This window comes from Haemaphysalis longicornis, unplaced genomic scaffold (assembly GCF_048455015.1).
Source record: "Haemaphysalis longicornis isolate Haplotype H1 unplaced genomic scaffold, Haemaphysalis longicornis Haplotype H1 scaffold_10, whole genome shotgun sequence".
Lineage (NCBI taxonomy): Eukaryota > Metazoa > Arthropoda > Arachnida > Ixodida > Ixodidae > Haemaphysalis > Haemaphysalis longicornis.
In genome coordinates, this window is record NW_027526204.1 from 59303711 (window position 1) to 59592068 (window position 288358).

General features: G+C 47.0%; 7 protein-coding genes and 1 non-coding gene across 10 annotated transcripts; 4 read left to right on the forward strand and 4 right to left on the reverse strand.

Moving 5' to 3' along the window:
- The first annotated feature begins 2229 nt into the window (after positions 1–2229).
- LOC144159859 (uncharacterized) lies at positions 2230–49421 on the forward strand. Its single transcript, XM_077691522.1, has 12 exons — positions 2230–2601; positions 2666–2839; positions 2904–3086; positions 3150–3323; positions 4737–4866; positions 10944–11014; positions 13188–13296; positions 14842–15196; positions 19080–19363; positions 19932–20156; positions 32234–32559; positions 49274–49421. The coding sequence occupies exons 1-12, from the start codon at positions 2465–2467 to the stop codon at positions 49419–49421; spliced, it is 2316 nt and encodes a 771-aa protein (XP_077547648.1). The 5' UTR covers positions 2230–2464.
- A 2910-nt stretch (positions 49422–52331) lies between these two features.
- Positions 52332–52434, reverse strand: LOC144160179 (U6 spliceosomal RNA). The gene has a single exon (XR_013320366.1). It is a non-coding gene; the product is annotated as a U6 spliceosomal RNA (small nuclear RNA).
- Positions 52435–55359: 2925 nt separating this feature from the next.
- LOC144159860 (uncharacterized) lies at positions 55360–67635 on the forward strand. The gene is made up of 6 exons (XM_077691523.1): positions 55360–55561; positions 58085–58124; positions 59359–59603; positions 63153–63880; positions 66736–67568; positions 67627–67635. Exons 2-6 carry the CDS (start codon positions 58107–58109, stop codon positions 67633–67635), a joined length of 1833 nt encoding a protein of 610 aa, XP_077547649.1. The 5' UTR covers positions 55360–55561; positions 58085–58106.
- A 2636-nt stretch (positions 67636–70271) lies between these two features.
- LOC144158610 (uncharacterized) lies at positions 70272–93680 on the forward strand. The gene is made up of 7 exons (XM_077689621.1): positions 70272–70392; positions 72951–73117; positions 78325–78427; positions 82013–82159; positions 86107–86283; positions 88477–88594; positions 92915–93680. Exons 1-7 carry the CDS (start codon positions 70302–70304, stop codon positions 92976–92978), a joined length of 867 nt encoding a protein of 288 aa, XP_077545747.1. The 5' UTR covers positions 70272–70301; the 3' UTR covers positions 92979–93680.
- Positions 93681–97648: 3968 nt separating this feature from the next.
- On the reverse strand, positions 97649–112031 carry LOC144159861 (methyl-CpG-binding domain protein 4-like). The gene is made up of 5 exons (XM_077691524.1): positions 112026–112031; positions 104151–104214; positions 102218–102367; positions 99416–99519; positions 97649–97714 (listed from the first exon to the last, which is right to left on the reverse strand). The coding sequence occupies exons 1-5, from the start codon at positions 112029–112031 to the stop codon at positions 97649–97651; spliced, it is 390 nt and encodes a 129-aa protein (XP_077547650.1).
- Positions 112032–113987: 1956 nt separating this feature from the next.
- On the reverse strand, positions 113988–128137 carry LOC144158611 (uncharacterized). Of its 2 annotated transcripts, none has more exons than XM_077689622.1 (4): positions 127904–128137; positions 126984–127062; positions 126784–126896; positions 113988–119576 (listed from the first exon to the last, which is right to left on the reverse strand). In XM_077689622.1, exons 2-4 carry the CDS (start codon positions 127050–127052, stop codon positions 116951–116953), a joined length of 2808 nt encoding a protein of 935 aa, XP_077545748.1. In that variant the 5' UTR covers positions 127053–127062; positions 127904–128137; the 3' UTR covers positions 113988–116950. The 2 variants fall into 2 exon arrangements, with proteins under 2 accessions (XP_077545748.1, XP_077545749.1); XM_077689623.1 differs by lacking the exon at positions 127904–128137 and adding an exon at positions 127395–127830.
- Positions 128138–128555: 418 nt separating this feature from the next.
- On the forward strand, positions 128556–189059 carry LOC144158613 (protein NEDD1-like). Of its 2 annotated transcripts, XM_077689624.1 has the most exons (14): positions 128558–128870; positions 132497–132594; positions 134921–135040; positions 136163–136300; positions 140450–140679; positions 148172–148388; positions 152534–152642; positions 155701–155786; positions 158082–158166; positions 163116–163214; positions 169941–169988; positions 177899–178095; positions 181532–181654; positions 188694–189058. In XM_077689624.1, the coding sequence occupies exons 1-14, from the start codon at positions 128753–128755 to the stop codon at positions 188778–188780; spliced, it is 1755 nt and encodes a 584-aa protein (XP_077545750.1). In that variant the 5' UTR covers positions 128558–128752; the 3' UTR covers positions 188781–189058. The 2 variants fall into 2 exon arrangements, with proteins under 2 accessions (XP_077545751.1, XP_077545750.1); XM_077689625.1 differs by lacking the exon at positions 169941–169988 and having other exon boundaries at positions 128556–128870; positions 188694–189059.
- Positions 189060–193036: 3977 nt separating this feature from the next.
- Positions 193037–221104, reverse strand: LOC144159862 (uncharacterized). Its single transcript, XM_077691525.1, has 3 exons — positions 221052–221104; positions 194547–194777; positions 193037–193348 (listed from the first exon to the last, which is right to left on the reverse strand). The coding sequence occupies exons 1-3, from the start codon at positions 221102–221104 to the stop codon at positions 193234–193236; spliced, it is 399 nt and encodes a 132-aa protein (XP_077547651.1). The 3' UTR covers positions 193037–193233.
- Positions 221105–288358: the final 67254 nt, after the last annotated feature.

Here is a 288358-nt window from a genome sequence, read left to right on the forward strand (position 1 = left end):
TACATTCGCGGCCAATTTGTTATCATTTGCGCCTACACGAATAACGACTGCGACTACGGCCACTTTTGCCATTTGACGAGACACCTAGAGCTTTCACCCTACAAATTCCTAGTCGTCATTAGCTGTCGTTAGCTGTGACTATTTTCCGCAGCCTAACGCCATCTTGACTCGACTTTTTTTTACCGCTGAAAGATCGCCGACGATCGCAAAGCCATTACCTACTACGCGGGTATTCGCCTAAACATAACGCCAACGGCTTTGTTATAAATAAATCAGGGAATCAGTGACATTGAAAAATGTCAATCCGCCGGTGGGAGCATCGTGATTTTCGGAATCCAGCATTTCGGTGGTCTACCACTAGGGAGCTGTGACCCGACCACAAAAGGGCGACATCCTGGTAATAAATGCCCTCTTGGGTTCCACTTTCAACGTGTGCGTTGTCTCTTGTCTCCTTGCCCCTTCGGGCCGTCGCTCTAACGCCCTACATATTGAAAATGGGTCGACACTTTCCGTCTTGAAGATGACATTAGTGTATTACGCCACATACGTGTGAACGCTGCTACATATAAAAGTATGAAAGGTGGGCGTTTCTGCAATTGTTTTTACCGAGAGCACGCAGCATACGACAATACTGCGCATTCATCTCATCTGTACTCCCGCTCACGCTTCCATGGAGGGCAACGAATACGCCCACAAAAAGGTCTGCGCTTCCCCCCCCCCCCCATCCCCCTCCAGGGTATGACACTGCACGAGGGCAGTGACCCGCTTGTCACGTTGAGGGACATAACCCAACATTATCGCCTTCAGATAAGGACCCTACTCGCGCCCCACCCTGGCCGTTCCAGGAAACAACCAACTACCTTACGGCTCATACAATCCGGCTCCTTCCCAAACCCGACACGTCTTCACCTAACGCACCGGAGTCGCTATGACGCTCGGTGTACATTTTGCTCACAAGCAGGTGCACTCGGCCCCATTATCTTCGTGTTTGACTTTGGCTCTTAGCCCCTTCTTCTCTTCCGTCAACTACCGAACAAACGGAATGGGAGATGCTGCTCTCCAACCCCTCTCTATCTACCTAGCTTCAGTTTGTGGCTAGAACACAGGCGGAGCGGACTGCATATGGGCTCCAATAAAGAAACGACCACTCCCCTGTATTCCATGAACGGTTTAGAACGTTCAATAAAGGTATTTGCCCCTTCCCCCGCGGCATGTATCTCGACTTCAAGACGCATGAAGCGCGCGCGCATACGCCTACTGACATCATGCCTTTGATGACGATGATGATGATGCCCGCAAAGTTTGTGGCACGTACCTACAATGGGGGATTGGCCAGGGCTAAATTGGTTGTGGAAATACGTGAGGACTTCAAAATACTAGAGAGAGAGAGAGTAAACTTTATTAAAGAAAAAAGAGCCAAGTGTTCGGTTTCCTCAGTCTAGGACCCCGTTGGAGCGTGCAGCCGACTCAGCCCGGTGAATCATTCGAAGCTGTTCTTCGGCGCTAGAGCTGGCCAGTTCTCCCTCCCACTGCTCAACCGAGGGGTTAGAAATCGCGGAGAGTCAGAGGTTGAGCTGGCACTCCCACACCATGTGGTATAGAGTGCAGGGTGCTCTTTGCAGAATCAACAATGCGGGTCGTATTGCGTTGGGCAGATAAAGTGCAGCTTGGTAGGATGTGGAAAGGTGTTCGTTTGCAGGAGACGCCAGTAGCGCTCCTCTTTCGTGCTGAGAGATGGGTGTGCAAGGGAGAAACGTAAGCCGGGCGAGCCTGTAGTACTGCGTCACCTCCTGGAATGATGTAAAGGGGATGGTCGTCTCTAGCCAACTCTCTCGCGGCGCTCGGCTGGTTAGACCTCGAGCAGTCTCGTGGGCAAAGACATTACCACGGATAGAAGTGTGAGCCGGTGTCCTATTTATTTCCGAAAGAGGCCGTAAAAGCAAACTTCGTTATGAATAAAACCCGACTTTGCTGTAGCTAACAGCAGCGTAGCTCCACTTTTTCGGTATGCCCACGCCCCTGGGCAGAAAAAGACCGTGTCGTATTTTCATTATTTTATTTCAATTTAAAACAAATTATCACAACGTAATTTTTGCATGTTGGAAGTTCAATACCCTGGCGGGACATCCGAAAGCGGAACCGAACATAAAATAAGTAATGATGCATTTTGTCCACAGCACTCACTTGGTGTCATATTTGTAGTTTCATTTCCTACTAGCTTTATTTTGAACTGCAGGCGGCGCAAAATACAGGCCCAGGAAGCACTACATCTACGCCCGCGTTCTAACTACAAGAAAGCTGAATTTAAAGAGAACGACGACAAGACCATTCAGCACACATCATTCACGCGCTCGTCGTTCCCGTTGGCCACGGTGATCATCGTCGCCCCCGCTCTGGCTACCTAAATTTCTGCTGCTGTACCCTGCCCAGCGCTTTCGAAATATCTTCCCGAGCAGCAGCGACCATGGAGCCAGCGGCCAAGGAAGGTGTCGTCTCTCCACCCGCAGCCGACATGACCGGGGCACTGTCGTCTACTGCGGGTGAAAAACACCACAAGAAGCAATCGAAGAAAAGAGTTCAGAGCCCCCTTGACGAGGGCAGGTAAGTTCTTACGGACCTAGAGAAGTGCATTTACAAATGGATAATCTCACTTTCAACCACCCAGTGCCCTTGAACAATCTGAACATGCTGGGGCGAAAGGGGAGAGTCCGGAAAAGGAAGCAGTCACTTCTCCGCAGAAGCAAGAAGTGACCGGGACACTTGCGACGACAACTGGCGGCAAAAAGCGCCACAAGAAGCAGTCCAAGAAGAGAGTTCAGAGCCCCAACGACGAGGACAGGTAAGTTTTTACGGACCAAGCAGAGTGCATTTACAAATGGCTGCTCTCACTTTAAACCACCCAGCGCCCTTGAATTCTCTGGACATGCTGGGGTGAAAGGGGAGAGTCCAGAAAAGGAAGCGGTCACGTCTCCGCAGAAGAAAGAAGTGACCGGGACACTCGTGACGACGACTGGCGGCAAAAAGCCCCACAAGACGCACTCCAAGGAGCAGAAGGACGCTGGCGAGACCGCACCTAAGGAACTGGGGTACGTTTACCTCGAGAAAGTGAAGTGCACCCACAAATTGCTACCTTACCCTATTCTGTCCAGCGCCTTAGAATTCTCGGATCCAGCTCAGGCGCCGATGAAGTCACTGGGCAAGGGAGCAGTCGTGTCGCCGTCTACGGCCGCCGTGACTTCGCCGCCCGCCGTCGCAGACGAAACGCCTCACAAAAAGCCTTCGAAGCACGGCAGCACAACCGGTGACGACGCAACGAAGGAGACGTATGTTTAACCAGATTCATAGCTGCCCTGGCTGGCCTACGAGTCGATCGCGTCATGGTACCCGGTGATCTACCGATGCTTACTACCGCGCGTTCGCAGAACAAACGAATCCGTAAGAGTGCATGCGGTGGAGCACGAATGACTACCACACGTCGTTCCGGTACCTGTCTTTCCCCCCTCTGTAAATCTCGGCATTTCAGCGAATGAAATCAGATTCGCCATGGAACAGGGGGCTTTGAAAACTGTCCAACTTCGCTCGACCTGGTCACCGCAACCGTCAAATCAGCGTGACTATGTGGAGTGGAAAGCCGGGCTCGTTCAAAATGGTTCATGACTGAAACTGCGCACCAAAAATTAGACCAGGGAAGAGAACACACACAACGCGTTGCGTGTGTTCTCTTTTCTGCTCCAGTTTTTTTTTGTGTGTGCAGTTCCACTCGTGACTATGCGTGCACAATGGCTTTCCGTTGAGGAAGAGACGATATGATGACGGCCACGATGATGCCATTATGGCAAGACAAAGCCATGAATCGATTTATTTCACGGTATCATTGCAGATAAGATGGCGGTAGCTTCGGAAGGATCGTCCGATAAGCTAGCAGCGGTGGGAAATGGTATCGGCCGTCAAGCAGTGAATGCCTATGCAGTTTCTCCCCTTTAAGACGCTTAACTCTACTGCCTCCACCTGTGTCACCATACGACACCTGTGGGAGGAATCTGAACCAGTGCAGGTGTGGGGAGCCTTTCAAACAGTTCCGGTACATTGCACAGCCCATCAATGTCAATAATTAAGTCCAGTTTCGCGAAACGTTCAGGAAATTTCACGGTTTTTCGACGAGTTTGCCAACGAACATCTTAAAAGCTAGGCAGCAGAAAGCAGTTTAAAAGGTTGGCGATAATTATTAACCTTAATATTCAACACACTACCCGGACCAGTGGCAACAAATTTTTTCACCTCCCCGACCTTTACGACCCGTCCTGAAGGCTATCCGATTTGGCCGCGCAGTTTCAGATTTCTACTCCAAAGAAGTTTATCGATATAATTGGTCGTTACAAAATAACTTCGCACTTAGTAGCAATGCTTTGAAGAAACCTGCATCGAATTCATCCAGATAGGTCCGAAAGTGGTTGGGAAGCGCTGATTGGTGAGAGCGGTGAAGAGCGGAAAAGGAGTTACCTGGCCGGGTGGAAAACGACTACCTTCTTTCGACAACATTTGCAGTGAACCAAGCGAATACCTGGCCGATGTTTTTAGCCGCGTCTCTTCCGAGTCTGTATTCCGCATTGTGGGTAGCCTGTACCATTAACATATTTTTATTGGTATGAAACCATGGTTACAACTACTGCTGTGAGATTTTTCCCGACCACAAAGGCGTGTTTCCTATATTTGCCTCTGCTTGTCCTGGGCTGCAGGCCGGCAGTGAGTAAGGTGGCGCAAATCCCTGGGAAACCAGAGGGCGCGAAGACTCCTGAAGGTGCTGGCGCCGCCATCGTGAGCCTCGACCTCCCGCCGGCTCCAGCATCGTGCCCAGTCCCCGCCCCAGTAAGCATTTAAACTGTTTGGCCACCTTTTTCAGACCTCACAAGTGCAGTCGCCCGTCCATAATTTTAAGTCCCGATTTTATTTTAAAGCGAAAGCTCTACTACGTGCGCCATGTCTCAAAAGGTAACTCACCGCGTCGCAATAACGTTGAGCCGCCGGAACGAGAGTGTGTCAGGTGTGACGTCAGGTCACGTGATCCGCGGCGGAGGAGCAGCACAGCTGCGCTCGCTCAGAGCCTCCCCGCTCAGATACCACGTGACAAGGCGAGGATGCAACGGCTGCTTCGCCGGCGTTTGGTCACTCAGTTTCGCCATGGATAGCGCGCTTCAGCTCAAGCAGCCGGCTGAACTGAATATAATCAAGCCACACAAACATTTCGATCGCAATAAATAGGGTCCCAAATAGGGTCACAAATGAATAAACTGCAATTCAATGTCAGTAAATCTAAGTATGTAATAATTGCTCAAGTTAATAAATCAACAAATACTAAATTAACGATACTGTTCCGAACTACTGTAAAGTAGACCACGTAGAAACCCAGAAATTTTTAGGTACGTATTTGATTTAGAACTGACTTATCCTGCAATACACACGTAGAAAAACTGTGTAAACTGTTGGTCGTCTGTTTAAAATCGCTTCTCTTATCCTCCTTCGTTTAAAAAAATTGCTGAATATGCCTTATTTTATTCTAGGCTATAATACCGTTCTTTCGTATGGGGTACCACCACCAGTCATAATTACAACAGAATGATTAGATTCCCAAAAAGGTACTCAGAATGTTTGAAAATTACCATGGAAGAATTCAGGATTTAAGAATCTATGATTTATTTTCCAAACATGGTTTTCTAGAAGCTAGTAGCTAGTCAGGTATATTATTACAAAGGGCTACAGTACATCAGAAATAATAACCCTTATAATCACTATACACCTCAGCCACTGAGTCGGTACTGCCTGTCCGGTGGGCTTAGAACAATACAACAGATCCGTACTAATTGCGGTAAACATCTTGATTTCCAGATACCATGGCTCTTAAATAAAATTGAGAGAAACTATGATTACAGCAGACGGTTGTCTAACAAATTAATTAAAAAAAATTTTGTAGATCTTTGTATGGAATACTCCTAATCTACCTGTTATTGCTTTTTTTTTCTCTGTAAATGTGTTATTATATTTCTTATATGTTTACTTTATGTCCTTTAACAATAAGTTGTGTGTTTGTAAGCTGCAAACAACTTGTTGTTGTATTTAAGTATTCTACAGCTGTACGGCACAGCGTATGAATATATCTATTCATACCCACTCGCCTCCCCCGACTCACGCTTCGAGTGTGTTTTTGTTCGTATGAAATTTAATGTTATTGTTTCGACTGCTAAACTGCTGGATTGCCCCGTGAAGCAAGAGCTTCTGTCAGGCCTTTAGATGTTGCTTAACTTTCCACAATTGGAAAGTGAATAAACTTGACACTTGTAAACTGACCCATCTTTTTAACAGGAGGAAATGAAGGTCCAAAGTTATTCCGTAAATTGTCAGCGATAGCCTTGAGCCTTACTCCAGCATAGACCCTCTGGGATGTGCAGTGCTGAAGGCGAGAATGGCGATGAGTGCTGTGGCACTGCAGCTAAGGACACCACCTAACTGATAATCGTTTGTAGGAGGCGCCTTTTGTTAAGGCCGCAAAGGTTCTCCTTTCGTATCTGGTACTGCCGCAGCCAGTGAGGTTGTAGTGTAAGAACTGGTGTTTCGGCTGCAGATACTGTCCTTCGATATGTTATCTCTATCAATAATGGAGACGAGCTTGCAGCAGCCACCGGGGACCCTATTTAGTGAAAAACGGGAGGAAAGATCGAGCAACACCGCCATTTCTTAGGTGAACCAAGTTGTTGTGGACAAGCAAAAGGCAGCAGTTCAAGTATTATAGAAGTATTAAAAGCTTCCAAAGGCGTAAAAAAAAATCTCGCATATCTAGGCAGATTTCCCGGTAGCGAATACAAAAATGACGCTCACAGAATGAAGGTGAGGTTATTAAACCAGAACATTTGAAAGTAAAAACGGGTATTGACGCCTCATACCTTTCTCGCGGAGCAATTTATGAAATCTTCCATGGCGGAATTGGATTGGCGGCGCTATACAGTAAAACCTCGTTATAACAAACTTGAGGGAGGGTCGTAATTACTTCGTTATAACCATTACTTCGTTATGGTCAATGTCCATTTCTACCAACATTTCACATGCAAGAGAGGATGTACTCACCACCGAAACTAACAGCAGCCCGCGAAAACAAAAAAAGCAAAGAATCGTTACTTTATTCACGGAAAACGAATCATCCATGATCATTCGACAGCACACGGGTTGGCGCTTCGCTCCGCAGAGAAAAAGTCCTTAATAGATTTTTGCCGCGTCTTCTGGCGAATGATGGCTTCTTCAGCTGCAGCCGCGATTTCGCGTTAGTCCTCGCCATGATCGTGAACACCAAAGAGGCGGCACAGCACGTCAGCAGCATCCCCGTAGAGTGGCTGGCGGGAATTCCAGACGCCCTACGGGGAGCCCGGGTGACGCGCACCTCGGCGTGTTGTCAGGCGCTCGCAGCCATTTATAGTGCTGGAGTTGGCGGCACCTAGCTATACTCGGTTACAACTCAAGAACGGCACCACCTCATGTAGTGTATCACTCCGCCAAAGCGCCGGACCCGTGACGTCAGTGCGCGCGCGTTTTGAAAGGGGTTTGCTTTGAATGCGTGATATCGTCTGCCTTGTCTCACGAAGTTTGTTTGTCGTCACTGGAGTCTTTTATAAGCATATTAAGTCCAAAAAATTACGGGAACGGCTCACGCCATGCTCAAAATATTCCCAGTAACGTCCTACTTGCGCCGCGCGGAGAAACATCCGGCTACGGTGATAAGGCACAGCGGCAACTTCTGGTGCCGTTCTTAAGTTGTCACCGAGTATAGCGCGAGTGTTTAATTACCGCACCCGATACGCGACATAACCCGTCACGCTCAATAATCTGAGGGGTGCCAAAATGGTATGTAAATGTTTGTTCCGGAAAAACAGTTTAGTTGCACTTATTGCGAGGACATTTTAGCTTCGTTAAAACAAGGTCTTAAATCCACGGGCGTCTATATGGTAATTTCAAGGAGAATGGCGATTGCTCGTTATATTCAATAGTGTAATGAAACAGGCGGGCATGGCGCCGAAGACAGGAGACAGGAGCTGCGACACATAAAAACACCGACCATACGAAGAAGAGAAAGACGAAGATGAAGCTGGAGATGAAGATGGCACATAGCGCATAGGGTAGAAAGCAAGGAAGATGGGAAAGAAGAGATCGGTCCCCGGGATTCCGCTCCACGTCCGACGCCCAGTTCGATGGGCGAAAACACTGCAGCAGTCGACCGGACTGCCAGTGCACAAGGTCGACGCCACTGCAAATCACCAGGCCTGCAAATCGCCTGCGCGAATGGGGTATCGACCCAGTACTCCGTGTCTGCACGTCAGGTGCGGCTTAAGAACCGTCGCTGTCGCCGACCGCCGCAGTTACGCTGCCTGCTCTCGGTCACCACTGCCGTCACCCATTACATCTCTCCCCTTCAGCAAGGAACGGTGACACTGTTTTGTCTACCCCTTCCTTGAGTTCGCTGCGACAAAAACCATTTGACACATTTCAAGGTCCGTCTGATTTGAAGACCTTGCAACACCCCGAAGGTCCAAAGATCCTGCCGTTAACATCGCAATTAGTTCGCTTTAACCCGCTTCGTTATAACGCGTCTTTACTATTTCGTGAGATTTTGTCAGTCTCACAGGGGCATCTCATACGTAAATGAATTCATATATACCAACTTCCATTCAGCGCAGTCTCTCACAACCGCACAAACCACAGTTCGAAAACATTAAAAACAGACCACCCCACTTCCACAAGTGATTGGCTTTGTGATTCAATAATTGATTAAACGATTGATTAACTGATTGATTGATTGATTGATTGATTGATTGATTGATTGATTGATTGATTGATTGATTGATTGATTGATTGATTGATTGATTGATTGATTGATTGATTGATTGATTGATTGATTGATTGCGAAGTTTAACGCACCCACGCTTCGCAGGCGGTGAGGCGCGCCGTAGTGGAGGACTCCGGATTAATTTTAACCACCTGGGCATCGTTAACATGCACGGAAATCTCGAACACACGGCGTTTTTGCGTTTCGCCTTTATCAGAAAAGGGGCCACCACGGCCGGAAAGCTACTCGCGTTCTAGGGCTAAGCAGCACAACGCCTTACCCACTGAGTCACCGCGGCGCGTCGAATGGCGGCGTTTCAATTTCGATTTCTCTGAAATGCCCGACATCTCGGGATACCTTCCGGAAAAGTAGGTCTCCGCCCTGCGTTAAGGGTAGACTGGGAGGCGCACGTAGCTACAGATCAAGACAACTCTGTTGATGCATGCTGGGATATCAGGCAATCAATCAATCAATCAGTCAGTCAATCAAACCACCAATCAATCAATCACTTTAGGATCATTGGCACGAAGAGTTGACCACAAAAGTTTGTACCTATCAACCCACCAATCAATCAATCACTTTAGGATCATAGGCACGGAGAGTTGACCACAAAAATTTGTACCTGTACTCTGAAACTACGCGTACTGTTAACCCTACCAAAGGGTGCCATGTCCACAGAGTACCGCATACTCTGTGGGGTATAGGACAACGCTTTATGAGCAGGAAGGCTTCCTGCCTTCGCACAGCAGCATTTCATGATTGGCGCAGCTAAGCCATTTTTTGTGTTTTTTATGGCATGAAACTACGCTTACAACGAAGGCGCAATAGAGTTCGTCACCCCAAAAGGGTGTATTTCCCATCGTTCTCGGTTTTGGTTGCGCTGCCTTGGGGTGTAAACACAGTCAACGGCTTCGTATGGGTGAACGCGATAGCCTGCCCCAAATAAGTGGTGGCGGTGCATATACAGAGCACAGTGAGCCATCGAAGTGGGATGATAAGTGCAATCCACGACGCTGCCGTTGAGCGTTAACTGTACTGATGGCGAACAGCGCTCGCGTTCTCTGCACCTTCTGCCAGGCAGCGGCACCCATTGGGAGAGGCGGAAATTAACATATGCCCGATTTTGCAGTTCCATTGTTTACTTACCCAGGGCATCACCGCCTTTCCAAAGAACTCTTTTGCTTGGCCCCCAGGGATGTGCTCAAAGCTGAAAGCCGTTAGGTCTTTCAACCATCTCGGTATCTGGGTGGTATCGCAAAATCTACGATAGCACCTCTGCTCACTCTGCGCACCCTCGTTACAATCTCTCAGCGTCCCAAAATATCGGAGGAAAAACAAACAAATGCCACCTTTACTTGTTTATTTCTAAACAAACAGCATTGAAGGCCATATGGAAAGCCACCAGGGCTATGAAAGGTGTGATTTCTTGAGTTGGATCAAAAAGCTATGTAGCATTTGGTGTCCACCCTAATGTCTCTGGCTGGCAATATTAAACAAGCACCGGCATTTCTATGGTATCCCGAATTTTCAAACTCGTGTTTTCCAGCTTCTCAGTAGCTCGGCGTTGGCTAGCGCTCTTAGGACAGGCATTTGCGTCCGTTTCACTGCATTAGCCGGCCTCTTGAGGGGTAATAAAGTGCCATTTTGTTTGTTATAATCAACAGACGGATACGAAATTGCTCGCCCATACAGCCTAAGGCGCATTCGTAACAATTTTTGGCAAGTGTAATTCAATACTGTTTCCTCCATTGCAACTGCCGTCTGTACTGCAAAAGCAGTGTTCTTCCGGATCAGTTAAGCTCAGGCTCAGGATCATGCTTTTTTTATATAGTCCACCAGTCAGAGGCAACCAAATTTCAGCTCTCTCGCCAGAATATGCAAGAATTGGCGCATAACGCGACCTAATAAACCTAATAATCACTCTCTCTCAATCAATCAATTAATAATACTGTTATTTAAATCCACGAGTGGTGGGGACCGTGGACCAATAGGAGTGCTCCGCCAAACAAATCAAGCTTTGCGCGGTGAACCTGATAACGTTCGCGGCTTACGTTGATGACGTAACACCCTTTCCCAGGCACTAGCGGGTGGCAATATTGCCCAGAAGCCCGGGGATCTGCCTGACACCGAGAAGAAGGAAATGATCACGTAAGCCGTCGCAAACATCTCACCTGTACTCAGTCTGCAGTTTCGTAGCGTAAGATGCACTGGCCGAGGTAGAGCGATTTCCCGTGGCTCCTGGAGGGCCGTGCTGCGCAAGCGCGAGGAGCATTGGATTGGATTGGATTGGATTTGGATTGGATTGGATTGGATTGAATTAGATTAAAGTCGATTTATTTGATTTGGTTGGATTGGATTGAAAATTAAGTGTTTTAGCAACAGTAAGCATGATAATCAGCTAATCCTAGACAACCGCAAAACCTAAGAGTAACTAGCTGAACCTTAGCTCACGCTACGTATATCCTGGCATAGCCGAGCTAAGCCACTGCTATTTTTTGGTATATGTGTGTGTGCATGCATGCGTATGTTGTTCGTGTGCATATTCGTGCGTGAATGTGCGTGCGTGCATGTGTATGTATGCAATTGTGTGTCCTAAGAAACCACTTGAGAGACATCCGAAATGGGAACAACAGACATTCATGAAAGTACGCATTAAGGAAGACCTGCAACACGTTTTCAATCTTTTTTCTGAATTTAAAATACTTTCAGGACGCTGTCTGTAAGAGTATAGGGGTCACAAACTATCGAAGACAAAAACTGCTGCTCTAGGTTTATCAGACAACGTTGAAACCTGATCAAAATTTTTTCTTCTTTTCCCCGGCTTGGAGTTCTTCGAGCGCACGAAGGACGTCATTAAAGCGATGTAGCGGCTATTGGCCAGCTCCATCTTAGTCGCAGCAGTAAACGGCTTCCGTGGCATTTTGAAACAAATCGCTACAAAAGCAAATCAGAAAAAAAAAGCGGATAAGGACAGCTTTTGCCGTACTTCCAGACTGGAAGGAAAGAGGGAAAGCATTTATTGGAAGAGTTGCAGAGTCTCTTGAAGAACCATCCCCGCTCACACCAAGGAACACTTAAACACTACTACAGCAATTGAGGGCTAACAATTATTACTAAAGTTGTCAGAGATATGGTCGTAAAATAACGTCTTAGAAAAGGAACTTTGTTACATACGATGAGCACGTAGGCTCAAGCGACTAGCACCCTTACAATACACACAAGGATGTTCTCATAAGCACCCCGTCCCCGTGTTCAAGTCGCACAACGAATTCTCGGAACCTGGCGCAGCATAATCCATGCGAATACAGAGACATCACGAAAGCCCAACATCATTGTAGTAAAATAGTCTGCACCTTGGCGCATTGCAGCTGCGTTAATGCAAGCTCCCCATGCTAGAGCTGATTGACACCCATACGAGTCCCAGCTAACTGTAGCCAATATAAATCAATGCTACAGAGTGTGCGAAAACTCTAGAATGTACGGCAAGCCGACGTTTGACACAAGGAGGAGACTGTCTGTGGCCTGCACTTTAGACAGTTTCTAGCTTCCCTCTGTGTATTTGTGAGGAATTAAAATCTTCTTTTTTTTCCAAATTCTGGTGCCAATGCAAAATTTTAGATACACTGCGCGTCTACAGGAGCCGAAATTCGCAGGTGGTGCCCCTTCCAATACAGTCCATTTGCCGTTCGTGTACAACGGGGCATATTTTTCGCTGGTAGGACTCTGATATTCACAGAAATTGACACCCCGCCTAACATCTCTGAGGCCACATCATGTCAGCCTTGCGACTAATCCTGCATAGCTCGAAATAAACACCTCAAAGCCGGTATGAAATTGAGCTTGAGGACATTGTAGAATCCCGGCTTGTTTTACAGAGAACGCGCTGTATAGTTGGCTTCCCGTTGCGACAAAGGGGCTGCCAAAAGAGCCAACAGAGAGCAAGGATAAAATAAACACTTAGAAGATACAGTATTAGGACTATAGAGCAATTGGAGACTGTTCTGCTCCGCTTCACACCTCAGCCACAACTCGCAGCAGTCCGAAGCCGCCGCTAGGACCCAACAAATACTGTCTGACGGCTAAAGTAGGGAAACCATTCAAGACGTCTAGCCGTCGGAACCTATCTCGAACATCAAATAGTCATCACTCTCTCTCTCATGTAGTAACGTGCGAAAGTCGCTTCAATCGTATGCATGGTTTTGGAATCACCTCTAGCAACTCCACTTTCATTTCTGCGAAAGGCAGTCCCAAACGAATGCCCTTCCTGTCATGACTGCTTCGATGGAATTCTCGATTTCCGGCCGATCTTCTGTCTATGCAGGAACACCCTCCCGATAATAGAAGCCGTGGTACTGGTCATCGGTTTAATGGTGGTCATCGTCGTGGGCCTGCTTGTCATTCCCCACCCGAGTCCCACCGACTCTGCCGCGGTGAGAGGCTTACGAGAGTCCTTGCCTTACAATGACTATTTCCAGTCATCTTCTTAGTACGGATGGAATACACGGGGACAAATAAAGGGAAGAGATGAAGTGGTTTGGTGATGGGAAAGTTCCATAGAAGAAAGTAAGATGGATGAGTACTTAAGTGTACGGAAATAAAAGCGAGCAGGATATCAAAGTGAGGCAGGAACAGCAGCGATGTTGCGCATTAGCATTTCATGGTTCAGCGAGTGTCAGCCGGAAAGCACTTGGGAAAGTCCGTCCCGCGATCGATGCAGTGGGTGTGCTCACTTTGGCTTAAGAACAACGTAAAAACGTGCTACTTGCTAACCAAGCACAAGCACGCAACGGGCATGGCCATTGCACCTCTCCGTGCAAAGTCGACGGGAGTAACCACGCACATCATACACAGGGTGGAGATCACTGTACTCTGCTTACAATTCTTTGTAAGCATGATCAAACCGTGTTTACTTCTTGTACTAGCCACGTCCCGCAAGTAGTAAATGGCTTAGCCACTGAGGGCTGTCGATTCAGATAAACGGAGCCCACTTTGGATGTGGACAAAATACCGTCTGTTTATATTCTCTTGGTGCGATTGCTGCCCGTAGCATTTCTGTGCAATCAAGCCATACAGAGGGAGATTCTAGAATGGTAGAATGGGTTTCGTTGGGAAAATAAATCTTAATGAATTGCAATTCGTACACTGGCGGTCTTTTTCGGCCTTCATGCAGTCACTTCTAACAGCGCACCCCATTAGGGGTTTGATAGCGCCACGCAGCTTCATCACACCTAAATTCTCTCGTTCTCATAAAAATATCAATCTGGATACCCTGCAATGTAAGCAGCTTTGTCAGGGATCTGTAGGGAACTCCTGTGGGTCCCACATGGCTTAGATAACTTGAGGTATGACGTCTTGGGCAGCGTTCAAGGGAAGCTTGGGCAATTAAAAGGAAGCTTGAGAAAAAGAATAATTTAAGAAAACTTCCCCGTTGAGTGAAGCCTGCAAAAGACCTGCTAGATTGAAGGAAGAAAAAGTTAAAATATTTAAGTTGGTCATCTGACACGGATTCCCCACAAAACGTTCGCCACCTGAGTGCCTATTGGCTCACCACGGACGAAGCAAGGAGTGCGGGAATACAACTCACAAGGCCTATAACATCTTCCTCCAGCCGTTCGTGTGTTTCATGTCATTTCCCGCGCATCACTGTATTTATTATTAGATTAATTTACCATGGAAACCTTCATGTCGAACTAGCAGTTCTTCATCTGGTATGTAGAGCTGCAGCGTTCTGAACCTCGTTTAGTGTGCTGCAATCCGTTACACAGAAGCGCTTACAAATCCAGTGTAAAAAACACATCTTTATCACTCCGTCCTGTTATACTCGTTTCTTGTGCATTAAATAAAGGAACCACCTTTTCCTGTCTGTGCCGATTTATTCGGCGGTAATTTCACAAATATGTCAAACAGTCGCGCATGTTGAGGACCCAGCTTTGATCTTAGCAGAAACGAAATTTAGCTGCTCTGGCGTGGCTCAGGTGTCCACCACATCCGGTGATTTCGTCGGCGAGAAGTTCTCGGTGCATGGCGTGGAGGTGTACCGCTGGCTGGGCATACCATACGCCGAAAGCACAGCGGGAAAGAATCGCTTCCAGATGCCCGTGCCCAGTACCGTCAAGCGGCGCACCATGGCCAACGAGTCTCGCCCTCCGTGCGCCCAGTGGGTGAACGGCAAAGTGGTGGGCAGCGAAGACTGCCTGCACATGAACGTGTGGGCGCCGATCCGGAGCAGGGCGGCCGGCTCCAACAGGACCCTGGTCTTAGCGTCATCCAGCTACTGGTTTCAGAGGAGCTCCGACAACGACACCTACTGGTCCGAGCTGGCTGCAAAAGGTGAATTCGACTTATCCACAAGGGCTTGATGACAATGCATGCACGGTAGACTGTTTTGTCCCGAAACAATGATGCAAATTTTATCGCGAAATTCACACACGGAGTCGAAATATTGGAAGAAAAGATGAGACAGTGGCGACACCACTGCCACTTTCCCGCAATTTGTCTACGACGTCCCGGAATTTTCTTTTTGAGAATGGCGACCGCCGGCATGAGCCAGCGCCAAGAAAATTGATTAGGCGATAGTAACATGCCCTCCAGTCCCGTATGATTGCACCACTCTAATTATATCATGCGGAGAATGCATTTGCATTCATGTTTTTTATGCTGGCCTATATTACGTTTCTCCTGCCAATATAACGTCCGTGTTGCGCAAAAGTTGAAAGTTATACAATATGTCTTGTGTTTTATTAAGACGACTTTCGAGACTGGAATAGGGCTGGGTAAGTTACCAAGGATAGCTCTTTCAAACTGAATAAAGTTTTGTTTTCTTGGCCTCTTCTGCCGACGATAAATTCCCAGCCGTCAAGCCAATATTTGCACGCCTCCAGCGTTGAAACTGAGCATGTGTTTACTTTTAACCGATATTCTAAATGATTCCAAGCAGCGTTTTTCCAGCTCTTTGTGAACATTAATCTTGACCAAAAGCTGGCAGAACACTGTTGAGAATCCTTTGGAAACAAGTCTTTGCCAAACAATTCTTCGGCAGGGACTCGTTCGATCGAGATTGACAGTTTGCGTCGTCTTTGCCAAGCATGCTGTTGGGCGGACACGAGGCAAACTGCAATGACAGCGATAAACGATGTTCTTGCTATCACGGCTGACCAGTCGGATTTCTTGGGGCAGTACAGTAATTAAACTACGTATACAAAACTTCCCTGTAGCCGGCTTAAAATTTTTGACGCTGAATAGAATTGTCCAGCTTTCGCATCGTGTGCAGATGCGCCTGCTGAATGAACTCCATGTAAAAGATGCCGGTTGCTCAAAGCTACCAACACCAAACGTCGTTCTCTCAGGCAATAAGCGCGCTTTATTTTGCGTTATTTGGGAGTCGTTCCACCATCCACCTTTGCTTGCTTTTCGTTTTGCTTTTGGTCTTACAAACAACTCATTCATTCAGAAGAATATCTTGTGAAAGATTTGTCTATACAAATTTCAGATGTAGATCATTTCGAAAGAAACAGCGCGAGGGAGACAGGACATAAGGAGCGACGACAACACATCGCTGAACTAACAACTGAAATTCAGCATTCACCCTGACCCACTACGTGGCCTCATATCTTGACGACCGAGGGTAATGACGTGTCAAATCGTTGAACAAATACACATGTTCATCGGCATATTATGCACCCATGGCGCACCGCGACCAGAGAAGAAAACAAATTCCCTATCTGTCCGCGACACCGACGCAATACTCACGCACTTGTGGCCATTTCTTCTAATCTTAAAAACTTCGATATTCTGCCGTACAATTCCTCCCTCGTGTTTGGCAACTACAGCAGTGTCTTGAAACATGCGATTGAACATGAGACTTAACATTTGACTACCCTGGGTTGCCAAGATATGAGGTGACGTGGTTGCTGAGGGAGTTATATATTGTTGCTTTCCAATAAACTTCACTTGTGAGTTCACTGCTGTGTCGTAGTTCCTCCTCCTTGCATTCTTGCTGTTTTTTCTCGAAATGGTCAGTCATACCAAGTAGCCCCACTTGGTCTAGAACTTGACGCCTTATTTCTCGCCGCTCGCGATAAACACGCGACTTCACGTGCAAGGCGGTTTTCTGTTTACAAAACAAAGAATTGTTCTTTAACAGGCGGCATTCGCCTAAAAAGATGTGTGCCGGAACCATAGGGAAGCCCTTCGAAACTTGGCTGTAATTAGCTTGCAAGGACGTCTTGAGTAGACGTTGTAACAAGGAAAGATAACCATGTAAAAGCATGAAGAATGCTATTGGTGTGTCTGTTATTTGTATGTAGGTGTATATGTTTGTTACACTTGCGTTACTAGCTTTCGTCTGGATACGTGTGAATTTTAGCATGAACGCCAGGTTGATTTTACCTTTGCATACATATGTATTTGGCATATTCGTGCGTACCTATGTATTTTTTTGTTGAAAATTGGCAACATATTCTTTTGCCTGTGGTTGACAACAAAATGCCGTTGTATGTACTGGGCTTAATGTTGCCCATGTGAAAGGAGTTGGGGACCTCGTCAAGCTGTCATCAGCTGGCTTTTTCTCACGCGTCCTCGTGCACTGAAAAACGTGAAATAAATAATTAAATAAATAAATAGGATCCAATTAGGTTTTTTCACGCTTGCGCTGCATCCTGGCGTAGGTGGGCAACATAGTCCTACCGTGCCCCGGAGACTCTGTCACGCGACTTCACGGCAGCGATACTACGTAGCACGTTTACCTGTCCGTGCCTATTTATACATTAGGCAGACATAAAACACATGGGGATGAACAGCTGGCTTTAGGTTGTTCAAGAAGGGAAAGAGTTGATCGCCGGGACGTGGGCTAACGTTGGACCAATTCTGTAAATCATGGTCTGTTTGTCTGTCTGTCTGTTTCTCGGTATGTCCGTCCGTTCGTCCGTCTGTCTATTCAGCTGCCCGTCCAAAACCTAAAGAAAATCGTAACCGAAAAATCAATTTAGATAAAATTTTCACAAGTGCCAAGTCTTGTTATACCCAATATCTTTCACCCTTTTTCAGCAAAAAGCTATTAGGAATATTTGAGCAAAGATATAAACACATAATTCATGCCAACAGTGCTCTTTCAATTAAAAAAAGACGCGCGCGTAATGTTTTGGGGTCGCAAACAAAATACCGTGTTGAAATATTTTAACCACAAGATACAAAAAGGGCTTCCATTCGAACCTCATGCTCGGGGGGCGAGCACCATGCCCACCAGTAACAGAACATCACAACAGATACGACAGCTGTATTGCGAAAGCGGGAAAATCGGATTGAATTAGGAAACCTGCATAGCATTTCCGAGACAAGAAGTAAACAGCGAGAGCGGCAGGTGGGGGAGCGGTGAAGGGCGCAGGCACGAGGCCAATATTAGGTGTGGAGTACCTTAGGACCTCCCCATCAAGCCCGCCCGCGTCCATCCGTGCGCACACCACCATCAAGCGAAAATCAAGCGAAATTCGATTTGAGCCGTGAGTTGCATTTTCATTTAGAGAATAATCAAGGTGCAGATCATGGCTCAAATCGACTGACGGTCGGTGCGCAAATCGGATGTCACTCGGGGCGCAACTTGGATGTCATTTCGAGTGCCCGTACTCCGCACCCTCGCCATCATCCACGGAGTGGAGATGCTGCCATTTTGTTTACGCTTTTAATTCCAAGTATAAAAGGGCCCATGAAGACAAAATACAAGTTTGGTTCTTTAAATTGTCTCGTCCCGATAACAGTAGACCAATTTTATCGGAAACTTCGAAGATACATAATGAAGACAATAAAGAAAACAAGTGCCGCAGAAGCAATGGCGGCCCGTAGCCATTTTGGGGCCACTTTTCTGCAACATCCCAATATCTTTCTGCGGTTTTCAGATGCCGACCTAGACCATCGCTAAGATAAATGACTGTCTAAATGGGGGTGGGGCCTCTAGTTCCGTTTGCTCGCATCACTCGAATTCTGGTGCGCAGTTACCATTCTGAACAGTAAGGTATAGTACTGGCCCACGTGACGTCACTGCCACCCATGACACGTCCCTGTAGCGCAAAATTTTCGTTTAATGGTTCACACATTCCTTCTACTAAAAAGGTACTTCGTTGCTGGAATGGAGCTTAACGATGTTCTCAAGCCTACCTCTTCCCAGTTAGACAAAGCTGTGTTTCATGTGCTTACCTCCACTACCATCGTCTCTAAACAGCCGGTGTGGTCGTGATGTCTCCGAACCTGCGACTCGGCGTGCTGGGATTTCTACACGCGGGGAGTATGCCAGTACAGGACGTCGCGAAGGAAGACGCTAAGGCCGCCCTGAACTGGTCGGTCACCAACGCGGCCGCCTTCGGTGCCCGCCCGGATGGAATCGCGCTCGTGGGAAGCGGCTCGGGGGCCTACATGCTGACCCAGGCGGTTCAGCGCCTCAACATCAGCTGCAGGCGAGCAATACTGGAGGGGCCCGTGCCTGGCTCGCTCTGGCCTCTGAACACGGTGAGCTCACGTTTTGCACCACTTTGGCCTCTCAAACATTTAGAGAACGTCCTCCTGCAAGGACATGTCGTTCACTTAAGCCCGCTTCCGCGGTTTGGCATCCTACAGCGGCGTCTAACGTCTAGCGATCCAGTTTGACATAGTTCGGCCAGATTCATGTCACTAATACCGGTAGCCTGCTTTCTCGGGATAAATCGGAGCATCGCAAGTAGCGCCATTTTTGTTCTTTTAGAAATTTACCGTAATGATTGCTTAAAAGCATAACCCATTTAATTATAGTACACTCACATTGTCTGCGAAGTTCACGATGATTTTGTTGCTATTGGGGAAATAATAGGATTTGTTTAATAGGAAACAAGCGTTGAATGGATACGTCTGCCAGTCACGAGGGGTTCACATTCCATGCACCCACAATCCAAGGAATTCTGTTCAAATCTGCTTTCGCTAACCGTCATTGTTGCTCTATCTGATAGCTGCGCTCTCCCTTGTCTATATCGTGCATGAAGACGTAAAAGTACGCTAAACCAGTCCGTAAAAATACCCACAAGCGGCACCATTGGGCATGCAGGGCGAACTGGAACCCTCGAAAGCCCTGACTGCTTCTCTCGGCTGCCCCGACGGAGCAGCAGACACCCCGCTACCTTGCCTAGTCAACGCTAGTCTGCAGGACCTAACCTCGCATGCCGCACACATGGAGTTTCGGTTTGCCCCGGCCCTGCCCGGATTCCAATCGCTGGAAAAGGACGCGCAGCCCGTAATAGCTGAGGTCATTGCTGGCGTTGATATCGGCGAGGTAAGTCAGGCAAGATGTATTTTCTAAGCTACCGTAACACCCTCCCAGTGGTAATGGGACAGACAACTCATTTTTGTGGAGTCAATGCTCTCTGTCTCAAACGAAAAAGAATCACTTGAGACACCTTGAACCAAACGGCTTTCCTGATATAGCCCTAGAACGTTTGAAAGCGGCATTTTGCAGCAGAGCTGTCTACCTCCACCCCCAACGGTTTCATCTCCGTGGGCAAAAACGCCAATGCTTAAGACACCGAGCGCATGCGTCAGGCTAATCAGGCATGCAGCATAGAGCTCAGAATTTGATTAAGCAAATCACAAAACAACCATCGATACTGCATTACGAACGATAAGGCGCCTGTATACACTGCGTTAGAACGGTGGTTTGGGCTAGTTGGTGCATACTGAAATTCAAAACAGCGCAAAATGACGGCCTCCCTTTCTTCGGTATATTTCGCAAGCCGCGCAATAAACCAACCAGTTGCTGGTCAGCGCCTCGTGTCGTCGTTTCCTTGTCCCGTCTTTTTGCGCTGTTTTGAATTTCAGCCTGTATACAACGACACCCCCCCAAGTGTTCCTGGTAAAGATTATATTTGCAGACTATCTTCTAACGCTAGACAGGACTACTGTCATTAAATAGAGCAGTTCTTGTCCATGCAAGACGTAGAGCGCATGCGCCAGGCTATAGGCAGGACCGTGCGTTTGCCGCCAGAGAATCCGAGCGCAGTGTCAGTGGATAGACCACCACTGAGGCACGCAAGCCAGCAACGGCAGCCATTTTGATTTTTGGCGTTGATCAGTGTTGCCAGATTGCCGCATCTACGGCCTCGCCGTTAATTTTGACCGGGTCGTTTGTTAACAACACTGCCGAAGATACAGCAAAGGGGCATCTTTGGACACACTTCTGCTGCTGAAATGCTGTTACACGCGTCATCTTTGATTCGTATTCCGAACGAAGAGCAGAGAGGGCAAGGTAAGCCTACAAGAGTTGAGCGACTAAAATGCATTAACAACAAATGATGGCGTCAATGAACCGTCGCAGTGTAGACAAATGTCGCGAAGTGCGAACTAGGAACTGGTCCTGACGGCGCACAGAACAATAGGAGCGAAGAGTGCCGATATCTAGTGACGCTAGCCGTGCGCAACCAACAAGCCCGGCGAGACGATGAGAAACGTTTTCGCACACTCCTGTACATCCAAAATTTGTAGTGGTTTACAGCATCTTTGCTGGACATCCACTCTCGCCGGGCTTGATGGCGACCAATTTTTAGAGCGACCTGCTTTACGTATGCTGCAAAAAGAAATTCTTCCAAAAATGTCAGTGACCGGCACGGCAACTGAAGCAGTCAGCTTCCTGGCAATGGCAAACACTGCGAACTTGATTGCCCCAGTATAAATCACCGCTACAAATCCCCCTTCTAATTTTGCGGGGCAACAAGGCTGTGTCCAAGCACAGGCAACTTACACGCGTATCAATGGGCCATGAAGATATAATACCACTTTGCCTAATGTAAACAAACCGGCCTATGGCAACTCTCAGTTGTCTGACTGCCACAAAAGACGTTTACAGAACCGAGCAAACGGGTAGAGACCAGGGTGTCGAACCGGAATTTTTTCGGGTTCGGTTCGGGTTCGGGTTTAAGCCTTTCGGGTTCGGTTCGGGTTCAGTTCCAGAGCCCCATTCCGTTCCGGTTCGAACCGGTTCGAACCCGTTCGAACCGGTTCAAAAGGGTTCAAACGGGTTCGAAGAAAAAAAAAAGCAGGCGTGTTTTTTTTCTGTTAATTTTTTGTGCTCATTTTTCGCTTCCTTATCAAATCGGCATAACAACAAATTCATAATGAAGGTTTCTTTGTCCAAATATTTTGTCTTCGCCAAACTAAAGCGACCCTGCAACACGTTTTTCAACTTTTGTCTAAATCTTGAGTGCTTGCAGAAAGTAGTCAACCAACGCATTATACTATGGGGTCGCAATGTGCCTCAGCCAAAAATTACTGTTCTCTCCTCGTCAGATAACCTAGAAACTTGCTCAAAATATTTTTCTCTCCTTCCTGGTCTTCGCGTTCTTCGACCGCTGAATGACGTCATTACAGTGGTGTAGCGGCTGTTTGCCGGCTTTCCTTAAAGGAGCCATTAAGAGAAAATGCAAGTTGGTTTTATTCGAAAGATTATGTGTTTTATAGTGCCCCCAGCGCTTCTCCGGATACAAACGGTGCTTTATTCACTGAGAAATTAAACAATTTTGGTTATAATTTTGATTTTCCCGGTCAATCGTGCGTTTTCGTGGTCCCAAATGACATCACAGGAACCGACCGCTCTGCAGCCTAGAGTTCCTTCATTCACGCATCCGCCGTACAGGGTAGAGACACGTATACGCTGGCGCCGCCATTTTCGGTTGCTCGCTCGCCGCCGAAGCAAGTCATTGTGTCAAAACCGGGCTAAAATTATCGCCGCAACGCGGTTTACTGAAGAAGTTTGAATCGTATTGTCTGTTTCGCGTTGCTAGGTCTCGTGGGAAATGAAAAGAATAACGCGTTGAGCCCGTTGGCCCAATTGCGGCGGCACGGGACCGTTCAAAGGTTGTATCCACCCTGTACAGCGGTGTTGGTTTGTTCCCGCGTTCCTTTACGTTCCGTAACCTAGATGGCGCCACCATGCCATGGCAAGCGTTTGGTTTGTTTTTGCCCGCATTTAAACCTGGCTTGTTTTTGCTCTGGGAGAAAATATTCGTTCCCTGAAACAGTGCTCGCTCGACAAATGGGGTCACGTAAGACACCGTTGCTTGCGTCAATCGGTCAGTGTCGTCTGAGACAACCCCAAGCCCCGTAGTGCTGTGCAGCTGAACCAAGCATGCTGTGCGCAGTACGAACAGCAGAACGCATCAGTACTTCTATGTTTACATGTGCGTTCGTAACTTCCACTGTTTGTCCCATCATTCTTATTGCTTTGTAAAGAATGTGCCCTAAATTTAAGCGCAAATCGCTCGTTCGTCTAGTTTATAAGCTCTACTTAATTTGCGTCTGCTTCTGTCAGCCTCCGCCAATCGCAGAGCTTAGCTCATGTGACATCATAGGTTCTGTTGCGGGAAATGAGCTGGTGGGCCGCATGACCATTCCCGTTTTTCCTAATTATGTAGCTTATTTGAGCGACGTTTACGTTAAAAGTGGTGTCAGTATGATTCTAACGAGACAATCTTTTGAATGAACCAAACTTGTGTTTTCTCTTCATGGCTCCTAATAGAACGCATTTGATAGCCATCTAAAAAAAGCCACAAAAGCGAAGCAGAAACGGAAGGTGTATCCGCAGTGACGAGCAATGCTCTGTGCTGGCAATAGCTATAGTTTTCGCAGTACTTCCAGATGCGAAGAAGATTGAAAGCGTTTTCGAAAGTGTTTATTTATTTATTTACTGGTTTTTATTTATTTATTTATTTACCTAGTTATATTTATTTATTTATTTACTGTTGGGTTTAATGCGCCGTCGCAACGCCGACGACAAGTCGCGCCATAGTGGAGGGCTCCAGATTAATTTTGACCACCTGGGGATCTTTACGTGCGACGACATTTCGGACACACGGACGTTTTCGCTTTTCGCTTGCATCAGAAAAGCGGCCGCCGCGACCGGGAATCTAAACCGCGTCTGTGTGCTCATCAGCGCTACGCCTTAGCCACTGAGCCACCGCGGCGAGTTTAAGGTGTAGAAGAGCTCCTTTAACTGTACCCGCAAAATGTTTTCTCTGGTAGTGTGACGAGTATGTGGCGCCGACTGCCAAGCGTGGCTGGTGGCATTTAGCTAAATTTCCTACTGCTCATATTTTATCTGCTAACAGAGCTGTTAGAAAGAAAGAATGGCTCTAAAGACTCATTGGACGGCGGGTATAGCACGACATTGGATAGGGAACCACTGGAGATAGGAACTTGCTGATGGCCCTTCAGCGACTGGTGACAGCGATTGGGCTCTAGGAAAGATGATAGCCAAGTGAAGTCACAAGCACCAGTAATGATCACTTGTAGAGAGAGAGAGAGAGAGAGAATGAAGTTTAATTCAATCGAGGCAATGTTTAAAAGAGAGGCGTCCTCATTCGAAAGGGCCGAATCGACAGCCGTTTCCATCAAGAACAACTGATCTTCCATGCCGCAGATGGCCATGGCTTTCTCCCAATTCTCTATGGAAACATGAAGGTTGGATGGATCTACGGCACACTAGTCGCAGCCGCCTCCTGTGTGTATGAGGTTCCCAGGCTCTCCACAGAAGCAACGCAATGGAGAGAGTTGTGTCCCGTCAAAGAGGTGAAGTCTGGCGTTGTGTGGGAAGGTGTATGCCCACAGGGTGCGGAGTAATGTTTCCTGGTTAATCGGTAGCGATTTGTGCGGGGAGGAGTACGTTCTATGGAAGAGGCCAGAGTGCTGCGTAACTTCTTGGTCTGTGACTGCAGGATGCATGCACTCGGGCCGGGCTTCATCAGCGCCGGCTAAGCGAGTCAAATCTCGAACCACGAGGTTGGTGATCTTGTTTGCCGTGGATGCCAGTATGAGCTGGCGCCCATACAATCGTGACTGGTCTCGTGGGTGGTCTCTGATTGATCATTGGAAGTGTTGTAACATGCAATCTACCGTTGGCAAAGTTGGGCCACGCCTGCTCAGGGTCTGTTATGAGAGTTTTGACGCCGCTTTGGCTAAGCGCACGTGCTATCGCCGCTTCCTCAGCTTAGAGGGGGCTGTGTTCGGCGGTTGAGATGCTACACCTGTGGGAGGCTGCAGAACGGTAACACAAAGAGAAGGTACAGAAGAATGCTATCGGGCGGCTCTTGCATCAAACTAGTTGATCGTCCCTCCCTTTTTTTCTTGCAGTTTAGTTTCTTTCCAACTGTCTCCCCTCATATATACACACGTTTTGAAAACTCTTTGATGAATATACAATATGCATTAGGCAATTAGTTATTAACTTTAGTCCGAGATGTCAATTTTAATATAGCAACAACATAACAGCGCAATACGGGCATAAAGAAAGACCTTTTATAGTATTCAGGCGGTCTTCACATAACCTTGTGGCTACTTTGTGCGTGACAAAATTTCCTGATTGGTCGAGAAGGAGAACGCTGCAAAATTTCCAAATGCCAAGGACCCCAAAGATATCATGTTTGGCCCGACCGTCGAATTCGCCTTTACTGACCCGCTAATTCTTGTAATCAAAATTAATCAACACACCAGTCCCAATGATTCAGAATAGCTCATTTACTCACCTAACTAATTTCAACTTCAACTTCAACTTTATTGAGCATTTCGTACGTAGAAATGCGAGGACAAATACAAAAAGCTGCAAAACTGCGGCTTGACGAGGTGTTTGCACCTTACGGTTGGCGTGGCAGGAGAAACAGGAGTTTAAAGCATACGCCCAGGAAATAATCCAAAGAAAATAAATGTCGAATTACATACAAACATAAAAGAAAGCATTATACGCACTATAGCTCACAGTTTGTAAAATATACTTATTAAATGATATACATACACGCATATAGGCACTCATAGGTACATACATACATATAAATGTTACAAAACAAAACAGGGTACACAGGTACATAAAAAGAGAAATATTGGATATGTACGAAACCTGTGTAGACACAAAAAAAGCAAAAGACAAAACTTGAAGAAAAAGTCATGTTATATACAGGTATACATACACTCATCAAAATCTGCACTGCAGAAGTATCCACATAAATAAATACACACAATATTGGCAAAAATTACTGTACGGTACTTTTTAGATGCTAAAGTTTGCAGGGAATGAAGACAATGCCAATAAAACGCTTGAAAAATATTACAAGTAATTTTGGCTAAACCAAGGTTGCCACGAGAGACAACGCTTATCAGAGACAAACTTGTCAGTTAAAAATGTTCTATGTTCAGCAGTAAACGTTTCCTTAAAGGAGCCATGAAGATAAAGCACAAGTTTGGTTCATTCGAAAGGTTGCCTCGTTAGAACCATAACGACACCACTTATAACGCAAACTTCGCTCAAATAACCTACATAATTAGGAAAAAAGGAAATGACCATGCGACCCACCAGCTCATTTTCCGCAACAGAACCTATGATGTCACTCGAGAATGCTCTGCGATTGGCGGAGGCCGGCAAAAGCAAACGCATGTTAGGCAGGGCTTACAGTTTGCATAGCGAGCTATATGCCCGTGAAACATACTGCACATTCTTTTTATGACAAAGAACGGTGGAGGAAACGGTTGAAGTTCCGAACGAACACGCAAGCGTGTGCGCCAATACGTACGAAACAACCGCCGGCCGAGCTCGACATCTCGCCGTCGCGCAGACAAATTTTAGGGTTCGAGGCTCTTAGGGGCCAACGAACCGTTCCAGCACGTACAGCGGCGACCTTGCTTGGTATCTTAATCCCTTGACAGGAGGTTGGCCGTCATATCGCCAACCAGCAAAGGTAAAAATATAAAAGAGGGGAGTAAGGAACAGCAAGAAGCGACGAGATAGTGCCAGTCGTCGCATAAGTTTCGAGTGGTGTTGGCTTGCTGCTGTCGTTACGAGCTCGTTTCTAGTTTACAACCACTGAAAACTCCAGTTTGTTCGAGTACTTTACAATGAAATTTCGTTGCTGCGATTTCAAATGCCCATGTAGTACGGGCAAATCGTCGAGGGAGTGCGACATCCCCGCCGGTGAAGAGATCTCCTTTCATGTGCTGCCAAACGACGAACCGCGGCGAAGCAAGTGGCTACGTTTTATGAACTTTGCAAACGGAGGAGAAAGGGAGCGAAAGGAAGTACGAGTGTGCTCGCTTCATTTCCGACGAAGTGATTACGGCAGGGACCCTTACGTTATCTCACTCCTGGGACATGCTGGCGCTCGTCGCCAACTTCGTCATATCGCCGTCAAAGCACTCTGACCTTGGGGGAAAAAATGCCGTACACACCGCGCATTGACGCTCGTATCTTTCTGGTCGGAGCAGAGAGCTCGCGACACGACACCGGCCAACTGGCATAAGCGATACTGCTACTGAAATTGAACTATTATTAACCGTAATACAAATACGGCACATACGTACCAGACTGTATTCGTCCGTCGCGACGGGGCTGACGAGGCAGCGGTGCCGACGGCAAGGCGTTCGTCTGTTGTGGCTATCGCGGAATGGTCGCTTTCCCGTCCACCGCGTATCCCACAACTCCTGCCGCTCGTGCACTTAGAAGCATTGAGCGTTCAAGTGATGTGAGGTTGTTAAATGCAAGCCCTAGCTCCTCGGCGAGAGTTTTGGTCTCCGGATCAGGCGATTCCATGGCTAGGGCTGCGGGTGCACTTGGTTTTACTAGTATTTTTAAAATGGCCGCCGTCTCGGTTTCGGCACGAGTTTCGGTTCCTGTCTGACTCCCGCGTGTGGGTGCTATATTGAGTCGACATACTAAGTATCTGTTTCATGGACCGGTTCGTATGACGCCATTGTTCACGTCACCAAATATGCAATTTTAGTGGGAGATTTAAAATTTTGGCTTAAATTGCCTTATTTCTCAGTGAATAAAGCATCATTTGCTTCCGGGAAAGCGCTTGGGGTACTATGAAACACCTAATCTTTCGAATAAAACAAACGTTTGTTTTCTCTTCATGGCTCCTTTAAGTCTCACTTAGAAATTGTATTTATAGCTATGCCACTCTCGGTTAGGTTATTTAAAAGGCGGGCAGTTCGGGATTGCAACTTATCATTGCCATAATTCGTTCTTGAAAACGGCACGAACTATGTACTCCTTCCCCTAATTTCGTACGGTACGTCCAACGGTTTTCTTAAGCTACATAGGCTTAGATATGCTGCACCGTTGTGTTGCAAGCTATTTTTATACTTTGTTAGAAGATTAAACTTGTAGATACATTGGACAGGAAGCAAATTATACTGCAGAAATAGTTCGTTGGTGTGAGAGTCATATGGTACAGTTGCTGATATGTCGAATGGCCTTTTTCTGAAATAAATGCAGCTTATTAATATTTTTTTGCGGAACTGGTTAACCATACGAGGCTGCAGTAATTTATGTGAGCTGTGAGTATAGCATGATAAAGAATAAGTTTAATATTTGATGTAACCACATGTCGTAACCTACAAAGCACCCAACACGCTCGAGATAAATTAGTGCAGACGTGATCGACATGGGCATCCCATTTTAAATGCTCATTAAAAACAATGCCTAATGTTTTTATTCAATAACCATACAAATCTTTTCAGATCCGATGTACAAACTGAGGTTTCTGTCAACAGATCTTTGAGCTGGCGAAAATAACACCGCTTTAGTTTTCTTAGTATTTAGTTTTAACGAGTTTGCTTTAGTCCATTTGTGAAGCTTTTGGAGGTTTATATTTGCTAAATGCAAAAGCTGAGTAGTGCCACACGATTGAAAGAAAATGCTGGTATCATCTGCGTAAATAATAAAATGTGCAATGTCAGTAATTTCGACATCATTCATATAAATATTGATCAGGATTGGCCCTAGAAGACTGCCTTGCGGAACTCCAGCCCTTACTTCTTGTGAAGAAGAGTTGTGTTCCTTCATTGCTATGACCTGTTGCCGGTTACTTAAATAAGATTGCAAAATAGTAAAGCTCCCGGAATCCATAATGTTGTAATTTTTAAAGCAATTTTAAATGACTAATTCTATCAAATCCTTTGAAAAAGTCTATAAATATAACTAAAGTTACCATCTTTTCTTCAAATCCCTGGATTATTAATTCTTTTTTCGTTAGTAAAGCTAATTCGTTGACATATGTTTACGAAAACCGAACTGTTTTGATGATATAATAGAGTGTTTGTCACAGAAGGACACAAGGTGGTTCGCGATTACTTTTTCTAGCCTTTTAAAATAACTGGAAGTACAGAAACCGGTCTATAATTGGAAAAATTGATTTTGTCCCCGGATTTAAACAGTAGCGTGACCTTAGCTTGCTGCATCTTTTTTGGAAAAACACCAGTAGTAAGGCATAAGTTATATATATGGCTAAGCGGCGATACAAGAAGGTCCAGTACAAACTTAAGAGGACGAAGCTGAGGCCTATCGATGTCTATGGCCTCGCTATTTTTTAGTGACAAGAAAATCGACCATATTTCCTGAGGCGTTACCGGAGAAAAAAAGGCTCCGTGGGGGTTAGAATCCTTTAGGAAGCTCATAGCGCTTTCATTGTGGGAGCATTGCATAAGATTCGTTAAATAGTGATTAAACTTGGTTGCCAGTTCTTGACCCTTGAGCGGTTTATTATCTACTGTCAATTCAAAGTCGTCGTCATTTCAAAGTCGTCGTAAGTGGGTGCAAAAGTTTATTCAATTCCCGCCACATGACATCACGCCGGGAGGAAGCCTCAGAAAACACATGTTCGAAGTACCTTTTTTTGGTATAGCGTAAGAACTTTGTCACAAAGTTTCGGTACTTTTTAAAGGCTACAGAATCGTCCCGGTTCTTTGTTTTTATAAACGTATGGTAGAATAAATCTTTTTTACGGATCATCTTCAGACATTCGTCTGTAATCAATGGTTTCCTTATATTCTTATTTTTCTTCACCATCTTAAGAGGAAAAGACTTTTTATATGCATCTTGATATGATTCTAGACAAGTATCATAGGCATCATCTGCAGTGGTGCACAGAAGTAAAGGGTTACACCAAATACAGGGAATTTTCTGGCGAAAAATAGTCAAAGTATTCTTATTAATATCGTGAAAAGCGAAAGATTCGGGGCATTGCTTACATCTTAGTATTTCTGTGTGCATTGAGAACATATATATAGGTAAATGGTCACCTATATGTACACCAATCACACCGGACATGGTACTGCTACTTCTATCACTGGTTATAAATACATCAATAAGACTTTGGGAAAGACGGCCCATATGAGTCGGTTCTTTGATCACGTTCATGCAGCCGAAATAACCGAAAAGGAGCTCTAGATCACGCGAATGTGCGCTTGCCTGTAATATATTAATGTTAAAGTCCCCACCAATAGTTATTTGTAAACCACAAGACAAAACAAAATTGAGAAGGTCTTCTAAAAATGCGAAACAATTTTTGAGTTTTCCATCAGGGGGGCGGTACACAACAACAAAAATAGCATTTTTACATTGCACCGTCAAAGCTTCATAATCTGTCGTAACTGTCGAAAATTCGTTCATTGTACTACAAGAAAGCTGTGTAGACACGAGCTGTAACACACCCCCAGCTCGCGATGGGACCTATTTAGAAAGAACGTGTTGAAGGCCGAAAGGCGCAGCACTTCTGTGTCACTCGTATACCAGGTTTCCGTTATCATGACAACGCCGAACTTGAAACTTTCAAAGCTGCGTTTGCTTTTCTTGTAGTTTCACATTCTTCTTTCATTTCCTCGTAGCTTTTGTTGAATAATTCGCAGCTTTTTTGCATTTCCACATTGTAGTTCCTAGTGGTTTCATATTATTTCTTAATTTCCTCGTAGCTTTTCTACATTTCCCTTACTTCTTTTCGAAATTCACGCTTAACATCAGCTATCTCGCGTCTTAGGTGAGCAATGTCAGTTTTCATGACCAAAGCAATGCGGGATTATATACAGGGGCACACAATAGCAATGACACTGGGTGGTTGGCACCAGAGGCCACAGAAAAAGCCACTGAGTAAGCGAACAAAGATTACTGCAGAATATTCAAACCTATGAAATAGGAAGGCGACCATCAGGCGACCGTTCTGTTCGCTGCCTCCGCTGCCAAGTGATGCTGAGGTGGACGGAGCGTTCTTTTAAAGGATCCACTTCGTGACGAAAGCCACACGTGGTCCAGGAAACAGGGGGTGTGGGGAGGCGATGTGGCGAGGGGGTGTGGCGAGTCTACCCACTAACCCGCACTAATCGACTTCAATCCATTCACCTCTTAAGTTTAAGGTTAAGCAGATTCGAGATAACATAAAAATGCTATCAAATATACTTTAAAAGTGGAAATTAGGACTCCCCATTTTTTTAAATCTCATATTCTCTTGGAGCAGTAACCAAAAGACACAACGGCACTGTATACAAGAAAAAGTTACCTTAATATTGAGAACTGCGAGTGTTTGTGTCTCAGCGCTGTTTGTATATAACTGCCCATTCACACTATAAGTGGAAGATATGGATGTATTGTTGATGGTGTCCCTGAAGGCCTTCACAAGCGGACAGGGATGCATGCCAATTAACAAGACCTTAAAACTTTACGCGATTTTAAACACCATGTATTGAAACCATGAAGAATATTCCATGATATGTTGCCTCGTAATATGCGTTATAACTTAAGTTATTCAAAACGTAAAAGATAATTGGGAGAGATGGGAAGTGCCTAACGCAAACTGATAATATATACGGACAACTTTACATTAAATTGAGGGCAATAATTAGAAGAGAACATGGTGGGCCTTGGGAACTGCAGACTACGCAAAATATTTCATGTTCTGTCTGGGGAGTGGCAAAATATCTTCAGACGCAAGGTAGGGTACCGAACTGGAAAACTAGAAATCACATTTTTGAAGCCCCGGAACCGGTTCGGAACGGTTCCTTCGATTCGTTCCGGTTCGGGTTCAGTTCCAAAATGGCGGAAAAAATACGGTTCCGGTTCAGTTTCGGTTCCGGGCAAAAATTCGGGTTCGGTTCCGGTTTTCGGTTCGGTTCCGGTTCCGGTTCGACACCCTGGTAGAGACATTACAAACGTTTTAAATTGCGCGTAAAACTATCCGGAGTGACGAAAAATACGCTAGCTAAAAACAAGCAGTGATCAGTGTGGCTCCCGCTCGTTATCATGCGAGTGATACCATAAAATGAACCAGAGGCCCCGCTACCATCACACGGTCATGTTTTCTGATGGTGGCCCATGCCGGCACTGTCCCTCCCACAAGATTCTGTGACGTCCTTAACATCATTGGAAAGTGGCTCGGTAGGCGCGACTGCTTTATATGCTTATTTTAATATTTCCAATATTTGCTTGAAGTGCGATCATTGTGATCAGGAAAAAGGCAGTTGTTTGCCGAATCGAACATGGATTTTGTCTTCATGATATTTTTCAGGCTACAATGGTGGTGACCTTTGGCGATTTCATGACACGCGCAGGTCAGGTCATTCTTCGCTGAGTACGTGACGCCCGCAGCAGTGGCGACCGGCGATGCGTCCACGCCGGCTGCGCTTTTCTCCTTCACGCTCGACTACTTCCTCAAGAACGGCAGCTCAGCGTATAAATATGCGAAAGATTTGGTACCCGTGCCACCGACGGTGAACCACATCTTCAACAGCATGGCGCTGCTCATGGTCGGCTGCGACACGCGCAGACTCGTAGAGGCGGCCGTGAAGGGCTACCACTACGTGACCGACGGCGCCGGACGTCCCCTCTTCGAGCCTGTTCTCGACATGGACGCCGTGGCCAGCTTCCTTAAAGAGGGGTAAGCGACGCTTTCTCGTAAGACGTGTTTTGGCTCCTAGGCGCGGAAAATCTGAGCTCCGCGTCAACTGGTGAGGCACTCGACTGTTGGCCCTCTCCCTTACCACAGAGGCGGTGTCATTCCAGCACCGTGAAGGTATACAAGTACATATCCTGCGCGGATGGAGACAGCAGTCGGAATAAGACGGATGCCAAAGAAAATATAAAAGATCAGATAAAAACCCGGCTGAGCTTCACCTACCGACCTGTCCGTAGTAGCCCTATTTTAGAGTTGCTTACCTCAGGGCTCCCTCAACATCCTCACAGACTCGGCCATTATGGCATAGGAAGAGACACTGCGCTTCCCCAATAGCCTCAGCCTCCTGCCAGCAGACCATCCTATCGGACTCGCAAGCCGTAGCGAAAAGCTTTCGAACCGGCGGTATTTTCAAAATGTATCTCCAAACTCTCCCCACAGACACCCTCCCCACCCCGCCCAATATGTCGGGTCCCTGCCCGTACAGGAATAAGCGTCAATGAGGCGGCCAACTTTGAGGTTCGACTGAGCTATGGCGATCCGGCCATGCCGCTGAACTAGCAAAACTACGGGAGGTCTTAATCGCGTACCGGGATATGCTACATTAGAGAGATATAGCGTAGCACGTAACGTACGCAACGCTAGCTGTACGCCACGCTACTCCTCATTCCCCCTTTCCCCACACCCATATTGGCAGCTAGCTTCCCTGCGAAATTCCACCCTGGTGGCTGAGCCAACTTCGCTTACAAGGATATGCAGGTCGCGGAGGCCTTTTTGACACCCGCCACCCCCTCCGCTGTCCCAGTCGTGAATGAAATGGATCGCTATTTTGCGAAGTTCTCGCAGTGGCTTCCTCTCAAGCTTGTTCTCCGCTCCTTTCTTAAATTTAGGAAGCAGGCATTCTTGTTCAAGCCCCGCGTCCGTTAGATCACAAGGGACCGCCGCCAAGGGAGAACGCACCTCCGTGAGCTCGTTGCTTTTTCTCGCCTCTACAGCCCCATAACTCTGCATAGCCTTAACGCACACTAACCAAGTTACCACAAGCTCTTCCTTACCACCACCCTACGGCATCAACGTCATTTTTATTTATATCGGCTAAGTATATTTTAAGAGCAAGAAATCTACAAAAACGACTTTCCACAAAAAAAAAAAAACGTTTGTTCAGCAAGTTTCCTCATTTTGAACACAGCTACAGCAACAGGTATGTAATTCCGAACACAACGATGCTTAAATAATAAAACTCCTTTCATAAAAAAAATTGACACAACTGTGTCCAAAGCTCGCCTAAGCCGCTAACCCGAAAAAACTTTACGCGACAAATTCCGGCAAAACTAACGCATAAAAAACAAAGGAGATCCCTGCAATCGTCACACCAACGCATGCCTGACTAGAGAAAGCACGTCTTCCTCAAATTTGTTTTCTATCGCAATACTCCAGCTCAAATCTCAGAAAAATACGCCTTCATAATACAGGTTCTGTTAAAACCTAACGCTTCTAAGCTAGCTCCTTAATTCATTGACAAAGACATTATTCGTCAAATAACCTAATCGTAGACACCTCATGCATCAAAATGGGCCCAAAATACCGTAGTTATTCTTTTTTGAGCGGTATTTTACATTCGGGAAACGCTCCCTTAGCACCAACCTATCTCTGAAGCTAACGCGGCACCAGTACAACTCAGCTCACAAAGCGGAGCACAGCACTAACTGCGAGACCATTCCTAAGACACAGGTCACTAAGCGCAAAAATTGCACTGTAAATAAGCAGATTAGAAGCTTTCTCCTGTACTTTCAAATGTTGAACTATATTTCAGCCCGCATTACATTTTTAAAATTTTCTTGGCCAGAAATGCTGTGGTAGGATCTCATCCAGTTCCCTGTGAGCCAACAGCAACATCACTTCCTAGCACCACAGCCGTCACGTAAGGCCCCAATCCTGTGACGTTTTTACCGGAGACCAGCAGCCCATCCACTCTTCTCCCACAGGGACCCCCGAAACGAGGACTTATTGGTAGCTCAACCATTATGCCAGCACTTTGGCAAGTAGGGTTTTTAGCAATATTGCACCAACATGGCTAAGCCAGATGCAAAAAAAAAAACAAATCCAACAAACACCTCCAAAACATCCACCCCACAACCTCTACACCAGCCCCTTGTCCCACGAACCTTCTTCTCCAACCACAACCTACAAACATGATCCAAAGTCTCGCTAGAAGCTCGCCAAACTCGCGACCTCTGAGTTGTCTACTCAACGAACGCCCAGAGCACAGTCTAGGTCCTCCATCCTAGGACAGCGCGTGGTTCAAAGCTCAAGTACGGAACCTTAGGCCCCGGCCAGGGATGTCATTCCCGACCAGATGTTTTTAACACCAACTCCTCGTCAGCACACTTAACCGAGCCTGAGCCCAAAAAGTAATTCCGAAAACTTTGTCATCCTCTTCATCAAATTCCCCCTCACGTTTTCCATGCCCGCACACGCTTTTGAACCACCCCCTTGCCCTTCCCGCATTCAACCACCAAGAAACTAAAGACCCTCGTCCCAGATCGACACACCACACCGCCCCCCTTCCATTTCCGCTAATCCAACAAAGCCAAAGCTCTCCACTTCAATTCTTGGCTAAGGTCCAAACAACCCTTTCCCCTACACCCTCCACCCCAATGCGGCAACCATCCACTAGCGCAAAACCACGTAATTCTGTCCTAGACGCCACCATCGTCTACGACACAGAATTCATGAGTGCACTGATTGCGGTTCAACGAGATGTCCTCGCGGAACAGACAAGTAAAGGGCTGTTGGATGAGTTCCAAAAGACAAAAAGCATCCTGTTGAGTCTCTCCCTATGAATTGCAGAACGTGAAGGCTTAACATCGTGTTGTAAAAACGACGTACTACTCGCTCCTCCCCTGACCCTCCTGAACCTCTCTTGTCCCAAACACACGAGTCTCAAAACTCCTCTCGCCCACCCCCTTCATCAGGTCCCTCTCAAACTGTCTCACAGCCTTCTATAGCGCGCAATCACCCTCTTCAACCCCGCCCACAAACTCTCCTCTATACCTAACTCCCAGTCCCCGCTCTGCTATTCAAACCCAAAATTCCCAGAACCACTTTTTCCACTCCAACCATTCCATTTCGCGGCTCACCTCCCTGCCTCCCGAACAACACCTTCCCATTATCTTGACCGTTGAGCCACAACCACGTGGCAAAACCTTTCCAGCTTTCCAATCCTCACAATCCCAACTCCTTGTACCAGTTTCAATCCAAAGCCCCACAACCCAACCCACTCCTCCGGAGGCCTACGCAAGCCAACTCAAATATCCACAATCACAAAAGCAACCACAGACACCTGGACCAACAACAGCATTGGTTACTGTAGGAACTTCTTCCTCTTCGTACATAGCAGAAGACGCTGATCATCATCATCTTCACCAGCACGGACCGAGCGGTGGCACGCGCTCGCGCTCCACGCGACCCTGTTCCATTAAAGCCCTCATTCTCATCAGACGTGCGCTCTCGGCTCTCTCTCGACGGCTTGGCAGCCGGAGGACCTCGAGGTCCATTACATGGTGCCGAAACCCGGGATCTCGCGACAAGGCCTACCTCATCGACGCCCGGAGCCGCGCAAGCCCTTTGAACCGACGCGGCGCCGGCGACCTTGGCCCCAGAATCCCCGGCCGCCAGCTGACTGCCATGGAACGGCTATTCCGACGTCGCCAGAGCCTCCGCTCTCAGCTGGACGGCGTAATTGCCGAAGCGGAAGCAGCGCTGCGAGGGCAGCCAGGACTTTCGGCGTCCGAGGTGAGCGTTCTGCTTGAGCGAATCGAAGCGCTCCACCAGCAGATCAGGAAGCTCGACGACCGTATTTTCGACGAAACGCCAGAAGACCTGCTGGATAATGAGACGTCGGACGCTGGGAGATACGGCGATAAGGTCGTGAACACGACAGCGACCCTGCGTTTTGAGCTGCAGAACGCCCTTGCATCCAGACTGCCCACACGACCGATGAGCTGCCCTACTCCGGCCACCAGCAAGTCTAAGCTGCCCCAGCTTGACTTAATCAAGTTTGACGGGAACCGGAAGAACTGGCAGCGTTTCTGGATGCAGTTTTCATCGGCTGTGCACAACATCAGCGAACTGAGCACTGCGGACAAATTTAACTATTTGAACACCCTCGTGACCGGAGCAGCCGCGTCAGCCATCTCTGGGCTTCAGGCCAGCGAGGAGTGCTACAAGGACGCAGTCGACATCCTGAAGAAGCGCTTCGGAGACGAAAGAATCATCGTCCAAGATCATCTCAGAAGCCTTCTGGACCTGAAACCGGTTTCGTCGTCGAACAACACGCAGCAACTTCGACGTCTCTACGATCAGATACAGGTGCATGTACGAAGTCTGAAGGCCCTTGGCACCAGTCCCGCTAATTACTGCTTGATGCTACGGGTGGTTCTCTTTAGAACGCTACCGCCCGGCATGGTCTTGAAGTACCACGAACTCTTCAAGTCACCGACGTGTACTTCAACGACATCCAGCTCGACTCAAGCCGTAGTTGACCAACAGAACGAGACGGCACAACCCGAACAAGAACTCCAGCAGCTTCTCGACTTTTTCGACCATCAAGTTCGGTGTCGAGAAGCTGTGGAGCGTCAAACAGCTGTGACAACGCCGGACGTTGCCGTGACACCACAAGAGCCACCTAGACAACAGAGGTTCCGAAACTTACACACCGTATCGGCTCTGCAAAACTCGGCGAACAACCCTCAACGGTGCTTGTTCTGCCAGTCCGTGAAGCATCGTTCCGAAGTTTGCGACAGCGACGAATGGAGCCTAAAACGGAAGAAGCAGCTGCTCATCAAGGAAGGTCGATGCTTCCGGTGCCTCAAGAAATGGCACATGGCGAAAGACTGCCGAGGCCGACTGCGGTGCGACAAGTGCCCCCGAAGGCATGCCACTACCATGTGCGCGCCAGACGCCTCGAGCAGAAACGAAGTGACCTCTACGCCCGTTAGCCTAGTTTCTCGTCAAACTGGCCCCATGGTCCTGCTTCAGACTTTGACCGCGACAGTCAAAGGCTCTGCGTCATCTGGACGCTACCGGATCCTCTTTGACGGCGGAAGCCAACGCAGTTTTATTACTGCCGATGCGTCACAGAAACTAGGCTGTGAATTCCTGGAAGAGGAGACTTTAACTGTGGGTGTATTTGGAGGCCAGAAAACGACAAAAACAATGAGAAAAGTACGTCTCCTCATCGTTTCCGAAAACACAGAAAGGCCCGTGCACATCGAGGCACTTGAAGTAGATGCTATATGCAACGAGCATATACCCGTGCCAGATGACCAAGTCATCAAGACGATGGAAGCAATGCGTTTAGACACACGGGCACTCTGCGCACGAGGTTTCGAAGAAACCAAAATAACTATCCTGATTGGCTCGGACCACTACTGGGATCTGGTAACCGGCAACGTGAAGCCAGTGACGACGAAGCTCAAGGCAGTGGAAACGTTGCTAGGCTGGACTGTTCAAGGCCCGCTGCCGTTAGGAGCTAATGTCACGCACTGTGCTAACGTTGTCGTGCTACGAGCGTCCGTGGAAGCCAACGAGGTCTCGGAAGTCCTTAACCGTTTCTGGGACTTTGAAAGCATCGGCGTCAAGTGCGAGGACGAACGAAGTTCCGAAAACGATCTGGTCATTACCAAGTTTGAGGAAACAATCAAAAAGGCGAACGAACGGTACGAGGTCGCGCTTCCGTGGAAACCAAGGGTTGACTTGGCGGATAACCTTGCTGTGGCAGCGAAGCGGCTCCACATCCTAATGAAAAAAACTAGGAAAAGACGCCAGCCTCATGGAGAGGTATGACGCTACCATTAGAACGTACCTCGAAGAAGGATCCGCTGAAAGGGTACCACCGACGGAAAACGTCCCTCGCGGGCGCTTGTATTACATGCCCCACCGAGCAGTGATCCGCGAAGACCGTTCTACGACGAAAGTGCGAATCGTGTTTGACGCATCATCCCATGAAAATGGTGCGAAGTCGCTTAACGAGAACTTGGAAGCTGGCCCGAACCTGAACCCCGACGTCGTGACCCTTCTACTGCGTTTCCGAAGGTACAAGGTAGCAATGACCGCTGACGTCGAGAAAGCATTTCTGCAGATTCTCCTACGTGAAGAAGACAGAGATGCTCTGAGATTTCTCTGGTTTAAGACATTGCCTCAAGCGGGTCGACCGTTACCAGAGCAGGAAATCTGGAGAATGACTCGCGTTCCTTTCGGGGCCACTTCAAGTCCTTTTTTGTTGACAGCTACATTGAAGCACCATTTTCGGCGATGCGAAAAGAAATATCCGTCGACAGCCCGCCTGCTTCAGGAATCCATGTACATGGATGACCTTCTCATTGGAGCTGATAACAGTGCAGAAGCCATCAAAATGCATGAGGAGATCGTTGAAATTTTTCGTGCTGCGTCCATGAATATCCGGAAGTGGGTGAGCAACGATCCGTATGTTGCTGCTTCTTTTGAAGAGAAAATAACTGCCCAGGAAAAGGTGCTTTGTCCTCCGTCAGGGACGACGAAAGTTCTAGGGATTTCATGGGACCCTGAAACGGAAACGTTCTCCTTCAAGAACAACAGCCTTCTGTACTTCATACAGCAACACGAAGTGACAAAACGATTCGTTCTTCAAGCTATTGCAAGGGTGTATGACCCACTGAGTTTTCTATCGCCCTTCCTTATCAAAGCCAAGATCCTGCTGCAAGACATCTGGCGAGAAAACCTTGACTGGGAAGACCCCCTACCATATCGACTGCGAAGCATATGGCTCAAGTGGGCCGAAGAAGTAGCCCTACTGCACGATGTAGTCATCCCAAGATTTTTAGGCGCCGGAAGGGATGGCCAGAACCGCACATCCAACCTTCACGTCTTTGCATACGCAAGCGAGTCGGCTTATGGAGCCGTGGTCTACCTAACCATTCACGATGCCAGCGGCAGTGCTCGGACAGTCCTTCTCTTTGCAAAGACGAGAGTTGCACCACTGAAAACGGCTACGCTAGCACGACTTGAATTGATGTGGGCGATAATAGCGGCACGTATCTACAGCTACATTACGAAGAACTGGGAACTCGACATCGAAGAAGTTACGTTTTGGTCAGACTAGCAGATTGCCCTCTGCTGGATTAGAAAATATCCGTCGACATGGAAAACATTCGTGCGGAACAGGGTGCAAGAGATCCGGAACCTGACGGATTACACACGTTGGCGCTTCTGTCCAGGAAGGGAAAACCCAGCCGACCTTCTGACAAGAGGCATCTCGGCTGACCTGCTAAAGCGATCGCACCTGTGGTGGCACGGTCCAGACTGGCTCACTGACCCAGATCTGTGGCCGGAAATAATTCCAGAAGGTGGACAACTAGACGCACCCGAGCAGGTGGCAACGACCGGTGCTCACGCCATGAATACGACTATTTTGGTGCCACAGGTGATCGACACTGAACGCTTCAGCTCATTATCCAAGTTACTCCGCGTCACAGCATGGGTACTTCGTTACGTGAAGAATCTGAAACAAGAGGATAAAGTGACCGGACCTCTGACCACCGAAGAAGTACAGCATGCGGAGCATTACCTCATTCGCGTGGAACAGCAGCTTCACTTTGATGTCGAGGCGAAATGCATCGCAACCAAGAAACCTCTTCCGTCGCACAGTAAAATAAAGGAGTTGCGACTCTTAGTCGATGACGACGGTTTGTTGCGAGTTCGAGGAAGGGTGCTCACCAGCGACACATACGGAGCCCAGGTTTCCATACTCCTACCGAAGGGCACGCACTTTACACATCTCATGATCCAGCACGCCCATGTGCAAGTCCTACATGGAGGAGTACGAGACACCGTGACCCAAGTTCGCGAGAGGTTCTGGATTCCACGCGCCCGACAACTAGTAAAAAAGACTATCGGACGATGTTTCGTCTGTCAACGGCTGCAGTCCAAGCCCATAGTGCAAGAGACACCTCCGCTGCCCAAAGACAGAACAACCGAAGCTTTTCCTTTCTCCGTAAGCGGGGTTGATTTTGCTGGGCCCTTGTACACCAAAAGCAGAGCTCAAGGACGGGCATACATTGTTCTGTTCAATTGTGCCGTCACAAGGGCTGTTCATCTAGAGCTCGTGGAAGACCTAACAACAGAAAACTTCATCTGCGCCTTGCGGAGGTTCGTGTCCCGACGGGGATTGAGTAAAACCCTCTACAGCGACAACGCACGAACTTTTGTGCGGGCTTCGAAAGAGCTTCAAAGGCTATGGAAAGCTATCAGACACCCCGATGTCCTTACATTTTTTACGACGTTTAGAATACAGTGGAAATTTATCTGCCCAAGTTCTCCTTGGTGGGGTGGTTTCTACGAGAGACTGATCCGATCTATCAAGATGTGCTTAAAGAAAATGTTGGGCAGGCGCCTAGTATGTTACACGGAATTGGAGACACTTTTAACCGAAGTGGAGGCTGTATTGAACTCTCGGCCCCTGACCTACATATTTAACGACGTAAACGAATGCCCACTATCTCCGTCAAGCTTTCTTGTGGGGAGGAGGTTTACGGCGTTGCCACCGTACGAAGCCGTGGAGAACCCCAACAAATCGGCTGACCAGCTGCGAATCCTTTGGCGGAAGAGAGAAGATGACCTAAAAGCGTTTTGGACCCGCTGGTCTACGGAATATTTAAGTGAGCTCAAAAACTTTTCTGTCAACCAGGTCAAGGGGGTCGATTCATTGAAGGAAGGAAACGTGGTTCTCGTCAGCGAAAAGCAGCGTCCAAGGCAGATGTGGACTCTTGGAAGAATTAAAGAACTTCATCGCGGGCGTGATGGCAAAGTCCGTTCCTGCTCCTTACACTTGCCTTGTGGAAAGACAGTCGACCGTCCCGTTCAACTCTTATACCCCTTGGAAGCCAACTAGCGTCATCTGTCGGCGGGGGAGAATGTAGGAACTTCTTCCTCTTCGTACATAGCAGAAGACGCTGATCATCATCATCTTCACCAGCACGGACCGAGCGGTGGCACGCGCTCGCGCTCCACGCGACCCTGTTCCATTAAAGCCCTCATTCTCATCAGACGTGCGCTCTCGGCTCTCTCTCGACGGCTTGGCAGCCGGAGGACCTCGAGGTCCATTACAGTTACCAATGGAACCAACCATGAAGGTGTAAACACAAGCACCATTTCAAAGCTTTCGCCCACGAATCTCAACCCACGACAACTGGGGTCAGCAGGGTGGTCGTTTCCTCCTTAGGCAGGGAGGGAATTTCCCACTTAAAACCAACTATCGACAAGACCAGCGGCACAAGGCTACAGCAAGCACATCCTGGGCCCCAAGAAACCTATGTTTCGCATCGTTGATGTTCCGGTCGGGCTCACCGCAGCCGACATCACCTACTCCATTGTCACACAAAACACTGGCATTCAAATAACACCACAAGACATTACTATCACCTAAGACTACATAAACAAGAAAGGAACACGAACCATCAGACTAACCACTTCCATCCCCCTCTACAGACAGCTGAACAGCTGACACACCTCAACATTAGCTGGGTTTCATACGCAGTTTTTCAACACCACAAAATCCGCACATGCGAGCACTGCGCTACCATTGGCCATGTTGAAAAGCACTGCCGCAACCGGTTCACGCGCTACGGGTATGCACTGAGCCACACTCAGTGAACCAGTGCTTCCACCGGGGGACGACTGATCCCTCTTTGTGCCCGTCCTGCTAGTCAGCTGCTGTGGAAGCCCCACATGATTTAACATGATTTACTCACACCAGAATGTCTTGTCCGGCAGCAATGGCTCGCACGAGAGGAGGCACGCTGGAATTCAAACACGGCAACCAGGTCCCAACACCAATATGCATAACACAAGTGAAGCTCACACGCTGAACCCTATCTCCAGTCCCGAACATGACTTGGGCTACTAACCCTCAACCCATATGGCAGTGGACCTGCTGTTGCTTTCGAACTAAAAGAGCCAATCTCCAAGCAGACATTCCAGCCATACCCAACCCCCCTTCCTCCTTGCACTACAGGAAACGTACCACTCATCCAAGCTAAAAGACCGCATCTCCCTCACCGCTTAATTTCCTGCAGATATACACCCTTGTACACCGAAATATCGCCGTTGAGCATCAAACGTTCGCCTCACCAATCCCACACATACTCACTACTCTCCACCTTTCCAAATCCGCTGTCACATGCCTGCACCTTCTCAACATCTCTAGCAACCCTAAGTCCAAACACTCGTTCTTTAAATACATCTTTCGCCAAGCACTTTCTATCTGCCAAACGTGACCTTCTCATAATTACGAGTGACTTCAACGCCCCCATCTGGTGTTGGGCTACTTTCACACGACTCCCAAAGGTCGTCTACTCTCTGAGCTTACCCGCTCCCTTCACCTCACACTCCACAACGACCCTTCCTCCTCTACACTCATTGGCGACAGTGTCCAGCACGGTATCACTCCCGAACTCAGCTTTAGCACCGGGAAACTCCCACATAACGCCTCCAGAACACGAGATGTACTTGGCAGGCATCACTATATCATAAGCACATCTCTTAGCCCTCAAGGGCATCTCCAGAACGCCCCAACTCCCACCACGAACATACGCAGATTGGGATCTCTTCCATACCAAATGCCCCTTCCCGTCCACTACCACTTGTGACTCCGACCTAAATCAATGAATGACCCACCTTCTCTCAGCTAAACAATTTGCAATGAAAACTACCGCCCCTGCTCCTGCAATATGTAGACACCCACCTTCGTAACTTTGGGAGGCTAACACCAGCATAGAGGAGCGCTGGAGGAAGCATAAGCACCGACGCAACTTTCGCCTCAAACTGCCAACCCTCCGTACTAAGTTCGAGACACGTACACTCACATTAGCCATTGATCAATGCAACAACACTTGCAACGAAATGCGAGGCCAGCATTCCCCAAAGAAAGTGCGGCCCATCCTCCGTGCACTACTCGACTCGCCATCTACTGAGACCCAGTCTCGTCACCAAACCACTAAACTTATAGCCGACACTCAACCCTCACTCACCGCCCTATGCGACACCCTCCGCTCCATTCACATCCCACCACCCTGATCACACCCTGTTGGTTCCCCACAATACGCTGCCAACCCCACCCACAGCTCGATACCCCTACCACCTTTCCAGAGCTACACGCAGCGATCGAAGCCCTGCAACCCAAAACCGCGCCAGGACATGACAACATCACAATGACCCTCTTACGACACCGAAACGAAGAGGCTTTCGAACACCTTGTGCAACTCTTCAACCAACGCGGGCTTAAACACACCCTCCCCTCCACCTGAAAACACTCCAACATCACCATCATCTCCAAACGTGAAAACCCCCCTCCATACACAACCTCTGCCCTATCTCTCTCACCTCCTGCCTTGGCAAACCTCTCGAACACATCCTGCAGAATCGTATCAAAGCACACTTCACCTTGAACCCACACAATCCTACCACCCAACATGGTCGGCTCTCGACCCAACCTATCCACTCAACATGGCTTTATTCAGTATCATCGTGACTTCCACCAACACCCTCTGCAACGACATCACACCTTTATACTCTCACTGGACCCCCAAAAAACCTTCTACTATGTCTCGCACCGTTGCATCGTTCAGGCGGCTTCATCCCAAAACTTTCGCCAACGCTTGTGAACTTTCTACCATTATATATAACTTTCTGATACAATGTACTGCTACCATACGTTGGGGCCATGTCCAGTCGGATCTTTTCCACATGCCAGACAGTGGAACGCCACAAGAAGCGGTCCTCTAATCCACACTCTAACCTCGTTCCAATCGCGCTTGCCCACTCTCTCGTCACCAACCCCACACTACGCAGCACACTGTACGCACATGACATTGCCCTGTGGCTCCAACCAACACATTGAAACAGCACTCCAACATGGCCTCAGCCAAGTCCTAGACCACATCGAACCTTTGGCGCTTCACTGCTCGCCTCACAAATCCACTCTCCTAACTTTTACCGCCTCGCATCAAACCCCCTTCAAACCTCCTCATCAAACTTTTTATATACTCTGACCCAATACCTCACAGACAGCAACGTAGAGTCTAAGGCCCCACTCTTGCATACTAGAGATCACACCTCTCACACAGCAACTAAGCGTCTAAAGCTTCACCCTCATATACAACAGATCACGCGGACCCAACCTGCAGATCGTAATCAAATACGTTACCCAAACCACGCATCTCATTAGACGGGTTACCACCAGACACCAAGGCATCACGGAACAGGACCCCTGTGTCTCGTACACAGTGTTCTACTCAACCGTATCTTGTACCACCTACCCTACCTCGATGCCCTTTTCCGGAAGACGTATGGGCATGCAGACGTATAGGCATGCATGCAATTTTATTTGCGGTAACATCTTTCCCATGGCCTTGCAAATTCTCTCAAAAATCGTACATCCTACATCGTGACCCTGTTCTGGACACCAGCCCGTACAGGCGGAGGCGTTAATGAAGTAGTGCACGTAAGTGCTCACGAACTTATTTACCGGTCCGCCATTTTCACCACGCCACGCGATGCCCCTGCATGCAAGACAACCTCCCTCCTGCAATACAGGGATAGGGCCCTGCTCTACCGACTTCTCTGCAGCCGACACCCGTTCGATGGAATGCTTGCCCAGCGACACGCGCGTGACGTCAGGTGCATGGCGCGAGGCGCGTGGCAAGAGCACTTTATTCTTTTCGCTCCACTACACGTGTGGGTGTAGCAAATCGTCCCAAATCCTTCCCTTTCAAGAAAGGTTACTGCTTGGAGTCCGATGGAGCCGCCTGTCTGGACTGGCTCGCCGCTGCAAGGTTCCAGCTCGGCCGGCTCAGGCCAGCGATGGTATGGACTTGGGGTCGTGCCGCTTCTCGTGTGTCATCCTGGTGAAAGCTGCCGCCTGCGCTCGTGTCGGCCGCTGCTTTTAAAGACGATAGTCTTCCTTGGGCTACTTAAACCCAGAAATTTTGGTCTGTCTGTATGTCTGTCCGTCTGTCTGTCTGTGACTCGATTCAGCCACCCGGCCAAAGCAAAACAATGACTGCGCAATAGTCTTATATAGTCACAGCTAAATCTACCCGTCTATGTCCGGTGTAATGTTCATACTTGTCAACATTGTTGAAGAAGAACAAGACATTACGCAAATATGAGACAACAAATCAATACAGAAGTGATATTTGCAGTGTTTCTTTATAAAAAAATCAGACATGCTTGACTTTTCCGAAATTAAATACTTCATCAACTGCAGAAAAAGAATTCGCTCTGCCGTCGCCTGCTGTCGCCCGCGCTACTATAGCTTCTGAAGCCATTTTAAGAAATCAACCGGCAACAGTTACACAAGGTTCCACTAGATAGGTTCCACGTTCTGCTTGCAACGCACGTGGAGTAGGGAAACGCGGTTCTATAAACGTTGAAGTAGGGCGTCTCGATTAACGCGTGTCTTCGCCGTACGGCAGCGTTCGCATCGAGACACCCGGTTCGGAGAAGTGGAACGCGGGAAATTTAAAATGATTTAAGCAAACCTTTGGCGTCTTTACCTTGGGAGGAGCGCGGCGCAAGCGGAACAACACGAGAGGTGAGCGGGAAAGCGAAGGGAGGCATTTACTTCGCAACAGCCGATAAAGACTATCGTCTTTTGACGGCATTTGCAACGCAAGGAGCAGATACGCGGCCAATTTTTCTGCGAGCGCCTCCTCGCTGCGGCTTCTTGGGCGTCACTGCGGGGTCCGACTGGGGAACCTCGGTTGATGCGGGCGGCGACTCGTTGAAGGGTCATCCACAGTGCTCGGGCGTTGCTTGCCGCGAGGGTAGGAAGGCGCCGCCACTTGGAATTCAAGGCGGCGTCGATATCCGGAACAGAATCGGGTCCGGGATGTACTCGGGAGGCCTGTGCGCGATGTCCTGCTTCGACGGTGGTTTGTAAGCGTAGGTGTAGCTCATTCCTTCGGGACTCAGATAGCGCTCTCGAATCAGCTCTGAGGAGGTTCCCAAGCACATTCGCTGAAGCTCTGCCCTCGTCTCCTCGTAGAGTGGAAGTGGTACCAACACATTGTTCACTGACGGGAACAAGCCAAGGTTGGTGATGGCTGGTTTTCCAAGTAGGGCTGCGCGTAAACCAGTTAGGATGTAGGCGTTTTCCACGCTTTCTCGACCGTTGAGCTTGAAATGAAACCTTGCTAGTCCCGAGATGCGCAGTCTTTTCACCCATACCCGGAAGCCTCCGGTCGGTGGCATTTAGTGCGACGTGCTTGAAGGGCTGTCGGAATTGTCGCACCAGCATAACAGCCCCGACCGCTCCCGTTTCGATTTTGAAGACTAGGGTCTATGACTCGACGAGGGGAGAGAGACCTCCCGCCTGGATGAAGCCGTCGTCGCTGTGAGGCCCAGGAGACCGCGCTCGTGCTCGATGTATTGTAGAACATTTAATGAGTGGCAAACGGTTGAGTAATGGCCTTCTTTCCTGCATTTCTGGCAGACGGTCTTTAGCAGGACATCTGGACCTCGCGTGACTTTCTTTGCCACACCAGGCACACGATGGGTCGTTTTTCTTGGAGCCTCTCGTGTGGTGTGCCGTTGGAGGTGGAGTGGCAGCGGGGTCTTTTGCGGGAGTATTCCGTCGTGCTTTTAGAGCATCGAGTTTGACGGTTTCCTTTGACGTGGCCGAAAGTTCTGCCTGCTGCTGTTGTGCTGCCTCATTCTGACAAGCGATGGTTAAAGCCTTCATGAGGTCTAAGCTGGGTTCAAGCTGCAGAGCTTGCGACAGTTTGTGGTTCTTGACGCCCACTACTAGTTTGACACCATGTTGGATGGAATGCTTGCCCAGTTACAAGCGCATGACGTCAGGTGAACGGCGCGAGGGGCGTGGCAAGAGCGCTTTATTCTTTTCCCGGCGCTACACGTGCGGTGTGGCATATTGTCCCACAGTGCCAAGCCCCGCACTCACACCTCTCCTCGGAGGCTGGCTCCATGCTGCACGTCCTAAAAACACACACCTTCCCACCCGAAACACAATTGATACACAGTCATCCACGCCTCTTTAGTGCCCCACATGCCCACCTACGGGGCACTCGACACTCACTATCATTCCTCTGCGAATGCCCTGGAGATCTATACCCCCTTTCCCTCTCCCCACCTCTGGGAGCAGATGCTGCGCGACCCCGGGGGTGTCGTGCCAAGTCCTTACCACCTCCCGGGCCCTGCCTGGCAGTCGCTGTGGGCCTTCTCCACCCCTTACACCTGACCCCGAATTAAGGACGAAATAATGTCTTTCTACCTTCACACCTTCCTGTTTGCTTCCTTCCTTCATTTTCGTTACTAGGATATGCATGCGTTTTGTTACCGAATTAGACAGTTTTGTTATAAGCCCGTGTCATAAGGGACGCCACGGTGCCTTTACCAGGATAAAACATGAAACGGAGTGAAAGGGCCAGTGACTACGTTGCCTCGCCACAGATGGACAGTATATTTATCATCTTACGCTTACAGTTTAGCATGCTGCAACCAGTATTCAGGACGTACGAAGTCAATGGGACGTAATTGTGAAGACCTCTGGTTCGAAGAATTGGAAGCCAAGTCATTCTTGAAAAAAAAAATAGACCGCCATTCGCCGCTGGAAATGTCTCGTCATAAGCTTTCAGCGACGCGAGCTTGACGCGTTCGTTTGCAAAACTTCTGCAGCTTTGCTGTGCCTCGACTTGCTATCTGTTTTCAAAATTCGATTAAGAGTGGCAGAAATGGAAGAAAGTTCTTGATGCAACCCGCTCGGTGTTGTTAGAAAGTGTTTAGTAAAAGCGTTTAGTATTTTTAGTGTTCTTTTAGAGTTATATTTAGAGTTTTTATTGCAGTGTGGTAGGTTCTTCCCGTCAGCGTCCATAGCACAACAAACCCCCGGCCTTTATTCATCGCTCTGCGCACTCTGTGCGCTCTGCACTTTGTACGGCAAAAAGTACAGCCGGCAAACAGCAACTGCTATTGTCTCTCCCACCATTTCATCTTCTGTGACAACTGGTACACTCGGTAACTCCCCGTCGGTTGAGCAGCGTTATTTGCATTACCCCTTTGAATGTATTCTCGGCCGTAGGATAAGGTAGTTCGCAGCCATGCGATTGACTTCATTGTGCGGCACTCGTACACTTGAGAGGACCCACCTTAATTGAAGTCTAAGCTCAGGAAGCAACCCTTCTTCTAATGCTACAAAAAAGACTCCCTTTAGATTCGAAACTTTTTGTCAGGTGCTTCTGTGACGTCAATTGATGTATCAATAACCATTAGCCTCCCCGCATTTTGAGCCGGTAGGTCACCCAGTGGTGGTATTGGGTGGGTGGTACGTGTTCTGTAAACTGAAAGCTACACGAAGTAGTTAAGGTGTGGCATTAAATACTAATCGCATTTGATGATAAGGTTTTGCTTCCTTTATTAGCTCTGTGTAACTGGATTTTACCTGTCCCTTTCGTAATCGACTCATAGCTCTGTAGACGCAGAAGCTCAAATAAATTAAACTTGTGCTCTATTAGAGTGATAGTTTTCCACACGTGGCGTTTTACCGCAGTTGCTTCCCCCGCAGGATCGCATACAAGATAACAAATGAATTCCTTTGCTGTAGAAACAAACCCAAGGTGAAAAAATGAAATATTTTTTTTTGCAGGACACTGCCCAAGATGAAAAATGGAGACCCATGGGAACCTTGGCAATCGAACAACACTACGCGCATAGAACTCGCGGCAGACACGGTGCGCCCAACACCTGAAGAAATTGAAAACTTGTGCTTGAAAACTGAAAACTTGAAAACCTGAACCTGAAAAATTGAAAACTGAAAACATAGTTATTTCAGTTATTCCGGCAAATAACTATGACTTAATCGCATAACCCTTAGTGATAACAGATAATTTCTGACGACTATCATGTCCGCCGCATCATGGTAAATGTCTTCAATGTTCTCTTTTTTTTAAATATTTATACATAAATGCAGGCTTGCGTCACATCCTACGTTTCGGGAAGTGCGTGGATTTCTACCTCCACCTGGCCGCCACCTGGCAGCCCTCGTGGCCATGCCCGCGCGCGAATGCGCAGTCAGGTCTTGCTACCCGCCGTCCCTAGCGTAGCGTACGTTAGCCGCTGTGCATAAATACGACCGTAGCCACCAGTTTGACCGTTATTGAACGTGGTTAAAACAGGTTTATCAAGTCATAGCTAAATCTTCTCACAACTTCCTTTATCTCTTTCTCCCCAACCCTCCCCTTGGAACAAGCCAGCGGTTCTACACTTTCACTGCGCATGCGGAAGTCGTCGGCGCCTCGATCGGTAGCCGAAGCGTGGTCGATGGCCTTCCCGTTTGCTCCGCTAAACCGTACGAGCGGCTTACTTGACCTTGGTTTAGATTGAAGGTCAGAGGCACGCTACCAGGCGTTTCCCGTGTGTATACCTGCAGTAATAAGCTTTGCTTAAAAAAAAGAAACTTTCCGAAGACACGCACGCGGTGAATGGCTTCCCGTTAACATTCATTCTTTGTCCTGCATTTTACCGTTGAGGATAACTGGGTGATTAAATTTTGCAACTTGGGTTATTGCTTTTTTTGTGTACCAATCTTCATTGTAGACTCTTCTGGCTTATATAGAAAGACATATGCGTGGAAAGAACACATGGGCGCTGTAAGGTTTGGAATAGAACTGCACCCAATTGTTAATTTGTGAAAGCACACGCTCATTTCCACACACAAAAAAAAACTCGCAGTGAGCCCGCCATCGCGACGCATAAAGCTGGATTCACTTCCCTAGCTGATCGTAATTTAATGATAAGAAGCTGTGAGTCATGGCGCATGAAGCTTTAGAAGTGAATAAAGCTTTCTGCTCACCAATGGGAATAACTTGCAATGTCTTGGCACGTCTGGGCCTTTTCGCAAAAAAAATCAAGTGTTGCTTTTTAGAATGGTGATGGAGGAAGTTTTTGCACAATCTGGCACGTTTTGGTGAAAAATGTTTGAAAGCACTATGCGAATAAATAGTTGGGACTTGACGCCTAGTTATTTTAATGCGCTTGTTTATGTTCATTTACCCAACAATTAACATTTGCTTCTAAATATTGTGCACTTTATGTATATCTCGCTGCTTATGCTTCCTCAGGTTGCATCACGTTTTTACCTCGAAGTGGACAATTACCGTGTTCTGCTCTGACAATTAACCCGATAGTTGCACCCACCGCGGTGGCTCGAGGCTAAAGCATTGCGCGGCTGAGCACGAGGTCGCGGATTCGATTCTCGGCCGTGGCGGCCGCTTTTCTGATGGAGGCGAAAAGCAAAAACGGCCGTGTGTTAGAGATTTCGGCGCACGTTAAAGATCCCCAGGTGGTCAAAATTAATCCGGAGCCCTCCACTACGGCGCGGCCTGCATTGCGTCGGCGCGTTCAACCCTTCAACCAATCAATCAACCCAATAGTTGCTTCTAACTCGCATTTTTCCAGCCCAGCTCCAAAATGTGCGCGATTCCTTCATCCCTGCAATTGCCCCTCGGCCGTTTGTGCACGCGCGCGTGTGCGTGCGTGCGTGCGTGCGTGTGTGTGTGTGTGTGTGTGTGTGTGTGTGTGTGTGTGTGTGTGTGTGTGTGTGTGTGTGTGTGTGTGTGTGTGTGTGTGTGTGTGTGTGTGTGTGTGAGAGAGAGATAGTATATATAGGTCGACCCAATTCATATAAAATATTTGACAACGTGTTCAGAAAGTTATAACATCCATATGGATGTTATAACTTTCAAGATCGATATCGATCTTGACATCAAATTCGCCAAATAAAAGGAATCTAATACAAATATAAGGCTGAATTAACACCATAATCCGATTAATTTTGTGGGTAAGTGGCTCACAAATACGAAACATAATTATATTTCACGTTTGGCGAAGGTTTATGCCTTCATAGTGACACTATATACAAAGTTGAAATATTTCATTTTCAGACATGCATGGCAGGTTCAGCCAGCTTCGCGAGCAAAGAGGATAGCCCACATTCCCAAGCCGGCGGATCGAGGCGGATCGAGTCGCCATGCATGCAAACAGTTCTTTGCATGCATGCCGACGCTGAGGTTATTGGGACGACGTATTTGTGGAAACGGGAACCTCTGCACTTGACGCGTGAATGACCGGAGTTATCTAATCCAGGGGAAAAAGGTACAAATGTCCGTTTGCCCCTCACGTTCATATTCAAAATTCATCCATTCCCGCGCCCTCATTGCTGCCAGCTTGCGGTGCGGTTTTCATTGCTGCAATTTCAGCACACTTCCATAAATTCATATTGCGGCGTGGCGGGGTTACTTCAACCCATGGGAGCTACCGTATAGCTATAGATATGCACGCCCACGCAAAGTTTGAGGCTGGCACGCCTAGTTTGCTGTGCTCACCAGACGTTTGTTGGCGATAACAGTAATGACGATTAACGACGAGGTTCCCTATCCACCTACAAGACATACATTTGGCGCAGGCTCCAAAACAGCGGCCGCCTGGAACGAGATTGAACACACGCACCAACTCTCCACCTTATGTCAATAAACATGTATTACTGCTATTGCTAACCCATCAATCTAACCCATCAAACTAACCCACTTCGCTCGCTTTGGCAACGCACATCATGGCCCAAATTGACCGTTTCTACAGCCGCTTCCAAGCTCATAGTGATGTAACTGCCCAACGTTTATTTGAATAAAATAAGATCCAAAATGCAAAAAAATGTGGAACGCTTCACGATTTTGCGTGTCATCCTTGCGCAGGGGCCATGCTAATCTTCTCTGTATCGTTCCAATTTTAGTATATGTACTTTGGAAGTACACCATCTATTTTTTCTTTCGTTTATATATAGCCACCACCAAAACAACCGCCATGTTTCCCGTGGTGCTAACTGCATAACGCTACGTTTGACGCTTAAAATTGATTTGGTAGTTTGATTGTGCCCTAATATGTAATAACTATTGCATATTACGTCAACTTTTTATTCTGGAAATTGAAAATTACGCTTTCATAAGAAGTACTCTACTATCGAAGCCTAATAATTGTACGTGGCATAATGGAGCGGCTTCTTGTCCCATTTCACATTGACGTTTCTTTGCCGTTCTTTTTCGCACGTTGGACGTAGGGATGCTGCTAGCTCTGCTCTTCTCACGGTGGTCGTAGCAACATATAAGCATGCCATAAATGTGGAGTCTTGTCATCTTCGGCTGCGAATAATGTGCCCACTTGCTAAAAGGACCTTTCCGATGACTCGCTTGCTGCCCCGGCCAATGCACTGGACATCGCCCTCTGTATGTATTGGATAAGTATGCAGTCTATCTCAATTAAAACTATAAAACACTGCATTGCTGACGTCGTAACGCGATTAACGCGAAATCCAAAAGTCGTAAGCTGTCAACCTCGTTACAGTATCTCACTACAGTAAGCTGTACCCTCACTAACAAATGGAGGCCCGAAAACGAACGTTAGGCGAATACGAATGTTCGTGTGTGTGTCTTCGAGGAGGTAATAGATTTTGGCGTCCTGCGATGCCAACTGTTTAAAATCTGCAAGCCGTGAAGCGAAACAGCACAAGGAAAGCTGAAGAGATTTAGACAGTTCGAAAGACGCGCCAAATTGTCAAAAGCGCGAATGGACGTTTGCATGCATGCATGTTAGGGGCTATTTCATGCACAAAAAGTCACAAGTGGGAGTCATAACGCTGTAAAATAATAAAAACACGAAAATATTTTATGTACTTGAATATTAGAATATTTCATCAATATCAACTATTTGTGCTGGCTACACTGTAACTGCAATCTTGTTTTTTCTTTCCCCTCTCCTATAGTGAACTAGAATGATCTAGTGGCGCGAACGGCGAGGAAGGGGCGTGCTCTTCTGTGTAGAAAACACCAGGTGGCGCTGCTGCGCCATCTTCGAAAGGCGCCGCCGCGGCAGGCTGTCGCTGTTCCGATGTTGGGTAGTAATTAACCCTTAAAAAAAAATGCTACTCGTGTCTGGCATTTCCGTACCTTGCTAGGAACGTTTTGTTGCAAATCTGCCCGTTTGAGCTGTAGGGAAACGGCTATAAATCGAGTTGTTTGGTGTCGTCTGCTACCTGCGCAGACGATCGATGCGAGCGTACGCGTTCGATGTGCTGCCGGCGGACAACTGCTATGTTTAATTCTTTACGAATGGATTTACTTTTTATATTTACTGTAATAAAGTCCCGGCATGAACCTACTTGTGAATTTCACTCTACAAAAGCAAATTATACCCAGTATTCACGCGTCCAGTAGCACCCGGCTGATTTTCTCAGCAGCAAAGTTTGCAATAAACAAATTACCTTCAGAGGAAACTTTCCCCAGGCACTTAGTGCTGAAGGCAGCGTCTCCAAATGTGTCGTTTGAGATCGCAGCTTCTGTGTTAGCACGTGTAATACATCACTAAACCTCCTAGTCGTCATGGCCCCTTTGCAGGCCGAACTGCGTCAGCTTCTTGCAGCACACTGTTCGCAACAGCTAGGGAATATATGTCACCGCTTCTGCATAACACACCACGAAAAGAATGCTTGCGACGACACTTTGTCGTCATGTGGATAGAAGAGCACAGATTTCTCGTGAAAATGTCTAGCTTTTTTTTTTTTTTCGTATCGATGTCGTATAGCGAAACGAACGTTTCGATCGTCGGCACAATTTAGCCGGCACCAGAGCTTTGAAGGAAGCTTGACTTCTTGAAGATGGCTCATTGTGAAAGCATCATTCCACAGAACTTGCGACTTCATTTGATGAGCACTGCGGAGAGAGAGCCTCGTGTTGTGGCTGGTGCACCTCATCTTTTTCGGCTCTTCAGCTTGCTTGCTGGCTGCCGAAACTGAAACTCTTGTCCGCCTTTTCCTTTGCGGCTTCCGCGTGCATGCTCCGCGCAGAATTCGAAGCACAGTCAGGCAGGATGGTAGGTACAGCACCTGGAGCCAGTGACAGCTTCCCGCGTACAAGTCGCACTTTACAGCCGTTTATTACGTGGATGTAATCACGCAATAAGCACTCGGGCTCAAAGTGGCGCTCACCAACGGCTGAAGATATGGTCAAGAGTTTGTCCAGTCTTCCCAAATTTTGTCCCCCCTTTTTGCACAGTTCATCGTCCAAAGGAGCGGCGAACAAAGACGCCTTGGGAGCACCTGCAGGGTAACCACTGTGACAACCCGGAGCAAAGCAATAGGTGTCCGTCCTTCGTTTTGACATCGCGTACCCGGCCTGGCCAACCTCTATTCGACAGCACTCGCAATAACTATATTCCTGACGATTGTATACCTCTTGCTTCTGTGGAACATCACGGAAACGTAAAACACGCAGAAAATGAAAGGCCGGCCTCAGCCATAAACAGACGGAGAGTTTGTCCGACCGCGCGCCGCCAACGTATCGCACATCCGCTCGTATCGTCTGCGCCGCTAGCAGACGATTTGTTTGTAGCCGTTGCCCGATGGCTCAAACGGGTCTGATAAGCAACAAAACGTTCTTAGAAAAGTACAGGGACAACAAAAGTGAGCATCTTTCTTCCATAAAGGTTAATTACTGTACCACAGTAAAAAACGGCAGCGGCAATAGCTGGCGAGCGCCCCAAGGAACGGCCCATGCAACCGCGGTACCGTTTTCGAAGAAGGCGCAGTGGCGCCCCTGGCGGCGGTAGACGCGCTTTGCTTCAGCCCGAACGCTGCAAAGCGCTCCCGTTCGCGCCACTGGATCAAGACATTCTAGTTCACTGTACCCTCTCCTAAAGCGCGTGATTCCGAAAACTTTTGAAATAGCGCTGCTGAAACTGCTGAAACGGCTGAGTGGCTAAGTGGGTTCAGTTACTGGTCGTACTGTAGGTCGCACGAACACTGTCATCGTGTAGTACACACCGGTAATAACGGTCTTCCAGTTTGAGACGCGCAACCGCCGCAAACCCTTCGGAAAACGGAAAATTCGTAAGTGTTCACTCCTAGTTCTCTCGCCGTTACCACCCGTTCTGGTGGGTCGTTTGTGAACCTGTTGCACGTTCGTTTTATGGCTTTTACATTTGACATGACGAAGTAGAGCAGTAGAACAGCACTTTCTGTAGCTTCTATGTGGTTGAAGTTTAATGCAGAAAATAAAGGAAAGCCAGGGGAAGCTGTGGTGTGCCTGGTGTGCCGGCGTCCGCACTTAGTGGAGGTTTGGGCGGTTTCAATCGTGCCGTAACTTTTCGTTTATTGCGGGCCTGTCGCTGGCCACACCTTGCGGTTGAATTGGTCGTGCTGCGACCTTCCAGTGCAGAGCCAACTCTTTAGCGAGACTCTCGACTCCGAAGAGTAACGCCTTTAACGGAACATTTATCTGCTCTGTCTGTAAGCTGGTACAATCGCGTCATGTTTTCGTGAACGAAGACTTTGGGTGGCTACCACCGAGCCGGAATTACGGCTTTCGCGTGCATTTCCCGCTACAGCTTCGGTTAGCTTCTTTCTCTCTTTTTTTGCTTGCTTCGTAAACGTACGCATGGTTCAGTCGGGCGCGGCGGGAGTAACGGCTTTTTACGCCATCCAGTTTTGAAGCATCTTCGGGAAGTCGTCTTGATTCAGGGTTGACTTGCATTCTGTTGGCGCTGGCTTCATTATTTTGCTGTTCTATTAAAATGGACAGCAGGTCTCGTATTTACGTGTTTTTGCTTACACGCACGCTTGTTGGACATGCTGTCGCCTTTGCATACAGACTAACTTAGGCATTTGTCTCGGCTTTATCTTTTTTGGGTTGGAAGTTTGTCAGTCGTAGTCGTTTTTGGGGAGATCTTGCCTCGCTTTAAGGGTACTTATGTGTTCAAAAATATTACAATGCCGTGTCACAGCACTGTATGAGCACTGTCTCCACAAACGGTTTTAAGCCTTGAGTTCGGAGTTTTTAATCTGTGTTTATACTTCGAGTTTTTAAGATTCGAAAACCCCCTCAGGCATCTGCTGGAGCAATAGCTCCTAGTCGCACGTCGTGCCTTTGTTAACGACTGCCCAGAAAGAAACAGGTTCTGCTGCTGTTGCCTCTCGCTGCTGTTTGTTTATTCGAGGGTATCTTTTGTACTTCCAGTGAAATGAACAGAACTGCTTGGCTTCACTTGCAATGCACCGTCTAGCTCTTGCAGAGCCGTGCTTGAATTTTTATGCGGTATATTCTACATGCTCTGGGTTTAGTTTTCCGTTTTTAACAGAGAAGCTGCTTAGCACAATCGTAATTTTTCGTGTCCGCAGTTAGAAATACCAAGGAAATTCCGACCGCACCAACTTATGGATATTGTCCAGGATGCGCGTACCCACTAGAAGAGATTGGACATGATTAACGACGACAAAAAAACTCCAGCGTTTGCCGTAAATCGTAGAAACACTTTCTTGGAACAAGACGCGTTGTAGCGTACGTCATCACCTCCAAGGTGATGCCCAATGATTACTTAAAAAAGAAAAAAAAAGAAAGAGGAAGCTCACACTTATAGCAACGCTGATGAAGTAAAGGTCGTTGCGGCAGCGAAGAAGCAGCAAATCGGCTGCCATTGTGGACTTAAATTGTCGTCATGGTCGTTAAGGTTGCGTACAGCATCACTACCTTCAAGTTTTATGCGTTAGTTTCTTCATTTCTTTGTTAGTTTTTGTTACTTTAATGAATCTGTTCACTACAGAGCTAATGTCATGTTGTTTTGATCTAGCTGCTCCGCATTTTGTGCTGATTTTCTTAATACACCGTGGCATTGCTTACCGAACACGCAGCGCCAAAAATCCGTGTTTGTGCGTGACGTTGCATACTAGCGTTTCTCAAAGCATTAACTATGGTAAGTAATTGCTGCAGCTTTCTCGATGCTCCGAGGTCTTCATGGTTGGCACCGTCAGTGTAAAGAACCAATGTGTGGCTGAATATCGAGGATTTGCACTGAATCTGGCTCAAGGGGAAAATTTCCAGGCGGCCTCTAACCTGTCTTTTGTGTTGTTTACTGCCTGCCTGAATTCCCATTTTCAAAGGAGAAATACTGACGTCGTAGTTCTAGAATGGCTGGCATGCGCGATTTCTTTTTTAGGACCTTTTCTTGTAATCCTCAGAGCAGCCTGGCTGGTACTTTCTGGTGACAAAAGCTGCTTTTTGTATGTAGGGCTCTGCAACAAAGGAAACATTACATGTGGTGTGCAGTTTGCTGCTCAACGGTTTGTGTTCCATTCACTCCAGCACTCTCTAACATCAGCTGTGGCTATTTTCTGGTTCGACGCGCTCTGCACTTGCAATGTGATTTGGCATGCCAGCGTTTTGTCCTCTCCCATAATAAAGAGCGCCTTAACTTTGCTTGGTCCTGACAAGGCACAAATGTTGAGAATACGTGTAGATGTGTAATTGTAAATCAGTGCTCAGTCTGTTAGATCGGATTGGATTGCCTTTTGTATTTTATGTTTAGTACACGTGAGCTCATTGGGTTTTAACTCTGCTTCTGTTTTTTCATGTCGCAGGAGCTCCTTAGGCCTTGTCACCATGGAGTGCCAGTCACCAGTGAGTTTGTAACCACAGATCATTGCAGTGAAGCTTCCGGGGATAAATTTTTTTTTATTATTCTAAATGTTTCATTTTTATAGTGGGCGCAGATATTGATAGCTTTGGTCAAAATGTAACAAGGGCCCCTTTTGGCAAACCGTGTTATGTGCACTGTTCTGATTTCATAGTGCATAAAACATGCAGACTGGCTTACAATGCAGTGTTGGCTGCCGAGCTGCTGCTGCTGTTCTCATAAATTTGACTTCACAGGGCAAACAGATTTAGACGTGCTTTAGACGTGCGTTTCGTGTAAAGGACTTGCATTGGGTACAAGATGGGAGATGCCCCGTTCATTGATCGAAGCTTTATTTGGCTTGGTTACTTTAAGTGGAGACAAGCTCGACCTAGCATATCCAGTCAGTCTACAGGCACATTATGAAAGCAGCCGCCCCAGCCGCGGTTACTTATTTTCAAATGGAGGCGAAAGGTGAAAACACCTGTGTGTCGGCAATTTTGTCGACGTTAAAGACCCACTCAGGTAGTCAAAATTAATCCGGGTCCCTCCACTACGGCGCGCCTCGTAGCCCACACATGGCTTCAGTGTGTAAAACACCGTACCCGTGTTTTCGGACGTATAACCCACCCCTGCATATAATCCGCACCCCTACTTTCAGCCCGCCGGAAAAAAAAAATCCTCGCATATTGCCCGCACATTTGATTCAGGAAAGGCTGCACCAAAGCTACTGCTCAAGCAACACATCGCATACTATGTAGACAGAAAAAGGGTGTATTTAGCAAGTAGAATACGCTAACTGCAAGGCGAAAGTCGCAATTCAGTCAGTGTCACTGCTCTCGCTAGAGCCATCACTTGAGCCGCAGTCCTCGCTGTTGTTACACGAGGCCATCTTTAGTTCTATCCATGTTGTTTTTTCTCCCTTGTCCTTGTATGATTTGTGCAATCGCTGCCATGGAAGGCTTAGTCAGTGTTACTGCGTAGGAGCTTCACAGCAGAACGCGCGTTGCCGTGAAGCTGCACTAAAGGAAAAACCCTGCGTATTATCTGCACCCCTACTTTGCCATTGAAATTTTCACATTTTGGTGCGAGTTATACGTGCGAAAATACGGTAATTTGAATTTTGGGGTTAACACACTTCTTTCCTAGAATCTAGTGATGAACGAGTGCTGCCCACTGGCTTCAGGTTCACTCTGTATTGTGCCCGTTTATTGCCCCCTCCCCCTCTCTTTTCCGCAGTTGTCGGAGGTGCCGGACTCTCCCCCCCTGAGCTACTCCATGGCCAAAAAAGAGGGCCAGCGGATCGTCGGTCTTCTGGAGGAGCTGATGAGCACGCCGCTCATGGACACCCAGCAACCCAGCCTCGTGGACTTATCTGCCACCAACACTCCCGTGTCCACCTCGGCAGGCGCGCTTCATCCTCCTCGCGGCAGACTCTTCCAGACTCCGACGCCGCCGTCTCGGGAGAACGGAGCTGCACCCTGGTATGCTCGCCCCCCACATTTGCGCGTCTCAGCTAGAGATCTTGGGGAGCAACTTGCATTGAAATGGGGATGGCATTTGCGGGAGCGAGACAGCTGCGTACATTGCGCAGTTTTGATAGGAATTTGTTTTCGTGAACCAGGCTGCTCCAAAAGCTTGAAAATTGTAAAAACTGTGCCCAACTGCTCCAAAACAGTCTGAGAGCCAAAGATTTTAACGCTCCCATCAGTTTCAGTGGAGAAAAATGCTTACTGATGGCATACTTTGCCAGCATCCCCAAGGAAGGTAATGCTTTTTGTAAAGGTTCAATTGCTTGATCATTCAATAAAAAAACTCGTATAAAATTGTTCCTGAGATAGTTTTTTCGAAAGTTGCAATGTCAGGTTGCACATGTTATATTACCTGAGTTTTTTTTTTGTTTTCCCATCAAAAACCATTGCAAAGTCCTGTAGGAAAAATACTTGCGTACTGAGGTGACAAACTACTTGTGCAAGTTGATGAAAAAACGAAAATTGTCGGAGCGCCGGAATGACATTACTGTGTGCCGCCATCTTGGTGTGGTGAAGGTTGGAAAACATGGCCGCCGAGCTAAGCAGTTTCTTGTAAGATATATAGGAATATATTCTTGCTCCGTGGTTCAGGCAGAGTGCTCTTCGCTGATTTCTACTGTGGTTTTGGTTATGGGGGTAGCTGGGTTTACATTTAGTCTTTTGATCTGTTGCGGGAAGTTGCGTGACTGTGCGACTCGAAAGACCATCAAAAACAACTAGGTGCCTGCAAATTCGCGATGTTTTGGCCTTGAGTGTGAGGCGCGGTGCATCCTTGGAAGTGAAATTTCGGACTCGTTGCGGTGTTATAAAATGCTGAGTTATTGCTGCCTTTGACAGCGAGCTTGTGAGCGGCGGTAATGGGACGATCGACACTGCAGAATTGGTGGTGCAGGCTACATCGCCGCAAAATGTTCGAGCAGTGTCCGATAGTGGGACGGGCTACTATTGCATGCTAGTAATAATGGTTCATCTGTCTGAAGAGAAATTTGAAGACAAAAGGGAGGTGGCTAAACATACCAATCTTACTCTAATTACGATCGTAGTGAACATGCACCTTGGGGATTGGAATGGGAGGGCTGGTGGGGACGACGTCTGTCACCTCGCGTTGCGCAACTTTTGCCCTGGCTCTACACTTGTGCGTAACGCTGAGTCTGGGATTACAAAAATAATTTCGGCATTCACATGATAATAAAAATGCCTTACGATTGCTTAGTTTTTCAATTCGATATTTTCAACGGTGCTTTGTGGGCTTTGTGATACTCTGTAGAAAAAAATTCACAGCATATCCACGGGGTGAATGATGATGAGTGGGCGAAGCTCCTGAGGGGAAATCATCGGTAAAACCGTGACTCTTCAGTGAAAGTTCGCCCACTACATCTGTGTCCGAACGTAACGTCTAGAAAGTCTCGCTTAAACCGCGCGTCGGCACCTTGGGGCTGAGCTCGCCTGATGCGTTTTGCAGACGCCTCACGAGCTCTCACTGCATCGGGGTCTGCCTGCCGATACGCGCGCTTTTTCGCCGCTTCCCGTTCTCTGACGTTTTGGAGATCCTCTTCGCGCCGCAGCCGTGCCGCTTCGCGTACGGCAGGGTCCTCGCGCCGTTGCCGTGACGCTTGGGCCTCTCGTTCTCGAACGCTGGGATCTTGGCGGTGGCGTGCAGCCAGACGGCACGCTTCGGCCTCCCGCTCTCGTACGGCAGGATCTTGGCGGCGGCGTCGCGCAGCTTCACGGAGCGCTTCTGCCTCGCGGGCTCGCACATCTGCAGCCTTATCCATCGGGCGACTCCGAGCGTGCGCCAACAGCGAACGGATTTTATTAAAACGCTCCCCGCCATCTAGTAAACAATCCAAGAACTAAACTAGAGGTAGCCACACCATCTAGTAAACAATCCAAGCGCATCTTTTCATCATATACAAGTACCGCCATCTAGTAAACAATCCAAGAACTAAACTAGAGGTGGCTACATACATACGTCGAGGATGGACATACCCACGCCCTAAGGAGCTTCGCCCCTAAAAACTGTATTGAAAGGCTGTTAGGCTGTTTCAGGGGTATGTACGTTCAAAACCGATTAAAAAGTGAACTCCCCTCCCCCCCCCCCCCAAGTTGCCAAAAATTTTTTAGGCTCCTAAGGTGCCATAATAAATGTCGTTCTTCTCCTCCAAATCAAGGTTCTTCTGCTTTAAAGTCGAGATTTCACTGCTCCAAAAGCTGCTTCTAAATCCGATTGAGCTGTCTCACCCCTGCATATGTGGAAGGTAAACCTAATCGGTTCATTGATTTGGTTCCGCTTCCCTGTGCATCCACCTAGTTTCAAATGCTGTCAGCAGTGGCTTGTGCAGTCTGCCGGGTTTCTTCTTGTAGCCATTAACAAAGCCAGTGCAGGGGTGGTTAGTTGGTCTTGCTGCGAGGCCCTCCCATCTTTAGTGTAGGGGATCTGTCTCATTTTTGGAGCTGTGTTCTGATCATGGGTTCCCTGCCATCACAGCTGGGGAGCAAATATCTTTTATATTCTCGCGGCCCAAAGGCATCGTAGGAATAACCACTCAGCATCGTATTCTTGTCCATTTATGTAGCATTTATTTATCACGTCCCCTCGAAACCTTTGCATTGAGGCAGTCTTCTTATGAGGTGCTTTTATGAGTTCTCATTGTAGCTGCCAGTCAGGTAATGTTGTCTTTCTTTCTCGAGAGCACTTTTCTTTGCGGCCTGGATATGTCTGTCCTGCTTGTTAAAGCGAGAGCTTTCTTAGTGAGACCAATGGCATTCTGTTAAAAAATCTAATGCATTTCCCTATTGGCTGGTTGGTTGACCAAAAAAGCTCTGATAAGATCTCGGGACACATGGCGCGTGTGTGAAAGCGGGCTTCACTTGTGTCAAAAAGGTCACTTGAAAATCGCTTGAACGGAACAACTCTAGATAAGACAATACGCACATCGGTCACGAAAAAGCAGTACAATAGTGTACCTTTATTTCGTAAACCACAAATCGGTGTACACTTGCGTCATTCGTAGGTGCATTTACTTAGCGCACGAAAAATCGTTGCTTGGGTTCGTTCTTTGTACAGGATTTGGGTATTTGGAGGTTTGACAAAAGATTGGACGCACTTTCGGCAAGGGTTGGACACACTTCTAGCTTTTGTGCTTCTCTCAGCTTTCTTTAGGAGGCGATTGTAAATTTTTGTCTCGCTTTCCCATAATTGGGGGATGGGATTGCAAGATGCGTCTTCATTGCACATTTTACTTGCTCACGATCAAACTTTGGCATTAAAATACCCTTGTGTAGCTAGGCCCAACGAAAAGCGGGTGATCTCTTGTCTCAGCAAGGCTCTCGTAAGGGGTACACGTCTCAGCTTTAAATATTTCTTTTTTTTTTTTTTTTGTTCCTTTGGCCTGACTCAAAGCAGGCAGTCTCTTGTGGGCAGTGTCACAAAGGCGTCGGTTCGGCATAGCTACACAGCTCTGCTTGATGCATTTCTTTTTGTTCCTTTCCATCTTTCAGTGTTGGCAACCTTCTGGACACAACGTATCCAAGGCCTCTGTCTTCGTCTCCTGGATTGACTTCCGCGTTAACGAGGGCCTTGGAAGAGCTTGACCTCTCCAGTGGGGACATTGACGAGCCTGAAGTCGTCGAAGCGGAGTGCCCAAACCTTCCTCCAGTCAGCGAGACCAGTGCCACCTCCACAGCATCCTCCGAGACAGACGTCAACCGTGGGGCCAGCTACGTCGCTGGGGATGCACAGCTAGTATGCATCGAGCCTCCCTCACCCAAGAACGAAGCAAATGGAACGACTCCATTTGCGTTTCCCTTTGCTGCCCTTCCAGCAAGCAAAGATACAGCTCCGCTGCAAGTCAAAGGGCCTTTGATATCTTTTTCCCCGGCCCCTCCCGAGACTGCTAGGAAGCTGGCTTGTGACCGTACGGTCACAATCCAATCCAGTTACGAGGGCGCGCTTGCTAGCCTGGCCGTAGAAGACTCCTCGGCTGCGTTTCCACGTGACGTTGTGTTGAACAAGTGTGCAGACTCCACGGTGGCGGTGACGACGAATTCCATCACGTCGGTTGACGAGGCCTTTTCTGCTGCTGCTGCTACAGCACTGCAACCCAACGGTGACTTCCCGACCGTGGTGGTCGACCGCTGCGAGCCGGTCACACCAGAGCTGCCACACCTGTCGGCCTTGCGCAACGTCGAGGACTCGCTTGTGACAGTAGGAGACGACAGCTTTCGCAGTGAGTGCACTCGCGTCTGTCCCTTGTCCCCTTCTGGTGAAACGCGGCAGCAGTTGCCGGCGTGTTGTCGCCAACTTTGCATTGAAGCTGGAAAATTTTAGAGGTCTTGCGTTTTTCAAAGTTTTGTGGAGATCTGGCCACTCTGGATGCAGTGGCCGCTCCTTCCTAGGGGCCGTGGGGACTCAATACAACTTTGTTCAGTGTGGGAGAACCAGCCTTTGGTAGCTTACTCAAACTCAATTACAACCCTGAAAGACTTTCTTTAATAAGGGAAGAGACATGGCTCTTGTTAAAACAATTTTGTCTAATATGTAAACTCTATGAAACTTGCCAGTCTTGCTGCTTTTTTCTCGCTGATTTCAAGTATTCCATTATTTGTTTGAAGTTTGCGATAAAATTAGTATCATTGCTATTGGGAGAAAAGGCATTTTTCTCATTACTCAAACTTGCATTTTGCCTTTGTGGCCCCTTTAGCGAATGCATTTATGCGGCATCTGTGTGTCGAAACTTGGTCCCTTTCTATCTTGTGTAGTTGGAAGTGCGCAATGCACTGTGAAATATGGTACGTCATTCTCATTACTGCTTTTCTGGAAAAACGTCTCTGCGTGGTTCAATTGTAAGCCGAACTTGGACAGGCTACATTCAAAAAGCCGATGACTGGGTGCATGGCGACCTTTTCTGTGGCAGATTTGCCAACTTTTAAGGCAGATTTGCCAACTTTTAAGGCAGATTTGCAATTTACTAAGGCAGATCTGCCAACTTTTAAAATCACCTTTCACTCTTTCTTTATGTTCTTATTGTTTGTGCCAGTGTTTCTCCAACCCCTTACCTTGAGCAGCCTCCAAAACGTTACAGTTCATGGCACGACAAACTATCATTTCCATTGCGTCACCTGCCGCGGTGGCTCAGTGGCTAAGGCATTGCGCTGCTGAGCACGAGGTCGCAGGTCTGATTTCCAGCCGCGGCAGGCGCTTTTCTGATGGAGGCAAAAAGCAAAAATGCCCGTATGTGCAAGATTTCAGCGCACGTTAAAGATCCCCAGGTGGTCAAAGTTAATCCGGATCCCTCCACTACAGCGCGCCTCATCGCCTGTGTTGTGTCGGCGCGTTAAACCCTACAACCGATGAATCAATCAATCAGTTCCATTGCATCGGAAGCAGTCTTGGGCAGTAACTAGTTACTAGTAACACGTTACCGGTCACTGGTTACTTTTTGCGGTAACTTGTAACTGTAACAAGTTACTTCTGAAATAGAGGAACTTGTAACTGTAACACTGTTACTTTTTACCCAGTAACTGTAACAGAAAATACCGTTACAGTTGCTTCCGTTTTTTCTTATAAAAATTTATTCAGACTTTCTTCTTTCCCATATCCTCATTATCTTTCAGCTGTCCACAATACGGTTGCCAAGACTATTATCGCCCCTGCAGAAAACCGAGGTCGGAGGTCGGTCTTAAAAGTGATTTTTTTTAAAACTTTCCATTCGTCTTGAGTGCAGCAGAAACAAGAAAAAGAAAGGAACTGAAAATTGGACCCCCGAAAAGAGAGAACCTCTCGGATGCTAACTTTGAGAAACAACTCAACCTAAGCTACAACAAGTTTTGCAAATAAATTCTCCAACGCGTGCATCAACGCAGCAGTTGGGGCAACAAAATGAGGCGCACACAACGATTGTTGGTGTTGGGCTTGAGTGTGCCCCCTTTTAGGATCCCTTCGTCGGGGATTCTACCTCGTGCAATTTTAAAGGAGCCATGAAGAGAAAATACAACTTCGTTTAATTTGAAAGAACTAGGATTCAGTATCTCACTCAGCTCCATTACAGCCACAAAAGATGCTTTTTTAACGAAAAAAAAAGCAAGAAGTATTTAAAAACTTTCAAATTTTGCGCCACAGTGACGTGTTATCAGCGAGAATGACGTCATATGGGCCAACAATAAAACGGTAATTTTCAGTGCGTTAACTGCACGTTAGCATTCAGGTGACACGGTCAAATGGAACTAGAGGCCCCATTACAGACGTCCAGTCATGTGTCGTCGTGACAGGTCAGTTAGGCGGCCGCCAATCGCCCGAACATGGTTCCGTGACGTCATAGAAAAGTTGCGGGAAATTGGCTAGGGGGTCGCGACTGCTTCACACGTTTTCTTTAATATCTCCGTTATTCGTTCGAAGATTGCGATGATATTGTTATCATTGTTATCGGGACTAAGCAGTCTTTCTAATAATCCCAACTTGTATTTTGTCTTCATGGCTCCTTTAACTACCCACATAGTGTTATACGTAGTAACGGAAAAGTAACGACGTTACTTTTTCACAGTAAGTGTAACTGTAACAAGTTACTTTTGGAAACTAACTGTAACAGGGTTACTTTTTTGTTCAGGTAAACGTAACTGTAACACTGTTACTTTTTACCCGTAACGTGCCCATGACTGATCAGAAGTGACTCTGAAACACTGACCGATTCTTTAAAAGTTGCCACACTGTAACTTGATTGTCCCTTTTTCTCAAATCCCAAAACAACTTCGCATCATGCCCTTTCAACTTTCACTGATAAAATGCCTCAGGCCCACTCAAGGGGACACTGGTTAACAGATTAATTTCACTTTGTGCGTTTCACCTCGGCAACAATGTCATTTTTTATAGCAGCAGAATTGAGGACTTGTGGAGCATGAGGAGCATTTAGGACTGCTAAGAACAGTGGTGCTGGCAAAAAAAAAAAAAAAAAAAAAAAAAAAAGGGAAAGCTGGAAGGGCTTCTTAGTACTGGAACAGCCCTATCAGTTTTGTAAAACTTCCACAGCTGCTTTCATTGCAAACCGCACGCTGAATGACTCGCATCTCTGCTGTGCTCTGTTTGCAGCGGCCTACGACGACTCCCCGCTGGCTCTCTGCAGAAGGTCGTTCGTCGTCTCCAGAGACGGGCCTCTCATCGCGTCCAGTGACGGTCCACTCGCTTCCAGCCAAGACGTCCTTCCAAATGCGTTGGAGGACAGTAGTCGGACCACGGCAGCGGCAGAGATGACATTTGCCGCTCCTTCCCGTCTGCCATCGGATAGTCCCACCATGGAAGTAACCGCAGGAGCAGTGGAGACGACGTTTGCCGTTCCCGATAGTCTGCCATCTCGTATTCCTGCCATGGAAACAGCACGAGCAGCAGAGACTACATTCGCCTGTCCTGACAGTTTGCCATCTGATAGTCCTGCCATGAAAACAGCAGCAGCGGGAGAGACGACGTTTGCCGTTCCCGATAGTTTCCCATCTCGTAGTCCTGACACAGAAACGGCAGCAACAGGAGAGACGACATTTGCTGTTCCGGACAGTTTGCCATCTCCTAGTCCTGCCAAGGAAACAGCAGGAGCACTGGAGACGACGTTTGCCACCTTTGAAAGCCTGCCGTCTGACAGTCCCACCAGAGAAGTGGCAGCAGCAGCAGCAGAGACTACATTTGCTGTTCCCGACAGTCTGCCATCTCGTAGTCCTGCCAAGGAAACAGCAGCAGCAGCGGAGACGACCTTTGCCCTTCCCGGTCCCCCTTCCAAGTCTGCTCCTAGGCCCCCAGTGCCTTCCACATTGCAGGCGAGTCACCTTACAGGGAAGGAAATGCTATGCTATACTTGGTACAAGTTCAGAATGGGAATAGCTTGTGTAGTACATCACTGTGCCAAAGTGACAGACTCTGATGTCAATGCGCATGCACGTTTTTCAAAGGAGACTGCGCTTGGTGCATGTCATTGTCTGCTTTTAAGTGCAGAGCACCTGAGGGGCTCTACAGCGCTACAGCCCGTTACAACGGCGCCACAGCCCATTATGGCGAATCACTGCTCTGCACTTCCGACACCTTTCACGTTGAGTGGAACGGCTTTAATTTTTGTCACGCAGTTTGCTGTTGGTGCAGTAGTTTAAAAGCTGATTAATCTTGAAGGAATTGCGGAAACGACTTCGGAGATGTTTAAAATACCCACAGTAACGCACTCTTTGAGCTGCGTGGAGGAACAGCCGGCTGCGGTGGCGAGGCTTAGGTCCAACTCCCATTAATGTCGTTAAGTTTTATCAGAGTATACGCTGAATGATCAGCAATGGGCTCTATGTGCTGTCATCTTTCTGCTGCCACGCGATTCCTGGTCCAACAAGCGTGCAGTTCGAATTGCGGTGACGTGCGGCACGACTGCTGGTTCATCTTTACACTAAAGCAGTCAGTGTCGCTGTGTCAGTGTAATTGCCTTGTAGAGAAAAAAAAACGTATTGTGGGTGGGATGGATTATCCCTGCTCTGTAGTTGTCCAGAATTGCTTTGATTCTGTTCGTGCTTCTCTTCAGTGTCTCATTAAAGGAGCCATGAAGAGAAAGTACAACTTCGTTTAATTTGAAAGAACTAGGATTCAGTATCTCACTCAGCTCCTTTACAGCCCCAAAAGATGTTTTTTTAACGAAAAAAAAAGCAAGAAGTATTTAAAAACTTCCAAATTTTGCGCCACAGTGACGTGTTATGAGTGAGAATGACGTCATACGGGCCAAGAATAAAACATAATTTTCAGTGCGTTAACTGCCCGTTAGCATTAAAGTGGTGCGGTCAAATGGAACTAGAGGCCTCATTAGATGTCCAGTCGTGTGTCGTCGCGACAGGTCAGTTGGGCGGCCGCCAATCGCACAAACAAGGTTCTGTGACGTCATAGAAAAGTTGCGGGACATTGGCTAGGGGGTCGCGACTGCTTCACACGTTTTCTTTAATTTTTTATCTCCGTTATTTGTTCGAAGATTGCGATGATATTCATATCATTGTTATCGGGACTAAGCAGTCTTTCTATTAAACCCAACTTGTATTTTGTCTTCATGGCTCCTTTAAGGACTACTTCACAGTTCCTCGGGGAGATGTTTGTATTTTTGCGCTCCAAAGCGTTTTTTTTTTTTTGCCGTAGAATGGGTCATTTTTTTGTATGGCAACTCGGCTCTCGCGTGATCATTGTTTTTAAAACGGTATCTAGAAGAAGCAGTGGTCGTTTTGAAATGGGACACAAGTGAGAGAGAAGCGAAAGTGAAACAAGTGAAAGGGAAACGCACTCAAACGTAGCGCTGTGTGTTATAGAGTGGTGTGTTGCTGCGCCGTAGTATTGACAAAGGAAGGAAAAAAGTAAAAAGAAAAGGCAGGTTAATAAGGGTTGCTTCCTACTCATGGGAAAAGGAAAAAAAAAAAAAAAAACACAGAAAATGAAGGTGAAAGGTAGGGGCAGTGTGTAAAAAGGTGTGCCCAGCATTAGCACACTGACATTAGTGTTAGTGGCTGTCCCTAGAGTCTACAGTCTTCCATGCTACAGTCGCTGCACCGAAGCAAAGTTCCCTGACATGCTGCTTGTGTCAGTTAAATTCCCGGCTGCTGTGGCTGCTTTTCATGTGGAGGCGAAAAGCCAAACTGCCCGTGTGTTGAGATGTTGGCACGTGTTAAAGATCTCCAGGAGGTCAAAATTAATCCAGACCGTTCGACTACTGTATGTCTCATAGCCTGGCTGTAGATTTGACGTGTTAAGTTAAACCCCCCTAAAATTAAAAATAAAAATAAAATGAAATTTTGAGTTCAGCACCCAGCTTTCTGCTTGCTCACTTGACTGGCAAGGGCTGCAAAGACAACATTTTCTCTCTCTCCACTGCATCTTGTATCTGAGGTCGCTTTACTTAGTGCCTACCAGAGGCTGCGAGTCTTCCATACCTTAGAGTTTCATACAACAAACAGTATGTACGGGGGAAGTCAGTTGCTACAATTGTGTGCCATTGAAGGCGCCATCACATCGGATAGCATCGTTCCTTTCCTACTTGGCTTGGCTAGCCATGGCTTCTTTTCACTCTTGAAGCCAAATTTCTTAACAATAAATTTTTTTGAGCCACAGGTAGCCTTTGAGCTTGTTGGTAAGCTACATGCCAGGGACAAGTGGAATGTTCCTACCCCGAACATGACGGCACGTCGCTGAATTGCAGCCTGCCTGGACACTGGTGCCAGATTTCTCCCTAGTATACATTAATATACGACTGTCTTCTACATGGCCTTGCCAATATTCAGTACATTTTTATCAACCAACAACTCTTATTTTCTATTTCCCAGCCTCCGCGGTGGCTCAGTGTCTATGGCGTTGTGCTGCTGAGACGAAGGACGCAGGTTTGATCGTAGATGCGGCAACTACTTTTCTGATGGTCGCGAAAGCACCCGCATGTTGATATTTCAGTGCAGAAAGATGCCCAGGTGGTCAAAATTAATCCGGAGGCCTCCTCCATTACTGCTTACCTCATAGTTCACGCGTTGCTTTGGTGCGTTAAGCCCCCCAGTCAGTAGATAAATCACTCAATCAATCTTCAGTGCATTCGCACCAGTCTCCACTGCTGTTATTTTATTCTTTCAAACACCCAGGCTTCCTTTGGTGCCTCTGTGGCTGATGCTACCATGGCTGTGGCGTCGTGTGCTTCCGTTCCTGGCAAGTTCGTGCCGAGGCCAGCCAAGGGAGTTAGCCTGCAAACTCGCAAGAGCCTGCTACGTGAGAGCTTGGCCCTATTCTTTTTGGTGGTGTCGTAATTTTAAGGAGGGCTGTGGCAAGTAAAACAAGTTGACTTATGGGCCATATTTAGTCGCATTAGGAGCATTTATGTGACTAACCATACTGACAACAAAAGTGAAATGTGTTCGTTAAAGATATCTTCAGTCCTTCTTGAGTTACAAGACTAATTACCTCAAATTTGCCTTAAGCATAACTGATTAGGCAAGAGCTCAACGATATTTATATGCCAGTGTGACCAGGAAGGTTTGCATGGAAGCTATTAGATTATTGCTCTATTTGCTGTAGCAGGGGTGGAGCAGCTGTGCCATTTGCGTCGATGGGCTCCAAAATTGTTCACCTGTGCCGAACAGCCCCTATTGCGCCAAACTCGTTCATCAGCGCTGTCCTATGAATCTGTTGTGGCCCTCATTGCAGTTATTGTTGTTATAGAAAAGTGAGGAAGGTTGTACCCAAACTGTGGCAGGTGGAATTGATTTTTGTCGGATCAATGGCATCATAGTTGATGTGGCTTTAAAGGCCGACTGCACGCAAAATTTCAACCTCCTGAAAACGTTATTGCTGCGTAGTCTGCCTAAAAAGACTGCAAGATACAAAATATGGCAGTTGAAATACATGTATCTCTGGCGCAGACAACTATCAAAAATCGCAGATTTTGAAAGCGAAATTTTGAAGGCCGGCGAGCGAGCAGCGGCACGTGGCCGGCTGGCCGGGGTAAATTTGCACGCAACGCTGCGCTCTCGCCGCAGTCCTAGGAGAAGTTCACCCAGCCGAGCTCGACTGGTTCTGCTGGCTGGCCGTAGAAAAAACGCACAGGGCCAACTGCAATGTCACTTCCGCTTCATCACTGTTTGCGCAATCTGCCGGCAGCAGCACTGTTGCCTGTGATGGCGCTGTTTTGAACGCTTATAACTAACTAACAACACATTCCACGGGGATACCAGTCATGTCCCAGTTGGTTTGGTGGTGCGTACTGTACGTTCAAAAGTAAATTTCGCCGAGGTTAAATTTGAGTGCAGTTTGCCTTTAAAACTGAATAGCACTATTTGGACTATTTTTCAAGTATATTTTGAAGTTTGAAGACTCAAATGGGCGGTTGTTTTGATGAACTTGGATGCGTAAAATTATGCCTTATTAGAAGTGAGAAATGCCCCATCAAAAACACCACGAAACAATTCAGTTTTTATAATGACTGTGAGCTGGTTGAGCACCTGATGTATTGCACTTTAAGTGCGTACAATCAACTGCCACAAACATGCATCATCTTTGTCTACTGGGGGTGACGGGCTTTCCAGCATTGCGCTGGTGATGTGTGGCTAAAGAACAATAGGAGAGTGCTTTTGGGGAGCACCTTTTATCTCCACGGCTTTAGTCCAACTCCATTGTCATGCTTCTTTCGCATCCTGATGATGCGGTTTGTTATCTTGATTACCGTATTTACTTGCGCAACGAACCCACTTTTTTTTTCTTTTTTTTTCGGGAAATTCTGCATGAACATGGGGGGAGGGTTCATTATGTGGGGAAAAGTCGCAGCAGATTTTTAAAGGTGGAAATTTCATGCAGTCAAGATGCTAAAAGAAGTGCCGTCATAATAAACTTTCCACTAAATACACGTATATGATTAGATAATCAAAATTTCTTTTTTATTCACAACAGGCTAGTGGTCCCTACTTCTCCTCAGCCCTTCTCCTTACTGAAGTTGCTTGTGGCATTCAATTCTTTGTCGGCCCACAGCGCATAGTCTTCTGTGCCGTCAAGGCACTCCAAAACTTCTTTTCCCACTCCGGGAAACTTCCCTTCTCTGGGCCCATAAAACACGTGGCGATTCCTGTTCACTGCCCAAAAACCTCTCGTTTTCACCCTGTGGTGTACACGCACTGGGTCAGCACTGAAGTTCCGCCCAGCCGCGCGGTTTCTATGCACATCAACGCATGCTCCACCACCTTCAGTTTAAAACCAGCTGTGTAGCTCATGCACTGGCCTGTCGTATGCTGCGCACCAGGAGAACAAAAAAAGGTTGGAACACGGCTGGACAACAAAACCGTGGAGTGTAATGATGAATTCGCGGAACAGCACACAGAGCAGGGAAAGAGTGCGGAGTACGTTTGGTGCTTTGTTTGCACGCCTCGGTGCTCTTTCAAGGTGCTATACGCAAGAAGGTTTGTTGTGTTCAGCAGGTGGCGCTCCGCAAGCGCGCAATTTTTAAATTGTGAGCCACTGCATATGCACTTGCATGTCCAGCTACTGTTGAGATCTCTTTTTGTCAGAATAAGTTCTTAGCACTTCTGCGTGTACTGTGGCGTGATATCAAGTCACTGCAATTGTCTACGCCATCAGCAGCTATGCTGAGGTAAAGCATATTCCTGCTGCATCTTTTATGCAAGGTGACAAAGCAAATTCTCAAGAAAAGGGTAGGGGGGGGGGGGGGGGTTCATTATGCGAGCGAAAAGGGTGCATTATCCTCATATTAATGTTGTCTGCATCCTGATAATGTTCGCTCGACTCCACGCTTGACTGAAGCAGCTTTTATCTCTCCCCAGCGCCGCCCACTACGTCACAGCGCCCCGGACGGGTGTCTACACTGGTGAAACCCAGGGCGCCACTGGGTCGACCCAGTGCTGCTCCCAAGGCACCAGAGGAGACTTCTGCCACAGGCAAAACGGCGCAGCTGGCATCGGGACAGAAAGAAGCTCAACAGCTGAAGCAGGTTGGACAAAACACTCATGCATGTTTGTTCTTGTCAGGCAAAGACATATCCATGCCGTCCCGCACCAGAACAGTCGAGTTGTCCTGTGAAATGTGACTGCTGTTGTACGCCAAGCCTCAGAGTGCAGTTAAAGGGGCCAAGACAAAACGCAAGTTTGGTTCATTCGAAAGACGGCCTCATTAGAATCATACTGACACCAGTTTTAACGAAAACTTCGCTCAATTAAGCCATATAATTAGGAAAAAGGGAATGGCCATGTGACCCACTAGCTCATTTTCCTGCAACAAAACCCTATGATGTCATACCAGACAGCTCTGCGATTGGCGGAGGGCGGCAAAAGCAAACGCAAATTAGGCAAAGCTTATAAGCTTGCCGGACGAGCTGTTTGCGTTTAAATTTAGGGCACATTCTTTTTATAGCAGTAAGAATGGAGGGATAAACAGTGGAAGTTACAAAAGCACACGTAAACATAGAAGTACCGATGCGTACTGTTGTTGCTACTGCGCGCACTGTGCTTGTTTTAGCTGAACAGCAGTCCGCCACTTTCGACTTGTCTTGCACGGAATGGCCGATTGGCTTAAGCGACGTTGGCTACCCCATGTTTCACGAAGCGATTACTTTCTACAGTAACAAAATTACTCCAGGTGCAAATACGGTCAAAAAACAAAAGCAAGAGCAGACAACAGTCCATGCACGAGTATGGTAGCGCCATCTGGGAAGATTGACGGCAAGCAGTGCTGCAGCCAAATCACGCAGTGCACGTTCGTTTGTATACACGCGCTTATGACTTCATTGCTGACGTCCCGAAAACGCACGATTTGGCGGGAGAATCAAAATTTTATTCACTGAGAAATTAATCAATTCAGGTTAAAGTGTCGTTTGCTTCCGGACAAGCGCTGGGGGACTACAAGTCTTTCGAATAAAACAAACTAGTATTTTGTCCTCATTTCCCCTTTATTAAACAAGAGTTCCTCAATGTACCCCAGTTGCAGGGTGAACAGGGGCAAGGATGGGGCAAGTTCGCTGGCCTGCCATCTATTGACAGAAAGTTGAAGTACTACTCAAGTCTGCTGTCCAATGCCCTAAAAGAAAAAAAAAAAAGTGGAAACACAGGCAGACATTGGCTAAATTAATGTTTCCTAATTTGGCATGCAAGCTGTATTTTCTGAAGTCGTGATTTAAGTAAATGGTTGCCACAGTTCAGTTTCTGTCCCTCTAGGTCCCACGCCAATACACTTGCTGTACAGCTTCAACAAAGCAGGGGTGCTGGCATGGCCCGGATTCCGAAGCAGAGTTTTGCAACTGGTGTATATTGTCTTGAACAACTCATTTCCAGTTTTGCCAGGTTCGCAGCTGGCAACAACTCATTTCCAGTTTTGCCAGGTTCGCAGCTGGCAACAGTGGAAGGCAGGCTTGGCTTTGGCTTAGTTGCGCTATGGTCCCTAGAATACTTGCTAGTCTGCCGTCCGGCGGCCGCGAAGGGGGCTCCTCCGTGATGCATGCAGCGGCGGCGCTGCACGCAGTCGGAGCGTGGCCGGCCAGTGTCGGCGTGGGGAGCAGTGCTACAGTGTAGCAGTGCAGCGGACGGCGCTTCGCTGTGCTGCATTCGTAGGTATGGGCGCTTTCAGCCGATTTTCGTCCCGCATTTTCGTCCTCTACAAAACAGATTAGCCAAATAAATTGGTTCCTACGAATACGAAGAGTTTGTTACCGAAGCATGAATTAATGCCAATACGTTTTTTGCGAATTAAGAACGATCGAGCCGCTAAACCATGGAATCGTGTCACTGCGCTCTATCCTCGATATCCTCTTCAAGGGAAAAGGTTTCGACACATTCTGGGGGGCATCGGAAACACTGTCGGCACGGAATCTTTTGCTAGCTGGGGCACATCACGCGGTATTTCGACTAAGTTACTTAACAAAGAAGCGTTTTTGTGTATGCCCCCACCGTACACTGCCGTGGATATATAATTGATTGATTGTAGGTTTTAATGCGCCGACGCAACGCAGGCGATGAGGCGCGCGCCGCAGTGGAGGGCTCCGGATTAATTTTTACCACCTGGGGATCTTTAATATGCGCCGAAATCACGTACACACGGGCGTTTTTGCTTTTCGCCTCCATCAGAAAAGCGGCCGCCACGGCCCGGAATCGAACCCGCGACCTCGTGGATATATAGCGCGTGAAAATATTTGTGTTGTGTGTGGGCGCTTCATAATTTTTTTTTTTTTTGAGGCGCTTTGGAACCATCCTCACTTCTCTTTGCTTGGGAGTCAAATACAGTATTCCCTCGTTATAACGAGATCGCTTTATTCGAAATATCGCTTTATTCGAAATTTCTTATGGTCCCAACCCAAACGCATGCTTTTTAGGCCGCATTACTCGAAGCGCTCGAAGAGCCTGACCGGCTTGTCGAGCGGAGGCGTCGTCCATTGCGCGCCAGCGGCGACCCATCGGCAAGTCAGGAGGTCAACATGGCCGGTCAACGCAAGCTGGTCTTTCCCCGGGCGATTTTCTAGAGCCAGTTCATGCTCGATTTGCGTCAACCGACTTTAGACAAACGGTCCAACTGCGTGGTACGATCCTTAAATTTTGTTCCTATTGGTGTGGGCGCGACGGTGTGCGAACACCGACACTCGAACCGTAGAATTAGCAGTGTCGTTGACGAGGGAACGCCGAAAAGCGCTTGTTTTGCAAACTCCACGGCTGCACACCGCGAGGAAAATTTGCCCAGTGATCATGCTAAGCCTCTAGAGCGAAAACCGTCAGTTTTCATGATTACGCTGTGTGCCCAGAGTGAGCGGGTAATCGTTTTTTGAGTGCAAGAAGCACAACCCTAGACTCTATAGCCACGGCATTTGCGGCGGTTTCCAGCGCGAAATTCGCGTATCATTCCGTGACGCCCGCACGCCTCCCTATAAATTGGCCACAGCCACTGACACTTTTATGGGCGACGACCACGGCCTCATGTATTGCTGGTCAAATCGGAGATGGGGTTGCTCGTGCCCGACAAAAACTTCAAACAGCCAAAACTCACTTCGCTTTTTGCACCCGAATAAATAGTTGTTCTTCTCTGAATACATTGTGTTTTGGTTCCTTGCAGTTGTGGTGCAATTAAAGCTCAATTGCTTAAGCTCTTCTCGAGCAGTTGCTTATATCGAAATACCGCTTATAACAAATTTTTCCGCCGTCCTGCTGACTTCGTTATAACGAGGGATTACTTATATGCTTTGAAGCTTGAACGGAATCTGACCAATTTGCATCGTTCATTAACTAGGCCCCATTGCACGTCGAACGCTGCCTCCTCAGTTGGGAATATCTGTTAAATGTAAATGCCGAATAAAAGTAATAGGAATGTACGCCCGCATATGATGTTTTTGGCACTTTCAATCAACAGACAGAAACTGTGGTACTAGCTTCTATTTTGCGCGCCTGTAATTTTTGTGAATTCCACGATTTGGAAAATTCGCTAACTTGAAGAGTGCGGGAAACTTTTTCACTAGAATCAGGCTGCCAAACAGTAACTGCGCTTGCATTCTTCATTACACAGGGCTTTCTTTTTCTTTTATCGCCCGCATACTCGGGAGTGAATCACGAGACGCACGCAGGGAAAGCAACAAGGGAGAACATCTGTGTTATGGCCAATCATTTTACTTGCGGCTGTTTGAAATTAAAAACATAAGCTCTTAAGGCTTATTTATTTCAATGACCATATGCCTTGGGGAAGTAGGAGGGCTCGGCCAGAAGTATTTAGGAATGGGTTTTTTGGTAAAGCATTTCCCTGCAGCTTTTTTTTTTTTTCTTTTTTCTCGAGTCAGCCAGGACGGGTACATGCAGACCTCCTTCAATACATGACGTTCGGGGATAACCACGTAGTTTTCACAATTAGCACAAACACTGCGTGTGGCGCCGCCGGGCTCTCCTGGAACGGATCTCACTGTCTCAACAATGCGCAAAATAATGGTTCCAGCGGTTGTAGCGAAACGGCTAATCTCGTTGCTGCGGTTTCATCCTTCTGTCTCACTCGCGAAGGTAAGCGTCCGCAAATAGCCTAGGCTCCGTAGCCCGATTCGCGAAAAATTTGGGCCGGCGAAATTAAAAGGTCCTATAGTAGTTATATCGCAGCTTCAATTGTGAGCTGATGTACCCCTAGCCGCTGGATTTCACCGCTCTAACTGGCCGTCAAACCCCCATGCGCGCCCGCTCTCCGCGACAGTAGCGCGCGGCACTGGACGGCCGGCGGACGCTCTCGCTCCCGCCGCTCGGGCGCTCCGATTGCTGGCAGCGCCCTCTGCGCAGCGCTGTGCGTGCATCAACGGCACGGACACGCCTCCCCATAGAGAAGGCGCGCGGACGGCAGACTAGCAAGATTTCTAGGGACCCTAGTTGCGCTGTGGGAGGTGCGACTCGCTCTTCTGTCGAGTTCCTTGTTGGCGCCAGCTTTGCCTTGTTTATCCACCGTGGATGAAAATTGAGCCAAAGTCGAGTGTTGTTGGGTCTGCGTCATTCCAAGCAGACACATTCACCCGAGAGCAGTCAATCTTCAATGGGGGGCCATGAAGACAAATATACAGGTTAGGTTGAATGAAGGCTCTCTGCTGTCCCAATAACAGTGAGGCCAATTTCATTGCAAACTTCAAACAAATAATGAAAATGTTAATAGCTGTAAAACAATTTTTCATTTTTAAATAAACTCGGTGAAACTTGTCCGTCTTTCTGCTTTTTGCCACTACGTTCAAATATGCCATTTTTTGAGTCAGTCAATTAGTTACCAAGATAATTAGAGATAATTACCCATTTTTGGAGGAACAGTAGATGAAACAGTGTTAGTCGTAAAGCTGTAGTCTTCATATTTTCCAATGCTACGAACCCTGCCGAGTGCAGTAAAGGCAGCAGCTTTTCGATGCATTGCTTGGAACTAATTTTACAGCTGATTAAACTTGGCGGCACCAGTGGCACGAAACGATTTCCAAAACCCATTTCAAACACCAAAGAGTAAACACCAAACTTCAAACCAACTGGCAAAATAGTTGCGGATCGTAACGGCCGGAAAGTGGGTGAAAGTTCCGGACCGCAAAGCGTAAAGAGAAACAGATGAAATGGTTGGGGCTACACAGCCACTTTGCAGTGATCTCTCGTGGTTCTTCTCACTCCCTTCAAAACGTTGACCAGTGCCATCTCCCTCTCCTGTTCTCTTCTCTGTTTTCAGGAACAAGCCCCAGCTCGATCCAGGCTGTCCGTTCCTTTCAGGAGGCCCCTGGCTGCACCGTCCACAAAAGTTCCGGCTGCTGGCAGCAGGCACAGTATGGCGGGTCGGTTATCCTAACCAGAGTTACTTGATATACGAGCTGTGAAACTCCCCATCGGTTTTTTGATGCACCGCTTGGAACTAACTTTACAGCTCATTTAACTTTGGTGTTTGAAATGGGCACTCAAAATGGTTCCTTGCCACTGGTGCCACCAAGGTTTAATGAGCTGTAAAATTAGTTCCAAGCGGTGAATCAAAAAACCGATTCTCCTATCCCACTCACCAGGGTTCATAGTATTAGAAAATATAAATACAGTTAAACCTCGTTATAACGAAATTGAAGGGGCACCGCGATTTGCTCGTTATAGCCAATATTTTGTTATAGCCGTAGCCGACATTTACTGCAAATATTATGCATTGTAGTTACCTAAAACAAAAAGCGGGCGAAATAGCATCTTGCTGCACGGCGATAGTCAGTAAAATAAACACATTCCCGAGGTAAAAGGGAAAAGTCACGAACCTACTTTATTGCAGTTCAAAATTCGTATTTCAAACAGACTTGGCTACGAAGTCCGTAATTGGACATTGATGCACCTTCCTGATGCGAGCGATGGCTTCCATCTTCGCCGCACTCGTGCGCGCCGAAGTAGCGACGCAGCACGTCCGCCGCATCTAGTCCCTCCGACGCCGTCCTTAGCGCTTCTTTTCAAGCCATGTGCAACAGCGCTGACGATGTAATCTCGGTTGCTCACGATGGTGGACAGCGTACTCGTCCACACGTCAGTCTCTAGCCACCTTACCACGGAGTGCACCTTACCTTCCTTCGCGCCCGATGCAACGGCTTTTATCATAGCCGTCTTCTGTTCAAGAGTGATAGTCTTTCGCTTTCGCTTCCCGCCTGTCACACCCGCGCTGTTAGAATCACGCCGGCAGTACGATAAAAGATAAGGCTGAAGACTGCCAAAACCCACGCACACACAACTACGCAGCGACGTCGGCGATATGAACAGGGGAGGAGGGGTGGGGGAGGAAGGCGACGCAACCGCGCGCGCCGTGTGCATTGGGGTTTTTCTCGGGCTCACCGCGGATAGTCCGCGGATTCCCCAAAGCCATAGGGATACGTGGGAAAATGGAACGTCGGACTGCTTCTCGGGGAGCCCGCGGTGAGTCCGACACTGTAAATCGAAGGGCCCCATTGTCTGCATGGCGTGCGCAGAGAGAGGTGGGGGCGGGGGGGGGGGGGGGGGGGGGCTTCGCGGGCGCAGCGTTCGCATGGCGTGCCAGCCAGCTTCGCGCGCGTGGCGGGAGTTTTGAACTGCTAATACAGTTGCCGCGTCACGCACTGTCTCAAATCCGCGTTGCGCACTGTTGTAAAATTAGCTCAAAATTTGATTTCTCAACGAAATTTGTTCGTTATATCCCGCAACGGGGAAATTTTACCTCGTTAAAACGAGGTTTTAAATACATTGGTTTCTATGGGGACTTTCAAGGGGAATTACGATTTGCTCGTTATATCCATTATTTCGTTATAGCCCGTCTCGTTATAACGAGGTTTAACTGTATTGCACCTTTATAACCAACACTGTTTTGTCCATATTTCCTTCAAAAATGGCCGATTATCTCTAAGTATCTTGGGAACTAATTGGCTGACTAAATAAATAATGCCGTATTTGAAATCGGTGGGAAAAAAGCAGCATGGCTGGCAAGTTTCACAGAGTTTACTTAAAAATTAAAGGAAGCTGTTTAAAGAGCAGTGTCCTTCCTTAAACTCTTTCGTTACGGTGGAAAAACGGCTGATTTTGAGTGCTTCCACAACTGTTTTTTTTTTCTCTTGAGCTAGTGGACACATTTACCATTGTTATGCATGTAATTGTAGCTTATACATTGCCCTTACAAACACATATTAGCAGTTTTGTGAAAGGTACAATTACTTACAGTTTATTAGTCAAATATTCAGAAAAAAATGCACAAAAAAGTATACACGCAACGTATATAGCCGATTGTAATGAGCCTAAAAATTTTAGGAATTCTAAGATATACAAATTGTTCCTACATTTCTTGGCTATGATTCAATATATATATCAACGCTGTATACCAAGTTTTGTATTTTTGTGGGCCCGTCAAACTAGCGGAACTGACGGCTGTGCAACTCCTCGAAGCCACTCGAGTGTAAGTCGGTCATGCATCCAAGCACACTTATGTTCTGACACAAAATCCTTTTCACTTTAGTGGTAAAAAACTAGAAAAAAAAATCTAGCGCTCTTGAGAAGTGTCGCGCATTGCTCCGTAGCGGTAATCTGACATGAGTGCCAGGCTATAACGCGATATGATGCGGCACATTTGGCAAAATATCCATACTGTAGGTTGTCCAGACCCTACACATCAATGTAAAGCCGCAGTCGTCAGATAGGAAGCCCGTTTTGTTTATAAATACAGCGGGACGCCGTTTTCACACAACTCGCCACTACCGCGGGTTCAGATGTTACTCTTGGCGCGGTCTCTGCACGTGAAATATCAACGAAACATCATAAAATCGAAACATGAGTTGTCAATAAATACGCCAGATGGCGTTAGTTGTCTGACAGGCGCCGTTTTTAGCTTTCGCGAAACGTTTGAAATCGTTGGAACTCCGTTTCTGATGGACGCCATTTTCACACAACTCGCCACTATCGCGGGTTCAAATTTCACTCTTAGCGCGGTCTTTGCACGCGAAATATCAACAAAATATAATAATCGAAAAATGAGTTGTTAATATGGCAGATGGCGTTAGTTGTCCACCAGGCACGGTTTTTAGCTTTCGCGGGACGTTTGAAATCATCGGACATCGGCCTCCGATGGCCTATGGCGCCGTACTGAAAGAGTTAAAAAAGATCAATTTGCTCACGATCTGGCCAGGAAACTGAGGAGGGGGAGGTGGGGGGGCTATGGCAATGCAAATGTGGGGCTCTCTTATGTGGAGAGGGTTGACTGGGCCAGCTTGAGTGCCACAACGTTATCAGGATGCCAAAAGTAGAATTGGCCTGATGACGAGTTTAAAGGCACTGTCATAAAGCACCTTTCTCAAATCAAAGTTAAAAAATTCTCTTGCCATTGAGCCCTCCATCACTAGAGCAGTGCAGGAAAGCCTGTTAATTTCATCATTTCTGAACTTTGAAATAGTACTTTGAACATTTATTTGAAATTTTCTCATAGTGTTATATATTTCAAAGCCGAATTGAGTATTGTATGAGTCTCTGTCAATATTCGAAAGTCAAATATTCGCACACACACATTTAATGTGTCGCCCTCCAACAGCAAGGCTCATAGCTTGGGTGTAGGTTCCAGTTTTAATCCGAGCCGGATTTGAATCCGAATTTATTGCAAGCTGGCTCAAGTTTACGGAAAACTTGTTCCAGAGATTTTCGGCTACTAGGTAACCTTCGTCCCCACAGGCTGGGTTTCGCCATGCTGAATGCAGAATGTGTGTTTATTATTACAGTTTATTTATTTCTTGATTGGAATGGACACTGCACCCGAATATATTGGCAAACCCACTCAGGTTTTCATCCCAGTATTTCCTAAAGCCAAAAATGCCCCCCACAGAGTTGAAATGACGTGGGAACAATGTTTGGCGGTGGTATGAGTGAGTGCTTGGTGTTGCTGTGTGCAGCGCCAGGTGTGGTGGCAAATGGTGCGACCAAGCACGGTACCAGCAGGCTGTCTGCAGTGACAAAGGTGGCGACTACAGCGGTGACACCGTCCAGCTCATCAGTGCCGGCGCGCAGGCTGCCGCCCCCCAGCACCACCGCTGTGGCTGGTGAGTGAAACCGCCTGACCACTGGGTCAGGTGGGCTGTCTCCCTTGCCGCAACGCCTGTTTTAAAGACGGCAGTCTTTCTTGGGCTACTTAAACGCAGAAATTTTGGTCTGTCTGTCTGTCTGCCTGTGACTCGATTCAGCTATCTCGCCAAAGCGAAACAGAAGCTGCGCAATAGTCTTGTATAACCACAGCTAAATTTAAAAGTCCAAGTCCGGTGACAATATTCATGCTTGTCAACATTGTTGAACAAGAACAAGACAATTTGCAAACATAAGGCAGAAATTAAATCGATAAGCATACCTGCCAGGTTTACCGAATTTTCCGGGAGACTCCCGAATTTTCATGGTTTTGTACGATTGTACGACCGAAACAAAAATCTCCCGAAAACGCACCAGTATTGGCCAAATCTTTTTCCCCGTGTGGCCACAATGTGAGGGAGGTATACCTGACAATACGACGCGACACCAATTGGCATCATTATCAGTGAAGTGCTTAAAAAGCGTAGTCGGCCATGTGTAGATGGTGAACCTGTTTGACCCATTGTTAGTTTACTGTTTATAGAAACGCAGCGCCGCCACTGCCGCTTTCATTTACACACGAGCACGGCCATTCTGGACGGCGGTTCTGAAGATTTAGCAAGTCTCCAGTGCTGTAGCTTGTTGTTAGCTTAGACCAGGGGTTCTCAAGCATGTTGGTCCCAGGGAACCCTGCTAAGCTCCGAGAAGTGCCAAGGAACCCCCCCCCCCCCCTCGCTATTTTTCATTCCGCTCGCGCTACATTCACGTACAATAAATTCAAAAAGAAGCAAGCTTGCTTGCTTTCCCCAAACAGGAAAAATGCGCATGGGGGTAACATAAGTTTAACCACGCGGCACGTTTTCAGAGTGTGGCTGGCTACATATTGCTGGCTGGATTTATTACGCTGCTCGCGCCTTTCTGTTATGCACTGAGATGTGCTTACTGACACTCGTGAGTGAGTAATGCAGGTTCCTTAGAATGATCGCACCTAGGGTTCGCCATCTAAATTACTTGGCGAGTGCGGAACCAGGGAAAATTTATCAGTGGCTCGCGGAACCCGAGGAGGGGCCTGCGGAACCCCTAGGTTCCGCGGAACCCACTTTGAGAAACCATGGCTTAGACGAAACAACAAAACAGTTCAGTTCCTGCTGTTTTGTATTGCACTTGCAGTACTATTTCCAGGACTTTCTGAAAAGGGCGGTGTCAGCCACGTCGAACATTTGAGTGGTCTAGCTTCTTGGTAGTTTGTACGAAGAAACAGTTCATTTCCTCCTATGCGTTAAGCAAATAAAAAAGATGTGTGTAAAGTTACCCATTCTGTTGTAGCTACTACCTCAGCAAACCTTTAGCGCGTTTATCTTGGGAGGGACGAGATGGGAGAGGAACAGCATAGAAGGTGAGCGGGAAAGAGAAGGGAGGCCTTCACTTGGCAGAGGTGCCAGTCAACTATTGTCTTCTGTCGACGTTTGCAACGAAGTGAAGCAGATACGCGGCCAATTTTTTGTGAAGTTGGAAAGCTTTAGAAGGATGGAATGATAAAACTTGACTTGTAACTGTTTGTATTGACTCTTTCTCTGCTGCTGTCATCAAGCCAAGCACTGTACTTTGTTTGTGTCAGGTTCCTGGCTCTCTGTATATTCATGCTTAACACCACTCTTAACAAAATTGTTTTAGAGCGAGTGGTGTTTTGGTAATAGATACGTAATTAAATACAGTGGGTGCAGGAGAGATTGGAACTTGTGTGGGTACACGTTGAAGGATTTTGAAACTACTAGGTTTCGCCAAAGCTGTAAAACTGCGCAAATTTTTAAAATTCCTTTTCTTTTCTTTTCTCTCTTTTTTGAGGAACCACGTGGTGAAAAAAAGTGAGCGTGTGGTTCAGGAGTGAATGTGTTATCCGAAGCATGTATTACTGGCTTGCAGTCTCTGGTCCGCATGCTTGCTAGCTTTTATACGGCTTAAAATTTACACCTGAAATGTATTCATTTCTACTGCACAAATGGCTTTTTCTCGTAAGAAGAACCTAATGGGAATTTGAGTTTGAAGCCTTATTTCATGGCACGGTGGAAGAGTGCACTTTGTGAAGGGACGTTCAGAGCCACACCTGCTTGGAACACCCAGGTACACGTGGGTGTTCCAAACACTCTCAAAGAGCCAACTTGCTTTTTGAGAGTGAGGGAAAACCCCGCAGGTTCTTTTCGGCCATACTCTGTGGCGACTGGGGCTAACCACAGTGCCAATAACGAGACGAGGTCTCTTGGAAGCGGAGCAAAGAAACATTTATTCGTGAACAAACACAGTGCGCATAAAAATACAAAGGACTACAGAATGGATTCCACCTGGGAGCCAATTACAACTCGGAGCTCTGCCAAATGTACATGAAACTGAGAAATACCAGTTCTAGAGAACATACAAAGAGAAGTCCCCACCAAATGTTCAGGCTGATGAGGCGTTGTCCACAGGGCATTGTGAGTTTTAGCGACGATGCGAGGCGAGGCATTGCGGGGCTATGATTAAGTCGTCGCACGTACCGAAACGTTGACAAGGAAGACGCACTGTCGTCTTCGTAGACAATGGGTTACTCGCGATCAGGTGCTAGGTTACAGCAGGCAGTGGACAGGAGACAACCGGGAGCTGCCAGTGGATGACTGGAAGCCGGATTCTGGCGGTCCAAAGGCGGGGCGCACCAAAGTTGCGTGCTTTCACGAATCTGGAGCCGCTTCTCGGCCCCAGGATGCCGAGGCGCTCAGTAGACCCTTCTCAAGCTTAGGTCCCCAAAATCTGACTTGCTTCGAGTCTTCCACCTGGAGGTTGCACTCCTCAAACTTGCTCCGTCCACTTCTCCGCGCATTCTACCCTCGTTGTTGTGGGCACTTCCAATTGGTCCAAGGCATTCCCTCGTGTGGCTTGCCGCTTCTTTTTCCTTGCCACAACCAGGCAATCCCCGCAACTCACATTCACGCCACGAGCACGATGAGGGCATGGTTCCTACCATTGTGTCATCATCGTTGTCACAATGAGCGCCACACCTCACAGAGAGATAACAGCTCAGGTAGGGAAGGACTTAAACTCCCTCTCTTATAAAACACCAAAGTGCTCCAGTTTGTGGCTGTATGATGGCGGGCTGCAGTATTTCTGACGATGAGAATGTCTCGGATTGGGAGGCTTTGCTGAAAGAGATGAAATGTCATCCTGCTAGCCCAGCTAGTCTGCTGAGTTGTACAACTTGAATTTCGCAGAATGGCTTCACACAATTTCACAGTTGTGAATTTTAACTATGTGGCAAGCGTAGGTGGCAGCGAATTATACCTAGCAAGGCTTAGGCCCCGGCTTGCAACTCCCAGCGCAACTTCCAGTGTTCACTCATGCAACCTTCGATGTCCTATATTACCTTGAAGCTGCAGTGCTATGGAGGGGACAACTCTTGGTGTTGAGCGCAGTTCCTCCATCGGCTTGCAAGATCCCGAATTGGTCTCTCTCCCGGGCTCCCACAATTTCTGCACTACAAACAAAACCTACCGTCATCATTTTGCTTCTTTGCGATGGATGGTTTTGAAATTTCTTGGCACTGTTTTAAACTGCACACGCTGGGGCTCTAGGGACAAGGCGTGACAAGTTTGCAGGCTCAACAGTTTGTTTGAATTATATAAACACTAAGGAGGGCAAATGATGGCAAAATGCACTTTGTTCCCCTAGGGAATTTCCCTAAGTGAAAGAGTTTTCTAGGGAATTCCTAGGTTGTTTTTTTTTTCATATTTGGAAGCACACACAAACACACACCCGCAGTACATACAAGTGTTGATAAAGTCAGAACAGAGCAATGGGTGGGGAAGTGTGTGTCCTGCTTTCAATAGCACACATGGGGGAACAAGTCTCGCATACCTGTCTCCATAAGGTGCTGACTCTGACTGCATTCTCCTTGATGCAGGTGCCCGGACTTCCTCCGTGGGGCTTCCCAAGGTGTCTGCTGCTGCTACTAGCAGAGCAGGGTCGACAAAGGCTCTGCCCAGGCCAAGTCAGGCTAACGAGAAGCCGCCCGCGGAGCCCCAAGCACGGCAACAGACTGGTCTGCCCCGTTCGCGAATTGCGCCGCCCAAGACCCGAGGTTCCTTTCTCCCCAGATTTTGCCTTTTTTTTTTTTTTTTTTTTTGGACCAGAAAGCTTGACAGTATGTGCCTGTAGTTTGAGGGCTTCCAGCATGCCGTGTTGTCCCATGTGTGGCCTGCCTCAGTAGCCTCAGTAGCGCCAATTTATTTATTTATTTTTTATTTATATTTTTTGCCGTGAAAAAGAAAATCTGGAACGTTTTCCTTTTTGAAGCCGGAAAACATCGTTCGAGGCAATAGGAGGAATTTTCTGTTAGTGGTTAATTCTTACATTGCCGTTCAAGTTTGAGTGCTCTATTAGTGTTCGATGCTTCAGAATTTTTAAAATAGCTATAACCAAGAAATGAATATAAGTTCACTTCACTGCTAGACGCACACGATCTTTAGACTTTATCACATGGCATGTAGCATTAGATTAGCTGGTTTCTTTTTTTTTTTTTTGCACGCTACCAAAGCTGCGAAGGCGATGGAGGGAGATGACGTGCATAAACCTTTATTGAAACAAATGTACGTTTCCCCTGGCATGTGTTTGGCCGAATGCAACGGTATTTGCACGCAAAACGCGTGGCCTGAAAAGAGGATGCATATGAAGTCAGCCCAGCGCCAAGAGTTGCTGTCCAATCGCGTGTATATGCTATCAGGTGTCTGCTCCTACCATTAGCACCAACTAGTGGGCTAGAAAGCACCTTTTTGGAGCAAAGCCCCTCAAGGGCTTGTGCTGTCGGCGCCTCTATTGTCATCGTTGCGTCATGTAGTGACGGTGCCAAAACACCGGGACACTACTCGTTTTCCAATGCCTTGCTCTAGAGAGCTTTGTGCTTCAAAGACACAAGACTTTTACAGCAAAGCTGTATACCTCTACCCCCCCTCCAACGGTTTCATCTCCGTGGGCAAAAACGGCAAGGTGCCAAGAATACACTTGTGCACTCCATGCTTCTCCCCTCCCCACGTTTCACCTTAGTCGAGATGGCCGGGGATTTTTTTCAGGGCAGGGCCCCGTACAAACGTGTTTTATTTGCGGCTGTTCTTGACCTGTCGAGTGTGCTGATATCTGTGTCATTTCACTTGCGTTCTAGCGTGGTCTTGTCTGCAAACAGGTTGGGCCTCGCCCTCCGACTCTCCCAGCCCATCTTTGAGAGAGCTGATTAAAGGCTCTCTTTTATTTGCCAGCTCAAAACAGTCCTGAACACTTTGAGGGCTGTCTGCGATTCCTCTTTCTACAGGAATGTTGAGGGCAAAAAAATAAGAAAATGGAGTTACCTTGGAACACTCCTGAGGAGTTTGGAATGACAAACTGGAGAGATGGAGAGAGATCTTTAATTGCCCTTTTACAAGGGCTTCTACACAAGTGGGGTGGGGATCGTGTTACCAGTCGTCCCCAAGCATTTCCTTTAAGGGGGGCACACTTGTCTTAGAAATGTCTTTTTTCGCTTTCCAACCAATTTTCACGAAACTTCATGGGCTTGTTTAGTTTCTTAGGCTTATTTGAAACATCTAATTAGTTTTGACGTGAGGTAACTAGTTTCAGAGTTAATTCAAACTTTCCTTGATTGTTCTTAACGACAGTAGGAAAAAAACTATTCAACAAAAGATTACCAGCAAGGCGTGAATGGATACCAGAAGTTGTGGAGAATAAAATGTGGGAATCCCATCAAGTTTACATCAATTCTAACTTCAAGGTTTGAAGTACTTCTGCTAACCGATGAAAAATAACGCTAATTAAACTACTACTGAAACGCAAAATGCGAAATCTGCTTCTCTTATGGGATGGCTTAAACATTGAGCTTCACAGTGCAAATGAAATTATCTTCCTAGCTGCACTACATGCTGGAATGTACCTCTCAAGAATTTCCTATCGCTGCGATTCTACTCGTGGTGAAGTACGGAATTATGGGAAAATTATTTTTTTTTGTTGAAATAGGGCCTCTATGGCTTTTATAAGCACCTGGTACTGTTCCACGTACGGAATTTTCAGAGGAAAAACTGTGCAAATCAAGAGAAAAGTGCTACCTAAAAGGTGCTTTTTGGGCAATTTAGTCCCAAAGACTCGATGAATGTGCTGAAGGATGGCCTTCAGCAATGAGGAGGTGGTCAAGTGTGTGTAGCCTTGCGAAGCTTGCTAAAGAGTTGACGGGGCTACAGGTTGTTGTCATCCCCCCTCTCCATTTCCCCATTTCCTCTCTCGTGCCCAGTGGCTGGCTTCTCCAGGCTTCCCACGATGGCGGGTTCTTCGGCCAACAACCGGGCGGCGCTGCTGATGCCAGTTGAGGAGTCTCCCGACCCGAAACGGCTGTCGTCAACACCACTTCGGTGGGTGCTGGTACTTCTTTGTGTCCAATGCTAATCGCAGACCTCAAAGAAGGTCCCCGCTGCCTTCTGTCTTTGCACTTGAAGAGAGATTTGGCTGGCTGCCGTTTTGAGACATAGTCGGCAGTGCAGAAAAGGTGCGGTTGCTTTTGCGAATGCATACTACTTTTGCTGGTTTCAAGTTGAACGTACGGAAAAAACCAGCATGATGACAGCGACAGTGAAAAAAACAAACACAAGCGCCGAGTGTCAGCTGAATTTTACATTTATTACAGCCGAATTTTACGGCAGAATTTTGCTGAATTTTACTGCAGAGGTGTGCCGAGAGCAAGAGGGCATTTGTGGCTATGACATGAGTGCACACAGATCACACAAACTAAAGGGTGCCTTTTTTTTTCTGTGTCTAAGAGGACAGAAGGGAACACAGGTTGCATCGGATATCTGAATCCATCTTTTAGGGCGAAAGCACTTTGGCAGCCGCTACTGGGGTTTGGCGATAATGACGGTGTCATAACTGAGCAGGCAAGGCAAAGGCAGGAAGAAAACGGCGGAGTAAAATGTGGCGAAAGTGTGCCGGGAAGGGTAGTGTGCTGAGCCCGCACGAGACGCTCGTCAAAGCGTCTGGCGAAATTGTGAGGGGGAGGGCGGCCCGTACTGCTATGGCGCCATCTCTCTGACTGCCTCCCCCTCACACTTCTGGCAGACGCTACAACTCCGTGTGTAGCCCATCCGAACCGCCCGATATTTGCGCAGCATGTTCAAACACGATTTGCAACATGGACGCTGGTGGCGGCAATGCGCTGTGAGAAAATAGCGCAGTAGTGCATGCCACCGTGTTTAATCACGCGATCACTTCCCGAGACGCAGCGGCTATGCGCCGTGACCGAGAAGACCGCAGTTTGCGCTGAGCACAAATTTTGCATTGGGGAATATAGTAATCGTCAGAGCATTCTTTTTCTTTCTTTTTCTGCGACCATAAACCGATGCCCCAGCTGCACCAGTCAGTCAGCGGATCTGCGAAAAAAACTGCACTATGAACGGTATTGTGCTTTGGGCAGTTGCGTTGTAATGCATCGAGTTTTATAGTAGTGCTACCGGTGGCCAGGAAAACCCGCGTTATATCAGGTCCTGCACTATAAGCGGTTATGTTATAAATGGTCTACACTGCACCGGTATGCACTAATACAGTTGGCTTTTGTACTTTTTCTTCACGGTGGCAATTAAAATAAAGTTTCTACCTGGTTCTTTTGTGCTATATTAGTGCGCAAATTTTTCCTTTTTTCTCAAGTCCATGAACTCCCCTAGCCTTATAATCGTGACTGCCTTACAATTGAATAAATACAGTATTTCTGAGAGGGTAACTACGGTCAGCAGTTGCTGCAAAAGGTTACGATGATCCCATCGTATTTGCCAAAGTGAAGCAGTGGAGCTCAGCAGTCTTGGTTGCGTTTTGAAAGGGACTAGGACTTTGGTAATGCCACAAAACACTGCAGTATCTACGTGACTTGCCACAGGAGACGTGTTGCTCTATAATGTGCTTGGTAGCATGCCCTGTAGTCTGCAGAGCTCGTAAAAATCGTGCACCTTTCCACCTAACGGACGACAATAGTTGAATGAGAAGATTACCCGTGATGGATTCGTTGGTGGGCCAATCTCGCACTGCGAGAGTATGTGCTACTCTGGAGGTACGCACCACTTTTCTAGAAAACCCACGGCAACTCTCGCGTGTGCACTCCGTCAGCGTAACGTTTAAGTTTGGGGTGTGCAGCGCGAATCGTTACCTGCTGCTTGGCGTTCCCTTAAAAAACCATGTCGAAATGGAGCAGTCGGATAGTCACTGGGTGCATGACTCAATGGACCCAGCTTCGATTCCGGCCATGGGAAGGGTTTTTTTTTTTTTTATTCACCTACAATGATTTACAATCATCATCAGGGAAAGAAAGTTGGCTTTCCTGCAGGGCAAGTTGGCATACAACGGAATCAGTGAGGACACTAAAGCCTTCGCTTTAAAATGGACCGTGAAGATGACAAGCAAGTTTGTTTTCAGAAAACAATTTGCAGTAGTGACATTCTTATGAGGGCTGGTTTTGAAATTTCCGGCTTCTTTCATTAACAGGATGCACATACCGTATTTACTCGCGTAATCCTCGCACCCCTAATGTGAGCCGCCAAAACTTGGATTTTTTGGTTCCTTGCATAATCCTCGCACCCCCAACTCTGCAGCGGCGAAAGTTGCCTGCTCGCGAAACCAGCATGCTGCACGCGCTCTCCAACGCGCGCCCTCCCCCGCCGCCTCTGTTCGGCGGAGAGCGCTCTGTATCCAAGGCCATCCAGGCGCCCTAACAACCTGCATGGCTACTCCCTAACAGGCGCCCTAACACGCTACTCACACTGTCTTTGAGCCGGTTTCGCGCATGTTTCGCGTGCGCGCAACTGGACGGTGTTCGCGCAGCCCGCTGTCGTGTCGTCATGTCGCCGTCGTGGTGCCGTCGTTGAGCGGCAGCAGTCGGGGTATCACTCGCGTCAGTGGTGGATAGCTCGCTGCCATTTTGACTTTTTGATCTCTTTGTTTTGTGCTTGGTGCCGCTTCGCCATGGGGAGGAACGCCAGCTACACTGCCGCTTTCAAATTGAAAGCGATAGAGTACGCGATCGAACACGGCAACCGTGCCGCAGGCAGGCGCTTCGGCGGCACCGACTTCAGCGTGCGTTACTGGAGTAGGGCACGCACATACGACGACGAGATAGGGCGCGCGCCAGGAAGCAAAGGCGGCAATTTCATGATCGCTGATCGACGGGAGACTGTTAACGTTGTAAATAATAAAATAAAAAGAAATAGCTGCTGTTGGCAACACTGAGCTTACATATACAAAAAACGACCGCTACATTTAGCGGGATTGGCAGAAGGCAAATTGGCAACACTGTGCACCGGATTTTTTTTCCCCGCATAATTCTCGCACCCCTAACTTTGCATTGACTTTACCGAAAAAAAAGTGCGAGGATTATGCGAGTAAATACGGTATTTAAAGGCACAAGAGTTGGCTGCTGGTACGCTGACCGACGGGCATGATCATGCTGAAACTGTGTGTTGGGTATACTTGCAATCAAGCCTGGTAGAACCTAGTGGGCTGCTTCACCTCGCAACACGGCTGTCGTGCGTGACTGCATGGATTTCAAATGTCTTGCTCGTGGCGATGGAACTCGGTAGAATTGTACGACGTGAGCCCACCTGAACCCTCGATTCTCTCCCCTGAGAAAATGGGGGAAAGGGCTGGGTGCAAATGTGTTTGTAAACCGTCGTTATAACAATGTTTTAGGGACAAAAGGTTAGCTTCTTTACAGGCGATAGTTAAGTAAAGGTGCCATGCAGGTAAAACTTAAGTCTGGTTCGCTAAAAAGGCGCATATTACATCACTCGTGCCAACAAAATATAAATCTGGTTAAAAGACTGCTGTGAAAGTTTTTCAATATTCATTGCGTTTTTTTTTTCCCACTAAAAAGAAAAACACAACAATATAACGCAAGGAATATTGAACATTTCAATAAAAAAAAAACTTTCATGGCTGCATTGGAGCTGAGCAAGTTGCCGAAGGCCAGTACTACTTGAAAATTGAACTATGTTGTATTTTTCATTCACAGCACATTTAAAAAGCAAAGCTGGGTGCACTCGTTGGGGTCTGTGAAACACTTCAAATAATGCGAGATTTCGAATACGGCAATTTCATTATATATGCAAGAGTTTATCGTGTGTACTGCTGTTGATTCTCAACCATAATTAGCCCAACTTGTAAGCCTCTCAGTGCAGCCGTGGCAGGCCTGCCAATTTCATGAACTTGACCTTGTGAGCTCACAAGGCAGGTTTGCGAATGTGAAACCAAACATTAAGTTGATGTCCTTTCCCGTTACATCTTTGATGGGGGGGAGGGACTTTGAAAAAGAAACATTACTTCGGAGTGCATTATACTAACTGTGCTGATACTGACCGAAAGCAGCTACGATGGGACTGAATGTTCGCAGTGTGATTGATTGCTGGAAAAACGTATTACCAGGGCTGTGTCAATGAGGACCCTTCGCGGTGGCTTAGTGGCTAAGGCTTAGTTCTGGTGATTCCAGAAAGTGACTGGTGGCTCTCCACTTTTCATCTGGTCTCTTTAACATCTCGATTATTTCCTTGAATTTTGTGAAAAAGGTGGCATCATCGTTATTGGGACGGAGCAGTCTATTTAACGAGAATAACTTTTATTTTGTCTGCTAGGCCCCGTATTAAAGCACCCTGCTTCAAATAGAAGAGCGCTCTCTTGATAACGTGCCCGCCATAACGCAGGTCTGACGTTTCACCCCTGGACGCCGCTGCCTGCCCCGACCTGACCCCGATTCGCCGGCAGTGAGAGTGGAAGTCGTGCCCTGACCCAAACGACCCCCCATTTTTTTTTTAGTAATTCACAAACCCATCATTGGGTGTATAATACTGCCATGTTTTTATAGTTTGCGTAAGGTCACTACTCGCATCGTGACTTCTGTAACAGAGGTTTCTTACCTACCAATGATTAAAAAAAATGAAATTTTAATGTGGAGTGACCAAGTATGTTTTTATTGTTAATTTTTTGTGGGGGCGAATTTGTAAAACCAGGGCGCAGTTTATTTTGTAACTTGTATCATTTGTGCATGTGTTATGCAGGCAGCATGCATCTTCGAAAGTGTGATTTCGTGCATCTTGTAACCCCTTGCTTGAGTACGCTGGCGAGGAGATGATGTCGACCAATGCTGCAAAGCACTAGCCAGTGCGATATTAAGACAACTGAATGAACAAATAAATGTCAAGGTTGTATAAGTATAAATCAACTGCAAGTAACAAGTGTTGGCTGCATCACAACGACCATAATGCCAGAGTGTAGCACTTAGGCTTGGACTTTTTATCGTATGGGTCGCGTGTTTTATGACGTCTTTATGCTAGTCCGCTGTATTGCTTACCACTGCACTTTCAGCCAAGTTTCGGCTGCATTCTTGTTTATTACATGGCCAGCACTGCACAAAACTGCCCTCGGACAGATGGTCGCGTGTTTGTAAATAAAGCTCCTTGACAAACGACAGTGCTGTTTCAGTGTGCAATCTCTTTGCATCACTTTTATCTTGCTTGTTTTTTTTTATGGATGAAAGAAGGTATGTCGTTAGCATCTGCTTGTTCAAGCGTCCCATTCCAACATTTATAGAATCGGTTCTGTTCGCCTTTTAATGTTTTACGGGTGGGCTTAGAGGGAAAAACTTTTTCGTTTGGTTTTTAACCTTGCTGGATGTGCAGCTTTTATGGATATCTTGAAACCAGAACTTTCTCTGACCATTGTAGAATTTTGCTGAAAAGCAAACTTTTACCTCGTTTGACATGTGCTGTGGCATGCAGTTCTTTGATTAAACGGACATTCTGTGCTTAACCAGTTTTGAACGCTCTGCTACGCTTGGAAAGAGCATTGTGGCATGCGCGTGGTTACTTCCATCCCACAATTCATGTAGCATCCACTGGTTACAGGAGGTCTGCTGCGAATGATGTGGTGCTTATTAGTGTTTGTGCTTCTTTGAATCTAAGGCGTGGAGGGAATAATCCAGGTTAATTGCCTTCATGTAGTCGAGAAATGAGGAGGCTGTCTATTGGCAGAGTTTCGGAGATTCGGGCAGTTTAGGCCGCCGAGGCAAACCTGTGCTCGAGTTGCTAGTGCAGCTTGAGTAGGTTATTCAGGAACACGTTTTAATAATTGTTGTTTCTTTGTCTTTCTTGCCTGAATGCGTGAATTGCTGACAAGGACAGCAAAAAGACGACACAAAGCGCTACTAACTGAATTATTTCAAAACACAATTGTTTTTTTTTCCTCTATGGGGCTGGTCGTACCTGCCAGTCTCCCCAAAAGTCCAAACTTAACGTGTCCCAGCTCACTTTTCTAGTACTCTAAATGATTCCCTTTTTTCACAGATGAACCCCCCAAAGCTGTACTGAGCACGACATTAAGGCTTTTCTTAACAAAGCCAGCCTGTGAGTTTCAAGAAAACTACCTCCATCTTGTCCCATTCTTGGTCCCGAGAAAAGTTGATTGTTTCTGCACACATTTACACCACATCACACATTGATGTCACTGTCACTTGCTTACAATGATGTCCGTTGCAGCAATGGTGGAGTTCAAATTTGTAGCCCGCACTTACTCAGTCGACATTAGCGCTTCGGTTCTTGACACCTGACACTTGTAAGAAAGTGATGCAGTGGATGTCGTGCTCATATATGTCGCAAATCGTGAGTGCGTGTTGGGTTAGAGGACGAAAGAAAACTAACGTAACGTGACGTTGGAATTCACGATTGGATGACAGTTTATAAAACGTGCACCAGACTACATTCAACAACGTGACTCTCTGTTTCACGGCTTGAATGACGTTGCTTGGCGGGCACGATCGAGTACGCGCAATGTTGGGAACGAAACCTACGAGAGAGTGGCGTTCTCGCTCGGCGTGAATAAGGCAAATGCGAAGCTCTTTTTGTTTCTCCGAGGAAACGCACAACGGTTTAGAAAAAAAAAAGCTCTAAAAGAACTTGAATTTTGCTGCGATCTTGCAAGTCGACCCAAAACGCCATTTCAAACTGGCGCCCCAGAGGAAAGCAACCGGCAATGTCGAAATTACAAATATTTCGCTTGCTTGACACAACGGCTACTGGGTTTCATACAAATATGATCGTATGAAACTTAATGCCAACGTCATCTACGTTTAGTAGGTTTAGGGCCTTTACTAATCGCGACGTCGCAGCTGTAGAACTTGCTGCTTACGCATTCACGATAAAATTAACTTGTGTTGCCAGAGAGAGGTCTTAGAATATGTACATTCTTATATATATATATATATATATGACGCAGAAGGCGTGCATATATTTGATCGAACAAATGGTTACGGCATAAAAAAACGTCGTGTGGCGTTGTATCGCAATCACTACAATGGACCAACATGGCAGCCTCCAGTAGTAGCATACGTTGCGTCAGCTGCAGAGCTGTTTGGACGTGGTTTTTGTTGCAGCTTAGCGTTCAAAACTAAGCAGAGCTGAAGTCGTGGTAATAATTCTTACTATCCAGTCCTTCTGCGCAACCACGTTTTCCGCTACCATGACAAGACGTGAAAACGTTAAAGAAGTCGCGAACACCGTACCAACCCTACTGCCACTTCGACCGGTATTTTCATTGCAGTTTTCGAATCGGAGCCCATCCAACACTATACCTCGGCACTCTACCAAACTGCAGTGCACTAATCTGTCTGTCGTCGGAGTGCGTCGATCCCTGTAGTTAGCATCTGAAATGCAGCAAGCAAGGCATGAGCGTTAGTGAGACGCGTACACGTAGCACACTAGAACCAATAGAATGGTCTTTAAATACTCGCGTAGAAGCCAAACGAGTGCTTTATTGTGCGAATGATGTATTTATCATTAAACAGGTGCGCTTCGCCGGAAAAATCGGACATGTAATGGATGGAGATTGAACGTCGCCGCGCAAAGATTGGGCAACATTGCACAGCTTAGAAGTGAAGACGCAAGATACAAGAATTGTGACAATTCATGAATGGCACCGATGACGTACACGTAAACAATTAAAAATGCTTAAAAAGTACGCTGCAGAAACATTCTCAACGGCACAAAATAATATTCCAAAAGAACAACTCGAACATGCTTTACATGCTTTACAAGTGGTAACTGACAGCATTCAAACAACTTTGACTGTCGATCGTTGATCAGCTTTTTAGAATTCAAGAATTCATGTAGCTCTTAGAAACAACGTCGCAATGCATTAGGGTGCGTTGCGTTGGCGTCCTGCAAAGCTACGCAGGCGTAAAAGTGGAGGGAGGTGGGTTTCTTCTAACACACAAGTTGGCTTGAGGTACACGATCGTATTGCGGTTCCGCACAATTGTTAAACCGCGCATGGTCGCATTTTCTACCGTTCGTGCAAGCATACCGTAATAAAAGAGACTGCATACATCTGAATACAGCTCTACAATTCCATTTTCGGCAATACAGCAGGTAAATCACGTGCAATAATGAACTGAACCACTGTCTTTGCCACTAAGAATGTCACCATGCAAAAAAATTGATAACGATTTGCTAAAACGTGGTCTGAACGCTTGAAAATATTTTTTGAATGGTAAGTGTAAGACAATGAGTATACTAGGAAATACGCGGTAAAAAAATGTAAATACGTACATTTCCAGTATGCACACATAGTGGCATTACATAGGATGTGTGACAACTCAAGGCACTAAAAATAAGGTACTACACCATGCATCCTAAGGCATTGTTGGAACCATTGTAGAAACATTAAAGAGATCTAAAAATCAAAACACCAAACGTGCATTCAGCACATTAAAAGACATTGTTGAAACCTTTTTCGAAACGTCAAAAAAACCCTAAAAATTAAAACACCAAACGGGCATTTAGTACAATAAAAGACAACGTTGAAATCGTCAAAACATTAAAAAAGATCTCTAAAAATCCAAAACACCAAACGGGAATTCAGCACATTGAAAGACATCGTTGAAGTCGTCAAAACGTTAAAAAAGATCTCCAAAAATCAAAACACCAAATGGACATTAAGTGCATTCAAAATCATTGTCGAAATCATCGTCGAAATGGTAAAAGATCTCCAAAAATTGAAAAACACCAAACAGGGATTCAGTACATGCAGAGACATTGTTGAAATAACCTCCTAAAGTTGACAATTCATAAATTCTTTTAGACCGCACATTTCCTTGTACACTTTAACATCACGGTAAAGGTACTACAGCAGTTTTTGCCATTAAAAGCCCATGCACTATGCTCTCAGCAGTGAAGTAGCAAGGCTGTGACCACCATCCATGGTGTGCTATTAGAATTGTAAAGATACCACTACTCTTACTCTAAAAGGAACAAAACGCAGCAGAAATAAAAAGAAGCTTCGCGTGATCATTGTTGAGTGCAAATCAGTTGTGCGTCATTCTCAGGTACTTCAAACCCCTCCCCTCACATGTGTAGGGTTGAAACAGGACCCGCATCATTGCAGTGGTTAGTTGAGGTTCTGTGTCTTGAGCCAGTCGTGGTACTTGTTGAGCATGTGGTCGTTAGGCTTGACCTGGAAACAACAGACATTGGGCAAAGCAGCCGTTATTGCACAATGTTTTTTTTCAACGAGAACACCAACTGCAGAAAGAGCAGTCAGCAGAAATCGAAATAGAGAAAGGAAGACTCTTGTACGAAGAATCACAACTTACGTAACTTTCGTTATTAGGTCCTCAAACAGGATGTTGAGCTTAAAAAGTTACATAGCTTACAATGCGAGTATAGCACAAAGCTTTGCTTAGCCTCTGTTTTAGAACATCCGATCCTGAAGGATTCCAGTCAACATTTTTTAGAAATGGTGACCCAATTCTCCCTGCCTTTATTCAGCCCTAGCTACCCTGTTTCCTCACCTTTCAATGCTACCAGGGCTTACACATAAACATGTTAGTGAGGGGTACAGGCTTGTTTTACTTGCTATGGTCAACTCTTACCTAGCCAAACTCTAGAGCTTGGTGGTCCTTTTAGAAGAAAAAAAAAAAAAAAAAGAAGAATGCTCCCACTAACGCGCAAGATTTGAAGGGAGCGAAGCTGTACGCAACCTTCACGACCATCACGAAGGTTTAAGTCTACGATTGCAGCCGATCATTCGCTTCTTCTTTGCTGCCGCAACGACCTTTACTCCATCCTTGTTGCTGTATACATGTGAGCTTCTTTCATTTTTCTGGAAGTGACAATCATTGGACATCACCTTGGAGGTGCGTACGCTATGACGTGTATATCTTGTTCCGAGCAAATGTTGCCACGATTACGGCGAACGCTGGAGTTTTTGTTTTTTTGGCCAATCTTGGCTTATCTACTGAAGCGAATAAGCTCGGCTTGGCAGACTTGTGCTGGGCGGTTGTCGCGAGGCACCCACATACGATTTCTAGGCATTTTCGTGGTTTTGTTAACTGCCAGGCGGTCGCTATGAGTCCCACACTCACGCGCACACGCTCGGCAATTTTTTAGTATTTTTTAACTGCACACATGAAAAATTACAACTTGCTCAACAGCTTTGCTGTTAAAGATCCTTTGAGGACCCCCAGTGACAGGTAGCTGAATGCCTGAAATTTGGCGATCACATTTTTGAGCCTTCGTGTAGATGGTGTAGGGAACTACAGACGACTTTGGACTATCGGTGAGCAGAAAAACAGGTTAAGCCTCATCTGTTGCAACCACGACCATTCTTTATTAGTCTGTGAATAAGTGTGCCATTACAATAAGCACTTGATTGTGCCCTTAATGGATGCAGAGCCGTGCCTTTGCTTACAATATCCACTCGTACGAAGCTCAAATGAGGGAGCTACCTGTGTGAAGTCGTGGACAGCGTGTTTGGGTCGCATATAGAAAGGACTGAAGCTCTAATTGACAGTACAAACATGCGAGTGAGCTCAGAGAGGCTTACAAGTTTTTTCTTTTCCTTTTACAGAAACGCTTCCACCAATGTGCAGGCATACACCCAAAAATGAAATGAACGAACGCGGCTATGATTAATTTTTTGGTTGCCGAAGCATTTTTCTCAAAACAATATTTTTTTTTGTTGAGTGCACTTGCATGGTTGCTGTGCTATTTCCCCCTCCCCCTTCCCTCCACAAATGGTCAACCACGTGCCCCTTGAACCCCTCACAGCATTCTTGGTTGACCTCTTCCTTGGAAAGCAATAAAGTTGTTTCTCTCTCTCTAATAAAACAAACGAGATAGACCAGCAGCGGGAGGAGAGAAGTGGTGTCCACACCTTCTTCCACTCGTTGATGCAGAAGATGCGGTATGAGTCGTTGCCATACTTGCCAATGCCGTGCAGCTCGTTGGGGTAGCGCCACTCCTTGGTCAGGTACTCCTCTGCAACGATCGTTGGCTCGTAAAACGTCACGCACAACAGGAACAGGCATAGAAGAGGACACAGGGCAGTGTTTTGGGGATGCCGATGAAATCCACACTGCTTTTGGACCTCAGTCCAACCCATTTTTCTCCTCAAATTTCCTGTTTTCCTACCTGTACCACTCTTCAAACTCCTTACAAATGCCTGGCCTGGGGCCAGAGAGAAATGTTTGAGCCTTGATGTGATCAAATCAGCCACATAATAAGTGATGCGAGCTGAATGTAAGAAAAGGTTTTAGTGTTGAGTGCGACACCTGGAAAGTTTGAATGTCAGCATGCAGTGGGCCACTATTTATCCTTTGTGCTGCAGCCGATTTCCTGATGACGATCGTAGCTGGCATGACCTGTACAGTGATCTGAGTAAGAGTTGTGAAGCTGTACTGACCTATAAAGGGACTCTGCAACCCTTCCGATATACACTGTCACCATTTTCTTTGCACCTGGAAGCACTACAAAAGCTTTCATTATCATCAGCTTGGAGGGGCACTGTGTGATTTGCTCATCGCAGCAGATAGGCCTTTCGTTCCTGCTTTGCTCTTGTGGTGATTTTTAAAGTGCAGAGCACTTTAGTGGCTCGCCTCGTCATCGTAGCTCGCTCGCTGGACCAAAGCAGAGCCACACGGCGTTCTGTCGTCACGGCGTAACCCAGAGGCTTCGAAAGCCACGCCGTTTCATAAGCGTTAGAAACTCGTGAACCGCTGGCGCTTGTCATACCGTTGCTTACCGCAAAGAAAACTGTAGGTACATTTGGGGCAAGATATACGTAATTTACCGCCAGCACCCATGTTCATTTAGTTGGGAACGCTCACTGGGTTGGTTTTTATGAAAGTAAGCAAAAAAAAGTGGCAATGCAACACCAGCACATGCAGGAGGAAAAGCAAGCACGAAAAGAACAGAACTCCCGCTGGCGCTGTTTCAGGCAGGCGGCGCGCAAGCACTGCGGAGGCGGGAAATTTGAATTGCATTGGGTGGTAGCAGTGAGCGGATAATGGCGCTTCAGCCCATTATGGCGAATCTCTGCTCTGCACATCCGACAGCTTTCACACAGAGTGGAATGGCTTTAATTTTTTTAAAGTAGCTACTAGAAGGAAGCTGGCCTATAGCCACTGAACTGCCCTAATGTCGTCATTTGAAGAACGCCAATACCAGGCAACAGAGGAAAATCTTTTGAACCAGTTCCCCAGTTATCTGATGTGCATAGAGCAGAAATTTTTGGCTGAGGTAGTTTGCGACCCCCTAGTGTAAGTACTGGATGTTCTGGTTGACTACGTTCTGCAAGCATTTAAGATTTGAAAAAAGGTGAATAAATTGTTGAACAAAATTAAATTGTTAAATTGTTGAGATCAAACAGCAGCGTAGAAACACGGACACTAGGGGAAGAAAATGACAGGACGATGCCGATGTTCAGAGATGTTCAACCAATACCAACTCGCCCAAATGTTGACCTTCTCAAGAAAGTGTTGCAGGGTCTCTTTAAATTTACAGCCAGCAGATTGATCTTGTACAACAATTAGCTCTCATGGTTTGTTTTTCCCTTCCTCCAAAACTGTTCCCCCCTCCCCCACACTTGCACTTGCAGCGACGGCGCGCGAAGGAATATTTCTAACCGATCAGCTAAGCTGTGTACGCTCGGTTATGAACTGCAGGAAAACACCAGGTGTTGCTGTAATTCAATCGTGATTTTTTTCAAATTAACAAGAGGGAAGCTTGGGGCTGCTGAAGCCCCATGCACCATGCAACCCTCCCCTCCCAGTTAAACTTGCATGACAAAGAAGCCACAATGAACACAAACATTCTTCCAGGTAAGCTGAACAGGGGTGGAGAATCCTGAGTTGTGTGCATTTCAAAAACGTCCATTTTGCTTTCCTCCTCAATCGTAACTCAACTGCAGCTGCGAGGCCTCTGACCAATGACACACCGTTCTACTTGTGTTGCATCGCATCCGGTTTGTCCGTTTTCAGCCAATAGGGGCTCGCTCGGAATGGACACTTTGTAATGGACATGGAACAGACAAAACCGAAGATCCCAGCCCAGGTTTACATGATTACCTGACGCCGCCCATCCCAGGAGGTAAGCACAGGTGCTCAGGGCCGCTCATACTCCAGGTATATCTATATCTGAGTATCGCCAAGATTTTTCTCTTTTGAGGGGAAAGAAAAAACGCAGCAAGGGGAAAGGCCAAAGCACAGAACGAGTGTTTCAAGGAAGCAGAGGAGTAGTGTATTTTCGCACGTATAACCCGCCCCTGCATATATAACCCGCGCCCCCACATTCCGTTGGCGAAAAGAAAAAAAAAGCGTATTGCTTGCATATTTTATACGTAAAAGGATGGACCAAATCTACTACTCAAGCAACATTACACATTGGTTTATGCAAAAGAACTTGCCTCGCTGACTATGTAACTAGATGACTTGCCGCATACCGTACATTTTTCAGGTTGGTATATTGTTGAGCTGTGTGAGCAAAACAAGCACTGTCAATGGGATAACAGTGGCTTAGTCGCTATTACTGCTGTAGGGGCGTTACGGCCCAACAAGCATTGCAGTGAAGCAGCACTAAAGAAAATAGTACCTCGCATATAATCGCACCTCTACTTCACCCCTGAAATTTTCGCGTTTTTGGTGTGGGTTATACACAGGAAAATACGGTAGGCACCCACCGGAGAACTTCTGTATGATGGCTGCCCGCTTCCGGTGCAGGCCAAGTGGCTGCAGCAGCTGGGCGATCTCCTGGGGGTCGGCTTCGATGGCGGCTTGCGCTGTCGGGTACAGGGCCAGGAACTGCCACAGCACGGGAATGGCCGCCTTGCCTGGTTGGACCCATGCGGGCAAGGGGGAACACAGGGTGTCTTGACTACCTCTTTATAAGACCTTAGCTTCAGGTCTTGGCGCACACACGGCATGCAACGGAACCCAACTAAGGCGCTCAGTTAAAGGGGCCACGAAACAAAATACAACTTTGTTTAATTTGAAAGAGTTGGCCTCTGGTAACTCCAAGCTCTATTGCAGCTGCAAAGGACACTTTGTTTTACTGAAAAAACACAAGGAACAGTCAAAAACTTAAGGGGCAATGTGGCTCTTGAAACAATCTCTTTTAATATTTAAGTAACCTCCATGAAAGTGAAACTTGCCAGTCTTGCTGCTTTTTACCTACTGAGTTCAGGTATGCCACTATTTTTTCAGTTGGTCAATTATCTCACGAGACAATTAGAGATAATTAGTCATTTTTGGAGGAACAATCGACAAAACAGTGCTAGTCCTGTGACAGAACTGTAATCTTTATATTTTCCAATACTATGAACTGTGGTGAATGCAATAAGAGAATCATTTTTTGATGCACTGCTTGGAACTAATTTTACAGCTCATTAAACTTTGGTGTTTGAAATGGGCGTTCAAATTGGTTCCTTGCCGCTGGTACCAACAAGGTTTAATGAGCTGTGAAATTAGTTCCAAGCGGTGCATGAGAAAATCACTTCTCTCACTGCACTCATCAGGGTTCATAGTGTTGGAAAATACAAAGATTACAGGTATGTGACTAGCACTGTTTTGTCTATTGTTCCTACAAAAATGACTAATTATCTCTAATTGTCTCGTGAGATAATTGACCAACTGAAAAAATAGTGGCATATCTGAAATCAGTAGGAAAAAAGCAGCAAGACTGGCAAGTTTAACAGAGCTTACTTAGAAATTAAAAGGAGCTGTTTTAAGAGAAGTGTCCCCCCTTGATGTGGCCAAGGAGTAGTCACTGGTTTGTACATTTTCTTTAATACTTCGGTTATTTTATCGAAGTTTGTGGTACAACTCGTGTCACTGTTACCAGAAAAATGCAGTCCAAAAGTGTTCTTTGTCTTCATGGCTCCTTCAAGAAAGACAAAACAGCTCAACCACGTACGTAAGCCTGATTCTACCAAGCTTCAAGAGGTCACCTCAGGCAAATTAGGGCCCAGTCTTAACAAGACAAAAAATAAGACGCGTTATGGCTCTTCACCGAGAAAAAGTTTCTGCTCACAGACAAAACTTGAGAGCAGGCATTTTTATTTTGTTGTTTCACTCACTTTTTGTGCGACGTTTACTTACAACGCCACAAGTACCGAGTTAGGCAGGGCCCATTCTGGCAGCAGTTAAATGTTTGTTTATCCAAAGTTTTGTTAGTAACATAGTCATCAGCTTATTTCTATTCAAGCTTTTTCATTATTCTGCACAACTGGAATAAAAAACATCGCAGAAACTCCCAAGCGGAATCGTCGAATAAATGCTCGAGCCACTCTGCTATAAACATTTTGAAGTCGGCTTCACTGCTTAACACACGTGCACTGCTACAAAGGCTCTGATACCAATGAGGAAGGCCCTAGATATTTTTATAACAGCATTTTCGTAGGTGGCAGAAGTGTGACATCAGGCCTTACACATCGCTCAGCCCACATAGAAATGCTTACACATTTTGGACAAAATTACAAAAATTACAAGCATGCACAACAAGTATAGCAAACTTTTTCTCAAGGTTTATAATAAGTGTCACATGTACCTTAGCGCCTGAACTCTAGTGAGGAACTAGACGAAATCAGGAAGATGAAACCACCGCCTGAAGGTTACCTGTTGTCCGGTTCAGGAAGATGGTCGCAATGAGCACCTTCCACGGATCCCTGTACAGCTTCTCCTGGACCAAATTGTACGGCGATTTCGGGGGAACCCAGGGCCTGAACCCAATCTTCAATCCAAGTGACCGGCCCGGCCCCCTAAAGTACGGACTCCTTTTCAGCTTCGACCCTCTTCGTCCTACGTCGTCTGCTGCACTTTGAACATCTCTGCTTTTCTGCCATCGATCGTCTGCGCTCCTGTTGACAGCCGCTTCTCGTCTTCGACGAGTCGTGGACTTCAATGACTGCCTGCCCTCCTTAACACCATCTGGAGATTCCTCCTTTTCAACAGAAAAGGTAGGTGTATTGTCTACTTCAAGTGTTGCATCGTCCAGCGGGCATTCTGTTGATCTCGTGTCCCCTCTTAACCAACGTCCACCTTTTCCACTGGCCCGCTTCTTGACGGCACTCTTACCTCTGCGATGACCCACTGACCTTCGAACTCTAAGTGTGCGGGGCTGTGTGGTGATGTTATCTCCCGCTTCTCTCTCCCCACCAGTCATGCGGTGCTCCGCATCGTCTGCTTCGTCGTCTGCGTTCTCGCTGTAAAGTATCCCACCACTGTCATCAAGATTCCTTTCCGAAGTTGACTCCCTCTGTCGATCGCTTGAAAGGCTCAACTTCGAGCTGTCTTTGTCTGCCAGAGGGGACGCTGTCTCACTAACTACAAACGCTGCATCACCCGGCCGGCTTCTTTCTTCGTGTGCTACCTTCACCTTGCGACTAGCGACTATGCGTTTGGGTTTTGTGATGGGCTCAGTGGATTTAGGCAGTTCAGCCACTTCAGGTCTTCCGTCATCCCGGTGGAAGTCAAGGTTGTCCTGAGAGTCTTCCGTGTTTGTTGCCAGCTCACTTGGATTGCGAATTTCACATTCCACGTCGGTTGAGTACCTTGCCCTCTTTGCCGTTTCTGGCTTGACCTGTGAGTCAGCTGTGGCAGCTTCGTTATGTAGTCGTTCTTTGAGAGATGGGATGCCAGCCAAGGCCTCTTGCTGGAGCCCATACTCGAGGAGCCGAGCTAATCGTGGGCCTTGAAAATGTGGAAAAAGAAAAAAAGAACAGGAAGCAGCTATGCGTAATCAGGAACTCTTTCATTTTTGAAACATTTATCACGTCGAACGAGCTAGCCCAAGCTGGATATTTTGTTTTGAAAGTTAAATGTCTCAAGGGTGTTATCACCAATATGACTCGACCTGCTTTGCTTAGTGCAACTGTAGAGTGTAAAAAGGCGAGAAAGGTTTGCACTCTTAAAGGCATTCTGAAGTAAGAGCACAGTAAAAAAGTGCAGTAGGGATAAAAGTATTCACTTCAGTTGTGGTTTCCTGTAATTTCAAATGGCACCGAAGGCAGATTATTGAGCTTTACCTACTAATAAAAGAAATTTCATTTATTGATTTGTGCATGAAAGGAAACGCTTGGCTTGTAGTGGCAGCCATCTCACCCGACTACTCCTGAATAATTTGCTCTAGCCTTTATCCGCATTCGTACACACGAGCGAAACGTGCACAGGTTATTTTTGTATTTTGTCTTCCAAAAGTTTGCTAAAAAATTTCACCTGCCAGAAGTTTGCCAGGCATGATCGAAGCTTACAGTGGCTGTTTATTTTTCTGAATATCTGTTTTAATGTTCTGTCATTAACAACCACGAAACATTACTAATTATCACTATTACCCTAGACAGAAACTATCGGCTCAAATAATCCGTTCCTCCTTTGACTTAGACCACCTCTTACAAATCGCACAGACAGGCAACAACTACAAAATTTCCACGAGTGATATCCTCAACATGGAGAGCACAGTCATAATAAATTTGCAGCCACATTTCAGTGGGCACTTGCGTCGTCCATAACACTGCAATACCAGCACTGAAAGAGGGAAGGGCTACTATAATTATCCCCGTTGTTGAAGTACGATAGGCACAACAATTAACGATGCAAAGCGAGCATCGCGAATTAGGAAACAAAGTTGGACAGAAGCCATCATGGCTCAGAATAAGAGGATTACGGATTGGAGTTGGAGCCCTCGTGCGATGACAAACTATGGGCGAACCGTTCGAGAAACCGAGTGGATGTTGAGGGGTGGCGAAAGATGTTGAGAGAGACGACAAAACTTTGGGCCAAAGAACGGTTCCAGACAAGACAGAATAGCGGCGGTTGGGCGTCAATGGGAGATGACTTTGATGATGAAGATGATACATTCCTCGCAACAACTCGTGGCAACAAAGACTTTGATGCATTTGCTTACACAATGATGAATCTGATACACACAATAAAAGACAGCGATTGATGCCCGCAAAAAACTTGCGTTGGAAAAACCTGCGTAGATTGATTGGTAGTAGGGTTTAACGAGCTGAAGCAACACTTGGGCTATGAGGTGCGCCGTAGTGAAGGGCTCCGGATTAATTTTGACCACCTGGGAACTTTAAATGTGCGCCGAAATGTCGACACAGAGGCGTTTTTGCTTTTCTCCTCCATCAGAAAAGTGGCCGCCGCAGCCGGGAATCGAACCCGCTCCCTTGGACTCAGCAGCACAACGCCACGGCCGCTGAGCCACCACGACAGCTGAAAAGGCCGTGTCTGCAAGCCAGAGTGTCGCACTTTCCTAAACAGTTTTTTGTCACCACTGACAGAAATTACTGTGGTAAAATGTCAGACCACACCAAGCAGCAGAGTTCGTAGCTGCACGCTCTATCAAGCTTTCCACTACACGGGAAGGCTGTTTTGCATGGACACAGTATCGCGGTCAGTGCAATGGGACACACAGTATTCAAGCAAGACAAATTCACCCACAGACTCCTCTGCCCCTTGTTGTTACTAACAACGCCGCCTGTATAAACATTGCCTGACACGTGAGCGAAAAATGGCCAAACAGCCACTCTCCTGCTGCTCTCTCTTACCCTTTCCCACTCCGTAGCCTTTCTGAGTGCTTTTAGGGACATTACTATAGTGCAGTGCCCTTAGTTCGCCAATTTATCAGCGGACCGTATTAGTTTTGTGCATTTTCTGGTTGTGTGCGTTGTTTGTACTGCCTTTCTAGTTACCTGGTCACGCCTTGTGTTTTTTCTACTTTTCTTTCTCATTTTCTCCTTTAATATGTACTGCTGTCCTTTCATTCCCTTTCATTTCCCGTATCCCCTCCCCCCTGAGTAGGGTAGCCAACCGGTCAGTATTCTGGTTAACCTCCCTGCCTTTCCTGTACTATTCCTTCCTTCCTTCATGTCCGCCAGCCAGCGCTGCCTCTCGGAAACTATGCAAAATAGTTGACAGTTTGTCTAGCGTTCCCGGGCGGCGCTCCGACGCCTTCGATGGAAGCTGACAGATACACGCTGTAGAAGTGGGTGCAGTGTTCGCGACTCGCGAGCAGTGACATAAGGCGGGCCGTCCGCCGGCACGCGCCACTACCGCATGGGTGCCTGAACTAAGCGTCCCTACCACTCCCATTGGAAAGCGGGTGACGCGTTAGGCAATGTTTATACAGGCGGCGTTGTTACAAATCACAGATCCAGGAACTCTGGGACCAAGTGCAGAATTGGGACCTACTTGCATCAACTTCTTTGAAATGATTGATTGATTGTAGGATTTTAATGCGCCGACGCAGCGCAGGCGATGAGGCGCGCCGTAGTGGAGGGCTCCGGATTAATTTTGACCACCTGGGGATCTTTATCGTGCGTCGAAATCTCGTACACACGGGCGTTCTTGCTTTTCGCCTCCATCAGAAAAGCGGCCGCCACAGCCGGGAATCGAACCCGCGACCTCGTGCTCAGCAGTGAGCCACCTAGCCACTGAGCCACCACGGCGGGTCTTCTTTGAAATGCACGACTAAATACCAAAAAATGCATCACATTCAAATTCAGTTACTATAGTGTAGCGTGGGCTGCCTGAATTCACTGCAACGCCGTGCTCAACAGTTGAGTGCACTTCACTAGATGCGTATTCACATGCTGTAATCCTGCACTAAAATCTGAACACAAGAATTTTCCCGTTCACCCAATTTCAAGGTCCCGGCTTGTGAACACAAATTGACGACGCAACATGGCTTTACGTGCAAATTGTCACGACTAAACCATGTTTTTCGAAGTGAACCAAGGCAGTGCTATACTACAGTCGAGTCCACTTATAATGATACCGTCTATAACAATATATCGGATATAACGATGAACAGCTATTGCACTGTCAACTTTTGTATTCTTTCTATGGTAAAATAAACCGTTTATTACAATGCTCCAGTGCCACGATATCGGATATAACGATTGAATCCGGTTACATTGTGCACCAAAAGTGCAACAGCGACGACTCTAATGACGCGGTTGCGCAGCCTACTCAGGTAGTGCCTTCGTAGGAGGCCCAATGCGTGACACAGTCCCTCGAGGACTTTGTTTGAGCCAAGGACATTTACCTCAACTAGGTGAAGCACCTATAGATGCTCTTGGAAAAGATTTGCGCTAGCTTCACACGCGGCAAACAAAGGTGACCGACTGTGGCTTCTTTTCCGTAAATAATAGTAGTACGAGCTTGCTGGCATGCGAATAAAATATTTTGAGCTCTGTTCTGTCATTTTATTTCGCAACCCGCTTATAACAATTATCGTTTATAACGATGGGATTTCCCTGGCTCTTGGATATTGTTATAAGTGGACTAGACTGCATATGAAATTGTAGCAACTGCATGTTCTGGTTCAGCCCTTTGCGCTGCATTTAGTTATAGCCACTTGCTCGTGCGAACCAGTATGTGCACCAAAAACGAGAGATGCAAAGTGAAAAAAAAAGATGACGTAAAAAACATTGTTCCATGACATCAGGGGCTCAAAATTAAGCATGTAGCCATCGTCCATGAAAAGAAATTCCTTACGTTAATGACGGTATACAGTAGCCGACCGTTTTTTCAGACTCCGAAAATTCGGACTTGCTGGACATTCCGGACTTCCCCGAGGAACCACTAATTGTCCTGTAGGAGTAATGACTCGTGGATTTTCTGGACTGCTGTTTTATTCGGACTATTATTCGTTCCACTCCAGGTCCAAAAAATCGGCCGGCTACTGTATATTGATAAAGAAAATTAGGTGAGAAAGTATTTAGCAAGATTGATAGCAAGAACAACTAAGCCATTTCTAGCTGACGTCAGAGAAACATTTTCCAGATATGCATGCGCTATCAAAGTAGTAAGTGAACAAATGGAACCTGATCGCATTCATAGGTTGTTCGTAATACTTTGGCAAGACTCAAATCAACTCTAAAAAAATCCTCTGTTTAAATGGGCATCGTTTGAAGCCAAACAATGCATGGACAGAAACAGTTGCTCGTGATGGAATCTTGTGAAGCCGAGTACTTATTGGACACAAATTTGAAGCAAAGTGCCAGAAATTAAGCACAACACCAAAGAGAACAAAGAGAACTTTTTCAGAAGCTTTGGCTTACATGCTTGGCACTAAAGCACCACTGCGGCAGAGCAGTTGAACATTATTAAAAACTATATGGCTACTGAAACGGTGTTGTGGTTGTAGTGCTTTTTGAAGGGAAACAAAAGAAAGATTAGGTGCACGAAACAGAATGACAATATTGCGGAAATGTCTCAAAAAACGAGAAATAGTCAGGAGAGCTTGTCCTGCAAAGTTCCAACAATGTGTAATGGAATGACAGTGACCACTATTGACTGGTATCTGAAATATGCTAACAACAGAAAAGCTGCTGGTTGGATTTTTGGCTGCAACAGTTCTGATGGAGGCAAAATACAAAAACATCCATGCGTGCGACCCAAGATGATCTTGGCTAAACCCCAGTTCCTCGGTAAGGCTCACCTCAGTGTATGTGTCTATCTTTGGCACCTTTGAGCTCTTTGAGTTTGTGCTTCTGGTGATAATAAAAACGAGAGTTGGGTGTCACGTACCTGAGAAAAAGAGATAATAAATGGTGCCGAAGCCTGCAAGCCACAACTACAGCCTCAGAAGTTCTCTGTTAATTCAGCCCTCCTCATTCCCTTTCCCTGTCACTCACTGCCAACGTCGTGTGGCATGAAATCTCGAATTTTTAAATATTTCATGTGTTTTTTTCGGTTAAAAATGCTTTTCGTGGTTGGAACACAGCTGAGTGAGCGACCAAGGACTAGTTCTGTCAAATTAAACTACAGTGCATTTTGTCTTCAAGGACCCTGGAAGGAAAAGGGCCACTTAAATTCACTTCTCTAAATAGCACAACATAATGAGGTCCAAAGGACCGTAAAGGTGACGGTCGTGGGCAAGTGGTTTTGCAAGTGTCTCGAAGATCAGAGCAGGGTTGAGCACAGAAAACTCAGTTTCTCTCTCGTCTTGCGCGAGAAAATGAGCAAAAGCAAGTTGCTTAGTGTCAGACTTCTGCATGCTCAAACCTTACAGTGTGCACATGCGACACTAGTGTTTCTTGAAACTCAAGTTTCACATAATTACACGAAAAAAATTCCAGGAATGAATATAGTCATACCTCGTTATAGCGAACTAAATACGGAGTTTGTTCGGTCACGCTTCATTTCCATGACGCCTATTCTTTCTATAACGAAACGAAACTGAGGCGTCGAGAGCCGCGCGATACCGGCTATAACGAAGACATATTTGATTTCCGCGAGGCTCAAAACTCGGCAGCTAGCATATTAAAAGCTGAATTTTAAAAAAAGTGGGACGAAACAACCATTTTTTAGTGGCTTGAAAAACTGCACAAGTAAAAAAGGCTCTCTATTGCAAGGACACTCCCAAAAACTTCATTCCACCCAGACTGTGAAAAGCCACCAGGCGGAGGCCAGGTCCTCCTTCAAGTGAATAAGAAGGCTGGCCTGTTTTGCCGAACGAACTTTGTTCTGTCGTAATTTCACAATCTCACAATCCGGTCTGTTTCGTTTGAAATGCCACAAGGAGACAGTTAAGGGGGGACACTGGTCTTGAGGACCGAAAATTTGCCAAAAAATCTATTTTCTGTATAAATTTTATTTGCAATCTACAGGTCCCAAAGAATGTACCTGCAAAGTATCATAGCTGTATCATAAGTATTCACAAAGCTGTCACCCTTTGAAGTCGCCTAAATGACCATTTTTGCCTATGTTTCCAAACTTTGTGCCCTGTTTTCTCAGAGCCGATTTTTTTCCCACCAGGTCAGCTGTCGGGTACAATATCTTGGGATGTACTGGTTCGATTTGTATCATTTTTGCTGCATTCGAAAGCTTATGAACTGAACAGTGCAATAAAACCACGAAAGTACAGAATTTATTTTTGCTGGCACAAGATTTTATGAAGTTAGTTTTACAAAAACATTTTAAATTGATGACCTGACATTTACGAATTTTACAGTGTTTGCAGAAACCATGCTAAAATTACTGCAGGGGTATAGTTGCACTCCCTGGTCCTTCTAGAGCACAAAGGGATAAAAGCTATTTCAGTATTTTATAGCTACATAATGAAAAAATTGCCCGAAACGGAGTGGCATAACATGTTGCACAACTCTAAACTTACACCCCATAGACGAAAACTGACTGCATATTTGTGCTCAGCATGTTGAAATACATTCAATGTGTAAATCTCAAGCACATAGGTTAAAAAATAACAAAAATGTCCCCAAGACCAGTGTCCCCCCTTAAGGGCTACCTTGTTTATAATGGGTTCGAAGCCTAGAACAATGCGTTTTTTATCTAAGATTGTTGCGCGAGCCAGATTGCTGATTTATTAGAGCAGATATTTACCTCTACGGTTACAACAAGTACCAGATATAATGAACTAATTTACTGCCCCGGTACTACTTCCTCATAACAAGGTTAGACTATAAATGACAAACTAATTGATCTTTCCAGATTTAATTATCACAGCTCAAGGCTCACCAGCATGTTAGGAATTTTCCACTAGTTATTAAAGTAATTAATATCTGGCTTACTCTCAGATTCCATTTTTCTGGTTATGGTACATGTTGCCTTTGTTTTTTTTCCAGAAAATGCAACTTGCTTGAAACAAGCTGCTTTAGCAACGCAGCAAAAGACTCCAGTGTTTTCACGTCAGTTCATTTTACAAGTCTCGGGTTTGCGGGCTTCACCGTAGAACAGTTTTCCAAATGTCGAGCCTGTTTCATTATTCGTAAACGAGACACTCAAATTTGGCGAATTTTTGTTTTTTTAATTAAATAAACCCGGAACGAACAAGCTATTTGAAAATAAAAAGAAAAAAAAAACCTCTGCAGGTCGAGGTCAGTTTCCTAAATTAAATTGAAAATAGCAGCCACTGTAAATATCGAGGTAAAAAAGACAAGTTGCTAGATTCTATTCAAGGGGGACACTGGTCTTAAAACAACTTCTAATTTTCAAGTAATCTTTGTGAAACCTGTCAGACTTGCTACTTTTTCCCCACTGATTTTAAATATGCCGTTATCTTTTCGGTTTGTCAATTAGTTACCAAGATAGAGATAATTAGCCATTTTTTGAGGAACAGATAGAACGGTGTTTGCAAAAAAAGTATAATCTTTATATTTTTCAATACTGTGAACCCTCGTGAGTGCAGCGAGAGAATCAGTAGTTCGACGCACCGCTTAAAGGAGCCATGAAGAGAAAATGCAACTTCGTTTAATTTGAAAGAACTAGGATTCAGTATCTCAGTCGGCTCCATTACAGCCTCAAAAGACGTTTTTTTAACGAAAAGAAAAGCAAGAGGTATTTAAAAACTTTCAAACTTTGCGCCACAGCGACGTGTTATGAGCAAGAATGACATCATACGGGCCAACAATAAAACAATTTTCAGTGCGTTAACTGCCCGTTAGCATTCAAGTGATGCGTTCAAATGGAACTAGAGGCCCCATTACAGACGTCCAGTCATGTGTCGTCACGACAGGTCAGTTAGGTGGCCACCAATCGCACAAACAAGGTTCTGTGACGTCATAGAAAAGTTGCGACTAGGGGGTCGCGACTGCCTGACACGTTTTCTTTAATATCTTCGTTATTTGTTCGAAGATTGCGATGATATTGGCATCATTGTTATCGGGACTAAGCAGTCTTTCTAATAAACCCAACTTGTATTTTGTCTTCATGGCTCCTTTAAAACTAAACTTTACAGCTCATTACACTTTGGTGGCACCAGTGGTAAGGAACCATTTTGAGGTCCCAAAATTGCCAAAATTGTCCGCACTATCTCTGCATTCAACTTAAAATGACATTGCATTACATGGTAAATTAATGAGCTGACTCGACCTAAAGCATTGGCTCCCATTACGATAGCACCTTGTTAGGCAAGTATACAGTGACTTAGTTTCACTGAAACGCGGTAAACTTCATTCAGTTCCTTAGTGTTAGGCTTGACTTTGACGCCCCCCGTTGCATTAACTTGCAACCTTCCAAAAACATTGGTGGCTTTCTTTCCAGCATTAAGCAAAGTGCTACACTAAACGAACGTCTCCACAGAAGACGCCACCGCCAGCACGGCTCACAACCAGAGGTCGGCGGACTCGCTCACGAGTCCACTCACTCAGGCTCATTTGGACGCAAACTCACACGCGAGTTTGAGCTTGAGTGAGTTTGAGTACGCCTGAGACCGAGTGAGTTCTGATTCCATTTTCAGTTTGACTATATTTTGAGTACTGAGTATGAGTGAGTTCTGAGTTTTGCGCTCACTGCGAGTTTGAGTTTAAGTGAGTGCAGATGTGCTGCTCAGCAACGAGTCTGAGTTTGAGTGAGTGGTGATTCGAAAATAAATTTGAGTGAGTTTGAGTGAGCCGCGCTAACTTTGCCGAGGTAGGTATGCTATGCTTACAATGCCCCCAGTTTGGCGAAAGCCGCGAGAGTGAGACAACAAACCAGCAATCGTGTGCGGACAGCGTGATAATGGGTTCTTTATTGTACTGGACAATGATGGCTCATGAAATGCTACACTGGGGGAGGTATACCACGAGAGAAGGCAGACGGGAGAGAGGGGGGAGGGGGAAAGGGTAACGGGAGAGAGGAGTGCCAGGCGCGACCATTTACAGCACGGCGACCCACAAAGGAACCACACGCAAGCGGGCCGGTCGCCAATTGAGCAGGACGTTAACGCGAGACTGTCATTACCACCTCCTCGTTATTACATAACTCGTTTGGGGAGGAAATCTTCAGGGCAAAGGAAGGCTGGGGTGCTGCTTTTGTCCCACCAGGAATCGGGGAGGGGGGCGGAGAGAGAGAGAGATTTGGTTCAGAGGAGACAGCAACCATCTCCCAAGAACTGAACAATAAACCACAGCTCGTGCGCAAACTGCATGAGACCACGGGAATTCCCTCCCCTCCACCGAGAAAAACGTGCCCATTTGTGACCGGCAGGGAAACGCCACACCCCAGCCCTCCGCGACCTTCATCCCCGAAAGACGATTTTCCCTGCAATGTGCAAACGCAGCGTCTTGTGCCCCTGCCTCGTTTCCGGCAATGGTGCTTGCGGCGACCGCAAACTTGCGAAACAATAAAATGCCGAACGGTGCAAGCACAAACACTCGCATGGCAAAAGCCACGTATTAAAAGAACAAAAAAAAAATGTTGCGCAGTTTACTCGTAACACAGTGCCGGGAAAGCGAGAATTTGACTCGCACACCGATGCGAAGCGGGGGTGAAATCGGGAATTCCCACAATGCAACACTATACCTCCTGAAAAAAGGCGTGCTTTGCACATGCTGTCGTACTGTACAGGAAATCGGTTATATAGGCAATGGAGAAACGATACGCAGCGATTCGAGGCACAGTTAGAAGAGAGAAGAATAAAAATAAAATAAAGAAAAGGCCGGGAAAGAAAAAAAAAAGAAACAAAAATAGCACTGACACGCAATACGGCACACCGATAGGATGAGAGGGAAAAAAAAAAAGGGAAAAAGGCCACGCTATGTACAGCTTTGTACAGTGATGTTCGCGCCGTTGCCATCAGCTGCACTCCCATAAAATGTTCGCATTAAAACGTCAACACGAACCTCCCAACCCGCAAAATGGCTGTCGGATTGTTTTGAATTTCTCGTACAGTTTCAAAATTGTGCGGGGAAGAAATGCAGTAGTTTTGACTACTAAATATTGAAAAGAAGATTTGTTAAAAAATTTCGCTTCGCACAATTTCCAGGCATCCATCCAAACGTATTGAATGGATGGTCAACAATGACGGGCTTGAAATCAAATTTGTAAAATCCCAAACCAAAAGATGACCTCTGACCTTAGCGGAGGTTTTTAAAATATTGAGCCTGAAATAGTAGCAACAACGACAAAAAAAGGGGGACTTGTGAAACCACAGGAAACCAAAAAGGCCCTACCAAAGTGTGCTTGGATTTTTAAATAACCAAGATTCGTCTTCAAACACAATCCTTAATACCTTGGCTCAAAATTACCAAACGAATCCCAAGGTTTGCACCACAATGAAAATAACAGCGCGGCTATGTGTAGTCCTGAAAAACTGAATTTCAGAGGTCAACGTTGTTGCAATAATTATGCAATGTGCTCAAAATATTTAATAACCACAATTCGTTTCAACAAGTAATCTCGAATTTGTCGCATCTCTCGATTCTAACAACCCAATTTCGTCTTTAGACTGGGCCTTCACCAACAGGTCACACTACCTCCCTAGGGAGCCTGGATTTCAATAACCACAATTCGCTTCAACAAGTAGTGTCAAATTTGTCGCGTCCTATAATCTCGTTGCCTCTGTTGAGCTCTTCTCGTATGCAACTCACATTTCTCTACCAGCACAGAGCAGGATCCACAAACGTAATAAATGCAAAAATGCAAACAAGCATGCAATTAATTATCTATTCTTAAGTGCCCCTGAAGAAGCTATTCAAAATTAATTCGTAAATGCTTTCGTGAGTGCCTGAAAAGGAGAAGCTAAAGATGCAACCTCAATAAGTGAGTTAGCTTCGCGACTAGTAGGCCGCGGGTTTACGAATCTAAAGACGAAAAAAAAATCCACGCACCCCTCCTGGATGCGTGCGTCAACGCCAAGTCGCGTATTCACCCAATGGATACTGGCCTGATCCCCACAAGCTAGCCAGCTTCGGCGACTGAAACAAAGCAAACTGTTTCTTAAATGTGACGAAAATTTTCCTGCCAGAAAAACCTGGAACCCAACAGACACCCCTAACGTTAAAGCCCTACTTGGAGTTGCAGCACCTCTTTCGAAGCATATTTCATTCCTGCACTCACCAATAACACAATCTTCACAACGGACCGAAGCAGACGGGTTGTCGGCCAATCTAATTTGGAACACACCCACTCAAGAAAGAAAGAAAGAACCAAAACCCTTACTGAACACAACCCGACAGCAAAAATGAACGCGCAAGAATGCAAACGGACGTTACGGACGAACGGACAGGAGAAGACAACCCTCCCAAAAACTGAACACTGCTCACGTGCCTGTAGGGGGCAGCTTAGCAAGCTTCGTAAAACCTTCCGACCAAAAAACAAAAGAGAAACAACAACGAAAAATAGAGAGACAACAGAAAAACCGGCAACCTCCTCCTCCTCCCCGTCTAGGCGCACAGAATGCGAGTCCACAGATGCCGACAGAGCAACGAACGCGCACACCACCCTGTTCCAGCCAATCCCCCACAGGAAAGAAGGCAGTAGTGCGACGACAGCCGGGCAGCAAGAGTCTGTTTTCCTGCCCTCCTCCCCGTGACCAGTCGAGCCACCTTCGATAAATACAGGCCGACAGCAGTCCGCTCCACGGAGTCACGGGAAGGAGAAGAGGGGGGCCGCCGCGGCTAACACGGCAAACGGTGCGAGATGTCGTCGTCGGTAGCGGCGGCGTCACTGCACACCGGCGCTCAGCTCTGCCCAACGATGAGAGCGGCCGCTTTGTCGCCCTGGCCGTCGCTCTCGCTGAGCCGATTCTTCCGTCGCTGCCGGCGCCGGGGTGATGGCGACTTGGCCGTCTCCGTAGCCGCTTCCTGATGCTCCAGGGTCAGCGAGCGACCCCTCTTGCGCGTCGGTTGCGTCGGGCTGCCCGGGTGCGAGGGCGGAGACGCCGAACCCGCCAGCTGCTGCTGCTTGCGGTCGATCTCTTCGTCCTCGGGGTTCTTGGTGTAGCTGTGCTCGATGAGGTGCGGGCTCATCTCGTACAGCTTGAGCTCGCGTTGCGTCAGCTCCGACAGCAACGGTACCGTGTCGTCGTAATCGTCCTCTTCCTCGTCGTCGGGCATGGATGGGATGTCTGATGGCGGCGGTAGCGGAATCTCAAACGGGTCCGCCGGTTTCTTCTCGGTGACCGCCGGGGCGGGGGCCTTGGTCGGCGACTGTGCGCAAGAGTTGGCGGGCGGTTCGTCGCCTCTGTCGTCTCCAACTGGAGAAAGTTCTTTGACGCCTTTCCTGCTCCGCTGCTCGGCCTGCCGTCGGCTTCTTTCCCGGACCGGCTTGACTTCGGCCTTTTCTGCAACCTTCTTCTTCTCGCGCTCCTTTTTTCCTTTCGGAGGAGAGGTTGGCTTCTTCGGTCGGGCGTCTGCGTTGTCTGTTTCTAATAACGGTGCACCAGCTTCGTCGCTTTCCTTCGCCGTTGGTTCGACCTCGGCTTTGGCTTCCTCCGCAGCCTTCTTCTTCTCTCGTTCTTTCTTCCCCTTCGCTGGCGAAGTCGCCTTCCTTGGGCGAGTTTCCGTTTCAGTTGGCGCGGGTGTCGCATCTTCCGATTCTAACGACGGTGCAGCGGGCTCAACTGTGGAGTCTTTTCCTTCTGCGAGCTCGGTCACAGGCTCAGCCTTGTCCGCAATCTTCTTCTTTCCTCGCTCCTTCTTTGCCTTTGCAGTTGCCTTCTTCGGCTGAGTCGCTGCTTCCGAAGGCACGGGGGCTGCGTCGTCTGCTTCTAACGGTGTCGCGTCGAGTTCAGCCTTTGCTTCGGCATCTTCTGCAGCCTTCTTTTTCTCCTTCCTTCCCCTTGCAGGTGACATGGCTTTCTCTGGCTGAGTTTCCGCTTCAGACGGCGCGGAAACTGCGTCGTCTGCTTCCGACGGTGCAACGGCCGGTTCACCTGCGGCGCTTTTTTCCTCCGTTGTCTTGACCTCTGGCTTCTCGGCAACCTTCCTCTTCTCACGCTCCTTCCTTCCCTTCGCGGGCACGGCCGTTTTCTTTGGCTCGGCTTCAGCTTGTGCGGCGGCAGCGTTGTCTGCTTCTGGAAGTGGCACGTCGGCTTCGGCCGCGCCGTTCTCGGGTTCTTCCACCTTCTTATCCTGGTCGGGGTCTCTCCGCGAACGCTTTGATATCCGGTTCACAACGTCTTCCTCCCTCATCCGCTTCTTCTTCTCCCTGTCTTTCAACCTCGCTTCCGTCTTTGTCTCCGGCTTGGCTTCCGCCTTGGGCGGGCCTTCCGCTTCCAGTCCAGGCTCTGTTTTCGCTTTCTTGGCCTCCGGCTCCATCTTCGTCTTGGCAACTTTGGCTTCTTTCTTCTTTCCCTCCTGTTTTCCCTTCGCCTGCTCCTTCTTTGATTCGTCCAGTGGCGCAAGTATGTGGATCTCTGCTGCCTTGATGATCAGCACATCCTCTTCAAGTTCGTCCCTAATTTTTTTCTTCTCCTCAGCGGCTGCGTCACCACCAGTGGCCGGCTTTGGCTTGGATACAGGCTTCCGCTCGAGCCGGTCAAACTCCTTGAACAGCATGTCCTCCACCTCGAGGAGCTTCCGCTTGCGTGCCCGGCCTTCTGCCTTCGGGGGAGCGGGAGATTTGTCTTTCTTCACTGGCGCAACTTTGTCGGGCTTCTTTGCAGTGGCCTCTTCTTTCTTCTTCTTCTTCTTCCCTGAGAGCTTCTCGACGGCATTCTCCTTGTTCTTCTTTGGGACGGGTTCGCTCTTGGGTGTGCTGTCGCCTGCCGAAGCCGCATCTCCCTCCGCGTCACTGGGGCTCAACTTGGCTTCTGTTGGCTTCGCATCCTCTTCCACCAGCGGTGCCTCGTCGTCCGCTTTCGGCGCAACCGGGCTCGGCGGGGATTCCTCCGCGGCGGCCCCCTTCTCCCCGTCCTCCACAACTTTATTCTCGGAGTAATTTTTAAGGATCCGCTTTTTCGGGGAAGTGAAATTCAGCCGGACCATCAACTTACGGCCCGTGCGTGCTGCTGCCGGCGTCGACGACGACTTGGCGCCAGAGGACGATGCCCGCTTGTTGGGAGCCGCCTTCTTTGCCGCTGCTACCACTGGCGTCTTTTTCTCCGACTTGGTCTTCTTCTCTGGCTGCGCCTTTTTCACCGACTGCGGCTTCTTGTCGGCTGGTGTCTTCTTCTCTCGCTTGGGCGGTGCTGCTGGAGTGACCGACTTCCGGGCTGGTGTTGCTGCCAGGGGCTGTCCGGTGGACTTGGCCCTGGACTGTTCGCCCTTGACCGTGAAGTCAAAGTCCGAGACGCTCAGCGGACTGTTCACCTCCTCCAGGTAGGCAGACAGCTCGTTGCGGGACCGGAACTTCTTTCCCTGCGGGCTGCAAAGGGGAGAGAAAAAAGAAGGGAGTTGGGGAGGGCACCCAAGGAACTAATACATGCCATTTGGAAATCAAATATTTAATGAATGGGAGAGCAGTTTTTAGACGAATTTCGGAGACTCTTTGGCACGTCAACAATGTATACAGCAATGATACTTTGATTTTGCTATGCTTGTGCCACGAAATACTACATGTTTGCAAAATTAAAAGCTACTAGATGGAGGGCCACTATAAACACCACTGCTGCTGAACGCACGTCTCCATCAGAGCACCTCACAGTTTACCAGATTTTTAAGGTTCCTAAGCAGCGCCCAAGCAGTTTTAGGTCGGGCGCCACTTCCTTCATTCGACAACTTAAAAGGTTTATGAAGAGAAAATACAACTTTGTTTAACTTTAAAGAGTTAGACTTTAGTACTTCACTCAGCTTCATTCCGTCAATGAAAGACTTTTTTTAACCGATGAAAATGCAAGAAATACTTCTTTTAAATTGCGCGCCACCGTGACATGTTATCGGCGCGAGTGGCGTCACATGGGCCAGCACTAAAAGCATAATTTTCGGTGTGTTAGGTGCACGTTAGCATTCAAGTGATTCGATCAAATGGAACTAGTGGCCCCACTACAATCGTCCAGTCACGTGTCCTTGCGATTGATTAGTTCGGCCGCCGTCAATCGCCCAAACAAGACTCTGTGACTTCATAGAAAAGTTGCTGGAACAGGGCTAGCGAGTCGCCACAGCTTCACACGTTTCCTTTAATATCTCTGTTATTTTTTGGAAGTTTGTGATTAAATCGGTATCATTTTGATCAGGAAAAAGCAGCCTTTCCAATGAGACAAACTTGTATTTTGTCTTCATGGCTCCTTTAAGCTTCTAAAGCATGCCATCATTTCAACATCTCCATGTAATACCGGGCCACTTTTGCTTCAAACCAGAGCGCATCAAAACGACAAACCTGGCTTTGCCTTTGCGCCATGTCCAGGCATAGTACAGCACACTTTCGCCACGGGCAAGCTAACTTTGAGTTGAGAGTGGGCCCATTTCAATTCAAAACTGATGTGGACTTAGCCTACAAACTTGGCCTAGAGTCAACTACTGCGGCTTTTTGTCACAAGTCTAATAATGACAACAAATTGGCTTCACAAGTGCGTTTTTTGAATCAGTTTGGTTTTCACCTATGCGGCAAAAACGATTTTCGATGCAAACTTGCATCATCCATGAGTAAAAATTGGGGGCGGGGGGAAAGCACCAATCATAGTTACAGTCCATTACCATTTTTATTTTTGGAATAAGTGTGGTGACGGTGAATAAACAGACGGGCTTATGCACCAAGTCAAGACAGCTGGAAACATTGACAAGGGTTCACTAGTGAAACTAGTCCCCAATTCCAGGTGGAATCTAAACATTTCATTGCCATTACGCACGTTGCCAGCAGTTCAACCACAAATACCACTGGGACCACATGCAGACTGTTTACAACAGTTTTCGTTTCATTTCTGCACTGTGCAATTTGTATTTGGCATTACTATACAATTACCCAACTGCAAGCCGATTCGCCACGGTGCCTTCGCTGCCTCCTATTGTTCCACACAGAAATCGTGCGTTCTCCACAGCTGAACCCGATTTAACGATGAGTGTCCCAGCCGCAAGTTCAAATGGAACACCCAGTCATCAAGTATCAGTACGGAACGCCACACAAGCTTTTCTAATTTTGGCGCGTGGGTATTTCTGGAGGTCCAGCGGTGCCTCCATGTATACTGACAAAGCCAACAACAGAATTGGTATCATTATTCCGGAGATAGTTTAGGTGGCGCTGCAATGCAGGATGACTTTAATATTGGACCACATTTTTTTGCCTGACAGCTCCTTGGTAAAAGTGTGCTGGCAACTGAGGCCTCCGAATGCGCATCAAAAGATCTCAACGAACAGCCAGTGCAAGTTCTTGCAGCTAAATATTTATAAACTCGCAGTGAACGTTGGCTAACATTTGCCACCGAGTTTTGTTTCAAACTTCGAGCAGATTTCTCGGCCTCACGCACTCATCCGGAAATATTGGGGTGGCTGCAAATGAAGTGTCGGTTGTCGACAAGGCATTTACATGACGCGTGGAAGATGTTGTGTTGCCTTCAGTGTCAAAAAAATGTCCAGTTTTTCGAAGAGGATTGCGCGAAATAGTGCCACCGAAATTGAGGTTCTGCCTCACTGTGTGGCACGGGCACCACGAGTGCTAACATTTTACGTTTTTGCACGTGAAAAAATACCGCATCAAATGATCTTTCCCCCCCCCAATGTGTTCTTTAAAATCTGCAACATGCATATACTGAATCTCTTCCACTATCACAAGTTGTTTATTTGCAATTAGTTTTGTGCATTATTCGTTTAAACACCAAGTTTGCCCTTATTAAAAACAGTTTGAAAGAGTGGCATCATCAAGAGAAGTATTCAATCACTGATATTTAAGTGCACAAAATTCTACAAAATATACATATATATATATATTTCAGATCCCTAAATAGTGGTCTATTCCCTGGTGGTAATGGAAGAGTTAATCGCTGAATAAGTGAATTAACATTTTGAAGTCCGACACAGCACCAAACCCCACTGCAAAGCAGTCTCTACAAAATGCCTGTGCAGTTGCAAGTGGCAAATAATGAATCTCCTTTTTACCGCTTCACACACAAATCAGTGCTCTCGCCTTTTACCAAAAAGAAATCGAAGGGTGCGCAGATTAAAACTCCCCATGCACCCGCAAACAAAACTTTTAAGAAAGGTTTTTATAAAAAAAATAAATACAGCAAGAGGAACTTTGAAAGAAGCTGCAAGTTCTCAACCCTAGTGTGTGAGAAAAAAAAAAAAAAAAATCAAGGTGTGAAGCATCAGCAAATGGAAAACATCCTGCTTACATGATTCAAGGAAGTTAGAGCAGCAGGAGTGAATGTCAATGGGTCAGTCCTACGCGACAAAGTTGACAACATCGTGCCCTCCTTGTACATTGAAGACTTCCAAGCGTCCGGCGGCTGGCTTCACTGATTTAAGGCATGACATGGATCGTCGTACAAAAACAGTGTTTAGCGAAGCAAGAAATACTGGTAGCTCCTCCTTTTACGTTTCAGAAGAATTTACTCCCGGACGTTGAAAGAAAGAAGGTGCCGCACAAATTAGATAGCTATTTCAATGTTGCTCAATAAAAGTGGGTTGCTGAACAAGTATGCATATTTTATTCCTCCACCGCCATTGCCCTCGTGGCGGCCACCCACACACCCACCACCCACCTAACCATAATCACAGACTCTCAACAGGCCTGCCGATATTACCTCCAGGGAAGAGTACCCCCGGCAGCGCTCAAGCTCCTGAAAGCCATTCGCGACCTACCTACAATAACAATCGTGTGGACCCCGGGACACGCCTCCCTCCCTGGGAATGAAGCAGCACATGCTGCAGCCCGCGAGCTTCACTTCCGGGCGTTCCCTACAGGGCCAGGTGGCTCGGACTCTACGACGGCCACTATCCATCCTCTTCCACCCTGCTTCACCGACATCTTATCCCACTACCGCCACGCTCGCTGAAAATATCCTCCGCCCCACCCTACCCTGTCCGTCAAAGAATCACGAATCTGGCGCAGACTACAAACTGGCACATACTATAACTCCACCATCCTCTCCCACATCTCCCCCTCACGCTTCGAGTACAACTGCCCGGACTGTCAAGTTCCAGCCACCACTGCCCACCTCGTCTTCCTGTGCCCTCAGCACCCTGTTCCTCTCCCTTCCCCTACCCCGGAGCAGTGGGAATGTGCGTTGACCAGCTCGGACCTGCAGGAGCAGCTCAGCCTGATCCAGCGGGCCATGCGAGCAGCGGCGGCGCGCGGCCTCCTGAACTGAGGAGGCCACCCACCATTCTTTTTTTTTTCTCAATAAATGTTTTCCCTTCTTTTTTTTAACCTCTTTGGATAATACGATATTCGCTTGATACGTTTTATTTTATGGTTCCTGTGAAAAACGTCTCAACGAGATTTTACAACCCCTGCGCACGTGATCATTTCTACTACGGCGCTACTGTACGCTTCTGATGCTACAGGAGCCGCGTGACACAACAACTTAAAGCAAAAACCAGTTCATTTTAGTATGATCCTCACAATAAATATGTGCGTGGGTCAGTGTAAGCTCGTGACAAGAGAACGTGCCACTGCAATATCCGCTGGGCCATCAGGACCACTACTGCATTCCCTGGGAAGGAGAGTATAGCCGGAATAGTTTTGAATAAGCGAGCACGAGGACCACCGTGACTCAAACACTTCATCTTTACACCCTGAAAAAACGCAAGTGTGATTGTACGACACGATAACGCAAATGTGCTACGTACCATATTTACTACACAATTGTAAGTCGACTCGAATGTAGGTTGACCCTCCCAAAATTGCATCTCTCTCTCTCTCTCTCAAAAAAAAAAAAAGAAGAGAAAAGCGAGCGCAGAAAGCAGCCCGTTTAAGCACTGCTGTGAACGAGCGCTTAGAGATCTTCGTGGCCAGGGCACTCATGACAGAAGGGATAATTCAGCACAACACAGAAGTGACACAAGCATGCGGCCGCCTAGAAAATCGTATCACAAAGAGAAGCTCTTCCGTCAACTACCGATACCCCCCATGCGGCGGCTCTTCCATCAATGATCGATGCTCTACGCTCGTGGTGCGCGCAGTAGATGCTAAAAAAGAAAAGCTTCTGTATAAGCACGAGGAATAACCATGCGCTGCGGGTTGAGCGGGTAACTTTATTCGCAATTATAAGAACACAGTCGCTGCGAGACGACGACTATCGAAGCTACCAACAGCGGCCATTGCCGCGTGATATCAAAACAAACAACATGGTGGCTGACAGAAAGCAGCCGCTCGTGATTTCCTTTGATTCGCGAGTATGTTGCTCGCACTGAAGAAACGCTTTGTTTGTCTCGCTACGCTTCGACCGTAACCACAGAAATGGGGGTGTTGAGCTTTCCGCAGCTCGTAGCACCCCCGATTTCTCATTTCTCTCGCCGTTACAAGCGGCACAAAGTTCGATTTCGATTCTAAGTCGACCCCCCAACATTGGCTTGTCAAGCTTAAGGCCGAAAGGTTGATCCTTTGTCCCAAACAGCTTTGCCAAGCTGTTTTTCAGCAGTGCTACCTCCCCTTGCATCAAACTACAGGTAAGTTTAATTGCATTTACCCCCCCACCCTCCCCAGGGACGTAAATGCGGCCAAGTGCTGCCCAGCCTTCACCATAAGCAGCACTTAAAGGGGCCATGCAGACAAAACACAACCGGTTCATTCGAAAGACTGCCTCGTTAGAATCATACTGATGCCAGTTTTAAGGCACACTTCGCTCAAATAAGCTGCAAAATCGGGGAAAAAAAAAAAAAAAAAAAGGGAATGGCCATGTAACCCACTAGCTCATTTCCCACAGCAAAACCTATGATGCCATACTGCCCAGCTGCGCAATTGGCTGGGGCTGGCAAACACAAAGTAGCAGGGCTTATAAGCTTGCCGAACGAGCTTTTTGCACTTACATTTAGGGCACATTCTTTTTACAGTAGTAAGAATGGTGGGGGTAAACCGTGGAAGTCACGAAAGTGCACGTAAACATAGAAGTAACGATGCGTACCGCTGTTGGTGCTGCGCGCACTGTGGCCATTTCAGCTGAACAGCACTGCGGCGTTTTGGGGTTATCTAAGACGCACTGACCGATTGCCGTAGGCAACGGTGTCTTACGTGACCATATTTGTCGAGTGAACGCCGCGGCGTTACATGAAATGATTATTTTATACCTGAACAAAAACAAGCCCGGTACAAATGCGGTCAAAAACCAAAGCAGAAAACAGCCTGCCGTGGTACGGCAGCGCCATCCAAGTTGACTAACGGTAAACAAGGTTCCCCAGGACGTATGAAATCATTGCAGACGTCACGAAAACACATGATTTGGTGGGAAAATAAAAATTTTAACCTAGATTGAATAATTTGTCGGTGAATAAAGCATTTATTGCTTCCGGACAAGTGCTGGGGGCACCACAAAACACAAAGTCTTTTGAATAAAACAAACTTGTACTTTGTCTGCGTGGCCACAAAGTCTTTTGAATAAAACAAACTTGTACTTTGTCTGCGTGGCCCCTTTAAAGGCTTGTACGGGAGAAGAGGGAATGCACAGCAGCACTGTCGTGTGTTCCCGTCTTTTCCCGTCCGTGTACTCAAGCGCTGTTTGCGATGAATCAAAACCAACTACCCCAACTGTCGATTCTGCTGCCCAGCCTTCATCAATGGGCCGTTGTGTTGCTAGGACCTTTCTCCCAGCAACGGCTGAAGAGCCGTCCTTCCCCACTGAACCCCAGCAACGAGCCTAGTCAGTTATAGTGGAATGTTTGAAGCGTATGACCACCAAAAATTGTGGTCAGAGTTAAAAACGCTGTCACGTCCAACCCCAAATCAGTACTCCAATCTTTCTTGCGACCGATTAAACTGTTTTGACACTTTTCTGCTGTAGTCGTTTCAAGCCTACTGTAAGTTGACGAGAAGGGAAGTTGCCGCAACCCGCCAGGCGGGTTGAGTCGCCCGACTGCAAGCTATGCGCCTAGTCCAGGGTTTGACGGAAGTTCGTCTAGCCAGGTGGTGGATTCATAACAAAGTTGCGGTTACTGACCAAGTCAATTGAAAAAAATTGACGTTTCAGATCCCATACGCAATCCTTGATCACAATCACGGATTCCGTACGGGATCCGAAACGTCAACTTTTTTCAAATGACTCGGTCAGTGACCGCAACTTTCTTATGAAAGCTATGTGCCACCACAAATATTATGAACAACACACGGGGCTGCAATGGCTGCGGTTGAGAAAGTTGCCCCCACCAAGCATGCAACCAAGCATTCTCATAAAAAATTCAGATCACTGTGGTTTAACGTGCTGAAGATAACTCGGGCGATGAGCTGCGGTATAGTAGGGAAGGCCTCTGGATTAAGTCTCGACTGGCCGGGGATCATTAATGTGCACCGCAATCTTGACCCATGGGTGCTTTCGCTTTTCGCCTTTATCTAAAGCGGCCGCTGCGGCCGGGAACCGAACCCCCGTCCTTGGGCTCAGCAGCACGACGCCTCAGCCACTGTGGCAGTTCTCGTTCTCTTCCTTTGCTCTCCGATGATGATGGTAGGGTCAACATGCAACGCGACCCAGTCATTTCATCAGACCCACCTGTACAAGTAGACGTCGAACTTGCCAGCCGAGCGGCCGCTCTGTCGCTGGCACACCTTGCGGTACCAGCCCTCAGGAAGGTTCGGGTCGTCGAACATCACCGGGCTGTCGAGCTGGTTGATGGAGAGAGCGAGAGAGAGCAGTGAGCAAAATGTTTCCAGCAAGTGATCGGCAAGAGAGCAACACGACGACGTAGTCACCTCCGTGGTGAAGACGGGCGACTTCGCTGCCTCCGCCTCCGGTTCATTGTCAACGCCACCGCCTGCCATGAGTCAACTCCTGCGGGCAAAGAAGACACATTCGTTCGCAACATACACAGATTATCTTCTGGGTAGAAGCACTGGGCAAGACACCCCTTGCCAGGACTGAAACCATGAACAAACTGGTCACAGCAAGTTTGGCTGGAACATTTAAAGGGGACCTTAACTTACAACATCGCAAAGCCGCGGTTGCCACGGCCACGTCAAATGCCTTATGGCGGGAATCGCGCCATAACAACAACCGCATATTGAGGTGCGCTTTTAACTGCGGAGAGCTAGCGCTTGAGTCCAAGCTGGCCCGAGCCATTTAGACGCATCTACTCCGGACAAAAAAGAAAACGGTCCTCGAACCTGCGCGCCGTTTCGGGCCGACGATGAAAGTCAAGCGATGCAGCAGTTTCTCATAACGTTCGCGGCAGATCACGGGCAGCTAGTGGCCGGAAAGGTAAAAACGCGGCATGAATTGCAGAGCTGGCAGAGAACCTGGCTAGTGAAGTAACCAAGTTCGCCCAACATCGCGGAGGAGTGCGAAACGAAACACGACGCTGGCAGGCTCCATGAAGAAGCCCGCGCGCCTCTTTTGCATCGCCTGGCGGCGTCGCGCCCGCGTAGCCGACCGTTGCCGCGCCGTTTTCGCGCGAACGCGCTTCGAGTTGCTTCGTCTTTCTCGGCGCGTTAGTGCTAGCTCGCTGCCTTTTTCGCCGTCGCCCAACGCTCGAGGCGGCTCGCACCCGCACGAAGGCGACGACGACGAGGCCACCGAGCCCAGTGCGCGCGCTTCTCTCGAGATGGCCACACAAGGAACGGCCGAAGCGCCGCCACCACAACCCCGACGCGCGCTCGCCGCCGGTTGGCGTTACCTTGTCGCGCGTTGGCGCGCTGAGTCCGAACTCGACGATGGCGCACGCTTTGCCCGGGCTTGAGGGTCCGCGGCGATGACCACGAAACGGTAGAAACGTTGAGATGACGGAACTCAAAAATTTTTCGATTCTTCGACCATGTCAACAAATTTCCATTGTGGAAAACTAAGCCAATTTCGACGCCAAAACTGACGGGCGCCGCCAGTTGCGCACTTTCTTTCGCGGAAAAAAATGGAAGCGACATAGAATTGCCTTGCGACGTGACTTTCTAGTTCTTGTTCTAGATGTCGCTAACAACGCTCTAATAACGCAACAATAATTTAAGTTAATTATTTTGTTTGGTTATAATCAATTAATAATTAAGTTTATTTTTTAGTTCTTAGAAGCTTTACATGCAAAGAGTGTTATTAAACACTTGTGGATAAAAAGATTAGTTCTTACTTTGCACAAATAAGCTTCCGCTCAAGAAAATAGTTTTACATCACACTGTTTTTTTACGATTTTAACGGCATTATTAAACTATACGAGCCAACAAACCAAACAGTATTCACGGCATTCTTAAGTTGTCAACAAACTAAACGCTGGTACTAAAGTGAAAATAACAGAAACACCTCGCTGGAAAATCCGAAATGCATTGTGCACCGTTGCGCACTGATACAGTTTGTGCCACCCGCGCAGTTTGTCTTGGTGCGTCAGAGCGGTAACAGTACGTGCTAAACTAAACCTTGGAACACTTCACAAAGAGACTGAAAAAGCGTTTTTGCAGCGGCGTCGTTCAGGTCCGAGCTGTTTCTTGGCGTCGGTTGTAACAGGCCTCTGTTTTAGCGCTTCTAGTGCTTAGTCTCCGAGATGTTCGCCACGGCAGCCGAAGACGTTCGAGTGTGGTCTTCGGCGTCGCTGGGCATGTGCTACAAATTCGGCATCGGCAATTCGCCGAAGGTGGCTAGCGTTTCCTGGAGCGCGGATGGTGCGTACTGTGATTCTCTCTCAACTTCAAGTTGTACCTGCCTTATTGTCGTGTACTTGCATCGTAGCGACGTTGTCACTGCACTGGTAGCACGAACGCCGTTGAACACATGATACGTTGGTCAGTAAATAGGCAGCGAAGTGCAGAAAAGGAATGTACCAGTTGTTTTCGCACACAAGGATTCGAACGCACAGCCGTGTGTGACTTTCGGGGTTACGAACGGCGCTCAGCTAAAGCGGCTAAGCGGATGCCTTCAATGGAAAGCCCTGCTAAAGAACACCAGTGAACGCTCGCCGCATCGGTCCCATTTAGGTTTATCTTGTCTCTTGCCTTTTATGCGAGAGGTATGTGGGGGAGGGGGGGTTATCGAATAACACTACTGTTTCGGCTAATCCTCTCGAGTGGATACACGCTATTTCTGCCTGCTCAACTACATGAACTGACAGTGGCGCGTCGAAGTGTGCTGTCAGTTTAATAGCGCGAAGTTGTTCGGCCTGTTTGAAACAAATTTACAGTGAAAGTAGCCGATCACATCGGGAATTCTTCCCCCTACAATCCCACCATTATAAGTCGAGGCTATTGCGAGAAATTTTTCCCAAGGGCAGTGGTACCGATCTGTGGGCCACCATTGTGACTCGGAGTACTAAAAACGTGAAGCTTTGTGAAGATTATGAAGACTCAGTTTTTATTCGTGTGTATTGACCTACAGTTTCAGACAAGCTTTCCCCCCCTCAGCTGGCTTGTCTTGTTATCATGGTCACTGGTTTTGTGCCCGGCCATCCGAGGAAAAAAAAAAAAAGAAACTTCTGATGCACTCGGGGAGTAAATAGCATGCCTGTTGAGTGTTGATACACGCTGTCCTTATAGGAGCAAGGAAAATTGTGGTCTGTTAATGGACCTTGCCGAACAATATGACCTTTCCAGGCTTCACCAATGAGAAGTACGGACGCTGACTTTCGACCCGCTCTTTCTCCCATTTCCTCCACTCCTCCTGTTGTTGCCGCTGTCTGCAGGTACCTTATGTGCTTTAATTTAAAAGGATGAACTGGCACCGCGGGGGTGTGATTGCATCTAATCCCGGCCTTTTCTGCAATCCATGAGGTCAGCCACTATGTGTTTTGACGTCTAATAAAACTGCAATAAAATGGATAGTTGGGCGAGTTGGTGGGTGTTCATGGTGAGTTGTTATAGAGCAAACTGACGATGGACTGACGAAGAAAGTGCGAGACAGGCATCTATCCTTCGTGTGTTTGCACTGTGACGTTTCAAAAGAAAGTACAATAGCCTGGTGCCTTTGGTGAGTAGCGTGGCCATTGTTCCGTTTCAGGGAAAATGTTAGTCTGGGGGCGGCCATCCTGCGACGCAGCAATTTTGTAGAGGCCGAAATCGGCTTGCTTGTGAGTGAAAAAGAGGAAAGAATGATTCGATGGTACAGTCGAACCTCGTTAAACGAAGTACTTTCAGTGCAGTAAATTAGTTCTTTATATCTGATATTTGTTATAACTATGAAGGTAAAAATCTGCTCTAATAAATCGGCTATCTGGCTCACGCAACAATCCTAGATAAAAAACGCATTGTTCTAGGCTTCGAACTCGCTATAAACGAGGTAGTCCTTATCTGTATCCTTGCGTCATTTCAGACTAAACTGAACGGAACGTGAGAATGTGAAATTATAACAGAACAAAGTTCGTTTTGCAAAACAGGCCAGCCTTCTTATTTACTGGAAGGAGGATGTGGCAGTCTGAGCGGAATGAAGTTTCTCACCGTGTCCACGCAATGAAGGGCCTTAAGCTACTAAAGAGATGGTTGTTTTGTCCCAATTTTTTTAAATGTAGCTTTTATTATGCTAGCTGTCTAGTTTTGAGCCTCGTGGGTACCAAATATTTCTCCATTATAGCCTATATCGCGTGGCTCTCGAGGGTTTCGGTTTGGTTATAAAAAGAATGGGGGTCATTGAAATGAAGTGTGATTAAAAAAACTTCGTATTTAGTTCGCTAATCCGATAATTCACTATATCAGTGTTTGCTATAACAAGGTTTGACTGCATTTTACACTGCACTTTTTTTTCTTTGCTCCGTGAGGTGTTACTCCTAGCCTCCTCAGTTCCTCAGCTACACAGCAATGTCCTGTTTAAGGGCGACTCACCTGATCACGTTCTTATTGGACTTGCTAATTCATGACCCACGGGCTTAAAAAGCACCGTGTACCGATATGAAAGGTTTTACGAATTTATAGAAACGTTCCTAACAGCATAGTAGGAATACATAACTTCTTTCGTGAGATGCGAAATAAATAAGACACACATACCCCTGCTACACTAGCATCCGAATGTCATTTGAACCAAATGTCACTTGACTCAAATGCCAAGTTGAGCTGCTACACTAGGTTTTCAAATGCCATTTGGCTCAAATGACATTCGAGCCAAATGAGCACCGAGAGATACATTTGGGATTTCAAATGCCATTTCCAGATTGGAAATAAAAAATATAATACTTCTGTATGTAAAACAAACAAAATATTGTTGATTGTGAAACTTTTTTCACTGTTTATTTACTTAAAATACGAAAGCAACATATTTAATTTGCATACTCTCGAAACCAGTGGGTCAGTTGCAAAAAAACACAAACAAAAACAACGCAAGGCAGCCATATTTAGAGTCAGAACTGGTGTCTCTTCTAATTTGATATCATTTTACTGCCTCGGACTGCTCCTAAGTTTGATTGTTGTATTAGTGTACGAAAACGGAACGGGGCAACAACAGCGCCACTACAGCACAGCGAACAGTTGTGAAAGCTTTCAAATGCCATCGAAATTGTAGTGTAGCACGGCGGATTCTGAATGGCATTTGAAGCAACCCATTTGAGTCAAATGACATTTGGTTCAAATGACATTTGGACCCCAGTGTAGCAGAGTCTCATAGGAATGTTGACAGGTGAGTCCCCCTTAAAGGAGCCATGAAGAGAAAATACAACTTTGTGTAATTTGAAAGAACTAGGATTCAGTATCTCACTGAGCTCCATTACAGCCCCAAAAGATGTTGAAAAAAAGCAAGAAGTACTTTAAAAACTTTCAAATATTGCGACACCGTGACATGTTATGAGCAAGAATGACGTCATACGGGCCAACAAACACAATTTTCAGTGCCTTAAAACTGCACGTTAGCATTCAAGTGATGCGGCCAAATGGAACTAGAGGCCCCATTACAGACGTCCAGTCATGTGTCGTCGCGACAGGTCAGTTAGGCATCCGCCAATTGCACAAACAAGGTTCCGTGACGTCATAGAAAAGTTGCGGGAAATTGGCTAGGGCGTCGCGACTGCTTTGCAAGTTTTCTTTAATATCTCCATTATTTGTTCGAAGATTGCGATGATATTGGTATCATTGTTATCGAGACTAAGCCGTCTTTCTAATAAACCCAACTTGTATTTTGTCTTCACGGCTCCTTTAAGAGTGCAAACAGGTAAGCAGGGGGCCTAGGTAAGCAGCAGCATCCTTCCAGAGCTTGTCTGGTCTGCCCGACCAGTGCGGATGAGCTAGCAAGCATGGGCTGGTTCACCCAAACTCGAGTGTTGCCGTCATCCCGTCTAAGACCTGAGTGCGGATCGATGGGTTCCCGTCCCTCGCAGGGAAGCAGCTGGCGTCGGTGCCGCGCAGCCATGACCACATCCACCTCACGGCGTTCCTTGGCAGCCAGCCTTGCCACACCAAGTCATGCATCACTGGGGTGAGTGCTCGAGTCGCTAAGGGACTCTTTAGGCTTGGCTCGGGACATACATGCATAGGGCTTTTATAGAGTCCTTGGGGGCATTGTTCGTCGTACTACATCTTTGCTACACTAAAACCTTATAACAAGAGACACTGTTACAAGAGACACTTGGTTACAAGCGACATTTGGATGAAAGCGGTTTGGTTGGTTTTCCCATGTTCGCCATGTTAGCAACATTGCGTACAAGAGACCTTGGTTAGAAGAGACACGTTTCTTGGGTCCCTTGAGTGTCTCTTGTAACGAGCTTTTACTGTACTAACCAGTTCTTAATGACGCCGCACGACTACCTCCACTGTCTAATTCAAAAGAAACTGAGTCGTGATTGTCGCTGCTGGCGCTTGGAATTCCACACAGCCGCCACAGGCCCGGAAATATCAAGCTCTTGGTTTAAATTGGTGGGTGCGAAAAAATGGAACTGGGCTCCCATTACTGAATGGTTTGATCGGGTAAATTTGTCCGACCGATATTTCCTGGCACGCTGTGCAATCCAGCTCAAGCATCCCTGTTTTGCAGAAATACTATACCACTTTCCATGTTCAGCTACCGGTTCTGTGTTTAGCAGCGTTTTGTTCTAACGTAGCTTGCTTACATTAAGTGCGCTTACAGTGCGATAACTTTTTCGGCAAAATTTGCCAGTGTGCCGCGACAGTAGTCGTCGTCACATTTATGAGGACGCTGCATCCGAAATGACACACTTTGACAAACTTTTCCTGTAAAAGAAGAACTGTTGGTTCATTGATCGAAAACACAAGCTGGCAACTTGGTCAAGATAGTGTAGACTTTAGCCTAATTAACTAATTAGAATATCTTCATAATTTTTCCTAGTGTACTGTTCAATGCCCAAATGACAAATGAAACATGATCATGAAAATGTGAACCAGAACGCACAATAGTGTGATTTTGTTCCATGCATGTCAAATTGGCGTGGGTATTAATTACAGTAACGAAGTCTGGAAATGTGGCTTCCAAAACACGCCAATAGCGCACCATTATTGGACCTTCATGAACAGTGTTCTTTATTTTTGTGTGTTCTGGTTCTCGTTTTCATGTTTGTATTTCTTTTGTTCGTGACTGTTTAGAGGATGAAGCAGTGTTTGTGTAACCCATTTTTATTTATTTATTGTTACTGAGAACTCAGGGTGTGGAAATCAGGATTTTTATTTTCGAAGCGAATAGTGATTTCACCACACATCACTAGTGCCTTGTGGGAAAGCCTTCTGCCACGACTGGACGAAGCCAAACCGACAGTACTGATGACACCACAGAGAAGGAGTTTCTCATCATGCCACCGTCCCATTCTTGTCCGTTGACCTCAGTTTATGTTGGCAGAGTACCGTGCACCAAGATAAACGAACATATTAGCTATCATGCATAGAATTCCTTCTATTGTTCATCCGAGCCCATTCACAAAACCTGATTCAATGAAAACGTTGCGGAGCACCTAAGCTTTCTTTTGTGATGTGAGAATGCGTAAGTGCTGCTTCTGGTTGAATTGTGCGAGCACATGTATGGTAGAGTGTGTTGGTGTCGCTGCTGGGTAGAGATTGGTGAATTGGGCACTCTTTTCTGCTAGCTGGTGTCATCGCCATTGGCCAATCTGGCTGCGCTTGGTGTGTTGTTCAGCCTTAAACGTTAGGTGACCTTTACGCTGAGAATAGCAACGCGCAAAGTAACATCAAACTAATTGTACGGGAAGCTGTGAACACCGGTTGACAATGCAGCACCTACCATCCTACCCTTCTTTTCCCCGTGTGGCGTAGTGCCATCCAATAAATGTTGCTTCTGCCTGTCTGTGAGGCCTTATGTGGGGCCATTGCATGCCTCCGTTTCCAGCGAATGGGGGTGCTAGGCTGGCACATATCCGCGTTTGCAGCCAGTGGGAGATTCGACGAGGGTTTGCCGGCTGCATGCAGCTAATCACAATTTTCTGCTGACAGGTTTCTCGTCATGGGGATCTGGGGACGAAACTTTTTTCATCAACTGAGCCAAGTGATGCGTACACATGAACAAATGAACAGTCTCTTGTTAGCTAGTTTTTTAGATGGAACAAGCCGCATGCATTGACTCATCTGCACTACTAGTTTACAGTGCTTACCTCTAAGAACAGGTAATTGCAGAGCTCAGCTTTCACAACGTACGGTTCCAGCTTCTTGTCTGGTCAGAGAGTAAATCACGGTGCGTCAAAATGCTGACCTCTTTTTTTTTCCCCCTATTCTATGTCCTTGTGGAAGGGCCTTCCGTGTGCCTCGTTTAATCTCGTCGCCTGCTTTCCTCTTTTGTACAGGTGAAATGCAGCTGCGGGCAGGTGAGCCACCGCAACTCGCGCTACCTCTGCGTCGGGTCGGTGGACGGGGCGGTCATCCTCTGGGACGTCAAGAACAGCAAGACCGTCTACTTGTTCGAGGTTGGCCGTCGGACCTTCTCCCTACATCCCACGCCCTTCTGTTTTCTCTTTTTGCGTTTGCTAGCAGCGGAGGATTGTTTCGGGCAGGCACAGCAAAACAACAAGCTAACACGGTGCTAACCAACTTGCCCACTGACTGAAGTAGATTGCTGGGCCACTTTATTCATTAATTCTGGAGGGAGAAAAATTGGTTGCAGATGTGCGTGTCTTCTTTGTTCAGCCTCACTTCAAAAAAAGAACTGTGATTTATGAACATTTCCTGATTACTTTATCACCTTATAGGGTTGAATCTGTTGGCCTTCCATCTGTTTCCTTTTTGTTTTTGTTAATTCACGCACATACTTTTTGTTTTTTCCTTTCCGAGAAAAGTGCTTCCAAAATGATATTTGCAGTGCTTTCCCATCAACTGTGGCGACACGCTGTGTGGCCACAGGCAGCATTAAATGAATGACAGATATGTTTGGCTTGTATAAGCTGTGAAACTGGAATTCCTGTATTTGTTGCAGAGAATTTTAATTAGCTGATTGTGCATTATTTTAGCTCAAATTTCAGTGTGAGAGGCAGTCTGCACATCGTGTCTTCACTTTACGCGACACTTTCCCCATAACGTGCAAATGTAAGGCTGTCATCTTAGGCACAGCTTCCAAGCGATGTTGCAGCTTTTTCATGCCCTGGGGAGGGAACATGGCTTTTAAATTTTTTTTTTACATTTAATTCGTAATTTGACCAATTGCTGAGCACGTTTGTTACGTTTGCGCATGCTTTTATAGTTTTATTTTTACAAAAGTGAACTTGAGTTACATTATCAGCGTATGAAGTGTAAATAGGAAAGCAGAATTTGTTATATCTGGCATGTTTCTATTACTGGCTTCATTATAAGCGGACTACACTTTAGTACAGTACCAGCCACCCTGTTGTTCCCCAAATCTCTACAGTGCACATTTTGGAATGTTGGGCCACTAGAATGACATTGCAGCTTGTATTTTTGACCTTGCCAACCTCTTCCTTTTTCCCAATGTGTCCAAGGGGGAACGGATTGATTGCGTGCCTGTAATACTGGTCCACTCTTCCTGGGCAGAGAGATGTTGGTCACCTCGGGGTCAAATGCTCTTTCCACCCCAGGGCCACAAGGAGGTGGTGACCCAGGTGGCGTTCAGCGCGGATGACAGCTTTGTGGTGAGCGGGGCCTTCGACGGCAGCGTGGCCATGCACGCGGTGGACACCAAGCGCACCCGGGTACTCGCCGAGCCCACCGGCAAGGTGGGTTCCCACCACCGGGTTGGTGCCTGCAGTGGTGGTTCTTGTCGGGAAAGAACTTCTTCAGGGTTAGCTCCCTCTCTCTCTACCAGCTACAGTAAAGCCTCGTTACAAGAGACATTGTTACAAGAGGCACTTGGTTATAAGAGACATTTGAATGAAGGCGGTTTGGTTGGTTTTCCTATGTTCGCCATGTCAGCAACATTGAATACAAGAGACCTTGGTTACAAGAGACACATTTTTTTGGCTCCCTTGAGTGTCTCTTGTAACGAGGTGTTACTGTATGTACTCTTGATTGATGCTTGAGTATCGTTTGGGTAGACTACCAGTTGATACTCTACCAATTATGAAAGTTTATGTGGCTGCAAGTGTGTATGAAGTGCTCTATTTTTTAGACGTTGAGGACGTGAAGGGTTTTACTGTATTTGGGGTGGGTGAAGCGGCTGTTGGCTGATCAGGGTGGCACTTATTGCTTGGACTAGCTGTAGTTGCCAGTCAGCAGTGGGTCTCTCAAATTGAGCAGCCAAGGGGGTGGTGTTAGGGGTTGTCGCACAGTTTCAGAAGTGTCTGCACTTAGCGCGTGCAATTAGGAAATGCTGCTGGCCTGGCTAGAAAATATGGGTGCGACTTAAACGGACATCAGAACACAGCCTCTGGATAAGATTGGGCTGTCTAAGAGCACTCCCCCCCCCCACCTTTCTTTTCTTGGTTTAAGAAAAGGTCTAGCTGTTACTCTCTCTCTCTAAGGGCTCTTGTACAAGTGTGTTGCAGCTGTGGGTAAGAAAAAATCCAACAGATACGATAATTACCTAACCTGAAATTTTAGCAATGCTGTTTAGGTATTTTGGTTTTGCAGTATACCGGGGCAAAGAGTTTTACACAGCTAATACGCTGTGCGTACTGTTGCAGACTACTTCGGAGCTATTTCTTAGCCTCCACAGACAGACCTCTGCTCGTGCAGCGCTGCATTCGCAATTGTGGTGTCAGTTGACACGTTTACCGCATACCTCGCATGAACCAACACATGAACCAATGTAAAGCTGCACCCTAAACTCTTTCGCCACACTCTCCTCTCTGCTTGTTTCCTCATGCTTGCACCCTCTCCTCTGCTTCCTCATTGCTTGGTTACGATGCTGCTCAACCAAATGGGTCCTTTGCAGCCTGCGCTTAGTCTGGGACTAATCATTGAAGAAGTCCCACTGTGGTCGTGCCCTGCATCTCTCCACGCACTCTGGTTACTTCCCTGATAGCCTAATCGGAATTCATGTTCAGGAAAACATCCTCGGGACACTAGAGTCTGCTGATGTGCTTTGAAGGCGAAAACAAAGTGGCTTCCCTTGGCGATACTCATCAGAGACTTCCTTACTGCTACGTTGTGTGTGCACCTCTTTTCTAGCTTTCCTAGACTTCGTTAGTGCCTACACGCCCTCTGTTGCGAGGAAATGGCACCATCCGAATGGGCACCCACCCCCGTACTGCCCTTATTGCCAAGAGAACGTATCATCTGACCTTCACCACCTCACGTGGGTGTGCAGCCATTTCGCGCTCCAAAGACAGGACTTGCTCCGTCACGTCCCTCCAGACACGGACACTCTGCACCCTCCAAATCACGAAATCGGTTTTCTGCAAGCACTAGGCAGTTATGGTATACAGAGTGGCCTTGCGAGATTAGTGTAGCCTGGGGGTGACTACCCATCCTGCAAAGAGCCTTAATATCATGGACGCAAAATGAGTGCTCAAAGAAGGGACGTTCAATTGTGCGACGAAGACCTTTTGCTACCCCCTTCCCTTCACTTCCCATTCCCCCATGCACAGCCTCCGGGCCTCCCCTTTCCTCCAATAAAGGCTTGAATCAATCAATCAATCAATGACAGGGGTCTCCCGTACTTGGCCAGGCAGTCTGGCAACACTTGCAAATGCCGAAACTATGCTGGGATGAGATTTCTCCATGGCTGGGATGCACCTGTCGTACTCGTATGCTGTCACATTCAGCTGTCACGCGATTCGACGTCAGCTAAGCACGCAGTGGGCTATCCCTTTTTCTGCTGCTCGCAGCGTTGCTGAGGTAACACGCTCGCGTTCTACTTTGGAGACTCGGGTTCGATTCCCATGCGAACTACAATGTGGCAATTCTTTCTTTTTCTTTCAAACTGATTGGCTAACTTTGTTGAAATTATTCCGCACGTGCACTTGGGCACAAAAGCTCACATATTGGCTATCTTAATTAACTCTTGAGAGTGGCTACCCTTTTCTGTATTGGACGAGAATGCCACTTTTTCACACATAATGGAGGCAATTAAAGGTTTTGCTGTAAAAACGGGCAGGTTTTGTTTGGATGCCTTTGCTTTGTCATACGTTTCGCAGTTTTCGAACCTTAGTTTTTTGGCACGGAATGCCTCCTTTTCACTTTCTACTAGTACTCGCGTATATGTGGACGTCAGTGCGGATGTTAAGAATACCTATTTTCGCGTTTATAATGTGCGCCTGATTGTAACTTGTAGGTAAGTTTACGTAAGCAAATTATAAAATATGAAGTGATGCTGATTCCACTGCACAGATGTAAAAGACATTTCACCATATACCTGGCAGAAGACTTTTAATTTATTGTTTGAACCCGCCACGGTGGCTCAGTCTCTAAGGCGTTCTGCTGCTGAGCAGGAGGACGCGGGTTCGACTCCCGGCCGCGGCGGCCGCTTTTCTGATGGAGGCGAAAACCATAAAAGCTCGTGTGTTCGAGATTTCGGTGCACGTTAAAGCTCCCCAGGTGGTCAATTAATTAATCCGGTGCCCTCCACTATGGCGCGCCTCATCGCCTGCATTGTGCCGGCCCGTTAAACCCTATACAATCAATCAATCAGTTAATCAATCAATCAATCAATCAACGTTTTATTTTACGCACGCAATGGTTGCAGCAGGAATACCTTGTGCATCGTAAACTTGCTCATCCAGCTCTTGCCAGGTATTAAAACTGGAGCTTGGAACACTGAAAGTGTGCGAATTCAAAAGCTTTGACCTTCGTTATGTTAGACGTGATGGGACGTTGCTTCATTCGCTGCTAATTTATGAATTCCACCTTGGGTGTCTTCAGGTTCTCTAAAAAAATAATGCCGTTCCACTCAATGTGAAAGCTGTCGGAAGTGCAGAGCAGTGATTCGCCATAATGGCCCGTAGCGTCGTTATCCGCTCACTGCTGCCACCCAATGCAATTCAAATTTCCCGCCTTCACGGAGCTCACGCGCCCCCTGCCCGAAACTGCGCCAGCCGGAGTTCTGTTCTTTTTGCGCTTACTTCTCCCGCACGTGCTGGTGTTGCACTGCCACTTTTTTTTTCACTTACTGTTGCAAAAACCAACCCAACGAGCGTTCCTAACTAAATGAACGCGGGCGCTGCCGGTTAATTACGCATATTTTGCCTCAAATGCACCTGCAGTTTTCTTTGCGCTAACCAACGGGGAGATGTATGACAAGCGCCAGCGGTTCACAAGTTTCGAACACTTATGACCATATAAACCGCTTGGCTTTCGAAGCCTCTGAGTTACGCCGTGACGATGGAATGCCGTGTGGTTCTACTTGGGTCCGGCGAGCGAGCTACGATGACAAAGCGAGCCCCTAAAGTGCTCTGCACTTACAAAATGTCCGTGCCCAGGGCTGGCGAAGCGTTGCATCATAATATGGCTCTGCTTTGTCCATGTCTATCGCGCACTCATGCCTCCAGGACACTCTCTGTGCATGATGCTGCTTGATGAAACGAGATGCTAATTGCAGCCACTGAAATTTGTGCAACAGCTGATGAAGGTGTAATCCTATTGAAAAATGGGTGTCCACATTTTTTACTCACGCGATGCTGATTTATTCCTTTGGATTATATTGAGTTGGATTCTCGGAGGAGTTTGTGTCCATGGCAGTGGTGCCGGCCACTTTGACACACGATTTTGATTTTGAGCCTGATTGTAATGCACGCGCAATTTTGAAGGCTACTTTCAGTAAAAAAGGACGTGCGTTGGAATCGTAAATAAATGGTAGCGCCCGAGAACTTGTTTGTCCTGAAGTTTGGAATCGTAACCTCCCTGCTACAGTTTTCTTTTCTTAACATGTACTACCGGGGGTTAGTTTTGAGAATGGTTCTGAAGAAGTCCTCCTCGTTCTCATGCAGGCAGTGACCGGCCTGCAGTGCTCCATGCACAACCACTTCCGGTTCGTGTCGACTTCGACGGACGGCTACGTCTCGGCTTGGGACGGCAGCGCGCGGCGTCTGCTGAAGAAGCACCTGCTGCACCCCGTGCGTGGTGCCAGTGGCGTGGCCCTCTCCCCACTGAACCAGTTCCTCGTGGCTAGTGCCGGCTTCAACGGACAGCTGGTCTTGTACGACTTGGACACGGGCAGGTGGGTTGGGCACCGCTTTTTCCCTCCGCAGTTCGGAGAGGCTGACAGTGGTGAAGTTACCAGCCAAACGGGCACATCTCTGAAAGGTGTTCAGAGGTCTACTCGGGGAGGTTGGACCTGTGGCTCCTTACATTTAGAGCTGCAGCAAAGTGTGGAATGTAGGGACGATGCATTGCCCTTTGCAGGAAAGGTAACAGTTGCAGCAAAAAGTGCTATTAAACGTCAAATTACTGGCCCGACCACCTTGAAATCTTGTGTGCAGTGACATTAAGCTAAGTGCAAGAGAGCTCAACATCTCTGTACGCAGTGCGATTGTTAATCTGGGGCGAGAAAAAAAAGAAAGAAAAAAACTGGCAGCCACGAAGGCACTTCACTTTGAATTTAAAGTGGGGATTTAAAGTGGGGGAGTTGCGAAATCTCACCTTGCTATGCAATAGAACTGGATAGTTCCCAATATAGTTGCGAAAATCCTAATATATAATAGAACCTTTTTTTGTATACAGTGTAGACCATTTATAACGTAACCGCTTATAGTGCGGGACTGGATATAACGCGGGTTTTTGTGACTACCGGTTTGCCTCCCATAGAACTCAATGCATAAGCATACCGCTTAAGATGCGGTTGGCCGAAGCACAATACCGTTTATAGTGCGGTTTTTCGGCGGGTCTGCTGATCGACCGGTGCAGCTGGGGCATCGTTTTAGGGTAGCAAAAGAAAAAAAAGTGATGAAATCGGTCATCTGACGCAGCGCGCACCCCTTGCTCTCCTCTAACCTCGACACAGAAGAAAAAAATAGGCACCCTTTAGTTCGCGCGTACGTGATAACCACAGCTGTCCTTGCTTGATGCACTTCGGAAGATAGCGACCGACTCCCCGTCCGCGCGTGGCAAGTTGTCTATTAATCGTGAACCGCATGGCCCGTTTTCGCACACGAAGTGTGCACATCGGCGTTGCGCGTGCGTTTTTTTTTTTTTTTTTCATGCTCGCGTCTACGATTTTAAAGAAGCTCGCGGTGGCTTCTTCGCGTGGCAGTGGGAGGAGCCTGACAACTTGCACCAATGGAAAGACGCGCACCTAATGGCGGGAGATTCGAAGCGCTCCGAGCCGGCTAGCCGCGCCAGAGGTGTTTAGGCTAAAGTCCCTCGATCAGATGAAGGCTTACCACCGCGGTATTTTTGATGGGCACTTTCACAAGCAGCGTGTGCGGTCACATTATCAGCTCTTTTCTTGCATGAGCATCTTCGCTTGCGCCTTGTGCGGCATTTAAGCGAGCGGTTAGAAGTGGTCGCTGGAGCTGCCTGAACCGCTTCACGGCCAGTGCCGACGCCATGTTGCCGCCTCTTACCGCGCCGCACAGTTGTATCCGCGCCAACGTCGCCGCGCTTGCGGCGTGCGCTGCACGTTTTCGCGAGAAATTGCTCCATGCGGTTCACGCTTTAGAACGTTGTGCAGATAAGCCACCGCTCTTTCCGAACAAGCGCGCCGCGCGAAGATTTCCACCACCAGTACGTTTCGCTGATAAGCAGCCGCCTTCGGCATCGTGAACACAAGGTGGGGTAAAAAAAAAAATCCCGCTGGCCTTTCTTATTATGTCCTGCGGCATCTTCATAGACGCAGAAAACGCAGCCATGGTCTTTCAAAACACAACACAACGGAAGTTAAAGCTGCACTTGCCGTTTGTAAGACCGCGCTTTTGCAATGTGTGAGACCCTGCAGCAGCCGCTGATGTTAAAAATATTACGAAATGAGGACCCTGCCTTCGTTTTTAGGTGCTGTGCGTTTGGGTGATAAAAAATTTAGGATGACTTGAGAGGTAGGTGGCAATTTGGCTGAATTCGCGCACGATTTGGTTATAGTGCGGTACCGCTTATAGTGCGGATTTTTGCGGCTCCCGCGACATACGTTATAAGCGGTCTACACTGTAGTTGAAATGCTAACGAATGTCCTTAATAAAGAAAAGAAAGATTTAGTCTTCAAAATGTCTGTTTGTACTTATCACCTGAAGGCTACAAAATGCACTGCTTCGAGCTGTTTCAATTTTAGTTTGTAGTAGTACTAGGCGTGAGAATCACCCGTACCCCCGTTTATTTTGTTGCAATAGTGTGTTGTGACCAGGAATGCAGGAACTAGATGGTAACTTTGTTGTCGATATTGGAAGAAACCCTCATTTTGCTCCGGCTCACCTCGAGTGGTCCCTAAAGTAACGGGCACAATGTATACATGCTGGGATAACAAAAAAAAAAAAAAATTCTTATAAATTTTCACGAAGCCGGTTAACACACGTCAATTTGGTTTGGATATAGCCGACTAGGCTTTGTGGGATTGTTGGCCGGGTTTGAGAGGCATGACAGACTTCAAACATTTGACGTTTCGAATTATTTGTGAGCTCAAACTTTCAATCAAATCTTTGGTGGGGCCATATTGTTTGATTTACTGTATAAACGCGTGTAAGGGCCGCACCCGTGTATGGGCCGCACCCCGTTTCTCTCAACTACATATCGAAAAAAAAAAAATCCGTGTACGCGCCGCACCAACACTTTCGTTGACCCATACGTATTCAAAATGCGCGCGCGCATGCTAGCTTTTAAGCATTGTCGATAGATGGCGCTATCCATATCGGCATTAGCATCACCAACTTGTGCAGTTCTGCTGGTTCTGCCGGCCATTTGCTGGCGTTCTGCATTGTCTCTCATGTTTGCATGTCTTTTAATGAGCGTTTACGTTGTGGCACGATGGGCAAGCACCTTAATAGCTACACGGCTGGCTACAAGTTGAAGGTGATCGAGTTCGCTCTCGAGCACGGGAAACGTGCCGCCGGCAGAAAATTCAACGTCAACGAAAAGTGTGTTCGACGATGGTGCGCACAAAAGGAAGCTTTGGAAAACACCAACAGCAAAAAGCGCGCTTTCCGAGGAAAGCCGTGCAAGTTTCCGGAACTGGAAGAAGACTTGTTCCGCTATGTGACTGAAGTGCGGAACGATGGTTTTGCGCTCACAACGGACATGCTGCGCGTGAAGGCACTAGCCTTGGCACGTGCGAAGAACATACCGGCCGGGACTTTCAAGGCTAGTGCTGGCTGGGTGCGAAGATTTCTGAAAAGGAAGGGGCTCTCATTTCGCCGAAGGACCACGTTGTGCCAGCGGCTGCCAGAAGACTACACCAGCAAGGTGCTTAGTTTTCATAAGCGCGTCATCGGCCTTCGCCATCAGCATAATTATCCGCTGTCGCAAATTGCGAACGCTGATCAAACTCCTGTGTGGTTTGACTGCCCAGAGAATTACACAGTCGAACTGAAAGGCAAAAAGAGCGTCGCCGTGCAGACCACCGGCGCTGAGCGCCAACGCTGCACAGTGATGCTTTGTGTGACCGCGGACGGGCGGAAGCTACCCCCGTACGTTGTGTTGAAAAGGAAGAGGATTCCCAACGAAGTGTTCCCCAAGGGTATCATAGTTCGAGCCCAAGAAAAGGGCTGGATGAACGATGACTTGGTGCTCGACTGGGTGAAATGTGTTTGGCAAAACCGACCGGGAGCGTTGTTGGCCAAACGGTCACTGTTAGTGTTAGACAGCTTCCGCGGTCACCTTACCGATAAGGTGAAGGAACAGCTGCGCCGTGTCGGCACAGACATGGCCGTGATTCCGGGCGGCCTCACTGGAATGCTGCAGCAATTGGACGTAAGCGTGAACCGACCTTTTAAGGTTGAATTCCGAAGGCTTTACACTGAGTGGATGGCAAGCGGCAGCCACGAGCAGACGCCGACCGGATGGCTGAAGAGGCCACCTCTTGCGACTGTTGTCAGTTGGATCCTGTCCGCGTGGAGCTTGGTGGCGACGGACGTTGTATCCCGAATCTTCAAGGTCACTGGTATATCAAACAGCTTGGACGGCGCTGAAGATGAATGCTTGTGGGAGGACGATACTCCGCAACACACCCCCTCGGACTCCGAGCCCGAGGACTCGTTGAGCGACGACGATTAAGCACGTATGCCGTGTGCTGCAATAAACGCTCTTCGTTCGCTAGCTGGTACGTTCTTTTTTACTTTAAAAATTGTACGTCGCGTGTATGGGCCGCACCCTGAAAATTGGCCCTCATTTCTTGAAAAAAAAGTGCGGCCCTTGCACGCGTTTATACGGTAAATTCTAAGCTACAACGGCAATTGCGCATGCCTCGGTAAAAACATCACCAGAGTGATCGTTCCATTGAAAATGGGATCTAAATCCACGGAGCCAGATGCCAGATCCTAAGAGAACCCACTTGCCATGTGCAAAAGCTGTGTGTGTGTGGGGAGCATTGATGGAGGGGGGGGGGGGGGGGGGGGTGGCAGAGGATTTTTTCAGCGATAGCCCAGAGTTCTGGAGAGGAAAGACTACACTCGGGGCGAACGTTTAATCTATGCACCCGTACAGTGCTGTTCAGTGGACTCTCTCAACGTCATCCCACCTTGTATTAACTTCAGTTCAACACGGACTTGCTAAATTTCCTACCGGGAGTGAGTTTTTCACTTTCAGTAGTAGTGCAAGCCGAATAGCTGTCACAGTGCCCTGTGGCACTGTTCAAGTAAATTTATTGCTTGGTGCCAAGTGTACATCGAACTCTGTGGTGAAACCATACTGCTGGCCATATCTTTTGCAATGCTGTTCAGTGGTGAATTTTAACACTGAGCTGTATGGCTTTCATTCTGCTTATCGCACCTTTTTAATGCAAGCAGCCGGCGGAGCATCGCAAGAAGCAGAGGCAAGGTGAGCCATGCGCAAACATTGTCTTGCATTCGGCAGTCATACTTGGCTTCGAATGATCGGTTTAGCTATTTTGAGGGGGCAGGATGTCTTTGGCAGCGCTGCTAACTGTCTTCACTGCGTGGCTCGGCAGCTTGCTTAGTTGGCAACTGAGGCCTATCATTTTGGCAGCGCCAGACAGCAGTTGTCAAACTGCAGGTACATACCTCTTAGAGGAAAAAGCAGAAAGACGAATGGAGCACTTCTGCATAGCACGCAGCATCATTGTGCTTTGTTCAAGTGTCGTCCTGGCTTCTTGAAGTTATTGGAAACCAACTGAGCGCTGCAGATGCGAGAATTCAAGAAACGAAAACAGCTAGGCCTTAGAAGGATAGTTCCACATCCAGCTGGTTGTCCAGAGAGGACAATTTTTTTGCAATCCTGTTTCACTTGTTCTTGTGCGAGGGATGCGCTCTCATTTTTGAACATGTGCCGCGCTTCAGCTGTCATGTGTCAATGCCATTTCTGTCGCGCTCTCGCATCCCGCACAATTTTTGCTGCTCTCTTGATTCCTTCCAAAGCAGTAGGGCTGGATGGGAAGTGCCAAGTGCCTGGCTGGGTTTTACCTGAGGAGTGCTGCTACGGTCTCAATTAAGACGTGGGTCACTTCTTACAAAAGCCAAGAGGTGTAATACAAGAGACGTATTGTATTTTGTTGGTCAAGAAAAGAGCAACCGAGATACTGCACTACTTTGGTTATACAGTTAAACCTCGATATAACGAAGTCGTACTTGCGGGCGAAAATTTCGTTAAATCGAGAATTTCGTAAAATCGAGGTTTCGATTTTACAGTTAATTTAACCAGTTATTGAGGTTTCAAAAGCTTGCCCACCGCTCAGAAACAACTGCTATGTAGTTACCTCTCCACTTAAAGCGAAATTTGTACTAAAACTGGCCGCGAAAATTGTGTGAATTAAGAGCCTCAACACTTAGGCAATGGAATTCGGATAGCCGACCGTAGTTCGTGTCGTCGTAAAACCGGCGCTTTTTCCGCAACGCCTCATTAAATATGATAGCAGACTAGGTTTTCACTTTTTCTTTTTTTCATTTCGGTCACTACTAAACGCCGCTGTTAGTCCATTGAACCCGCGTCCGTGCCCCGTGAACTTCACCCCGGCGAGGTGCTGGTTCAAAGTTACGCCTCTTTTCGTCCGTTCAGTAGTAGGCTTAGCCGCGGCGTTGAGGGGTGCGGCGGGCCAACAGCGGAAGGGTGCTATAAAGCTTTCTAAAGACTTCTTTCATGCACAAAGGCTCTGCAGTATGGGCGCGTGATGCAACCACGACACTCGAGATAAAGCCATGATTGAGAATTGAGCGGAGTACACACGGACCGCTTCACTTTGTGGAGCAGCGCTTACGTGCTCCCGCTAAAGTGGAAAGCTTACATTAAATATCTTCTGGCCAAATTTGATTAAGCAATTACTTGTATGCCCGCTGAGCCCTAAAGAAACCGATTTCTCCGCATCGCAGCTGTCTAATGAACACGTTTTGACCACGTTCGGAGAGCAATTTATTGCCACCAGCACTCGATGTTCAAGCCGTAGTGAAGAAGTCCGTAAGCAGTGCTTGGCGTTTCTTGACCAGGGTGGGCTTTACGTGACGCTTGTATGCTGACAGCGCTAACAAGGCTTGCTCTTAAACATTCGCGTGCGCCTGCGTGCCTCCGCAGAACGTCGATGGCATCCATCACTTCGGTGGCCGTCGGTCTACCGTCGGTTTCACTGACACTTCTACAGGCTCTTGTTCGGAACACTTTTCTTTCCCTTGGAGTGCTCATGCTGCTTATAAGACTCATCTAATGATGGACGAACAAAATATTAATGTGGTTATCAGCGAGCACAACCTAGAGCAGCAGCACCGTGAGCAAATACGCGTAGAAAAAAAAAAAAATCACTTGAAGTAGACTTCGGCAGCCTAAGCATAGAGGGCGCTGGCGTAGGCAACGATGGAGACGTCAAAATGGTGGCGGCACTATTAAACCGTCCATGACCGCTAGCGGTTTTTGAGCAGCAGCTTTTATCGCTTTTAATTGTTGTCAACCGCATAATTCACCGCTTTTCTTTCATTTTAGCCTTTTATCAGTAAATGTGAGTACTTAACGTTTTCAATGTAGGCTCTGAGAGGCAAAATAAAACGTGCCTCGACCGGAATTTCGTTCTTCCTTTCTCGCCGTGACTTCGTTAAATCGAAAGCGCCGCACAAAATTACTTCGTAAAATCGAGATAAAAATACATGGATTTAGCAAAATTTTGGTAGAAAACTGGAAAAAATTCGTTATATCGCGAATTTCGTTAAATCGAGGTTCGTTATATCGAGGTTCAACTGTAAGTGTGTGGGGGCCTCCTAAGGCTAGTGGGGGTGGTCATCTTGGCCAGCGCGCATGTTTATACATGGGGCTCCGTACCTGCAGTGCCATGGACTTGTGAATGAGGATGCCAGAGGACAGGACCCTCATTGGTCCCCCATTGGCACCCTGTTTTACAAAGGAATTCCTGTTTCCACCGAGCCATGTATGGATGCGGACAGTGTTCATTTGTGTGTACTCTGCTTGGAGGTTCAGTCCGAGTTGGATGTCGGTGGGCTAGCCTCCCCATGGCCACGATGACTGACACCTGAGTTGGGTCGTTGTGGCTTAGCGAGCAAGAGTGATGGTTACATGAATAGGGTCCTAACCCGATTCAAGATGGGTCTCTCTCGCCTCCCATGGGCCCCTGGCAGCACGCACACGACGCTGCAGACGCCCGCGAGCAGCCTGGAGTCTGTGTCCTTCCTGCCGGACGGCCAGCGGGTGGTGGTGGGGGCCACCTCGGGGCAGCTGTACGTGTACGACCTGCGCTGTGCCCGGTCGGAGCCGCCAGTCACCCTGGCCGACACCCACCGCGCACCGGTCACCGCCATCGCCCCCTGCCCCACCGTGCCCCCGTCCGTGCAGCAGGTGCCCCCCTTCTTCCGCGCAGTCTCTTCTCCTTTGTGGCTGCTGCCACGCAGTTTCGTACTACAGTAAAACCTCATTACAGCGGATCTGGCAACAACAGACCTCCGATTACAACAGACCATTTGTGTTGGTTTGTCTGGTCCCCGTGCATTTTAACTCTTTCACTACCGCCAGAAAATTGACTAATTTTAGGGGTCCAAGAAAAAATTTTTTTTCCTGCTAAAAAATTGGTTAGGCACTAATTGCAGGAGCACAAAATGATGGCATTTCCAATAATTTGATGGCATTTCCAATAATACCAGTTTTCTAAAGGTTTTTATATATCATCGTTGTAAAAAAATATCAAAACCAAAATTTTTGTCAAGTTGTCGAAAAAAATGATAAAAAAGGAGTTACGTATATCAAACCACCGGTAGTAGAAAAAAATTAGAATATATATTTTGTAGGAAAACATTTAAAAAAAAACACGCCCTAGAAAAAAAGTCGACTTGCACAGAACAGTTTGTCAGATATAAAAAAAAAAATGTTAGCATGCACGGTGCTCGTGTCATGCGGTGAAGCCCAACCTCCAATTCAAAATGTGCAATTTCAGGTGGTTTCCTGGAATAAATCTGGCGGTTTGTCATTATCAGAGGCACCAATTTGCCCCACATAACGTAAAAACATCTTGTCAATGGCTGACTTTGCCTTTACAGCGAGCACAATATTTGGGACGAGCACGCGATGCGGAAAAAAACATGCATGAAGTGGAAAACGGAACGCCGTGGCTGATGCTTGTTGTCGTTCACGGTCAGTAATCTCTCAAAACATAAAGCTGAGCTTTATTATCATCTCCTTACTCACAATTGTAGCCTTGCTCGCAAAAATGAGGTACGATGAGCTAGAATCGTGCCCTGCGATCTTTGGCTGAGTAGCAATTGCGCGTTGAAAAAGATCAGCACAACGAGCCTCCTCTATTTCAGCGCCACCTAACATTTTTCAAATGAAACAGTACAAAAACTTATCAGAGACTCCGTCCGAATAGACAGTTCAACTAAGCAGCAACATTAGACCCCCGGATATACCCTCGCATGGAAACGAAACTGGAAGGCGAACAGCTGGCAGTGTAAGGCCGTTTTGAAGCGCTGTCCTCGGCAGGACAGATATCTGGCGACTGGGTGTGACCTTTTGACTTGCATCTGAAGTTCTTATCGCAGAAATCGGGTTAGGGTGGGGGGAAATCAGCAGCGCCGTGCTTTGTTTGAGGATCAGTCGCGGACGCTTCAGGCGCCATGGCAGGTAGCCTTGAAGTTGGGTAACTGCGTAGTAGCGCTAAATATGAATTTCGCGATGCAGAAACGAAACCGAAACTGTTGTAAACTGTCTGCTAATGGTCCTGGGGTAAGTAGAACTACCACAGTACTTAGAACAACGTGCGCAAAGGCAATAAAACTGCCTAAAATCATAAAGTAGCTTTGCAACCAGGCACTGCTTGACATTTTCAGCCAATTTCTGGGATTATTATTGTCAGAGCGTGAACCTGACGATTGAAAATCGTTTGCTAGTTCCCCATTCATGCCCTGATTGCAAAAAACAAGCGCTGGTGCAGAGTAATTACGAGTTGCACGCATTCTTCATTGGTAGCCGTGACGCGCGATGACCACGCCCCTTTTCCACACCCAGGTGATTCAAAAGCGTGTCAAAAATCCCGTTTCTGTAGCAAAAATGAAAACAAAACTGATTTTGAAAGGCCATTTTCTGATCTAACTCGGAACAGCTTTACTTGTTCGAGAAACGCCTGGAACGCTATGAAAAGGCGCTCCCAAAAGTATTGATCAAATTGATCGATTTTGATAGGCACGGTAGCGAAAGAGTTAAATAAAGTCCACTCCGCTCATAACAAACCCGGCTAGAGCAGACTACGGGCTACAACAGACTAAATTTTTAGCAAAACTTGTTTCGAATGAATGTTTATAGCGGACTTCCACGGGGCTGGCACCCGAAGTGCTTTTTTGTTTGTTTCATTTGGCAAGAAAAGTGTGGTCTAGCAACATTGTTGGCAGCCGGGTTCTTAGTGCAGCTAGGCCAAGTCAGTGCCAATGGCCCTTTTTTTTTTTTTTTTTTTTTTTTTTGTACGACCTGCGGCGTGAGCGGCAGGGTATCTGATTTCCCTGCTGCATAAATGAAGCATAATTAATGCTGTCGAACACAGGGAAAAACAGGCTGACATCGCCAGAAGTAATGCCTGTCTAAGCAGACGGTCCGCTCGACCATCAAAAACAAGGCTGCTGCCGATAAACACGACTCCGGTGAGATAAAACAACAGCGCTATCAAATACGCAAAGTGGCCCACCCGGAGTGGTGTCTGCCCTCGTCACAGTTTTTTTTTTATGTAATAAAGAACTCGGATTCAGTGAAGTTCCGTCTGTATTATTCCCACGCATGTATCGTTTCTGTTCCGGTAGGTTAAAATTGTAAGAAATGCCTCCATACATTGTGTGCAATCTTCCGGTGGCCGTGCGTAGTACAAATGGTCTAACTTTCGATTTCACAGCAGTCCATCAGATTACCATATTTATTCGAATCTAGGCCGGCCCAGATTCTAAGCCGACCCCCGAAAGTCCGAAGCCACGAAAAAAAAAAAAAAACGCCTCGAATGTAGGCTGAACAAAAAGGCGAGGTCAGCGTTCACAAAAAGAAAACACGTTTATTGAACATGAAGATGCGGTGCTGGAACTCAATCAGTTTCTCTTCAAAATCACCGGGCAACTTCTGGGCGGTTGAGGTTCGACGACGGAGGCTAAAGCCGAAGCACTTCATGAATTTCTGTAGCCAGCCCCGACTGGCTTTGAAGTGTGCCCGCGATAAGGCTCGTTCCCTTGAAAGCTTCCTTGCTTTTGCCTGGAGCACTTCCGTTGTTACTGGAAGGGCATCTGCTCGCTGCATCCGAACGAAGTCAGCCAATGCCATCCCCATTTCGTGGTGACAGCCTTCTCGTGGTCCGGTGAATGCCATCCTCACTGCGGCGCTCGCAAATATCCTCTCCCGTTGCGTCCTCCAATGACGGACATTTTTTCATCCACGCCGAAGTCCCGCCCGGCTTGAACGTTCGAGGACAACTCCGTGGCTAAAACAACTTTTTCTTTAAAAAGCGGCACTATAATGGCACCGCTTGTTTAGTGCCATTGCGCTGTCAAAACCAAACGCCACACCGCATGCAGGCCACTATCCACACAGTTCAAAATGGCGGCATCGCCCCCAGCTATGGCCCCTTAAGTGGCTACTGGCTCGTCTAGTAATGGCTACAATACTTTCTTTTCTGGGTGGCGCTAGCTGCACGCCACTTCCCTCAATTTCACTTGGGAATTGGCACCCACTTCCCTCAATTTCACTTGGAAATTGGCGCGTGTTTCAAAATCCTCGAATCCAAGCCGACCATAAAGTTTGAAATATCAGTATTTCAAAAAAAACTATCAGCTTAGATTCGAATAAATACGGTATTTTAAAGCATTGGCCTGAAAAGCTCCTGTAGGTGCTTAAAGCTGGCGTCTTCTTTGGTGGCTCAGTCAAGGCTAAAATGTGCTGCTTAACACAAAACCACAGGTCTGATCCCGGCTGTGGAGCCGGGTTTGAGATGGGAGGCAGGGGGGGAAAAAAAAAAGCCAGTGTGGTGAGATTTCGGCACACGCTAATTATCCCTAGCTGGCGGTCAAAAATAAAGTTTAATTGTTTGTTTGAAAGTTTGTTTCATTGATGTTATTTTCATTTCTTCTTTCTCTGTTGTACACATCTTCCTTTCCTCTCCTTTCCTCTGTTTTTTGCATGCACCACACTGAAGGCATCATGCTGCTTGTGGGCACTTATTCATATATATAAATAAATAAATAAAAATTAATTTGGAGCTTTGGCATGTGAAACTCCCAAACTTAAAAAAAAAACAAAGAAAAGAATTAACTACTCCAAACTAACAATTTCCCTGCAGAGAGGAGGGCTTTCTCCCAAATGCAAAATGCCGCTTCCATCGATGTACACGCTAGATGGAATGGGGGGTGGAAACTGTGATCGGTACGTCAGGCTTCCCTTGTGCTTGCCATGGAAGTGGGAATGCTTGATCTAGCTGAATGGCTGCCATTAGGGTTACAGCTGTTGCCTTCACGCCTGTGCAGGTGATGGTGTCCCTGAGTGCCGCTGCCCAACAAGCGGCCACCACTGCGGTGTCGAAGCATCAAGGTGGCGATGGTGGCAATGCTACCTCGCGAATGTCCTCAAGTTCAGGTGCGTTGGGGGGGGGGTCTGCCCTCTTCACCATTGCGATGACTTTTACCATACTTACCCGATTCTAACGCGCACTTTTTTTCCGGAAAAATAGGCCGAAAAATCGCATGCGCGTTAGAATCGGATAAAGAACCGAAACTGCCGAAACAGCGGAAATTTCGTCCCACCCATCGCCATCACCATCTCAAGATGGCGCCAAAGCTTTTAGCAACGATTTTTTCGGACGCAGAAAGCCTAGGTGCCTAAGCTTTTCTATCGGCGTTCACACAAATCTTCAAATTGTTCCACTTGCGTGCTTGATAACCGCAATGGCAGCAGCGGCAACGAAGGTGCGCTGCTTCCACGGATTACGAGCGGCTCTTATGCGTTCAAAACGAGCGGTCGGCTGAAGCGTGCGCCTCTGGAGAAGCTCGCGGGATGGACGTGCAAGGCGTGGGTCACGATCCCATCGACCATGGGTGAACGTTCGTTCAGAAGCGTGGCATCGTGAACGCGCTTGACGGCACCGATGACGAGATGTTGCGGTCAGCGGAAAGTGACAAGGAGTTCTCGGAGAGCGACGAGGAGTGAGATGAGTGAGATTACATCGGGAAATAAATCGCCCGCTTCTCTCGCTTTTCTTGCTCACAAAGTTCTGTGGGTGTTACAATCGGAGGTTAGAAGTACGGCACGTCGGGGGCACACAGTCTGATGCCTAAATGACAGGTTGAACAAGCATTACAAGGACGTTTCGAATGTTGCTAATGGTCATACTTGCTTACACTGCTACCACTGTGGTTGCATGCCGTGTTTTGAACAGTGCACAGCAATTGGCCATTTATTGACAGCAGGCAGTAATTCTGTAACATTTACAACTTCCCCGTGAAGTAACTAATCGTGACCAGTAAATGAAACTCGGCGTGATGGCAGAGTCGTCTTAGCGGCTAATGGCCGTGTAATTTGTTTCGGTACACTTCCGATAACACAAGAGTTGGGGCCACTTTTTGTAATCGGACTCCCTCCGTTGATGGCCGTGCTTCGCTGCGAAGCAGGCAGTGTGGGAAAGCCGGAATACAAAAACGACGCTTATGCTTATTTTCTTAAAATTGGCTTCACCTCTAAACACAAACGCATTGCAGGGAAGACATTTTTTTTTTAGAGGTGATATAACTTGTTTTGTATCAAAATGTGAAAGCCCTGGAATCCTTTTTAAAATTTTTTGTGAATTTTTTTTTTAGCTGGGAGTTGCTTTTTGCCCAGCACAAAAACCTGCTCCATTCGGAGCACGATACAATACCAGCAGAAGCTTGTCAGGGCCAACGCTCCGCCGTTGAAGTTACAACTAACACACATCAATGGCAGTTGCGTGAACGTTCCTTGAAGGTAAATTGGCCTGTGGGGCAGTGCAAGGTGCAAAAAATTGGCCCGATACACAAGACTTTTTGCATGCAATGCCATCTCGACATGGTGACACCATCCCCGCTTTGCAACCCTTTGCTCGTGGGTCGCTCACAGTACTAATAATGCACAAATGTTATATTTTTGACCTGCGTTGTTATTTACGGTGGCAAAAAGTGTCAAAACTGCTGTTGGCAAACTGCCCTCGCCAGTGGTCATGTGTCAATGACTGCTTGTCAGTGAACTTTGCGTTGATGCCCACAAGTGTAAAACTTTACGAATCGTCGTTCTTCCTTAGGTCCTACACAGAAAGAAAGGGAATGGTAGTTTTTTTTTTTTTTAATTCAGTGCCATTTCACTCTGTGAAGCTTTCACCAAGAATGGGTTCGACGGGATTGTGAGGAGGTCTCATTGTGCAACCCAATGCAGTGTGGGGAAGCCAACGTACGATGACTAAGCTTTGACCGATATTATTGAAGTTGGCTTCACTTCCAAACACACGTGTATCGCTGGTGAGACATTTTTAGATTGGCAATATACGGCACCTCGTATCAAAATTCGAAGTGACAGAGGCGAAAAGGTGGCTGGAGGAAGAGGGAGTTGGCAATCCACTGTGAAGGAAAAAAGAGCAACCTTGTGTATCATGTCATCAGAAAACTAATCACTGTGACAGTGCACTTCTGGGCTCTTTCTCATCTAGCGAGTGTTCAGTGAAGGTGCTCGTGGTTGACTACGTTATTATGGTGAGAAAAGCACAAAAGTGAAGTTGGCCAAGCTGTAAAATTAGTTCGAAGTGGTGCACCGAAAAACCGATTCTCTTATTGCACTAACCAGTCTTCATTGTATTGGAAAATATTGAGGTTACAGTTTTATGACCAACACTGTTTTGTCTATTGTTCCTCCAAAAATGACTAATTGTCTCTAATTATCTCGGGAACTAATTGACTGAATCAAAAAACAATGGCACATTCGAAATCGGGGGGGGGGAAAGCAGCAAGACTGCCAAGTTTCACAGAGTTTACTTACAAATTGTAAGAAATTGCAACAGGGCCATGAAGACAATGTACTCCATTTAAGTTGGCAGAAGAAGGCTTCAGTACCTCAGTCAGCTCTCTTCCAGCCACAAGAGACGTTTCAGTGTGCAGCGCTTTGGCGCCCGGTACAGGGGTTTTGCGGCAGCGTCCGCGCAACTGAACGAGCGAACAAGGCACCCCAGGCAGGAAGAAAATAAAGGAGCGGTGTCTGGTGAAGGGGGAGAGCGGCATGCGGTGCTAAGGCATCATCTCCCCAGCGCGTCACCACAGTTCAGTATGTCTCACTGCCTCCCCCTTACACTTTTGCCAGACGCTGCTCCGCCATTTGCAGCGCATCCGAACCACGTGACATTTGCGCGGGAAGTTCAAACACAGTTACCAACAACCTGCTCGGCGGCAGAAAACCGGTGTGAGACAACAGCAGAGTAGCGGGCACTGCCGTGCGTTCGCTGATCACAAAATCACTTCCTGAGACGCAGCAGATATGCGCTGTCTCGGGAATTTCGCATTCGGGAGTATAGTAAGGGTCGTGTGATCTTTCTAACCGAAAAAAAAAAAAGTGGAAGAAGTATTGAACAACTTTCAAATTGTGCGCTACAGTGACGTGTTATGGACGCAAGTGCTTCCTGGCATTCTTCCTTCCCCAGCCATGTCGGTGAACGGTTCGCCTGACGGCCTGAGCACTGGAGATGCCAGGTATTACAGGGGCTCCCTGGACGGCATCATCAACCGGGTGAGTGGGCTGGGAATGTCGGTAGTACTTGGGTGCCTAGGGAAAAGTGCATTGCATAGCTGTTGTTTTAACACTTTGTGAGCTTAAGCATGGTAGTTATGGGCTCCCTTTTTGCGCTTCCTCTCGAGAATGCCGATTGCACTCTCTCCTGTTTTTAACCTGAGCTGGACCAGAGCTGTGTTTGCCGAAGCTAGCCAAAGCAGCAGTCATTTTGCATCTTTCACGTTATGACAGGGTTTGCACAGGTCCTTGAAAACCTTGAAAACCCTTGAATTCAGAAGTGTCAATTTCATGGCCTGGAAAGTCCTGGAATTTTTAAATGGTCCTTAAATATCCTTGATTTTTATGGAGAGAATCAATGGCCTTGTCTTTTTACAAGAATTTAAAGTGTTTGTCGTGGATTTTAGGTGTTAACAAATGTCATGAAACATTGTAACAATCAAGTTCCAGTGTATTGCGTGAGATTACAACAAGTTTGGTGGGTTCTCATTATTGCGAGGCAACATTGGGAGCAGGCTTTTCACAATCCAATCCATGTCACAATACAATCCAGTGAAAGCCAGCTTCTGTTCTCTAGCTTGCATCTTCCAAGTCTGTGGACGTTTGCTCATTGCATGTTTGCCGTGCCTCTGCTTTTACGTGCAAATGGTGGACGTGTACATAGTTCGTCCTGCCTTACCGCAACACTTGCTGATTCAGTTTCAACTGATACTCTTGCTGACAAAGCAGGACATACAGGCAACATTAACGAAGTTTTGAAATCAAACAGCCTGGGCAAAACAACACGGAAAAAAACCCCCTCTAAATACCAACCATGAAATAAAAAATAAAGCTGGGGGAGCAGTCATGCACCTGTTAGTGGCTATCTAAATGTGCAATATTGTGCTCAGGTATTGTGCAATAGAAGACTTGCATTGTGTTGAAAAAGCTATAAATAATCCCGGATAAAACATAAGATGGGAACCTTGAAAATTTGTTTTCTGGTCCTTGAAAGTCCTCGAAAACCCTTGAATTTTGCTTTTGAAGCCTGTGCGAACCCTGTATGAGCTGTTTCAATACTTTCTACACTTAAATACAGTGACTTCAAGCTTCCTTTTTTTGTGGAATTCAAGAATGGCTTCTGTTTCTAACCTGAGGAAGAAGCCTCATGACCTGCTGAAGCTAAGCTACCGTATTTATTCGAAAATAGGTCGAGCACGAATATAGGTCGACCCCCTAAAAATTGAAGTCGCCGAAAAAAAAAATAATATATTCGATTATAGGTCGACCCATACTTTTAAGAAAAAACTTGAGGAAACTTTTTAAAACTCCCATTTATTTACAACGCGGTCACCTCACTGGTTGGAGCCACACACTGCGTCGTCGTCGGAACTTGCGCCGCATGCGCCGCAGTTCATTACCCACCCCCGCCCCGACTGGCTTTGAAGGCTGAACGGCCAATCCTGCCTCGCAGCGCTAACTGTTGAGCTTTGGTCTGAATATCTTCCACGTGCAGCCGGAGTTTTTTCTCGAGAGCATCGTGCCTCCCAATTGTAGGGCCACGAAACGCACGACGCAGTCCCCCACAAGCAAAAAGTTCGTCCCACTGTTTCCGCCATCCCCTGATCAGCTTTTCATTAACGTCTAACTCTCGCTGAGCGGCGCAGTTGTTCAAGTTCTCAGCAAACAGGATCACCCGCCGCTTAAAGTCCGACGTGACATCGTGAAATGCGCACGAGAAAAACGTTGTGTGCGGAAATCACAACGAAGCAAACACAAAGAAAGCGCATGAAACGGAGAACGGGAGATAGTAGAGACAGCGAGCGAAGCAGGCAACGCCGTTCCGTTCACGAGGTGGTTACGCTAGGTGGCGAAAGTCACCTTTACCCCCACCTCGCGCTAGCCGCTACCGTGGCTCCGAAGACACCAAGCCAAGCCAATCTGGCTCTCTAGCCAGTACGTCAGCTCGCTCGTGTCCGGTTCGGCCGCAGGTAATGCGCGATAGCCGGCAGTGACTGTGGGTGGTTTTCTTAGGCTGATTGTTTTGTTATTTTTTCCTTTATTTTCTTGCCTGTCTTTGTTCTAGATGCTCTGCGCTGCCGCCTCAAATTGAGGAGCGCCGGGCGCGACGGAGAAACGAATTGCTCGGTGCGCTCGCCATTTTTGATCACGACTATAGGTCGAGGTTCTTCGGTCACGATTATAGGTCGACCTATATTCGAATAAATACGGTAACCAGGGGGGTTCAGTTGGTGCCTGGGCCCTACATGCTTCGTGGGTTTTTCTGAGAGTTCCTTTCCTATGCTGGTTCAACAGGATCGGCTGACGGATGCCCCGAGTGGCCTGCTGGATTCCTCCTGGATGTCCAGCTGCAGTGTGACCACCGACCGACGGTCCTTCCGTGAGTACGGCCCCTTGCGGACTCTGCAGGGTCTTGTGGGAAGAAACGGACCTTGGTTGCACTTTGTGAGCACATTACTTTCATTATCGTGGCAGTTTATCTACACTGGCTCTGCAGTGGCTGCTGTTCACCAGGTGTTGTCGGGATGATGCGTTGTGGGACAGGGGATAGTTTTTTTTTTTTTTTTCCTAAATATTCATTCTAATACCGTATTTACACGATTCTAACGCGCACTTTTTTCCCTAAAAAATGGGCCGAAAAATCGCGTGCGCTTTAGAATCGCATACAAAACCGAAACTGCCGAAACGCGGAAATTTCGTCCCACCCATCGCCATCTCAAGATGGTGCCAAAGCTTTTAGCAATGATTTTTTGGACGCAGCAAGCCTAGGCGCCTAGGCTTTCCTATCGGAGTTCACACAAATCGTCAAATCGTTTCACTTGCGCGCTTGATAACAGCAATGGCAGCAGCAGCTCCCACGCGTTCAAAACGAGCGATCGGCTGAAGCGTGCACCTCTGGAGAAGCTCGTGGGATGGGCGTGCGAGGCGTGGGCCACGATCCCATCGTCCATGGTTGAACGTTCGTTCAGAAGTGTGGCATCGCGAACGCGCTTGACGGCACCGAAAACGAGATGTTGTGGTCAGTGGAGAGTGACGAGGAGCGAGATGAGTGAGATTACTTCAGGAAATAAATCGCCCATTTCCCTCGCATTCGTTTGTCTGGGTCACTAAGTCCCGTGTGCGTTACAATCGGAAGTGCAAGTTTTTTCTTTTTTTTTTGCCAGGAAAATCGGGTGCGCGTTAGAATCGGGTAAATACGGTAGTAGTCAGCATTCACTTCAGTCAGAACACAAGTGTGGAAAATTTTCAAAGTATTAAGGGGGCAAACTAGTCTTAGGAACTTTTTTTTTGTTGTTTCCAACCAACTTTGACGAAACATTATTGGCTAGTTAAGTTTGTTTAGCTGATTTTAAATACCTAATCAGTTTTTATGTGAGGTAATTAGTTTCCAAGTTATATAAAAATAATCCTTGAGTGTTTTTGAGAACATTAGAGAAAAATCTATTGAACAAAAGATTATTTGCAAGACATGAATGGATACCAGAAGTTGTGGAGAATGAGATGTGGGAAACAGCTTTTGTTTCGTTTTGTTTTGTTTTGCAATCACAGACAGGTTTACATCAATTCTAACTTCTGAGAAGGTTTGAAGTACTCCTGCTAACCAATTAAAAATGATGCTAATTAAACAACCACTGGAACACCAAATACAAAATCTGCTTCCCTTATTGGGTGTTTTAAACATAGAGCTTCAGAGTGCAAAATAAGCGATCTTCCTAGCTGCACTACATGCTGGGATGTACCTCTCAAGAATTTCCTATCACTGCGATACCAATCGTGGTGAAGAAGTGGGGAATTTTGAAAAAAAAAAATATTTTTTTTGCGGTTGAAATCAGGCCTCTCTATGGATTTTATTAGTACCTGGTACTGTTTCCATTCCAGTACGGAATTTTCATAGGAAAATCTGCGCAAATCGAGAGAAAATTGATTTCTAAAAAAAAATGCTTTTTTGGGGCAATTTTTCGGTCCCAAAGATCCATGCGCCCGGCCTTTAAAATAAGCAGAATTTGTACTTTTGTTTTTCTTCGTGGCTTCATTGAGTTTGCACTGAACTTCAACACATCCGAACACTGAACTATCTCCGAACACTGCCCGCAGTGGAAGAAAAGTTTAGCCGGTGCAGGCAAGCACACGTGACGGCCCGTGAGCCAAACAGGTGCATTTCCACTCTGCCTGTCACAATAGTTTGTGCCACAAGAAGGAAGAAAGGGGAGCGACGGAAGGGATGCAAACATAATGTAGCACTGGAGACGGTGCTGATCAGTGTTGCCGGGCCGGGCTTTTGCCGCGAGGATTTTTTCTCACAGCAGAGCTGATCAGGTCGACACGAATCTGTTTGGCGCAGACAGAAAACCCCGAGCACGCGTGTGTGTGCACCTCGGCCGGGTGAAATACGGTCATCGGCCGTACGCCGGGCGAAAGCCCGGCATCTTACAGGCTTGCTTGTGGGCTTACTCCTCATGAGGAGTTCCTGCCTTGGTCGTTGTCATCGTTGTATAATAACCGGCGAGGCAGGGGTCAGCCACACCAGCGACGATGACGACAAATCTGTCAATCCATCCCTTCACAATCCACATGTGAAGACGGCCACCGGACCAACTGGTGAAGAGGTGGGAATTTACGGAGGCAAGGATCCGCTACAAGAGGATTCACACTATGCGGCTGTGCTTTCAGAAGGCGATGATGAAAGGGATGACGACGATTGCTACTGAATAAGACACCGTACATTAATGGTCTTTGCTTTGAAGTGCACCACCAGTGCGAGCTGCGCCAATTTTTTTCACCCATGAGAGAAGTTTGATGAAACGTTTTCCGAAAAAGGCTTAGTGGCAACACTGAGCAAATGCACGCACTCGCTTGCATTGTGTTCGCAGTGTGGGCGCCTCAGAAGATATCCATTTGTGGCTATGCTGTTAACTCTTTCGCTACCGCCGTAAAATTGACTAATTTTAGGGGTCCAAGAAAACATTTTTTTTCCAGCTAAAAAATTGGTTAGGCACTAATTGCAGGAGCACAAAATGCAGATTATTTAACGGCATTTCCAATAATACCAGTTTTTTAAAGGTTTTTATATATCGTAGTTGTAAAAAAAATATCAAAACCAAAATTTTTGTCAAGTTGTCGAAAAAAATGATAAAAAAGGAGTTGTGTATATCAAACCACCGGTAGTAGAGAAAAATTAGAATATACATTTTGTAGGGAAACATTTCAAAAACACGCCCTAGAAAAAATGTCCACTTGTGCGGAACAGTTTGTCAGATATCAAAAAAAAATGTTAGCATGCACGGTGCTCGTGTCATGCGGTGAAGCCCAACCTCCAATTCAAAATGTGCAATTTCGGGTGGTTTCCTGGAATAAATCTGCGGTTTGTCATTATCAGAGGCACCAATTTGCCCCCACATAACGTAAAAACATCTTGTCAATGGCTGACTTTGCATTTACAGCAAGCACAATATTTGGGACGAGCACGCGATGCGGAAAAAACATGCATGAAGTTGGAAACGGAACGCCATGGCTGATGCTTGTTGTCGTTCACGGTCAGTTATCTCTCAAAACATAAAGCTGAGCTTTATTATCATCTTCTTACTCGCAATTGTAGCCTTTCTCGCAAAAATGAGGTACGATGAGCTAGAATCGTGCCCTGCGATCTTTGGCCGAGTAGCAGTTGCGCGCTGAAAAAGATCAGCACAACGAGCCTCCTCTATTTCAGCGCCACCTAACATTTTTCAAATGAAACAGTACAAAAACTTATCAGAGACTCCGTCCGAATAGACAGTTCAACTAAGCAGCAACATTAGACCCCCGGATATACCCTCGCATGGAAACGAAACTGGAAGGCGAACAGCTGGCAGTGTAAGGCCGTTTTGAAGCGCTGTCCTCGGCAGGACAGATATCTGGCGACTGGGTGTGACCTTTTGACTTGCATCTGAAGTTCTTATCGCAGAAATCGGGTTAGGGTGGGGGGAAATCAGCAGCGCCGTGCTTTGTTTGAGGATCAGTCGCGGACGCTTCAGGCGCCATGGCAGGTAGCCTTGAAGTTGGGTAACTGCGTAGTAGCGCTAAATATGAATTTCGCGATGCAGAAACGAAACCGAAACTGTTGTAAACTGTCTGCTAATGGTCCTGGGGTAAGTAGAACTACCACAGTACTTAGAACAACGTGCGCAAAGGCAATAAAACTGCCTAAAATCATAAAGTAGCTTTGCAACCAGGCACTGCTTGACATTTTCAGCCGATTTCTGGGATTGTTACTGTCAGAGCGCGAACCTGACGAAAAATCGTTTGCTAGTTCACTATTCACGCCCTGGTAGCAAAAAAAAAAAAAACGCTAGTGCAGAGTAATTACGAGTGGCAGGCATTCTTCGTTGGTAGCAGTGACGCACGATGACCACGCCACTTTTCCACGCCCAGGTGATTCAAAAGCGTGTCGAAAATCACGTTTCCGTTGCAAAAATGAAAACAAAACTGATTTTGAAAGGCCATTTTCTGATCTAACTCCGAACAGCTTTACTTGTTCGAGAAACGCCTGGAACGCAATACCACCCCTTTAAATTTACCCCATTGTTCGCCCGCACAAACACTCATAAATACTCATTTTTCCCGCGAACAATATCTGATTGGAACAGTCTTCCTCCCTCTGTGTTCACTTCGTCTAATCTGCATGCATCAATTGATCAGCTTTTTCACATGTAGAAATTGTTTTGCCGTTGCCATTTTTATTGGTGTTTTCTAAGATAGAGATTGTATAATTACCTTTTGCCTGATATGCTATGTTTTTATCTTTCCACTCCTGCTTGGGCCTAATTCTGGCCTGCAGTATTGTCTAAATAAATAAATAAATAAATAAATAAAAATAAATAAAAGGCGCTCCCAAAAGTATCGATCAAATTGATCGATTTTGATAGGCGCGGTAGCGAAAGAGTTAAGGTCCTGTTTTGAGTGTGGCACTATTTATTTATTTATTTATTTATTTATTCATTCATTCATTCATTTATTTATTTATTTATTTATTTGGATACGTGCCCACAAACAGCATGATGCCTTCAGCATGGCGCACAAAAGAAACAGAGGAAAGGAACATGTGTACAATAGAGAAAGAAGAGCATAAGAAACGAAAATAACATCACTGGAACAAACATTGCATGGCTGACTCGCAGATCGTTCTACAACACAAAAGAACACGCTCAGGCTTTAGACGCATCCTTAACAGCTCGGACAAAGGGGCTGTAACAGTCAAAGATACTCAGATCAGGCACGTTCAGGGGAATTGTAAAGGAGCTGCATTGTCTCTTTTGTCTCTCTGTCTGTTTTTATGTCCTTTGACGAAAACAGGCCTGAGCGACGTCATGCCTGTGCTGTCCGATTCTTCACCGGTGCCGACGACGAAGCCGGCCAGCCTGCCACACCTGTTGTTGCTGACACCCGAGCCAGGTGAGAGACGGGCAGAAGGTGGGTGTGGCTCAAGGACTGCATCGCCTTCGCAATCTCTTGATTTTAAAGGGACCCTGCAACACTCTTTGAGCAGTGCAAGTAAACCTGCTCGACGTTTAGCTTGCCCTGCCAGAAAGACCCGAGCCAAATGTTACACGTGCACGTAAAGCGGTGAGCGCGCAAATTGCTGTGAAAGATGCGGAAAAACCAACCATGCTCTCTCCAGTTCTTCAGTCCGATCGGCTGTCACTGGTCAACTTCGCTGCTTATTTCTCGCATTTCGTGGGATGATCCACCGTCGTCGGCGCTGTGCACCAACCTCTTCTATACCTGAACCTGTACGCACAGTTTTGCCGTTTATTTTGTGTTTTTGAGTGAGCGCGGAGTTGGAGTGACGAGCTCAATACTTCCCTTTCAACCAGACCACTCGACAACAAACGTTTATTGCTTCAAAGACGCCCTACCAGCCCGAGGGCGCGCTTGCGAGCAGGCAGGCATGCCTGCCTTTTTTGTGGCACCAGACCGATAATAGACCCCTCCACGTTGTGGAGAAAAGGAGAAAACTCCTCGGCGTATGATATATTGAAGGCTGCCAGAGAGAATGCTGCGGTCCACCCCTGTCTCCAGGAGAGAGCGCGCAGCTTTCGGCGCGTTGTCCGCGGTCGAGTTGAGAGGAAACAATTATGCGTGTTTTTTGTGCGTAGTTTCGACGATAGGGAACGGATTTTCATAATTTTTGTGGGAGGAGATTGCTGGGACAATACTAATAGACTTTACCTCAAAATACATTTCCGAGTAGTCGATGGTAAGTGCTGCAGGGCCCTTTTAAAAGTGCAGAGTGTTTCGGCTGCCTGCGTGGACTGGAAATGTTCTGACCAGTAATGATGGCCAGGTTTTGTATGCTGTTTCTCTTTGTTCCCAAAGCTTAATGGCCAGGTTTTTGATGTTGCGCGTCTTTGTTCCGAAAGCTTGATTCCCGACGATGGGAGCATGATTTTGTCAGTCCCTTGAGGATCTCTCTAGTGGGAGCCCACTGTGCGGGGAAATTTTTACGTCGATTTTATTTTCACTCGAGGCCGAAAGAATGCACCCACGAAATATGGAAGCTGTGTCTTGAGTTTTACAGTTTCTGCTTTCACAGATGTTTGCACATTTTTTTACTTCATTCGGAAGCTTTTGAATGCGAAATGAAAGAAATTATAACTAGTTTTTGCTGGGGGAGAATTTTTCGCTGCTCATTGTACCAAAAATATAACTTTTTAAGAATTATTAAAAAGTATTAAAATTATTTTTAGAAATATTACTTATATTTGAAACTATTACAGAATTTTCATCACCAATGCTAGAAATTTGCTGCTGTGCTATGGCTGCAGTTCCTATTCCTCTAGTATTCCAGCATTTAGTACTACAGAGGAAAAAAAAACTTGTAAGTAATGGGTGTGCTTTACACATTATATAAATTTGAAGTTGGGCTATGTGAGTGCAAAGTGGCTGCAGATTTCTGCTCACTGGAGTAAGGTACCGTGGATATGTAAGTATTGAGTCCACAAGCTAAAGAAATAAAAAAAAAACAAGACCAGCGTGCTCCCCTAAAATAAGGTGTTGGTTAGAAGCCGTCGTTGAGATGGTGATGGATAAGGCGTTGCGCTGCTGAGCATGAGGTCGCGGGTTGGATTCCCGGCCGCGGCAGCCGCTTTTCTGATGGAGGCGAAAAGCAAAAACGCCCGTGTGTACGATATTTAGGCGCACGTTAAAGATCCCCAGGTGGTGGTCAAAAGTAATCCAGAGCCCTCAGGCCTCATCGCCTGCGTTGCGTCAGTGTGTTACACCCTACAATCAATCGAGATGCTGATGGACATTACAGCCTTCTTCATTAACACCCCCCAGTTCACAGCCAATGGCACTGCCTCGTTCTTCCGAGTGCCACTCATGCAGTATGCGACAAAGATTGTTTGCTTGAGAAGTGAGTGAGCCAAATGCCATTCCACTTCAGCCTTTAACTCTTTCGTTACCGTGCCTATTCAAATTGATCACCGGTGACCGATGCTTTATATTGCCAATTTCAACATGTAGTCATTTCTTGTGCACCCAATGCGCACCAGTGGTTAGTCTAGGTGCTGCACTTTTATAATCGGTTAAAAGTTTTCTGCTCTGGCAATACTGCCATTTTTGAGGGCGTTTTTTGCGAGGTGAGATGCATGTGTTGTTGCGAAAGGGGGTGTGTGTCTGCTTCATTTCACAAAAAAGCATGCGGCTCGTGGTTGTGCTGCATTACCGTAAAAATTTTTTTAAGAGGTTCCTAGCGAGCCAAATATGAGATTATGTTGTCAGCCTACTAATCCAACAGCATTGAGAGGTGATGATTACCTGAAAATGACACCAGCTATTCACTAGTGATCTTTGGTTCGGAAGAGTAGCTTTATTCAGCCAAAACTTATTTTAAAAGATCCCCCCGCATACCTAATAGATGGACCTGGCATTTTCAGCCGGTTTCCAGCAGTTTCGGCTTTATTCTTGTGTTGTGAAATTCGTATGTGACGCTACTATGCAGTTACCCAACTTCAAGCCTGTTTGCCATGACGCTTCCATCGCCCACTACTGTTCCTAGAAAAATGCACACCGCTCGGGATTCCACTTTACCCACTCCGTGGTTCTGCGATAACAGCTCCAGCTAAAAATCGAAACATAACACCAAGTCGTCAGATTTCAGCTCAGACGAGGCGAGCACTTCCAATTGGCCTTGAACACCACCAGCTGTTCATCGGCCAGTTTCGTTTCTGTACGAGGGTATTTCCGGAGGTCTAGTGTCGCTTCTTAGAACTGTCTGTTCTGACAGTCTCCAAGAGGCCTGACGTTGTTTCTTTAAGAAAATATTAGGTGCGACTTAAATAAATGACGCATGTAGTGCTGAACTCTCTCCGTTGTGCAGCAGCTGCTTGGTGAAAGCTTGCTGGGCACAATTCTAGCTATCGCAGCTTATTCCTGCAAGCAGGGCTACCATAGCAAATCGGAAGGTGATAATAAACCGCGAGTGAAAGTTCCGACAGATGTAAGTGGCGATCGGAACGTCTACAAGCATCCATCACCAAGCTTGGTTTTCAAGTCGAAGCGGGTTTCTTCGCATCACTTGCTTGCTGTGAATCTTGTCCTGGCCATAGTCATTGACAAGGTATTTTTACATGACATAGGGTCTAATTGGTGCCTCTATAAAATAAGAGAAAAGACCAAAGGCCGCGACGTCCGGGTGATTAGATGGTGGTTCTATTTTACAAAGATAGCGATTAGAGAAAAATGAAACTGCTCGAGCGAGAGCTGCTCACGAGAGATTACGGGCACCAATGATGATAATCGCATCGGTGCCGCGATTATGATTAGAAGGCTTCTACAGCCTCTAATAATGTCAAACCACCAGATTTCTTCCAGGGAACCATCCGGAATTGTGCATTTTGAAACAGATGTTGGGCTGCACTACGAGTTGTGGGCACCACGTGTGCTAACTTTTTTTTTTTTAATGTGACAAATTGTTTCACGCAACTTAATTTTTTTCCCTTGGACGGGTTTTTCAAATGTTTCCTTATAGAATTTATAAATTCTTTTGTTGCTATTACTAGTGGTTTCTTATGCAGTACCTCTTTTTCTCTTTTTTTTTATCTTCTTCTACACCTTTACACAAATTTTTAAGTGGAAAATTTCTTTCGCAATTATTATTTATGAAAACGTTACAGTCGAAACCCGCAATAACGAAACCGCCGGGGAAATCAAGAAAATTCGCTTTTGCGGGAATTTCGTTGCCGCGAGAATGAAACATAAACGACCGGAAAATTGGCCACAAACCAAAAATTTATTTCCTAAAGTCGGTTATATTACTTCGTGAGCCTTACCTTGCAGCCAACGTCACAGTTCAGCTATCACTGTACATGTGGTTCATTGCTAGTCGTCGTGCGCGCCCAAGAACGAGATCGTGTCAAACGCATCCAAAACATTCCGTGGGTTCACCTTCTCTGCACGTTTTCCGCCCTGGCCCTCGGCACCGAGTACGTCCGATCATGCAAGTGGAGTCCAGCTTCTTCTGTTTACGAACTTTGCCAGACAGAGTGGCACCTCGTTGCACCAATACTGTTTACAAAACTTAGTGAGCACCGCTTTCTAGACGTCCAGAAAGGTCACAGCTGTCACTGTTTTGTTTTGCGCACGTGCGCCACTGAAAACTGGTGGGATCCTTGGTTTTCAAAATGGTTGAGCTAGTTGCAGGCGTTTCCAAACTCGTCGGCGCTATTTTCCCTTGGGCCACTGACTTGGGCGATGATGGCTGCCTTATCTCGTAGCGATAAAAACCTCCACTTTTGGGCTGGCGAAGGCATCTTACTGAGAGCAAACATGCCAATCGCCACACACAAACAACAAACGCACGCGCTCTGTTCAGCGGTAGTGGGCTAGCGTAGCCCAAGCCAAAGCCGCGACATAGAGAAAGAAATGGCCGCGACTTGAGTCACCATGTGTCGCCCCCTGGTGGTGCCGCTGCGAGGCTGCCTCCACGGCCGCCGGCTGCGCGGTCTTTTGTAAACAAATATGGCGGCGGCCATGCAAACGTGCTGTGGCTGAAGTTTACGCACTTTGAGTCCAAAAAAAATGCACTTGAGCACTTTTTGGATACAGTTACCCTCCAACGGGTAGGTAAAATGCCGACCAAACTTGCACCGAATTTCGTTAACGCGGGATCAGTTTCCGAGAACGTTTCGTTGCCGCGAGATATAAAATACATGGGCGTCTATGGACGTTCGCCGGGGATGCGAAAATATTTCGTTGCCGCGGGAATTTCATACCAGCGGGGTTTCGTTATCGCGGGTTTTGACTGTATTAAAACCAGTGTTGTTGGAAAGGGCGTTGAATCATCTGCATTTTATGACACTGCAATATGTGCCTAACCAATATGTTTAGCAACAAAAAAAATGTTTTCTCGGAGCTCTAAGAATCGGTAAATTTCCCGTGGTAACAAAAGACTTAAGTTCATTTCAACGTGCTTCTCGTTTTACATCTAAGGAAGACAATTTGACGGGGTGGGGCTGAGTCAACGTTAACAATGGTAGCTACTGTGTGTGTTCTTTATTTTCCTTGAATAACTGTTGCTGGTTGATGTTGATGGGACCATGAAGGTGAAATGAAACTTTGCAACTCACTCGGCTACATTGCAGCCACGAAAGACGGTGCTTTGACTGAAAAAAAAAAATACACAAGAAATATTGAGCAATTTTTCAAATTTTGCGCTACAGTGCCAAAAGGTCCAGCCCTAAAAGCCCAGTGACCAGTGTGTTGACTGCCAGTTAGCACCCAAAATGTCACTATAATGCAATGGACCTGGAGGGCTGTCATGGGAATCCATCAAGCGGACAGGACGCACAGAAAAACATTTCATGGATGCAGACGGTATATCACAGCAAGAGACAATTAACTGTACATAGCCGGAGAAGTGTTCTCGCGGTTCGAGTTCCTGTAAATGTCTTTAAAGATAGTGTAGCCTCACATTAGGGTCGATGGCTTGCAGTGCTTGTATGAATCAAGGCGACTGTCGTGTCTTGTGGAGCTTGCAGATAATGATCCCACCCGCCGCCGCCAACAGCCAGGGGAGCGTAGCCCCAGCTGTGTTGTTGAATTGGCGTCGGTGCGTAGCCCACGCGTGTCAGCCCGGCAGCCTAGCTGGTTCTCTTTCTGCAAAGTGTATTCGCCAACACACAATTGTATGAACCAAACTGGCATTTTGTCTTCATGCCCGTTTAAGACTCCATACGCTTTGTGAGTCTCTCTTTCTCTTTCTATTTCACTCTGCCTCTTTCTTTCTTGCTCTCCATTTCTCTTTCTTTCTCTCTCACTCTCTCTTTCTGTCTCTTTCACTCTCTATCTCACCTCTCTTGCTTTCTCTTTTTCTTTATGTCCTTGTCTCTCTCTCTCTCTCTCTCTCTCTCTCTCTCTCTCTCTCTCTCTCTCTCTCTCTCTCTCTCTCTCTCTCTCTCTCTCTCTCTCTCTCTCTCTCTCTCTTTCTTTTGCACTTGCTACTACAGTCGAATGTTGTTATAGCAAAGTAGCATCGTGGCAGTTAATTTAGCCTGCTATATTCCATGTTCGCTGTAACAGTAGAGGTAAACTTCGGCTCTTACAAATCGGCGATCGCGCTCGTGCAGAAATCCTAAATACAAAAACGCCTTATTCTACGCTTCCAACCCATTGTAAACTAGGTAATCTTTACTTGTCTCCTGGTTGCATTTCAAACTATATGGACTGAAGCATGAGAATGTTAAATTACAGCAGAACAAAGTTCCTTTAACAAAACAGGCCTGTGTTCTTGTTTGCTTGAAGAGGCATGTGATCTTCGTCCGGTGGCTTTTCACAGTGCTGAGAAGGATGAAGTTTCCCACAGCTTTGTTTTGCTCTCTTAATGCTAGCTTTCGAGTTTTGAGCCTCGTGCGAACCAAATATTTCTTTGTTACAGTCGATATCATGTGCGGCTGTCGCGGTTTCGGCTTCGTTATAAAAAAAAAATAAGTTGCTGAAATGAAGCGGGACCAACCAAAGTTTGTATTCAGTTCACTGTGGCTGGTAATTCACTATATCAGTATTCGTTGTAACGAGGTTGGACTGTAATGTCATACTTGAGTCTTGTTTGACATGGCTGACTTCTTTTTTTCGTGTACACGTTGGGTGTCACATGACTGGCACTCTTTTTGTTTACAGAGGCGAAACATGAAAGTGACTTAATCCAGACACCAGGCTCCGTTTTTGGTGAGTGCGTGTTGTGTCTTTGCGACCGGCCAACGCTTGACTGTTGCAGTGATGTCCCTTAAATCAGAGTTACTCACTAGTATACCTGGTGTAGCGAAACTCCTCATAGGCCTTCCCCCCCCCCCCCCCCCCCCCCCCCAGCACTGGGGCCGAACAGGCAGGCACAGGGCAAGTTGACTGGCCTGCCATCTGTTAACAGAAAGTTGAAGTAGCACTAAAGTGGTTGCGCCTGCTGCCGTAAGTCATAAAAAAGCAAAAAAAAATGTGGAAATATAACTAAGCATTGCAGTACAGCCCACTTATAGCGAAACCGGTTTTAACGAAATCCCAGCTATAGCGAACCAATCTCCGTTTCCTGTTGCCCTTTGTATATTTGCAAATTTGCAATGCGATTTCGCTCCACCTTTAACGAAAAATTTCATAGGGTCAGCGAGAATAATACGAATAAAGCTCGATCGAAATGCGCCAGAATTTCTGCAAAATGGCCCCTGCAAAAGATAGTGATCCCCCTCCTCTTCCCCCTTTCCACCTCCCCCTTTTGGTGAGTTGTTTCTGTTGTAACTAACGTTGTGCGGATAAGCAATTGCCTTTTTCCTTTTCGAACATCTGGAGACAGTGAGCCGTGATGGCCAAGGTTTCTTCTACCTGTATGCTGTGCTCATAAGCAACTGCCTTCATGCATGGCAAACGCAAGCTGGGGTAAAAAAAAAAAAAAAAAAAAAAAAACCCTGCTTGCGTTTTTATCAAGTTCCGCGGCATCTCTTTATACGCCTCGAGCGCGGCCTGTAGGGGCGCCACTGAAATCCCCCTAGCGGCCCGTTTCGAAAGCAGGCGCGGGAGTCCCCGGCCCGCTCCCCCCTGTCGCCGTTGCTTTTGGGGCTCGTTCAAGACAGCGATTTATCGTTTGTCCGCGTTTGAAATACCGAATAACGTGGAGCAGGCACTCTGTTTGCAAGCGTGGTATGTTCACGAGAGTATAAACGTTTATGACGTTTATGACGTTTATGTATAAAAACGTTTATCTTAGTGAGATTGGTGAGATCTATATGAGCGCCGGACGTGTGTCACAGGCCGGCGTCCCAAAGCCAGCATTTGCATGCAGCTGATTGCAATTCCGCTGCCCTGAAATTTAGTGACAATGTCTCCGTAAGCAGTGTTTCCTCCGATGGTCATGTTGCGGCCATACACACTATGATGCAAATCGACTTTGTGCACTTACAAAATCTAGCGGAGCACTCATACCTGACAGCACGCAAGTTACGCCTGCCAATATCACATATCAGATATTCATCAGTACCATCAACAAGCCAATGCGGCATAAATTTCACAAGCATTGTACCAAAGAAGTACGATGGATAATGCAAAATTACACTCCGGAGTCAGCACACGACGACAAATTTAATGCTGGGTCGTCTTGTCCCTATGTGAGCGCTCGCAAAGATTCATCTGTTACATTTATCCTCCACGAGAAGCACGAAGATGGGCTTATAGAGTAATTCGCGTCCGTGACCAAACTCTTCTTCGAAACATCGTCATATGAGTCATGACACAGGGAGACTGCAGAATCTAGCATAAACCGAAATCAGAGACCCCTATAAGATACGACACTCTTCCAACGAGCCCGTGTGTACGAGATTTCGGCGCACGTTAAGGCTCTCCAGGTGGTCAAAATTAATCCGGAGCCCTCCACTACGGTGTCCTCATCGTCTCCGTTGCGTCGGCGCGTTAAACCCTGCAATCAATCAATCAACTCTTCCAACCACACCTCGTATCGCTTGTGAACTGCCTACTCTGTATTCTTCAAAAAATGAGTCCGCCGAGTGATCAGCCGTTTTTCAAGGCGAAAAACAAACGAAAAGTGAACATGCAGCTTGTGTGTGTGATTATTTAAACATTCATTCGTTGATTTCGCTCCTCATTTGTAAACAACGATAGTTGAGCGTCCTCCTCCTCATCCCTCTCCCCCCCCATGTCTAGCATCAGTGCATTTCGCATCTAGTTGGTCTGGTGAATACTACCTTGCTCAAACAAACGTCTTTAGCATTTCAGAAGCTGCACTCGGTTTTTTTTTTTCCATTCCCGTACGACTATTCTATTTATTCCTTATTCGCAGACCATTCATTTTCCCGTGGTTTCATTAACATATACCTTGGTTCTTACTATAAGGCATGAGTGGGCACATATCTGTCAATGCACAGCCTTTGAGTGTACTTAACATTTTCACGTGGCTTATATTCCCATAAAAGGCACACGTTTTTGTCAGCTATTGGGTTATCACGTCCCCGAAACAAATTTTTCTACGACGTACATACTCGAAGCAAAGCCGCATTTGTTGTCAGCGCTGCAAAACGAACCAACCTCTTACAGTGCCAATATCAGGTCTAAACGAGGCGACAATAAATAGATTTCACTTGTGCTGACGTGTTCGAAGGTGACAGCGGTGATATGCTGCTGCCATCGCCGACGCCCGCAAGAGCGGCCAAGAAGCGCGCAGAACCGCCTCCCCGGGTAGCTCTTGCTGGCGTTAGAGCGCTCTACCAAGACGCAGCTGTTTTTTTAAGTGCCCTAAACGTCCAGTTAGCTTACAGACGTCACCATAACAAGTTGTTTAGAGCGCGGAAAGGCAAAGAGAAGCGAAAGAGAACCAAAACACTGCATGACCACCTATCAGCCACGCAGCGCTAATCCCGCAAACGCCGCGGAAAAGCGGCGGCAGGCGGCGCAGCGATCGCGAATCTCGAGGCGTATAGACGCTAAGAAATGTATACATGCTTCCTCGAAACACAAACACAAAGGAGTTAAAGCCACGCTTGCGGTTTGTAAGACCGCGCAGCGGCTTGTAAACCCTGCAGTAGCATCTGATGTGGAAAAAAAAAAAGAAGGCAAAAAAAGAAGGCGTTGTTGCTGTAGGTCTGGTATTTTGACTTCGTGAAGCGAAACCTGCTTCACATGCAGCATAAACAATGATTCCAGTTCAGCGACCACATGTCTCTTGTACTTATGGTGGAGATACTATACCTCCTTTGTTGGTGTTGGTATTTCCCATTTCTTCTGAGGCTAGCGGGCCGATACGTGCTTGCTTTGATTACAGGGATGAAGTGCTCTTGCGTTTTTATCACGCTATCTCGCTGGCATTAGCTGGGCTGCTGCCCTCCCCGTGACATCCATCCTTCTAGATGCCAAGAAACGCAGATCAAAATCTAAAAATGGTGATTGGCGAGAGCTCATTGGAGAAGCATCTATAGTTCATACCATAAGCTAACTGCAGCACTGTGGAGGCTACATTGCTGTCCCCCTTAGCGCGCCTAACTCACCGCGAAGGAAGCGACAAAGGGCGCCAGGGCCTTGCGGTGCCACGTGCCGAGAGGGGAGAAGGGAGTGTCCTTTCAGGATCCCCTTCGCGGCGAGTTAGGCGCCCTCAATGGGCGCACTGTTGATAACAATATGGCCTCCACACTGCTGCAGCTAGCTAAAAGATGTTTTCCTGAAACAAACAGTTCCTAAGCAGTTGAGCCTGTGAAATAAACGTAGATCAAAGCAATCCATGAGCTCATCGTATCAACAAAAGGCAGACTACAGTTTTTATAAAATGCGATGCAGGCTGCTTTCCTCACTACCCAGTCCGCCATCTTGCTATCAGTTTCGTTTTTGAAAAGCATTGGTGCCCAATTAGCCAAGTCAATAACCTCCGATGGCGAGCGCTCGAGCTTCTGCAAGCAATATAACCAACAGGAAGCGGCTAAAGGACGAAAGTCCCATCATTAGAATCGGCAAAAGGAACAAAGTGCACTTCAGGTGGTTGCGCGAGCCGCCTAAACTTCCAATCTCGCATTCTCCGCGCACAGAGGACAAGGAGTAGGAGGAAGAGTAACACTTTATCCAAAAGTTGTTAATGGTAAAGCGCGCCAGGTATGTACATAATCGACCTGCCGCGGTGGCTCAGTGGCTAAGGCGTTGCGCTGCTGAGCACGAGGTCGCGGGTTCGATTCCCGGCCGCGGCGGCCGCTTTTCTGATGGAGGCGAAAAGCAAAAACGCCCGTGTGTACGATATTTCGGCGCACGTTAAAGATCCCCAGGTGGTCAAAATTAATCCGGAGCCCTCCACTACGGCGCGCCTCATCGCCTGCGTTGCGTCGGCGCGTTAAACCCCCACAATCAAATCAATTATGTACATAATCGCCTGTGAAATGAACTTCCTGCGAGTGGTTAGCTGACTGATCCGCCCGTTCGCCTTGAGCTGCCGTTGATAATCCGTAAAGTGTGTGTCACTCTGCCCTACTTGCTGATTATTCAACACGGCTGCAGTGAAGAGTGTTTATTTCACGTAAGGTTCGTGCCACATGAGAGAAGATGATGTCGGATGGCTCTGAAAGCCCGTGATCGCCAGGGGGTGGTGAAGTGAAGGTGCCCTCCTGAATGGCGCCAGCTTGGAGCCCAGGACACCCCGCTCGATATTCGAAACGGCGCTGGTTGCTTCAAACGAGGCTTCACTTGCAGCCGGCTGGATGAGGTCTGGGAATCCAGAGCAGGCAAGCACACTGGCCGCTTGAGCATCTACCGTAAAAGCATTTCTCATCCCGTCAGAGAAACGTTGCCGTAGTCATCCTCCATTGCCGTACATTGCTCAGAGACGTAGAAGCTACCGTAGCCAGCATTCACAGTCTAGGCTGCACCAGAGCTGCCGGTGCATCGCTCCTATTTCAAGATGCATTGGCTACGTAACAAAAATGTGAAAGGAAAGCGGGGCAGGAAAATGCTATCTTTGTTTGCTTACTTCTCGGTAAATAACGCATCGTAGCTTGTTGAATGAAAGCTGAGAGAACTACGAAATGTGGCGATCATGGCGGGGGTCACCAATGCCAAAGATGCGTGGCTGACTAGCGGCCCTGGCAACATTCTCAACCACCTACCACGGCTGAGCTTGCGTCAGCATTCAGCGTAATTGGCTGCCATGGTAGCGCAGTGGATGGTGCCAGACGTTCTCATTCGGATGGCATTAGTACGCTTGAAGACAGTCTAGTGAACTTTATGACGCATAAGAAGAAGCAAGCGAAGTTCTGCGGACTTTCTTTATGCTTAATAAAGCGTTGTGGTTGTCAAGTTGCGTTTGATATTTACTGAGCTTTGAGGAACAAAGCTGTAAGCTACTGCTTGTTGAAATTTTGGAAAGCTCTCGGTGATGTGTGGAGTTTTCAGATAAGCCTCACATGGGCGTATTTTATATTTCGAATTGTCGATATATTGAAGTATTTCGTGATCTCTTTGGAGTTTTATATATCCGGGTTTGACTGTAATGCCGTTATCAATGGGCATGTAATTGTTCGTGAATTTAATTTTGAAAAGACAATATAGCCTTTCTTTGGCTACCTAAGGGGGAAAATTTTGGTCTGGCTGCTGTCGGCCTGTCTATCTTTAAATCCAGGCTTTTGTCAAAAAGAACTACAGCTGAATTTCGTTATAAGAGACACTGATGTAAGAGACAAATGGGTATAAGAGACACTATTCACCCACATGGTTGGCTGCCCTATCTTTCCCATTAACTCTTTCGGGACCGCCGGAAAAAGTGATGAAAAAGGGAGGTCGCGGTACAAATTTTTTATTACATAAAGCAAAGGCACCATCCTGCCTTAGCATATACCAAAATGCAGCTAATTATATGCTCTTTGACATACAATACCAAGTTTTACTTCAACACTGACGATAGAACCATGAAAAAATCTGAAAGTAAGAACTTCGTAAAAAAACTACAGAAAAAGATAGAAAAAAGCGTAAATATAAAAATATTCAAACATAATAAAATTATTTCAGGATATACAAAATCTTACACAATGCTTTGTTTCTTCTTCGCAAAAGTTTGATGTGGCTAGGTGTAACTGGTTTTTTGTTTTGTGTGTGATCTTTTTGGCACTAAGGCCATGGCTACGTCGTCGCCCAGGTACACGCCGGGCTCTCGTCTCGGCGAAAACTTCATCCGTTTCTGCACTGGTGGCAGGAGATCACCACCATAGGTAGTTAACACCCTAGCGAACAAATATAAACCAGCCAGAACATATTTCGAGCGCACATATTTACTCCAGAGCCAATTGAAACCGAAACCAACACCCACCTTTGAGCGCGATTTGATGTTCCAGGCTGATCGACACCCGAATCCTCACTCGAGCTGAAATCCAATCTCTAAAGCCACATTCCGACTCTTCACTGCCTCTCTCATCGTTAAAATCCACAGTAGAAGGCGAAGATATGCGAGACGAGACGAGGCGGATTTCTTATCGCGCTCGCGCGAGTATGATGCCATGTTTGTTTACATTTGAAACCACTGCCCGTCAGAATAAAATATCTGACGCGTTGCCGCCTGGCGATAAAAAAAGAAACTTCACAAAAGAGAAAACTCCAGTTTTCAAACTATCTCCTAGATGTCGCTAGGTGTTCCATCGAGCGAAAATTTGTATTCTGCAGACTCGCGAAACCATCGATCATATGTGATTGAAGGCCTATGGAGCGGTCCCGAAAGAGTTAAATTGACCTCTTTTATAACAGACATTGGATGTAGAAGATTGCTTATAAGGGACAAGTCATCCTTGAAGTTTAATCAATAATCTCGCTTGTAACAGACATTTTAACTTCAGATGCAGTGTCACCAGTCACTAATTGCAGTTGCTTCCATTGTGGAAACACAGGTAGACGACAAACAGGTGCAGTTGCTATTTTTTATAACTTCAGCAAACACAAAGTGGTTCAGTCAGCTATGAAATGACAATGAGAAGCCCTGCCAATGGAAATGCAACTGACAGAAGTAGTTGAAGCTTACTGCCATTCATTGGATGGAGCGCGATCACACTTGCGGGCTCTCCTACTCGCGTAGCTCCCAGTCAAGAAGCACTGGAGACGTTGAGTCCTGCAAGCGTAATGAATAGCCTAACCACACAGCGGAAGAAGCTGTGCGCTCTGGTTTTTCATCAGGCTTGTGAACCCAACATCTACGATTCATCTTCCACAAACAAGGAAAGGAAAAAAAGCTTGTAGAATCGGTTGTAAAAAACAGTGTAAATACAGTCATGAAGCAAACGAAGTTTCATAAACTCTGGGACCAAACAATAATTAGAATGAATCTTTTGAAACATGCTGTAGCGTTCTTTTGAGCTAATTTTAGTCATACGATGCCAACATTGAACTAGGATTTGATTAGTAAGTGAAAACACGGTTCCCTGCTTATAAGAGACATCTCATATAAGACACAGAAACTGCTCCTCGGTACGTGTCTCTTATAAAGGGGTTCAACTGTAGCTGCGCCGCCAATGTTTAAAGGAGCCATGAAGAGAAAATACAACTTCGTGTAATTTGAAAGAACTAGGGTTCGGTATCTCACTCAGCTCCATTACAGCCACAAAGTATGTTTTTTTTAACGGGAAAAAAGCAAGAGGTATTTAAAAACGTTCAAATTTTGCGCCACAGTGACGTGTTATGAGCAAGAATGACGTCGCACGGGCCAACAATAAAACACGATTTTCAGTGCGTTAACTGCACGTTGACATTCAAGTGATGCGGTCAAATGGAACTAGAGGCCCCATTACAGATGTCCAGTCATGTGTCGTCGCGACAGGTCAGTTAAGCAGCCACCAATCGCACAAACAAGGTTCCGTGACGTCATAGAAAAGTTGCGGGAAATTGGCTAGGGGGTCGCGACTGCTTCACACGTTTTCTTTAAGATCTCCGTTATTTGTTCGAAGATTGCGATGATATTGGTATCATTGTTATCAGGACTAAGCAGTCTTTCTTAAACCCAACTTGTATTTTGTCTTCATGGCTTCTTTAACTCCCAAGTTATGCATTGAGTCTCAACAGGGCTTTCACGGTTCCGTATTAGTCATGACTTGCATGACAGTGTGGTTGTAGCTGCTCGATTCCTTCAGGTCTGTCGCCGCTGCCGACGCCCAGAGCTGGCGGAGATGCCCCAGCAGCAGTGCAGCAGAACGGCCATGTCGCGGAGAGTCCGCCTGTGAATGGCGTCACCCCGGAGAGCACTCCGGATCGGGGGGAACCGGCCTCGCCTGAGAACCACGTTCCTAATGGCGGCCTTTCCCCTGCGGGCTCCACACCGGATTTCACGGTGAGCTGTGGCATTTCTAATTCGCCGGGGTTTTGAATTCTCTAGTAAGGGTGTTTGCTTCCAAAGTAAATGAATATTTCATTTTAGTTTTTGCGAATTGAGGTGAACGTTTTTTTTTTTTAATGTGAAGTGAAAATTTCACGATTTCCGGAAAGAAAACTGAAATCTACAGTTTGTCAAGAACAATCCAGGAGCAAGCCTGTAGAAAAGTAATAGGCTTGTTTAAAAGAGTTTGTGAAATTTTTCTTCGGCTTCAAACAAACACAGAGAAACCTATCCTGCTACCAAGTTTCCGCACAACCTGATTAGAAAAACCTGGGCTTACTCGGTACGTAGCTTAGCTTTCTGTCTAGAGTGTGTAGACCCGGGCAGCTTGAGCGTGGCAACGTTATCAGGGCGTGAAAAGAGGGGCGGGAGGGGGCAGTTGCCCACTGCTGTTGAGATGGGAGGCACTCCCCAAAAGTGCTTGCTCTTGCCGTTTAGCTGCATTCCACCGGTGCTTTGCGGGAAAGCCCCTCGCTGCCGCTACCTTGGAAAGCGTGTTTCCGGTGGTCAATGATAAACGCTGGGGGTGGGGTACATCCTCTGCCTAACTTGTTCTAGTGCTTTGCAAAGAATGCATTTGTGTGCATTATTAGTAGGCAATTTTTTAAATTTTCAGCGAGGCCTAATTAAAATCGTACCCGCGGGTTCATTAAAACAGCATGCTGTCTGTATTGCGAAAGTTTGATGTGCTTCGAAAACATTCAATATTTTCCAAGGGTGCTGTTCCACTTGAAGCTGAATTGAATGTCTTGCGGTTTAGGCCAATATTCGAAATTTCCCAATATTTTCACATTCTGTATGCGTAGGGTTGTTCATTTTGGGGTTTTTTATTTTTTGGGGGGGGGGGGGGGGATAAAAATCGGGTGCTAGTTTTCAGAAAAAACTGATAATTGGGGAGAAATCAGGTTTTTTGTAAAAACATTGTTTAATTCTGGTTTTTTAGGGTTAAATCTTCAGGTGTACTAAGTAATACACTCAGTTTTTTTTTGTAGAAGGCATCACGAGCTTTGTGTGTAACGTTAAATTTGGTGTTGGCGTCCAGCTGGTAATCAGAGGGACGTCTGGGTTTTCTAGGAAAATGCTCTCCAAAATTAGCCATTTGTTTGGAAATGAATCACTACGTCATGATAACTTCCAAGAAATGAAACATTTTATTCAGGAAAACCTGGTCATTGAGTTTCTACACAGCCTTGTTACATGCATTATCATTAGCGTGCACAACATGTTGGTCTCTATTCAGGACCTGTCCGATCGTTGAGTGTTTCTCAACCGGCAGAAAGTTCTTTTGGCAACACAGCTTGTATTAGCTGGACACAACAATGTCAGTGCAGCATTTCCCAGCCTGAGCTAGCGAGCATTACAGTCATGCCAGTACTGAATGATTTCGAAAGCTGTGTTTGTGGGGCTTGCTGCCAGCAAGTACTGGTTGAGAACGATGGAACGTCAGCAAACGATTGTGCAGATTGCTACTTTGAAGAGGTTTATTTGGGGAGGAATGGGGTTTTTTAAAACCGATTCTTCTGAAGCATGTTCAAGGTGTAAAAAGTCGCGTAAAATTGGGTTTTACCGAAAAGCAAATAACCCTACTTATGTGAAATAATAATTAGCTTTTTTTTTTTTTTTCTACAGCGCATTATGCCCAAAACTGAATTGGTTGAACTGGTATTTGTGGTCGCATTGGGGCGTTTGCCGAATTCATGCGTTTGTGACGCTATGCTGTGCTTTTTATTTACTTTTGAGGTTTCCATGTCTGTTGCAACCTGGAGGATGCTCCAGAATGAAGCAAACTCTAAAAACAAAATTTCAGTGAATGGTCCTGCTAGCCTTACTGGCATCATCACCAGCAAGCCTTGCCCTGCCCATTCAGTGCTTGCCTGACAATAATAAATTTCAGTTGTCAGTAAGCGCTGTGTCAGTGTGCGCCGCCGGTGTCCTGTATTTTTTCACGGCGCATTTCGCTTGGATATGTACCAACTAGCCCTTTTCCAGTCTTTTTTTATTCTAGTTGAGGCAAGTGTTGATCTTTATTTAGCTCCAGTCAGAAAGGTGGTCCCGTCATCTTGCTTGGTCAGTGGGCTACCGGTTGGTGGCATCGTTACGGGGCCTGCAGCACAACTGTTGAACTACTCACCTGCTTGTCGGGGCTTTCACTTTAAAGGAGGTGCAATTGCAGCCTGGACGTGCAATTTTCAGCAGAATACTTGCCTACCACCTCGGTTGTTTATCATGGCAAGTATTGCAGATGTGGCAGATAATGCAAGGTTATCTGTAGGCAAAGTGCATGCGTTACTATAGCTGGAGGAGTTTTAAGAGGAAATCATAATTGTTGGCACCGGTTGTGCCTTCAGACTAAATGATACTTCCGTAATGTCACAACAAAAAAACGCCTCTCGCTCTATCTGCTCTTAGCTCGCATGCAGTGTTAAGGGGTCCTGGTTTAATTTAAGGGGCTACATGGGTCCTTGATCAAAAACTTTATTTTCACATTTACGGTAATAAAAAATTTGGGGATGTATGTAGGTCTTCATTCTGTCATTCTGACTGCAGATAAAAAATTTGTTTCTGTGCAAAACGACATTATTGCAATTTTTTTTTTTTTCATTTTTATGTTGGATTTTTTGACAGCCTTTGTAAAAAAAAAACCTGCTGGAGGGATTCAGCTGAACGGGGTACCAGTGAACTGTGCACAGATCAAGGAGTGCAATAAGGCTAACAGTGCCATTTTATCTGGTCCGTAGCAGAAGTTACGACCGTTCGAAGTTTGGGCATGAAAGGTGGGAACCAGGAAAACCAGTTTTCCTGGTTCCCTGTGCTGTGTCCCTTCTACGCCTCGTCCTCGTCCCTTTGCGCTGTTCCGAGAACGCTATACCAACACGCCCAAGCTTGTACCTTAGCTAACCAGTATGTCTCGAGATATTGTACCCGACAGTTGACCTCGTAGGGAAAAAAATTGGTTCAGAGAAAACAGGGCCCAAAGTTTCAGAACGCAGGCAAAAATGGTCATTTAGATGACTTCAAAGAGCGACAGTGTTGCCAATACTTATGGTAGAGATATAATATTTTGCAGGTACATTCTTTGGGACTTTGGGACCTGCAGACTGCAAATAAAATTAATTCCAATTTCTTTTTTTTTTTTTTCTTTCAAGACCAGTGTCCTCCTTTAAAATGTGTTCTTTGATATCATAGTTATTTGTGGGAAGTTCGCAGTAAAATGGTATCATCGCTATCGGGACAAAGGAGCATTTTTAATGAACCAAGTTTGCATTCTGTCTTCATGGCGCCTCTAACATGCTGCACCTGTTAGTGTGGTGCTGTCCTGCTTGCTGGGCTCCCTGCCCACTGCTGCCCAAGTAGTGGCCATGACCCCGTTGCTTCGTACTCTCGATCCCAGCCATCGCAGGAGGCCATGGTGAAGCAGATTGTGGAGAGCGCCATCGACCGTTGGGCGCACCGGCTGGACTCGCACGTGCGGCACGTCCACCTCCAGCTCACCATGATGCAGCAGGCGTTCAGGGTAGGCGCCGCTTTCGTCTTCTTTCTCATCACAATGTGAGCGATCCCAGTCAGTTACAAGAGAGTTTTCCCACACCTTTGTGTAGGCTAATGGACCGGTATGATTTGGCTCAACCTCAATTGATCCACAATTGGTGATGACTCAGCGGGCAATGGAATGGAAGATGGTAGGCGTAACATTAAGGGACAAGAAGAGAGCGGAGTGGGTCGGGGAACAAATGCGTGTTAAGGACATACTAGTAGAAATTAAGAAGACGAAACGGGCGTGGGCAGGGCACGTGATGCGAAGGCGGGATAACCACTGGTCATTAAGGGTAACAGAGTGGATCCCTAGCAAGCGTGGCAGGTGCCAGCAGAAAGTTAGGTGGGCAGTGTGAGATCAAGAAGTTCGCAAGGATAAATTGGTCGCAGTTAGCGCAGGACCGGGGTAATTGGAGATCTATGGGAGGGTGCTGCTGCTGCTGCTGCTGATGATAATAATTTATCCTCACCCACCACGGTGGCTTAGCAGCTAAGGCATGCTGCTGAGCCCAAGGAAGCAGGTTTGATTCCCTGCCGTCGCCGCCGCTTTTCCAGTGGAGGCAAAAAGCAAAAATATCTGTACGTCAAGATTTTGGTGCACTTTAAAGATCCCCAAGGTGGTCGTAGGTAACCTGGAGCCCTCCACTATGGCGTGCCTTGCACCCCGGATATATAGCTTCATGCTAATACCCCAGAATCAATCAATCAAACAATCGACCCTCGATATATTGTCAATCAGTGAAGAAGAAATTGTAGTTGTTAAAGAAATAAACACTTCTTGGAGTGAATTGTGCTCCGCAACGAGCTTAAGGGGGGACACTGGTCTTAAAACAACCTCTTTTATTTTCAAGTGAACTCTGTGAAACTTGCCAGCCTTGCTGCTTTTTTCCCACTGATTTCAAATATGCCATTATTTTCTCAGTTGGTCAATTAGTTCCCAAGATAATTAGAGATAATTAGCCACTTTTGCCCCCACAATTAACAAAACAGTGTTGGTCACAAAACTGTAATCTTTATATTTTCCATTACTATGAACCCTGCTGAATGCAATAATGGAAGCAGTTTTTTGATGCACCACTTGAAACTAATTTTACGGCTCATTAAACTTCGGTGTTTGAAATGGGCACTGAAAATGGTTCCTTGCCACTGGTGCCACCGAAGTTTAATGAGCCGTAAAATTAGTTTCAAGTGGTGCATCAAAAAACTGCTTCCATTATTGCATTCAGCAGGGTTCATAGTAATGGAAAATATAAAGATTACAGTTTTGTGACCAACACTGTTTTGTTAATTGTGGGGGCAAAAGTGGCTAATTATCTCTAATTATCTTGGGAACTAATTGACCAACTGAGAAAATAATGGCATATTTGAAATCAGTGGGAAAAAAGCAGCAAGGCTGGCAAGTTTCACAGAGTTCACTTGAAAATAAAAGAGGTTGTTTTAAGACCAGTGTCCCCCTTAACCCAATAAAAACGCAAGCAGCAAAGAAGCAGTCAGCAAAGGAACCACGGAGCAAGATATAAAGAGGAGCGCCGACTGTGGCCCAGAAAAATTCTTTTGCTCGGGCCGATAATGTCCACGCGCCGCCGGCCGCCCAGCTTTCCCTTTGCTCTCTTCCTCCTTCGTTTGCCCTCTTGTCGCTGTGCCTCTGTACATGGCTCTTCCCTTCTTCACTCTCCCCAGAGGCGTCGTTTCCTTCGCAATGACGCCTGCCGTATGCCAGTCCTACTGTGCAGGAGGAATGCCTGCACGCGCGGAATTTAAACACCCGTGCGCAGCCGGAATAGACGGCGCAGATAATCGCACGCCACCGCATACATGGCGATCGCTTATTCCCTATCGGGGGGCATTTATTCTGACATTATGAAGACCCCCTAAAAATATTGTACTAAGCCAGCAGATGTAAGACGCAACTGAACGACGACGACTTTAGAATCACCAAAGAATGAGCAAGACTAATACGAAACGCCACAACATGCAGTCTAGTGTGATTCTGCTTACGACAAACCGATGCAGCGCAAAAATTACCCTCTTTTCTTGGCCCGCTCTCCGGCCGCCTGCTTAATTATTTATGCCCCTTCTGCGTACGAACAATGCTTACAAGGGTTGCCCGGAGTCTCCATCGGCAAACGGCAATGAGACACACATTTCTGTGCCAATGACTGAATTGGACGGCTGCCCTGTTGTAATAAGTGTACAAAAACACGGTCATCTTGATAAGGCGCTCAAGAATATCAAACGCAACCTTCATTGTAACCCATACCGCAACTTACCGCCCGATGTTCACTGTCGCTCTACGGTCGTGTTATCTCGTCGATAACGCCGTGGATTCCAAATAAAATGCTGCGTTTTGTATGGCTGCAATTTTCGGCCTACGAGAGTTCCCGGCGTTTTTTTTTTTTTTTTTTTTTTCTTTTTTTTTCTTTAAGCGGCTGGCTGACCAGCAAAACATCCGGCTCGTCAAACCTTTTCTTTTAGCGAGTCATCACCACAGAGATATAGGGTCCAGACGAATTCAAATATCGTGAAATGAAGGCTTGTGAAAAGACCGCACTGTCAGGGCCTCGATCTTGAGCAGATTGCTACGTCGCGGGCAGTCGCGGGAGATGTTATGGCGTTTCTGTTCTTTTCTGATGAGCGTGTGAGTGCCGGTCCGTGTTATAGGCACACTCTGTTTTGGACGTAAGTTGGAGAATGGCGAGAAAGCTGAGGCAACTTTTATAATCGCTAGTGATCAGAACCAGTTGGTCCTTTCGCCTTTTGTAAAACCTGTTAAAACACACCCGAATGGGTGTTCACAAATTTACAAAACGGAGTCACATTTTCGGCAAGCACTGCGCAAAAGGTAGTGTTTGTATAGCAGCCATATGTCTATATGTGCGCTCTACATTTTGTTTTCCCGCCATGCAAAGTGCCGTACGACCACTCAATTCCTTCGGGTTCGGGTTACCCAGAAGGTGCTGTCGAACAATCAAGCCGTGCGAAGGAGGAGCGCAATGAACGCGAAGCGGCGCCAACGCAGGCCCAAAGCACTCCGTGCACAAAACTACCGTCGCCGAAGCAGACGACAAAAGCCGACGGAATGCGTTCCGCCAACGCGCCCGCCGGCGCACGGGGAACGCCGGCCGCTTGACCATTTGCTGCGCCATCTGCATTGTGCTCCGCGAGTGGTGGACATTAAGAGCCCGCAGGAGAGAGCGAAGTCGGCGCTCCTGTTTATCTTGCTCCGTGAAAGGGACATGCAGAGGCCACAGTTGGTGAAAAGAAATGCCATGGTGCTTGCTTTCATCGAATTTATTTGTTTTGCTCTGGTTACTAGAAACATTGCTTCGATCATGAATGCTGTTGATGAGACGAGAGCACTCTATGAAAGGAACTGAAAAGCTTCACCCTTTTGCTATCAAGCTTGCCGATATTGCATGCAACAGAAGCGTATGCGTGCTTTGCATGGAACTCAAGATAAGGTTGCTGAGTGTGGCGAAGCACTATTAAGAAGCATGAATAAACAAATAAGAAGGCATGCTTTGCGGCACTCTTAAACACATGTTCATATATGGGATTGGTGCACATAATGAACTGTTGCCGAATTGTTGCGTGATCCGGTTTAATTTAAATAAATTATTATATTGAGCTTGGTCCCACATCAAGTGGATATTCGAAATTCTCCGGCAGAGTTTACTCTCAAGATGAGCCTCCCCGCGATACACTGCAGTCAGCGGTGGCACGAAAAGTACTAGCGAAACTCGCAAGTGTGTGTCAGTGGTGCGGTGAGTGCCATTTTGACTTGGCGCATAGACGAACGATGCCCTTCGCTTGACTGACAGCTTGCGGTGTTGCACTAACGCTTGCAACTCGGATAATCTTATTTTGCACTGGGGCGACCGGGTTGTGCAAAAGCTTTCAACTCAATGTTCTCTCTTAGATGAACATCTCTCTCCACCCGGGTTTTTGCAGTTATTGGTCCGGCTGGGGCAGTGTCTTGAAAGCTTGTTCGGACAATGACCTTGTTAAGCAAAACTTATATGGCTACGGATTTGTCTATCTTTCAAGTCTGCAGCATTTGAAGTGCGGGGTGTTGAAAAACGAACGTCCTGTCGTGTGTGCGCTGTTAGCACACAGTCACCACCAAAGTCGCGCACCGCTGAAAACATCATTTGGACCTGGCACTTATACTTACCAGTTGAATATGCGTGTTGAGTAGATTAGTTATTTTCAGGCACCATTTGCAAGATCAAAACGTGAATTAGACCTCATAGTGCTTTTTGAGTGGATATTATTTCTAGTTTTAAATATACAGCACTTCGAAGACAAGTACAGAGTGAAAATAAAAGTGTCTGCTTGTGTGTAAGCGTTGCTTGAGGGGGACATGGCTCCTGAAACAATTTCTTTTAATTGCTAAGTAAACTGTGTGAAACTTGTCAGTCTCGCTGCCTTTTTTCCACTGATTTCAAATATGGCATTGTGTTTTGAGTCAGTCAATTAGTTGCCAAGATCATTAGAGATAATTAGTCATTTTTGGTGGACCAACAAAGCAGTGTTAGTCATAAAACTAATCTTTATATTTTCCAATACTATGAACCCTGGTGAGCGCAGTAAGAGAATCGTTTTTTCATGCATTAATTGGATTTAATTTTGCAGCTCATTAAACTTTGGTGTTTGAAATGGGCGTTCAAATTGGTTCCTTGCCACTGGTGCCACCAAGGTTTCATGAGCTGTAAAATTAGTTCCAAGTGGTGCATCAAAAAACGATTCTCTTACTGCATTCAGCATGGTTCATAGTATTGGAAAATATAAAGATTAGCTTTATGACCAACACTGCTTCGTCCATTGTTCCTCCAAAAATGGCTAATTATGTCTAATTATCTTGGTAGCAAATTGACTGACTCAAAAAATAATGGCTTATTTGAAACAGTGGGAAAAAAAGCAGCAAGACTGACATGTTTCAAAGAGTTTGCTTAACAATTAAAAGAAATTGTTTTAAAAGTCATGTCCCCCCTTAAGGGTGACTGCCGTCAACACTCAAGTGAAATAAAATGCCTTCGAACCTTTTACCGTAACCCTTTGAGGGTTTTTGCCGTACGTGTACTGCGGCGGTTTTCCGTCTGCAAGGTCTTTGCCGTACGGGTACGATTTTGAGCATCCGTTTGAAATTTCGCGCCATATTAACGATGCATGCTCCCTGGGAGGTGCTGTCACCTCCTGGGACTTTCAAGAAGTGTTTGAAATTTGATGGTGCTACCTCCTTACGGTGAAAAACAGAACTCTCTGGCTTCGGAGCGTTACGGCGTCTGTACGTGTCAACGCGTTTCGTGGTTTCAGTTTCGCCACGTGATCGCATCGGAGGCGCGCGAAACTTGATCGGCACTCGCTATCAGGGGTGGCGGAAGTTGATTTCGATCTATATTGGCACTGCTCTTATCTTGTTTATTACCCACGCTCACTAGGTATTCTTGCCCTCCTTGCTTGGAACTGAAGTAACCTAATCGGAACTCCGTTGCGAGGGCGGCGGAAGTTGATTTCTATCTATAGTGGCGCTGCTATTAGCTTGTTTATCACCGGCGCGCATGAGTTATTCTCGCTCTCCTCGTTTACTGGGTTGCCTTCGAGTTCTTCAGATGCACGGCAAAGCGGCGATATGGCCCAACGAACTGCCTGCTCTGATGACACCGACCGCGATGACTCTTCTGACTCCTTTCACCGAGTCTGAATCGGAAGACAGTCTTTCTTCGTAAGAAGACAGCTCATTTTCGGACATGCGCTTTATGTGTGCAGACTGCGATAAGGCACTGTGCATAGTCCGGTGTTTCAAGGAATACCACACTCTGAAATACCGTATTTACTCGCGTAATCCTCGCACTCGCGTAATCCTCGCACCCCTAATGTGAGCCACCAAAACTTGGATTTTTTGGTTCCTCGCATAATCCTCGCACCCCCAACTTTGCAGCGGCGAAAGTTGCCTGCTCGCGAAACCCGCATGGTGCACGCGCGCTCCATCGCGCGCCCTCCCCCGCCGCCTATCCGTTCGGCGGAGAGCGCTGTGTATCCAAGGCCATCCAGGCGCCCTAACAGCCTGCATGGCTACTCCCTAACCACACGCTACTCACACTGTCCTTAAGCCGGTTTCGCGCATGTTTCGCGTGCGCGCAACTAGACGGTGTTCGCGCAGCCCGCTGTCGTGTCGTCGTGTCGCCGTCGTGGTCCCGTCGTTGAGCGGCAGCAGTCAGTGAGTCACTCGCGTCAGTGGTGGATAGCTCGCTGCCATTTTGAGAACTTTTTGATCTCTTTGTTTTGTGCTTGGTGCCGCTTCGCCATGGGGAAGAACGCCAGCTACATTGCCGCTTTCAAATTGAAAGCGATAGAGTACGCGATCGAACACGGCAGCCGCGCCGCAGGCAGGCACTTCGGCGTCACCGCCTTCAACGTGCGTTACTGGAGTAGGGCACGCACGTGACGCCGACGAGATAGTGCGCGCGCCAGAAAGCAAAGGCGGCAATTTCATGAACGCTGATCGACGGGAGACTGTTTACGTTGTAAATAATAAAATAAAAAGAAATAGCTGCTGTTGGCAACACTGAGCTTACATATACAAAAAACGACCGCTACATTTAGCGGGACTGGCAGAAGGCAAATTGGCAACACTGTGCACCGGATTTTTTTTCCCCCCGCGTAATTCTCGCACCCCTATCTTCGCATTGACTTTTCCGAAAAAAAAGTGCGAGGATTATGCGAGTAAATACGGTACTATTGAACATTTTTCAGTTCTAAGTGATGCTGACCCCAAAATACTGTTCCTGATAATTTTTTACCATTTAATTCTGACTTTAGACATTTTGTACATTCCAAATCCGCAATAAACTCATTTGACCTCCAGGGAAAGTTTTTTTCAAAAAAATTCGACCCTCAAAGGGTTAATTCGGTCGGTGCTATGTTGCACGCTACTATGACCAACTTCATTGGTAACCCACTTTCACTGAGTAGAATGGCTTGTGATTCTTGTTGTTCTCTCTCTTCTTGTTCTTCAGCGAGATCACCAGGCGATGCTTCAGCAGGTCTTCGACGAAGTCCGGGCCTTGAGGAACGACATTGAGCAGATGCGCCTCGGCAGCTAGCACTATGCCTCGAGGCGGACGGTTCCTTACCGGTCGCCTTTGCTCGATTTTTGCCACGTTGGTTTATTATTTACACTAAACCGCTCTAATGTACATAGGTATGTTGAAGTGGACAACACTGGATTTTTCCGGTGTGACTGTTGGCCGCTTCCTCACTTTTGTATAAATCTTGCGCGTCTTAATAAGGCCAAAGCAGCCTGCAACACTGCCTCTATTTTTGTACTAAATTTTGTGCGTTTATGAGTGTTATGCTGTAATAAAGGTCACATTTTTATCAAGCTCCCGAGACCCGAAATTTTACTCTGTCACTCCAGGCATTTTTTTTTACTCTAACGTCGCAGCCATTGTGCTAGCTTCAAACCTAACGGCTGAAATAGAAATTAGGTAAGCTGTTGTTGCCTTTTGTGCCAATAAAAGTGGCACTGGGGTGATAAATGTCTTATATGGCACCGGGCGTTTATTTTCAATGGCTGAAATATAGCCATCGTGCTTTGTCAGGAGTCTGTAATGTCGTTGTGGCCTGTTTTGCTCGAATCTTTCTATTCTAACAACTTTCCTCCATACTTTTTGGACTTGAACACCTTTGATGAGTGGAGGTTTCGTTTTGTTTCTTTTATTAACCCTTCGCAGCACGAGAGAATTAGGTAAGACTGAGGAAACTTGAAAAACGCATTAGACACTCGAACAGTACTACTTGTCGAGGCTACTACTGTGAGAAAGACTACAGCCAGAATTCTTGAAAATGACTTCAACAGGCCGTGCAGATCTTGAAAGAGTTGCATTGAGCTTGTCGTTTAAGCTGGAGGAAATAACTTTTTATGTCCAGGATACAATAAAACTGTACTTACTTCTGGACGAAAATTATTATTTTTTTTTTTCAAAAAACTATTTTTTCCTAATTGCTCACATGCCACGTATTTTCCTCTCATGTTGAAGTTCAGCTTTTTCCGTGGCAATTTTTGATCTCTCTCGGTGTTTTTAATGAGAAGGTAGGCATGTTGGGTATTGTGAGTGCATTTGTTTGTGCACATGCCAATATGTTAGTGCAAGAAGTGGAGAACGTCTCCACCCAAAATGTTGCCAGTCTTTTCTTGGGATGAAATATCAATTTTAAAGGAGTCCCACCATTTTTTTTGCTTTGGCTAATGCCTAGGTAAGTTTAATTTGAAAGAACTGGCCTTTGTTAACTCGCTGAGCATCATTCCCAGCTACAAAAGATGTTTTTTTAGTGAAAAAACAATAAATGTTGAAAAACTTCTAAATTTTTTGCTGCAGTGATGTAACATGGGCTGTGGTGATCTAATTTGGGCCATCACTGGAAACACAGCTACGAGTGTCAACTGCGTGTTGGAATTTCAGTGATACATGTTTCTTGGGGGTGGCTTGGTCTGGCTGCTGCAAACCACACGAGATTCTGCGACGTGATGGAGGAATCCCCAGAAAGTGGCTTGGAAGTGGCACTCCTTCACATGTTTTCATTAATACCTCCATTGTTTGTCTGAAGTTTGCAGTAAAGCTGGCATCAATGTTATCCGTAAAAAGCAGTCTTTTCAATAAACCTAACTTCATGGCCCTTTTAATGTTGCAGCAATCGTGAAACAGCGGCCTTGATGCTTAACGTATGATACATGATCAGGTAGAACACAGTGAAAGTGGTCTGTTTCAACGACCACTGCTCTGTATGGCAGAAGCGCGCAACTATCTCCCTGTTTTGCGCGGACATCAAAAGGCTGCAGAGGCGGCGTTTTGATTGCCCTGTCTCCAAAACTCAGCTGCCCAGAGGGGGTTAGGCCTACCACTGCAATGGATATTTGATGACCACTAGCACTAAAAGGCCCAGATGGCATCTTTTCATTGCGCTTCTTGTCCTTATTAACAGCCTGTGTGGGGAAGTTTCTTTTCGCCAAGAATTCTATTCTGGCAAGCACTGACGGCTGTAGGTTTGGCTACCTGCATCATTGCTTCGGGAGGGCTGCCAGCATGATCCTGCTTCTCAGCGAGGCACACAAGTAAAGTGTTGACACAGGTTCCTGCCAAATACCTTATGCACACAACGGGACTTGTCTGTTTGCTGCGTGCCACTTATTCAGCTGTATCATTGGCAAGACAGGACAGGCAAGACTTGCGCAGCTTCTGTTTCACTTTGTCCAGATGGCTGATGCAAGGAAGAGACAGACAGGCAGACCGAAATTTCTGTGTGTAAGTAGCCCAAGAAAGACTATCGTCTTTATTAGCGTTAACTCCAAAAATTGGTGTCACTATCTCTAATAAAGGCCCCATTTATTGCTGCTTCCCCCCCCCTCCCCCCCCAAAATTGTTACAAGTACTGCTGACTCTCAGTTAGAGACATTGTAGAAATGGGATCAAAACAGTGAATACAGGCTAAACTACCGTATAATGCGGAATATAGGTCGAGATTTTTTACAGAAAAATTTGCCGAAAAGTCACCCCTCGACCTATATTGCAGTCACTGGCAGTTGTCATCTGGTGACCGGGCAGCACATTGAGCCCATCCAAACCCCAAAGGCACCATCGCCACCACCATCAATCGGACGCGACGCCATCTTTGTTTTGTTGCTTCTCTCGCTGTCGGCAGATGTGTGCGACTTGCTCAAAATGAGTTTAGGCACTTGGTTCCAGTTTACAGCAGCATTTAAAAGAAAAGTTGGGGGTTTTCCAAGGCCAATGATGTGTCCGCCTTGCGCCATTTCGGTATCACCAAAAGAAGTGTTGCTAGCGGCGTTAGCTGAAGGGGCAGCTCTCGGTATGCAACGCTCGGAAGGCCTTGTTTCATGGGCGCTGCTCTGTGCACCTGTGCTGCTGTACAAAGGGGCAAATTTTGTCCGCTAGCGTCGTGCGATGTCTCTACGAATGGATACCCCAAGATGTTTGCTGACCGCCTGCACAGACTGGCTGTCGCTCCGGTCTGCACACGAGTGTCCCATGCTTTGCGCTCGCTTCACGATGACATGGTCTTGCGAGTGTTTAAGAAGGGCTGCATAAGCAATTCCCTGGACTGCACCGAGGACGACCTGCTGTGTAGGCGACACCGAGCCAGAAGCAGTTGTCCGACGATACTTCAGACAGTTTTAAATGAGTAATCTGAGACAAAACAAGTTATAGTCTCAATAAAACAATGGTTGGTACCTAATTATTTTTTTTTTTGCATTTTTCGGCTACGAGGTAAGGGGTCGACCTATATTCCGCCTCGACCTATATTCCGCATTATACGGTAACAGAACACATGGGTAGGTGGCTCCTCCAAAAATCTATTGGTATGCAAAGTACTGATACGTTCATAAGTAGTATATGTGTGTTCGAGTGATTTAACTTATAGACGAATAACATGTGATGAAGGCGAAATATGCTGATCACAGCAGTAACATATGAATCTTATTGCTTGTTTCTACAACATGTTCCAGTTTTGTTATATTGCGTGTGCCATGAGGTGACCAGAACACAGAGGCATATTCAAGTACAGGCCGTATTGGGGATTTGTAGGCGGTTAGTTTACATTCCCGAGTTTCATCTGCGAACGTTGGCTTCAAGTAGCCCAGTTTCTGTAGTGCTTTTGAGCAAACTAGAAAGTCAGCTGGAGTCTTCGAAAAAATCCGGAAATCTCCTTTTGCGAGATGCAACCCAGAATGATAGATTGTGCTTTTTTTCAGACATATTGCGATAAAACAACAGGTGTACAAGATGGTGTATAGCTTCCGCTTGCTTTTTTCCCCCTCTGCCCAGTGGACACAAACCAGGCAAGCTTACCAACATGTCATTTACACCAGTGAAATGTTCTGTTGCGAAAAATGACTCGTTGTTGTCCTCCCACTCTTCTGCGCTTCTTGTTTCGTGCCACATTTTCAAGATGCCCTACCCTGCTACAACGGATCAAGAATAGAGTATAGATACCCGCCGCGGTGGCTCAGTGGCTAAGGCGTTGCGCTGCTGAGCACGAGGTCGCAGGTTCGATTCCCGGCCGCGGTGGCCGCTTTTCTGATGGAGGCGAAAAGCAAAAACGCCGGTGTGTTCGAGATTTTGGCGCACGTTAAAGATCCCCAGATGGTCAAAATTAATCCGGAGCCCTCCACTATAGTGCGCCTCATCGCCTGCGTTGCGTTGGCGTGTTAAAACCACAATCAATCAATAGAGTATAGATGCGAGTAGCGCCACTCTTCCCAAATCATCCACCGTTTGTTTGTGTTGTTTGTGTGTATCGCCCTTATCGTCTAAAACACCGCATGCACTGCCCGCAAACAGAATTTTACTGTGGTTTAATTGAAATGTGTAAACTGTGGGGCAAACAAGACTGCTTGTTGAGTGGGGGCGCAACTGCAATAAAACATTAGCGTGGATTAGCTGAGCATTGGTGGAGCGGGTTATGTGAGATACTCGACACAGGAGCAGCGCACTTGGTTTAACGCAGTCAGCACAGCACCGCGCACACTTGCAGGGTTCACGGTGGCGTGATTGCTTCCGTGTCGTTATAGTCGTCGTCCGGAAGCGTGATAGTCTTGTGCATGGCGTGGGGCTCCGTTGGCGTTTCCGATCGAAGGGTCACTACCTCGGTCCTGCGAAATGCGCAAATGCAACTCGCTGTTTGGCGGTACTCTGGGCAATGTGGTTGCTTGCATGTCATGGGTCCTTCAAATGCCGATGGCCTCTGTCAGCCATTCCCCCATTGTCTTTTTCAAAGTCAAAAACCAAATGTCTGAGTGACTCGCCTTTTTTTTTGAGTAAGTAGACACCTTCTGAAGGAAAAACAGGCTGTGTAAATAGTGTGTGATTTGGGATTCGTTCTCTGTGTACAGCAGTGGGGTCCGTGAAACACTTTGAATGAAGCAATTTTGCGGCAAGGATGCATTACTCTGTTACATCGTTGCTCACAGTTATACTGATGTCTGTAAATGTCTATTATTTTTGTTCATTAAAGCTATTTAGGACTAGTCCTCTTTCCGGCTGAATTACATCATTTTTTTGCATTACTCGTGACGTCCAGCAAGTAACCTGATTGCCCCCCCCTCCCCCTGACAGTATCTCTTTTTTTTATCTGAGAGGGGTGCTGGAACATTAGATCGATCTGTGCAGTTTTGTTACTGCATTTTGAGTTATTTTTGCTTTCAGTAAAAGCACAGACTACTTTTTGTTTTAAACTATTGTAAATATAAAAATATTTAGGTGTAAAGTTGGTATTTGCATTTTTGACATTTAAACGCCCATAAATTCTTACACATGCAGAAATTTCCTACGCACGGCCACTTTTTCTGTAATTGAGAAAGTGTCTCGTTCTTTTTCTAAAACTACCTCAAGTGATACCCAAGTTGGTCCTCAAAGTCTTACACGCACATAGCATTAAAAGCTCGTACTCTTGTTTGTCTCTTCTATTATTTTCGAATACCACTAAAACAAAATTCCTTTTCGCGATTTAACTAAGAAATGTCCAACTATAGAAGCTCCCGAGAGTACAAACTTCGCTCCGTCAGCTTCGGTGGCGGTTCAGTGGAACAGGGGGAGGGGGGTAGGGTCGACGGACCTCTGGGGGGCGGTTACAATCCCCAGAACACCGCGTGCGCCACTGTACGCGGCCATTTTTCATCTTTCAAGGTTTAACGCACTTTCGGCGCAGTTTTTAAGTGAGAAAGCTCTGGCGCCTCTCTCAACTTTCTTCAAGAAGGGACGGCAAAGTTTTTCTTTCCCCGAGCCTCGCACTCGAACGTGGTCTTCGCCGTGTGCGGTAGCGGCTACTTGGTGAAGCAAGGGGAGCCTTACCAGCCCTTCGACTCGCAGATTCCCTCGACCACGTGCGTGTTCGGCTCGTCGCAGCGGCAGATGCTGTTTACGCACTTGCCCTCAGCGAGGCAGGGCCGCGAGGCGTCGCACTTGGCGCCCACGTGACCCTTGGCGACCGACAGCTCGAGGGCGCGGTCCGACTCGCCTTCTGCAGCGTTTGCACGGCGTAGAAGAGACAGGGGAAAACGTGTTTTTTGGATCTGTGGAGCCCTAGCACGTTACCAGACAGTAAAGACAAAGGAAAACCTTTTTGAGTTTCGCGACTTTCTCAGCTCCATTTCGGTGACGGGGACGTTTATTTAACAGGGGAAATAGAAGAAACATTGAAGAATTTTCAAATCTCGCGCTACTGTGATGTAATATGGGTAGAAAATAAAGTGCAACTTTGTTCAGTTTGAAAGAACTAGCCTTTGGCAACTTTCTCAGCTCCATTCCGGAGACGGTAGACGTTTATTTAGCAGGGGAAATATAATTGAAGAATTTTCAAATCTCCCGCTACTGTGATGTAATATAGGTACAAAATAACAAATTACAACTTTGTTCAGTTGGAAAACACAAATCTTTGGCAACTCTCTTTGCTCCATTCCGGTCACGGAAGACGTTTCTTTAACAGGGGAAATACAAGAAACATTGAAGAGCTTTTAAATCTCGCGCTACGGTGACGTCATATGGGCAGAAGTGACGTCATGTAGGTCAGAACCAAAAACGTAGTTATGATTGTGTTCACGGCACGCTAGCATTGAAGTGATACAATTTAAACGGATGTAGATGCCACACCACAGTCGTTCAGTTGTGTTTGTTGGCGGTGGTTTAGGTCGGCGACTTCCAATCGTTCAAACAAGAGCGAAATCGCCCGAAAGTTGCTTGGGAGTCGTCACTGCTTTGCTATGTTTTCTTTCATATGCATTACTTGTATGAAGCCTGCAATAAAATTGGCATCGTTGTTATCGAGATAAATTAAGCAGTCTTTTAAATCAGCCAAACTTTTGTCCTCTTGGCCCTTTAAATTATTTTTGTGTTCATTTGATTTTATTTGTACTAATTGATCTCGTGGAAACTTGCGGCTCATGACAGTAAGTATGCGTTTCAATTTCGCTCCAAGTACTAGATTCGAGGTTCTTTTCTTAAATTTGAAGGTCCGGGTTCAATGTGTCGAAGTTACGCATGGACTATATATGCAGGCACGCCGTAGTGGAGGCCTCCTGATTAATTTTGACTACCTGGGGACCCTGAACGTGCGCGGAAATCTTGACATACGGGTGTTTTCGCTTTTCCCCCTCCATCTGAAAAGCGGCGAACAAGTAGATTCGAGGTACAGACAGACCTACATTTCTCTGTGAATAGGCTGTTTCTTTTAAAATCCAGGACTAGGGGAAGGAAGACTACGCAGCTTACAAAAAAATGTAGCCTTTAAGCTGGGCTCGATCGGAGAGGTACCTCCGGCACTTTGTGTCGAGCGTTGCATCAACATTTTACAAAGAGCTTGTACGTTCAGTTCACGCGAAATAACCTACAAATCAAACTGCCTATAGCCCACACTACATAACATCTCTACAAAATATAGCGTGATTATTTCAACGAAAATAATTTGAACTTTTAATGGGATGAAACACACAATCATGAGCCCGAAACTTCGAAATGAACCTAACGAGTTACCATGTCTACACACAAGCTTTTTTGCGATGTCAAAGAACCTAGCCTATACAGCGACGAGAGGTTGTCACCTCGCATGATGTTCTTGTAAACCAGGCACATTTTTTGTTATATCAGGTCGGATCGTACCATTCAGTGTCTTTTAACTTGGACAAAAAGAAAATGTTGTAGACGGCGTGCTGTCGGCGCAGCCGTTTGTAAGCGTATATATGCGCACAGTCGGACGTAGATTAATACTTACCGGCGGGTCGTGACTCATGCACTGAAAAGGAAAGGAAAAAGAATTTTGTGAAATTGAGTTGGAATTAGGCCACTACACTATTGTCGATTATTTGATTGCCACTTCCTGTGCTCCATAACCAAGCAACTATAGCTCGTCCCGAAGTGTTCATCCTGTTTCCAGAGCAGCTTCTGCATTCATGCATGGCTCATCTGAAGTGCTGTTGCGCCCAAACACCCTCATGACGTCACATGCCAGGCCTTTTTGCACCCATTTATCACCGGTTTTCTAAGCACATACATGGGTACCTGTAGGCGCTTCTGGAATCGTGATAGCGTACTCTCGAAGACAATGCCGTGGTTCAGATTAATCAAAATGAACTCAACTGACGAATCCTTGCCATGGCACCATCTGAAGAAAATTCGGTGAACGAGTACAGCAACAGGCATACAATTTGCCTCAAAGATGAGGCCTTCGTTGCGGCTCGTACGGTGTGGTGCAGAACATCCTCACATAGTGTGGGGCCACGCACACACCGATTGACTGAAATTGTATACTCGACATCGGCATTCGTCGAAATTTCAACATTGACTGCATGGAGTGGTCAATCGTGTGCTTTATGGTGACGCTGAACCATGGGGTTGTCTTAATAACTTTAAATACCGTTGAAAAACTTTAAATAAATAAACTAACCCGTCCCCTACCGGAAACAGAGGTGCGGGCGAAGCTTTTTTAACCCTCTAAAACCGTAAACCAATCCTTCGTGAAATCCCTGCCAACACAAACGCCCAACCCCCCAGTAACGCAGGCAGAAATATTTTTTCGAAAATGCTATACCTTCGAAAAAATAGTTATCGAAAGAAAGCATGAACCCTAACAAAACTTAGCCATTTTTTCTTTGTCAATACAGCGGCGTACAGAGATACGTAGTTTTGTTCACTGCATTATGTACTACAAATACGAGTGCACACAGGGCTTTGAGAAAGTATTTTTGAAAAGAAACCAATGCTTGAATTCTTACTTTCACTATTACATTGAAATTTATCAATCGGTGTGTACATAGCGTGGGAGTATAAAGAACCCTGCTCCTGCAAGCTCCAGGTCCACAGTCACGGGTTTACACCCCACACGAATAATGTGTTTTTAAAGCGAAGCTTTTATTAGTTTTCTCACGGTTTCACGGGGGCTGCCCGAGATAATTAAGCCACGTTTTTTTAATATTATTGTATATTTTTGCGTGTACAGCCGTAGAACACTTGCCGCGTGTCCTTGACTTCCTTTTTGCTCTTTTATGTGAGCCCCTTCTACAATGCTTGTGTGCCTTTAGGGTAAAATAAATAAATAGGCAGCGTCTCCTGCCACGCGCGTGGCAGCAGCCACGCCCCCCTGGCAACGGCTGCTGCCACGCGTGACGTCATAATGACGTCATAACATTAATAATTGTCATTATTTTGTGTAGTGTAGTTCGAAATACACATTTTTTTTATTTGCAGTACAAAATAACGCACCATTGAACTGCTAAAACTTTTCTAAACAAACAATTTTTGTTCTTGCGGGAGCAGCCGGCGATGCTGCTGCTGCTGCCAGCTGCCGTATCGCGCACATGGAGTCGCGTATCAGAAAGCGTGACGAAGCTCCGATTTTCTCGGGCCGACAACGTAGATAAACCGGAGTTCATATTGTTAGAAGCACTATCTGAAAACGTGAGAAAGTTGCTTGTGATTATGTATTGCGTGGGGACCTAGCCAGCCTTTCCAGACCGCAGCAAAATAGCCGCTCTCGAGTAATGTTGACCTGTGACCGCTTGGTTATGCTTGGTGTACGCCGATGGTACCTGCGTACAGTTTCAGCGTACGTGAGACGACATCGCACAGCCGACTGGCCTCGTTCGAACAAGCTACGTTCCACACAAGAAAAGACACCGTCCGAGCGTAATTCTGTGAACCTTCCGACGCATGTCGGCGCGGCGGCATCTACTATCAACAGTTTGCACCACGGCAAGTCCAGAATGCTTAAATGGGCGACCTGAAATCGCGGTGTGTGTTCTCGAAATGAAGACAACTTAGCAGCGCCAAAAGATAATCAGAATGTACAGTGCCGAGGACGAAGGGTAGTGGCGGCAACCGTTTTTTACTAGGCACATGTGCGCATTACAATTACAGACAATTGCGCCGAGAATAGGAAAGGTAATCTTTGGTGTCCCCACACATGTACCACGTACGTACCACTACAGTAGATCTCCTCTTCTGAAATATTAGCAAGGAAAACTCGAAAATCGGGAAGTTCTTATTTTCTAGTGGGCGAAATTGTAGCTTAAAATTTGTTTTACACCCACGATACGTTTTATGAGCAGAAAAGTCTTGTGAGCATGCGCCACAAGGATCATAATTGCGTGATATTCAGCGCTTAAAAAGATTTCCTAGTAGAAACCAAATATTTCGTAGTAGGATACATGATTCTACAACAGTTTAGGACCTGCGACCTTCAAAAGGTAGACTAGCTAGACGCTTCATCTCATAGCCACTGCACTGGTATAACTTTCACATCTCACTGTACCGTGGTGTACGCTATGTTGGCCAGACTTGACTGAGTCCCTCATGCAAAGGAAGTTAATTCAGGACACACACACCCAAACGATAGGGTCAGAGAAGAGGCTGTAGAGACAGCAATAGGAAGGGTATATGCTTGGCCGGCCATCATGTCTAATACACCTACATGCACTCCAGCATATGAAAACCTATGGGTTCTGCACAGGCTCAATAAGCAACGTCAAAGAGAATCTTAAGATGTGCCTGGAACGTGAAAGCATCTACGGATTGTTTGTGTAAACAGGTATAAGCAGCGAGCATGCTGCAAATGTAATTGATAGGCAAACGTCAAGGCTATCATGGGGCGAATTTAACAAAAAGAAATGGTGCAAAAGATCCCAATTTCAAACTACATTGATGTTATATGTGCATGCACTATAAACACAGTCATCAGTATGTTAACTGTACGTAAACACTCAAGTGATATGATCAAACGGAACTAGAGGCCCCACTGCAATCGCCCAGTTATGTTTTTTTGCAGTGGAATAGGTCGGTATCTGTTAGTCGCACAAACAAGATTCTCTGATGGCATGGAGAAATAGCTGGAAAGTGGCTATGGAGCTCCAGCTGCTTTACACATTTTCTGTAATACCAGTTATTTGTTTGAAGTTTTGCAATAAAATTGATCTCATTTGTTAGTCTTTTTAATTAATGAACGAAACTTTTCATGGCCACAAAACAGTGGTCGATAAACAAATGCTCACTTTCTTTGGTGGCTTGTAACGATTCACTAGAATTTCACATGGCCAACCCAAGGAATCCATGGCTCGTACACTGCAGGGTAGTGCTAGTCTCCAAAAACATTTGCCAGGACGACTGGAAACTAGTGCGGCCCACAGGCTCCATAGGTGGAAACCAGTAGCCCAACCACAGTGCCATAAAACAGCTAATGAATGGAGTGAGTCTCTGCTAAATATTAAGCAGGTTCAAAGGGTAGGTTCGCATTGATAGATTTTGTGCCATCGTTCACTGTGCGTAGATTAACTATTTAACGGGCACAATAGTCATTTTTGTTATTTCGGACAGTTGAAGGGTTGCCTAAATGTTCTTTAACAAAACAAAAAGTGAAAGCTCTCAGGGATTTTAAAAACATTGTTTAGCCTCTCCAGCAATTGTCCCAGCCTGAAGGAACTCAGCTGATAGTTGGTGCCGACTGTCGTCCTCGCTTGCTAGATCCCTGACCAAGCACATGAATGCAGTGACTAAGAAAGATGGTGACCAAAGTGAGAAGAGAAGGTGGATCCCGTACAACAGCCCTTGATCATCTAAACACCAGAAAAAAGCGCCGATGACTCACAGGCCACGACTAGGGCGTTAAAATACCTTTTGACATACATTTACAGGGCATTTACAACCTTTTATCAAAAAAATCTTGATTACACACACTCCCTCCATGGAAGGGGTTTGTTTCTGACAAGGTCGTTGAAATTTGTTATTAGTGACAACATAAACTCATCATTGGTCCCTTTCATTCAGCACACTTACGGGCTTCATTTTAAAAACCCTGCTGTTTCTATTTCACGTATAAATGAACTGCTTATGCAATATTCTCTTATTTACCTATGTTCGAAGTAAACTGTGTTATACCGTAAAATGTGATGTGCCGAGTGCATGCAGGTGTAACATTCTTCAATGGGACATGCAGAACATGAAGCTCAGTGCTGATAAACTTAAATCAGGGAAAATAAAGCTTCCCATGTTGCTTCTTTATTTTTGTAACTATTCTCTCTACCAAATACCTTGGTGGTAAACTCAACTAAGCTCACCTTTTCCCTAGGCCTTTATAATTGTTTTGCTCTGCAATTATACATTCTCAGCTGGAGCATGCCTGCTGAATTCAGGCCCCAACCACGCTTTACTATTTCTCAATTGCAGCTGTATGAAATGTTGCTCTTTAGGTTTTGCCAATGATTTCCAACAGGCCATTTAATTGGTGTCAGAACCATTTTATACCTTTAATTGCTATTTATAGCAAACAGTATTATATCATTTTTCATAACACATTTTGTTGTAACCTCATTCAATGATTTTGTTACCCCGCCAGCCTGGTTCATAAATCTTTGCGTGAACATGCCCGTCTTGCAGCTAATCTGCATTAACAGACACCACACATTTTGGCTTTCCAGCGTAGCTTTGGTGCCCGCAAAAAGGAATCTTTTTCTTGGCTCCTCTGCAGCGCTTTGTAGAAAAAGATCACTTGCTGGTTTGGCTTTCCCGCAGGGCTCTAGTGTAGTGCAAGAAAGTATCGCGTGCTTATTCCTTTTTTGTTGAAGTTTTAATGCTGTGCATCTTCCAGAAGAACCCTGGCATTTTGTTTAGAAACGGAACTTCACAGCACAAACAGTGCAGAGATAGTAGAGCTACTCACTTTTTGCATAGACACGGAAGTTTGGCAGATCACTTGTCATTGACAAGCAAGTGTTTGATTTCTGGCTTAAGGTGCAACGCTGGGATAGTTTACTAGCTGGAGGGAAAAAACACAGCACTGATAAACGGTACTGAAGTACTAGGAAAGGTGCCGTGATCAACATGGTTTCCATGTGTTGGCAGCTTTTTGGTCCAGTGTTTTTCATGAATATTTGCCAGGGGGCCTTAACATGGCCTGCTTTTGTGTAACAAAAATGTCAACAGTGAAGCACTTATCAATGCTCACATGCTGCTTATTGATACCAGAGCAAAAGTACGTTCAGCAGTCATTTTATTGTTAAAGCCACCCATGATCCATACACCTTCCAGCTGTACTGCAACTTTCACAAACACCGACAGACATTCACATCTACGCACGTGGCCTTGGCTCCAGTTCTTGCACAAGGAATTAAGAAGTACTCTTGGGAGTGGGCAATGTCACGCTCGACACCAACCATTACCCCGAAGTTGTACTTGATGAACTATTTTTTACGCCTGTTGGCTTAAAGGATTGTTTAAGTGCCCGTTTTGTGGAAGAAAAAGAAACAGCTAATGGGCACACAACACACAACCCGTGAATGTGTTTTCTAGCAGCTGGCTTCTGACGAGACTTGCATCATTGTTGGGACATTTTATAAAGCCCCTTACCACTAAGTAAATTCACTTGAGCAATTTTCCAAAACAGTTTACACAGTGCGGAGTTAAAAAGCAATAGAATGTGAAACGTCCCCTCACAATTGGAAACTCTTCCTGTTCACTACCCCAAAGGCTTTGACAGTAGACGCTTAAGCACGCTTCACCAGTTGCGAATACAAGCATTAGTGTCAAGTTGAACTCCGCAGAGTGCTTGGGATGGGCATATAGATGTCACAGCCACTTGGAATTTGTGCAAAGACTGCAAGCCTCCGAGATAAGCTCTCATCATCATTAGCCCATCCTGCTGAGAGTGAATGAAAGTATTGTGCCTGGTTATGTTCAATTCCAACCAAGCCAAACACAAGAGTAAAGAAGGAACGAGCCTATCAAAATACATACTCAAAGCAGATGCAGGAGGAAGTTCTGTTGCCTAACCAGGTTAGAGGAGGCGAAAGGTACTGGAGCGAAGGAAAGGGAAATAAGAGCCAAGCAGTAATTTTAAGCCTTGCCTATCATTTCATTAAGACTTCCTAAGTTGAAACCACAATGGTACTAAGCAACAAATCTGAGCATAGAACTGAATTGTCACTTGTTAACCTTATGCACACCAGACTTTTAAAGGACTATTAGCAGAAGTTCCAAACTTGGCTCACACGGCGATCTTATCGGCTGCACTTCTCCCATGCTTGCACAGTTGGAGCTTGAGCCTCCTTGCACAAGAAGCCAGCCAGTCAGCGAATGGTTTCAGTGGTATCTTGAATAGATATATCTTTGGACGGGCAGTTGGGCTCCACCCACGGAAGTGCAACTGCGCTCCCTGCACGGATTCTGCAGCGCTACGTGCACAGATCGTTTCTGTGGAATAGTCAGGATACATTTCTCGGCGACAGTACTACTGCCCCGGGGGAAAAATTGCAGAAGCTACATGCGAGATCGGATTGCGTTCGATGATGCCGTGCGCTACCTGACGACACTCGATTCGTGCACACGCTGACACTACGTCGCTCGCTACGGCGCGACGCGATGGAAAATACTGATCCCTACGTTTTATAATTGAGCCAGCACTCCAGAATCAGAACACAAGGCTTGGCATGGAAGAAGCGAAGCACAAGTAGACAACAAATGCAGGCGCGTAAAGCAAATAGCACGCGAACTGCAAAACAACGTGAAGCTTACAAAATATTAAACGACAACAGTACAGTTCTAGGAGCATGTAAAAAGCGGGGCGAAGCAGCGTGCAGAAAACAATGCGTTAGGCTTACCAAGACGTGCAACAGCAAGTTCACAAAAAATACCCAATCTAAATAATTACAAGCACACCTCCCAACAAGAAAAAAGCGCCGCGAGGCAGCCGCTGTACAGGGAGATAAGGACGTAACGATGCGTCAGGCCTGCCATTCGAACCACGGGCGGAGAACATCGGGACACAAGACGCGAACACCCGGCTGCCGTCGTCAACACAAAAAAGTGGCATGATCAAATGACGTAAATATGACGTTTGTTTTGTGACGTCACAGGAAGTCACGTGATTATTTTAGCTTGACGTCACTTCTGCGTGGCAGCAGCTGTTGCCAGGGGGGCGCAGCTCGTGCCACGCGCGTGGCAGGAGACTTAACCAAATAAATAAATAAATAAATAAATAAATAAGGGAATTCACCACTAAGAGAATTTCCGGGCGTGTTCTGACATCAAAACACTCCCCTGGCTACACCCCTGCCAACCCCTGGCCAACCTAAAACTCAATCCTCGTTTAATCCCGACCCAACCCTTTTTCTGCGGGTAGTGGGTTGGCATGTGTTTGCCTGCAGATATATATGCTCGTTTGCGTGGCGCCATCTGCAGTCTTCATCGCGAGGCACACGGCGGTGGACTGACGGCGGGCGTTTCGAATTTCTAACTTGTTTTCTGTAATAGGGCAATTTTTACGCGTGTTGTCTATTTTATCGGTCAGTTAGCTCCCTCCTAGTTCACGAGGGACGCTGATAGTGTGTTTCTGTTTAATCTACTACATTTTCCGTTTTTCTGTTAAAAAATAGCAATGTCGGCCTCGGGCACACGGGGCCGCAAGCTGCGGGTGAGGAGGGTTTTGGCGTACGGCGCCAAAGCCAGCCAGTACGAGCTTCGCCTGAAATTAACTTTTCGTAGTGCAAGGAGATAGTGTGAGGGAGGAACGCCTGTTTCTGCTTACCACGCATCAGGTAGATATAGAGGCCGAAGAAGAGCACCAATGACGTCAGGATCACGCACAGGAAGAGTTGTTGCCAGATCGAGGATCTTTGGGAGGGCAGAAGAATGAAGGCAAGAATGAAATGGTGTTTCGAATGAAAAATCGAGGCGTCGACGGATAGCGCCAACTGTATTTCTATCTGAGGTTGCAACTAATGCAGTACTGCGGTTTTCTCTTTTACAATCTCGTAGTTGCTTTGTACGACGGAATTATTTTTGGAATCACATCATCCGTCGTACTCGCTAATGAGGACTCATTTGTATAGGTGACCGGTAAAAAGCGCAAAGGCTCATGGGTACATTGTCTGCTCCTGCGGAGTCTCGCCACTTCCGGTTCGAGATCTCGCCTGGCCTCCCGTATACGCCGGCGGCTTTCACGCGCGCGTGTGCTCGTTGTGTACCTGTTTCCACCGAAAAAGAAAAAACCCTTTTGCATCGCGCATTCAATAAAAAACAACGATGAATCCTACCAGGGGCTCCTCATAAAGATAAGCGCTCTGTGACAAATAAGCAAAACGCACACACGTGCGTAAAAGCCGCCGGCGTTCGGGAGGCCAGGCAAGATCGCGAACTGGAAGTGGCGGGAGCAGACGACGTACCCATGAGCCTTTGCGGTTTTCACCGTTCACCTTTTATAACTAATGTGGTGTGTATGTAACTCTCTGCAACTCACGTTGTAACCGCATACGCCGATCATATTACTAGACTTTGTTACCAACTCCCTCCTGCGCACATCTATCCCGAGCTGACATGTTAACCGAGGCCCACAGCCCCCTACGTGTCTTTCAGGGGCGGATCCGCGGATACTTGGGCATCGTAGGGAAATTCTTCAGGAACTTGAAGGTGCCGTGAGGACAAAGTACAACTTCGTTCTATTTGAAAGAGCTAGACTTTGTTAGCTCAATCCGCTTCATTTCAGCCACGAAAGATGTTTAACGAAAAAAAAAACGCGAGAAATATTTAACAACTTTCAAATTTCGCGCCTGAGTGACGTAGTATGGGCTGAAATTACGTGTTATCGACCGGTACTAACAACATTTTTATCAGTGCGGCAACTGCGCGTGAGCATCCAAGTGATCCGATCGAACGGAAGTAGAGGCCCCTCTGTCATCTTTTGGCGTTGGATTATAGCTCACTCTAACTCTGGCTATACGTCGGCGGTCTCCAATCGCAGAAACTTCTGTGGCGCCATTGAAAAAACGCCAGAAAGTGGTTTGGGAGTCGCCATTATTGAATATGTCTTCTATAACATCTCGCTTATTTGTTCGAAGTGCGCGATAAAATTGGCATTGTTGCCAGCGGTACAAAACTGCCTTTTTAATTAATCGAATTTGTATCTTGTCTTCGTGGCCCCTTTAGGTTTGCTTACGTGCTTTGAAGGCAGAAAGCTAGCGACCATCGAACTTCTTTACCGCTACATCAAGTTTGCGCAACTTTCTCCGCTGTTGTTTCCTCGTTTTTGGCGCCAATGACCGCGACAGGCATGCGGACTGCCCGCACCTCACGCGGCAGCTACCCTCGAGTCAGAGCATCTCCTCCGTGTGCACCTGTTACACTCGCGTGCCGCCACGTTCACCTGTCACGTGGCACACACCAGGCTAGTTGTTGTTCCTGAAAAGCGAAAACGCCCGTGTGTTCGAGATTTCGACGCATGTTAAAGATCCCCAAGTGGTGGAAGTGAATCCGGAGCCCTCCACTACGGCGCGTCTCATCGCCTGTGAAACGTCGGCGCGTTAAACCCTACAATCAATCAATCAATCAATCAATCAATCAATCAATCAATCAATCAATCAATCAATCAATCAATCAATCAATCAATCAATCAATCAATCAATCAATCAATCAATTCTTCTTCCAATCTTGCAGGGTGAGAAGTTAGCGCAGTGGCAAAGCACTTAGTTCTTCTTCCGGAGAAGCGGGTTCACGACATCCCACACAAACCAAACGTGCTTAAAGCGAAGCTTTCATTGGCCGCTGGATACGCTGCCCGAGATAATGCACGCATTCTCGTATCTCGGCAGCCTGGCAGCCGTTCACAGTTCGTGAGTTGTGACCTTTCCGAATTCGCCACTGGGTTTTACCTTACGCCAGATAAAGCTGACCACCCCGTATCGCTCTGACTGTTCCGGGAAGCCACCGGAGGCGGTAGTGCCATTAGCGTGTGATGTGCGGTTGTCAATGTGGCGTTGGCGCGAAATGCCTTCCTAAGAATTTTGGCCGGTAAGTAAGGGGTTGTTATTAAAAAAAAAAACACATCAGGGGGCGTCGGAGGCAAGGCGTTTGCCTGGAGCCTGGTGAGCGCGGTCTTACAGTTGCGTGACAGGGAGGGAAACAGCACGGCAGTGAATCAGTGTAGCAGTCCCTTGGAGACTCTCCTGCTCTGCCCAATGGGCATGGCGGTTGCCGGAACCGTGAGCCGCGTGTCCAGGCGCCCACGCGAGACTACAGGGGCATCATTACGAGCATGCAGCCTATCGTAGGTTCAGTAACTAAGGCGCTAAATTGGGCAATTTGGTTACTAACTAAGGAATTCATCGTTCTAGCGAACATTAACGCAGAGGGAAATGTAAAGAGGAGTCTTTGCCACTGTGTTAATGTTCGTTCGAACCATGAATTCCTCATTCACGTAGGTTGAGCCTAATAAACCAGCAGGTGAGCAGAACATAGTTTGTCAGCGGGCTTCGCGTGGAGCGGTTCGAAAATTCGACTGGAAACGAATGTGGGCTGGTAATGAAATAGGCTTAGTAGGTTATGTGATACAGAGTTGCGGGAATTAGAGTTTGTCATCCATTATGAACCAGTGGACGTTTGTCGCGTGCGAGCGCCGTCTCAACTTGGCAACTCTGGACGCCGCACAGGGAGTCTAGACAGCGCCAAGACCAAGAGGGCGTGTGCAGTGATAAAGGTGACGTAAAGTCGAGCTGCCAGCGGGCGCGCTCCCTTCGCGTAGCTACCCGCCTTGCTCAGTAAAGGGGTATTCACACGACGGAGCGTTTCAGCGGAGAAATCCGAGGGAGGTCGTGACGTCACCGCAGGCGGACCTCCGCTCGGCTAGCTCCTTCGCTCACACGGAGGATGCGACTTTCGGACGGACATCACTGTTTGCAGCCGCCTATCTCGAAAGCATAGCTGCCGTAGCACCGCCGATTCCGCGACGGCGGCAGTTTCTGTTAAGCGCATACGTACTGATCTTGTCAACCGACCAAAAATTGGTCGTCGACGCGATGCAGGTGCTGCCGCGCGGAGAGAACGGCGCGCGACGTAGTAGCAGCCGACCGGCCAACCTACAGGCCCGCATACTGATGTTAGGCTTAACACTGCGGCGAATATTCGATCGCCGCTCTGGCAAGCGGCTCAGGTGACGATTTTTAAAGCAACTTTCCATCACATCATTACCCCATTTCTCGTATACGCAGCTTTGTTTGCGCCTTGGGGAGCAATAACAAGTTGTCGCTCGAGCTACCGGCGCCGGCCTGCGCCACTTCGCAGCCGCGGCCGCCGCTCGCCAAGCGCCCGTGCTGGTGGTATACGCGGCTCCCTCAGTGCGCCTGTCATGTGCGCCACGAATTTTCGCGTCCAATGTATTAAGAAGCGATAAAAATAAAGTGCCTGCAACCGCTCTAGAACTTCAGTCGCGGCCAGCTGCCCGACGAGCAGACGAAATCCCGCCGCCTCCGCCGCGGAGCGTCGGAGGGTTTGTAGCTCGCGAGCAGAAGCTCCGATCTCCCATCGGAGGCGGTGCGCCGGAGAGAAACCGTGACGTAGGGGTCACGTGGTGCGCACTCCTAGGAGCGAAACGGCGGATTTCTCTCTCGTGTGAATACCCCTTAAGCGGCGGCTCCCCGACGCCTCACGCGTCCGACGTCCCGTGTGAAGCGAGAGCAGGACCGAGTAGGCGCCAAAAAGAGAATGGACAGGGATTGATGGTGACGAAATTCAGATACTGGCGTACAAGAAAGGTGTAACTAGCGACCGATTCCCCTCCCAAAGCGGAAGCATGTAACCCCTGATACGGGTAGAGGGCTAAAAAAGCGCGGTTGGCACGGTGCGCAAGGAGCGCGCGAGAAATCTGAGCCAAGCGCGCACCGCGGGCCTAGCCTAAAAAAATCGTGAAGGAGAGGGATTAGATGCTTCTGCCCTCTCCAGGTGGCGAAGGCGGCACAATTCCACGGAGTGCTCAAGCGGCAAGGCCTTCCCTCGTCGGAATGTGAAGGACCTACTACTTCCGAATCAGCCTTCCGCCTGAACCCAGCGGGGTGTCTTCGGCCAGCTGCTCCACTGCCTGCAGACGACCAGGCACACGCCACGGCTGCCGCCTCGACCGTCACCTCCTTGCCAACTCCGGGGCGCTGCTAATGGGCTAACCTAAGTTAGCCTTTTTAACAGCGAAGCTGTTCAGCAAATAGTAATTTTTCCTGTCCGCAGTTAAAGATACCAAGAAATTGCCGAGCGCGCGTACGTGATCTCGGGCCTTGCGGCGACCGCCCGGCAGTTAACAAAACCAAGAAAATGCCTAAGGCTCGTGTGTGCATGCCTTGCGATGACCACCCAGCGTTCCCTGCGCACACTTGTCTAGTCAGGCGTACCCACTCAGGGGGATTGGTCAAGATTGCGGCGACCGCCCGACAGTTAAAAAAAGAAAAGGTTTAGCGCTCGTGTGTGCGTGCCTCGAGGCGACCGCCCAGCGTCCCCTGCACACGTTTGTCAAGCCAAGCGTGATCACTTAGATCGGCCTAGATTGGTAAAAAAAAAACTTCAGTGTTCGTCGTAATCGTTGCAACACTAGCTCTGAACGAGAAAGGCACGTTATAGCGTACGCACCTCCATGGTGATGTGCAATGATTATCACTTCCAAAAAATGAAAAAAGCTCGCACTTATAGCAACAATGGTGGAGTAAAGATCATCGCGGCAGCGAAGATTGTGGCAGCGAAGAAGAAGCAAATCGCCTGAAATCGTAGACTTCAACCTTAGTGATGGTCGTGATGGTGGCGTACAGCTTCGCTACCTTCAAGACTTACGCGTTAGTGTGAGCTTCGTTCATTTCTTTTAGATGCAAGGCATCTCTTACACTCGGCCTGTCCCTCCATCCATCCGGCGTCCGTCCGCAACCCTCCTCTTTTCCCCTCGCCCGCCAGCTGCGTTAGCGCGTTCTCCTCGCCATGCCAGCTGTGCGTTAGTGCGCATGCGTGTCTCTCTCTCATCACTCTCTCTCGATAACGGAAACGCGAATTGAACCCCGTGAGATGCCTTGCATCACCCCAGGGTTCCCCTCGCGGAAGATGGTGGCATTTTTTTTTTCAATTTTTTCCTACTCTTTCTCAGTCTCTCTTACACTCCTGTCTATCTTTTCATTCCCCCTATACTCCTCGCCCTTACCGCACTGTTATGAATGCAGCTGAGCTGCCTGCCAAGTTCTATAATAACCCAGCGCACTTCCTTTCCTTAACTGTTCCTCGAACCACAACAGCTACCGCTACTAGACCTACCAATGGATTTTTTTTAATTGTATAATTTTCACATTGAACTGTCGGTCTTTTGCGATAAAATAACGGCCAGGTTTGGTGCACCATCATCTTACTAGACACCAACGTGAAGCACTTTTTTTGCTTCATTCGAGAAAGCTCCACGGAAGAGCAGTAGTAACGTGAACGGCGCCAGACTACCGTGGCATGGTATACGTTTCAACCTGCCGCCACAAGGCACGGAGTTGGTCGTTCTATAGGATACGCCGGCCGCTATTTAGATCGCTATGAACTGGAAAAACGAAATGGCCGCACAGGTAATTTGTGTACCCGCCGCGGTGCAGCAGAGCCCAAGGACGCGGGTTCGATACTCCGTCGTGGCGGCCGCGTTTCTGACGGAGGAGAAAAGCGGAAACGCCCGAGTGTTCGAGATTTCAGCGCACGTTAAAGATGCCCAGGTGGTCAAAATCAATTTGGAGCCTTTCACTCCAGCACACCTTATCGCCTGTGTGATGTCGTCGCGTTAAACGTCGTAATCAATTAATCAGATAATTTATGGCAACCCATCTATCTCAACCGCGGAGAACGGTTGAGATGCTTGTAACTGCTGCAGCTGAGTATACAAGCAGCCTCCTTCATAACGATGGTCATAAAAGGCAGTGGTCAAGGTAGCCCTAACCACATCACTATAAAACAGAAGCACCCGATTACACACCTCTGTGCACGCTGAAAGAACCTAGACGTTCTTAAGTCACCCGTAGCCTTCCGATAAAATATTCAGCGTAATTACGGGAGTGTCCCTCGGGTGCCCCCGCTAGTGAAAATTTTGTGAGAAAGCAACATTTGTGTTATAAGTTATTGTCTCGTCCCCCGATTTTTTTAAGCTATCAGAACATGATGCACGGTAGAAACAGTGTTGCGATTGTTGCAAGGGCGACGGCGTCACATTCTTGCAAAAAGGCTGTTTTAACGAACGCACCACGGGTCTGCCGAATGAATTAATGCATTTATTTAGAAGGGAGAAGTCGAACGCCTGGTGCGTTGATAGGGGAGGGAGAGAAGGGGAATAAGCCAGCGGGTGGGGTTGCATACCTACGCGGGCCCATCCCCCACACGGGCCACTTGATTTGGGCCATTATAACACGAAAGTGTTTTATTCCTGGATACACAAACATTTGAGTGACGTCATATCCGTCACGGAAATGACCCCCGCCAGTACAACGAAGCAAGCGGCCTATAAAGGGTGCACCCCTGCACACAGGGTCGTCTTGCGAGGAAGCAACCTTTAGTACCAAATAGTACGTTATACTTAGGGTTGTTCGTTTTCGGGTTTTATATTTTAACACGAAAGTGTTTTATGCCGGGATACACCAAGATTTCACTGACGTCATACCCATCACGGAAATGACTCCAGTAAACCTTTGCCGAAGCGATCCACCAGCAGGGCGTCGTTTGCCAAGCACACCCACATGACAGCCGCCGACCCGCAAATCATGCTCAGCTGCAGATTTCACTGCACATTTCACTTTTGTGTTTTACCGATTCTTATGACAGAGAAATCAACCACAATTTTTTACAAGACCGGCGCGCCTGGCAAATTTCTACAGGGTAATGAAGGTTTCTTTCACTTCACTACAATGCATTATCTGTGCTTGAAGGGACGTGACGTGAGGAGGCAGACACCCGCGGCGTTCTTCAATGCGTTGACGCCAAGGACCATTCCGAGGAATACCGCACAATTTGGAAGATGTGCTCGCGTGGATACAACGGGAGCCGCGGGGGTGCTATGCCTCGTTCTTCCATTGGGCGAACAGGAGCACTTCTAACTGCACCCAAAGTGCTCTCGCGAGTTCTGGCGTCTTCCAGTGGTCGGGCAGGAGCAGGGGCGTTGTGTTTCATTGGTCGAGGAAGAGCACTTTTTTGGCGCCGAGAGCAGCCGAGAGCAGTTATCGGTGCTCCGTCGCCAGCGGCGGAGTAACAGGGAACGCCGAGGAAGTCACATGACCTCTTTTACGTCATTTCTGGTTTTACCCCCGGGTGGCGGAGGAAAAATGGCGGAATCCAGCAGCCGCTATAATCGCTCAGTGCGTACGGCAGCAGCTAAGCGCGGCCGTCTAGACGATGCTGCTACTTTTAGATGATGAAAGCACCAAAGATTCAAGCGCAAACTCATCATCGGACAACAGCAGCAGCAGCAGCGACGACGACGACGACGATTTGACATTGCATGAGTTTATGTTCGAGCACCTGTTCACCCCGCCGGAGAAGCGACCGAAGGTAGAGTCGTATCTGGAAAAGACGGCGGATGCTGTTATCGTTCGCAGCTAATTTTTGGGAGATACGATGGTGACCCTATCATGGACATGAACATTAGCTCGGCTTTTTCATTCGTCGTTATGCGGAAGGCAGACACAAAACCACCGGCACGTATCTGGCAAAAACTGGCGAGGAACAGCGTGCGGACAACACGAGCGCGCAAAATGCTCCGGGAAGCGAGAGCGGGAAAAAGTTTGGTCCCATGACTCTTGACATCACGCCCTCCCCCTCTTTTCACTGCTCCCGGAGCAGCGCGAATGTTTCATTCGCGGAACGAAAGCACACGTCCCCGTTACTCCCATGTGCTGCTCTGACTGCTCGCTCCACTTGCTCCTGTTCTCCCAATGGAATTCGCCATTGACTGCGTTGTTGCAGAAAATTCAATGTCTGACGTAACAGTGAAAGAAAAGCAGGTTGGTGAGCCTTCATAGTTGAAAATTAAGCGCGAACTGGAACAGGGATTCGAAGAGTGTCTTCCCATTTTGTCCTGGCAGTTCGCGTTTGCTTTTCAATGATGCACTCAGTGCCTTCTGGCGCTAGCTGCGCCTCAATTGTTTAGCCCATCGGCATCTATGTTTGGCCAGAATGCCTTTCTGCTGCGCTACCTCATTGAAATGCTCGCGACTGTGGACAAAAAAGGCACGCAGGGCTCACGGTTCTTGGTTCTCCTCCGATACTTCAGTCTTCTGCTCTCCCTGCTGGCCGGTACTCTGCGCACACAAGAAAGCAGGTTATAAGCGAGGGGCAAGCTCGTGTCAGCGAAAACGTCGAGGGCATTACTAACGCTTCGCCGCGACATTATCTGGGGTTGTTCCTACCGTCGGCCTCGTTTGTTGTTATTGATGATGATTGAACCGTCGATGACAATTGTACCCATTCCATAGTGGGAAGCAGGAGGAGTAAATATTATTAAAAACAACAATTACTTCATTTGACCTACGGTGGTGGGAGCTCTTCTTAGTCCAGAAGTCCCTGGGCGGTCGCTTCCAGACAGTCCCTTTCTACGAGCTTAAAAATAGGCTTCCGAGGGTCGACAATTTCAAGCGCGCAGACGCTAGATTACGTGTTTGCGACAAAATATACCAAATATTACACCTCTGCGTAAAGCAGGGGCCGCACACACATGCAAAAAAGATCTCCCTTTCTCTCCTAGTTTACCTGTCAATCCTCCTCGGCGTTCTAACCCACACTGATGCAAATTTGCTACTGTGACGCAGCCTCTACGAAGCAGCTGGTACTGAAGACAACGGCACCACGATTGGCGGGTTCCTTTAAATGCTGCAGCCAATCAGCGTTCCCCGCTCTGGGGAAAACGCCGGTGCACGTTTCGGCTGTTCCGCTGAGCGGTTCTCCGGCACGGCGTATCTTTGCACGGAAGAATGTCGATCGTCGCCATGCGTCACAATTGAGTATGTAGATAGAGCGCGTCGTTTACAAGTTATGAATAGCGCTGAAAAAAACCGGAGCGTCTCTGCAGGCAAAAACGCCGCTACACGCGCCACCACGGCAAGCATCTTGCCTGCAGGGTGGAGAAGGAGCCCACTGTGCGGTTTATGCGTGAATCGCGATGCACCGCAGCAGCTGAAACTTAGCACCGCCCGCCAGAGCAGAACTACTGCTGAAAATCAGTTCTTAAATGCGTGAAAGGGGGGATAGTGCTGTGAAAGATTGCGCTGGGGATCGTCGTCGGCGCGGCTTCGTAAAACGGTGACCGAATAACTGCGGCGATTCTAAGCCTTTTCTGCGCGACCCATGCAGCCTCGTATGGACCACTGTTCGCCGCGACAGCGCCGCATGCAAGAAACGCTAGCGGGCCGCTACTCGTTGGTTTTAATGTTCACTTATTGCAGTGAGCGAGCATGTTGTGTTTGGGATCCCATATCTGACCTTCAAACGCTCGAGTCTCCTATTCTAAGACTGGCGTGCCGACGCAAGCACGGCCCACGCGACAGGCAGTACGATCGGGCCGACCGGTGGTGACGGCTCCCGCGCCCCACAACCAACTACGGTAGACCAACTACGGTGGACAAAAGTTAATGCACCTTATTCCTTCGTTTTTAAATTAAAACACTATGACCACCAGCAGACTGAATGAAAGTCGATAATCAGCAATTTTCAAAAAACGATACACGCTTATCTACTCACGCTTCAAACATGTTACGTTTTTTCTGTTTAAGAATTGTGCATCTCGTGTACCCTTGCTGAAACGCATTGTGACATTTAGCTCACTACTGTTCACAATTACGGTTCTGTTTTTAAGGGCTTGTTCAGGGCCGTACCCAAAGGGGGGGTTTGGGGGTTTGAACCCCTCCCGAAATCTTTTCCAGGCAGCACATAGGCAATACTTACTGTTGCTTTCAGCAAAACTACTCACTTCCCAAAATCCATACCCCCCCCGAAAAAAATTTCTTGCTACGGCCCTGGGCTTGTTAAAGGGCTTTTATGTGTAAAGAGTGCATTTATAGACGTGTAATTTTTTCTTATCTTTTCTTCGCTACGTATCTATACTTATTGTATTTTCACTGCATTAAATCTATGTATTTATGCTTTAGACAAACATACTGAGCGTTGTGCATTATTGTGGTTTGGGCGGGGATCGGTGCATTGTTGGTTGGTTGTGGGGTTTAACGCGCCGACGCAACGCAGGCGATGAGGCGCGCCGTAGTGGAGGGCTCCGGATTAATTTTGACCACCTGGGGATCTTTAACGTGCGCCGAAATCTCGTACACACGGGCGTTTTTGCTTTTCGCCTCCATCAGAAAAGCGGCCGCCGCGGCCGGGAATCGAACCCGCGACCTCGTGCTCAGCAGCGCAACGCCTTAGCCACTGAGCCACCGCGGCGGGTTCGATCGGTGCATTGTCAGGTATTCCGTTGCCTTTTCACCACCCCTTTCCATTCAGCCACTGAATAAGTGATGTATGTTTGAAATGATGAAGAATAAACTTCAAACTTCAAACATGGACGCAAAATCTCGCATCTCAAAATCTCAAAATCTCCTGCGTCTCACCGCGCCGAGACGCAGGAGAGGGCCAGTAACCGCGTGAGACCGGCGAAGTCACACGTGAGCCACTGCGTCGATGTGCGTAGGTGGACACCTTTGCATGAACCCTGCCATCTTTTTCAAGTTATTAACGCGATAGCGTTATAAGGCACATTTTAGGTGCGACTGCATCCCATTCACTCGCCTTGTCCATGCAGCGTCGGCGTCGTTGTCGTCCGCCCCTCCACCATTCTCCTGGCCGCGCGAGCTGCGCACTCCGCCGCTCACCCCCTCTCCTCTCCGATAGCGAACACTCTCTCGCCAGGGGCATTGGATTGGATTCGATTGGCTTGGCTTGGCTTGGCTTGGATTGGATTTGGATTGGATTTGATTAAAGTGGATTGTGTCGGATTGTGTTGCGTCATAGGCGCGCCACGTTGCGCCATAGCCGCGGCAGGGGGTTCAGGGCACGTTTCACGCGATGGGAGAATCAACCTAACGGGAACAACAACGGAACCCCGTATGCGTCGCATCTACACAGGGGTTCCCGCGAGGGGAGGTGGGAGAATTTTCTTTGCCGTGCCGGTTAGCCGTCCGCTATCAGCCCTGCCCATCAAGCATCTACGGCAGTACGGCATCGGTGCTCACCGGAAACTACAACTGCGGCGACCAGATGCGAGGGCTCTCCGGAATCGGGAGTACAGGGGCCCTATTCTCGACTGCACAAATTGCCGGCATTTCGCCCATGTTTTTTTGCGTAAGCACGACGTAAGCAATCAGTGACGTGCTGCACCTATAGCTATGACGACATTCAGTGTAATTTGACGAGTCACTCATAAAGATCGCTACCATGGTATCAAATATTGTGCAAGAAAGATATAAAAACACTTGGCATGTACTATAAAAATTAAGACGGTAGCTGAGGCTGACAAGAAAAACACATTTCTGGAGGTCAAATTTGGCGCCAACACCACAAGGCCATCGAGTAACGTTGATCCAAAAGCGAGCGAAAGGCGGATGTCGAGCTAAAGAACATCACACAATTTTTTTACCGTATCTATTTATTTCTTTCAATCGCTTTTATTAACATAGCTGGGCTCTCTGCTTCAATGCAAGCTTTCTCGCGTTATCACCTTCCCTGCCTCCACCGCCGCCACGCCATCGTCTGTTGCTATGTCACAAGTTTATGGCGTGATCACAGAAAAACACGGCCGCGACCATCGCTTCTATGACACGTAAGAGCAGTGAAGCGCTACCCCTGATAACCGCGAAGCGCACCGATGTCGCCGATTCACTCATTCGTCAAGCTCGACTGCAATCAGCACTATAATGAACTAAATAGTCACTTTTTCATTGTTATTTTTGTCTTGAGTTCGATCATGTGACCCAACAGCTTACTAGGACAAGTATGGACAAATGCCATGCATTGGGTTCTCTTTGTCATGGAGAGGCTTGTACTGCCCTCTTATGTTGCGGTTACGCCAAACAAATAATTTTTATTTCATTGCCAACATAAAAGCAAAATACTGCATGTTATTTGTATGTTCCATGATCGCTGACTTGGAAGCAGTTGAAACTATAATTTGTTTCGGTAGGAAACATGCTTTAAACAGCGCACATGCGAAACTGCGCCTGCTGCAAATTGCCGCACATTTCGCGGCGCCGTAAGCCGGGGCAATATTGTGCCCTATTTTGCTTGTATTTTGCGACAAAAACAGCCGCCATTTTTAAGCTGTTACGTAGCACTACGTCACTTTTACGCAGGCTGAAGTTGCCAATGCATGACGTAATCGTTCCCGCCAACTGTTTAAATTACGTCACGCCTTCTCAGCCAATCACAGAGGGAGTGTGTATTACAAGCAGTAGTGTTGTTGAATAGCAAAGACAGGCTTACGTTGTCATGTCCGCTGCATTTAGTCTGGTTTTTCATTGCCGGCCAAGAATTATGCGCCTTTAGTAACGAGAAATAAGGCAAACTTTAGAACTGGTGTCCGTAGACGACATGAAACGTCAAAATGACGACAGCACACACAACCGCTTTGTCAACCGGAAGCACGTGACCAAAATTGAAAGCCAATCAGAAAAGACTTCCGGAAAATTGCCTGAATTGCCGGCAATTTGTGCAGTCGAGAATAGGGCCCCAGAACAGCTGTTTTTCGATGGTGGAAAGGAGGACAATTTTGCTACGGCTGCGACGGCCGAGACAAAATACGATGGCCAATTTGAGCTGGCACCGCGCCTGCGCAGTGACGTTCATTCTACATGCCCTGTGTAGTCGTATGCGGCATAGAGTTTCATACTAATATACACTAGAGGGGACACTGGCGCTAGTGTCTATGCGAGCCGTTGATCGTCTGCTTCAACCCCCATGAGGGCGGCCATGCCAGATAGACGTGTGATTTTCGAACTTGGCTTAACTATGCCAACATCTTGACTTGACTCGAAATATCTTTTTTTAAATTAAAAAGCTACAAGTAATGTTTATTACAGTATAAATTATTAGTCGCATAAACAACTTGTACGATACGTTAAGTTTTAATTAAGGTTTAGAAGTACTGTTTTATAAGAGGGGAAGTGATTTGTGAACGGCATACGCGGCTGAGTTTAGCGGGGCCGGTGATTCGGCGGCGAAGCGAAGCGCAGGAACAGTTGGAAATTGCGTGCGAAGGTGTCAAACAGCGTAAATGTTGCTGATCAGACGGTGCTTGCCTAAATAGCAACTAAATAGTGCCTCTGGGGTGCCATTTCCATAATACACAAGCTGCCTTCATGCATTCGTTGTTCCGTAGCTGTTCCACAATAAGTTCAAAACATTTACTCATTTTGTGTGGTTGTTCAGTCTTGAATAATCCAACTGCTAAAGTCATGTCTTGTTAAAGCACGACCTCTGAAAACATTGTTGGCGTCTTGTGAGTTCATTGTATGTGCCTTCTCTTTGGTTTAAGTAATGACTTCAGTGTCAACACGGCAGCGCACAGCTGATCGTAACTGTGTGTTTTTATATGTTGCTGGAACCATTTTTGTAAATAAGCATGCTAGTGTGCTGGATTTTAAGAGTACATACTTGTGCTCTAAATATCTGTAAAAAAGCCTTGCAAAACCTTCAATGATGCCATCCATTTCGATACAGGTCCCAGCTGTGTCAGCAGTGCAAGGAGCAGACCAGCAGGCAACACAAGAAGCTGCACCAGGCATGCAACCAGTTTCCAAGTCAGGATCATTGGATGGATCATCAGCAGTGCAAGACAAGGCAGGCATGCCGCCAAGCTGCCAAAAACACAAAAATTCTAGCAAGGGCCACCGTTGAAAAAGCAAAAGGGCTTGGGGAGAGGTTGATTGCAGCCTACGATATGTAAATAGTAAAAACAATCCTGTACATTCAGCTGCACAATAAAGAGAAAAACAAGTGGTGAGGAAAGTGCCTTGTAGTGCATGGAAGATGTTCTTTGAATCTTGCTTGTTAGGCACTCAAGATTCAAACTATTTTTCTCGGGTGCAAGAAAATTAGTTATTCGAAACCATCCATTGTATGCATAAATGTGACTTATAGCAGTGGCTTCATTTGCGATAGCCTTGGCACAGCATGAAACCAACTTCATTTAACTACTATGAGCAGCCGTTTGAAGACTTGTGTACGTGCTTATTGAACTGAAAGAATGAAGTGGAAGTATTCTGCGTGGTATTTTAGCCCACTGTGTTCCAAAGTGGTATTCACTTGAGGGACCCTGCTGAGGAGGACTGTGTGTGGTGCCAATGACTGTGAGAGAGCTGGCACGTCCTCACTGCCCATGTAAATCTCTATTGAAGCCAGGTTCTATTGTGCACCTTTCACAAACTTTTTGTGGCGCCGCCACCTCCTCCAGCAACATATTCATGAAGGTGTGACGTAGGGGATCAGCTTTCACCACGTGAATGTCAGTTAAAACTTACATTATACGTTGTGGCTGCAGTGTTTTGTTTATGCACCATTGATGTCTGCCCAAACAATGGATTGAAAAATGTTAAGCTGCCCTTTCCCATCTTGCACTGTCAGTATGGCTCAAAAGGTTCGGATCAGTGGGGTAGAAGGCTGCCTCACCTACTTCTGGCTGTTATCAAGTTGCAGATTGTATCCACCCACTGCTGTTCACTGTGGCTGTATATTCTCATGCCGAGTGTACGCTGTTTTAAGACCTTTGTTTGTTCGTTGATCAGATATTGTTGCCCTGCTTCTACTGTGCTGGCAGATGCTGATCGAAACACTTCTGCTCTACAGCTATAAGCTTTTCTAGGGTTCCTTTCATGCAATCTTTTTACCGTAACCTAACGTCGCATTGTTCGCCCACTTACAGTAACCATTTTGTTGATTCCTGCATAAAGCAGCCTGCGTACATCAGTATGCTGATTGCGAAAATGGCAATGCTGGTAGGTAGCTACAAACTAAATCCTGGTACCAATATGTTCACAGTGGCTCTTGGATGGGACAATAAATACATTGATGCGACATGCTTATGCCTTCACTCATTTTCACTGCATAGTTTGCATGTTTGCTGTTCACCAGCCTTCAAAATTTTAAAACAACTCCCTCAAGGTAAGCTTGCACTCTTGATTTTGTTGTATTAAGCAATGCTGGCTCTTGGATGGGACAATAAATACATTGATGCGACATGCTTATGCCTTCACTCATTTTCACTGCATAGTTTGCATGTTTGCTGTTTACCAGCCTTCAAAAGTTCAAAACAACTTCCTCAAGGTAAGCTTGCACTCTTGCTTTTGATGTATTAAGCAATGCTGTGCTTTTTTTATTAGTGTTACAGAGTATGACTGTGGTGAGGGTTTTTTTATAAATGAGTGAAACGGAATTCTGCACTTTGCTGTTGGCACAATAAATTCACACAGTACTCTCCTAGTGCAGTCGCCAACTTTTTCTCTGTGCTCAATATGCCTGTCTCCAGGCGCTGAGCCAGGGTTCCACTAACGCAAACAGTTGCTACAGCAACACCTGCCACTGGATGGGGAACACTATTACCAATGTAGACTCACAGCGACTTCATTGAATAGCAAGCATGCATGCCGGTGATCGCCTCATATGGCTTCACCAGTAGCTATGTAAGCCATGGCCCAAAAGTACTGTAGGCCCCAGTCAATCATTTGGCCACGTTCTGTTGCAATAGGTAAAGCCATTCTACCGTTGCAGAGGTACATTTTCTTCCCATGTCTGATACTGCACTGCATATACAGAGTATTCATTTCATTACATTGTTTTTACCTTCAGCTTCAAACACCCCATATGCGTCCATGGTTGCGGGCGGTCACAGCGATTGCGCGTGAGCCTTGGTTACGCCGGTGAATACACGCAGCTGATTAGCAACGGAAAGGGACTGTGTCGGCTGTGCTTGCGGGAACAGCCTAGCAGACGACGGTTGCACTGGCGGAATCGTCCTATGCAAGCGGCCTACCCTCACTTGTTTCGCCGCTTTCTCCCACGATAAGGTGCCGACCCACCCGCTGGTGGACGCTCCCGCAACATTAAAAAAAAAAAAATCACCGGCTGTGCACACATACTTACTGCTGATAAAAGATGTTTATTTGTCTTCGGCGCTACCGTGCTCGTGTTATAATCGCAAGCGTAGTCATGAACGTGGCTAGGATGGAACGCACTACCCGGCGCGGAGTGCTTCCCGTATCCATTCATTCCAGCCGTGCAGTATTTGCGCACTGCAGCCGCTGGAATCGAACGCCAACAGCAATTCTGCCCCGGAATGACCCACCGACGCTTTCGACGCCGAAACCGAAACTGACGGAGCGGAAAAGTACGAAGCCTAGTACATATAACAATCGTCAAGCCTCAAGTTAAGCCAAGTTCGAAAATCACGAGTCTACGTCACACAATCAGCTCCATGGGGGTTGAACGATTGCAGCGCCAGTGTCCCCTCTAGTTTCATTAGTATGAAACTCTATGGTATGCGGGGCAAACACGGTCTCCAGCCGTGCCACAACTTACGACGCCGCCTACCTTCCCCCAAAGCGCCTCTCTTCATCGACCACAAATGATGCGGCCATCAACATTGGGTCATTTAGTTTAACAGGGCCAAATATTAACGCCAGCCTCTTAAAAACCAAGGAAAGCCTCGGTCATATCCAGAAATAAACTAAAATGCGTCCCAATAAGAAACAAAATTGCGCGTATATGGCGTCATATTACACAAATTTTAAAATAAGTTTTCGAATTTTTCGCGGCCCTGTCACCGCCTTAAGCTCGGTTTGGCAAGCGATGGATGGCGACAGGGTGTCAATTAAACAAAACCCTCCAAAATAGGTGAGCATGCATGTGATCCCAGAGAACAGCTCCCAAGCAGTAGAGAGAGAGAGAGACAACCTTTAATAGAAAAGGATGACCACTGGTCACGATGTGGGAAAGGAATGGGGAGGGAGGGTAAGAGAAAATAAACAAATAAATGCTGGTCGTTCTCTCTAGACTCAATAACTGGGCCAGTTCTTGTAACCTGCAATTCATGGGCCAGTTCATGGTGATCGCAATAGGGTTTGTGCACATACACCAGTTCGTTCGGGGGAGGACCCGCTCAAACAACCCGTGCCAGACCGCTTTTAATTGAATAAACCGCTATTTCATATAATAGTTGTGCATCAGTTTGTTGTGGATCGGGATGGGGTTGGGGATATTTAAATGTACGGTGCGTGGCGAAAGCTGGGCACCACCAAACTAGGTGTGTGAGGTCTGATGGAGTGGTGGTACGGCAGTAAGGACATCGAGGGGGCAGGTGAGGGGTATACCACTTGCGAAGTGTTTCAGGTGTGTACGCTGAATTCGCAATACATTTGTTAATAAAAATTTCGCCTGAGCGGGGAATAGGAGATAGGCGGCTGAGGTAGCCAGCTGGAGTTAGGCCTTTTAGACGGGTGCGTCGGTCCTTCTTGTGCTGATGAATACGCATCGCTGGGGAGGGAGAGGGGGACCACGACGGCCTTACCCCAGGCATCAGTGGAGGATAAGAGGGGGAACTCTCCTGAGCGGCCACATGAGCCGCCTGGTTGCCTGAAGAAAATGGTTCGTGGCCAGGTACCCAGTCGACGCGGATGTTGGTGTTGGTCCGTTTGAGGAGTTGAATTTTCATCGCAAAAGGGACCCCCTAATCGGCCCTGAACGACACACACCTCTCTTCTAGTACACTGTAGCTGAGGTATTGCCCAAGCTCGGACGGACCGGCCACTGATAATTTGCCATGCTTAGGATTGGTACTTTCTACTGCTTTGCGGAAGCAGTAGAAAGTACCAATCCTAAGCATGGCAAGCAGTAGAAAGTACCAATCCTAAGCATGGCAAATTATCAGTGGCCGGTCCGTCCGAGCTTGGGCAATACCTCAGCTACAGTGTACTTGAAGTATGGTCCCTTTTGCGATGAAAATGTCTGCTGAGGACCTCCTGTTGTAAGCAGTGCCCCTGGCGGCTGGTGCTTTCCAGTTGGTTTTAAAAGTTCTGTTTGTTAAATTAACCCTTATTTATTGCCCTAAATAGTCTTACTTCTTCATTTTATGACAAGGTTTTATAAAATTTGTCAAATAACTGTATAATTTGATTTAAAAACTTATAGGTGGCGCTGAACGTAACAGGAGTTCTCTCCGGAACGCTTGCTGCTCCATACAATTTTCGCATCGCAAAAGGGACCCGCGCGCTCCATCGGTTTTTCCCCGAACGACACACCTTACCTTCGTATTATAGAAAATGCTTCATACCTACAGCACACAGAGCCACTTTTTGAAAAAAAAACATGCGATAATGAAAGCGCAAAATATATACATATTCAGACTTTTGTGTACCTACAAAAGTGCCGTCCAGGGAAGGCTGTACATGTTTCTAGAACATGCTCATCTCAATATACAGAACAATATATATCCCCTACGCTACAGACCACCATGACAGATACCATTTTCTCGTACTACGTACGGAACGGAACGAATTCGACACGCATTACCCGCTACACTAAACTACCTGGATGTAAGACGCATAGACATCCTAAACATGCCTCTGTCGCGAAATTCATGTCCCTCCTTGACGGGTTTTCTTGCCGCTTGCCATTTTCGGGCCGAGAGGAGCCGTACCGCGTAGCGGAGGAATGTTCTCGCCGCCATTGTCGCACCCGGGTCGGCTGGCCATGTGTTTCGGGGAGAGAGGTGGGCGAGAGTGCCGCGGCCTACGGAAGGCTGCGCCCCGCGAATTCTCGGCGGACGCACGGCCCGGTGGACGGTGTGCGTGGTGCAGCGCGGGGTTTGCGGGGAGAATGGGCTGAGATCTTGCGGTGGCCGGACGGACGGCCGGGACGCGGCGTCGGCCTTGAGGGCTGTGCTGGGGAAGCCGAGCGACGACGGCGGTGCACTCCGGGCTCCCGAAGATCGCCTCGAGGAGGTGAAAGTGCGCGGCCGAAGTTCGCCCAAATTGCGTCGCTGATGGGCGGCGCCCCACCACAGACGACCGACAGCCTCCGTCACCCCGGCGAGACCATCAGCCGGACCACAGCTAAGATGTTCTCCCCTTCTCCACCCTTTTTTCGTTTCTACTCGTCTTCTCTGTTGTATTTCTCTAAGTGGACTGCACGGGCTTCTTATCCGCCTCCTTTAGTGCACCACGCTGCATGTGTTCTTCGCGGGCCTTTGTTAGCAGTTGGGGGAAGCCTCCAACCCCACCTATTGTACACTCTACTATCCCTTTCATTTACTGTCACCTCCTTCTTGGGCTCGTAACGGCGAGTACTGTTTCATTCGTTCTCATCAATGTGCTCAATGTCGGTCTCTTGGCAGCTCTCACCCGAACGGGGTGTCAACTGCAGTGTGTTATTAAGTCGTCAAACCTTCGGTCTGCCTGTTCTGGATTTCTTGTGAACGTGGAGAAAGTACATGTGGTTTGTTTTGAAACGGTTATCCCGTACCTCGTCTCGTGCATCACGCCAGCGGGCACTCAGTCGTGGACCTATCGCCGGTTAGCAGGTCCGAACCACATCCTCTATTTGTATACAGGGGGGAGTTGTTTGTCGCTCCTCCCGTCCGAGACATCGGCCACTAAATTACTTCACAATTCTGTGACAGCCTCGTAAAGGTATTTTTGCATTGTTCTTGTGAGGGCATTTGTCCGCACAAAATGTCATTTTTTTAACCAAGTTATGCTTCCATTGCATAATGCCTCAAAATACTTTGCTGTACCGCAAGCAGCCTGACCTTGTCACGGTACTCACTTATTGCCCTTGTTTCGTTTGTTGTCTGGTTGTTTGTTGCTTATTTAATGCAGTGCTGTGAGTTTTACGCCTGTGTCATTCTCCAGTATTGCTTCTTTGTATGGCATGTGAGTTGTTGCATCTGCAGTATATGTATACATATATATGTGTGTGTGTGTGTTTGTCTGCGTGCGTATGCGCATGTGTGTATGTATATGTGTGTATGTAGATATATAATGTATATATATATATATCTTTTTACTCCAGCGTTGAAGAGAATGCTTCGCTCCACAAGAGAGTTGCATATAATTTTCGCGTGTGAAATGTACATTTACATGCATCATCGCGGTTTTATCGTGTTGTATCCTGAGTGAAATTTTTAAGCGAATCTTTTAAGCGAAATTTTAAGCGAATTTTACAATCTGTATTTTTGTCTACCTTCTTCTTTATTTCCTTCCCCCCCTTTTCTTTCTTTTTTCCCTTCTTTTCTCTTTTTTTTTCTCGCACCTACCACTGCTGTGTACGGGTGGATGGAGCTTCGTCAAGCTGCGAAAGTGCGGCTTTTTTCTCCGACCACCTTTTTTTTCGCTGTATATATGGCGAGAAATAAACTTCTTTGATTGATTCTAGTACACTGTACTTCAGCCGCCATTATTGGCTGGTGTTGGGGAAAGTTGGCAAGCCAACAATTGGCCAAGCTCTGGAACGCCACTAATGGACAATGCATGGCAAAGCAAATTACCATGATAATGCCTATGCGTGAACCCCATGCTATTTTAATGCGCGCTTCTGGCTTTCTGGCCAGCCCTTGTGACCATTGCCTATTCTATGAGTTGCCCCGTGGCCCGATTTCTTCTTTACGCCATTATAAGAAAATTAATTAATGCGCTCGCATTAAATAATTTTCTCTAGAATGACATGTAGAAAACAGAAATCAAGCCGCAAGGCACAATTAATGAACTTCAACTTTGGGAAGCAATTACGTGACTTTTAAAAAAGAACTGAGCGACATAACACAGCAGACCTTTTTGCATACTTTTTTATGTACATCAAATTTACAAGAAGCCTGGCTTAACAGTGGCAAGAATACGAAATAAGTTTGTTCAAAACAACACGAAAGCAAAACACAAACACAATGCTAGACAAAAAATGAAAAAGCTCATGAATTGCAAACCGATCCATGCTTCGTTTAGCTGCTTGAGATGCCTACAAAACAGAAGCATTCGGGTAAATGAAAACAAGACCATTTTCTTCGGTAATTTGCCAATGTGCCAAAATCACAATCTGTAGTTCAACAGCAGTATTGTAGAATAGTCCAACTTGGAAGACTTGTTCTCTCGGCTGCATCCGCCACTTATCCACGGGAAACACCTAGTACATTGTTGCGCCTGTAATAAGTAAAAAAAAATTCGGCACTACAAGGGTAAATTCACGCTGCTTACTAAATACACCCCCTGGCACAAGCCTTAACGCATGCACGTATGGAAATATTGAGCCTAAACTTTTAGCTTGTTAACACTCGCTCTCAGACGCGCCAGAAGCGAACGGAGCCGACAGAGAAGCCCAGCGGCAGCGTATTTATTTATTTATTTATTTATTTATTTACTTACTTATTTATTTATTTATTTATTATACCTAAAAAACCCCAGGGCTGGGTCTTACATGAGGGGTGGGCATTTTATAGAGGGTTTCTTCGATGTGCGTTTTGAAAGTATGGGGCTGGAGTGGTGCACGACATGGGGCGGAAGGTCATTCCAATCCTTCGCTGTCTGAACAAAAAATGACCGAAGGTTAGCAGTTTTAACGCCATCCGTAGGGTAAACTGGTTTGTGGTGGCTAGTGCGGGAAGATATGCGATGCGGGGGCATGATAACATATGCGTCGGACAGTGAGTTGATTGATTGATTGGCTTTTTATTGGCGGAGGTCATAAGACCCTGAAGGGGATGGGGGAGAGTGGGAAAGGGAAAAAAATATGAAAATAAAAGTAATCGATAACACATTTGCACTTTTTGTCCCATTAGAAAGTGAGTTCGCACTTGTCACAGAATCACTGACCCATACAGGGCTGAGTCAATCACGAATCAAACTGCTTTATAGAGACCATTCTGGAGAGAGAACTCTACAATTGCCTCTAATAAAGAGGGATTAGCACGCATTTGGCTAATATGGTCCTGTTCATCACACGGGATGGAGTGTAGTGTTAAAAGTTCCGATCGTCCTTGTGAAAAGGCAGAGCACATCCAGATAAGGTGGTAAAGATTGGAAACGACTGATTCCCCACAGAATATGCACTTTGGAGTATATGCTGTACGAGGATAGGTCCATTTAAAGAGAATGTCGGAGGTATATGCACAGTTTGCGTATATCTTGTTTGCAATAACTTCTCCTTTTCTGGAGAGACGTTTTAGAGGTGTGAGGAAACCCACAGGGGAGGATTCCTGGAGGCGCTGACGACTAAGGATCTTTGCTTTGCGGTAGTTTTCAGGCCAGGTCGCGTCCTGTGGGGGTGGGTCAGAAGAAACCACGGGAGGATGTGAGAGACTCTCCCGGGCAGCCATGTGGGCTAACTGGTTCCCTGTGTCACCCTCGGTGTGCGCCGGGGTCCAAACCAAACGAACAGATACGAATTATTGCCGTAGCTCCTGAATTTTTCTAGTAGTGGCAGTTGCGTTTGGGGTGAAAGAACGATTTAATTCACGAAGTGCCACGTGGGAGTCTGTGATAACGCGTAGCTTTGTTTGGGGAAGTGACGGGCGATTCTTTTGGATGCTTTGAAGGGCACCTAGGATTCCGAAAAGTTCGGCTTCTGCTACTAGGCCATGGATTTGTGAGATATTGCAGGACCCATCCAGGGGTGGAAATTCAGGGCAAGTCCAAGCTACCGCTGCGGCATTGTTGGCTACTGCTGCGTCTGTGAAAACATCTAGTTCGTCAATGGCTTTGTCTTGCCGTATACGCCTAACAACACGCTCTCTAGCCGCCGGGTTGGAGCGCCGTATAGGCCGTCGTCTGATGAGTCCAAGCGGTGGACGTTCCCATGGGGGGATAGTGCCTTGAAAGGGTGCCTCCTCAAAGACGCTGTTTAACGCGTCCCATTTTAAGATTGCTTGTCCTTGCGGTGAGCATTCTAGGCGCGTTTGAAAACGTAGCTGAGTTTCCTCCAGGAGTTGTCGTATCGGGGGAAGAGGAACTGCCAACTCTAGAAGATAATTTCTGGTGTGTCGAGGGAGACCCGTGATGGTTCGAATCATAGAACGGTTTAGTATTTCTAAATCGTGCAGATGCCGGGGGCTGAAGTTATATATTGGAAAAACGTATGCTAGCCGGCCATGGGCCACTGCTCTGGCGAGAGTTTGACAAGAGGCTTGTTGTGAACCACCGTACTTGCTTGAGATACAAGTAATAAGATGCATCGTAGCACGCCAGGTGGTACGAAGGCTCCGAATCCATTCTTGAGGGCTATTGCAGCTGCTCAGTTGGAGACTGAGAAGGCGGACGGTTCCGTTTTGGGATGAGATTGATGTACCGCCGAAATGAAGGGTCAAGATATGAGACAGATCAGTTTTGCGTTTGCCGTTGATGCTGACAAATTCCGTCTTCTGTGGTGAGAGTTCCAGGTTGAAGGCGGACAAAGAGCGTTCCAGGCTAAAAACGGCAGCCTGAAGTTCTGACTGCATGGCTTCCTTGCCACCGTAGTCGGCCGCTTCTGTCCAGACGACGACATCGAAGGCGTACAGGGTGAAAGAAATTATATAGGAGAACTAATCTGGCGGCTTTGCGTCGCAGTTCAAGGTTGAGGAGGTGGGCTTGATCTATAAGTTAGCAACGCTTGAGTGGCGTGAGTAATCTTAATATTAAACCTAGATGCTCTATTTCGGACAGATTGTAATGTTTTCGATAAATTAGATTGGACTGGATCCCAGACGGCGAAGCGTATTCAAGGCTCGGACGGACTAGTGTTTGATATGCTAAAAGTTTAACAGACGGGGGAGCGAGTCGTAGTCTGAGGTATCCAAGAACTTTGTTTGCTTCGTTAGAGATGTTTGTTATGTGGGACGACCAAGTAAAATCTGGCGTGATGTTTACACCTACCGTAATTACCCGATTCTAACGCGCACCTTTTTTCCGGAAAAATAGGCCGAAAACTCGCATGCGCGTTAGAATCGGATACGAAACCGAAACTGGCGAAACAGCTGAAATTTTGTTCCACCCATCGCCATCGCCATCTCAAGATAGATGGTGCCAAAGCTTTTAGCAACAATTTTTCGGATCTAGGCGCCTAGGCTTTTCTATCGACGTTCACATAAATCGTCAAATTATTCCACTTGCGCGCTTGATAACAGCAATGGCAGCAGCGGCAATGAAGCTGCGCCGCTTCCACGGCTTACGAGCAGCTCCCACGCATTCACGAGCGGTTGGCTGAAGCGTACGCCTCTGGGGAAGCTCGCGGGATGGGCGTGCGAGGCGTGGGCCACGATCCCATCGAACATGGTTGAACGTTCGTTCAGAAGTGTGGCATCGCGAGCGCGCATGACGGCACCGATGACGAGATGTCGTGGTCAGTGGAAGGCGACAAGGAGCTCTCGGAGAGCGACGAGGTGTGAGATGAGTGAGATTACTTCGGGAAATAAATCGCCGGTTCTCTCGCATTCGTTTTTCTTACTCACAAAGTTCCTTGCGCGTTGCAATCGGAGGTGCAAGTTTTTCCGGTTTCTTGCCTGGAAAATCGGGTGCGCGTTAGAATCGGGGGCGCGTTAGAATCGGGTAATTACGGTAAATATTTATAGGAATTCACGGGGGATATTTTGCAACCAGAAAAAAAGTATGAAGGAGCCGGGTGGGATTTCCTGCGATGAAAAGAAACGACAGATGTTTTCCTAATGTTCCGAGTCATTAGCCAAATTTTTCACCAGGTTTCAATGATGATGATGATTGTAGGGTTTAACACGCCGACGCAACGCAGGTGATTAGGCGCGCCGTAGTGGAGGGCTCCGGATTAATTTTGACCACCTGGGGATCTTTAACGTGCGCCGAAATCTCGTACACGGGCGTTTTTGCTTTTCGCCTCAATCAGAAAAGCGGCCGCCGCGGCGTCGTGCTCAGCAGCGCAACGCCTGCACCAGGTTTCAATAGTTATTAGATCATTTTGAAGGATCTGGGAGTCATTAGGGCAGTAATAGGACGATAAATCACACAGTCGTCAGCGAATAAACGGATTTGGGACGATATAGTGGTAGTTAGGGCGTTAACAATAAATTAATGAATTAAAAATTAATTAAACTTCAACTTCAACTTACATTAATTAAAAATTACACATTAATTGAAAATATACGGGGACCGAGACCGTACCCTGAGGTACACCTGAAAGGACGGGATGCCTGGTAGATGATATTTGGTCGGAGTAAACGAACTGTTCCCGGTTTGACAATTTTTTTTATCCATTGTAGCCGTGCTGGGTCAACGTTTAAGCGCGAAAGTTAAAAAAAAGGCGTTTATGGGGTACTTCATCGAAAGCTTTTTCAAAATCTAGGAAAAGGGCATCTACAGGAATATTGTGATCGATGCTTGAGCTGATGTCGGTAATAAAGAGCGCCAGTTGTGTGTCACAGGAGAGGCCGTTCTGAAATCCGTGCTGACTGGGATGGAAAAAGTTTACAGAGATAAAGAATTTGACTGTTTGGGAATAAATTATCTGTTCTATTATTTTACACCACACACATGCTAGTGATATTGGGAGGTAGTTTGAAGGTGAGGATGACGGACCTTTCTTGGGTATTGGGATGACCTTGCCAACCTTCCAGTCCCGTGGCACCACTCCAGATGACAGTGAGTGCTGGAAGATGTGCGACAATATGACAACAGAGAGATGTTTAGTGTTTTTGAAAACTTTAGAATTTATACAATCAATACCAGCTGATAAAGTCACTTTTAAGGGATCAATGACTTGGATGATGCCATTTGGTTCTAAAATGACACTGGGCATAGCAGGGTAATAATGGGACGGCACACTCGGAAATACATCGTCGGGTTCATCGGTAAACACTGAGCAAAACGTAGAGCTTAATGTTTCGGCGACCTTGAACTCCGAGATTGGAATGTTTTGTTGATTTAATAACGAAACGGGTTTAGCATGGGTTGGGTTTATGGTGTTCCAAAACCTTTTGAAGTTTGTGCGTAGCATGTCTGGTAGGGTGGACGATAAGAACGTCCGCTTAGCGTCCGAGATCATGGATGCGTAAAGTTATTCAGCTTCGGTGGGAATCAGCTTGAATAAAACGAACACAAAAGGAAGAGGGGGTAACACGACACACTGCTGGCGTGTTAGTTAGTTAGTTAGTTATTCAGTCTCACGATATTCTTCCCAAGCGTGATTGGACTTTGATTTTTTGGCTGACCGGAATTGTCTTTTCCTTTTTGTTACTAAGCCGTTTTGAAGTATTATTGTACCATGGCGAAGTAGGCCGTTCTGTAATGGTAATTGTGGGGATGTGAATGTCCACTAATTGCTGCATTTTGTATTTGAAGAACTCTCAGTTTTCGTCAACAGAACGTTTGGAAAAATTCACGAAGAATCGTCGTGAAAAGAAGCTAGTTCATCATTCATACCTTGATAATCTGCTTTTCGTATAGGGTTATCGTTTTTTTTAATACTTTTTTTTGGGTTGGGCAAGTGCATTGGAAAGTGGCATGAATGACGGCGTGATCACTCAGGTTGCTCGGACTAGAAACGGACGAAACTTAATCTGGTTGGGTCATTAGAAATAAATCTAGTAAGCTTGAAGAATTAAGAGTCGTTCGTGTAGGAAAGCTAATCATTTGAGATAAGTTGAAAGTAAGGGAAGTGTCTATGAAGTCACTTCTAGTCTTCTGTTTCTACGTGGTTAATGCTAGGTCAGACCAAGTTATCGCGGGAAAGTTTAAATCACCGAGTAGGAGGAGAGGGGCGTTATCCGAGACTGACGTTAATAGTTGTAGAGCATCATGAAGCTCGCCAACAAAAGAGGGTTCGGAATCCGGGAGGCGGTAGCTGACGCCAATGGTAACGGGTGAAATGGCAGCTTTGCAGTGAATAAAAATTACTTCAAGACTGGAAGGAATGTCGGCAGCGCAGCATTGTAAACTGTGGTGAGCGGCGATTAACACTCCACCCCCCGCTTGTTTTTCATTGTTTTTTGCGTTGCAAATGTTGCCAGCCTGACAACGTTCGGTGTTGTTGGGCTGGCATCAGTATAAATGTCGATTTCGTCGGGTTGTTTTGTGGCGAATAGACTCTGACAACGATTTTGTCTTGAAACGGCCGTTGTGCGGGTGATGGGGTGGGTTGTTGGTTCGGTCAGGAGAGGTTGTTGCCACGGAGGAATGGGTTTCGGGAAATCAGGTAAGGGGATGCGATCTTGCTTATCGCAGGCCGTGAGTGTGGCATCTTGATGGGTAAGTTTCCGCTTGAAGTTGTATTGGTCGCTTGTCTCTTGAATAATTTTTTCGATCGGTGCAAGGGCAGTCGCAGGTTGGGGGTTAGATAGAGATTTTTGGATGGCGTAGTGAGCAGTGATGGTACGAATAGTTGCATTACGAAGAACTTTGAGAGTGCATCGTTGGGTACAATTCAATGTGTAAGATTGGGCCCCATATGTGAGAATACCGACTGCGACGGCACGGACAAGTGTCTGCATTGCTTTTGCTTTGCTCCTCCGTGCTTATTAAATAGTCTCCGAATGGCATGTTGAGTCGAGTTCCATTTCTGTTTTAGTTAGTTGAGCCATATGGTCTGGCTACTTTTGCAGCCGACGGGGATGCCTAGCAGGCGAATGTGGTCGAGTTTGGCGGTGATCGGTGTGGTGACAACCATGATGCAAAGCGGACTAAAGTCAGGAGCTGGATTGCGGCCAAAAACGAACAGAAACTGTTTTGTTAGGGGATAAGGAAAGCCCGATATCTGGTAGGGTAGATTGAATGCTTGCTACTGCATTTTGGAGAGCCGTAATCATTGATCGTTAATTGGGGTAGTCCCTTGACTCGGTACATATAATGATACCGTCCCCATAAATAATAAACCTCGCACTAGTCTCTCGTTGAAGGTTCCGAGCCATCCTAGTCATGGCTAGAATAAAGAGTGTGGGACTGAGGGTCAGCCTTGAGGAACTCCTCTGTCGCGGCAGAAGGTACGAGGGGTCGAACCTGGGAATTTTAATTGAAGCTCGATGGGGCGGGATTCTAGGAGTTTCAAATCCATGTCTGTGCTCGTTGGCTAGGAAAGGCCTCAGCAAGTTTATCGAGGATGGCGCTCTGGATGACACAGTCAAAGGCCTTTCGGAGGTCAAGTGCGGGTACATAGTGCGGGAGTCTTGAACAGCTTGAGCGATTGATGACGCGTCGCAGCATCCATAGGCTGTCGGTAGTGCTGAGATTCTGGCGTAAACCAGTTTGCACTGGGGGAAGATAGGATGCGACATACTCCCCGTTGTGCCCTATTCGATTGTTAATGAGCCACTCGATGAGTTTGCATAGGACAGGCGTGAGAGAGATTGGCCGAAGATGGGAAAAATCGTAACGAGAGACCTGTTTTTTATTAGGTTTCGGTTTGGGATAGACGAGAGTTAGCCTGAGATGTACAGGTATCTGACCGGTTTCCAAGGAATCCTTGATTTGCTTCAAGAGTTTATACCATGCTGGTTCTGGAAAGTTGCGGAGGTGGTTCTATTGCATGCTGTCGTGTCCGGGGGCAGACTGCCTTGACGAATAGCTGTAGAAAGTTCAGCGATTGTGATGGGGCTTTCAAGGTCGGAGAACAGTTCCGGGATTGGGATATCGGGTAGAGGGGCTGGGAGAGTTGGTGATACGTGGGGAAACTAGCTTTTAAGCAGCAACTTTTTGGTATACACGTGATTCGTGCTGCTCAGCATGATGGTGATGATAATTAGTGTCTCACTGCGTTTTTTATCCCCAAGGCTTCGGTAAAGTTTCCGCAAGGAAACATAACTTGGCGTTTTCCCGAGGTTGTGGCACAGATTTACCCAGTTGTCGCTTGATAGTTGTTTTTGGTATTGGATAATGACCTTGTACTGATGTCGGATACGCCGGAGTATGCTGTGTTTTCTTCCAGCAGAGCGGTAGAGCTGGGTGAGATACTCCATTCGGTTCCAAGGGTTGGCGAGGTGATTGTCTAAGGTAGGGTAATCTTGATCGCATGTAATAGTTTCCAATGCAGCAGCAGAAGAGTGCCGTATAATTTCAGCCATTGCTTGAAGTGACGCAGGGGGGTCCTATTGAAGCAGACGATCTGGTAAGGTAGCGAAATTAAGGTGGGTGCACTGTTTCTTGTTCCGCTCGTCCCGGATTCGCTTGCCGCAAAATGTGATGATAATATGTAAGTGGTCACTTCCCCACGTTGTAGAGCAGGGTACCCATGATTTCGTAAGACCTGGCGAGGCCCACTTGAGGTCTGGCGTGATATCCTTTTGAGATGGATGGAGACCGATGGGGGTGGGGTATATTTAATGGTTGCTTGGCTGAACATTTAAGATTTTAGTAAGTTTAACGAGCTTTGTTCCGCGAGCCAAATTTGTTGATTATCCCCATGCTGTATGATGTGCGTTGAAGTCCCCCCTCCCCCATCCCCGACGAGAATGGGGTATTTGTATGTGCATTGATAAGGTATTGAAGCCATGCGAAGGGACCGGTGCCGGTGGAGGCAGAGTAGGGTTGATAGTGGGTGGGCACCAAGACTAAGTTTCTAGCGTGTGGTGGCTGGGCGGCGATGCCCACAAGTTCGTGCATCTTCGAGTTCGAGGCGGGAACGTGTAACTGTATACAGCTGCCTTGCGCCATTAAACAACAACCATCATCAACTGTATACAGCCAGAATGGACGCATCGACAAATATTGCTGCACACCCAGGGGTTGTTCCTTTTCGTGGTATGGATGGATTTACGAAAGCGTTGTAGCGAGAAATTTTCGGGGTATCCAAAGTTTCTTGAAGGAGGAGGAAAGATGGTCTGACTTGTTTTACTTTACTAGTCAGTATTGTTTTTGCTGAAAGGTTCGGCAGTTCCACTGTAGGGCTGGGTGGGAGGAAGTGGCGGCGTCTCTTGTGACCACTGCCAATAACTTTTCCGCTCGACACCGACGCCAGTCAGCGTGCCCCCAGAGGTAGTCGCTTCCCTACCTACGGTACAGTACCCGACAACACGAAAGGCCAAATTAACTCGCCTATAACTGCATGATAGGAGGATCAAGAAATGATAACAAAAAAAACTCTCTAAGAACTAGTCACCCGGCCAGGGCGGTATCATTGTCGAATTCTACCCAGCTTTTAGCAAAGAGCTAGGCCCCATTTTAGCAATCGTTTTTGAAAAAAATTAGGCAGGAAAAGCGGCTGCCCCCCGCAATGCGGGAAAGTCGCCTCGTTCTAAACCCCAAAAAGACAAAATCCGATATCCTACCAGCAGTAACCGGTTTCCGCCCAATCACAATCTTGTGATTGTGACTGACTATATAAAGTACTCGCCAGTATCCTAGCTCGACGCCTCGAGATGACCCTCCGAAGTGGGGCTGGGGAACATCGAACCTGCTGCATCAAGGGTCGCTCAATAAACACCAATTTACATCGAATGATGACCGTCTGTGAGACCGTCTGTAACACCGCAATGGGACGCCTATTGCGTTGTTACAACTAGACCGTCGAACAGCTTTCGATCGGTTCCACCGCACCTTTCTCTTCACCGTGCTTCGGCACTGTGGGATAAGGGAAGCAATGATGGAATGGCTAGAAAAATGCTACGCCGACATCACAAGTGTGATCTTGGGGGAACACTCGACCCTTCTATAGAGGTTAGCAGGTTGGTCCGCCAGGGCTGTCCAATGTCGCCTGTTCGCACTCTATCAGGAACCGCTTTGTCGGATGAATACCACTTCCAACTCGACCACGGGACTGGTACTTGGAAATGAAGAACTACGCGTCCCAGCGTATGCAGACGACGTCGCCGTCGTCTGCACTTTTCGGTTTTAGGTGAGCGAGGTCGCCGAGCTGTCACGTCGCTTTTGGCGCTTCTCCGGAGGGGAAGTAAACCTCGCTAAATCGAAGGCGTCTTGGTCGGGTGAATGGGACTCCAAGCCCTCCAGGTTTTGTGGCGCACGCTGCACGGACGCCATAGACTGCTACTTGTGTGTTAACATGGCACTAGGGGAAGCGAGTGTAGCCATATGGAGACAGAAGCTGGCTGCTGCGGAGGACAAGTTACACCCCTGGAGAGCGCGCCACATCCCCTTGGTCACGATAGCGCACGTGTGCAACGTTGCCGTATATCCAACAGCCCTATTTTCGGCGCGAGTCACGTATATCGTCAAAAAATCAGTGAACAAGTTGCACCGACAGTGGGCGGTATTTTTCTCGCGTTCATCGTACGAGCGTATGAGGCGAACAAACCTCTTTTGGGATCTAGATGTCGGTGGCTTGGGTCTCGTACACGAAGAGATTAAGCTCACAGTACAGTCGTTCGTATTGTCACGGAAAGAAGAAGAGAGCTATCGGTTCAATCTCCAGATAAGAAGAAGAAGTCCCAGCTGGACGGGTGCCCTCATGGCCGACATCGTGTGTATAGTGTAAATACATCGCTCGCATCTTCCATGGTTCATTTACTGTGTCCTGCCGCCACGTAACATGTTTTGGTGGAGGTTGCAGAGGTCATCCGCATCCTGGCCACAGCTCCGCTTCGTCTCGGCTGCTGAACATTGCTCAAAGGCTCTTGGATCGCACCGTAACAATGTATTTCCGAGACCAACCTGACTGTTTCCTTCGTGGGGCACTGCAGTCCATCGGCGCAGCCCACACAGCAAAGTGGCTAGTTACGACAGTACTACTTCATCAGGGTGCCCCTGCCGCCCCCTTTATAGGGAAATCGCAACTAGCACTATCACTCTACGGGAAGAGCAGTTCTCGTGAGACTACCTCCTTATGGTTAATCCTTGTCGACTATTCCCTGACCCCTCTACCAGCAACCACCAGTCGAGGCGGCAAAGCGGGGCGTTCTGAAAAGTCATGTCTTTACCGGTTCCGGCTGGTTCCAAATTTTTTTTCTTCAGGTTGCACCACGGTGGATCTGCCGAGGAGAGCACGACAGGAGGAGCGAGGCTTCTTTATGCCGCACGGAGCCGGCTTCTCCTTGTGTGGGATGCTGGAGATGGCGGAGCACGTGTTCTGGGAATGCAACACCGCAGGTTATACTTCTGGGACGAGGTGCTGTGTTTTGTGGGCGTATACTGGGACATCGACTAACCTGGACTCCGCTGCCTAGTCGTCCCGACAGTTTACTCGGTACTCTACACTACAAACGTGTGCTCACCCTAGGCATCCACTCACCATGGCGAGCGCGGGTGGACGTGTGGTGTGTGCTTCCAACCTCAGGCCAGCGTGGTGGCATTTCGTCCACAAAACAGAATGATTGATTTGATTGATTGTGGGGTTTAACGCGCCGACGCAACGCAAAACAGAATGAAACGTGAGCGTGCTCGGTGCACCCTACTCTGACATAGAATTGTGCGAGGCCCTCGCGCGCTACTGCCGCGCCATGGTAATGCGTATTCAGATGAAGAGTGTGACGGGGAGAGAAAGAGGCGTGATGAGCGGTAGGTCTGGTAGGCCGCGGGCTGTTACCCGGGAAGTCAGCGTGAAGAACGAATACGTCACATCCGTCGGAGGGAGGACGCGGCTACAAAATAAAATGCACAGATGACACTGCTTCCCATCAAGCGAGCTCGAAGTTAAGCATCGTAAATTAAAAAAAAACTGCTGATAGGAGGAGCTAAAAATAAGGGGGAGGGGACACTTTAATTGTTACTCAAATTTCAATCGAACGTCACGTCTAAGTTGACAGGCAGAAAAAGAGCACATATCTTGGTAACAATTAATAAGAAAAACAGAAAAAAAGACACTCAATTTTCACAGAAAAAAAAAACTTCAGGTGAGGTTAGAACTCCCGACCTCCCGAATGAAAATCAGAAGTCTGGCACTTCCAGATCACACTATTACAGAACTCAGAAACGGTTCGCAGAGTTTAGCATGCAAAGCTAGGTCGTCTACGGGAATCATGTACTGGTTCGCCTGCATGAAGAACCGGTTCGCCAGCATGAACCAGAGCAGAACCATTTCGGTGATTTGAGTAATCACTTAGGTGAGAAAAGATTTACATGTTTAAAACATTAAAAGCAATACAAAAGAAGATTTGAAGACACTGCTGTTTTGCAAAGCAGTGGTGTAATTTCAAAGCAAGCTTTAAACAAATTAGCCAGATATTAGGAGAAAGGATAGTCGCGACTATTTATCAAATACTTTTCCGCCCTGACCGTATGTTGTACTACGGACAACGTAAAAGACGTGTGATGATGGGATTATATTCTACCCGTTCCTTTTCTGCTAAAATCGCCATCCTCGCTATGGAATCACCCATCACACTAACGGTAAAACCCTACAGTTAGGCCTGGGTACTGGCGCATTTAAATAACAGCGTTTAATAGCAGTGATGCACATTTTTATCAGGCGTAACATAAGAAAACCCTACAGCAACCTTGTTAAGGCAGCGGCCACGCTACAATGGGTTCGACTGTTTGGTAACCTAGAATAATTTTTGAGCTGTCATTTTTTGAAAGTGTAAGCCATTTGATAGAGGTAAGCCTTGGTTATGCTCAGTCATTGTGTTATTCCCCTCATCACTAGAATTCATTTAGCGATAGCTGTCCCGGATGCGTGCGTCAAAATGGGCATGCCATCGTTTCACCTGACCACCGGCCATCGTTCCACCTGCTACATTGCGTAATCCTATGCCATAAAAAACTGAAACGGAAACCTCATGCACGTAGCGCGATGGGACGTTTTTGGAGAGACGCTCTTTAGTTTGTCCACAGCAGTACTCCCTTTCCGGAAGAATTAGCATTAGCACTAAAATAGCGAGCTCGGTAGTCAGTAAAAGTGCACCTCCGGAAACAAATCACAGAGGCAAAATGTGGGACTGTCCTTTCTTTCTGCACGTGTCAGCTGCTTTAGTGTTCTTTTTTTCTACGTCAAGGCCCTCCCGCCAATCTACCTTTTATGCGCTATGGCCCCGTTCGCAATATTACCCAAAATTTTCATACATACTTTATGAATGCTACCCTTACCCCAGAGACCTTACCCCATGGGGTGTACCTAGCCTTACCCATGGGGTGTACCTAAATGGTACACCCCATCACTGCCGCCTCGATGTCCCTTTTTCACCTCCCTCACCCCCCGCCAAACTCTAGCACCTAATTGGGCTCTGTCCCAAATTCGCACCACAGTACTTCGAGCCTACTCAAAATGCCTCCTCCTTATAGACTGAAACCTTCTACACTGGCTTTAATTGCACACTGCTCTCTAAAAAGTGGTCTAGCGCGAGCAGTTGAGAGCCAGAGCCCGCTCTCTTCACCCCACGCGGCCTGTCCCGCCTTTTCAAGGAGCAAACCCGTTTCTTGTCGCACTCTCCGCCTTGAAGACGTCACGGGCCACAAACACCCCACCTTCTACTCCCACGTCTCCCCACTTGACGCAGAGTCTTCCTTCCAAAATAAAGGCTATATATATATATATATATATATATATATATATATATATATATATATATATATATATATATATATATATATATATATTGTAATGTGGTAACTTGCGCTGCAATAATTAAGAACTGCGGACAATCCCTTGTAATGGCTATGTGCCATCGGTCGTCGCCATGTTGCTAGCAGACCACCAGCCGCTCGTGTGAACGAAGAAGAAGCTCGGTCTGCACGGCTTTGGGTGTGACCGTTCGTCGGCTCTCTCGCTCTCTGTGGTTCTGGACCTCTGCGACCGTCTGCATCTACCAGCCAATAAACCCCCTTTCATTTTGGTGGAGGTTGCGGTTCTTCAGCTACGCCCGTCTGGGTTCTTGAAGCCATCCCCTCAAGTCTCAAGTATCGCATCGGTCCGCGTCGGTCGGCGTCCCTTACCAAGCCCTGGAACTACGCAGCCGCACCATACCAACGGCCATGCCTGGCGGTAACGACACGCCCCATGTGCCTCCAAGCCCAGCTATCATCTGCGCTGGCGCTCTCCGTGAACGTGAACCTGCCAAGTTCAACGGCAATGAGGAGCAAGACGTTGAGGACTGGTTGGCGTCCTTCGAACGTGTGAGTACGCATAACAGATGGGATGACGCCATGAAACTCAATAACGTCAGCTTTTCTTTCACCTGTCTCGCCGAAGTGTGGTTCAACAACCACGGATCCGGCATAACCGCGTGGCCGGCCTTCAAGACGGAATTAATTGCTGCTTTTGGCCGTCCCGCTGTGCGGAAACTGCTCGCCGAACAACGCTTGCACGGCCGCGTCCAGAAGACCGGCGAGACGTTCACGAGCTACATCGAGGATGTTTTGGACCTCTGCAAGCGTCTGAATCCATCTATGACAGACCCTGAGAAAATCAAGCACGTCATGAAAGGCATCGACGAGGGTGCCTTCCAGATGCTCTTGGCGAGAGGCCCGGGCTCCATTGCTGAGCTGGTGAACCTTTGCCAGAGTTACGACGAGCTTCGTCGACAGCGAGTGAGCACACGAAGCACCTCTGTCCAAGACGAGGCCATAGCGAGCTTGGTCCGTGACCCCGACAACTCTTCTCTGCTGTTGCAGATCAAGCAGATAGTGCGGGAAGAAGTCGCCCGTCAGCTCTCCCTGCTGCCCTACACCCCGGAGCCTTCGTCTACTTTGGCGCCAAAACTCCGCAGTGTAATTCAAGAGCAAGTTGCTGACGCCATTTCGCCGACTCCCACTGCGCCTCCTCGCCATAACTTGACCGTTACCACCCCGCTGCCGTATGCCGAAAGCGTCGCAAGGACTCCGGTACCGATCGTCACGTACGCTGACGCCGTGGGTGTCCCCCCTCAGCGGGTCCCCATGTCTTACCAACACCCTGTACCGATGAGGCCGCCGCCCGTGTCTCGGCCTCCGCCGCAATCCAGTAGTGCCTGGCGAACGTGGGACAACCGTCCCATCTGTTTCAATTGCCGCTGTGCCGGACATGTCGCCCGATACTGCCGCCGACGCCTGACGCCCACCAACGACGATATCGGGGCCCCTAGTTATGGCCCTCGCAGCCAATCGCCACGCGAAGTCTCCTACAGGTCCGACTTCAACGCTGCACCTTCTGACTCCCGCACTTTCGCTACCCGTCGCTCGTCCTCCCCTCGTCGTCGGTCTCTTTCTCCCATGCGCCGCCGACCAACCGTTACCGAAGAGGAAAACTAGTTGACGCAGTTCAGGAGGCAAGAACTGCGTTACCAGCGAACTGTCCAAGGCCTCATTTTTCGCCCTCAAATGTTATAGACGTATTTGTGGAAGATCGACGTGCATTGGGCGTTAGTCGACACGGGCGCTGCCGTTTCAGTTATTCATGCCGACCTTTGCCGTGAACTTAGAAAAGTGACGACGCCGTTGGATGGCTTTGCCCTACGTACTGCAAACGCACAGCACGTCCATGCGTCTGCAGCGTGCACGGCGCGAGTGACGATCCAGGATGTTTTGTACATTGTAGAGTTCATCGTGCTTCCTACTTGTTCCCATGACCTCATATTGGGTTGGGATTTTCTCGCTCGTCACCACGCCGTCATCGATTGTGCGCGTGCGGAAGTTGAATTTGCACCAGATTGCGACCCGAACCATAATGAGGCAACTGCTGCTAAATTGGTCGTCAGAAAAGATGCAAAAAATTTCGCCGCACTGCTCGGTTTCCGTGCCCCTGTGCTGTGCGTGCACTGCTGACACAACCGTGCTTTTTACGCCGTCCGACCTCTTCATCCGACGGAGACGTCTTCCGCTGCCGTCCGCTCTGTTAACGACCCATGCTGGTACGAGCTGCATGATTGTTAGTAACTGGTCCTCGGATGAAATTTCGCTGCTACAGGGCGAGACTATCGGGTGGATTGAGCCTGTCGAGCCAAGTGCTGTCATCGATGTTCCCGACGATACTCCCATTATCACTCATGTCGCGGAATTGAGTGCTACATCCGAAGCAGAGGTTTTGCCATCCGACGTTTTCAATCAGGCTATCGATGGAGATCTCACGCCCACACAACGAGATCAACTGCTGGCCCTCCTCCATCGGTTTCGCTTGTCTTTTGACTGCTTGAAGGCTCCGCTAAGTCAAACATCAGCAGTCGAACACACGATTGACACTGGCTCGCACCCGCCGCTACGACAACGACCTTATCGCGTTTCCCACAAAGAACGACGTACCATCGATGAAAACGTGGACGAGATGCTTGAGCGAGGCGTCATTAGGCCCTCCAACAGTCACTGGGCGTCTCCCGTAGTCCTTGTGACCAAGAAGGACGGTTCGATACGCTTTTGCGTCGACTATCGGCGCCTCAATAAGATAACTAGAAAGGATGTATACCCTCTCCCGCGTATAGATGACGCCCTCGACTGTCTGCAGGGTGCCGAATATTTCTCGTCGCTCGACTTGCGCTCCGGGTACTGGCAGGTCCCTATGGCCGAGGCTGATCGCGCAAAGACGGCTTTCATAACACCTGACGGCCTGTATGAGTTTAATGTGATGCCGTTCGGCCTTTGTAATGCGCCTGCCACTTTCGAGCGCATGATGGACAGCATTTTGCGCAAACTAAAATGGAAAGCATGCCTGTGCTACCTTGACGACATCGTCGTTTTTTCTCCGGATTTCGAGACACATCTACGCCGATTAGAACAAGTTTTAACTTGTCTTGCCGACGCAAAGCTGCAGCTCAACCTCAAGAAATGTCGCTTCGCCGCTCGCAAGCTCACTATTTTGGGCCACGTCGTTTCGAAGGATGGAGTTCTACCCGACACGTCTAAGCTGAAGGCAGTTGCGGAGTTCCCGAAGCCGACATCTATGAAGGCCCTCAGGAGCTTCCTCGGACTGTGTTCTTACTTCAGGCGCTTCGTCCGCAACTTTGCGACCATCGTTGCACCATTGACGCAGCTTCTGTCCGGTACCTCTAAAGACCTCACTTCGTGGTCCCCTGCTTGTGAAAACGCGTTCACGACATTGCGGAAGCTTCTTACGTCGCCACCTATCCTGCGGCATTTCGACCCGAACGCCCCCACTGAGGTTCACACTGATGCCAGCGGCGTTGGCCTTGGGGCTGTGCTTGCTCAGCGAAAATCGGGCTTTGACGAGTACGTTGTCGCCTACGCTAGCCGTACCCTTACAAAGGCAGAGGCAAACTACTCCGTCACGGAAAAAGAGTGTTTGGCCATAGTTTGGGCACTAGATAAGTTCCGACCTTACTTGTACGGCCGCCCTTTCGACGTCGTCACAGACCATCATGCGCTATGCTGGTTGTCTACACTAAAAGATCCGTCTGGACGGCTAGCTCGCTGGGCTTTACGGCTACAAGAGTACGACATACGTGTCATATATCGGTCTGGCCGCAAACATTCCGACGCTGATGCCTTATCCCGTTCTCCAGTGTCACCAGAGAATGCCTGCATCCTGCCTGACGACGCTGTTGTGTCCCCTCTCTCTTTCACTGACATGCCCTCTGAACAACGCAAGGACCCATGGATTGCTTCGCTCATCTCCTTGCTCTCGGACGTCTCCCGTACTGAACAACCTCGGGCCCTGCGCAGACAAGCTATGCATTTCATGCTTCGTGACGGGTTGCTTTACCGGCGGAATTACCTCAACGAAGGGCGGAAGTGGCTGCTTGTAATTCCTAGGCACCTTCGCACCGACATTTGCGCATCGCTTCATGCCGACCCCACGTGTGCCCACGCTGGCTTGTTAAAAACATACCACCGTGTCCGTCTCCGCTATTACTGGCGCGGCATGTACACCTTTGTGCGCAAGTACGTTAGGTCATGCACTACCTGCCAGCGTCGCAAGTCTTCGCCTTCCAGCTCGGTGGGTCCACTGCAGCCGCTTCCTTGCCCGGAGAAACCATTTGACCGTGTTGGTATAGACCTGTATGGACCTTTGCCCAACACAGTCTCCGGCAACCGATGGGTTATCGTCGCCGTCGATCACCTGACGCGCTATGCCGAAACTGCGGCTCTGCCTGCCGCCACAGCACGAGACGTCGCCTCTTTCATCATACGGCGCTTCATTCTGCGGCATGGGGCGCCTCGTGAGCTCCTCAGCGACAGGGGACGTGTGTTTCTGTCAGACGTCATTCGTGCCCTCCTCGCTGAGTGCCGTGTTGTCCATCGAACAAGTACAGCGTACCATCCGCAGACAAACGGCCTCACTGAGCGCTTCAACCGCACCCTCGGCGACATGCTGTCGATGTACATCTCAGCGGATCACGACGACTGGGACCTTGTGCTGCCCTACGTGACCTATGCGTACAATACAGCCATTCAGGCCACAACAGGTTTCTCGCCCTTTTTCCTCCTGTATGGTCGCGAGCCGTCATGTACCCTCGATACGGTTCTCCCCTACCGACCGGATCGCTCCGAGTGCTCCCCAGCTTCAGAAGCTGCCAAGTACGCGGAAGAAAGCCGCCAGCTTGCAAGGTCCTTTACGACTGAAGATCAGTTGCATCAAAAATCTCGGCACGACGACACAGCTACCCACCCGACGTATTCTCCAGGATCTTTGGTGTGGCTGTGGATTCCCTCTACCACACCAGGATTGTGTAGCAAGCTTCTTTCTCGGTTTCACGGACCCTACCGTGTCCTCGAACGGACGTCACCGGTGAACTACGTCATAGAGCCCATGACACCTTCCTCAGACCTCCGTCGCCGCGGGAAGGAGACTGTTCATGTCCAGCGTTTGAAGCCGTATTATGATCCCCTAGTGTCGTGTGCCCCGTGACACGCCAGGATGGCGCTTTATTCCCCGGGGGGTAGTTGTAATGTGGTAACTTGCGCTGCAATAATTAAGAACTGCGGACAATCCCTTGTAATGGCTATGTGCCATCGGTCGTCGCCATGTTGCTAGCAGACCACCAGCCGCTCGTGTGAACGAAGAAGCTCGGTCTGCACGGCTTTGGGTGTGACCGTTCGTCGGCTCTCTCGCTCTCTGTGGTTCTGGACCTCTGCGACCGTCTGCATCTACCAGCCAATAAACCCCCTTTCAATATATATATATATATATATATATATATATATATATATATATATATATATATATATATATATATCTGTTTCTCCCCTACCAAGATAAGATCTGCAGTGGCTGCAAGGTGGAGGGATGCAGTTTCTTGCAAAAGGAATGAGTGCGCACCATTTTTTGTCGCATTTCTGTGCTTTTTGTCGCGTGCTGTAGTGGCGCTTCGTTGTGTGGACGCTGTGCTCTTTTTTTCGCGTGCCCTTTTGTCGCGTGTTTTTTTGAAGCCAGGGTACCTAGGCTGTGCTCGTTTGACGCGGTAATTCGCATTTACGCGTCACTTAAATTTTACGTTTAAGCCAAGCAGTAAAGACAGGGAGAAGTTGGGCCTGGCTTTATTACAATGTTTATTTAAACACTGTCCCCGCGGCTTCGTAAGGCCACCAACTGCCCACGTTGAAAAACGAAATGTTAATATTGAACATTTAGCTGCATTAGAAGCCGTTAGTTTCTGCTAGCGCATTTATGCCTGCATCAAAAGGAATTTAAACCCGCCGTCGGGAGCTTATTGAACTAGACGTCGTGCTGTTGTACCCAAGGATGTGGGTTTGATTCTAGCCGCAGCAACTGTTTTTCTAATGAAGACGAAAAAAGAAACGCTCAGGATTCCGGATTTTGGTGCATCTTACATATCTACAGGTGGTCAAAATTTATTCTGAGTCCTTCACTACGGCGCTACTATTAGCACGGGAGTATAATCACACAATTTTACTAGTATTTTGTAGATTTATCTAGGCACAAGCACATTTACTACACTACTAAAGACACCAACCGCAACCTTGGGTTCTTGCGTGAATAGTTTTAATGAGCTTCAGTTTTCTTTACATAGCTTTTGTATAAAAAGTGTGTACGAACAAAAAGTAACAGTGGTACAGCGATTTAGGATCGTCTCCAATAACGTTCTTCTTTCATATTCGAGTCAATCGAAAACGGCTCGGTTAGGTTGATTCCTTTTTATTACTCGGGTATGGCTAACTTACATGCAAATAAACGGAACCCGAGATTAGTTTTTTATGTCACAAAAGGACTTCTTGAATTTCTTTTTTCTACAGAACTTACTTCGCCAATCATTAAACCAAACATGATCTCCTAGCGCTGCATGCTTGTATATGGGAATTCCTTAAACAACTAAATAAATTTAGCATCTCCAGACGCGGAGATATCCCTATTTTAAATATGTTTTTACCAATGATAGGTGCCGACTGGAACTCGTTCCCGCCTCCAGCGCCAGCAAACCTGGTTGATCATCTGTCAACACGGCGAGATTACACGCATTTAAACTTTACTCTCTACGATGTCCTTTCATGTACTGAATTATTGAAATAAAAAATGCGTAAAAAATGGCACGGAAAGATAGTATAGCTCTGAGCGTTCGCGATTTCGGACAAAAATCAATCACACTTACAAGCAACCAGATATTCAGGAACGACATGACAGAAACATAGCGGACCGCACCTTAAACCAACTCATCAACTTTATTCGGTTTCGCTTTCGGCTGGTCGGTTACGGGTTCGGCGGGTCGAAGAGTTCCAAGCAGTTGGTGCGGTTCGCGTGGAATTCGAATTTGGCTTTGAAGTACTTGGTGAGGCGTCTGGCCATTTCAATGCGGCTGAATTTGGGGAAGCCGCACAGTGGAGTGGCAGGTTCGTACTGTAGGTCAAACACTGCAATTCCGTACTTGACATCGGTCAAGTTACTCTTGAAGTCGCAAAGCTGCAAAGTGACAGAAGACAAACCAGCTTCTTTTTGACTGCTTATGTCGCAGTACTTAACTTATTGAAGGTATGTGTTTTCCACAAAAGGGCATTGTTTGCACACGCTCTAGGTCATAAGGCGTTCCTTCAAGACACACGGGCAGTTTTTGCCTAAAAGCAATGTAGTCCTGAAAGGGTACACGTTGTAAGGTTTAACAATTTAAAGGCCGTATTATTTATTTATTTATTTATTGGAATACCCTCAAGGCCCGTAGGGCGTTACAGAGGGGGTGGGTAACAGATTCTATAGCACGCAACCGACATAAAGACAATAAAAGACAAGGCAAAAGAAAAAAGGAAGAAGCAAAGAGAACAAAAACTGAAATAAACTACAAAAAGAACGGATATGTAAAACGCCAACAAGCAAACCAAACGCAACAGAAAATGAACACTGCAGAATTATTACAAAAAAGTGTTGAGTAATGGCATTTTTAAGCAATGAAGGGTCTTGAATGGTTACGATGGAAGAGGCTAGGTGGTTCCATTAAGCCCAGGTTCTGGGTAAAAAGGCAGCTGAAAATAATTTTGTATTGCAAAAAGGAATGGCAAACCTTATGCCGATGATCAATGCGTGATGAGCGGTGGGATGGTTCTGAAATAAGGTGTCGCCTCATTGATGAGTTGTGAAAGAATGTCTTATGAAACAGATCAAGTCGCGCCAATTTCCTCCGGACAGTTAAATCTGAATGAGTGTGTCCTCCACTACATGTGGTTCGTCATCACAGCTCAGAGGAGGATTTCCAAATCCTTTTACTTGCTAAAACCGCTTTTAAGGACCTCCTAAAGTGGAGGGACGAGTGAAAGAAGGATTCAGAATACCAGGGTAAGACCGGCAGAATTTGCAAGATGTATTGCCGTTGCTTTAGACCGTTCTGACGTTGAAAATATGGAAATTATGAAGCCACCCTCATATTACCTTACATTATTTTGTATCAGTGTGATAGATGATAACGAAATAGGTACGACATAAGAATGACTGAAATAAGTTGCCGTCAAATCAGGCAATGTGGCTGGCATTGTAGGTTCTGGTTAACAATTTGAGACGCAGCCAGCTTGCCGGGGTGGAAGAGGTCCACTTATACATGGAGACGTACACACACATTCTCAGGCCTGTGCTTTTCGGATGACGTCAAGCGTACGCACTGTGCAGGTGGCGCGTCCCGTTCCTACGGCCTGACGTCGGAGCTTTCTTGATTGGGAAGACCGGCCTGTTTATGCCTGCAGGGCTTACGCATAACATATTCTTTGACCCCGACGGATGTAAACACGATCGTTAGTAGCTCTAGCTGAAATTCTAGAAGGGCTCAATGATTAAGGGAATCGTGTTGGATATTTGTTTAAGAGGAGCTATTTAAACTTACCCCGACATGTTGTGCGGCAAAAATGCAGCTGCCGAAATACACGTCGAAAGCATACTCAGCGTGGAAACGAAGATCAGATTGGGCGAATGTGTTGGCGACCTTATGCAAAGATGGTGTAGGAAAGTCCGCCGCAAATGCTTATTGTAACTGAAGCCTTACAGGAATCACGGAATTTTGTGGCTGAGTACACGAACACTGGCTAACGATCAAAATCAATTTGTCGTGTATGCAACCGGCAGTTCACCCACAAATCTTTGCTACTCGATGCACGCCAGTAAGGCTGGCTAAATTGAAGTTGGTACGGCGCCTGCGTTTGTGACCGCAAAACCCCTCCTTAAAGGAGCCATGAAGAGAAAACAAAAGTTTGTTTTATTCGAAAGATTAGGTGTTTCATAGTACCCTAAGCGCTTTCTCGGAAGCAAATGATGCTTTATTCACTGAGAAATAAGGCAATTTAAGCCAAAATTTTAAATCTTCCGCTAAATTGCACATTTCGTGACATGAACAATGGCGTCATACGAGCCGGTCCATGAAACATATACTTAGTATGTCGACTCCATATAGCACCCACACGCGGGAATCAAACAGGAACCGGAACTCGTGCCGAAACCGAGATAGCGGGCATTTAAAAAATACTAGTAAAACCTAGTGCACCCGCAGCCCTAGTCATGGAATCGCCTGATCGGGAGAACAAAACTCTCGCCGAGAAGCTCGGGCTTGCATTTAACAACCTCACACCACTTGAACGCTCAATGCTTCTAAGTGCACGAGCGGCAGGAGTTGTGGGATACGCGGATGGACCGGAAAGCGACCATTCCGCGATAGCCACAACAGACGAACGCCCAGCCGTCGGCAGCGCTGCCTCGTCAGCCCCGCCGCGACGGACGAATACAGACTGGTGCGTATGTGCCGTATTTTTATTACGGTTAATAATAGTTCAATTTCAGTAGCAGTATCGCTTATGCAAGTTGGCCGGTGTCGTGTATGGAAAGCCGTTCGCGCGAGCTCTCTGCTCCGACCAGAAAGATACGAGCGTCAATGCGCGGTGTGTACGGCTTTTTTCCCCCAAGGTCAGAGCGCTTTGACGGTGATTTGACGAAGTCGGCGACGAGCGCCAGCATGTCCCAGGAGTGAACTAACGTAAGGGTCCCTGCCGTAATTACTTCCCCGGAAATGAAGCGAGCACACTCGTACTTCCTTTAGCTCTCTTTCTCCTCCGTTTGCAAAGTTCACAAAACGTAGCCACTTGCTTCGCCGAGGTTCGTCGTTGGGCAGCACATGAAAGGAGATCTCCTCATCGGCGGGGATGTCGCACTCCTTCGACGATTTGCCCGTACTACATGGGCATTTCAAAACGCAGCAACGAAATTTCAGTGTGAAGTACCCGAACAAACTGAAGTTTTCAGTGGTTGTAAACTGGAAACGAGCTCCTAACAACAGCAGCAAGCCAACACCATTCCGAAACTTCTGCGACGACTGCCACTATCTCGTCGCTGCTTGCTGTTCCTTACTCCCCTCGTTTCTAATTTTACCTTTGCTGGTTGGATGACGGCCAACCTCCTGTGAAGGGATTACGATACCGAGCAAGGTCGCGGCTTTGCGTGCTGGAACGGTTCGTTGGCCCCGAAGAGCCTCGAACACGAAAATTCGTCTGCGCGACGGTGGCGACCTTGTGGCGACGGCGAGATGTCGAGTTCGGCTGGCGGTAGTTTCGTACGCATTGGCATACACGCTTGGGTGTTTATTCGGAACTTCAACCGTTTACTCCACCGTTCTTAGTGTCATAAAAGGAATGTGCAGTATGTTTAACGGGTATATAGCTCACTATGCAAACTGGTAAGCCCTGCCTAACATGCGTTTGCTTTTGCCGGCCTCCGCCAATCGCAGAGCTTACCTCATGTGACATCACAGGTTTTGTTGCGGGAAATGAGCTGGTGGGTCGCATGGTCATTCCCTTTTTTCCTAATTATGTAGCTTATTTGAGCGAAGTTTGTGTTAATAGTGGTGTCAGTGTGGTTCTAACGAGGCAATCTTTCGAATGAACCAAACTTGTGTTTTCTCTTCATGGCTCCTTTAACTGACGTGACTGAGAAGCTGTCACGCGCCCCGCAGTAGTCAGACAAAACTGGGCGCGTATTGTTAGGTAATGCCCTGGTATCCGCGTTGGCTGCAGCCAGTTCCATTCCGCGTGCTTGGAAATCTTCTATACGCCACGCCTCGGCATGTGTGGTGCCCTAGTGCGTCTCAGCGAGCGCGTGGCACCAATTTAAGAGCAACCCTCAAAACCATTAGACGCAGTGTGAAATGTGAGGCAGCATTTAGCACCAATAAATTACGTTAATTTTTCGTCACCAACACTGGTAAGACGTGGTAACTTGTCTTCAGAGCTTCCCTTGATTGATCTGCTTGTAGTCTTAGATGCAGAACAATCAGCGTTCATTAATGCTGTGTGTAGACTTGAAAGAGACGTAGACTGGTGTGAAGAGGGGTGTCTCTTCGTGTTTGTGTGGCATTAGTCCTATTCTCCGTAGGCGTTACCTGCCATTTTCCTCTAATGCTTCAAAAACACTGCAGTTGTTTCCAGCCGAGAAGAAAAATAATAAGCGCAGTACGTCCCTTAAGCGCCTCTTTCAAAGTTGCTGTGAAATGTTACTAACTTGGGTTAGCAAGTTGAAGCACAATAGTCGGTAGCTCGTGAATTCCATGTACACTAAGTTTTTTACTGTGTGTGGTACCATACCCTTCGCCGAGAGCATACAACTCAGCTGCCTTTTTTAATGCGGACGCTTGAACTCTCTTGGGGTTGAGTCGATCTTCAACGCCTCATTGCGAAAACTGGTATGGGGAAATCTGGAAGTGTCTTATAGGACGAATTTAATTAAACTCAGAAGTACAGAGAGATGTTTTCTACCCCAGTACACCGTAGTTGAATGGGTCGCAAGGACGCCGCCGAACGAGCGAACCTACACGGAGCGAGCTAATCAAGCTGTATAATTAACTTAGAAAGTGTGGATAAGAACGTGAATTAAAAAACCAGGAAATATTGCCGGCTTACATAAAACTGTTGGGCGGCATACACAAAAGCTGTAGGGGAAGACAATCGTGCAAAAGGAAAGTGGAAAGTTCCGGATCACAGAGGAATAAAGGAACCCAGCGGCACGCTTCGAGAAGTGCAAAAGGAACTTTCGCGACGGTTATAATACACTGCCAGGAATCCCTTAGTCAATTATTACACGTGCACTTGATGGTAAGCTCGCAAATCTCGTTGAAATATACAGGGAAGGCATCCGCGGTATCTTCATTTGCTCTCATTATGAACCCACGTTATTACTTTATTAGAGGGGGTGCACGGTCCTATTGGCTATTGGTCGTCAACGTCACAGTTTATTTTTTGAATTTCCGCTGACAATCCCTCGTCGTCGGCGCTGTACACCAACCTCTTTACGACTCAACCTGTATGCGCAGTTTTGGCATTTGTTGTGTTTTGAGTGAGCCCGACGTAGGAGTGATGAATTGAAGACTTCACTTTCAGCCAGGCCACTCTGCAACAGGCGCTTATTGCTAAAAAAAAAAAACGTCCTACTAGTCTCGCACTCGCTTACGAAAAGGCACGAGTGCTTGTTCTGTACCGCATTATACAGGAATAGACTATTCGGCTGTGTGGAGAATAAGAAAACAGTCCTCGGCTTGTTATATACCGAAGGCCGCCAAAGACAGCGTCACGGGCCGCCCCGCTCTCTGAGAACGAGCAGGAACCCTACGCGTTTTCCAAGGTAGAGTTTAGAGGGAACGAGAATGCGCGATGTTTCCTGTCGCGTATCTCCAGTGATACTCAACAAACTATTATCATTCTTGTGGGAGAAGGTTTCTGGGACAATAGGCTTTACCCCAAAATGCATTTTGAATAGTCGTTGGCAAGTGTTGGAGGTACAGGGTACACGTGTTGGAGGACAGGGCCGGAATGGGAGACCGAGACCAATGGGCAGTAAGTAATATCAGAAAAGAAATAATCTCGGAAAAAGAAAAAAGGAAGCTTCGGTGGGAAAAGGCAGGATTAGGTGTAAACGCGCAATCCTTGGGCCACTTGAGGTTTGCGGGCGACATAGTCATGTTCAGTTAGAAGAAAATTTGTAACAAATGCTCCAGGACCTACAATCAAAATGCGTAGCCGCAGGGCTGAAGATAAAGTAAATTGATCGTACGTAATGCGGAGTAAACAGGCTCAATGTGCTGGCTTTCGTCAAATTAGCAAAATGCTATAGAAAGTAGAAGGATATAACTACCTTGGACAGATTGTCAGTATTGATCCCAACCAGAAAAAGGTAATCCAGCGCAGAATACGTATGATATGGGGTGCACTGCACTCACCAAAACTGAAAGATAACGTAGGTGTATACCAGAATATTTGTATAGAAGCAATGCGTACTGCGTGTGATTAGGGGAGGTTCCCGTTTGAACCCATTCCCATTTCACCCTTCCCGCTTGTTCCCTCCCGTTTCAACCCTGCCAAAACGCCCTTCCCGTTTCGCCCTTTCCCATTTCGCCTGTTCCCGTTTGAAGCCATTCCCCCTTCAACCTTCCCGTTTGTTCCTTCCCATTTCAACCCGGCGCGAAAGAACCTTCCTCTTTCGTATTTTCCTTTTAGCCCGTTCCCAGGAATAACTTACCCAGTTTATGAAACGCTATAAAAATCAGTTTCATGTTGCTCTTCCTTTATTTCCGTTTGTTCACAGCCGCTGCGATAGCACGCTCAGTACAGCCAGAGTCCTTGACTGCTTTTCAAACCTGGGGTTCACCTTTTGAATCTTCAGACGACGAAATTTGGTTATAATTCAAGTCATACCAATTAACAAATCGGCACAGTTTACTCGAAAACAGCGAAATACCTAAACTAAACATATTTAGGTCGCGAGGGTCTCGCGGCGTCTGCCCTCCTTTTCTCTTGAAATCGAAGGTTTGACGAAAACTCGTCTGGTCGGGTGAAAGATACATTGTTGAAGAAAGTGGTTATCACCGACCAAAAGGCTTAGTTAAAAAGGCTAAAAAAAGCCTTTTGGCCTTTTTAACTAAGCCTTTGGTCGGCGATAACCACTTTCTTCAACTATGTCTCCTTTGCTCTTGTTCGGTCGACTGACCCTCGTCTCTAGCTTCTTTAGATCCACCCCAAAAATTCCAGACACTCAAGTTTTATTACATTAAAACGACGCCATCATGGCCGTGTCCCGTAAGAGTGTGAGGAGGGACTACTAACACACACGACCACGGCAACCAGAGGTTTAGACACAAACAATTATTTTATCCACACTCTAGAGCTAACTTTAACTCAAGCTGCAAGGTAATCGGCAAAGGCCGAGTAAATAACTGATAAAAACCAACCGATTCATACCAACTCCAAGCGCTGGCCATCGACCCTCGGGCGGCCTCTATAAGTATTGTTCCTGCGACGCGCGCCGAAAATATGCTCAGCGCCGAAGACATTCCCGGCTTTGTCAACCAGGCGTGTCCATTTCAAAAGGAGCTGTCAGTCCCTCGTCACATATATACGTTGTAGCGTTGACACTGCAGACCTGTTACGAATTTGAACCTCACTGGGTACCTTGGCCGGTGCAACTTTTCCAAGCGCCGCGGCGGGCCTTTCTTTATTCATCTCTAGCCCCACGAATGACGGCGCATCGAGGATGACCCCACCGACCAGGACGCACCCGCTCTTTGCATGCTGTGATGCGGTAATTACCTCCGGCAACTAGAGAGACGTTCCGCCGGCGTCACAGGGTACCCTCGGCGCCGTATAGACGTGAAAAAACAAAGGTGCGGCTCCCCCCAAAATGACATTAACCACCCTTCCCTGGCTGGGATTATTTTTATCGGCTAGACGCGCTACCCGGCTTCCCCCCCCCCCCCCAAAAAAAAAAAAAATATGATGAAAAGCGGAAAGCGTTTCCGCGGTTGCTCCTACCACCCCTCGAACACTTCAGTGGTGCCTGCACAAAGAAGCCGCGCAGGCTTTCATGCAACGAAAACGCAGGACAGAAAGCCCATTGCGTTCTCGCAAAATGTGTAATTGGCTGAATAAACGCATTCAATCGTTATTTTTGCTTCTTTTAAGTCCTTCCTATGGACGTATTTGGTCTATAGATCTCTCGAACCCGAAGACAAAGCTACGCTCTAAAAATGAGCATATGAACAGCTGTTAAATAAATTTCAGCCATGCGTACGGACACCAACTGCATAAAAATCCAATGCGTGCATTGCCCAAGATATTGGGTATATTTCTAGCACACTTTCGCAGCTACAAATATTGTGTCAAGAGGGCAGTATCGGCCTAAGGCATACGGAAACTTTTATCGGCCGGAAATATCGGTCGATTCCGGATAAATTGCTGCATACAAGTTTTTAGTGCACGACCCGTTGCTTGTAAGCACATTTTGGGGTACAATTTCGAAGACGGTAACGCAGATTTTCAGATATTCAAATGGGTTGAAACGATGCGGGTTCAAATGAGAAGGGCGCTTTGGGAGTGGGTTGAAACGGGAAGGGCGTTTTGGGAACGGGCTGAAACAGGAAGCGCCCAAACGGGAAGGTCGTTACGGGAGCGGGCGCACACGGGACGGGTCAAGCGGGAAGGGCGTTTCGGGAATGGGTTCAAACGGGACGGGGTCAAACGGGAAGGGGTTCTTTCGGGCTACACCCGTGATTATATGTAGGGCCGAAACTTGGTGCCTTTCTAAAAACTGCAAGATATCTTCAGCGTACTTAACCTGGATGAACAAAAGATGATAAGCGCAACACACAGGGACAGGTAGCGTGCGCCCTTGGTGAGGGAACAAACTGCAGCAGAAGATATATTTTAAATAAAAAGGGGCGATGGACCTGAGTAGGACTTGCAGAGAGACAAAAGGACAGTCGATGGGTGGGTCACAGGGTAACAGGGTTGCCACCTTGATGGAGAGAAGGAATAAGAGCATTGGTGAAACATGAACTCGGGCAGCGAATGACCGGAGCGATGGCAGGCCATGGGGAGGGGGCTTCACTATGAAGTTGATCTAAATAGTCCGATCATGATTTGCGAATTGGTGCGGACATGGATATTGTTACCCGTCGGGGTCCCTGCGCGAAGACGACAAAGACAACATACGAGTTTGGACGCTTGAAGGCTGGCGGGAATGACACCAGGATCCGCTATGCCTTGCTCTCGACTGTAATCAATTAAAAGACTTCGTGTTCCCTGTTCTTTTATCTGCGCATCAGTATAGGAGTTACGAGCCAAATGGGCACGTGGAAGAGGAAGAAAGATATGTAGACGATGGACGTGCATGTGAAACAATAGAATGTAAAATGAAAAAAAAAAATCCTGTGCCGATATTTATTTCATCGCCCCTCAGGCCTCCACCCTCTTTTCATTTTAGTTGTCATTTTAAGGGACAACAGAAGAGACGCAGTGAAAATTTCCCCATCCCCCAAAGCTAATCGACACCAGTGGTTCTTTGGGTGAAAGGCGGTGCGTTGGGCTGCATTGTACCAAATCCATGAGAATAGCTTACAATGAATGTCGCCCCGTTCGGGGTAGTCCCGAGACCCGTCTGTACGTACCTTGAAAGCCATCGTTTGTGGGCTGTCGTATAACATCGTGAGGCGCTCGTGTAGGCTGAAAGCGTACATAGTCTGGTCAGTTTGTACGCGTCTTTTTCTGAAGGTGTCACATACCTGGATTTAAAAAAACTGGTGGTTAGGAATAATTTCAGTTTGAAAGGAACCAAACAGCCCAATAATCCCTTAGTCGCTTCCCTCGAGATGAAATCCGCCGCTACTTACGTGGTCGAAGAACAGTGCTTTGCATCTACGAGACCATTTTGAGAAAGCGTTATTGAGATAGGGGTGACATTATTACATGGGTTTTGAAAGGTAGAAGTCTTAGACAATCTCCCCCCCCCCCCCCCCCCTCCGCCGTCAGCCATGTATTCTAGCGGTGGCTTCGGCGATCTGGACAGAGCAGTGGAGGTGAGCAAAATTATCTCCGAATCATCCGTTCTCTTAATATTGCAATTTGACTGCATTTAAATATTAGTCGCAATCATTGGCGGTTGAACCATTTTGAGCCTCATGGCGAGACCATGCCAAGTCAAGCAGGTATGCTTTGCTGCTGCACATTGCGCTGAGGTTTAGATAGCTAACTGGGTACTTACAGTCGAGATGCACGAGACACGTGACAAGCTGTTTTCCTGCTTATGGTGTGTGGGGCTGGTGAGTATTTGCATCCCGCTGACCTGTACACTGATTCCTTATGTTCCAGTATGTGACTAGCTTCTACTTGCGTGATCTACTTAAGTAAGCTTGTTTTTGGCATATATCTGCGGTGCTGGTATAGGGAAGCCTCCCCGTGCTGGAAAGCCTCTCCTTAGCTACGCCTCAGACCATTCGCGGTTGGTCAAGAATGGGATTGCTGAGTCATGCTTAAGATCTGCCTTGCTTAAGTCGTGCTGTCACGTAATGAATGACGCTTTCGGACAGCAAATACGCCGGTTGCGGGACGCTGGTTATCCGCAAAATGTTTTGCTTGCATCGTGTAGCCGGTTGCTCCAAAAGTTAAAACAGGAAAAACAGCGCACGACGGAAGAAAGCAGGCCCATAGAGGAACGGTCTAAGGTTTCTGTAATACCTTACGTGCATGGACTCTCCCATAGAATTAAGAAGGTGGCAGAAAATTACGATGTAAAAGTGGTGTTCTCTGCACAGAACAAAATAGGAAGTGTGTGTTGCATGGTCAAACAAAAGTATGAAAAAGAAGGAAGGAATGAAGGCAAGAATGAGTGTACTGTAAGACATGGAAAGCAATTTGTTGATTGTGTAAAAGATGTCGTGTATCGGATACCAATGACGTGCGGTCATGTGTATGTCGGTCAGACTGGAAGGTGTATAAATATAAGACTGAGAGAACACTTATCTAGTTTAAAAGGACGCCCGTGCACACATTTGGCTTTACATTGCAACGCGTGTGGATGTACACCATGCTTCGACAACACTGTCGCTTTGTTCAAGCATCACAATAAAACGTCAAGAGAGATCGTTGAGGCATTCCATATTTCCCACCAAAAAGAAGATTGTGTAAGCCATCCCTCAGTAACATTGTTAGATAAGGAGCTGTCGCTACTATCAGCGTTAGTGTGATTTGATGAGTGTACACGTTTTTTGCTATGTGTGCCGGTGATGGGTTCTTGTACTGATCTGCGCAGTGTTGTAGGGTATAAAAGTCTGTGTTTTTTCTAATAAACCACTCAGTTGATAGAAGGCGCTTGTCCGTGTGTTCCTTTCTTTGTCCCCGTTTCTGTGCGCTATTACCTTCAAAATGAATCAGTTCCAACTAGGCCGGCTCGCAGTGATGCTTTAGGGATGGTGGTTGTTGTTGTGGTGGCGCCATCGGTGACATGGCTCCGTTGGTGAGAGCTCCAGCGGTTGCGTGAACCCCGGTTCATATCATAATCTTCGTTGAGTTGCGTGTGTATCACCAGCCCGTTGACATTGCCAACGCCTTCTGTGATCATTTTTCCTCACCCATCAACATGGGACCAGTCACTGGCATCCAGGAAAATTTGCGCCGTACCCCAAGTCATTCTTTTTCCTGCCACTGCGGAAGAGGTATATCTGACGATTTCGCGTCTTAAGTATACCAGCCAGGGTTTATATTGTATTTTTATACGCCATTTGAAAGCAGCTGCTCGATTAATTTCGGTTCCAATATGTCATAAATTAACCTTATCTGCTCGTATAGGTCATTCCCAAAACAGTTGAAGCAATCCAAGATTATCCCCATATTCAAAAAAGGTGACAAAGAAGTTATCGCTAATTATAGGCCGATTTCTATTCTTTCTCATCATAGCAAAATAATAGGAAGATTGTTTGTCAATAGATTAAAAATGTATTTAAACAAGTACTGCTTATTGAAACCTTGTAATTACGGATTTCGCAGAGGAGGCTCTACTAACTTGGCACTGATTTCTTTATTAGACTATATCAAACAATCAATAGATCTCTCAGCTCGTTGGCTTTGTTTTCTTAGATTTCACGAAAGCCTTCGATGCAATTAATCATAACATCTTATTCAGTAAGCTCGAAGCGTACGGCATAACTGGTCCGTTACTAACATTCTTGAAAAGCTATTTGCTTGACAGGGAATATGTCGTATGTGTAGCAGATACATTTTCTGAAACTAAAATTACTAACACAGGTGTGCCCCAAGGGTCAATTGTGGGTCCCCTGCTCTTTCTGACTTATATAAATGACCTACTTGACACCCTGCAGTCATCCTATTGCGTCTTATATGCGGATGACACCACTATCTCAACATCGGACAAGCGTATATTCTCTTGAACATCTAAATTTAACATCGCTCTCTGTACTGTCGTAGATTGGTGTAAAAAGAACCAATCGGTAATTAATCCTATCAAATGTAAATACATGATTTTAAGTTCATGTCAGAAGGTCGTAACCCAGCTTCCCGCGTTAGCACTTGGTGAAAATTCTATTCCTGCTTGCGATTCTGCAACATTTCTCGGTATACGTGTGATCCTCACCTTAAGTTTCATCTTAATATCAACCACCTTAAAAAAGCCACTGCATTTGGCATTCGTGCGCTCATTAAAGCCCGGCATTTCTTTTCCTCTTCCGCACTGCTAGCACTCTATTTCTCCTTTGTACAGAGTCACATTAACTATGGCATCATCGCGTGGGGAAACACTTATCAGTATCACCTAAAATCGGTACAACACATTCAGAACCAGGCGATACGTATTATTACCGCCGGCCATTTTAGTGCTGAGGCTTCGTTACTGCGTGACCAGTTACGTATCTTTTCCATTGATCACTTATTTAAGTACAATCTTGAAATCATGGTATTTAGGCTTCTGAACAATAAACTTCCTTTTCAGTTCATAGACGTTCATTCTCTAAGAAATGTGTTTTTATGATGCTGTCTTGGGGACTGTTCTGCAGTAAAAAAACTAATTCGCACAACACGTCTGGGCCATCATCTTGCTACTGGGCATTGTGTCTTCTGTCAGTGCCCGTGCCTCAGATATTGATATTCTGCTTGTTAACTGCCGCAGTGTTAAAAACAAAGCTGATGAGCTGGCGAGCTTGCTATCTTCTCTTAACACGGATATAGTATTGGGCTGTGAGTCGTGGCTTGATGAATTAATCTCCAACTTTGAGGTATTCCCCCTTGAATATGAAGCATTCCGTAAAGACCAAAATTCGCGTGGAGGAGCAGTATTTATATTAGTAAAAAAACCATCCCGAGTTTCCCGATTGATTTTAGTGATGTAAGCTGCGAATCAGTATGGTGCAGGGTCGTGCTTCAGAATGGCGAACACCTTACGATAGCAGCGTTTTATCGCCCGCCTAGTGACGGTAGTATTCAGCTTTTTCTTTCATTATCCGACCAGCTGCGAAAAATGACGACCGAATATGTCTTAATTGGGGGAGATTTTAACATGCCTGACGTGACCTGGGTAAACAAGGTGCCTGCATTTTCCTCCAAAGCATCATTGACTACTGCGTATGGAGACCTTATTGGCAGCCATGGCGTTTTTCAATTTGTTGATATCCCTACTCGGTGCCCTAGCGTTAATGCCAACACGCTTGATCTACTCTTTTCGAACTCCCAATCCCTGATTCAATCCATCTCTGCAATGCCTGGTATTAGTGATCACGTGGGAATAACCGCAAAGGTCTTATGTGACCGCCCTCCTATACCTGCCGCCCGGCCTCGCAAGGTTTATCTCTATGATAGGGCCGATTATGAGAAAATTGCCTCAGAGTTAGATAATTATTTCCCTTTATTTGAATCTTACAGCGCTGCATCAGACGTCACGTATTTATGGTTGAAGTTCAAGCAAAAAATGTTCACCCTTATAGACCTATTCATACCATTTAAGATACTTTCGGGAAAGCAAAGGTCAAGCAAGCCGTGGTTTACGAGAGAAATAAACACACTCATAAATATGAGAAAACGAATGTTCAAGAAGCATAGAGCACATCCCGAGCCGAATCTATTTGCCAGCCTTGAGCGGCTGGGAGATCTAATAAAGTGTAAAATTAAATCTGCAAAAATACGTTCTTTCATTCTTTAGGCTAAAAAATTAAAAATAACCCTAAAGAATTATGGAAATTGGTGAAGACCAACCGTAAAAATGATACAGGTATTCCGCCACTCACGTTTAATAACAACTCCGTCCTTAATGATGTTGATAAAGCAAAATACTTTAACGAGTATTTTGAATCTGTCCTTTCAAAATCTAAACTAGCCAATTTCCAACTTGCGCATACCCAGTACTTCAGCCTATGCCTGAAATTATCGTTGATCGTTACGGAGTACTCAAGCTTCTTCAAAACATAAAACCAAACTCAGCACCAGGCCCTGATGGAATTCCGAATCTTGTTTTTAAATCCTGCGCTTCTGCCATATCTAAGTATTTAACACTATTGTATAACATATCCGTTTCAAGTTCCACACTACCGCAGGACTGGAAAATCGGAAATGTGGTGCCCATTCACAAGACCGGAAATCGAGATTTGGTTCCAAACTATCGACCTATCTTGTTGACTAGTGTTTTTTGCAAGACGCTTGAGCACATAATATGTACAGCCATCTTTAACCATCTCCAAAACAACAATTTCTTTGTCGATTACCAACACGGGTTTAGGTCGGGCCGATCATGCACCACTCAACTAACGCACGAATTTTCGCACGATTATTTAAATCTTTCGATAAAGGTGTACAAACAGACTGTGTACTGCTTGATTTTCAGAAAGCTTTCGGCAAAGTTTCTCACAGCCTCCTCTTACACAAACTATCTTTTCTTGGCTTACCAAACAATATTCTTTGCTGGCTTCAAAATTATCTTACTGGTCGATCCCAAAAGGTTGTAATTAATGGTGTTGAAACAACAAACGTTCCTGTGTCATCTGGTGTACCGCAAGGGTCGGTACTTGGACCACTTTTATTTCTGATTTATATCAACGACATTGGTGCGAGCATAACTTCAAGTATAAGGCTATTCGCAGACGACTGCGTTCTGTACAGAGAAATCCGAGGTGATGATGATAGGCTGGCGTTACAAACTGACTTAGACAAAATCTGTTTTTGGAGCAGCCAGTGGCTCATGGCCCTAAACTTATCTAAATGCAGACATATTCAATTTTCCCGGAAACGCAAACCATTCAAAACACAATATAATCTGGGTAACGAAGCTATCCCTCAGGTAACCCACGGTAAATATTTAGGAGTCACATTTTCTTGCAACCAAACATGGAATCGACACGTAGAATCAATAACCACAAAGGCAGCCCGCACGCTTAACTTCATTAGGAGAATATTTAAGCAGGCTCCGCAGTCTGTAAGGGAACTTCTATATAGCGCAAATATCCGTCCTATCCTCGAATACGGTTGTACGGTTTGGGACCCCTTCACGCAAAATCTGATAGATAGTCTCGAGGCCATACACAACCACGCTGCTCGTTTTGTTAGGCAGAGTTATGCATTTCCAAGCAGCATTACTCGGATAAAAGATTCTCTTGGCTGGCCTGCGCTTGCATCACGTCGGGCCTTTTTTCGTATGGCTTCTCTAAGAGACGTATACCGCAACGGAACACCACTGAACAAAGATGCTTACCTGGTGCTTCCCACATTTGTCTCCCATCGGCTTGACCACACGCTCAAGATAACAGAAATACCCGCTCGTACAACTGCTTTTATGAATTAATTGTCCCCCGCACTATAAAATCCTGGAACCAGCTTCCCCGGGACATCATCCTAGTTGCAAGCGAATTCCTGGTGGCTTTACGCAGTCATCTTGAATGCTAAAATTTGAACGCTATTCTTCCTAGCGTGCATTTCTGTTTTTGCATACTTGTTTTCTTTTATACGTTAGGTAATGCATACGTTTCTGCATACTTGTGTTACTTTGAATGCTGGGCAGTGTTACTTTTTATGCTACTTTTCATGCTGTCATTTGTTAATTTTGGTCTGTTATTTGTCTCCCCGTTCCTTGTTATTCTTTGTATCTTTCATTTTGTTGGCGCATTTCGTGTATGAAAAAAAGTTTTGAACCCCCTAACGTCTGCTATTTGTTCCCCTGTTCCTTGTTGTTCTTAATAGCTTTCACTTTGTTGGCGCATGTCGTGTGTGTAAAATGAGTTTTTAGCTCCTACTCTCGGTTATTTGTTTCCCTGTTCCTCGTTATTCTTTATACCTTTCAATTTGTTGGCGCATTTCGTGTGTGAAAATGCGTTCTTACCCCCCTACTGTGCCCCCTGGGCGAAATGTAGGTATGTGAATAAATAAATAAATAAATAAATAAATAAATAAAATAAATAAAAACCCCACAAGGTTTGCCTCCCGTAATAATGTTTTACGCCCGATTGTTCACACAAATTACGGGAAAAAAGTACCACTTCACTGCCATTCAACGCTGCAACAGCCTGCCTCTTACTGTAAAATCATCAATGTCGTTACTTGTATTTAAAACAGCACTAAAGGTAGTTCTTTTAGCGTGCAATTTGATGTTTTTATTTTGTTTTTACGGGTGTATTTGCTCAAACTTTTTCCCGTGGTGTATAATAAAAAAAGTGGACGCATTCAATGTCATTTACTGAATGGAGAGAATGTTTTGTAGTTTTAGAATTTCTTTGAAGGGGTCACAGCCGCATCGTCATCGACCGCCATAGGCCTGGTGTGGCCAGCCATTGTCTTGAAGGAACAGAGGTCAATCTCCCTGTGCTGGCATCATCGTCATGTCTCGGGCCACATGAGCGCACGCACTGTTTCTTTCTCTTCACTTAGTTCGCTTCGACGTCCCACTAAACGCAGACCTTGATGGCCACTTCTCTCCCCCTTTGAAGCTCGAGTCTCGTCCTTGGGGGTCGATGGATCCCATAGCAGTATTTGTTGTTTTGGTACTAGGCATTGCAAATCCACTTGATAGACTTGTCAAATTAATTTGTCGAAATCGGTAATAATTTAAGTGGTGCATTTATTTCCGCAGTTATTTGAAAATAACCATTTCGCTCCGCTGCGTTTACATGCTACCTTAGTAATGAACTACCGAGGCTCCCGTTTCAGCCCTATGGTTTTGGACCCTCGTCTGTATATACGCATGTATGTAATTTTTTTGTGTGAATCGAATACACCTTTGAAACCTTTGAAATATATTTACAATATGTACAGAGAACCGTTCAGTGCACAGCCATCTGGTCGCCTCGCCTAGCCGTCTTTTTCTTCTTCCGGTTACGTTTCGCTCAGCTGGAAAGCAGCCTTATCCTGGTCTTCCTCGAAAGTTCCAACACCCATAGTTAACACCTCATTCGATACATTAGCCTTTAGCAGAAAACTAAATATATCTTAACACTAGAGAACTTGTAAGGTATCTATTTGTGGATATAAACTTTCTAGGCTTAACAGAGTGCTCAAATGCTTCTCCCAATGTGTTTGCTTGCGATGGGCTGTGTATATCCTAACATTTTGCTCCCTCTCTCGCACCTGCACCGTACCTATTACCGCAATATGCTTAAAAGAGCGTAGTTTTCTTTACCTTTTTTTAACGCCATCGATCTAGGCCTGATTCATTTGCCCAATAGATTCTTTTATACCTACCGTTCTAGGAGGGCGCGGAAAGAAATGAGAGTGCATTTGTTCGAATGTTGCCTTAAGTTTTGCCCAGGATGTTGTCCGACAATAAGAAAAAGCTCAATGTGGATCAATAAGGCCTTGTACCGACCTTGTACCGACCACAAAGATCAGGTTTTTCTCCTGCTAGTTTTATGCAGAGATTTGAATATTTACTGATAATATTTTTCTGTGACGGAAATACTGTCTGCAGCAACATTCAAGCAAGAGGAGCAAGCGGAAGTGCAAAGAAACAGAAAAAAAACAAACGCTCTCGATGATAATGAGTATTAACGGAAAGCAAAAAATATTCAACTTTAGAAATCAACAAAGTAAACAGTACCGTATTTACCCGATTCTAACGCGCACCCCATTTTCCTGGCAAAAAAAAAACAACGAAAAAACTTGCACCTCCGATTGTAACGCGCACGGGACTTTGTGACCCAGACAAACGAATGCGAGAGAAACGGGCGATTTATTTCCCGAAGTAATCTCACTCATCTCACTCCTCGTCGCTCTCCGCTGACCACAACATCTCGTCCTCGGTGCCTTCAAGAGCGTTCGAAATGCCACACTTCTGAACCAACATTTAACCATGGTCGATGGAATCGTGGCCCACGCCTCGCACGCCCGTCCCGAGAGCTTCTCCAGAGGTGCACGCTTCAGCCGAGCGCTCGTTTTGAAGGCGTGGGAGCCGCTGCTGCCATTGCTGTTATCAAGCGCGCAAGTGAAACGGTTTGACGATTTGTGCGAACGCCGATAGAAAAGCCTAGACGCCTAGGCTTGCTGCGTCCGGAAAATCGTTGATAAAAGCCTTGGCGCCATCTTAAGATGACGATGGCGATGGGTGGGACGAAATTTCCGTTGTTTCGGCAGTTTCGGTTTTGTATCCGATTCTAACGCGCATGCGATTTTTCGGCCTATTTTTTCGGAAAAGTGCGCGTTAGATTCGGGTAAATACGGTATGTGGCTTCTGATTGTATTTCTGAATGTGCGATGTGTGATCACAATGGCATAGGTGAGAACGGAATTTGTCACGAACGAAAGCACGTACCTCGGAGAAAGAGCCAAGCTGGTGCCTGCCATTGGGAAGGCGCTCACACGGTAAGAATGGCATATAGTCTTGCACCGGTTTGTTGTACCGCCCTGCCAAAGTCAGTGACACAGCCAAGGCACACTCGACGCAGTCGGGTGCCCGTTGTTTAAGGGTGTTGTGAGCATCTTCCTGCGAGTAGATTGTGGTTTGGTCAGTTCGGGCATTTGGCAACTGCAAGAACAACTTACTCCATTGAAAACTTAGTTTTTTTGCTAGTTGAGCACTTTCTCGCAGTTTGGCATACCCATTCCTAGCCTCACTCTTACGTCCTCATTCACACTTGCACTAGCTCATCACTGGCTGTTCTCACTTAAAGCCTTTTACTTTTTGTAGTCACTGGTAATGAGGTGCATTAAATCGCAGTGCAGTTGCTGCTGACGTACAATTAGGCGCCTAACTTAAAGGGACCCTGCAACACTCTTTGAGCAGTGCAAGTAAACCTGCGCAACGTTTAGATTACACTGCCAGGAATACCTGAGCCAAATATTACACGTGCACGTGAAGCGGTGAGCGCGCAAATCGATGTGAAAGACGCGGAAAAACACACCGCTCTCTCTTCAGTTGTCCTCATTATGCATGGCCTGAGGGACGTCACATAGGCCATGGCTGCCCGATCGGCTGTCACTGGTCAACTTCGCGGGTAGATTCTCCCATTTCCGTCGTCGTCATCGCTGTGTGCGCACCTCTTCTATGCCTGAAACTCTAGGCACAGTTTTGCCGTTTATTTTGTGTTTTGAGTGCGCGCGGAGTTTGAGTGATGAGCTCAATACTTCCCTTTCAACGGGACCACTCGACTACAAACGTTTATTGCTTCAAAAACGCCCTACCAGCCCGAGCGCGCACTTGCGAGCAGGCACCCATGCCTGCTTTTTTGTGGCACCAGACCGGAAATAGGCCCCTCCGCGTTGCGGAGAAAAGGAGAAAACTACCCGGCATGTGATATATCGAGGGCCGCCGAAGAGAACGCCGCGAGCCGCCCCCCTCTCCGGGAGAGAGCGCGCAGCTTTCGTCGCGTTGCCCGCGGTCGAGTTGAGAGGGAACGATTATGCACGATTTCTCATCGCGCGTAGTTTCGTTAATTGTTAACGGATTTTCATAATTCTTGCGGGAGGTGATTTCTGGGACAATAGAATTTATCCCAAAATACATTACTAGTAGTCGATGGCAAGTGTTGCAGGGTCCCTTTAAGCAGCGCAGGATTGAGAGGAACGATGTTGATACTCATACTTTGATAGAGAAAAGATAATTATTTTCGCGAACTAATCTACATTGATACCCGTCTGTCGTTACACAAAGACAAAAATTACTGCGCGAGGATTAGCAAAAAATGAGAGAGATGCGGTTACTAAGAGGAACAGTCCAGTGAAGCGCAAAAAATTACAAGAAGGTCGACTGACGATAACAGAGACAAGCACTTGTCTCTGTTGTTTTTCTTTATCATTCGTGTAATTTTTCGTGCTTTACTCGTCAGCCAGGCAGTGCCAACAGGCCGGAATTCCGCGTTACTCCTGCACCCGTCCATCTAACGAGGATAATGGTTGAACAAGAAGCTTTCCGGTGAAAGATTCCCCGGTAGTCATCTGAGTTTGGATTTTGACTCGTTGAGCTTTGACTTCGACTGGCACGTAGTTTGAACTTTTTATCACAGCGAATTTGAATATGACCTTTCGCTATTTGATTTCGCACAAAGAAAGCTTTGCGTTCAACCATGGTCACCCTTTGACAGGAGGGGCGCTGGTTTTGTCTGTGTATTTTGCACGTCCATACACCGCCTTCACAATACAAACTGCCTGGTGTGTGGCAAAGGCGCCATCGGACAGATATCAGATTCATACGCCGTGGACCAAGGTTTTAACTTCACCCATGGTCATCCATCATGGTCCAAGAAAATGGGCTTTTCTTCAGTGTGTTTTCGAAGCAAAACACGCTATCTGTGGGAAATAAAAAGCTTCGTTGGGATACTAAGGTTTGACAGATAAAATTTAGGATACCAGCCAATGTGACTGCTCAACAATTCATGCCCGAAACCATCTCCTGCGAGCGTCAGCTTTCGTGCCGCCATGTAGATACGACCGACAAAAAAGCCATGTTAGACAAAAGGAAACCACACAGCGGGATTTAGTTAATTGTAGGCGGCGAATGCACTCCACTGTCCCTATACGGTGGCCCCACTAGAAGACGAGCCGTTCAAAGGCGCGAAAATATGCTCCCTACAAACCATTCACACCGCCAAGTCTACAGAATAGCCAAGCTCCATTATAGGAGTTTTTTTTTACCTTCTTCCACAACCATGTAAAATTTTTGTTATAAAAAATCCCGGGCCATCACCCCAAGCGTGAAACCTAGTTGGCAACAGTTTTATCTCCGTTGACAAGAACGCCTTGGCGTTCTTGCCAGCGGCAATGAAACTGTTGTCGGGTAGAGGTATACCGCTTTGCTGTAAAAGTCTCTTGTCAAGAAGCACAAAGCTCTCTGGCGCGAGGCGTAAACGAGTGTACCGGTGCTTTTTTAGTACGAGTTACGAAGCGGCCCAGCGCGATGCGTAAACGAGTGTCCCGGTGTTTTTTTATGCGTTACGTACTAGCTTGATGCGTAAGCGAGTTTCCCGGCGTTTTATTACCGTGACTACATAAGACGAACCACGATTACGACGACGACGACGACAGGAGATGGCAGTAGCCCCAGCCACTAAAGTGATTGCCCCCTAAAAAAAACTTATTTCAAGCACTACCACTATTATCTGCCTAAGCCGTTAGCATGTTAACCATACAACTAATACTACACATGAGGCTGTCATTACCAAAAATAGCCTGTACATCGACAATCGCTCTCTCCCCCTACTTGGGCAGAGTAGCCCCTACTGCGAAGAATAGGCTACAGTACAATGCACGTGGGCCTGCAAATGGAACTGCTTTCCTCTCACCAATACCCTTGACCAATTGGAAGCAGCCCTGGGTTGCTCAAGTCTCGATCATCCTAGAGATCAGCCTAGTCATCGAAGCACTACGGTCTTCAGCCAGCAGGAGGCACTAAGCCTTTGTTTAAAAGAGTTTTGTATCTCTCTTTTTTGACACCCTGAGGAGCTCTCCTCCACGATAAACCGCACAAACTATCTCTTTGACCGCGAACAAAAAACAAAGACCATCGCCTGGTGTCATCTTAGTCGGACACTTGGGGACTCGGGTATCGTCTCATCATTCGTCACCAGCTGCCTAGTTAGGTCCACTGCATGACGAACGCCTTTCCCATTGACCTCCATCTGCTCCTGTCGTGTTCTGCTCGAGTCCAATATCTGCCTCGGAATTTTCTTATATCATCACTTCGTCGAGTTAATGGCCTTCTATACCCGTCTCGTTTTATCCATTCTGTTACATTCGTGGTCCACCGGTTTTCAGGTCGTCTCACTACACGTCCAGCCCAAGTCCATTACATATTCGACATTAGAATTGCGATATCTTTTTAGTTTTTAAAGCAAAGCTTTTTACCTCTACCCACCAAGGGTTCTTTCGCGACCGTTGGTGTCACCAGAAAACTCCGGCGAACAAATAAAAGAAGTTACTGGCACCGCCGGGAATCGAACCTGGAACTAATAGACTAGCAAAGCGAGAGCCCGTTGTCTTACCGATTTAGCTACGAGCCCACGCGAAGATTGGCGAAGACAGGTGGTGTACTCACCACGCACATCTACGGGTTCACCCCCTGCGTTCTCGCTGAATGCCACGTGAAAGCGTCACATGACCACTCACGCCCGTCTAGCGGCCCTGTACGCACCTTGCTCATGTGCTAACAGTTACAAAAATTAAAGGAAGCTCACACAAATGCATGACATCTCACTTCTAGTACGCCAATGTGCTAAAGCCTGTGGCCTCCAGTGTTCACGTAAAAAATCACAGCTCTTTGTCGTCCGCCCTCACACCAAATCAAGGAATGCATTCAAATACTCCTTGATGGCCAGGCCATCACTCCAAGCCCCAGCGTCAAGATCCTGGGCCTACATCTCGAGGCTAACACCAAGAGTGACGTCTCCTTGCAGCGCCTCAAAAACAGGATTAATCAAATCATACACATTATCAGGCGAGTTGCCACCAAGAAGCGAGGCCTAAAGGAATCCTGTACCTTTCGATTAATTGAAGCTTTTGTCCTCTCGAGAGTCACTTACGTCAACCCCCTGTCTTCTTCTCAACAAGGGAGACATAGAGATGCTTTATATAATGATTAGAAAAGCGGTCGAGCAGGCCATTGGTCTTCTCATGAGTGCGTCCACACAGAGGCTGCTTAGCACGGGGCTCGACAACACGGTGGCAGAGCTAATAGAAGGCCATCCTTCTAACCAGAAGGTCCGACTCAGAACTGCGGTGGGTAACCGCATGCTTCACCAGATTTGCTTGGCAGTCCCATAAGGTCACTCCGCTTGACTTAATCCAAGACTCTTGGCGACTAAAACTAAAGATGCTCCCTTTGCTTAGAAATATGAACCACTCACATGACGAGGGTCACCGAAAAGCACGGGCTCAAGCGCTAAACACCACCCTCGGTGGGGATCATGCAGTTATCTACACAGTCGCCTCCAAACATCGAGGGCAGCAATACGCCATCATCGTGGCTACCTCCAGAACCAACCTCCTTGCGTGTACCTCGCTTAGGACCCAAGAAATGACGGCAGCAGAAGAGGCAGCCATCACCCTGGCTCTCACTCAACCAGGGGTTCGGAGGGTAATCACCAAGTTCCAGCAAGCCTACTGGAATTACCAGTCGGGTTGGGTGTCCTGACCTGCACTGCGCGTGCTAAAAAACCCACTCCCCGAACGGTTCCATTCAGCTCATCTGGACACCCCCTCACGCTTCAATGGAGGGCAAAAAGTACGCCCACCCAACAAACCTGCGCTTTTACCTCCCGTGCCATGGAGCTGCACAAGGACAGTCACCCGCTTGTCACATTCAGGGAGATAACCCAGCATTATCGCCTTCTGAGACAGACCGTACCTTCGCCTTACCCTGACCTTTCCAGAGAAGAACAAACTACCCTCGGCTCATAAAATCCGGGCTCCTTCTCACAGCCTACGCGTCTTCACTTAATGCATCCGAATCGCTACGACGCTGAATGTAAATTTTGCTCAGAAGTAGGAACACTCCGCCTCGTAATGGGGGTGTGCGACTTTAGCCCTGAGCACACTCCTCTCTTTCCGTCAACTACCCAACAAGAGCAATGGGAGATGCTGCTGTCCAGGCCCTCTCTACCTACCCAGCTTCAGCGGGTGGACAGAACACAGGCCGCGCGGACTGCATACGGGTCCCTCAGAAGAAGGAATAACTCCCCAGGGCTGCACTCTGGGCCATTCAGAAATCTGAACACAAGCATTTCTTCCTCCTTCTCCTCCTTCTCTGCCGCAAATCTCGTCGCCTCCGTCCGCGGCGCAGAGACGGAAAAAGTCAGATCGTCTAACACCAGGTTGGAGCTTACTTTAATGTTATAAAAAAAGTTTCCATGCTTGTGCTACACCAATACAACTCAACCAAACACCGTTCATGCATCATGCATTGATTTAACCTTACCAAGAATATCTCTTTGAAGTAATAAATGGTGTGGGTAAGTGCATTTCACTTTTCTCTGGTTTTACTATTTGTATAGCGATGTGAGTGAATTTAAGTGACGTCGCATGGGTAATCGTTATGGGTGCCGTCTACAGCTTTGCTTTCCAACCACATTCACGGGGTGGATTGGCGCGATTTTTTTACTGATCCAGGATATTTATTTTTCTGTCCCAAAGCAAATACACCTATCATTCCTCGCACTATGGCCCATTGAGTCTTTGCTTTCAAGTTGAGCAGTAACGCGCCATGTTTGTGAAGTAGCGGCCATAGGTATTCTGTGGCTGATTTGTTTCTCGACGTTGAGATGCGCACTGACCGCCTGTCTCAAGCAGTAATGTTATTCTATTTGCACGGTTTTATTACGCATGCTGACGAAGGGGCATTCAGTGTGTTTATCACTACCTCAGATTAATTTCTATATTTACCCTCACGGCAAAGCTTTGTGTTCATAGCTTCTCCAGCGTTTTTTTGCCGTTGTTTTGCAGACACACGGAGCAAGACTACGTTGGCTGCAAAATGGCCCAAGTATTCCCCGTTTATCCGGAAACCTACATTTTCTTCAGTCAAGCTTCCGAAATACCCCCTACAGACATACTGCGGACACTTTTGGCGAGATGGTATGTTCCTGTCGTACTCCCTTGCAGACCTGGAAGTTTTCGCTGTGCTTGTGAGTCATTATCCTGCCCCGGAATCTGTTATATATACCGCCTAGAAGTTCTATTGAAGCTTGAGAAATACTTTCTGTACTCAACAGTGCTAAAAGATTACATAAGACATTTCGCCACCTGCATGGATGACAGCGTCAGTAATAAGCCGGCCCGTACGAAATACAACTAACCCATTTATCAGGCACACAGTAAGGATCCGGTAAGGGGCCCATATTAACATTGCATACCGCTCGGCAATGGCAATTAAACCATGACCGTATACATTTCTTGGGGCCATATCGCGGTTTATGTGCTAGCGTTTTTCTGTTGAGATAACCAAACACGCGACCATTTTTTCAAAAAAGTGGTTGACCAGTTCTGTCTTTGCACATGCAGCATTTGTAGCATTTGTAAACCCTCTCAGGCCCCTTCATTGATGGTCTTAGCCTTCAACCCTGTGGACGACACCCCTTTGCTCATTCGCGCGCACCCCGAGCCCATGTGGGTTGGACCTACCCGCGCCCTAGACTGTGCATGGCTTTGCTGTATCTGGGGAAAACGGAATTCTGGTGGTTGAGCCAAAGCCAGGGTTGTTCTAGAGCTTCATGGCCCCTTGGCATAGGCAACACAACACTTTGGCCCCCTCTTCCCGTAGACGGTGCCCCCTGTCTGACCCGACCTGGGGGTGGGGGAATCAGCCAGTCGCCTTTTCCTGTCCTCTTCTCAATTCTTTTCCTTTCCTACTCTCTTTCCTAACCCTATCCTGTCATCTTCTCTTTTCCTCATTTCTCGGTTTTTTTCCCCAGGCGGCGAGAGTAAATCCTGTGCGAAGACATCACCATATATTCCGAGCATAGGGTTATATCGGCAACGTACAGTTAACGCACGCTGCAAATTCCCGTTCCATTGTTGGACTCGGTGCTGGGCGACTTGCCTTGTCGCTGAATATTTTACATTTTCTGTGGCTTCGTTCTCCATCCCCCCAAACAACTGATCGGCCCTGAAGAAGGGGCCGCACCGAAGTACTGCAACCACAAAGACCCAGCACTAGTTTCGCAAAATTCCTAGTAGTACATTCTACTGATGGGACCAAACCAGTGAACAAGCAGGCAGTGTTCCTAATTGCGAAAAGCATAGACAACATCCTAGGGAAAGAATATGACGCCAAGAAGTTCGCATCCGGTGACCTCCTTGTTGAGGTAAAGGGAAAAATCAAAGTGAGAGCCGGCTAAAACAGGAAAAAATCGCTGACCTGCCAGTCACTGTAACCCCTCACCGCACGCTGAAAACCATCCAAGGTGTTATATCTGAGAGAGAGCTACTGAATGAGACGGAAGCTGACCTCCTTCAGGGGCTAAAAGACCAAGGTGTAGTCGCTGTTCGAAGAATTACTTTACGAAGAGACGGAGAAGAAATTCCAACCAAACACATCACCTTAACTTTTGCCAGCACCACCCTGCCCGAGACGGTGAAAGCCACTTTCATCAGGTGCCACGTTCGACCATACATTTCGAAACCGAGATGGTGCTTCAAGTGCCAAAAGTGCGGCCATGGCACTGAAGCATGCCGGGGCAAGTTGACATGCGCCAAGTGTGCCGACACTGACCACTCTTCCGAAAGTTGCAAGCGCACCACAGCCAAGTGTCCGAGCTGCAGCGGTGCATACGCTACATACGTTCGATCCTGTCCGACTTTGAAAAAAGAAAAGGAAATATTACAAATTAAGGTTACTGAGAACATCAGCTTCGTTGAAGCGCACGGGACACACAGGTTGTTTTCAGCAGCCTCCTATGCATTTTAGGCCGGCCGGGGGTTGGAGCGGCGTCTGGTTAGTACAGCGACACAGTGTAGCCTTGCTACGGCGCCGCCGCCTTTTCGCCCTACTGAGCGGCTTCCGATCACTCCTTCAATGCCCGAAGAGGATCTGGCTGCCGATCCTCCTCCTGAGCTGCCTTTGGTAGCCCAAGCCGCCACAACGTCCGCGGGTGCCGCAGTTGTGGCAGTCGCCAACACAACCGGAAGCCATGCCGCACCTCTTGTTCTGTCACCCATCTCTCATTACCCTGATTGTGAGGTGAGCATGGATACTGGAGGGCCGGCTCCCTGTGCTACGCCTCACGTGCCGGGATCCACGCCCCCAGCACGTGCGACCGGCCGAGGCACCAGTCGTCTTAGAGCGCGCCCCAAAGAGCCCGACTGATCAGAGGCTCGAGGGGCAACGCTTGAAGCAATGGATATTATGACGCCTCCTGCACAACCTGAGGTGCCCAGGGAGCGGCGCCTGTCCTTTGAGCGCCGGAAAAAAACCGCCTGGGAATACAGGCCGATCACGCAACAAATAACAAAAGAAAACACATATACACAAGTACCCTCCCTCAAATGCAATATATGACTCAACGCATAATACAATGGAACTGTAGGGGTCTGATAAAAAATCTGAAAGACATTAATGGAATCCTATCTGAACGCAATACAGGTATAATGTGCTTTCAAGAAACTCACCTAAACTCGAAGCAAACTAACTTTCTTACACAGCATACTGTTTTTCGTAAAGACAGGGATGGCTGCACCCACTCTACAGGAGGTGTTGCTGAAGTTGTGAAGAAGTCAACTGCATGACATCAAGGAACTGCACATACTAACCTTGAGGCCGTTGGTGTGAGCGCAAATATTTTTGGTGGGTTGACGACAGTCTGCTCTTTATATGTCCTTCCGGATTGCCATCTCGCAGCTGCTGAATGTGAAAGTTTCATAAATTATCTCCCACCGTCTTTCATACTGCCACGGGATTTTAATGCCCATCATGAGCTCTGGGGTTTGCACGTGGAGATACACGCGGAAGACTGTTAGAAAAATTCTTGCTGTCATTAGGCACCTGGCTTTGTAACAAAAACAGCCCACGTGTTACAGCACAGCACACAACACATACTCGGCTATCTATCTGGCAATGGGCTCCCCTACTCTCTTCCCGTTGGTGCAGTGGAGCATAGAGGCGAATCCCTATGGCAGCGACCATTTCTCTGTTACATTAGCTGCAACAGAAAACCCTTCAATTCCAAGACACACAAACCGTTTTCGTGGACAGGGTGCAGATTGGAAACATTTAAGAAATATCCCAGCTGTCGTATGCATCTATAGAACAATTAGGGATCGACCAAGCTGCGGAGGATATACAGTCGAGTCCACTTACAACGATAGTTTATAACAATATATCGGATATAACTATGAACAGCTATGGCACCGTCAACTTCTGTATTCTTTCCATGGTAAAATAAACCACTTATTACAATGCTCCAGTGCCACGATATCGAATATAACGATTGAATCCGGTTATATTGTGCACCAAACTTGCAAGAGTGATGGCTCTAATGGTGGTTTCGCAGCCTACTCAGGTAGTGTCTTCGTAGAAGGCCCGATTAGTGACACGTCCCTCGGGGACTTTGTCTCCGCCAAGGACATTTACTTTAGCTAGGTGAAGCACCTATAGATGGCCTTGGAAAAGATTTGCGCTAGCTTCACACACGGCAAACAAAGGTGACCGACTATGGCTTCTTTTTCGCAAATTTTTAGTAGTATGACCTTAGTGGCGTGCGAATAAAATGTTTTGAGCTCTTCTCCGTCTTTTTATTTCGCAACCCGCGTATAACAATTATCCGTTATAACGATAGGATTTCCTTGGCACTTGGATATTGTCAAAAGTGGACTAGACTGTAACTACTGCACACCGAACGGATGGTGCACAGTCCTCCATACCCCAAACTTCTGGTACAAACAAGACCAAATGAAGGCCTTGGTAGCCCGGAAACAGCAAAACAAAGCATTGGTGAGCTTTAGAAGGTACCCAACAACTGAAAATATGATTGCTTTTAAACGTGGAAAGGCGAAGAGTAGGAAGATTAGGCGTGCGGCAAAAACTGACAGTTGAAGACATTTCTTACATCAATTAACTCGTACACTGACATACACAAAGTTTGGAAGAGAATCAGCGCGATACAAGGAAGGAACACAAACACCCCTTCACTTGTAGAAGTGCTGGACACACGCGGAGGATCAAGCCGATGCTCTTGATGAGCACTTTGAAGGGGTCTCCTGTTTCGCACACTACACCACACAATTCTTACAACACCAAAACAGCATTGAACGGCAGCCACTGCGAAAGAGGAAAGAAGAACGGAAGGGCTACAACTGTCCGTTCACTAAGCATGAGCTAGCCCTTTCTACGTCTGGTAAAAGTGTCCCAGGGGCCGACAGAATTACGTATGAAATGGTGCAACATGTTCATGAAGACACGCAGGAGACAATTCTCTTATTCAACAAAGCTGGCCAAGCTGGACACCTCCCTAAATCCTTGAAAGAGGCCACTGTCGTCCCAATACTGTAAGAAGAGAAAGGACCCTTCCATAGCAAGCAGCTACAGCCGATTTCATTAACAAGCTGCCTGTGTGGGCATTTAAAAAAATCCTAAACAGACGCTTAATTTATTTTTTATAATAAAACAGAATTTTAGATAGACGTCAGTCTGATTTCCGTTCGTGAAGGTCTACAGCTGACAGTCTCGTAGCACTGGAAGCTTACATAAGAGATGCATTTGTACATAAGCCGCACTGTGTTTCCATATTTGTAGATCTAGATAAAACCTATGATACCGCATGGCGTTATGGCGTTTTACTTGAACACGCTGCGTTGGGCATTTGGGGCAATATGTTTAATATACTGGAGGATTACCTTACTCACAGGACATTTCGAGTGCGGCTTGACACTGTTTTATCACGAGTCTTAACCCGAGAAAACGGTGTGCCACGGGGTGGTGTTCCGAGTTGGCGCTTTTCATTGTTAAAATTAATAGTTTAAAAAATGTTTTATACGGCTAACTTTTTTATTCTATCTACGTGTACGACGTGCAGACAAGTTTTAAGTCTTGCAGTAGGTCCGTTTGCGCGAAGCATGTCCCACTGGGAGTGAATAGCCGCTCGAGATGGGCGGATCAAAACTGTTTTAAATTCAATGGAGACAAAAATTCCTGCATTCTGTTTTCAAAATTACGAGACATGTCACCAGATCTATTTGTCACTCTGGACAGAAAACAAATTCGAGTTGAAAAGGAACAGGAGTACTTGGGCATTCTGCTGAACGAGAAGTTAAACTTCATGCTCCACATAAAAAAACTAAGAATAAAATGCATGAAGGCACTTAAAATTTTAAAGGTTCTCTCACGCCAGTCATAAGGAACTGACTGAGCTTGCTTACTGAAAATTTTCTATAAACTTGTCAGATCTAGGCTTGATTACAGCAGTACGATTTATCAATCAGCCTAAAAGGCCGCTCTTAAACTCGTTGACCCAGTGTACCGCCTTGGCCTTTGATTGGCGACGGGTGCTTTTCATACTAGCCTGTATTTCAGAAAGCCTGTATTTCAATCTGATATGTGGTCGCTGGAACATAAGCGTGCCCACACAGCCTAGTTATGTGAACTCAAAACAACTTTACTTTTATAGCACCCATTCGACCTACTAATACATGAATAATTCACTGCGGGTTTGTTCCTAAAACGACCCTCTCTTGAACAGCCCTAAGCAATGTCCATAAACACTTTGGCATCTAAAAGGAAATTTTGTTTAGACACACAAAACCACCTTTAGTAACGTCATTGCACCGTGGAAACGGTTGCCAGTTGCACGTGACATGTCCTTTGCAACCCTAGGCATAATACATAATACACTAACACTTTTAGAGCCTGCAGTACAAATACCAATGGACGGAATTTCACACAGACGCATCTAAAATCAACTAGGCTGTATTTTGTGCTGTTTGTGGACCCCATTACTGTGCCTCTAAAACAATCAATCCTAACTCCAGGACATTTACATGTGAGGCCCATGGTATTTTAATTTCTATAGAATACACCATACAACGCCAAATGCACTGTTCAGTCGTATATACAGATTCCTTGAGTGTAGTCACAGCCCTGTACGGTGCGAAGCCTCACAAAAATACAGTGTTCAACTTGTTCTTAAACGTGATCATGTCAGCCTAGGCTATGGGTGTAGAAATAGCAAGCTATTGGGTACCTGGACATTGCGGAATAGCTCGAAATGAGGCTGCTGTCAGGGAAGCAGCTGCTGCGGTTCTTCGGGATGATGTAGACATTACATCTGTGCTGTAATTGGGCCTCAAAGCACTCATCAAAAGAAAACTTCCTAAAACGTGACAGAAACATTGGGATGCGCAAGCAGAAAACAAGCTCCAGGCAGTTCAACCAACAATAGGCAGACGTACACCAAGAAGGCTACACAGATCTGTTGAGGTCGCACTTTTTCGTCTGAGGATTGGGCACACATATGGCACACACGGACATGTTTTAAATGGTACACCACGTCCTAATTGTGCTAGATGTGGAGGGGCTCTTTCTGTACTTTATGCGCTACTTGAACGTAGAGAACTAGAAGCAGATAGACGCAGGCATTTCGCAGACCTTTACACAAAACACATACTACAACACCCAGCACACTTTCTATCAGACGAAGCAATTGTCAATCTCAAAAGAGTGTTAACCTACCTTGCGGATGTCGATTTTTAAAAGGAAATCTCATACTGGGTGTAACCGCAGCCTTGTGCTCAGTGATGAGAGCAGTGCCGAAGGTTTCTTATGTGATACTTAGGGGCCTCACCTTTTTTGCATTGGCAAAACGATCTGCCCGAGGCACCCTGTTTTGAAGATCCCACTGCTTCCTAAGTGTTTTATATCCACCTTTCATCCCTAATTATTGGCCCTATACATCAATTTTAGCCAAGCACCTCTAACCGAAACACCAGCATCCCCTTGGCGGTTTTTTGCCTAGTAGCCCTTGCTCCATTAAACCACACCATCGTCATTATCATCCTTTACTCATTCGCTGGGTCGTCATATTTTGGTAATGGGAACTCGATGCGCTTTGTGGATGCGCTTGGTAGTTATGCTCGAAGGAATGCTATCAACACAATGCTATTTCGAAAGCCCTGCGATACAGACTATGTGCTGCACTTTGATTCCCATCACCCGGCTCAACACAAAAAAGCTACTGTACGTTCGGTTCTGTCGAGATGTGATGTATGGTCCTCAAAACAGCAACGACGCGCACAACAATTTCAAAACGATATGTCTGCTTTCCATAACCGTAACAACCCTCGTGCATTAATTGACGATACCCAATGGCGCGCGCAAAAACGTCCCAATCAAATGGAAGAAAGGCCTACATCTTTGGTTTGAATACCATTTGTTCTGGGAGTGTCGAATGGTATAAGAAGGACTCTTGAGCCTTTGGGTCTTTGGACGGTTTTCAAACCGCATTGCACACTCGCAAACAGTGTCCCAGCGATTCAACAAAGTGGTGGCGTGTAGGAGGTGGTGTGTTCAAAAGCCAGTGTTTGTGAAACTTAAGAATGACGTCCCCTGGATTCTAAAATATTTTTTAGAAGTTTAGGTACGTCTCGTCCATTCTTTGCTCATTTTAGTCTTCCAACACAGCTGCTGTGTTTATTAAATCAAACGCAACTTTATGGTTTATAAGTGCCCTGTAAATGCGTTTATTGAACTCTGCGGATTGCTTCATTACTCGATAGATTACACGAATGTGACGTATTGTACATGAACTTTTTCTAAACGCAGCCTGTTCCGTTGGTTGTTGAGACTCTAGACTGACGTTGACGCGGTTATATCGTACCTTGCTAAAAAGCTTGTATAAAACCGATGGTAGGCTGTTGAATTTAATACTTAAAATATTTGGTATCTCCCTTCTTGCGAATCAGGATAATGCTGGTATTTTTGAGGCCGTGGGTACCTTTAATGTCCTTAGGCATTCTGACAATAGCTTGGCGTGCTTTTTCATTACAATATCGTTTCCCTCTTTTAGACAGCCCACGTTAATAATGTGGTCACGTGCAGCTCTGTCTGCTTTTATGAATAAGCGCCTTTTCTATTTTCGCTTTAGTTATTAGTGGGACATGCCAAGTTGGGCTTGTAGGCTCAGTAGCGTCCCCTCGCCTAACGTCGCTGCTGTGGAGCCTCATGCCGAATCCTCCGCTAATTTTAGCATCCTGTTATAGAGTCGCTCAGTATTCCCCAGTTCGTACCTGGGTGAGCACATTCTGTCGTTGCCGATAGCTGGATTCCTTTCGTTGCTTTTGAGCTTGCTCCTCTCTTCACAGAGTTTCCCCGTTCACTGCCATGTTGCAAGCACGAATGTCGTTTCCTTTTACCTTCTGTTAATTATTTGAACAGCTCTGCCAATCCACTTTAATCCACCGTACTCCGTAATTACATGTTCTTGCGTTGCGCAATAAGCCCCTCGTTTTCGGAGTTAGCTTGCTAGTTTTTTCTGCATGCTGCTTGAACCACAGGAGTCACAGAGCCTGCGATGACAGTTGAGTTAATATTAATGTGTCCACATTGTGATAATTCTTACGGGTTAAGAGCGCGGTTTTTTTAAAGGGTTATTTTGTACTCCTGCGTCCTGGCTACCGTTCCATGGCAGGTTTTCTATGTTTAGCTAGTTTCCCACTTTCTCTTTTGGTTGACGACCAGGACATCCGCTGCCCTTAGTCCGAAGCAACCTGGAGTGCCTGACCATGGTGCCGGTCGGGCAAATGAGGCAGTATAGAGTGAACGGTTTCTTGATCTGGACAGGCCGGCTGTAAAACTTGAAGTTGGCAGCGTTCCACGTGCCGTCTCTAGCGAGGGAAGCGTAGTTTTACTATTACAGGAGCTTACTGACATTAGGTGGGATATCATGGGGTTAAGCGAGGATTGAAGTACAGGAGTAGATAAGGTTGGCGACGACTTTGTTGATGAATATCTCGACAACAATGGGTAATTGTAGGCTCCGCGGAAGGGATCTCTTTAGAGTTTGATGTAATCGGGTAATCTGGCCTTGAAAGCACCGAGAAACCAGTTCCAGACGTGAGTTCGTACAAAGTAAAACGCTAAAGAGGACATTGCCAATGAAGTGCTACCTCGCCGGCGTCATGCACTGCTGATGAATCATACTGGAAGTAATACTCGCGGAATAGTGGCTTAATGTAGTATGGTTTGTTCTCGGCTCACGGAGATTTCCAACACGTATGACAAATTATTGCGATTGGAACCTCCTATACTAATGCTTAAAAAACTATGCCGCGGTAACGTTTCAATAACGCCCTGAAATAAGCAGTTTTAAGTAGATGAGAAAACGCATCAGCTTTTGAATAAGTTCTTTTCTGCAAGCCGTGCAAAAGTTACGAAAGTGTCCCCGCTGCTACCAGTTCCTACCATTGATATGCGTGCACACAGTTCCTACCGTTTATATGCGTGCTTTGGAAGACACCAGGTCACAGAAGGGCACATTTTGTCAGCTGTAGTGATCGTCTTCCCCTCCACCACCACCCTCAGCCTGATTTTCGTCTTCGTATTTCTTATCATCATCGTCATCATCAACAACAAAGGCACTCTTTCATAGTCCAATGCAGAGCGCAGGCGTGTCTCAAATGACTCCTTCTGGTTTATGCTGCATCGATTGACTGAATTCGGGGTGTCCCATTTCGGCCCATTTTTACACCTGGTTTGCAGAATTTGTACACCCCTCATGCCAGCCTTCGCAATGAGTACCGTAATCACGACGATTTACTTGTTTATAGTTCAGCAATAACACATCCTGCTCAGCCCCCCTTTAGACAAAATTCTGCTTCTCTTTCGTGTGCTCTCCTACTTTCTAGTTTTTGACATGGGCGTGTAATTTGAGACGCTGAAGTTGTCAGCCAATTTATCTACCGACCAACAAATTACTCGTCAACCAATCAATGTACCACTCAAAATATTTACCAATTATTCGTGCTGGAGGTTTTTTCCTGCCAAAAATTTGAACTAGACCTTTTTTTTCTTCACGCTTGTGAGCCCGTAGTACACATACTGGTTTTCTGTCAATAGAACTCTTTCGTTCATCCCCAGAGGAAATTAGCTGATTCCTGAAGAATCAGGTGTGCAACGTAGTGGATAGTTTAGGAGGTATAACCCGTGCCTCGTTCCTAGTTTGTTGGAGGGGGAAAGTGAATTGGGCAGACGGCTCGGTGTTCGACGCTCCGAGAATCCAAAACGGCAGCGCTTACCATGGAAACATTGAACCCATCCCTGTGCTTGTAGATGTTGGGTGGTGCCATCTTGCAGGATGGTTGGTCGTGGTTTGTTACGGTGTAGTGGCCGAGCAGCACGAATATGTCTGGTTTGTAGTCTCTGCACCAAAAAATTCCGATGCCAACAAGTGCAAACTACCGCAACTCAAGAGAGAAGGATCAGTAAGCTTGAAAATTAAAAGATGGACTGCAAAGCAGTCGCCGGTGATGCAACACAAGTAAAGCATTGGGCTGACAATTACGCACTCCGAAATGCGAAATTTGTGCCCAGGGTGAATTACATTCTTATGGGTGACGGTGCGTACCTGCTGCGTCTGATGGAGTGATCGCCAAATCAGCTAACGCATGCAGGCGTGCGATACAATCTGGTGTCATCTCGTATAGCGCGTGGCTGCGCAGAACCATGTCCCGCGCCTTTAGCCATTCTTTCATCCTCCCCTTTCCTGCTTGTCCTATCTTTCATGGCTTCTTTGTTCTCTCGGTTACCTCGTTTGGCGTCGCCGTTCGAGAGAATGTCGCGCGCTGTTCCGCATACCGCCCTCCCCCTCACACTTTCCCCATACTTGATTCATCCGCTTTTTTGCACGTTCTATCTCTCTTGTCAACCGTGTTCCCTTTGTTCGCTGGGGTAATACGAGAGTCTATGGCGCCATCCTGTCGACCATACCGGTCAAACTTTTGACAAACGGTTGACAAAATGCCAAAATTAGTACATTGGAGAAACGAGTCAACCTATAAACGTACGCCTGAATGGACATCAGGCCTACACTCATAACAGGGCCTCCGTAGCAGTCGCGCAACACTTCAACCAGCTGAACCACAATTTCGATGATCTCAAGCTCTATATTCTACAGTCAAACGTTAAGTCTCCGAGTGACAGGAAATACAGAGAATCGTACATAATTCATAAATTCAATTGCCTCGAGGCGGCAGGAATCAATGCTTCAAAAGGCAGCTTAGAAACCTCAGGGTATTTCTATCGAACAGAATAATAATGCTCCTACAAAAGTGGGCATCTCGATTCGTAGCAACCCTAACTGCCCACCCCCAAAGCTGTTACTTGAATACAATCCTTTCGTTTTTTTCTTTACTCTTGCCTTGTTTCTAGCCTATTTAGACATAGCACGCGCACTCGCCTCCTTCGACCTTTGGAATTTCATCTTACTATCTACTTTACACACACACGTAAACAAAAGAAAAAAAAAGAAAAAAGAAAAGAAGTCCTTTTATCTAGCGCAAAGCTCCCCTTGGAACGTACCTGCGGATAACTCTTCTATTCTTCTACGAACACTGGCTTCCCCACGCGGAATTCTGCGGACTATACGGGCTGTTGTTTACGAGCTTTATCTCTTACACGCAGTTCAGTAACCTTGTAATTGCAGCCGCAAGACGCCCCTTTGGCCCCAAACTTCCGGGAGGCCTCTTTTGAGGTCGCCCGGGACCACCGCAGCCCAGCTTAAACCATTCCTCCCTGTTCCCCCGGACCTCTTGTAGTTTTTCGTGTTTCTCATTTAGGGGGTCCTCTGGTAATAACCACACATCCGTTTCTCTCACTATTTCGCTCCTTTCAACCGACCGTTGACCACCTCTGCTTTCCTCCCGCCAGCTTCTCTTTACACAACCTCCGCCCCTCTCTCTCCAACTCAATATCTATAAAACAGTCTGCCAGACATAAAACCTGAGGCCTTGAAAAAGACAAGTGCCGTTGTCGAAACGTTGGCAGAGGTTTGAGGCCGCTGCCTTCTCCAAAGTATTATTTTTACCTGGTTACAGTATTCAAAGCCCCTTCGTTCAACGTATGTATGTATGTATGTATGTATGTATGTATGTATGTATGTATGTATGTATGTATGTATGTATGTATGTATGTATGTATGTATGTATGTATGTATGTATGTATGTATGTATGTATGTATGTATGTATGTATGTATGTATGTATGTATGTATGTATGTATGTATGTATGTATGTATGTATGTGGGCTGTTGTTTACGAGCTTTATCTCTTACACGCAGTTCAGTAACCTTGTAATTGCAGCCGCAAGACGCCCCTTTGGCCCCAAACTTCCGGGAGGCCTCTTTTGAGGTCGCCCGGGACCACCGCAGCCCAGCTTAAACCATTCCTCCCTGTTCCCCCGGACCTCTTGTAGTTTTTCGTGTTTCTCATTTAGGGGGTCCTCTGGTAATAACCACACATCCGTTTCTCTCACTATTTCGCTCCTTTCAACCGACCGTTGACCACCTCTGCTTTCCTCCCGCCAGCTTCTCTTTACACAACCTCCGCCCCTCTCTCTCCAACTCAATATCTATAAAACAGTCTGCCAGACATAAAACCTGAGGCCTTGAAAAAGACAAGTGCCGTTGTCGAAACGTTGGCAGAGGTTTGAGGCCGCTGCCTTCTCCAAAGTATTATTTTTACCTGGTTACAGTATTCAAAGCCCCTTCGTTCAACGTATGTATGTATGTATGTATGTATGTATGTATGTATGTATGTATGTATGTATGTATGTATGTATGTATGTATGTATGTATGTATGTATGTATGTGTGTGTATGTATGTGTGTGTGTGTGTGTGTATGTATGTATGTATGTATGTATGTATGTATGTATGTATGTATGTATGTATGTATGTATGTGCATGGTGTTAAATCGATGTCCTTCAAAAATCCTGCCCCAACTGAGTTCCCATTTGCGCTCAAACTTTACACGACGGCAGATGTTTGTGGCTATTTTGTTTAGCAGCAAAAACAGTCACGGCACTAACCTGTTTCTTTAGAAAAAATGATGTGTTGCCTATGAGAAAATGGGAGCCATCTTGGCTATTGTAGACAAACCTGAAACTGCGTCGGCACCTGGGGTATTTAAACGCAAGGGGCAAGGGGCAATGCCTGAGCCAAATGCGACTGCCGGTCAAAAAACCGTCCATAACTTAAGGTGAACATAAATAGTTAATGAAGATTTTATGCTAATCAGAAATAAATTTTCCCGTCCTTGGTCGCTGCCAATAGTAGTAATAGGTGGATTGCTTTTTTCATTGACTTTTAAATCTTCTGCGTCGTTGCAGATTATCCAGATATTTGTAATCAGGCTTGCGATTCTTTGCTCACGCTTGTGGGTGTGTTCTCATTTTAACCTAATTGTTTTCTGCAGGAATGTATGTGCTGGGCACGTGCCGTTGCGACATCACTGATTGCGGATGAATGGGCTGCCTTTAACTGTGCAGAGAAAGATCTCATAATGCCACGTGACAAGCACAGATGTGGACGTGCAGAGTAAAACTAGAAAATGAAGAAACTATGAAGTTGAGGTTTCGAGTTTTTGTTGGGAAATCTGGGCAACCTGGCGTAGCAGACGACAGACGATCCGACAGCAAGTAAGAAAAAAGTTTCATAAGGAACGATGAACCCTTAAAATATTTTTTTCTGATTCGAATGAACTCGTTGGCAGTTACTGTGACAAATTTAAAGAAGCGAAGAAAGACGTTTTCGTTCCTTCCGCCTCATCGTCTCTCTCCTACCGTGGACTGCCATGGCGCGTTTCGATCTACATAAAGGAGGTGGCGCCACCGTTAAAAGTTGGTCATAAACATCCAAGATGGCCACCATTTACTCATCGGCAAAAGTCGTCTTTAATTTTCAAATTAGCACTTAAGAACCGTCCTTGTTCTCGTCGTCGAACAAATATACCAAGAAATGCGACCATCGTGTGAAGGTTGAGCGCGAACAGAGATGCGGTTTAATGAAGAAAAATTTTAAGGACGCTATTATTATCGACGTAACACAGTGTATGCAAGCATGTAATATGCGTGTGTAGTGTGCTGTACATAAATGTACGTATGTATGCAGGTTATTATGCTTAGAAATGTGAGAGCGTTGAAGAAATGCAGAAAGGAAAACAAGCAGTCTCCTGAAAAGGCCAGCACTCAAGAGACGCGTAACAGAAAAGTTTGGCTTTTTAATGATAAAATTACTGAAGTTACTATGGTATGCACCCGGGGACCACAGGTAACCAGCTAGCGCACAGGGATGACCGGGAGTGTATATCCAATCCTCCCATGGCTACCTTCTCGGTATCAGCACGTGAAAAGCCTGCTCCTCCATAACGGGATTCATCTCTTCCTATTTGGCCCCAGCGATATCGGAAGTAAAATATGATGAGTAGGAAGCGGCTAATCCGCACACCACCACCAGTGCTCATTTCGTCTGTCTAGTGTCTGAATACACAAGGAGAAGTGTCGGCAAATTTTGCCTGCCTATTCTCCATACATCCACCATAAACGGGCTCATACACATTCCGATACCACCTAAATTTTTCCAGAACATTTAAAAATACAGCTAGAAACTGTATTTCAAAAATAACTCTTTTTTGCTAATGCCATGCGACTGAGCGCAGCCTAAAACAGGTCCTCTGTTAAAACTGTAATAGATGTTTATCGTGCCCTTTACCCACAATTCTACAAAGCGGTCGGCGAACCGGACTGGTGGATGATTTAGTTTAACCGGAACTAAACCGCAATTAATTTACACGATCCCGAACCGCTGCCGAACCCTGGTATTTCGTGCGGTTCAACAGCCTGATGTGTATATGTGTGTCTGCGTGCGTCCATGTGCGTGCACGTACTTGTGTGTTTGTAATTGTGCGCGTGCGCGTGATTGCGCGTGGGCTTGTGGGCGCGTGTGTGCGCGTGCGTGTGGGTGTGCTTGTATGCGTGAGTGGTGGCACGTGCGTTTGTGCGTGAGTGCGTGTGGCCGTCCGTTTGGGTGCGCGTGTGGTTGTGTGTCCGTGCTTGTGTGCGTGTGGGTGCTCTCATACACGCACGCACACGCGCAGGCACGTGCGCGTGTGCGTACGTGCGTGCGTGCGCAAGTGTATGTGTGTGCATACGTACAGACTACAAAAGGTCGGAAGCACAAAAAAATTACGGCATGCAGAACTTGCCTTAGCATGGTTGAAATAAACTGATTCCATTGATCGCTGAGCGGAGAAAATCCCAAAGCGATGAATGCGTCCGTGTCGTTAGTAATATCGGCCTGATCCTTTAGCAGACTGTGCATTTTCTGGAACAAGGATTGCGTTACCTTTAGGAAAGAACACTCGACGAAGCGTAGCATGCAAAAACTTTTTACGCACCATGCAAACACAAGAAAACTGAAAACGTGAAAAAATATACAATACCTTGCGTAATATTTTGCTAATTGTCCAAGAAATGCCCGGTTGCATTCCTAGCGCTCGTTCCTACTCCTGTGCATGCTTTGGCGCCAAAACGCAGGTGTTTTGAGAAGAGGTACCACGGACCCGAATCGCTTCGCGGTATCCTTGAAAACATTTATTAAAGGGGCAATGAAGGGAATTTGTCGAACTGGGGTTCGTATCTCTATTGCATAGACAGGCCAGAATAAACGCACTCTTTGTTGTATGCCCACTCGTGAAAGAGGTATTTAGCTTAAAATGCCAGAAAGAAGGCAATACAATGTACGACGCCTGCGGCTGTCGCAACATTTGCAGCAATGGCCTACAGGAACTCGCAGTGTTCTTATAATGTGATTGGACTATTTCCAATTTTAAAGTTCTTGCATACACCTTTGGGCTTGCGTTAACTTTTTTTTCTGCAGAAAGAAACGTGTCCTTTTTGCGAACCACACCCGTGCCTGGTTAACCGGTTAAACCATGTATTTATCCCGGTAAAAACGAGGATAACGACGTGGTTTAACCGGATAACCGGGAGGATAAGTGGTTCCCATCTGTTTTGCTTTCTGTTCTCCGGAACAGCATGCTTAGAGTCCGACGTTATTAGATGCGACCCTCAGAGCATCTCTTGTCGGCGGCCCTGTTCTTCCTGCGCGCGTCCGTTGTTGTCCTCAGCCACACTCCCCATCTCCTCTCCGATAGCGAACACTCTCTCGCGAGGGGCATTGGATTGGATTCGATTGGCTTGGCTTGGCTTGGCTTGGCTTGACTTGGATTGGATTGGATTTGGATTGGATTGGATTAAAGTGGATTGTGTTGGATTGTGTTGCGTCATAGCCGCGGCACTCTCTCTCTCTTCGCGATCTCCTCTCCTTCGGGTGCGCTGCGCATATAACCGGTGTGCCGCTCTCCGGCGGCCTTTCGGTCGACGGTTGCTCTCGGCGTGCGCTTGAACCCCCCTCAGCGTCGCATCACACCAGGGTTCCCGCGAGGGGAGGTGGGCGTAATTTTCTTCCTTGCTTATTCTCGATACCCTGCCTGGGAGTCGGCGTGCCGCTGCCACGTTGTCTGCCATGTTGTCACCTGCTGAATTGGCCGTGTAAGCCTGCCAGTACTGCTTCGGGAGACCAAGTATGGTGGATTCAGCGCCAAAGGAAGACGCGAAGCATACGGAGTGGCGAACGCCTTCTGCTGCATTAGAGACGTCGAGAGCTCATCAACTCAGAAAAACTGTGCTTGATTCTTCTTACATAGGAATCGGTAAAACACGAAAGTGAAATGGGCCTTCGCCGGAGCATTTGAATGTTTGTTGTGCATCGATACGAACTTGCATTTAGCTATTTATATTTCGTCGGTATTGCACCCTTAAACGCATCAACATGACACACTGGGTTACACGCGCCGGAGCATTGCGTAAATCCTATTGAAACCCCAGGCGCTCGCTAACCGTTCGAACGAAAGCGAACAGCTTGTCAGCGAATTGTTTGGTAAAGACACGGTTCGCTGCAGCGAAAGGAGCAAGATTTGTGGGTCGAAAGCAGTCTTGTGGGTTTGCTTGGCGAGCGACGTCCTGTTGGCGAGTGACGTCCAGCTGTCAGGTCACTTAGTCAAAGGGGCGACTACATTGATCCTGCTCCGTGGCGCGTACGCTAGACGCTTGCGTGGCGACGAGCTCAGCCTGTGGAACCCGGCAGCGGCGTACCGCAATCTGAGCGGCGCTTCATTAGGCGGCCGACGGATAAACACGGTAGCTTGCCCATCTATAGGCTGCCCATCGAGGCGCCAGCTATCGGGGCTCATAAGCGTCATGGCGCACTATTTAGTGCACCTCTCCGAGACGGCAGCACCATCTGAATAGGGAAGTTAGAGGGAAGGACATAAGGCGCGTTCTTACAGCTATCCGGGCATGACTCCATGGCTCATTAGTAGAGCGCTTCACGCCTCCCGTTGCTGCCAGACTGATCGCGGGCTCGAATCCTATCGCCGTCGGCCAATGGAACGTTTTCTGGCGATGTCATTTCCGTGACGGATATAACGTCCATGAGGTTTGTGTACCCCAGCATAACACAATTTCACGTTACAACACCCCGCTCGTGTCTCTAACCCGCACAGTGCGATGCTATTCGGACACTGCTCCATACTACTGAGCTACGGGAATACACAGGAATTAGTGGACTAGGCCAGCACTACCCCGTTATGTGGCATATTGGTGTTTACGCGCTGAATTCCAGCCCTCCGTGTTGCTAAGCTGAGCACGCCTTGAATAACGCTTGAGCTGTAAGTTTCCCTTAGCCCACAATAGTACATGATAACCAGCAACTGCGCTCCTTAAGCCAGAAAAGCTATCACGAATGTGGTCGCGCTGCAGACCAGTCAGATAATTCAATCTTATCATAAAAAAACTTGCAGTATCTTAGTTTTATGTTTGATAAGAAAAGCTTTTAATATTTCTCTGATATCTAGACAAAGATCGCTTATTATTTATCTGCAATTAATTGATTTTGAATCTTCTACACGCGTACCGGTCAAAC

Bases quoted from the DNA above. Each gene is read 5' to 3' on its own strand.
- LOC144159859 (XM_077691522.1), top strand. From the start codon at position 2,465: ATGGAGCCAGCGGCCAAGGAAGGTGTCGTCTCTCCACCCGCAGCCGAC. The intron at 3,087-3,149 runs GTACGTTTACCT...TATTCTGTCCAG, and splicing joins ACCGCACCTAAGGAACTGGG to CGCCTTAGAATTCTCGGATC. The intron at 19,364-19,931 runs GTGAGCTCACGT...TTGGGCATGCAG, and splicing joins CGCTCTGGCCTCTGAACACG to GGCGAACTGGAACCCTCGAA.
- LOC144159860 (XM_077691523.1), top strand. The intron at 59,604-63,152 runs GTATGCTCGCCC...TCCATCTTTCAG, and splicing joins GAGAACGGAGCTGCACCCTG to TGTTGGCAACCTTCTGGACA. The intron at 63,881-66,735 runs GTGAGTGCACTC...CTCTGTTTGCAG, and splicing joins AGGAGACGACAGCTTTCGCA to CGGCCTACGACGACTCCCCG.
- LOC144158610 (XM_077689621.1), top strand. From the start codon at position 70,302: ATGGCTGTGGCGTCGTGTGCTTCCGTTCCTGGCAAGTTCGTGCCGAGG. The intron at 73,118-78,324 runs GTTGGACAAAAC...CTCTGTTTTCAG, and splicing joins AAGCTCAACAGCTGAAGCAG to GAACAAGCCCCAGCTCGATC. The intron at 78,428-82,012 runs GTCGGTTATCCT...TGCTGTGTGCAG, and splicing joins CAGCAGGCACAGTATGGCGG to CGCCAGGTGTGGTGGCAAAT.
- LOC144159861 (XM_077691524.1), bottom strand. The intron at 102,368-104,150 runs GTAACCTTCAGG...GGGTCCAACCAG, and splicing joins CTTCCTGAACCGGACAACAG to GCAAGGCGGCCATTCCCGTG. The intron at 97,715-99,415 runs GTGTGGACACCA...TGTTGTTTCCAG, and splicing joins GCATCAACGAGTGGAAGAAG to GTCAAGCCTAACGACCACAT.
- LOC144158611 (XM_077689622.1), bottom strand. From the start codon at position 127,052: ATGGCAGGCGGTGGCGTTGACAATGAACCGGAGGCGGAGGCAGCGAAG. The intron at 126,897-126,983 runs GTGACTACGTCG...TCCATCAACCAG, and splicing joins CGCCCGTCTTCACCACGGAG to CTCGACAGCCCGGTGATGTT. The intron at 119,577-126,783 runs GTGGGTCTGATG...TCCCCTTTGCAG, and splicing joins TTCGACGTCTACTTGTACAG to CCCGCAGGGAAAGAAGTTCC.
- LOC144158613 (XM_077689624.1), top strand. From the start codon at position 128,753: ATGTTCGCCACGGCAGCCGAAGACGTTCGAGTGTGGTCTTCGGCGTCG. The intron at 148,389-152,533 runs GTGCCCCCCTTC...ACGCCTGTGCAG, and splicing joins TGCCCCCGTCCGTGCAGCAG to GTGATGGTGTCCCTGAGTGC. The intron at 155,787-158,081 runs GTGAGTGGGCTG...CTGGTTCAACAG, and splicing joins TGGACGGCATCATCAACCGG to GATCGGCTGACGGATGCCCC.
- LOC144159862 (XM_077691525.1), bottom strand. From the start codon at position 221,104: ATGTTGATGGCCGCATCATTTGTGGTCGATGAAGAGAGGCGCTTTGGG. The intron at 194,778-221,051 runs GTAGGCGGCGTC...GTAACGTGCTAG, and splicing joins GAGAGGCGCTTTGGGGGAAG to GGCTCCACAGATCCAAAAAA. The intron at 193,349-194,546 runs GTAAGGCTCCCC...CGCATTTCGCAG, and splicing joins ATCTGCGAGTCGAAGGGCTG to GACCGAGGTAGTGACCCTTC.